The sequence below is a fragment of the Drosophila miranda genome, chromosome 4, assembly GCF_003369915.1.
Source record: "Drosophila miranda strain MSH22 chromosome 4, D.miranda_PacBio2.1, whole genome shotgun sequence".
In the NCBI taxonomy this organism is placed as follows: Eukaryota; Metazoa; Arthropoda; class Insecta; order Diptera; family Drosophilidae; genus Drosophila; species Drosophila miranda.
In genome coordinates this window covers 29,579,861-29,818,106 of record NC_046677.1, presented here as the reverse complement: position 1 = coordinate 29,818,106, position 238,246 = coordinate 29,579,861, and the positions used below count along the sequence as shown (strand labels likewise).

Below are 238,246 nucleotides of genomic sequence, written 5' to 3'. Positions count from 1 at the left end.
AAGAGACAGACAGAGAGACGGAGAGACACAGAGACAGAGACGAAATTCAATACCAGCTGAAGCTGAAGATGAAGAAATTATTCCCGACTTCCCCTGGCTACTGCCTTCCAAGAGTAATAATTTCTGTTGTTCCTGTTGTTGTTGCTGTTGTTCTCTTCTCTTTTTTGCCCATGGATCGCATTTGGATCGTATCGGATCGCATTTCACCTTCTTCTCTTTCAGGTGTCACCGATAGGGATCTCTTAATGCCCACAGAGAGCGCCGTCGCCGTCGTCGTCGCCGTCAGCGTCAACGACAGCACAGCGGAAGGGCAGTAAAGACAAAGCAACAACTTTACAGGTTCTCTTTATGTCTCTCTCTCCTTTTTACACTATCGCGCCCTGCCGCACCATCTCGTTCTTTCTCCTTCGCACTTACACCCTGGTCTGTGCTCTGGTCCGGTGCTGCTGCCGTGTGGTCCGAAAAATTCTCATTAAAGCGAAATATTCACATAATCCCGCATTTATTTGATATGCGATAATAAACGTAAAGAAAACGAGAAAAAAAGGACCAACGAAAATAAAATAAAAACTGAAATAAGTACAACAAATGTATTCCTGTATTTCGTTCTGTTTTTTTCATCTGCTGCTTACTGCCAGAATAGTTTTTGGGAATATTTTTTCTCAATTCTCATTACTTTATTTTTTTTTTTTTTGCATTTCGCAAATTGACGTTGAATGGCAGGCGAAATACTCGTATGATTAAAAGTTTGAAACGGGAAATGTGTGGAATTAATTTGATTAAACGCAGCAGGTACCTGAAAATAAAGAAAAGGAATAAATAATGTCATTAAATTAGCATAAATATTGTGTAGTACGAAATTTTGTGTAATAAATAACATTAAATGTGAATTAGAGAATGAATAATGATGAAGTGCTGCTGAAACATGCATTTTATCGTGTTATTACCTGTTATGAAACTACGCATACATATGCATACAATATGGCTAAAATATGTTTGCTTAAATATTCAAAACTATTTTCATTGTATTTTGCTTTGAATTTATGCCTACAGGTGTTAAATAGTTATAAAAAGGTTTTTGATTCGTTTTTACAACTTATAAATATTGAATGAGAGAAATATTCTATATTGAAAGAGTGTTTCTTTTGTAAATGAAAATATTTGAACAATTTTAGGCTTGCAAAACGTACGTACAGCAATACAGAAATACATGCATTTCAGGAATTCAACACTTTTAATGGTTTCTGTGGTTTGTTGTGTAACATGTTTAAATTTTAGTTTGCATAGGAAATTTATTAAGAATTTTTATTGATTCGAAGCACATTCACTTAACCTTCCAGCTTCTAGAGTCTCATTTGTGGGTAAAATAAGTATTTTAAGATACAAAAACACACCATAAAACGTCTCCACTGGGTTCCCGTATTGCATAATACTACTAGTACGAAATGGGTATCCTATCCTTTAACTAGTTCCCAATGTTATGCCCAAATGTAGAGGACTGTGTAGACCCTTTTAAGATACATAGCATAGCCGAAAGGAAATGTTTTTCAAACGTTTACCTTCATCTCAGCCGTTGTTGTGTGTACATATATTTTAATTTAATAATTGTTTAGTGGAGGATAACCAATATATCACCATTCTTTCAAATAATAGCGCACAAAAGGGTTACTAAAATAAACTAAACGTTTACTGAATGTTTTGTGGTCGGCTGCAGCAGCAGTCGAAAGCTCAGATCAAACGCAAGAGCGAGATGACGTATAGAAGATAAAAGCAGAGCGCAAGCTTAAGAGGGAGAGAGCTTAACAGAGGAGAGAGATAACAGCAAACAGCAAACAATTGTGCATTGGCATATATTTACTCTACTTTTCAATACGAAATTATATGTTTCTCTGCTCCGAACAATAATAATATTCATTCCTGTATACACACATACTTATATACATTTGTAAAAATGTACATAAATATGTAATCCCATCGACTCAGCGCATTAGATTTCATCACAATCGAAGCTTTTGTATTTAAAACCCACTTTGATAGGAGCTTAGCATTCGCGAGTGCTTCCGAATCGCGTTCTTCGTTCGATCACTCCGAAAGCTTCCCCTTTTTCGTGTTCCCTCTCACACTTCGTTCCCTCTGATTCTTCACTCGAGAGGGAGTTCTCGTATAACTCTTCACGTTTGTTGACTCTTTTTATCAATGTTTTGGCATGCGAATAGCTCAATGAATGTGAATACCCTCATATAAATGGGTCACGTCTCCCAATCAGTTCCACCAAGAAACAGCTGCTTCCCCAACTCCAGTGTGACGTCAGAGCCGAGGCCTAATCTACAGCGAACTTGAAAATACAGAGAAATGCGATGTAATCTGAAACGGATGCACGTCGTCTGGTGAAGGAGGAGAGGGCGTAGGAGTAGGAGAAGGAGCAGGAGTGGGGGGGGGGGGGACTTTCCAATGGAGAAATTGCCCTCGAAATAAAGTGAGAATTACTCAGCGCAATTATGCAGCTCATTGCCCTTGAGTTATGGCTTATGCTCTTCCCGTTTATGTTGTTGTTGTTGCTGCATGCGGCATATGCAACCTTTAGGCAGAGAGGTAACCATACCAGACCATGCCATACACCATTCGTGGAGTATGCACACACATGTGCAACGCGGGGCACGGCACGCACGAAGGTTCCCCGTTTATTAAATGTTTTGTTAGAGATGGTAACGTGAAGGGCTTTAGGAGCAGGTTTGATTCGATATTTCGATAGTTTTTCATAGGTTAAACGTATATAACCAATATCGGAAGAGGTTTGCGGAATAGTTGATTGAGTTTTCTGAAAAAAAAAAAGATCATAAATCGTCTATATTCCTTCTCTTTGGTTAATGGAATACTTTAATTCTTATACAAATTTAATTATATTCCACATTTTGTATGTTTTTCAGCGAGATATTGCGTCAAATATCCAGAGATGATGATTTTGTATTGCTATAGATCGTATGGTATAGAAGGACTACGTGTTTTTTGTGTTTTTCAGAACCTTTTATACATAGAACTCAAATTCCTCTTCCTTCCTCTGGCACCCTATGACCCTCCCTTGCACGCTACCATCTCTAAGCCTCTCACTATTTATAGAAAAATTCATTTATTACACACGAGTTTAGGGTTTTTTTTAGAGCCACATGTGAGGGGCATGTCCGCAGTGTCGCGTTCTGGTTCTCATTCGGAGCGGATCGTGCAACGTGGATAGCAGAGCATGCGCAACGGCTGTGCTGTGCCTGTGGCTGTGCTCTTGTTTCAATAGGCCGAACCCACATTTGCTGTCACATCAGGTATCCCATAGAATCGAATCCATCTGTGGCGGAGTGTCAGGGCCGCCTTCTTAATGGAAATTGTCATCGCGACACAAAGGAGAAAAAAAGTTCAAACTTTATTGAACTTTTCGGTGGTATTGAAATCCAACAAATCCAACATTAGCTTTGTGTTCTACTCGAAAATATCTGCTGAATCATCACACTTCCATGTAATTTTAGGGCAACCAACCCAATGATGATGATGATCATGTCCGATTGATGATGATGATGTCCAGAGGAGAGCTCGTATGTTTTAATTAGAATATCGTGAGTTGTTTGGCTTTCGATCATATGGCAAACAATACTCTCGTATCTGTATACCCGTTTATGTGTGCTTTACCCGTGGGTGGCCATTCCCAATGACTTGGCACAAAACATAAAGTAAACTGAAAACCGAAAACCGAAAACAACAGCAGAATATCTCGTTGAAGTCTTTCGAGGAGTTGCCATAATTATTATTCTCTCAGCGGACTCCAGAACTTGTCCGCATTTAATAAAGTAATCAAATCCGTTCCTGAGAATGGAGATTTTGGAATGGAGTGGGAATTCCGTGTATTGCTGGAAAAACGGATTGTTCTGAAGTTCTAATTAGTGGGATATTTTGAGGAAATTAACTTCAGAGGAGACCTTCAAGAACTGCCTTTTTTACCTTTACGATTAATCATTTTCTTAATATATATTCAAAAATTAGCCAAAATACTTCGACCCAAAAAATTCCATGTGAAAATCTGCTCCCATTGCAACAATCCCACCCATAGAAAACCTTGTAGAAAACCTGTTGCCCGAAAATGCCAAAAATGTTGCCAAGCGGCCTGCAACATGTGTCTAGCCGCGCACGTGGGTGGCACGAAACGAAATGGAAACGAAACAAGTTCCACACACCATCGGGCTTCGGGTTTCAGTTCGGTTTTGTGTTCGTTTGGCGTACGATTTGGACAAGTTTGGTACCCTGGAGGAGGAGAGAGAAGGAGGAGGTATGTGTCCATGTCCATGGTCAGGTCTCTCCCGCTGGCTTAAAGAGTATTTCAGGTGCGGGTGCGGGTGGTGGCTCCTCAGTCTCCGTCTCAGTTGACTTCATTACCGGGGGACACTTGAAACGAGGAGGCGACAAACAGCGTAGGGACAAACGTCGAGTGCGGTGCCGCCTAATGACACACAGCAGATACGAGGTACTTCAAACTCTTCTTCATACGATCTCTGGGTCGCCTCCCCCCTCCTTTTCGGGGGACCCTGTGTGTGTGTGTGTGTGTGTGCGTGATAATGATACGTACGACCTGGCCCTGTTGACACCCAAAGCATCCTTTAAGCCTCCAGCGTCCAGAGCCTCCAATGGCGTGTCAAAACGAGGTGTTAGAAGAGGATTGCACATGCAACACGGCTCTGTCTGGCTGCCTGTCATTTCTGTCTGGTCTGCGATTCTCATTGCGTGTCTGCGTCCTTCGCTTATCGCCGTATTTGGGCTTAAAAGGTGTTAAAACTGCCAAATGCTCAGTTATCGCCAAGGGGACACTGTCCTTGGCTCAATGTTGCATAAACACATAGGATTTCATTTAAAGTTTGGGTACAAATTTCAACTGGTTTAAACACAGGCCAGAAGTGAATTTTTAGCTTGTGCAAAGTACATTCCAAAGTTTCAGATAGATAAATACAAAAGGAATAGATGTACTTGATACAGATGATAGTATAATGGATGTACATATCTTTGGATATAAAGAAGATAGAGGGATATATCTCCCAAACGGGGGGAGATATACTTCCCTGTACTTCCCAAGTACATGGAGCACTAACATCCGCTTGATTCCTTCGTCTCAAATTAGAGTACGAGCCAGATATTGAATATTACGCTCATCCGAAAGTACTGATTGGTACTTTAGACAAAGAATGTCACAATTTTCATGCGCTCGACTGTAAACATGCAACTTTATATACATTTATAGATAGAAAGATTAAAAGAGACAATTATATACAACTCATAGATACAAGATCTAGGAAAAGATACAAGTAATATTGATAAAAACTCTCCCTTGAAACCCGCGAAAAATACCAAGTCTTCAAAGTCACTTTAGCTCCAAGTTGACGAAATTTCAAAAGCAGAACAATCCAAGAACAATCTTTCAGATGCTCTACGTATCTTAGGGTCTGTTCTATTGCACACCTGAAAGGCACCCCAAAAGAATTCCCTATGGGGGGCACATGGCAGCCCCCTCAAAAAACCATAATTCAATAAATAAACTTCCGATTATAATTACTGAATAACTCACTCAAAAGTTGCTCCTGTGGCATGCCACAACCCCAACCCCAAGCCCCGAAAGACACGCTGCCAGTAAATGGAAATATGGCTCGAGAATGCAGCACTCGGTGGCTGCTATCGTGGGTAATTAATAAGCCATGGCAATGGCAATTTTTTCCACTAATCGTTGCAACAAATTGCGGCATGTGTGCAGCACACGTTGCACAAAGGAGAGACGGGCGAAGCGGTGCATTTCGATTACAAATTGCAAATGAACGCAAATCGATTAAGTTGTTTGCTCTGCGGCTCCTCATTCGTAGGCTAAAGGGGGAAAAAACCATAGAGAGGGGGAAAATATGAAATGATCATGCAAATATTAGAGGGGGTACGGTTGGGGGGGACTGGTGTGTGGCAGTGGCAGGTTGGGTTGCACGTGCTGAAAGACAACACATTAGCTTTGTTCTACGGAGTGAAAGTATCTTTTAGCTTCACTGCTTCAGTGCTTCGGTGCTTCAGTGCTCTTTCATGCCTCTTCCCTTCGCTTTCCGCCTCCCCTCTACTCCCAAGTCCAAGGCGGCTGTCTGGCAGCGTGGATCTTCCTTCTATTTGCAACATTTTGCGGCCAAACAATGCATGCGCTTGCCCTCTCTTTCCCTCCGCACTCCCCTGCCATTGAACTGGGAAATGTTTATTTAAATGCGCAAAATGCGTTCCGACTAGAAGTACAGTGGGGATTCGACAATTGAGGATGGGAAATAGCTTTTAGAGTTTATTGGAAAATAGTTTGGAAAATGGAAAATTCTTTAATTTTTGGGTAATTTTTTTGACTTTTTAGGTAATAAAGAAATAAATTAAATAAATATTCTCCCTATGATATGGTAATATCGATGCGAGTGTGCCGGGGTTGACGTATAAGCGGAGCCCCTGACCAAAAAAATAAATTTCCTTTTTACTTTTTTAAAGTTTTGTCGGTGAAGAAGTTCCATTTTGAAGTCTGAGTACTTCATGATTTGCCACAGAGGAAGTGCGACAATATTTGACCATACAGTGGAGCCCATTTTCCATGACCCATCTTCAATTTTCATCGAGTAGATAGTGCCACTATCGGCATAGCTTTAGATACTCCTCTTTCTTCTTAAAGTCCCTTCTGACCGTCAGTTCTGTCCACTTAGTGAGTGCCCACTGTGTGTTTACCTGCCGCTTAACTAGCCAACATGTTGGAGGCACATAACCAACCAATGCCACAACGTTGCTTGCCACAAAGCAGGCAGGCAGCCGCAGCCAGAAAGCACAGCACATCCGACCGACCGACCGACCGACCGAGACCCGACCGACTTGATTGCCGGAGACCATTAAGTGCAGCCAAACTGTTGCGCATGCGCACAGCCTTCGCTCCATTTGCTACTCCGTGCCCCCACCCAGCCCCTCAATGAGGCATGCCCCTCCTGCTGCCACCGTCTGCCGTGTAAGCGGCGGCATAATGAGCCGCGCAGTTACATTTATTTTAAATCTGATATACATATTTCTCTCTCTCCTTTTTTTTTTTCCTTCTCTGCTTTTTGTGCATTGTGTTATTTGGGCCTTTTTTTTGTTTTGTTGTTGTTGTTGTTGGTGGTTTTTTTTTTGGCCAGACTGCAGCTCAATGGCCATTGTTGCCCCACCGTCCACCGTCTGTTGCCGCTGGCGACTCTTACAAAGACTTTAACCAAAGCTTAGGCAGGGGCTTCTGATAGATTCCAGGGTATTCAGGGGATAGCAGAACTTTGTCAAGGAAAGAACTTTGGAAATACTGGAGAGAACTGGCACTTTTTATCGAGATGGATGCCAGTACGCTTGGATCTCTGTAGAAAGTCTGAAGAAACCATAGCCAAAAAGGTCCAAGAATGGAACATTTTTCAATGAAAATTGAAAGTTTTCTTTAAACAACAGAAAGCATTATTGGGAATAGTAAGCAGAGATCAGAAGGCCTTGAATTTGGGAGTAAATAAAGGATATTATTGTCTGTCTCTTCAAAGTAACATCCATCTGAAGGACTTTAATCATACCGAAAGGAACGGCCCTCAAACCATTGGGATTCGATGGCTTCCAACGACGTTATCCTTCCCACCAACTCAGTCATCTCCCGGCCTCGATAGAGATCCTTTAAAGGTCATTTAACATTCGTTACATTCCGTACAGTGAAGCGCGCCTGCGCCTGCGCCTCCGTCTTCTTGTTTTGATTGTGATTCAGGATGGGCAAGGGGAAAGGGTACGGGGCCGGGGCCAGGGCCAGGGCCTGCCAGGCTACGCATGGCTGCTGCTGCCGCTGCCGCTGCTGCTGCCAGAACGCAAATGTATGCAAAGAGCCATTGAATTTGCACTGCAGATGATGGGGGGAGCAGATGGGGGAGAGGGGCGGAGCATGGGTTGACTAAAGAATGGTTGCAGATTCTTGCGTCTAGATTTTGTGTTTATTTTGCCCCGAACAATGCACATGAATAATGTGTGTGAATCGCGAATCGCGCCCCGAAAACCTGTGCAGCGATCGGCCCGAGATCTCTACCCAGCCCAGCCCTCCCCCAACCAAATCCACCTCCCTCCCCCTCCGAGGAGTGTGTGTGTGCAGCAGTTTGTGGCATTAATCAAAGCGCACTCGCCGACAGACAGAGTCGCCTGCCATCTCTCTCTCGTAATGACCAAATATAAGAAACGAAACGAATAGGCCCCGAGCCCCCAGGCCCCTGCCTAACCAAACGGACAACAGAGAGAGAGAGATCTCAGACGGATCTAAATGCATTGGCAAACAGAAAGGCACAGGCCTTGGTAAAGGCAAAGGCAGAGGCCCAGGCATTTGGCATTTCACACTTTTACAGCCCAAAGGCAGAGGCAGTCGACCGCCGACTGCGACTGCGACGGCGACGGCGACGGCGACTGCAACTGACCGACCGACCGCCCAGTGGACCATGCCAACCGTCGAACCTATTGATTTAAACAATCTTTTTCTTTTTTTTTTTTTTGGTGGGGGTTTTTGTCTACATTTTCTTTGGTCTTTTTTTGTGTACTTTTGTGATTTTTTTTTTTTGGGAAAGCGTTAACTTTGTTTTGGGAATTAAAATTTGAGCGAAACGTTTACCCTCTCGTAAGTATCTCAACAAAATCACAAAACAATGTGGGAAAATCAATGAGGCAATCGAATGGGAAACTCGGGAGAATTTTATTGACTTTTCGGGGGGAAATGGTTTTGTTTTTTTAAGATTATTTCTAGGATTTGTAGGATTTTAGGTGAAACATTAATAGCATTCAATAACTTGAATTTTGTATACTTCGAACTAAAACGAAGGGCAACAGCGTTTAGGGAGCCCATTACGATCAACTTTCTAAGTCGAAGTCTACATTAGTCGAACGATTGCTTTGGATTATAGTGGTTTGACTTACAGAAGTTCAACTGTAATTGCTTTTTATTTAAATTAAGTTCGATTACATCGATTACAGTCAGAAAGTCAGCCACTTCATGTCTTACAGCACTTTTTTCCTGAGTTAATTCCAAAAAAAGCCTATAAGGGTGGTGCAACAGCCCAGATTCCCCAGATTTCGAAATATTCATTTAAGGATCTCTTTAGCATTCGCATAAAACCAATCTGTAATGATTTGATACATCTCCTTTCTGGGAAAATTTGGCCATAACCGAATCATGGCCACGGGCGAATCTTTACCGCTATTATATTTGATCATTTTTTATACCATTTTCTTTGTTTAAAATATTATTTTAATTTTCTGATGATGTCATTGGGCGCATTGGGCGTTCACCGGCTCAATTTTGAGTTTTTTTTTTTTGCAGGCGATCGCCTATGGTACATTTCTTACTATCGCGCCGTAATCGGCATATCGATATTGGCTCGAGGCTCGTAACCAAAAAACAGTCAAATTAAATTTGAGTAATTCTTTGTAAAATCGATATTTCGGCTATTCTCGCTCGTAGCGTTTTATTCCGTATTCTACTCGATATGTCAACTGTCGAAATAGACCCACAGCGATCCATCTTGCATCAAGAAAACGGATCGTAATGTTTTCACGCTCCTTTTCTGAAAATAAGATGCTTGAATTTAGGCATCATAACCACCAATCATCATGTGCATTCAGCAGCAGAGATAAATCTAAAGAAATCAATTACTTTTTCTAGCAATATTATATTTTCCAGAGAATATTACGATCCTTTTGGGGCCCCTTAGTCATGGGTTGTGTCTGAAATGGCACACGGTAAAGTTTGGTTTCCGCTTTCGGTATTGAAGATTTGGTGGTGCTGCAGATTCTTTTGGTGTTCAGTAATTCCTTGGTGAATGGTGGAATTATACGGGTATTTTCATATAATATTGAATAAATCTCTGCATAATATATTTCAAAGCTCAAATCTATCGTTCTTTTGTCTTTGGGGTGCCTTCTGGTGGTACCGTTTCTGGCCTTCATTATCATTTTGCAGATAGCTCTTTTCGCGGCTCAGCTCCTGGCGCAGTGCTGTGCAGTGCAGCGCCCAAAACTGTTGGCATTTTAATGGTCAAATAATATTACAGTTGCAGGCGGCATTTGGCATTTTGTTGAATCTGGAAATCTTTAGTCCGAGGCGGTGTTAACATCGCCCCCAAAATTCGTGACCAACAAACGGAGGAGTTCTGCCTGCCACCAGCTGCTGCTGCTGCCGCTGCTGCATCTGAAATCATCATCATCTGAAGAGAGTATATATATGCATTAGTATCTGTGTATCTGTGCATGTGTATGTGAATGTGGCTTAAACAATTCCAATTCCTATATATTCAATTATTGTCTTTCTGTTATTTGCTCGCTGGAGATTCAAGGCGGATTCAAGCCAAGTGCAAGGAAAGTAGACGTCGTCTTCAATCGGCAATGGCAACCGAGGGGATGCGCTGTAAGTACTCCTATGCTGGAGAGCCATTGGAGCTGAAAGACCAGTGTTTTTCAGACAAAAGGAAGTAGCAGAGTCCCAGAATTTCCCCTCTCTTGGCGCTGATCTAATAGCCGAGACATTTTGATCTCTGATTAGAAGATTGATCCATTCATTTGTCAAATTTCTGACAGCTCTCCAGTGCACACCAGTGCGCCGTGTGGCAGGCCATATGCTCTTGCCGCTTAAGTGTAGAACCCTTTTTCTACTACCGGCGGCGTCAACGGCGGCTGCAGAGTCAAAAAAAAGTTGTGGCTGCCGCTGCAACTGAAGAATGCAACAAGAAGCATTGATTTCAAATAAATTTTGCTGCCGGCCAAATTGTATGCCGGGTTGCGGCTCTTTTCGGGATGGCATAGGATAGTGGGATAGGATAGTTGTTTGCTCCATCGATGGGTGTGGGGCATCGGATTGGGCCTCGGTCTGGGTCTGGGTCTGGGTCTGGGTCTCTGTCTCTCGGTTCGTGCCGCTTGCTGCTCGGTGCTGCTGCTGCTGCTGCTGCCAGCCGCAGCTGTGGGTGTGTGTCTTGGGTGCGCGCACAGAGACAGAGACCCAGAGATATGGACGGGGGACAGGCAGGCAGACAGCGAGACAGACAGACAGACATATACACACGCCCCGATGCAGGCGCTGATATGGGATGCATGTAAATGCAATCGTATCTTACGGCTGTGCACTTTCTAGTCAGAGACAGAGCCAGGGACAGAGGCAGAGCCAGAGTTGGAGCACAAGTTCAAGTTGCACGTTGCACGTTGCACGTTGTTCGCGCTGCTCTCCATCTGGCATTGTTTGCTCTTCATTGTTGTTTTCTTTTTTGTTTTTCGGGGGGGATCCGTTGTGTGGCTGTGCGGCGGTGCGGCGCTTTGGCGCTGCTCCTGTTATTCTACTAAGTTGATAACCATGTTCAAATAAATCACCTTTTGCGTGGCTGCAAGCGAAAGGCGAAGCGAACCTGGACGGTTGGGATGCTGCAGAGATGGTGGATGGGGGGTTGGGGGATGGGGGAGAGGGGACCGGGGGCACATCCACATCCACATCCGTGTGGCATGTTGCGGCTGTTTTGCGGTAGGACCAACTATGAGTCGCTTGTCGTTGCATTTCGGCTTTTATCTTTTGTTTGCAATATTCAGATGCATCTTTCAGATAATTTGTTGCTTTTGCTAACCGAAAAGGTAACGTTGGCTTCGGTTTCGCTTTTGGTATCGCAACCACAGCGGCACAAGGCACCAAACACTACAATGTCTCATGCCACCACCCACCCAGTGGAAGGACAGTGGTTCCAAATCGATGGGAATTTGGAAGGAATAGCCTAGAACACCCGTAGGACGCCTAGATCTTAACCAGATTTTTGGCTGGATAGCTCTGTCCATCTAATGATCTGTTATCTAATAGATTCCACAAAATTATTGTGATGAAATCATTTTTATAGCCAAATAAAAGCAAGTTTCTCAGCGTGTCCGAACGTGCTCACTCGCACTCTCGTTCTGTCCTTCGTTATTATTTGTATTTATTTCTTCCCCCATTTCCATGGTCCTTGCACCACTGTCCCCTGGTCTATGTGCGATTATTTTAGCATAATAAAAATATATATCTGCAAAATGTTTTTGTTTCTGTGGCTGGGGGCACTGGATAATGGCATAATGTGCTCCAGCCACAGCCACAGCCGCAGCCGCTGCCAGAGCCTTGTGCCTGGGCCTTTGATGCCATATCGATTTCAAGGCACAAAAATTGCCATATCCGCCCCCCAGTCGCTGTCTCTCACCTCTCTGTGTATCTGTATCTGTATCTTTGCAGCTGCCGTCAATTTCCAGGAGACTTTGAGGGGGAGGGAGGACTCTGGGACTTGGACTCTCAGACTCTGGCCCCAGGCTGTTGGTCTCATTAGCCAACAGCGAGGGAGACAGGGAAACAGGGTTACAGCACAGACAAGTTTTTGCTACGTGACAAAGTCACAACACTTGACACACACGTTCTCACCGGAGCAGGAGCAGTGGGGAAGGACGAAGACGGCAGGAGAAGAAGAGAACAACAAATTAGCACAAAAGTTACAAATACTTGACCTTTTCCTTGGGCGTGGAGTCTGATTAAGTTGTTGCTTATCAAATGACATTAACTAATTGCAAAGAACCTGCGAATGGGCATGGGGGAGGGGTACGTGTCGGGCTTTAAGGAAAACCCTTACTCTTGCAGAAGCATCCCCCTAGCCCATTCGATGTCAACATTTGATGCCCATTTATAAATTTAGAATCTCCTTTTTTTGTGTTCATAATCTCATATAAGACCCGCTTACAGCCCCCGTCCCCATCTCCATCCACCGACTACGATTCCGATTGTGTCAACCCCTCATTGGAGCGTGTAAAAGTTTTTGCGCCATTTGATTTGGATTAGTTGTGCCGTAGAGGGGGCGTTGTGTAGAGGGGGAGTGGGGAGGCTCAGCTGCGCCAACAAAGAATTGTCAACAAGAAGAAAGTTTTACTTTCGAATCGGACCAAAGTTTTGCCGGCAATTGTTTAGACCCTGACTCGCGAAGATATTTCAGAACGTTAGCATAAAGTCGACAGCTGAAGAGTGGGTGTGTGGGGCGTGTGTGGGAGCCGTGGGAGGGGGAAACAGATGGGAATTAGGTTAGGGATGAACAGATTTTACTATGATTAGAACGGAAGTCAAAGTTGGGATAAACAGGTAACAAAAAGCTGGAAATTCCACTAAGAAAAATTACAGCCATATTTAAGAGAAATAAAAACAAGGCAAAATCCACATTGAGAGAAAACTTGCACACAAAACTCATATTTCAATTAAATATTCGGTTTTTCAATGAAAACCTACTGAAATTAGATAAAATTCACTTCGTTTTAAATAATAATTTATTGGAAAGAATTGTTAAAATAAATATATTATATTAAATTTGTGGGAAACACAAGAATTTTTCAGTTTACTGCTGAGTTAAGAGCCTTTCCATTCAGATTTTTAAATGAAGAATCATTTTTTCCAATAAATTATTTAATTTTCTACAAGTTTGAGTTATTTCCTACAAATTTAAATATTAAAAATATATTTAAATAAGTGAAAACACTTCCATTTGAATATTTCCACTCTCGGCGACAATATAATGGCATAAATATCGAAATATAAGTGTAACTATACGGATTTAGGGCTTTTTTATCTGGGTGTACGCACCAAAGCTTTGGTATCTTTGCAAAGTAAGGAGTCCCTCTCTTTTTTGGCGAGAGAGCGGCTTGAGAGCGATACAGAGTCTACAATGACACGATTAGTGCACTCGGAGACGGAGATGATAACGAATACCCAGCCGAGTACAGCGCATTGTTGCTGAGAGAGCTTGCAAAAATTTTCAGAGAGAGAGAGAGCAATCGAATGAGAGAAGTGCGATAGTGCGTTTGGTTTTTGTGCGTAGAGCAAAGCTCGTAAAAAAAATAAGCAACTGTTTTGGCAGACACGATCGAGCGGGCACAGAGAGCAAGAAAGCGCAACAGTAATGTGGGGGCGAAATATAAGCAAAAATGTAATAACAGGAGAGCAGCCTCTTAAGCCTAGAGGGTGACAATTTGTCGATGAATGATCATCAGCCCATACTGAATTATTTCCTTTATCCTTTGTCATTGTAGTGGTTTTGTGAATTGAACTTTCAACGAAGCATGTTTTTAATGTAGTACAAAATAAAAGGAATAACCATCTAGGGTTAATTCCTGCTCACTCCTCTCAAATATATTCATGGATATTGATTTGCTTTAGGAAATTGTAAACATAATTCACTTCAAACTATTACCAAATCTCAAACTATCATCTGACAAACATTCTACTAGGCCTTGTGGGTTCACCCTCAACGTTTTCCCTATTACTTAATCAGCAGTTTACATCATGCTTACATCCTCAGAACAGAACTAAACAAACCTGTAATTAGCTGATTACCGAATGTTAAATGTTTCTCTTCTGTAATTTGAAAGAGGAAGTCCGTTAGCTTTACCCTGTGTTCCAGCCGCTAGTCTGATTTCCGATTTCCGACTTGTGGGCCATTATTTATGCCACAGAAAGGAAATGTGTCTCACATTTAAAATTGATTGTCATGTTGTCACACAAAACCAAAACCCACACACATAATGAAACATGGGGAAATACAAAACCGAGAAAACCAAAATATTTGGGTCCTGGGGAAAGAGAGAGAGAGAGTGAGAGAGAGATCTTTTGTAAACGTATTTAATTACATTTGCCAATTGTCTATGAATATGTTAGCAGCGTGTAAATACAAATGAACAAATTAATAAATATGTATGCCCAGACGGCAGACGGGCCCCAAACGGAATGCAGTCATCCAGTATCCAGTACGGTTGTTGTACTCGTATTGTCCTTGAACATTGCCGAAAGATAAACTTGCTCCGTGTGCCGTGCTGTCTGTCCCTCAGACCCTCCCCCCCTCTTGTGTGCACAAATCTGCCTAAAATGTTTGCTTTGAAATGCGTATACCATTGATAAGCCCCTGGCCCCCAATTGCATCCACAGCCCCACACCCACCCGAGTCCTGGTTACTGGTTCCTCTCTGGTCACTGATTGAATTTCCCGGGCAGACCGCAAAAGACCGAACGAACACAAAACTCATTTACATCCGTGTGTGGTGTGTGGTGGCATTACTCGTATGATGAAAATTATGGTTGAAAATTAAATACACATCTCTATTGCTGTCTCTTTCTAGTTGGAGGCTGGTTTTTGTTCGATTTGCAGCCTCCTGCTGCTGCGGCATTGTATGCTAATGAGGTAAGCGATCCCTTTCTATTGTCTACTGATTAAGTTTCATTTTTTAAACATTTAACAAATATGTACTTTACGGAACTGAATATTTGTATATTTCTCCATTTTGTTGAGATATTGAATCCCCCTAGTGAACTATTGATTCACTTTTGTGCACTCAAAAGCAAAAGCAACTCATGAATAGAGCCACACATGACTCTCCATCTCTTGGACTCTCTTTTGTGAGAGTTGTGTTCATATTTCGAAGTCATTTCATTGGCTTCATTGAGCTCTGATGAAAGAAAAGCTGCTTGCATTTAATCAATAACTTTGTTTGCAATTTGTTTGCATTTTCGGGGGAGGGCCAAGCTATTTTCTATGGGATGAAAATACATTTTGTGCTTGAGTAGACAAATAAGAAAGTTGTTATTGGTTACCGACTAAAGGATAACATTTCATTACAAGTTTTAGCAAAATAATTCAATGGAAATAGGGGCTACATGGGAGCTGAATATAACTGTGGAAAGCACAGAGTCTGGTTGATTAGTGGACACCATTTTCGGGTAACTTTTGATAGACTCTTTGGCAAATTTGGATGCTCTTTAGTCTTTAGTATATTTAATATATTCTTCATTTATTCATGATATGCAAGGATCTATAGACATATGGACATCGTTCATCAGATGAAGCATATTTGTATTGGTTTTAAGAATTTGGTTCAAATAATCTGTGGGCTGGAAAAAAGCAGTATTTGTTCTAAATTATTTAAATGGTTACAAAAAATTTTTAAAAATATATAGATGTTATTTTGTTTAAGTTTAAATATCTGTCTTTCAGTATTCATTTGATTTTCGTTGAAAAGTTTGACGGTTTAGAAATTATAACACTTTGAAGTTTGAAAAGTGCTCTGTGAGAAACTGCATTCCTCGGGCTCTAACTTTTAATATATTTTTGAGGATCTACATCATTGAAGCTATAAAGAAAACGGGAAACTGATTTGATATAATTTTACGAGTAGAACAACAACAATATTAATATAGTTTGTATTATATTATATCGTTTACGTGTCTATTCTATAAATTTCTATTTATAGTCTTGCCATAGAAAATATATACAATAAATATACAAATATTAAAACATTTTGTGAATTTTAACAGTGGATTAATGATCTGCTCTCCCACTTTTTTTTTTGTTGAAAAGCCAGGAGTTAGCTCTGAAAAGCCAGCCGCTCTCTCGTTCCAAACATGAGCCATCCGCTGACTGAGGAATGAGTGCCATCCAGGCATTTGAGGTCTATCAGGTTTTGTCTCTGGTCTTGCCCAATCCTTTACGTATTAACCAGAACCTTTGTGCCTTGCCCTGACATGTACATACGTCTGCTGACGCATTTGTCTGTTTTTAGCCCCGAGGCGAAAGCTCCTCTCCTCCAGGAGAGGCCCCTGCTCGTGGTTGGGGGGCCGAATGACGCAGTACAAATGCACGGGAAGCCCGTCATTGATACGCTCTTCACACACGAATGAAGTCACTTTTTTCGGTTGTTGCATGTTTATTCAAGCCATTTCCTTTGAAATACCTCCACTGTTATCACGACCCAAAGCAAAGTAGGAAAAAATTACTATTAAATGCAAATTATGTCAGAGCTTCAGTTTCGTCAATGGGTGTGCTGCTCCACCCCCCCCGCAATAACTACTCCTCTCTTCTCTCGCTTCTCTCTCTTCTACTTTTCTGGCATACAAATTAACAATTACCGAAGACACAGCACGACACGATGCGACACAAAGTTGCCTCTGAATGGTTCTTTTTCTAACGCTTTTGGCTAATTAAAATGGATTCAATTGAAATTTAGAACGTTGCGCATGGCACGTGATTGTCTTTGTTCTCTTTTTGGGGCTCCCTTTTATACAAAACGTAATTAAAACAAAAGAGACAACGGTAAAAGATGGAGAAGGGGACAAAAAGATTCCCGTGTAATAATGAAAAGTTTATGGCTTTTCGATAAACGGTTCCGAAAATATTCGTGGGACCAACGTGCCTGGAAATTCGAATGAGGTTACTGTTTTTTTTCTCGTTTCGTTGGCTTTGACCCACTGATATCTTGGGACTATCTTTAGCTTTCTTTCGATTATCTAGTTAATGCGTTGGCCCCAACTATTTACATTCGAGTACCTGTGTATCTCTGATGAAGTTCCTTTGATGTTATTTCCATTTCCACTCTTTTCTGTTTACAATCGAAAAGCTAAAGCATATTTTTTGCTTTTTATTTCGCTAGAACAACAAAAAATAAATGCTTAAAATGCGATTGAATGGGGGAGACAGAATGGGGGGGAAAAAATACTGAATTCAACCGGAAGCCAATGTAAATAAAGTGCCGAACATGTTTGTTGGTTCCGTCAAAGACCCGAAGAGAAAAAACCAGCACTTTGATCTGTGTGTAAAGCTCTCTCTCCCTCTCTTCCAAGAGCTTGTCCATCGCTTTGCATCAGTCAGTGGAAAACTTTTCCGCGGGGGTAGAATCACACGCACACTACTCGGAAAAAGGGTTGCGTTGCCGCTGCTTAAGTTTCTGTTTAGGAAAATTGTGTTCGTTCCGTTACCGAAATTTGTTTACACTTTCCATGGGGTCTGGGGTCTGGGGTCTGGGCAGGGGCCAGGCCAGGCCGCTGGTGGCTGCGTAATTAGCGGATATGGATGCGTTGTGCGCCACGTTTTGCCTCTGGTTTGCATTTCAAAGTGAAACTCAAGTAAATGAAATACTCCGAAATTGGAAGATGTAGTTCAACGCTAGAGATGGCAGCGTGAGGCGTGATTGAAGGGGGTCAAAGGCGCTACCAAAGGTATACCGATCTGAGGCTTTGGGATTATGTGAATAAGTGCCTCTCAATTTTGGAGAGACGAGTTCATAATGATCGTATCTACTAGATAACCAAAAATTATGTCGAAAGAATCAGTATTACATATATTTATCTCCATATGAAGATTTATATAAACGATATATCACACCTAAAAATTTAAATAAAATAAATGTAATTAAATAAAATTAAATAAATAAAATTAATTAAATAAAATTAATTTAATTAAATCAAATTAATAATAATAAATAATAATATTAAATAATAATAATAATTATTGTAAAAATAAATAATTATAATGATTTATTAATTTAATTTAATGAAAAAATCCGATTAAATATACATTAAATTTCCCTGCCCCGTGTTGCACGTTTTTCCCATCTCTAGCTGCGAGTGCACTGTGCCCCAAATTGATTTATTTATTTGATGTTTTTATTTGTTTGTTTTTTGGCTAATTTGGTGAATGCCCTGGCCTCACACTCTCTCCCGCTGCTGGCCCAGTCTCCTTCCTCAATCAACACCACCCATGATTGAGATTGATTCAGTGTCCAAATGTTGTTTTTCTGTATAACAAATGAAGTTCCACTGCCGCCGAAAGATCCGAGGGCATAAACTATGCCCATTGACAGGAAATGCCAGCTCAGACCAAACAACGCGCCTCCTCCGCCGCGGAGTAGTGGAACTTCTGCAGTGGCAAAAAAAGACAGAAGAAAAGAAAGGAGAAGCAAACTTCAACGGAAAATAATAAAAAATAAAAGCGGGAAAAAACTTAAGCCTCTTCACACTTCGGGGCCAGCACTCGTTTAGGTGGCTTTGCAACGCAAATCCCCAGCTTCCTACATGCCACAGCAGCAGCAGCAGCAGAAGCAGAGGCAACAGAGCGGCAGCAGCAGAGTAGCGATGAAACTAATGCCGCCCGACATCTTCGCATCTGAAACGTATAGAAAATAAAGTAAAATATCATCCTCATCATCATCACCATCATCGTTCTGGCTTACACCCACACATGGTGGCGGCGGGAGGGGAAAGGGGAGGGGATGCCTGCATTATGGAGTTGCCTCAACAATGCCTGCCCCTTCGGTTGTTGCACGTTGCGCATTTGGCTTGAAGCGCTCTCTCGTTTACGTTTAATTGAGTTTATTGATGCATATTTGAAGTTCGAAGCCTCCTCCATTCGATTCCTCACTCGATTCCGCATTCGATTGTAGGCGGAAGGCCCTCCTCTACAAGGGCCTGCCTGGGTCCGGGCATCCACTCGAAAGTGCAAAAATGCAATTAATTAAGCGCATTTATTTGCGCACTCAATGGGCCGTGCATGGAGTGTGTGGCAAGGGTGGACCTGTACGGGGACGTGCACCCATTCGGGGCAAGCGTGCCGCTCCACCCGTCTGTAGGTACAATCGATTATGCGGCCCATTCATTGGCGGCTAAATATTGATTAGAAGTCACAAAGTTAAGTGAAAAAGAAGGCACATCAAGTGGGGGTTCGCCGGGGGCACTAATTGTGACAGTTGTTCGTCGATGTTTAACCAGATTTGCAAGGTGAATTAATTGGTTTTTGAGACGCATTTGGGATATTCAAATTTCTAGGTTTATCCAGTCAAAAACTACTTATACTAAGGAGATATCTTCTCTCATACAAGTAGATGACTCATAGGCGAAGGAATGGACTCACGGTAAAGCACAATCTCTGGTACGTTCAATGGTCTTAGTGGTGTCTCAATTTCTGGTAGTTGCACTTTTCCTGATGCCCAAAACCTACCATCTGACTCATTTTCAAGTTGAGCGAAGGACAATAGTGACAATCTTTGTCCAGAGAACCAATCAGCACTTTCGGATGACCGGGATATTGAATATTTTGCCCGTACTCCAATGCGAGATGAAGAAACGAAGCGGGTGTAAGTGCTCCATCTACTTGTTGGCATTGTCTGTAATTTTTTCTGTGAGTGTCAATTGTCGTAGCTGATTTCGACCATTTCAGGCCTCTTGTGATTGAGATGCACGCAATTTGGACCTGCTCACACGCACATTTTCGTTATCCTGTGGAATTCGTTCGTCTGCTCTTTCTGCTTTACTATTTTGTCCGTTTTATTCCACGGCCAGAAATGATTCGAGCCGTTTGTCAAGACACAATTATCAGTTCATTCATTAGTTCCGTCTTATTGATATGTTCCAAGTCTCAAATCCCAATGTGAATGCTTCTTCAATCATTGCCGTGACCTCAAGTAATATATCACTTTGACCTTGGAGACCTGCTACGACCAAACTCTCTCGCTCTCTTGCTGACCACTTGAGGGCCCTGAAAGAAGATGAACACGAGACGAGCTGAAACGAAGAAATCTCCACAAACTCCCACACAATTTAGTGCTGCTGCTGCTGTTTGCTGCTGCTGTTGCATTGAGTTCATTAAACGCCGACGGAGCGGCTAATTAAGGCGCAATCGAGTTAATTTCTCTCTTCTTCTCCGCTCTTCTAGGCGGTTAATTAAGAGAGCAGACTGTGGCACAGTGGCTGTGCGGGGGAGGACCGAAATTATGCACTAATGTGTCAGCCACAGCCACGGCCACAGCCACAGCATCTCAATACTTGGTATTCGAATATGTTGTGTGCATTCCCCCCGTTGGCACATTTTCGATTCGATTCGATTCGATTGCGATTGGCATTCGGCAGCGGCTCCGCTGGGCATTCGCTGGGCCATTGACTGCGGTCTCCAATGGTAATTCAATTAAATCGACGCCCAGTGGCCTGCCCTGCCATTGTTTAGCTGTGGTTTGTTGAACTCTCCTCGGAATCCGCCTTAATATTAATCCACACTCTCGGCCCGCATCTGAACTGCAGGCACACACTGCACTCTACTCCACTCCACTCCACTCACGAAGAGCCGCCCGCAGTTTCTGGGGCGCCATAAACAAGGTGACTTTACTGGCTCAAACTCTGTGTGTGTGTTGCAGTTCCTTCCTCTGCCTGGCAGTTGGTAGTCGCCTTCGCAGCAGGCAGCCCGCTGGGGCAGGTGTGTGCCGCCGCCTGCCACATGCATATCTGAATGGGAGTTCAAGGGGTGCGATCGATGAGTTATGTTTATGGGGCAGCCACTCTGGAGCTTTAAGTTGCCTCGTGGATCAGGCTTCATCGTGTTATGAGTGGCTGAAAAGTCGCGTATCTAAAGTGTAATGGATGTGCCGAGAGGGGAGATTGAAGAGTTGCAAAGATAAGCCTGGAACGGGGTTTTTACATAGGGGAAGAGGGCCAGGGCTCCCAGTGTTGCTTGGCAGATTCCACGGCTTTTTCAGGCACCTCTCGCACATTCCGCTTACCCATCTTTTGAGCTTCGTTTAAGTACATTGCAGTTGCAGTCACAGTCACGTCTCCGTCTCCGTCTCCTGGCTCCGCCATAAAATCCACTAATATTACCAGAAACCATTTGCATAGGAAAGATCTGCGCGATCTGCGACCACTTTCGACACCGATTCCAAACTGGAAATCCATTCGCATACATCTCTCGCTCTCGCACTCGAAGTGTGAAAATTATAATTGAATTCAATAAAGTTGTCAACCCTGATGATGGCTCTCTGCTCTCCCTCCACCCCTTTTCCTGCATGAAATGGCAAATCTTACGATTTCAATTAATGTTCGATAGAGGCCATAGGGGGACGATGGGGAGGCGGGGGTGCGGGAGGTCAGAGCCCATCAAAATCCTGGTCCACTCAACTCCTCGATGTGACATTAAATTACGTTTTTATTTCGTTTGCCCGTAAAACCGGAAATTGCGACATACGCACGGAAGTCAAGTCAATAAATGGTGCAAGTCCTCCTCCCCTACCTCCGCACTCATCCTTCCCCCCGAAAATCCCATATCCCATCGTTCGGAAAAACTAGTTACACAAATTGCTACGAAAAACTCAATAACATTTATGAAACTTGAGCGAAAACCCCCCTACCCCAAGCCCAACCCCCCCTCATGTGTCCTAAAAAGAGAGAAAATTCCCACAAAAAAAAAAAGAAGAGAAAAAGAAAATCAGAGAAGGAGAGAAAAAAAATTGTTTTTCAATTAAAAAGTTTATGTTTCTGGTGTTTCTGGTGCCACTGCCACTGCCAGTGCTGCGTGCAGACAAATTTGCCATTCAATTTGGCCGCTGGACACGAAGGTACGTAAACGACTGACTGGTGGCAGGGGAGGGGGTATGAGGTGGCATGTTGCAAGGTGTCTGTGTGTGGTCTCTGTTGAACGTGCTCTCAGGTGTGCTTCAGCTTCATAAATTCCGAGAGGAAGCTGCATCCGATTCCGATTCCGAGTTAATACTTTTTTCCATAATTTTAAAGGAAATGTAACAGAAAATGTTGAGAGTTTGATCTAGTTTTGTGGGGAAATTGGAAGGGAAATATGTAAAAGAAGAAATTGAATGAAAATCAGAAAAATTACAGGGCTTTAGGGCATTGATTTCATCTCTGCCAATGGTTACATCGAAACTGTGGAAACGTTTTTGTCGAGGCACAAGTACATAGCTTGTATATTACGAAACTCTAACTTAACTGCTAAGCCACACTGGGAAAAGCAAAACGAGAGGCTCAGGGCCACGCTGGGAGCTATTGGATGTCTTGAGGGAATGGATATATCATAAGATTAAAGATACTTTCAGAAATATATAAAAAAGTTTTTTTGAATGAGAGCAAAGCGAGTGAGCCAGGGGTTGGCTTGCCCCCTAGTTTTTAGATAGTAATCTGTAACGATACTATCTCCTATAATATTCGCTATAAAGTGAGCCCTTGACCTCTTAACAGGAACTTCGATCTTGGATCTACACTCCCGTAGCAATTAAAAGGAAATATGACAGTATTTCACCTGCCCATCGTCCATCGCTTATCGGCCCTCACGAGTACTTCCCTACGAGTCTCTTCCAATCTGAATATCGCACTTTTTCCCTAGATTATCTAGAAGAATAGCCGAAATTTCAGCTGCTCTCAAACACGTCTCGTTTGCCTAGCATATCTCATGGTCGGAGGAGCCACAATTTGCAGGCAAACACCAGAAAAATGTTTCCTATAAAAAACAAACAAATTTCCACGCTTTTGTTTGATCACATTTTCCGGCAATTACGAAATCTGTGGCGATATCTGGCCAAGGATTTCCCTAGAGACTAATGGATCCATTTCCCTTTCCATTTCCATCATTTGCAAATATTTACAAAAAAAGATACAACCTTTTGATCAAAACACTAGAGCCGACTCTTTTGGGGGTTGCCACATGACGCGTGTGCCTCGGTTCTGGTTATTAATCAAAAAACAACAATTTTTAATGATGTTGGCAGGCGACAATCGCAGCCTTTGTTGCACGTTGCACGATTGCGATAATATTTGGATTAGTTCAAGTCAATTGCATCTGGGGATGTGGGGGGGTCTCGAGCGCGTGTTGGCCAACGAGTCTAATGTTGCACACGTGTCCCGTGTCCAGGGCGAAGGCTGCACTCCACGGGTGGGTGGTGGCTGGACCCCAAACGTCTGGGCCAAAGATAGCCTCGGGCCTGAGTTAAATGTTGTGTTAAGATTAACAGCAGCCGCAGCCACAAAAGCAGCTTATCGCCGTTTCACTTTATTTTGGGGCTGTGGCGGGGGGCTCCTTGTCAATGAGAAGGGTTCTCGACGTGCCGGGCATTAATAATGAAGAAAAAATAAAAGTTAAAGGCATATATCGCCCATATATCCCTTCGGAAAAAGGACCCCCAAATGCGGGCGACAAACTGCAGAAAGGTGGGCCCCTCCTCCAGGAACAAATTCGAATTTCTATCGTGGTTCTAGCGTGTCGCCTGTTGACTGCAAATGATGCCCCCGGAAATGGGAGAGAGCAGGTGTTGCCGCAATCGGAGGAGCAGCAGCAGGAGGGTACATCAAATATGCTCACACTTCTGCATAATTTATGGCACATAATGCAGGGAGGGCCCCGAGAAAAAGAGCATGTTAAATGCTGTGTAAACTTTGCTGGACAACAGCAGAAAACTCCACTCAACTTATCAATGTTTTCCCTCAAACGAAGTCGAGGAAAATGCCAGGGAAATGACGGTATCTTTAACACCTTGAAGGCGGCGTGGGTGGTCGTCTCGGATCACAGATAAAGAGGTATACAAAGAGGACCTGCTTGGAGAGTAAGCAAACTATGATTTGAAGAAAGTTCCACTTCGAACGACAGATGGGTTGTGCGGGGAAAACCCTGTTTGAACTGGGCTAAGCCACACTGGAAGAAAGAGCTGGATATGTACAAGAATTTGTGCCAGAAAAACTTCGGAATTCATTCTCCTTCTACCATAGACATCTCTTTCTTTCCCTGCCTTTTTGTCTCCCCATCTATCTAGGCCTTGTCACCCCTGCCTGTAGCTCCGTTAATCTCAGCTGTTCTCTTAAGTTCGATCTGTAAAACAGAAGATACATTTTATAATTTGTTTGTATCGCTAGTTGATCGTTACGACCTCGGAACGCCAGACGATTGCCATTCGAAAATGTAAAGCGCCACTCGGATCGGATCGGATCGGAGGAATGGGTGGGGGCTGGAGTGTAGATAAAGTGGAGGAGCCCCCTCAGGTTATTGAGGCTAAGTGAAAGTAAATTTCTTTGGTTTTTGGTTATTTTTATGGCGGAGACACCCATGCGCCATGCGGCATGCGGCATGCGCTCTCGGATGCCATTAATGTTGCATTCCATTTGTGCGGCGACTTGTCAAGCATTTTTCCGAGTGTTGAAAGCTCTTTTGTCTCTGAGAGCCGAACAGGCAGCACTTCACACCGAATTGCTTAATCAGAGTGGTTCTTCTTCTATCTCTAGAGTGGATCTGTGTGTCTGTGGATCTTTTGTATAAGCGCATTCTTTATATGGCTTGACAAAAGCGATTAAAATAATTGGCCAGCGATGGATACCCATTCCCCACTCCCCCTCCCTAGCCACCCCTGGCCACTAACCGATTCGTGGTAAAAGCCATTTCCATCTGATTTATTGCATTATAAATTTGTGCGCATGCCTAAGTAGATACGATTTTGAAATTTTAGAAAGTTGTCGGGAGCTCCCCCTTCCCCACCCCCCCAACCTCTTTGGAGAACACTCTACGAGAATGAATGCTCTTTTCGGATATTTTATTAGCGACTCTGCATCTATAAATTATGCCTAATGAGCCGGCTAGACGTCGAAGACAACAAAAGTCTGGCTGGCCTTGCCTTGGGGTGTGGCGGCGGCGGCCCCTCCACACTTTTCGTAGGGGGAAAAATGGTGTGAAATTGTAATTGGAATTGGAGAATGCGCAATGAGGCGGAAATCCAATGCAAAATGTTGTAATAATTGTCGTTTCTTGTTTGTCAATTAATGTGTGACCATAAAACATGTCACAATTGATGGATGTCTCCTTCCCTCCTCCCTGCAGAGTGATTTCATAAGCTCCAAAAAGACAGAAAACTAATAGAATTAACATTTTATGGCATAAACAAAAGATAACTCGTTTAATTGGTACTCATTTAGGGCAAGACAACGACTACAAGTGGCACAAGGCAGGAGTGGCACACCTTCTAGTGCTAAGCTACTCTGTGAGAGAGAAAGGAGACATTGTGGCTCTCAATTCATCCAAAGATCCATCATTGAAAGCAGATAAAACACAACGTCCTTCGAAAAAACAACACTTTTATACAGTGCTAAGCCACACTGGGAAAAAAGAGAGATAGAGAGCTTGACAGCCATGCTGGGAAACTCATTCAAATGTCCATCAAAGAAGTCTTTTAATAGTAATTATCCTGATAAGTCCTGATGGAAGAGACCAAGCCCCCAATTTCAATTAATTTCCAACATTCACTCTTTGAATCTTACAAACCTTAGTTCTTATCACCACAGATACAGAGAGAAAGAATGAGAGCCACTACGAGTAGTAGTAGATCACTCGACACATCGTTATCAGCAGCACCATCATCATCTCTGCTTTGGGACAAGTTCTGGGTAAATAGGAACCCTTTTTTTTGGCTCTTAAAGAGGGTCTTCTCGGGGGTCACAGCGACAGCAATAATTCAAATGAGAGCAGCATTACTCAAAGGCGCGTCTTGTGTGTGTGCCTGCGAGGGTTTCCCTTAGTTTTGATTCATGGTCGTTGTTGTTTCTGTTGTTAGCCATTGGTCTGTGTTGGCCTTTACCTTTTCCCCATTCCCTCATTCCCTGGGCATAATCGCCTTGGCGACACCTATTCTCGTAGGCGCGACATCCACTCCAGGCAGTCCAGCACCTCCGCTCCTCTGCCACATCCATAAGCATCATTGCCATTGCCATTGCCAGACCGTAACTAAAATGAGACGCCAAACAAAAAGCAATTACGTGTGTGCCTGCTGCCTGCCTGGCCTTTTGAGTGGGGGCTTCCCCCCGAATGCTGAGGGGGGACTCGTTTTTGGGAACTGAATAAAATTCCTTATCGCCAAAGAAGAGTTGTACACTGGAGATTGAAGGCGAGATAGAGATTAGGGATGGTCACGTGATTTGCGATTGGGAATCGGATAGATTATATTTTCAGACTATGAATCTCTATATATACGATGAAGAATGAGCGATAGTTTCTTGTAAAAACACAAGATATAAATCTCCTTAGACTCCTTGGAGTCTTTGGGTATCAGTGTCGCGGCACGTGTTCCTTAATCTCCTCCACAAATCATAACCCAACTATCGCACATCTTCCGAAGCCTTCTTCCGATCACGCTCCCATCTCTAGCCCCTGGCGATCCATAGGCCAGCGATGTATGAGAGCGAGGGAGCCAGATAGTCATTCGAATGCCCCAACAAAGGGCTGCTGCAATTAATCTTCGCTTCTGAGTTTCGGCTTCAAGGTGAATTGTGTGGCATGCGCCCTCGAGGGCCCCAGCCATTGTGCGTCGTCGTCGGAGTCTCCGACTCTGTCTTGTGGCTCCAGCCATAGCCATGGCCAGGGCCCTCTTCTGTGGCTAATGATTTGGCGGGTTAAACGCCATGCTGCATTCAACTTTAACTCTCATTGAATTATAAATTATGCCTGCCCCTGCCTTGATTTGTGTGTGCGCACGTGGTGGGAACAGGAGGGACATGCGACGTGCCCAAGGAGAACTTTTGGCAGCCTATTTTAGGCCCCTAACCCCCCCTAATCCCTCTGCCATTGAGACCATATGTAGCCAAAGCCACGACCTGGGTAATTTGCTTTATGATTTCAGCCTTGGATCGACCTGAAACCCAGCCAAGAATGTCCGAGAACGAGAACGTGTGAAAAGTCAGTCAGGCGTAAGTGCGCCCGGGATATTTTTGGGATAGAGAGAGAGAGAGAAAGAGAGGGAGAAGGAGATTTGGGTTCAGTGTTCAGTGCACGTGAAAAATATGCTACCGTCGATGTGTGTTGTATGCAAAAGGTTCTGTTCGAGTCGGTTCGGGGGCATTCAGTCGAGTGTAAAGCAAATCACCTGGAAGTAATACCTATCCTATATCTATCTGTATATCTTTATCCATGGACTGGCCGGTGTGGACAATGCCAAATGCCAAAAACATGCTCTGCAATTTATTGATTCTGTCTGACATTGAAACTGGGAGCCTGAACCCATGATGTCTGCATTTGTTGGCTAATATTTAAGAATGGCTTTTTGCTCTGACAAATGGAAATGACAATGGAATACGAGGGGTTGAAGCAACTAGAGGAAGCATCCGGAATTTGTGTGCAGACTACTGTGATATCAGACTGGATGGAGTATTTTTTCAAGGTTTATTTGTGGCATAAATATCTGAAGAAACGCCACTAACTCTACTCTAACTCTAAATTTTACTGGAGTAGTAAATGACTCAGTGGGTTGCCGAAATAAGGCTCTTTGAACACTTGGCTTTCGGACACTATTAATGCCAGATCAATGCGATGTTGAGTGCATACTTTTTAGATACTTTTAAGTATACTTTCCAGATACAAATATCAAGATTTGACACATAGAAAGATCATGCTTTAGTTCATCTATATAGAGATGGAATTCTTTGAAAAAACCTCTAAATTCAGGCAGGAAATATAATTAAAGTACAGTATAAGTATTCCTCCATCAAATATCATTTATAGTCTATAATATTATCCAAATGGTAGCCAAATGACAGTACAGAGTAGTCATCTATGGACGCCACATTGAAGAATCGCTGGAATCGCTTTTCGATGGGCCACTGTATTGCCCGTCGAAGGCAAATGATTTATAGCCATTCCTTCAATCAAAAATACCCGAAAAACACTCGTACAACCTTCGTAGAACCCTCGTAGAACCCTCATAGAACCCTCATAGAACCATTGTGGAACCCTCGTGGAACCCACGTAGAACCCTCGTAGAACTCATGTGGAACTCTAGTTCTAGGATTTTCTTTCTCTTTGAATATTTAAAACTTTGATTCAGCAAAACCTGCCGTTTATTCTACTTTTTCAAAAATCGAATACTGATTCTTTGGGCTCTGTTTCTTTCATCTCAAATTCCATGCAGTTGGTGTGTTTTTTTTGCAAGTGGGTTTCTGGTTTCAAAACTTTTCGAAATCTATAGAACATCGTCTCTGAATGAATGAAAGCTGAAGCCTCAGAAGTGCCTGGAGGCTTGACCCACATATTATCCCGTCTTCGGGGCTCGTATTCGAATCACATCTCATCGCATCGCATGGCATCTCGTCTCACACATCTGCAGCCTCGTTTCTTTTGTCTATGGTTCCATTTTCTCCATTTCTTCAGTCTTTGTTTTTATCTTAAGTGCACTTTTGAAGTGTTTTATTTATTGCACGACTTTTTCCTTCAGTTTTCTCCTCTTAAATGCGGAAAGTGTTTCATAATTCAGAGTCGGAGTTGGAGTCGGAGTTCCGATGCGGATTCCCATTTGTGTTTGTGGGGCCTCCTACCTCCCTCCCTCCCGCTTGGACCACACGGCGTCAGTGTCGCCAAGTGGTTTTTGTTTTTTGGTGGATAGAGCGATGGAGAGATGATGGTATCATCTCGATTCAATCCAGGGGCGCCCTGGATGTGTGATATGTGTGTGGCTTTTATGGTCGCGGCCATAAAAATAAAACTGTAGGAAAAACTCAACGAAATAGGTTTTTTCCTTTTGTTATTTATATTTGTTACAGTTTGAGCTCATCATTTAGGTTGCTTTTTTGTATCTTGTATCTATGTATCTGTGTATCTTTCATCTGGGCGCTGGCTCTAATTGCATAGTAGAACTGCGACCGCCCCTTCATATATACTCATAAATATATGGGCATCTTCTTTGGGATAGTTTTCTTTCGATTGCTGCTGGTCGGTAGAGCCCTCTCAAGCGGAGGTTTCGGTGCTTTTGGGGCTCCGATGTCTGGGAACAACGATGCAACGTCTGCTCTCTATTACCGATACGATTCGGTCTATAAATCCGTCAAATGGAAGTGTGATAAGAAAGCTGACGTACTGAATCTTTTAACCAAAAATACTAGAACAGCAGCAGACCCACAAGGTTGGCACTCGACGTCCCATGAATATGGGATCTGTAAGGCAACTTATTGTATTATTAATATATATGCAAGAAAAAGAGCAGCCTGTTACTCAACCCGAGACATAAACAGTTATGCACTGTTCTGTGAGATACACCAGATCAATGGATCGCAAATATTTGTATGCCTTGGGTCCTCTGATCGATAGATACCTCATGCTGTGGAATCTTTGATGGTAAATCTTTTCCGAGTCGAGAAAAAATTCTTTATATTTGTTACCAAAGCCCTGGACGCAATCGATCCACTCACGATTGAAGCTCTCATTCATTTCCGTTTTTCGGATTACGGATTCCAATGAGTGTCCATCCGGAGCTACCGTCAAAGATCGCAGAGAACGGAAAATAGCGAAACACCAAGCCCTGGATGGTCATTTCCATATTCTTTAAAGAACTGTTAGCACTATTTTCGTGTTTCATTACCTGGACTGGCTCTTTTTACAACACCGACGGGATACTCTTTTTAATCCCTTTTATTCCCTTCAATATACGACACACACTTTAAAAAACATGGCATATCTTTGAAACATAAGCATGAAATGTTAAATTTGCTTATCTAAAATCAATTTACTTCTCGTAAATCCCGTATCATTAGATGTTCTAAGTGAAATGAACAACAAGCCATAGATTTTTCCCTAATGAGTGGACAATTTTATGGAATTCTTGTAGCTGTCATAGGAACATCACGAGACGCCCCTGTAGTCGCTCTTATCAACATTAATTACTCCTTTGTTTATATTCCCATTTATTTCCTTCGATTTTTAATGGTTTTTTTTTTTCTTCGATTCCAATTGAAATTTGATGCTAGATTTCTCGCGCGAGACTCTTAAGTGGAAACGTGAACCCCGCCAAGTATTTCGATGGAATATGGGGTTTAATTTTATTTTTATGATTTCCCAGTTGTTGAAATGCAGTTCTTATCGGCCAGAGCCCTAGATAACCTTCACAAGTTTTCGAAAGAGAACAAAGTGCATTGAAGATTGGAATAATATTTCGTCTGTCCCGCACTTCAAACTACCCCTCCATTGCGCTCCCTTTTCCGATACCGATTCCGATTCCCACAATTTGAGAAATGAAAAGCAATTTGCAAAATGTGTTGAACATCTTTTTGGGTGATTAGAGAGCCCTGCCACACTGTGTGGCACTGTGGCTCGTGTGTCATTGCCAGCCAATTGATTGATATTCGATCCAGAGAGCGAGCGAACGACTACGAACGGTGGAGAGATATTTACCAAAGTGATAACCCCCGGACGAGGGCCAGATTATGTTGTGATCCGATCCGATCGCTCACGTGCCACACGCGACCTTCGGCGACGGCGACGGCGACTGCGACACATTTTGCAACATGCGGCAACCTCTTGAATTTCAACAATCGCCAGGCAGGGGGACAGCAGGGATGCTGTGCTGTCTGGCAGCTGCAGCAGAAACCCCGAAAAAAAGTCTCTATCCCAAAAGCCTTTCGTCTGTCTGCAGCTACTCCTTCTCCTCCTCCTCCTCCTCCCCATGTCCTTTTATCCTTGAATTTTCCTGGCTTTTTTGTATGGCTTCTCTTTTTTCCTTTTCTTTATTTTTGGCATCCCTGCATGGCGCTGTCTATGCGGCAATAAACCAAATTAAAATCACAAATTAGCCCGCTGCAGTGGCCTTATGCTTTTCTATGATTTATTTCGAAGATTTAAGGAAAAATGTTTCATGAATTTTTGTGAATTTTTTCAAGGAAAAGCGAGGGTTTTCCAGGGAAAACTTTGTTAAGACTATGAGTTGATTGAAAGGCATGGGATATGTCGGATGTAAAGGATTAACCAATGATGCGAACCACATTTAATATTTATTAAAATCTTTCCTTAAAGCCGATGATTGTTTGATCTAGTTGAAGAGCCCTGCTTAAAGCCACAGTGTTCCTGAAAACACAGCTGTATACATGCCTCTTGACGGCTTTCTTTCACTACGAATCCTTGCTTCAGTCATACCTTCTAATGGAGAGTGAGCGAGAAAGAAAAAACGAAATTTTGTACAATAATTGCTTTTCTTAAAGCTGAGACACTGATTTTAACAGACCGATCTAAGCGGTTACCAATTACCATGGAATCGATTCGGTTGCCTGTTCAGGCAGGGCTCTATAAAAAGAAAGGGTCCCCCTCTAGGGACACATTCGATTCCCATTCCTGTGAACCAAAAACTTCATTCATTTAGCCTATATTTTGTATCTTTTTTTGGGAATCTGGAAATCATTTTAAGCCCAAAAATCGATCTGGAAGCCCACATATAGATCTTCCAACCCCTGCCATGTCTGTGTTCCCTTTTCCCGGCCCTCGTCCCCTAAAAAGGGAAATTCCGACCCAGATTTCGGCAACCCAAGGTTTTTTCACAACAAATTCTTAGCGTCACTAAAACCAATAAACAATTATCATCGATGATCACCTAGAAGGACTATTACCGCCATATCCCATCCCCTGACTATGCCTGCCCACCCCTTGCCACCGCATGTGGCAGCCACCAGACAATCAGTGGCCATTGAATTGCATTCGCTGCCGCTGCCGGATTTATGCGCCATTATTTCGTGTAATCCCGCGTGGACCAACCGCTGACCCATGTGAAATAGGGGCAATGGACATGCAATCCTCCAAGTACTCGAACAATTTTGTGAAAATTTCCACTCGACTGCCGCCGAAATGCCGCGCAAGCGTGTGCGCCGGAACCCGGGAATGGGTCAGAGAATAGGATCACATTAGCCGGATGTCCGTTATGGTCCCACACCCTCCGCATGGAGGCTGTAGAGTAGTCCCTTCATCACACACTCGTAAAAGTCCTTTGGTTCCACAATGAAATTTGCAAACAATTCAAATGGAATTTGTACACGCAATTTTACAACTTTGAAGAGCGTTTCGGGGGAGGCCACGATATTGACAACTTGATCATCTATCCATCGGTCGGATCGGTGATGGTCCAACAAAGTTGTCGAAGCCAACGGCCACGCCTACAACCCACCAACAAATCACTCAGCTCAGCCCAGGAGGCCGAGGCCCCACGTCAGGTCTTGGGCGAGCGAGAGCCTCCTCTCCTCCTGACACACAAAATGTTTAACAACGAAAACTGCAGTTTAATTGCCGTCGCTGTTTGTTTATTTTTGGGTGGAAATGACAGGCGGCGATGCCGGCGGAAGAAGCATAGCAAAAATAAAATGTGGCACCACAGCGCAATCCGTTGGGGGCGAGGGAGATGGGAGATAGGCTCGTAAAACGGTACGGAACGGAGCGGAGCGGCGGTGCCAAAGACAAATCTGTGGAAAAAAAATGAAAGGTTTATCTGTGGTCGAAACGGCAAAGAGAAGAAAATAAAACCAGCACAAAAGACAAATTATGAAGTAAACAAAAAGCTGGTGGGTACATGTCATATACGTACTACGGACAGAGCGACCAAAGTTGGAGGGCACAGTGTCCGGAGAGTGCCAGGAAATTGGGAAGAATTGGAGGATAACTTTTGCTCTTTGGAATATAGAATACTGTGATTAATTGCTAGACAATAGAACCCTTTCTAAAGCAGACATTAGAACATAACTAGCGGTACGATTACCTCCCATTTCCTCTATGTTTTTCCCCTCTCTCCTGATAAGTGCCAGCGAAATTGAGAAAGATCGCGGAGAGATCCCTTCCTAACCGATTCGAAGGATTTGTGAATAGCGATGCCAAAAGAGAGAGACACAGAGAGCAGGTGGAAGTCATGGGCTGCGATACAAACTCTGGCCCATGATGCCATACAAGACATTTCGATCATGCTCTGGGGTTTAATTCCGTATAGAATATATTGCATCTGACGGAGTAGCGGGTATAAAAGTACAGCCGCTGCCCTTGCCGCGTTCCTACCCGTTTTTGTATTGCTTCGTTCCTTGAAGGAGATCATGAAATGGAGAGCGAGTGATTTCCACCGAGTCTGTCACAGAGTGGCTATATTCCGACGCCTGTTCCTCCGGGCTCTTGTTCGGGCTCGTATTCCCATAACACTTTCAATAGTTTTCCCTAGTTTTCGACCCACTGTTCTTAGTCACAGCGCCCATCCCCCCAACCCCCTTGGAATACCCCCTTCCTTGCCATGCCATGCCACAGCAGAGTTCTGCCTGGATGCAACATGTGTTCCGGGAATGAGCCGCGTGCCGTTTTATACACGTTATGCTATAAATTTTATTATTGTATGCGTGCTGGGCTCTCTTTTTGTTCTTTGTACGCGCTGTGCGTGTGTGTGTGTGTGTGTGTGTGCTTGTGGCATGCATCGCCGGGCCGTTGTCTTTGCTTTCCGGCCTTCGTTTGAAGCGCCTCGCTGCAGAGCACCAGTCAAAGGGCAACCGATCATAAAGCAGCTGACATTTATGATAGATGTCGGCGAAGAGAAGACCCCAATACCCAGTACCCGGTACCCAAACGCCCATCCGTTTGGATGCCTTCCAGGCAGCATCGATGGCTAAGAAAATTCCACTATTTGGGATTATTTGTCGCCAGAATAGACGTACGATATATACGAGTATACATGTATATGTATATTTTTCATCTTCCTGTGGCCGCTGCTGCTGTTCCCAATGTTGATGTTGCCGCTGTGTCGCCCACACAAACTCGCAATTACGTTGTTTATTCTAGACGACATGCCAGAATGCATCCAGAACTTGTAGAAATAAAAACATGCCACAAGGAAGCAGCAGCAGCACCAGCACTAGAAGCTGCATTATTATCATCATCCTTTTGTCAAGGCAGAGCAGGGCAGGACAGGGCATGCAAACATCCAGAGACATGCCAGAGAAATTGTAAGAATCAAACAGCAAATAATGCAGACAAGTACGTAATGACAATGGAAAACATAGAAAACTAAGCGAACACTAACTGGGAATCGAGAGAACACAACGAAGATTAAATGTTCTTAACTGAAGTTGGGAGAAAGAACCTTCTCTTAGTGCCTCTCTACCCAATGTACTCCATGAAACCCTTCATAAATATCCCCTTCAAAGGCTTCAAATCCATGACCGAATCGAAATGCCCTTCCAGAAGGAACTCCAAATCCATATTTAAGGATTCCACAGAAGCCATAACGACAGACACAATGCCTTGTGCCAGTTTCCACTTGCAACCTCGCCGCCCAGCTTCCCAGCTTCCAGCTTGTTCTTTATTTGTGCAGCAAAATGGAGAAATAATTTGAAAAACTCGTACATGAGGATATGAAGTACGAGTACGAGGACACTTGGGTGTTGGTTCGAGGCACAATGCCACCAAATTATTTAATACTTCAAATGTCTGGTCGCTCCTATTGGGAGGAGTTTTTGGTTTCCAATTTGGTTTTCGGTTGCACATTTAATGAAGCCACATTCGTCTGTCCATTGTTGTATCCTGTGGCCATCGTGCCGAAAAAACTGTGAATATTCTTCGAATGATTTTTGCCTCATTTGTTGCACAAAACTCTCCATGAAATTCCGCCCAGAGGCAAAGTTGATTTGAAACCAAATAAAGTAGGGAATGGATATGGATGGCGCCCCCAGGCATCATCAGCTGCTGCTGCGCATCGCAGAGCCATTTGCAAGTCAGCAAATTCCTGCATCATTAACTCCTTGCAACGTTCCACGTTCAACATTCAGCATTGAAGAGTGCAACGTGCAATCGCAGCACAATTCCCCTTTAACAAGCAATTAAATCGAAACAAAAACTCGTGCCAGCAGAGGCCGGAAGAACCAACCCCCCTACTGATTTCTGATTCCAGATTCCTGATGCAAGAGGTGTTAGGAGGGGAGGTGCACGTTGCACTATAGGTTTTTCACCGGCAGTTTTTCGGTAATTTATTTAAGATATTTTTGATAATATAAAACCGAATAAATATCGAAAAATTCAAAGTAAATATTAAATGAAATAAATATAAATAAAAAATAAAAATAAAATGATGACAAAAATAAATATAAATAAACCCATAATAATCAAAATAATAAATAAACAAAGACCCGTAAAAAATAGAATGTTCAATCGGTTTCGTCTATCGGTAATATAAATCCGAATATATATCGGAAAATACAAAAAAAAAAAAAAAATATTTAAAGAAATAAATAAAATTAAAGTAAATTAATACAAATAAATAAATAACATATATACATGTAAACATTTGTTAAAAGAAAAATATAAGTAAAATAAAATAAATATCCGATTAAATAAATATCCCAAAAAAATATCCGTAGAATATATAATTTTCAATCGGTTTCATCTACCGGTAAAGTATTTTCTCATCACATATTTCGTATTCTTTGTCAGAGCTTTCTTTGAGAGAGTTTATGTGCTAAATTCTTCCAGAATTATATGTGACTTCTCTGCGACTGTTCCCGAAAAAGCGTCGGTAGAAAACCTATCGTGTAGGTGACTTTTCAGCGAGGTTGTCAGAGGGGAATCCTTCTGGTGACATTGATTTATTTTAAGCAATTACAATGCAACGTAAATTTTATAATTATTGCCGATGTAAACAGGAAAATCTCAACAAAAGGTGAGAGATTCCAAGAGCTAGAAGGAGATATTGAGAGAGTTAGAAAGAGAAGGAGAACTATGAGAGGGGGAAAGAGAACTATGGAAAGTATGAAAAATAGAAAGAGAAAACAAAGAGCTAATGCCAGCGAAATGTCAAACTCTCGAGTGACAGCTGTAAAAATGAGAAAAAACAGAGAACGCTGGAAAATTGAAAATAATAAAAGAGAAATACCCCTGGCGCCTGGCTTTGCTTGAAATAATTACTTTTCGAAAGTGAATGCAGCTTAGCCCCGACTCCACCCCTTTTTGGGAACAGCAGGGACACCCCTTTTGGGCCACGCCCCCTTCCGTAACCCCCCCCTACGCCCGCCCTTAGGCAGCGCCATACACATCCATACATATGTCGCCGTTACAATTTTAATTTTGAAATTTATGCTAAAAACTGTTTTGAGAAACTGCCAGCACGCAAAAGCAAACAAGTGGGGGAGGAGAGGCTGCAGGGATACCCTGTAATCGGTAGATATAATGGTGAAAGTGCCGGCTTGCTGGAAGACTCCCTCGACTCCCATAAACCTTTCACTGCAAGAGGTACTCAAAGGATAGAAAAAAAACGCATCCATCAGGCGGCCAAAGCAGCAGGTTGCCAAGGGGTTGTCCTCGCAGGAAGGAAGGGGGGTTGGCCAGGGGAGGCTAAAGCAAATGAGGCAGCCGTATGACATTATTTGTGCAGCACTTTTTGCCAGCACATTTACCCTCCACCCACACTCCAGCAAGCCATCCATCCATCCATCCATCCATCCACCCATCCACCCATCCGCTCTTCTTGCAATGAGCCATGGAGTGGCTTCATCAATGGACCGCTTGCCGTCGCTTGCGTTCGGTCGGTGTCCTGTTCATCAGCCTCCTCATCAACGCAAAGCAAATATTTGCATACTGTGCAGCTGTGTGTGTCGCACTCTCTCTCTATCTGTCTCCCTCTCCACCCCCCCCCGGTGTAATTTGTGGGTGGCCAACGGGCGACAGTAGCACTTGGCATGTTTACTTTACAAAATGCAATAACAGTGGCAGCAGCAGCAGCATCATCCCAGAGGCAGGAGGAAGGAGGAAGCGGGCCAAGACCATATTTAACCAAACAGCTTTTGGGTTAGCCTCAAAATAGAGCAGGGAGTGGAAGGAGCAGCGTTTAGAGGCCTGCCTAAATCACAATAGTCTCTGAATTAATCATTAAACTCAGTCACGGAAGAGCCCGAGTGCAAAATTCGCCCGAAATCAGCCAAAACCTAGCCTTAAAACTTCTGAAATTCCTCCTTTTCTGCTTCAAAACCCTACAAAGATCATAAGAAGGAGGAGTCCCTCGTCATGACAAAACGAAACATTAATTGAAATTGTATTTTCGGTCTCATTTGAGTGGATAACAATATGATCAATAATTATTCAAAAGCGATCCCACTCCGACTCCGACTCCAACTCAACGAAACTTGAAACTCATCATCGCGGTGTTCCCTCACAACATGATGTCATGGAAGAGGTTAATCCTTTGGAGTGCAGCCCATCAGCGGAGTGATGAATCATCATCAATGGAGCCGATGATTGAAAGATGTACCACGTACATTTGTACATCTGCCGAAGGAGGGCATGAGGGGGTATATTTTGTAGGGATTTGGTTTGTAAACTCCAGGGGGAAACAATGCAGGGGAACCCTCATCTCAAACATGATAGAGTGGCCCAAAAGAATGGAAGATCTTTCTGTTGAATGTTGTAGATTTTAGAGAGGTTTTTGATATGTTCTTATTAAAAATGGAACTACATTTCTAGAATTAATACTCTGGAAAACTTGTGAGCCTTCGAGCACTATATCTATATTGAATAAAGTGGAATTTTATCTACCAGAGCAGATATTTATTGTACCTTTCGACTACCTTTTAGTCCATCCACACCTTCTACAACTAATAACCCATTGAGAACACATAAATTCCCATCAGACCTCTCGTCTTTTATGGTTCTACCATATGACATTTATCAATTGCAGAGACCGACGACAAAAGCCAGCGGCAGATGTGGCAGATAAGAAGGTCCTGTCCATCGATGTATCGGTGTCTGTCAGTGGCACTGCGACGGAAAACCATATCGAAGTGTACTTCAAGCCAGGGCCACGCCCTGCGCTATCGAGAGCACTTCAGCATTCGTTACATATGATTCCGAGTTATGTAAATAGACGAAGTGAAAGATGGTGAAAGGAACAACGGAACGGAGCGCATGGAAGGGTCGCAGGGTGACTGAAATTGATAGTTTGTGAATGCAATCGACACACTGTTGCTAATTAAAATGGATGATCGATCGAATGGTGTGCGAATGGGACAAAACAGACAAAAAACCGCCCTTGAGAACCAGAAATGGTTCTCTGGCTGTCCAGAGGGTGCCAGAAGTAACGCCTGGCATTATCCTTAAGCCTTAAGCCGGCTTACCAACACCTCGCTCTCCTTCGAGCCTCAGATCGAGGCTGCTCGCGATGCAGCTTCATTTCTTAGGGAAATTCATGAACTGCCAGGAGCGAGCGAGAGGCACACGCAAATCTCTTCTGACAATATAAATAGAAACATGATTTAGGAGTTGCGGGGGGATCAGCGTCAAAATTACAGCTGGGATTACACACACTTCCCTCCCGAGCGCGCATGCCCCAGGATGCTGCACGCCGGGTGGTGCCATTTTTTACCATTTTTCTGTTCGGGGGTTGCTTCGGCTGTTGATTAGCCTTCTGCGCATCGCGGAAATGGGTTTGCTTTCCATTTTTTTATCCATCGCTCGTACCATCATAAATTATAGCCCCGAATTGGGTCTGGTCTGTGTTCCCATTGTTGCGATCCATGTAATTTGGTTTGGCATCGCCATCGCCAGGGGGTAGTAGGGGGGTTCATAATCAAAGAATAACAAACTGCGCAGGATAATTGCATTCGAGAGCTGTGTACATTGTGTTTTGTGATGGAAACAATGGGCAAAGGTTGATTTTTACAGTGGGTGATGCCCCGCACAGATCCCCCCTTGAACGAACATTCTACATAGAATTTTAGAATTTAATTTACAAAATATGATGTGTAACCATTTAAGATCCATGGGGGACCAAAAAAGGTCTAGTTTTTGCAGATATCAGCAGTATTTTTGTGCCATTTGTGAGCATACTGCCATAGTATATTTTATAGGTCCAATTTCCGATCAAATTTTCCTATTTTTCTGAAGCTCGTGGCATCAGTAAAGCCTTATCCTTTCACAAGTTAAATCCAACCCTTTTTTTGTTCCATTCCTTTGTTTCAAACGGAGCTAAGATTTCGAAAATGTGTGTGTTTTTTTCACTCATTCCTTTGGGACTCCTTTAACCACGTCTTTTCATGTTTCCACTCATACTTTTAGCACTCTATATATCATAGCTTCTCTTTCTTCCCTATTTCATTGCATCATTCCCTTCCCAGCGTATTCCCTCTTAAGCTTAAACTTCCTGATCTCATTTCCATTAGCCCTTACAATGGACTGCGATGTCTCCCCTTGATGTTTCGATCAGCTGCTGCCACATAATCATTAACTTGTGATCTTGTACTCCCTTTCCACCTGACGAACCCACTTTTCGCTGTTCCAATTTTAGAGCTTCGCTTGCAAATCTAAAGACTCACAACAGCTGCAACTTTCCCCCCGTTTTAGGCCCCTTAACAAGAGATGAATATACGAGTCTCATAAATGCATATGTACCGATCTGTTGTGTGGGGGCCAGGACCTATAAAATTAGCACAGACCGAGACCCCGACCCCAAAAACTAATTGCATTAATATGTCAACATACATACAGACACGACGTGCACTGTTCGGGCGGACTGACTGTCTGTCTGCGACTGGGACACTCGGCTGGGAGTGAGTGTGAGTGTTTCGTGCGAGTGTTTTCGGATGAATCAGTGCGGAGGGTTTGAGTTTATGAGTGTGCACGCCGCACTACTTAAGATTACACAACAACAAGAAGAGAAAAATTTCGAAAAGTACTTAAAGTTTTTATTTATTTTGCGTCTCTCCGCTCGACACGCAAACAAGCGACGAGGAGGAGTACTAACACTCGTACTCGCACTCGTAAAAACCCGAAAAACTGAAGAAAAATAATAAAATTGATGAAAGCAAAGTGAAAGAGAGTGGGAGAGGGGCACCCGGACCCCCGAAATTAATTCAGTTGCCACCCACTTGGCAGAGTGGCGGCTGTGGCTGTGGCGGTGGCGGCGCTTCAAAAAAATTTGTTTTCTTTTCCATTTGGGGAAAACATCTTTCTATTTGGATTTTGCCTAATGTGAAAACTATTTTTTCTTCTTTTATGATTTATCGTACATATCGCAGCCAGATCTGCAATCGCCCTTTAGCCAGCCAACCATTAGCTTGGCCAACCCTTTGCTGGGCCTTTGAAGTGCTTTGCCCTTTCCGTTCCACCACTCAAACGATGTGCTAATTTGGCAAAATATTAAAACAACAATTAAAAGTCCATTCGAGTGTCAATTGCAGAACATTTGCTGCCTGCTCCTCGGAAGCATCTGCATGGGAAATGGAAAATTTACGACCCAGCGCTGAAAGGGTTAATGGCGCTGCTGTGTTGCATTCCGTTGCGTAATCGATCATTATGAGGTGGCACTTATCGATTAACGGTTTTTTGGAAATCTTTGAAAGTTTTTTTCCTGGTGTTTATTTTGGAACTCGGATGTTTTTGGAGTTTAAAAAAGGAAAGATGTGTCTTCGGCATTGAAATATGGCAAATCTTTCAGTTTAAAAAATTAATAAAAATTTTAATATAAGTGCATATGCTTATATATACAGTGTCGGGGCTAAGTGTTGACACAGCAATAACATTCCATCGTACTGCTGTTTTAAGAGCCATTTTCCCAAGAAAATTAAATTTATCCGATAAATTCATCAATTTTCTATAAGATTGGCACATTTTTATAATCGTGACTGTATTGCAACATTTTTTTAAAATTTGTTAAGCGAAAAATGATCTAAAATGTAGGTAGATAAATATGTTTTTAGCGACAATGCACATGAAACAAGTTCTACAATACGGAAATATTAAAATTAGACTCAATAAAAATTAAATTAAATTTTATTTAAAAAAAAAATTATATATATAAACCTAAACAGTAAAAAAAGACAGAAACTCTCGCTTGCTTCTCCTATAATTACATTTCATTCAGCGAGCTGTTTTTCACAGATGATTTTCATTATTTGTCTCGTTTTTTTGTTCTTTTTTTTAAAGAATTTTTGACAAGCGATTGAAGATGATTAATATAAGACATTAGGCGTAGTACTTAGGCGTAGAATGAACTCTCCCACAATGATCTCATATATTGCAAACATTGAACCGAAAAGAGCGCCACATCTCCAGTCCTTGGAATGTCGAACCTTATATTGGGGCACTTGAAAGGAGAGCACTGGACCACCCAATGGAATGCTGCTCCTATAGACAAAAACCAAAAATCAATTACAAATCAAAGTCTTCAAACAATGAGTTATGAATGATTTCTGAACAACCTGCCAAGTCCATTGAAAACAAGTACAAGTTTTACGTTAATTTTTAATGCTTTGTTGCTAATCATTGCCTTGACTGAGCTTTCAACAGCCCATAACCCCTTAATCAGAGTCACTCAAAAGCGAAGCTTTGGCCGCACGTGCAACTCAAAATTGTGTGATGTTGCCGCTGCCGTCAAGGCGGAGGCCTGGGCTCTTATAAGCTGACAGATCGGCAGCCAGGCAGGCCATTGATTAGGCATATCAGCGAGCGGGCCGGACAGCGACAGCGAATGTGGACCCCCCAACACCATGAGAGGGCGAGCGAGCGAACAATGCAAATGAGGGGCTGGAGCAGATCTGGTACTGCGGCTGTGTGGCTCACCCACTCACACACTGTCCAAAAACTTAATTTATGCGCCGGCAATTAAACATGCATCATTTACGTTCGCCTCTGGAACGAGCGACATCGACATCATTCGACATTCAACATCCAACATTCGCCGGGCAACGGCGACAGCGGAGGCGGCAACAACGACACGAGGCTCCAGCTCCAGCTCCAGCCCCATAGATCTGTCAACACTTGGCGCAGCGGAAATCGGAGGAATGGGAGCGAATGAGCAACATGACATGGGGCCACATCTTGTGGCATTGTCCATTCGCCAACGCCAACGCCCCACCCCGCCCCGCCCCGCCCCCATCATTCCATCATTTGTCAATATTAACTTTAATTAGCGAATATTTCGTGGCTTTTTTGTATCTTTTCATTGTGGTTTGTGGTCGCTGCTCTTCTCGGGATTCTAATGAACCACAATTTGTTTTATTCGATTGGGGGCGCATTTACTTAATTTCTGAAGAGTGCAAAGATCGTTTATATTCATTCATTTCTTGTTGTGGGTGTGAAGAGATTTCTTGACAGGAATGTGAGTGTCATTGGGAGCAAAGGGGAGCACTGCCTATATTTTAATTCACACTTTGTTGCATTAAAACAATTGCAATCCGCTTTGGCCATCGATTTGTGATTAATATTTAATGATGGCATTGTCATCACAAAAAGCTTTCGCATTAATAATTTAAAACCTCATTTGAGGGATTTAAAACAACAGAACACTTAACATTAAAACAGATGCACTTTTGGCAGACTAAAAAAAACTTTTGAAACCCCCCTTTTACATATGGAATCTTTTACATGTGGAATCTTCCATCAAGTTCAACCTCGATTTCCATTAATTGATGAATTTTTAATAGAACATTACGAACATACCTGGGCAGGCCTTTTACTTGTTGAACAGGAAGCCGAAGTCGAAGTCGAAGTCGAAGCCTGCTCCATCGTCTCTTTTTAGGCCACGGTGTGAAAGCAAATCAAATGTATGGCCCAGAACGTGCGAAATCTGAAATGAATTGGTAATTTATTATGCAATGTCATGGCTTTCATGTGGCTGGGGGGGAGGGGAAACGGAAAGCTGGTGGGCTAATTAATGACCAAATGGATCTGGTCATGTCAGCGCTTATCTGAGGCGAGTGAGAGGGAGAGGAGTATCGACAACATTTGCCAAATTAATGCAAATCATGCAAACACCAGAAGATCCAACGGCTGCCAATGAAGGGGATACCGATGATGCCGCCGCCGCCGCCGCCGCCTCCGATGATGATGATGATGATGATGATGCCAGGCAGCTTCGTATCAATACGCGCCTAATGAGTCAAGTGGCCAAAAAGGATTTTCGGTGGGTGCGGACTGCGGTCTGGTGTATCTCGGTATCTCAGTATCTCTCTGGCTGCTGTCTCCTGCGTCTGGTTCATGCCAATGGATGGCTAAATCCCCCCCAAGCCAGATAAATTGTATTTCGTTGGCATTACCCTGTGTACTGTGTGGCAAATGAATGAATCACACACACAATGATAGTAACCTGGGGGTCAAGACAACCCAGACAGGGCCACGGATAAGACCTGGAGAGACCTGCCTTGAGGACCTTCCAGACCCCGAGACAGACACAGAGAGAGAGAGAGAGATGAGTGGACCTCACAACAGCGACAGTATAATGCCATTTGCCTTTATCAATTCATCCATCATTCATCGCATTCACGCATTCATTCATTAAGTCTCATGGCCGATGGCCCAGGGGCGTGGCCCGACCACTGAAAAGGTATTAATCATGCGACAATTGCGGCCGATAGTCGAAATGAGTAAAGGATGCGTGTATCTATGAGATCCACTGACCGAGGGGCACGGCTGCATTACGCATGATATGAAGAGAGAGAGAAAGTACTGTTCTGAAACCTTTGGGAAATGCAAAATATTGATCTTTTTATATAGTTTTAGGGAGAAAATCGTTGGGAGAAGTTAATGAACTCCCTTTGAAATACTTTCTGGGTCAAAACAGACCTTTCAGAGAAAAGAAATGCCACCCGATAAGACAATGCTCTCAGCCTCAACCGCAAAAGATCTTCGGAGGACATTGTCAGACGGCAAACAAAACAACAATCCCATGCCAACAATCCATTCATAAAGATACACTTCAGAGTCTCTCAAAAGGAGAGACAGCGAAGTGCAAGAAAGATGGCCAAAAGATTTGCCCTTTTGTGAAAGTGTGAAATGTTTACGAGAGCTGCCCAATGAATATCGCTGGGTATTTTGGTATTCATTGGCTCTCAGACTGGGGCCGGGGCTTGAAATTTCTGGTGAAATGGCCTGACACTTGACGTGGCCTGAACACGGGACAGCGGGCGGGGCGGGGCGGAGTGGAGTGGCACGACACTCGTTGAAATACGCACATCCAATGGCCATAAATAAATGCGAAATGCATTAAATGCTCCGGACACCAACAACAGAAACAACATGCAACAACAGCAACAACAACAATCGGCTACAACTTCGGGTCTCAATTTCCCCCCGTCTCGATTCTCTCACGTCTCAGTAATTAATTAAAGCATTAAGTGCTAATTTTACGACAACTCGATTTGTGCGTTGCGCTGTGCCCCTCTGCAATTCGCAATTTGCATGCTGCCACATCGCCATCGCCAGTGCCGCATCTCTCCGACATCTCGCCATCGGAATTTGGCAGACGTTGCAGCAAAAAAAAAAGAAGAAGAAGGAAGCAAATGTGTCGTCTGATAAGGATGGGGGCGTGACACGAAGACACGAGGGAGTCACGTGGCGAGAGAGAGAATGGAGTCATGTTAATCGCTCATCGCTTGATTCTATGTAGTCGATAAATATGTGCCTTTAGAAAGGAAACATTCCACGAAATCCATCCACATATAAAAATAAAGAGAAATCTATATTAAAATTTCCTATTTATAAAGAAAAGTCATACCAAAAAGTGTGAATCTTTGTATTAACGATGCAATATCTTCGAATATAATCGATAATTATCGATATTATAATTAGCCCAAGGGTATATTTCAAAGACTATACGTTAAGCATCGATTAGTACCGACAAATGTACAAATCAGTACAAAAAAGGATCTCTTACAAGTAGTTCCAACACTCTCTTCTTGCCATTAGATCTGGTTATTGATTAAGACCATCAAAACGATAAAAAATTCTATTCTATTCAGAAATGATGAGTTTTGGTAAAAGTGAATACTGTTTGACTATAGAACAGCAGTCGTTAGTAGCTTTCCCTAACATATTCTCTAAAACCTATCGATAATTCATCATTACACCCATGAATCGATCTTTCATCAGAGTATATATCGAATATTTCGATTAAAATAACTTTGTTCCTTCAATAAGTGTACTCCCTTGAAAATCTCAACAGTCTCTTCATTCTTGCAACTCTGCACTCTTCCATCTCTAGGTATCGTTGCACCTCGCGAGTTTTCCCCCTCCGCGGGCTTCACCATGGCTGTGGCTGTGACTGTGTCGACTGTCAAACGTCAGTGTGGAGTCGGTTGTCAGCCAGACAGTCAGCAGATGAAGACGAAGCCGAAACTGAAACAAGTTGGCCGGCGATCTTGCCGAACCGAAAGCCTATATACGTGTAATAACAACAACCACAACTGTTCAACATTTCAACTGTCGCCAAGATTTTCATCAGAGTTTTTTCGGTTTGCCCCTGCCATCTCTCCCTCTCTCTCTCTTACTCGCTGACATACCGAATCGTTTGCAGTTTGCAGTTCATATTTTCCCTAGGCCTTTGTTTGCTTTGATGTTATTTTTAAAAGGGGGGAGAGAATGCTCATTTGTTGCCGCTGTCATAGCGAGAGACTCCCTTGTAATTAATCATATGCATTTGCTTTCATTAGCCAGTCAACAAAACGGAAAAGATACTCCGCGGAGTATCTAACAGATGGATGCCTTGATGGCAAATCGAAGGAACGAACGAGTCGAGTGCTGTGACAACAGAAAGTGGGTAATGGTCAGGGTTTCTTTGGTTAAAGATGGATGAGTGGAACGAAAAATTGCTTGGAAGAAAGAACCATTCTACGACTTTGTGGGGAGATTATCCTATAGTGGACTTGCTTGGCTACAATGGGAGAGAGAGATCACCTAAAGCAGCTACAGTTTGTCCAAATTTCTGTGGTTTTATCAACCAATAAGCAAAGATTCCAGCAGCTGTTCAGATCTCTCCAAAAACTCTGAAAATTCACCTCCTTCTCCACCACACTTCCACCTCCATCTCCCTCTGCATCTATCTATAGAGAATCGTTTTATTTTCGTGCCTTATTTAGAGACAACAAATGCCAGCCAGCCAGACACTCTTATTCATCGCAGCACACAATGGATTAAGGCAGAAAGAGAGGGGGGCGGAAATAATGAGCGGATATTTATCAGTCGGACAGTCAGCTTTATGAATTTTATAGACGGCCATTAAAGGATTAAAACCGCAGAGCTTTACTTGGCTAAAAGTTCTTCAATCTTTTCGATTGTCGATCGCCTGGCATTCAGGGGTGGGAAGGCAGATGAAGGTAACGATCTGAATCATTTGCTTGAATGATCACGGACTCTGGGACAAAGCCGCAACAACAATAAATCCTGCATTTTGCATATGCAATATTTGGTCTCGATTTTCCTTTTTTCCAGGTAGCTGCTGCTGGATGGAAAACCCATTAAATTTGTAGCACAATTGTTGGCAAAAATGTCTATAATTACGGGGAATGGCCATGGCAGAAGCCAGCAGGCAGGGGGGCAGAAGGAGGGTTGCACTCTCTTGCATTCTTGACTGCATTTCCGATTGTTCAGGATGTGTCGGAGAGAGTGTTGGTAGAATAATTGGTTACGGCTCCGTCCAGAGAAATCTGTAAAACAAATGAAATGAAATACATTCGATGTGGAATGAATGGGGTGGGGGGTTGCAGCACGTAGGGATTTGATTTCTCAGGTTTTTATCTACGCATTTCCATTCCATTCGATTCCATGCCATGACGTTGCTGCCTGTCTGTCAGTCGCATTTTACGAGCCGCATGGCCCTCTCTGGAGTGCGCTGTGGAGTGGTCTCTGGTGCGTGAGAGTTTTGCTCAATTAATGCTTGTAAATTTTGCTTAGAAATCACATAAATTCTCATGTTGAGAATAAATTCTGTCTTGAATTATGAATTCAATAAATAATAGTTGGACACAGAAAACGGTTTGAGATATATGTTTTCCCAGAAGTAATTTGTTTGACAAATCAAAAACTGGAAAATTCTGAATGGAAATTTAAGATTTTTATGGAATTTTTAATTATTTAAATATTAAATTTTTGACCCTCCAAGACCATAAATCTTTTAAAATATTAGAAGAAAATAATTTAAATAATTTCAAATAATTATTTAAATATTAAGCGATTTTATAAAAATACAAAATACAATCCCTCAGCCACTTCTAAATCTTTAGAGATCTTCCACCCCTTGACTGCTAAGCCCAACTGGGAGAGAGATGGAGAAAGAGTGCTAAAAGCCATGCTGGGACACATATTTTCTTCCGATCGCAACGATTTTTGACATTCCACTAGATACGATTCTGTTTTTCCGCATCTTAAAAATATATCCGACAATCCCTCATCTGTGGCCCACATCCATGAAATCTTTAGCTCCAGTTTTCCAGTTCTGTTCTTTAATTTCAATTTAACTCAATTGATGCCTTCATTTCCGAGATACTTCACCACTTCCTTATGCAAATGAATCTCAGCTTTCTGAGAATGCTGAATGCTTGCTGATTTGGCAGCAAAGATCATTAATATTAATTCGGGCAAATCTTGGCGACTATACTCGGATAATTAACAGCGAAACACCACTCCCAAAATACTCAACACAAAACACTCTCCTTCCCAGTGACATATCCAGTCGAATCCGCATCCGAATGACTTCAACTTAAGCCTGTTGGCGCAATATATGATGTTTGGCCCCTCGAAAGGAATGTTAATGCCACAGATACAACAAAACATATTTCGAGTCATTAGGCGAGGTGGCTGCCTCCTCCGCCATCCGCCCTCCTCCCGTCCATTGGCAAAACATGGCAGAAGGTGAACATCAATTTTGAAACACACGCACAACACAGAACACTCTCCTCCTCTGAGGCAGTGAGGCATCCCAAATCGATGGGCACGCCCCCACATCAGCACAGAGCATAGCCATAACATATCCCAAGCAACCCATTGCTGATTTGTAGGTGTTGTCGTCTTCATCTGGGTCGTTTAGTTGGCCCTTTTGCCGACTTACGCTGTGGCCACACAATTATGCTCATCAACATCCGTCAGTCGGCAGTCGTGGCAGTCGTAGCAGCAGTCGTCTTGCTCGTCGTCGCGTCGCGTCGGTGGAAAAGTGTTAAGTAATGAGTTAATCTGCAACAAGACTCGCATGATTAAGTGCTCTGGAGGCCCAGGAGGCCGCTGAGGTGGCTGTGGTGTGGCCCGATAGGTTGGATGGGGAGGGGGGGGAGGTTGCTGAGTGGCTCTTTAAATAGATGCGTTCTGTCCAGGGGCAAAGTGTACGCTGTACAGTGGTTATGGAGATATGGAAATTATCAAGGAAGAACTAAAGCCATCGATGAGCTACCAACTTCCTGTTAATACTATTTTTATGGATTGTAAGACTCTCTTCATGGAGATTCATTAATAAATCTATAGAAACTGAGTTCAAAGACGGATTGAACGAAGTTACACCATCGTAATGATTTCCAATGGGGTTTTGGGCTATTTCTATGGTAAGGAATGATTTTAAACCATATCTTCTGATGTTTTTTGGACTCCCACAAAGAGAGATTCTAATTGAATAATATTTTCTAGTATCCTATCAACTTTACTTCTCAATAAAAGAGTAAATTATAAAAAAATTCAAGGCAAATACTTGCATCACATATATGTTCTAGTGATCGTATCCTATCGGTAGAAAGAAGAACACTGGCCTGATGACAGACATTTAAGAACTGCAGGAATAGTTTAAGTGAATTCCAGAATCACAGAAATCACAGATTAATTCTGATGAATATCTTATCTCTTACCTATTTTATGGGTAAAAATGGGGTACATGGGGACGATAGAATAGGAGAGAATATCTCTATATTTTATAAAAAAGATTTGTTTTCGTCGATATTTGACTCCAATCCAATCTGTAAGCGAGCAAGCGATTTTGGTCTCGAAATTTGAGCCCACAAGTGAAGCGAGTGAGTAAGGGTCTTGTCCCATAGAAATAATACTATAGAGATGTTTCCATATGTGCATCGTTCCCTGGTGGAAATACAACTGCCTTTCTAGGCAATGCTGCTACTTTATGGGCTTATAAGTCACAAATATATTCAGAGTCGCTTGCTTTCACTTTGTTTCTCTTCTTTGAAAGTCTCGAATGCTACAAAATGACTGTATTACCATGCTCTTAATTACTAAATTTTGAACAAGATACTCGTATATATTCCCATAATTTGTGGGTACTTTTAACAGACTCATTTAGGCTTGAAATGTACTACTACCATAATTATTATTACTACCACTTTTAGGTGCTGTTTCCCCATGAAGCCTTATGGCTCCCCGCTTAAACGTTTCCAGTCCACTGTGCGATGCGCTAACTGATAAATTATGATTGTTGTGTGCGTCGTTTTGCCTGAATGCCTGGGCTCCACATTTGTTGGCGGGGAACTGCGCTTATTATTTATCGCGTAAATTGAGTTAATGTGCCCGAGATTAAGGACTAGCCGGCGCGATCCATTGGCCGGCCATTGATCATTCCGTTCTACCTCCAGACATGGCGGAGACGCTATCAGTACGGAACCACTGGCCCTTTCCCTTTCACTGTCTTATCAATATGATAAATTACGATATAGATACTATAATAGGAAGTGCGTGTGTGCGTCTATCTATGTAGGTGAGTGGTCAAAAGGGGGCAAACAACAGCAGAACAGCCCAACAGTAGCCCCATGGGCCATGGGCTGTGATTGACATAATTGGGCGCACACCATAAAACGGCGCGCACACAAACAAAGATATAGACAGCATGTCTGTACAGTGGAATACATAGTTTATGATCGCCACAGACAATGATCAATTACAATGGGCAATCTAAATCATAAATATTGTCAGTTTTGACGGCAGCAAAAAGCCAGAAATAAAACGGAAAAATAAAACCAGAAATGAGAAAAATAAAACAAGTCAATGCGTTGATTTTTCTTTATGCCGAAACTCCAATTAAAATTGTGATTATGATGAAGCACAGAAATGAAGTAGAAGCAGCATACAAAATAATGAAAAATACCGAGAAAAAAAACAACCACAAGCCGTAGATTTGGATACTCTTTTTTGGGTTAAATTTTGGTCAAATTCGATGAATTATGACATTTTTCTGACAGAAATGTTTTGAAAACCCTTTCCAAGTTTTTTTTATGGGTTCTCTGTGTTATATTCGTAATAATCTGATATTGGTGGATTCTGCAAGATATATTTCCCATTGGACGAATATTCTTAGTGTCCCAAAAGGTAGAAGTCATAGGAACGTTCACCTAGAACCGGTAGCATATGAATACTATCTCCATATTTTAAATCCCAATGCAAGCTCGTGCTCTAACCCCCAGCTCACTCGCTTCGAGCGCGCTATCATCGGGACGATCCACGACGATGATCCACAAGTTTTAAAGAGAGATATGTACCCCTCCTCCCCAATCAAATCTCCCATGAAAACCCTTAAGATCTTATTGGAAAGTGTATCGGAAAAAGCATAAAAAAGTGTTGCAGTTCCCCAAACGATCCATACGTTCAAGTAGTTGGAGCATACATTTTTTTTTTTTTTTTTTTTTTGAAGAAGGTGAACACACAGCGAGCCATAAATTATAATTATCGACGAGATTAACTCTTTGCCGCGCCACTTAACTGCGATGACACACGCTCACCAGACGTCCCAAGAAACAGACAGAGAAAGAGATACAGTGAGAGAGGGAGAAAGAGAGCGAGAGATTGTGGAAGTTGCCAGCGAGTGAGAGAGAGAGAGAGAGAGAGATACCCAGAGAGGTGGATCTGTCGAGAAGTCGCCCCAGTCCAGCTCTGGTGAAAGAAAGCCACCGCAGATAAGCACCAAAGACGACACTAAATCGTATGCGATAGCAGCAGCAGGAAAGCTGGAGAATGTGAACAGGAAACGACTACGAGATGACCTGTAAGAGCACCACAACGAGGGAAAGAATACCCTATAAAGTGGATACTTAGGGGATATAATAAAGAAATCTGCTGGATACAGTTCACTGCCTAAACTCCTCTTGATCTCATATCCTATCTTATTGGATGACGCTAAAAGTTGTCGCATCCCCCCTCCGAGATATACCCTTTCTCTTGCATGACACATTCCCCGCCACAAGAGGCAAGCCACAAAAACGAAAGCAGAAATGCACTCGTAAAGGTTGAAGGGCCTCCAAAAGGAAGAACAACGAAACATTCTTTATTTTTTGGCGATAACTTTGGCTTGGCGTCGGCTTCTTCAATTGATATCTTCTCTGGACAAACAAAAAGCAAGAAGCTTGAAAATTTATGACCCCCCGTGGTTTTATCGACGCCTCTGCGACACAACCCTTCGGACGGTCCCCGGTACACGGTCCCTGGTGCGGCTTTGTCCCCTTGGACTGGGCCTGGGCCTGGGCCGGGGTCTGTCGATTGAAACTCGAATGAAAGATACGGGAAGGCAATTTTGTCGCGCAGCTAAACAAAAACTATATTAAAAGAGAGAAAGAGCCATGGAATTGTGTTCTTTTTTGTATCTTTTTGAAGTATGAATTTGCCATGCCCTGTCTATCCGTGACTCCCATGATGTGCGAGTATCGGAGAGGATTCCCAGACTGGGAGAGAGACCCATTTCATTCAGTACGCACTTCATTCATGGCTGCGATTCGAGATGCCCTTCTACCCTCGTTTTTTGTCTCTTTAATATTTAATATTCTCTATCTGTATCTGTGTATCAGTGCATCTGTATCTCTGTCTATCCGTCTCGTTGCGTTGGTAATTTTCAATTTTTATAGTCGTCTTGGGTCGCCGACACTCTTGACCCGCCGCTGAGTTCCGCAGATAAGGATTTCCTCTCCCTGGGATCTCACCCTGGGCGATCGCTGGCTGTCTCCCGATTTATGACACCACAAAAGTTAATGCTTAATTATGGCAAATTGCAAATCGAGGCACATTCATTCGGACCTCGGACCTGCAAAACAGCAAGAAAATAAACACGAATTTTATTTTGAGTGCATTTGCTGTCCAAGTTCCGTTTGCAATCCCCCAGTCCCCAATCCCCGATCCCCGGCCAGAGCTGGAAATATTTTAATTAGCTCCGACGATCATAAAACTTCAGCGGGGAAACTGTGAACGTTTTACGATCTGCCAGAAGCAGCAGCTTTAGCACCAGCTTCCAGCAGTAGTGCGACGAGAGTAGTAGTCGGATGTCGAAAGAGTTTGCACAATGAAACGCCTTCGAATGAAAACACATTAAAATTTAATCATGCTCGGGAAGTGTTCGAACATGAACTCGATCGCGCTGCCACATAAAAAGGGATCACGGATCAGCGTTTTGGTCGTGAAATCACGGCGAGCGAGGGCCCACAAGCGGATTAGTCCACAAACTACTTTACTCTTTGGAAGTCTTTTGAAAACGAATCTGAAAGATGTGCAAGACTGCAAGGAAGATTTAATTTAGTTAAGATCATAAAAAGAAACCTTTTTGATTTGATTTTACCTCTGATCTTCTGTTGTATGTGGATGGGAGCCTTATTTTAAGTATGAATACATATGATTGCACGAGTATCTTTGTAGTTCTTCAGAGTATCTTCTATCAACTTATAGTCTATTGATCTTTCAACCTACATATACGAGGGCTATTAACACTGCTTCTGTCAACAGGCATCTGTCAGCTGACTCCTGTCACAAAGGAACCCTGCAACCATCAATTTCAATGGTAAAAAAGATGTTTTATTGAACTTAGGTGTGGCCGTACAACCAAGAATGATGACAAAAGTCCTGGATGACCACTTGAGGTCTGTATATCCGATAAAATGGAAAAAAGTCACAATATTTTGGGGAAAGTGCGAGGGATTGTGGAATCCATTGGCAACCATATGGCTCAGTGGTTTTAGGGGTCTAGAAGCTAGAAGCTAGAGCTTTCTACGTTTTTTATGGCATTATTTTTTTCTATAGAACAAAGAAACCAAACATTATGAAATTTTAAAGCATTTTTTTTTTATATTCTTACAGATTATATACTATTTTATTTTTTTATTTTTATTAAATGATTTTAAGATTTTATTGTGATTAATAATGATTTTTATTTAATATTTTTTATTTAATTTTTTTGACTTCATTTATTTTTTATATTTTTTTTCATATTGATATCTTTGTTGTCCTTTGTTGTCGGAGATCAAGCCCTAATGCACGTTCATTCATCTAAGAAAATCATTCATGCAACAAAACGTGGCTTCTGTCTGCCCTCAAAAGCCATTCATCCTTCAGTAGTGATTTCACTTAGGTTAACATGATTATAATCTGTTTAGGCCACCCGTTTTCGTTGTTGTTAGAAAAGTTTTCATAATCCCATCTTCCAGGAAGGCATAGGAGATCCATCGCCAACCCCAACCCCATCCCCATCATCATCATTATCATCAGCATCGCGATGAATCTGATCTGATCATCATTATTATGATTATCGATGCTTCCTGTGCCATTTTGTCCGGTGCCTGCGTTTTTGGGCTACTCAACTCGGATCAATCCGAGGGCCTCTACGTCTGCCCTTTCAAACGCTATTGTTTCCATGGCCGTGTGGCTGGCTTTTCTGTTTTTATAAATCCTCAAATTATCAGTTTATGGCTGCTTTTAGTTTTATGAACCGATCACGTACTAACCATTCCGTGGCGATCATTTCGCCTTCGCCTTCACCAGCGCCGCTGCCAGTCTATGTATTTCTCCCACTGAAACTCTCGTTTTTGTTCCTTTTTAGTGCCCGGTTTTTATAGGGTAGGTCAATGATATCTTGTAGAATTTAAGAGCTGGAGAAACGGTTTTTATAAGGAGATATTTGGGAGTTTATTTGTAGACAAAGTTTCTGGGGATTGCAGGAAAGAATATTCTCTGAAGAAACCAGTGCACTCTCAAATCTATTCCTTCTATTTCATTGAAGCCCTTCCCAGCACCAGGTATCCCATAGTCGACCCTCTTTCGGACTGCTTCCCTCCCTCTTCCCCGGCTAATGATCCTATTTCTGCCGCTACCTCTTCGGGCCTGTGTCTGCCGATCTGCTGGATGCGTGCGAATCTTTTTCCAGCTTAGTGTTTCGTTTTCTCCCTCGCTCTGGTATCCACCGAACGAACGCGTTTCTTTCTTTCGTTTTTTTTTATTATTCTTTACGGTTGTGTCTTTCCGTCTCGCTTCATTTTCAGCGCATTTTTATCGACTGCACAACTAATTAAAACTGAAAAAAAACGAGGTCCCGAGGGTCTGCGTGGCGCTTTTTGGTTTTTGAAAGAAATTTAACAAATTATTTAATGATAGATGGTTGTTAAATTGACTGGGCCCGTCTGCTGGGTCCCTGTATCTCGTTCGCAGTCTGGCTGTGGGTCTTAACTATCGGTTATTTAGGGTATTAAGTGATTAGGGGACTCCTACAATCGTAGAGCTTAGCCAATCGACATGAGGATCAGAAATGGGGGAGGTTGATTGAAAATTAGCTATGACTAAAGTGGGATAAAGTTTTGCTTATTCTTTTTAATTTTTTGATATGGGAAAGTTTGTTCAAGGGGAAGGGGCATTGTTATCTCATGATGGTACTATTTTCTGGAGGCTTAAGGCACTTTTCCTTCGTTGTGGATCTTCCAGATAAAATATACTTTCTGATAGATGACTCTTTCCGCCTTTCAGGCATCCCAGAAAGTGTTGTGGTGCCATTTATTGCCCTGAATATGCTTTTATATCACCTATTCATTGATTGAATAAGCCCAGTGACACATTGGGTGTCCGCTGAAGAGAAATTCCACTGTTTCTTTTACTTTTCTTTATATTTTCACAGCTATTTTTACTCTTCCCTGGGCGGAAGCCAATACTGAAACAGTGCCTGTCCAAACAAGAGACATTCCGCTGAAAATAATCCCACAGATCATCTCTCGCAGGCACCCACCCCGTACGTAACCTTTAGGAAAATACAGGAAGCCCGACAGTCAATGTATGACCTTACCGAAACCTTGGGTGTCCTCTCGCTCAGAAAAGAGATTACCCCGTACTCGACAAACGACAATCTACGGCAGAGATCACAAGACAATACAATCCGCAATCCTCAATGCTCATATGGAAAAGGGCAAAGCCACATACTCGTAAAAAAAGCAAATTAAAATGAATAGAAATTTTTGAACAATTTCGTAATCCCGAGTGTCACACAATTGAAATATGTAATTAATTATGGCCATGCGAGGGGCCGAGGGGGGGTCGCCTGCTGTTTATTTTGTGCTACCAGAAACAACCGAATATTGCCCCGATAGAGATCTACAAAACTATTTGCCACACACTGTGGCAGTAGGAGGGGGACCGCCAGCAGCTTCAAAGCTTCGCTTTTTGTTTGTGTTTGTGTTTGCTTTGCTCATATTTCGGTTTTTAATGAATCCACTCTATGATTATCTCGATTACGAAACATTTCCCCCAAAAAAAGCTCCATTCAAATGATATATACTGACGCCCACAACACAAAAAGCAGGCAGGCAGGCAGACAGCCCCTCAATGCACGACTGAATGCATGGATGGAGTGTGGAGTGTGGAGTGTGGAGTGTCTCTCTATCTGTCTCTATCTCTATCTCTGTCTGTGTTTATCTCCTTCCCACTCATTGGCTTTGTTGGTGGTCGTCGGCAGCGGCGGCGGCGGCGGCAACTACTGAAAATATTAATTAGAAGCCATAGTAAAAACAATAAAATGTTAATAAGCTTGGCTATCATCTGGAATCGAAATTCAAATTTCAAATGAAAGCAAATGCAAATTTAAAACAAAAACATTTGCAAAATAATTGGGCTCTAATTCCAAAGAATGGAAGGGAGTGGAAGAGTGTACACGTTTCAGAGGAATGAGGGATAAATGGCAGTTGCAAATATGCCGAAAATATGTGGGTGTTTGCTGGCCATTGTTTGGGCGATTTCTACAGTTTGAAATTTTCTCAGAGCTATCAATATTTGTGTTCTTCGGCTGAAGGGACTTGATAAGGGTTTGGCATCAGTTATAGCAGAAATAATCTACCACGAAGAGCAGAAGATGGATTGAAACATAGTTCTACAATCTGTTGTAGATCTGCCACATATCACAGGGCCAGAGATGGGGTAGAGGAGTTGGCTTCTTTTGCCTAATGATTCTGTTGTATTTAGTCTTGAAAAAGAAACAAAACCCACCGACTGTGGATCAGTCTTTAAGCCAAAACTCAATGCATTTCCAGATGGCTTTTTCAGTAATTTATACACAATAATAATATTATATTATTTATTAGGAAAATCTCGATTCATGCGCTACCTGTAGAGGAATTCTTAAGGAGAATCTGCTAAAGGTTATAGATCGATATCATATAATTTTTAGGAACAGAAGCACTTTCTTTTCTGACTAATATTTGAATAATACCCTACCTACAATCCACAATCCATCCCTCCCCGATTGATTATTCCCCATTGTTTGCATTCAAATTTGATTATTTAATTAACTTATGATTTATTTAAACAAAGTATTAAAATTCGCATACAATTGTTGATATTTTCACATATTTTTTGCCATGGTTTGTGTGCCTTTTTTCCATAATTTATGACAGCATCAGACCGACAGACAGACAGCAGATTCATTGATTTTTATTATTGTTCGAGTTAGTTAAACTTTTATTGACTTTTAATTTCATTTGTTGTATATACGTTCATGGTAATGGGATTACGTTTTTATGGCCGAATTTTGTGGCTTTACACCACCAAAGAGCCCGTGCATCTGTGCATATTTTTAGGTGACTGGATTATGGAGAGGATTTGTGGAATGTAAATGGAAGTATGGGGCATAGAGAAGTGTGGATAGTTGCCAGAGGGGACATGAACCTCTGTAGGATATAGTATTCAACATTCATTGACATCTTTCAAGGGGGGAGAGAGTTTCATAAATTATCAAAATAAAGGAAGATTTTTTAATTACAATCATTATTCAAAGAGGACTGATGTGATTCATCGTTCATCGAGAGGCACAGAGCCAGACTAGGCCTCAAACACTCCTGTCCATAAATTTCACACTCAACTCATTTCCTGCTCATTATCATATATTCCCCCCACTGGAGCCCCACTGAAGCCCCACTGCAGCAATTGTACAACAAACCTCAGCTTTGCTTACAGTCCCAATGCGTTCTGGGTTGGGTTAGGCGGCGGCGGCCGGGCGGTGTGAGTCATGCGGCATGCGGCAAGATGGGTCTGGGTTACCCACAGTCATGGCCTGTCCAAAAAACCCACTCAATTGGGGTTTGGCTCTTTCGAGTGGGCGTCCAACGTCTTCTCGGATACGAGTACACATGCGTGTTGTATCTCTCTCTCCCTTTTCTCCCTCTCTATGGTGTGTCTGTCTGCCTGCAGAGATTTGTGGCCTGGGCGGGTCCCCAGGAGATGTTAGGGAAGGTAATCATGCTGTCACAGTCGCTAATTTCAATTATCTTGAGTGTGCACGTATACGTAATTTGTTTGCTTTTCATTTAAACACAAATAAATAATACACAAATAAAGAGCATCCTCCTCTCTTGCTTCCTGCATGAGTTAAACCATGTTTATTAAAGTGCATCATCCATGAGTTCACCCTTCCCCCTGCCCTGTCTCTTTTTGGGCTCCATTTTGACAATCAAAATGTCATTTCATTTGGCAGTGAAGCTCCGCAAATCCGCAATTGAGACGCAACTTACATGTCATTAACAAGGCTTAAGCCAAACGACATGACAGACAGACAGATACCGTCTGACTTTGGGCACAAACAGGGCAAAGGGCAACACAGCATTCCGCCTAGATAAGGTTGAACGTTGAACGGTGCAGCGTTGCCAAAGTTCAGACAGAGTTCAGAGAGCAGAAATCAAAGGCAAAGGGAAGTCTAAGATGGTTAGAACTTGGATTGGGTAATGCCTAATGGATTGCATTTACAGAAATTGAGTGAAGAGTATCCTGATGTCGAGCCACGTGTGCCGCTACTCATTTGTTCTGGTGGAAAAAATCACGTATTTGCATTCAGAGCTCCCGCATATCCTCATTTGTTGCTTAGTTTTCACACCTAAACACCTATTTTTCTATACCCTACTCCGCAGCGTTGCCAAACTTCTCGCCCTTGAACGCATACCCTGCACAGATACCACACGTTTCACGTTGCAAGCAGAGCATCTCTTCTTCTGTAAATTGGCCAATTATCAGCATTTGAAAAGTGGAGTTTACCTGCCACACAAATACTCTCTCGCCCTTCTACCTGGATTCTTCCTCTTTTCGAGAGTTTAGGATAAAAAGAGAGGGGGGAAGGGAATGCAACACGCACTTTGACCTTTCGGGCAGAGACAATGCATATTGAATGTAGAAAAAGAGAACGAGAGAATGATAGGCCAACACCTGCCCCGTCCCCGTTCCCCTTCCCCGACCCCGAATGCACGCACAATTCTTGTCCATGGAATGGAAACACACCTCTATTTTACACTTCTCTGTGGATGTGGGACCCCGGCAAATCTATCTGTATCTTTTGATGACCGAACGCAGCAACACTGGGCCGGGCATTAATGAACAGACTTCACACTCGGGGCCATAGATGAGTGGGAATCGAGGGGGAAAAACTACCTGAGCGAAAGAAAAAAAAAGTTATATTGATTATGGAACAAAAATGTTGGGAAATTAGGCAGCGATTTATACGAAAGCCTCTCCTCTTTCTCTCTCTCTCTGTCTCTGTCTCGGATATGCACTTTGATAAATTAATACAATACCGAGTATCGTATCGTATCGTTTGGTCATTCAATTGATTTTCGAAATTCATTAGCGCGCCGCCGCTAACGGACCAAAAGGCGTCTGCCAATAGCCTCTGATAGGGACAGTGTCCCTCTACTCGACTCGACTCGACTCCACCGCTTTGATTTCTATTCATTCTATTCCCATTCTTTGTGGATGGATGGATGGATTGTGAAATGCGTCGGAGTATAGTGCTGTGCTGGTCCCGAACTTTGTCTGGCTTTATTGCAGTTTGGAAATAGATGAGCTAACAGCTGGAGAGTGAGTGGCGCACTCGTACAGATTAGATAGCAAATGGTCGCCCATTTGAGGCAGAGTCTGGTCTGGGCAGGGCCAGTGGGGAGTGGGGAGAGGGTTGAGGGGCACCGGAATATCCATAACAATGGTGCCAGGGGGCCAATCAAATGCAACAAGTATGGATTATCCAAAGCTGAAAATGTTCTGGCATTCCAATTGAGAGAACCATAACAGTGAAGGAGCACAAAGGTTGGCCATTTGTTGGCTTGACAACATCCAAAGAGTTGAAATCAAACAAAATACGAGACTACTTGGAAGGGAAGCAACGTACATATATTTTGAATGAGAAATCACTGGCAGAACATTCCCATTCCTGTGATATTTGTCATCACTCATCCGACCTTCACTGAACCAAAAAGTAGCTTCTTTGTTTGCCAACATTTCAGTAAGTAGCCAGGGAAACACCTATTGTTTGAAGTCTGCTTGAAGTCTGGTCTAAGAAGAGGATTGGCTTACCCTAGAAATACGCTACCTATTTTCCTTACATTTTTGTATCCCTTTGCTGGATGTGGCATGTAGCAGATTAGCGTCGCAAAACTTCAAAACAATAATTAAGGGATAGAAAAAACTCTACCATATATCTAAGATCATGTGGAACCCTGGAATTTTGCAACATTTTATCATCTTTTGCTCAAAATTTCATTTTGATCTATATCTATATCTTTCTCTAGCTAAAATCATTTTAAATAAAATCTACCCTCTTCGTTTCATTTTCTGAGCACAGTCTTATAATTAATAATTCATTAATTATAGTTCAATTAATAAATAATTATTACTTCTATCCACTTTCACGCCTACACCGAAATATGGCAATATTTGTATAACTTTAACACCACATCTCGTGTGGTGTTACCCTTTTATGCGTTTAACAATGCCATATTTGATCAACTTTCTAACCATAATCCCAAATACCCATAAGGAACATACTCTATAAGGCAGTAATCGTTTGAGAAAACACACATAAATCCGAAGGGTAATCAATTGATTCAATAATTGTTTCGAAACTGGTAGATTCCATGGAGAAGAAGCGTAAAAGCGGCGAAGTCCCTAAAAATCGTGGCGCCACGAAAAAATTTTAAAATTAAAAATCTACTAGATTTTTAAGCTAAAGAAAAGATTTTCCCCACTCTATTTTTTCAAACAAAATTATATAAGGTTAAAACAAATATTTTTTACTAACGAAAAATTTGAAAAAATACATATTGCCGTTTTCCATGGCTATAGGTAAGAGGCTATGGGTTAATCTCCATCAAATGTTCCTCAGAAATGACTATACCACAAAATTCGGCTATAATCTAACAATTTTTATTCCACATATTTTTTTTTTAATCCCCTATTTAGTCCACAAAGAAAACACTCTATAAAACAATATACCAAGCCACTAAGTAAAACCCCCTCATCACTTCTTTCTTATCAACAGATGCCTCATCATTCAGTTCCATTCCGTTCCATCGAATGTTGCTCAGCCTCACACACACAGCTGTATATGCTAGAGCCTCTACCGTAATATACGATCCGAACCGAAGTGAACGACTGGTAAATGGAACAAAACAAACCCCACCGAGCGGAGCGGCTGGCAAGTAAACAAAAGGTCAATACAATCCAAATGGAGTCCACAGCATGCAACAAGCTCTACTGGTTGCCGCAGAACGAGTCGCTGCAGACCCGAGCGCAAGCCGAAGCGGCCCGATAGGCCTTCGGCAGATCCGTCTGTGAACCGAACGCGGAACTCCGGGCCGGGACTGGGCCGTGGCAGTTGAATTTTTGTGTTGGAAGAGCTCGGTACTGCCGTTCGTGTCGGACGCGTGTTTAGGTCTCGTCGCGGTTGTCGTAGTCGTCAGTGTCGTTCCGGTTAGACGGCGAAAAGCAGGAACCCCGCCATGGATTAACATTCGAAACGATTCAAACAAAAATTGTGTGCCAAAACAAAGAAAGAAAGAAATTTTGAAAACAAAAAATGAGTGCAGTTCTATTTTGAATGGATGGATAGTGCCGGTTGTTGAGAGAAGTGTGTGTGTGCCAAGAAAGATTTCGGGCAATTAAAGAGCGCGTAGAATAAAACTTTGACAAGATGCATTTGCGGGCCATGCGTGGTGGCATGCCACAGTTGCAGTTGCAGTTGCAGTTGCTGCCTCAGCATTTATCCGAGGAAAGTGAAATTAAAAATAACGCCGTCACCGGCAGCGTCAGCGAGATCAAACGCCGACGACATAGAAACAATCAAAACGTCGACGCAACGTCGCCCAGGCTAAAAATAATCAGAGCCAGAGTCGGCCAGAAGATGGCATCACTGCCCCTGCCCCTAGCGGTGTTCCCCATGCTACTGATACTCTCTGGATTAAATGGATTAACACAAGTTGCCGCGCTCAAGGGTAAGTGTCAACAGATGTGGCATATATATACTTGCAACAGTTGCAAACATCCCAGCACCATTTGAAGGGCAAAAACTATGACAAACTATTTCCTCCTCCTCCTCCCACACTCTCCGACCAAATGCAAATCCTTTTGTGACTTCTATATCTTCTATCCCATGACTGCGTCGCCTTTCCTTTTCCCATTTATTTATTAGCGTCATTTGTTTCCATTTACGTGTTTCATCTTTTTCGTTTTGTCTATTTTTGGTTGCAACAAGCGACAACCGACAAGAGAGTGAAATTAAGGCACTGCGGTTTATTTATGCCTGTGCAACGCAACGCAACGTTCGCTAATGGATTTTAAGGCCGATTTTATAGACGGAACGCGACATCGACTCTGCCTCATAGACCCATTATTCATGCGACTCTGCCTCTCTTTCTCATTAGAGAGCTGCGCGATGCACTCCCCCTCCACATATCTCGTGGGAGGCAGAAAGATCGGTTCATTGGTGGATAGAGTGTGGCATTAGTAGAGATTTCTTTTTGGTTTCAAAGGTTGGGCGTAGGATCTGTTTATTTGGGAATGTTTTTGGTATAGGGCACAATTAGGGAGCTCTAAAGGTTTCGACGGGATTTGGAGTAGATTGAGAACTTCTTGGGGGGGTTCTGTTACCAATTTCCAAAGAAAATTCCACTTCTGGAAGAATTCTAGGGAATAATCCATGAAGTAGAAGCATTGTAGCATGCATATTGCATCAAAGATCATTAGATCCCAGACTAGGATGATAGTTTCTATTGGATTCTCGCTTCTTACAAAGTTTTAATTAATTTTCCGATTACAATTATATGAAAGAACCCTTTTGTTGTATTGTTATTAGAAATTGACATCAGTTTTGATAACCTTTTCAAGACCTTCAGCTCCTCTCATTCCTTCTGCTATCAACCTTGCTTTATGCCTAATGTCTAACCCCCCCTGAACCCACTTAGGGACATCGTTTTGTGGAAACTAAACACAGATTTTCCACAGAAAACACAGATCGAGTTACACACAGAAAAAACCATGTAGATGAGGGTAAAAAGCCGAGCAGCTCCTTGGGGAGGGAGAGCCAGAGAGGATCACAAAAGATCACTCAACCAAAACAGAAAAGACAGAAATGTTGTCTAGATAAATGAGAAATGAGTTTGCAGTTCGGTCTATCCACAAAACTAATCAATGTATTGTATGTAGTAAATAGTTTTCCCCAAGGAACCTGATTACGAGTGGAGTTTTTCTTTCTTTTGGGCTAATGAATCTTGCGGCTTTTGCGGTCGGCCCTGGAGGATGGGGCACTGCGCAATGCAATGAAAGAAAACTAAAGCAAAATGTAGTTGGAGTTTTGGGGTTGAGGCTGAGGTTGATTGGACATTTCATGGCTCGACAAAGTACCAGATAAAACATATATCTAAATGAGCTTAAGACTGCACACCCGTGGCAGCCGTGGCAGCCGTGGCAGCACCGTGCACACCCCTTCTTTAGAGAGAGAATGTTGTAATCTAATGCTTATTAAACGCTTTTTAATGCCAACCATCGCCCAATGATATCTAAAGTTTTGGACACACGCAATTCGGATGCGCTGTGCGCCACGTGAAAACATTTAGCACGCAACAGCCTCAGATGTATCTCTGTATCTCTGGGGCAGCTCCTCTCGTGTGATGTGGCAAGTGTTGCACGCGACGATGACGACGACGACGACGTCGCTCGTTTGATATAATAAATTGTATAAAATTATCTTCTCGCGGCACACGACAGGCTCTCGGCCATACCGTACCATTTTTTTCTGCCAGGGTGTGTGACCAGTCTTATTTTTCGGGTGGTGCTGATGCTGGTGGTGGGTCAATCCCTGGCTGCTTGAGAATCTTTCGGGGTCATAAAAATTATCGCCCTCTAACATGCTGCGCGGGCGAGGGGGTTGACAAACGGTTTAATTTGCAGCAAAAAATATCCTGCTAATGCCACTCTGGGGAACGTTTTTCCACTGGCTTCTAACCGGATCCCCAAGTGCACCATGCTGCAGCTTTTTTATGTCTATCTCCAGGGGGTGGTGGCACACACACACACACACACTCTTTTCTCCCAGTTTTTAGGTTCAGATTTCGCCTTTTGTCTTGGCTTCTAGTTTGTTCTTTTCCTCTTTTTTTTCGGTTGTGCCTCAAGCCTCAAAGTCTTGTGCAATTTTCAGGTCTCGAATCTGAAACTCATGTGCATTATGCGAAAATTGGGCTAAGTAGCGGGCTTCTCGCTCTCCGTATCTCTGGCTTACTTTCCGTTCCTTTCAGTTCCTTTCAAATGGAGTCAAGTGCTGGTCCGTAGCATGTTATTTGTTCAATCACATGATTGCCCTACCGATTTCCAGGGCATCACCCAATGAGCTGCTATCCCGTTCCCAGCTGCAGGCCACACAATGAACGGAGCGGAACCAGAGTGTTTCTATCGATATTCGCTATTCGGCACAGAGTTTGGGGCCAAAATGTGATTGAAAGTTGGGCCCGATGCTGATGTTGGGGCGGCACCTAAAGACAATCTATTGTATGTGTCTTAGATGACCTTTGGACTGTAGATTATTATGGGGGGTGTTCTGTATATTTGATGGGAATTCCAGGGTTCCTATTCTTCTACGAATTTTGGCTATTTTTGGAAGGGTTTTTGTTTGGTTTTGAGACATTTTCGACCTTTTTTATATAATCTTTGGTATTTAGGCTTTTATTTCTGTATCGATAGAAGGTAGAAGGTTTGAATTGTTATAATTTGGAAGACTTTTGGTTGGTTTTATGTACAGAATGAAGGATGGTACGGTGGCCTGTCCTGTAGATATGCTGCAGAAGGAGCTCCATCGAAGCTGCAGCTGGTTTTAGGTCTCGAGGAGAACGTTAAAAATCTGCAATAAAGTTTAAAGAAAGTATTGACCCCTCAGATCAGAACTAAGTACATCCCCAGACACTTCGACATCTTTTGGCTCCCCATCAAAGACTTTCCTTTTGGGACTTTTTTGTGTTTCTTTCTAATTGCACTTGGGGCTTCGTTCTCCTCTGGTTGTGGGGCCATTCGATCTTGACCAGGCTATTTGCCAACTAAACAATAATTAATTATTTAAAACAACAAGCAAGACGGGGCAAGAACAGACGGGGCAAGAGCTCTTCGGGCGGCAACAGCAACAAGTCTGAAGAGGCTGAAAAGTCTGAAAGGCTGAAAAGGCGAGGAGTTCGGACATGGTCCGAGCCAAGTTTTGCCTACGCAAAGATTTTCTTGTTGTTATTTTTTGCTTCCTGGGAGCCAGCCCCGCTTGACAGCCCCGTTTCAAATGTATCTGTGTGTTGGTGGGCTGTGTATCTGCATCTGTGAGAGTGTTTGTGGCTGTATAGCCGTGGGTTTTATGTACATTTTGCTGCCTTTTGGTTTGTGATATTAAAAATAAAGGAAAATTAAGCCTGGCAGCCGCGTAAAATGCAAACTTGCATCCGAAATGTTGCAGTTGTTGCAGTTGGCGTTTAAAGCCGTTACTGTTGTTACTATTACTGTTGTTGTTGTTGTTGTTGCAACATTTTTGCATGCAATCCAAAGCAATGCAATGCCTGCAAAATGGTTATTTCTCTTTGGCTTTTTTTTTTTTGAGAAGGCGTTACTGGATTTTTTCGGTAAAGTCTTTTTTTTTCGTGCTGCCTCCTAGCTGGAAGCAAATCTGTGCTTTGGTGAGAAAAAGGTCTGCAAATTGCATTGGAAATGCTATGTGTGAAGCAGTAGGATAACTGGAGAGCACTGGCGCAGCGAAGCGGCCAGGAGAAAGGGGCCAGGGGCCAGCGAAAGAGGAGGAGTGGACCAGAGGGAGGATATGCAATTCTGGAGAGGTCAATCAACATGAAATTTGATTCACAAGTTATGGGAAAGGCAGCCCGGCAGGAAAATGGCGTGAAAAACGATTGGAAGTTTTTGGAAATGGCATAAGAGCCAATGGTTTTAAGGAAAAGAAAATGAAAATTTACATATTTGATAGAAGTGGAAGATATATAATAATTATCAGCAAAGTGGACAAGTTTTTCCTTTGTTTTTGGGCTTTACTTTGATGTTGAAGATGAAGAATAGACAGATGGATGGAATGATGGATGGATAGATATATGGATTAATAGATAAATAGATAGATAGATGGATTAATAGATAGATAGATAGATAGATAGATAGATAGATGGATTAATAGATAGATAAATTCTTGTAAAAATCTCATTTCACGCTGTTTCCGTTTCGTTTCCTCGTCTCGCCTTCGAGTACGAGCCAAATATTGAATATTCCGCTCATCCGAAAGTGCTGATTGGTGCTTTGGACAAGGAATGTTCCCCTTGTTATGCGCTCATGTGCAAACATGAGTCAAATGGAATTCAGACACCATCAGAAGCATGGAAATGCTTGCTTTTTTCTTTAAGACCAACATTTAAATTATTTTTTGTAATAAATGTAACCACATTCATGGTTTGCTTAATATTTTATGCAAATACCTTCCGACGACTTTCCTTCCTGCTCCTGCAGGAGTTCTTGCCCCAAAGAAATGCTGAAAATGAGTTAGCTAGAAGATCAACAAGTTATGCTGGCTAATATGTATTTAATTACACAAATCTGAAATTTCCGGCTGCCCCGAAAAGAGGTTTGTCTTTGTCGTTTATCCTTGAGCCAAAAGTCCCAAAAGTCGAGATGGAGAGCTGGAGATGGAGCCAAAGCCAGAGACAGAGACCCGGAGACAGAGCCAGAGATTTGCATATTTGCACTTGATGAAGTTAAGGCTTTTGCAGTGGCTCTGTGTGGCAGACATAGCCGCCAGCAGTCGCCGTTTGGTTGAGGTCTCAGATTTTCCACACAGTGCGCTCTACGCTGTGCGCTGCCTACGCGCGCGGCAAGAAAATTATGAAAAATTTTCAAAGAATTGCCTTGAGTCATCGTCGTTTGCAGTCGGTTGCAGTTGCAACAAACGTTGGCGTTTGCTCGAAGAGAGAGAGAGAGAGAGAGCGAGAGGGAGAGAGAAAAACTTTATAATTTGTTAACAAGAGTGGAAGTGGAAGGCAGTGGAGATCGGCGCCACTGGGTCCCTGCTTACGTTTTGGGGCTGTTCGTCTGGCCAATTATGACAAGTTGACAAACGGCTTAATCTGAATCGGTGGAGGGAAGAGGGGCGCTGGACTCGCTGTGGGATCCTCGAATCACAGATTGTGATTGTCGATGTGGATGTGGATGTGGATGCGGAGGAAGATGGGGCCCCATCCCGGCATTTAAATCAATAAAGCAAAGAGTCCGAGAGTCCGACGATCGCCGTCGGACGTTTATCGCATTGGGGATATCTAATATCGGAGTGGGGACTGGGGGGATCTGTGGCATGTCCCAGCGTGCCCCGCAAGAGAGTGCGACACATGCAAATTGGCCAATGTTGCTAAACAAGTTCTCCTCTCGGACCCTCTCGGGCCACGGGTCCCTCCTCTGCGGCTCTTGTACTCACCTGCGTACGACGACGACAACGACAACGAACATGCAAAAATTGGATTGCGGACTCTGCGTGCAAATAAGGCAACGGCCACGAAGGCGAATGAAGAGTGGGTTTCGAGTCGAAGATTGGGATACCCTAGCAGATGCCCTATCGAATGGAGAAACAGAGGAACAAGCAGTGCGTCTACTGTCACTCTTTCGATACTCTATAGAATCGATTCCCTATTCTGGAATACCCTCTAGGAAGGGTATCGCTTAAGAACAACAACAAGTTGTTTTGCTATAAAAAGGCGCTGCCGTTGCCAGACAATCAGCCATAAATCTAAATGACTGTCAACCCAGGCGAAACCTACAATGGGGTTCTTGTTCTTGCAACATGTTGCCAACTGCCAGAGCCGGAGCCAGAGCCTCCTTTGGGGAGTGTGCGGCTCGGTTTCCAGACTCATTTGCTGCCATTGGCGGCCGCCTGATAAGACACTAAAATATGCTAAAAAGCTAAAATAAACTTGATATTGATATGGCAGTGGCATGGCCAGTGCCATAAACCAAAAAGCATTTAGTTAGGGTATACGAAACGCATTAGGAATTCCATTTGGGCAAGGAATCGATGGGGGAAGGAGCGGAGAGACTTTTCCTCCTATATATCTCGAAACTTCTATTAAATATTCTACAAATTAAACCATTTCTCCTCCTTTCAAAGCCCCCATAAACTGGTCAAACAAATGACGCATAAATTCAGTTCAGGTTACCAAAACCCCGATACTGGAGTTAACCAGGCTTTAATTCAGGTATTGGCCTATCGAATTAATTCTTATAATTTCTTCTCAACCCCAAAGACTAAGAGTGGGCCGTATGGCCACCAGCCAGCAGTACGGCCCACGTTTTTCTGTCCAAGCGAAGAAGATTTGGTGGTAGCCTTTGCCATTCAACGAGTTTGTCATAAAATTAATTTGGTTTTTAGTTGGTGATGAGAATGAGGCTGTGGATGGCTAAGAACCAAATACCAACCTGCTTCGCTGCCTCTGTCTTAAGCTTTTTACTGGTTTTTTCCCCCGGACTTAATTTATTGCAGTTTTGCGACGACGGCAAATGGGGAAATGCGATATGCCAATCACTTCGAGAGTGCGGCGACACTTTCCCAAGACCACGGGACAGACAGACAGACAGACACAGACTCTGCCTGTCTTTGTGCCTCCACTTGGGGCATGTATTTAAGATAAGGCCTCACTTGTGCAGCCGCCTGATGCGTTTCTTCTTTTGGATTTTTTTAGCATTTTATTTACATGCTGAAGAGGCCTCCAACTGGCATTGCTCTCTCTCTCACTCTGTCCTAAAGACCGTTTCGAATTACACAGCACCGACATTTGTTTAGAATTTGTAAACATTGCAATCATCATACCAATGTGGCATAGAATAAACCAAAGACCATGTAGAACTGGGTTAAATGGGTGTGTTTGGTGTGTTCGGGCCTTCGGTTCAGAGTAAATATTTACTCTGTGACGCACCTTTGTGGGAAATATTCGTAGCACTTCCTTTGGTCTGAAATTTCTGGGAAATATTGGCCGATGAATGTTGGAAAACTGTCAAGTCGCTAATTGATTTACACTGAATTTATCTACACAATTTTATGGTTAATTATTCAGGCAAGACCCGAGATCAAATCGGATCAGAGAGAGAGAGAGGCTTCCACTCGAAATGGCGCAAAAATTAATTAAAATTGCAGTGGCAATTAATCAAAAAAAAGAGGAAGGACCAGTCGAGAATTTGCATAGCGAGAGAGACGATCGATGCCCCACGATCGGAGGGGCAAGTGATCGTCCGACAGCTGAGTGATCTTTCTTTATCTGAGATTGATGCGCATCGCGTGCAAACCAGAAACATTCTCCAGAGGCAAAGGGGGCTGCGGATCCACCAGAGGGATCTCTGGGCGCAGGCCGCAGCATGATCATTAATAAACCGCTGTGAGCTGTCAATAGGCATCAACGTTCTGCGGATCTCGGATCCGTGTGCGATCAGTGATCAGCGGATCCAGGCGCACAAGACACAGATCTCCCTCTCTCTCTCTCTCTCTCTCTGTCTCTCTGTGGAGTAGGACTGGAAATCAACGCGAGGATCAGTGGATTGACTGACATTGTTTGCCACTTGAGTTGGCTGTGATTCGGATTCTGTGACAATTGCCAATTGCTGCCTCAGCGAGTGATAACTTTATTTACAACAGCGAAAACAGATATGATGGAGCAGATCCAGCAGGTTTTTGTGAGGATGATAGGGAAGATCAAAGAGTTCCACTATATATTGCAAAGCAGTTGATAAAGGATCTCGATTAACGTCAGTCCGAAGGAGAAGACGAAGACGCAGACCCATCCTAAGTGGAAGATCGAGCGGGCTTATGAGGAGATGGAGAAGATTAATGAGCTTCAGATGAGAGATATTTGGTAATTATACTAGGATTTTTCTGGTATTATTTCTGGTATGCTCTGGCATTTTTATAATATTTTTCTGGTATTTTTTCTAGTATTTTTCTGGTATTTATACTAGTATTTTCTAGTGTTTTCTGGTATTTTTATACTATTTTCCTGCAATTATTTGTACCATTCTTTTGGTATTATTTCTAGTATTTTCTAATACTTTCCTGATCTTTTTTTTTTACCATTTTTCTGGTATTATATCACTTATTACTATAAAAATACCTTATAAGGACAGCGCACGATTTGCCTAAATTTCAAGAAGTTCCCATCTTCTATGGAAATCATTGCGGGAGCCTGGTTCTGGTTATGGAGCCAGGACTGGGGGTATAAACATGATTGCAGCCCTTTTTTTGGTTTTTGTTCTTGTAAACATTCTCAGGATCGTGAAGTCATAATAATTGCCCCCCGACTGCAGACACCCAAACATGTCGTTGTCTTATAAACAAAAATTCAATAATGCATAAATACTACAACAAAAAAGCGGTGAAGAAGTGAAGCAAAAACAAAGAACAGGCCATCGAAAGGTAGGAGGGAGGCATCGCAGAGGCAGAGCGCGAGTGCGAGAGGACGCCTTTGGGGTTGCCTTCTGCAACATAAAATAATGATGATGAAAATGTTGCACATGCCGGGTAGCGGGTAGCGACCAAGGAGGCATGCGGCATGAGGCAGCGCCTGACAATGATGAGGCATGATGACAGACCAACAAATCGAAGGGATCCCAAGTCCAGGGCCGGGCCTGCTGCAGGCTCAAAGTTGCCACCGTTGTTGGTGGCTGCCTGGGCTGGGCTTGGGATGGGGTTGGGTTGGTTCGACAGCAATCGTCATCGTTACCACAACACTGAACAGAGGAGACACGGACACAGTGGAACGCATTGTAAAACATCCGCACAAAAGAGCAAGCACATGGCAGAGCAATTGCGACCGAAAGTGAGGGTAAAAAAGCGATGATGATGGGGAGAATGCGAGTCCTCTGATGATGGGAGAATTCGTATTTGCGGAATGTGCGACAATTGAGTTTATGCGGGAAGGGCAATTCATGAAGAAAGAAATCAATTAAATGATAATTAATAATTTCCATTAATCTAGAAGAGCAGTCATAGCCATCGGATAAGAGTTCTTTGATTAAAAAACGATTATTTATATGGTATTAGAAGTTATTCGTAGAAATCCCCTAGAAAATATGATAGGGGATGTTCTCATGTGATAAGAAAATATTCAAGAAATTCCTGTGATTGATGTTTGGATATAGCTTCATTTCCTCTCACATTTTCTCTCGATTTCCCCCCTCTAACCTCTTCCCATAAAAATCACACTCAATTCCGCTCGACCTTTATCATCTTTCTTTATCGTTTGCTAAATCCCCAGATCCCAATCACGCATAAACCTTATTGCATCGGCTGTCCCCCCTTCACCCTGTCGACCCTTGCATCAATTTTATGTCTGTCTGCCCCTCATCCCTCCCTGCCCCCGCTCTCGAACACGATGATACAAAAAAAAAAGAAGCAAAATCTGCCGTCGGGCAGAAATTAATTTTTCATAATTTTTTTGCGCCCTTTTTTCAGTGTTGTTGTTATCGCAACTTGTTCCCGTGACTCCCCAACCTCCACTCTCTCCCTGACTTAACCCGTGTTTTGTGAAAATATCCTGAATGGCAGAGGGCCAGGGTCAAGGTTGAGTGGGTGGGGCGCAGGGCACGGGCGGTACTCTTTTCTGTGTTGTTATTATTAAAGTTGATTGTCAAATGCGCGCGCGGCCCTTAAGTGATTTTTATAGAGCTTTAATTGGGCGAAAGAGGCGACAGGCGGCCGGCAGGCGCTGGGCCGGCGGCTCTTGACGTTTGAAGCTGGCCCAAAGGGACACGGACAAGCGAAAGGCATGCGGCTTAATTACTCACGGTAGCCAGAAGGCAGAAAAAGGTTAAGAAATTGAAGCAAGCCGAAGTGGGAGATACTCTTGGAAGTCAAAGATTGAAGGCAGGCAGTGGGAGGGGTCTGTGGAGAGATGGTTCAAAGATACAATCATTGTGGGCGCCTCCTTTGGCTGTGTTGTAGCCCTCTGTAAGAGCATCAGAAGAGCTTTTTATTGCGCTGAATCGAGGAGTGTCTCCTCCTTCTTCAAGGTGCAATCTTGTGTCCGTTAAGGGGGAATAATTCACGCCGATGCTGGTGCTGGTGGCCGGTGGCTGCTGCCTGCTGGCTGCTGGATCTGCTGCTCATTGGGAGCGTTCGACTGTTGACAGCATGACGTGACAACATGCAATGCAAATCGTGTGACACGATGCCCCAAAGGGTTGTGCGGTGTATAAATTAAATGTTTCCGTCCACAAGGCCGGGCCTACACTCATATCTCTATTAGCTCCGTTACAGATACATCCCGCAGATACAGACAGGTCAAGACCTGAGAACAATGCGTAGGGACAGACGCCCAAACGAACTAAGAAGTTGCATTAAGCATTGGCTTAGCAACATTTTCACGCTCAACCGAACCCCCACACACACAGGGGGAAAACTGGAAAAGCAATAAGTAACAGAGAAACAAAGAAACGAGAGACCGGAGACTGGGGACCGGGGAGAGGGCGAAAAAGTTGTATAATTTCGCATTGGCAGGTCCTAATCCCCAATCGCAATCCCAATCCCACCGCCAGGTACCCGAAAACCCACACACAATACGCGACTGTCGACTGCGGACTGTGGAGATCTCGAAAACGAGATTGAGATTCCTCCCCACACAAAAAGTATTTATGATTATGGTTTGGGGTTTTCCAATGGCCAGCTGCTTTTGATGTTTCTTTTCTTTACTTTTTGTTATATTTTTTTTTGCGAGCAAATTAAATTTTCTTGTGGGGAAAAAGTTTTTTTTGGCAATAAAATTTAACAATACTCGGTGTAGAATTTTTACGATTATCAGACCCGAAAAAACTGACAACAATTTCCATTTAGAACAAAGTTTTCCCCCCCTCCCCTCCACTGCTCCGTTGTGTTGCCTAATTGTGGCGGGAAAAATGATTCCTGCAGCAAGGTCAAAGGCAATTCGTGCCGCCACCAGACACCGTCATCCTCATCCTCATCCTCAAGGAGTGGAAACATCTTTTGGGTGCTGGCTGGCTGGCTCTCGGGGTGCGTAGGTAGAGCATTCCATAGATGCAGCAGCAGCATCTGAAAAGAAACCCGAACCAAAGTCAAACAATGGAAAGACAAGAAACGCATTCTCTGGCAGCAGAGCAAGTCATAAATTTTCCACCGAAAAATAGTAGAAAAACAATATAAAGCCAAACACAAAAGGAAAACACGAATCGACAGCGAAGAAGTGGCATAGAAGGCCAAATATAACATAAAAGAGGATGAAAAGGTTCTCCAGCACAAACGCATAGATACAGATGGATAGAAGAGTAGGTAGACAGGGGCTGCATCCGACGGATAGATAACTGCACTCGCCCGAGTGTCCAAAGTATCTCAAAGTAGGTTTCGGTTCGGTTTAGGTAGACGACGTTCTGCAGGTGTCATTTGCTCTCTGGAGCAAACGTATTGATTGAAAGATTGGCCCGGCGACAGAGTAGTCCGGAAAGCAGCGGATGGAGTGCCATGCCATATGTATGCTAAAAAGGAATTGGTAGGGAAACGGTCCTCAGATTATATTTAATGTAGGGAAAGGATCGTAGAGGAAAACAGGCAGCTCCTGCTGACAGGGTTTCCTGCTGTCTTTTGTAGAAAGGCTGGCCAATGTTTTCCAAGTAAGAGTTTTGAAATACCTACAGGTTTTGGGTCCTTTTAATCAAGGAAACAAGTCAGGGATACGCTAATTAATCAATATTTCTTATATATGTTGTGTATCTTTGTATCTTTTCTTCATAAAAATACCAATGAAACGCAAAAGATACCTAAAAGATACTCATATTGCAGTTGGATTAAGTAATTGCTACTTTTCTGGCTTTAGTTTCAATGAAATAAATCGAAGATACATTTGTATCTGAGTCAAACTTGAGTCAAATACCAATGAAATGTATAAGATACTTATATTGGGCTTGCGTAAAGCAATAGCTACTTTTGTATCTTTAGTTTCAATGATATACATTTGTATCTGAGTCAAACTTCACTTTTATATATTTTATGCCAAAGCAATAGTTTTATCCGAGCCACAGATACATAACTATCTTTAATTTCATTCAGCAAATCAAACTATATCTAAAGATACTATTGTATCTTTTAATGGTGCTCCAGTTCAACCCACATACTAACCCGTTGCCAAGCTCTCACATGCACTGCAGCCGCTATCCATCAAATCCGAAATCACCGCAGATACGTTTGTATCTAAGCACTTAAGCGATCGCTAAACGAACGCATTGGACCAGCCCCAGCCCCAGTCGCAGCCCCGAAACATATTAATTCGCCTGCCATCCTCCGCGGCCGCCAAATCCCAGACTTTGGCCCAGACTCGCCGACTCTCTTGGCCACTTAGCCATCCAAAGCGATCATTCAAATTTCAGTCTTTAGTCAAATTACAGACTCTTTTGGGAGGATGGGGGGACCCGGCCTAAACCGTTCTCTCTCGCTGTATCTGTTTATCTCTGTATCTGTGCAATTTTGAGCTACAAATTTGGCGCCCACACACACACACACACACACAGATACACCTAAAATGGCAGCTAATTGGAAGTAAATCGAGTTAAACTTTCTTTCCTCCTCCTCTGAAAAAAACAAAAAACAGCAACAACGACAGACAAAAAAAACATTCGCGAATTGCACGCATGAAGCCAGAGAGGCATTTTGAGATACCTGGTATCTTGTGCTGTGTATCTCATAGTTTGCATAGCTAATTAGCCAGTGCCAGTGCCTCTGCCTCCAAAGAGTCACTGACTCTGACTCCGAGTCTCTGAGTCTTTCGCTGGCTGTTGCTGTTGTTGTCGGTGTTTGGATCATTGATCAAGAGCCAAGGCTAACGAACGAAATGTATCTCATGGAACGTTCTCACATTAGTCACGCGTTTAACATATTTTCGTTTCGTTTCGTTTCGAGAGGCCCGTTTTAAATTTAATATATTTTGTAGAGACGCGGAGGAGCGGCAGCAGGAGGTATGCAAATATTTTGTGCTGCAAATCAAGCGTGCGTAACCAGGAAGAGAGGAGCAGCAGCAGCAGCAGCCGCAACAGATACGTTGAAGCAAGAAGTAGTTTGAGATACAGAACCCAAGACTCCCATCTCCCCATCTACCCATCTGCATATGCTAAACACAGCGACAGAGAGAGAGGAGGCAGCAGCAGCAGCATTGTCTCCTACCGCGATCTGCTCCACTCCACTCTCCACCCTGTCCCCCGTCTCTTGGGCACTTTTCTTGTATCTGATTTGCGACAGAGTCGAAGCGGCACTGCCTCTGAATATGGTAAAGAAGCTTTGGTAAAATGCTGGCGAATTAGGAACGCGGAATGCGATCGATACGTGCGCTGAGGCTGCGGCTGCGGCCGAAGATAGGCACTGCATGTTGCACATGCCGCAATGTAGACTCCTAGTCGTAGACGTAGTCAGGGCTGCAGCCGTGACACGGCCACGGGTTTAGACGCTATAAAGAGTTCTATCCATTTAGAGGCTCACCGAGGCATCTCTGAGATACGCTTTGGCTCTGGCTTTAGCTTGTGGTCAGTGCGAGCGCGATTCGTTTCCCATATTGCTAATGCGAGGAGCTGCTCTTCGCTTCGAAGGCTGCAAAATCGTGCTCTCGGCCACAGGCGGCCACAGGCAGCTGCGGACTCTCTGTGGACTCCGATGCCATGCCAAATGGAGTCTCCCCAATGGCAATTAAGGAGCCCAAAACGTTCTGTTCACCATCGGCTGCGGCTGCGGCTGCGGCAGCGGCCTGGCCTGTCCTCTCCATGTCCATGTCCATGTCCATGTCTCTTGTACGGGGTTGTCAGGTTTTGCCTCTGCTTCTGCTGCTCGCAATTCTTAACGGTAATTATGTTGTTCGTTTTGGCAGGGCTGCATTTTGCGTAGCCCTCAAAGTGGATTCCATTGACCAATCTTCCAGATCCCCAATCCCCAGATCCACAGTCCCCAGAGCTTGTGTTAAATTGGATTAATTTGACAGTAAAATGCAAATGAGCCAAATGCCAAACGCAACGAAATTAAACTTTTAGGCTGCCTTTTCACGGCGGACATGGGCAGGGACATGACGGCTGTTGGCTGGCAACAAATTATGGAGGCTCTCCCTCCGTTTGGCCATTTTTCTTGCAGCCTTTAAAATAATCAACATGTTTTTTCGGGGGGGAGGGGGGGGCCCACAGGAGGCACAGGGCGGCACATGTTGCTGCCGTGCAACAAGCAAAGTGCAGCAATAATTTTTAAATTGAATTTTTTTGTTGTTGTTGCTCTTCTTTGAAGTAAGGCAAAAACAAACAAGAGACAGCAGATGGGCTCTGGCGGTCGAAGCAGCAGATACTCTTTGAAAAAACATAGGTACTGGAAGCAAAGTTCAAGATACATCTTCTGTGGGATATCTAAAAGATACAGCAGTCATTGCCTTTCCGTATGATCTTTCGATGAAGTGTGCATCCCCTTTGGAAGAGCATAACAAGACAAGTTTTCTTGAGGTTTTCTTGGCTGCCCCATGCCCCTCCTGACTCTTGGATTCCTTTGCCCTTCTGGCCACATGCATCACTGCAAAGCCGGCATCGTTTTTCATATTTTCTGCCTGCACACATGACTGCAGTTCTTTTTTCTCCGCCAATCTTTAATTTCTTCCTCTTTTTCGCTGGTTTTTTGTGTGTTGCCCAGAGATTGCTTAATCGATTTGCCATGACTTGGGCGCCAGAGCCCCACTCTGATAAATTGTTTTGCCATGTGTTTATTAATTATAGCGAGAACAAAAAATGGTATGCCAGTAGAAGAGCCCCCTAAGAACTCTATCGATGTGGCAGCTCTTCCAGGTGGTCCCTCAAGCAAAACAGCACAAACATGCTGCAACAGAACTCTCCTGACAACAGGACAAAACATGCATTTGGTCTCTGGTTTTGGCTGGTTTTTGGCCATTTACAAATGGAAATTGCATTGATTTGCTGTGCCTGATGGGGGTTGTATCTGCTGCTGCTGCTGCTACTGCATCCATCTGCTGATCCATCTCGGAGTCAGAGACAGAGCCTCAGACTCAGCTTCATCTGCAGCTCCAGAGTCTAGCCCGAGTCTATCCACTTTGATGATATATTGCCGCCCAAGTAACATTCTTCCTCTTGGAGTCTTGGCCATATTTGATGCCCAGTTACGAGTACATGTTACATGACGTTGCTCTGTCCACAACATTGGACTTTGCTGTAGTTGTCGTTTTTGTATCTTCTCCTGCTTCGATGTTGTCTTTGTATCTGCCACAAACGAGTCGCAATGTTGTGTTTAGAGATCTGCTGCTGCTGCTGCTCCTCTGTGTGTTTTTTGTTTTTTGTTTGCATTTATTAGCATTTTGCCCTTTGCCGGGCTTCCAGTTGATGTTGGCTGTTGCTCCTGTCGCTTGTCAATTGTTGCTGCTGCTGCTGTGTGTGGCAACATTTTCAATTCAATTATATTTCATGTTCATGTTGCATCGATTTACATTATAATTTGTGTCTGTAGCGGAAGTCATTTGTGAGGCGAGGCAAAAAAGAAAAACCCCTGGAAAAACCAGGCAGACAATCAAAGAGTTTGTCGCTTGTCGATCGCTGGAAGGCTTGTAGGATGGTGGGATAGATACAATGAATATCTTATGGATACAGGGCATATATATAGCTATAATATTAGAGAGAGAGAGAGAGAGAGAGAGAGAGAGAGAGCTCTTCTTCAGCCCACATCTCAATCCAGAGTGATTCTTTGCCAACAATTCCTTTCATTAGGAGCTATAGAGACTCTTGGTTTTCTGTAACCAATTGTCTCATAATTCTATGATTAGTCAGGCCATGTGTAAGTTCAAAAAGATCTCCATTCCGAGGGGGGACAATCCTCCTCCCAATCCATTTCCCAGCCAATCTTCAAGTGTCGCTTTCATTAAGCGCATCGAATTTCCCCCATGCCCAGGGCCCCAGGCCGCCTCGCTGACAGCTGAAAGAAATATTAAAAGAAAAGCAGAAAATATTTCCACAAGTCAAATAAATATTTCAGCTGTTTCTAAAAAAAAATCAAAAACCCAAAGGAAAAGAAAAACTTTGTTTGACACCTTTCGACCATTGGCATATGGCTTTTGGCCCTCCGGCAGTCGATCCATCAATCAATCAATTAGAGCGTTTTTCCTCCAAGTTAAAGTGCATTTAGAAGCTGTATTAAAGGCGCTGCTGTTGGCCAGTTTTGCCCTTAATGTTCATCATCATAAGCAGAGTAAACAGTTTTCTTTTTCCCAAGACTAATGAGGGGCAGGGACTGAGGCTGGGGCAGGGACTGAGGCTGGGGCTGTGATCTAATGTTATGACAGCTCATCAAGTGTCAGCGCGGAATGGTGCTAAAGGAGCAGCCCAGGCAGGCATCTCTGTGCCTCTAATGACATTTACTTTTAACGTTTATTAAATGTTGCCCTTCTTCGGGCGAGTATGTGTGTGTGCAAGGAGCTTAAATCAGTTGTGCCATGGGCCACGGGCCATGGGCACACTCTGGACATTAGTTGAGGATAATAAGGGTTCGTTTTAATGGGTTTTTGCTGGGTGTGTGCCCCGTGCCCCATGACCCAACACCGACAACAACTCAAGGGTAGCTAAGGACAGGGTTTGTTGTTGTGTCTTGCATGTGTTTTCAAGTTCTTTTGAAGGTTTCAAGGGTATATTTTTGAGTAAAAAGAGTTCTTAACTCAGATTTCCATAATTTACGAAGAGTCTCGAGAGTTTTTGCTGCGATCGAATCGTTTAATAAACATAATCCCTGACCAAAAAGATCTGGGTCTGGGTCTTAAGTGGAATGATGTTTGGGCTCTGTTGTCTATTTAATAACGATAATTCCTACTGCTACTATGATCTTCCACAGATTAAATATCTCAATAGATAAAGTATCTTTTGAGAGAAGAGCTTCGATAGCTCGTACTCTCTCCTACCCATCCACACAACGATCTTCCATGGAAGTGTTTCGTATCTTCGTATCTTCATGAAGTATCTCAGCGTCTGCGGCTCCTCAAGGTCCCCCCATATCTCTAATAACAGCAATTTGTATCATCATCAAGTCGGTGCCTGCTGCTGCCTCAATAATAAGCGCTTAGAATTTTTGATTTGCTGATGTTTTTTGTGTGTTTTTTGTGCGTGTGTTGTGTGGTGCCTTTTTGATTTCTCTTTCAATGCGATTTCATGGGCTCTTGATTAACTTTGTTTCTCGTTCGTTGTCGTGTTCATTTTCGTAAGCTGCTGGTAGTGGTAGAACGAACAATGGTCCAGTGCCAAAAAGCCTATTAAGTAGCTTTTTGATTTCCTTTTCCCCTCTCGTCGCTCCTCTCTTTGCGGCTTTTGATGGGAGGTTCAGTGAACGTGTACGCCCTATAATTATGTGCTTTTGGCAATTAAACGACAGTTCTGCCCCCCTCCCCCCACCCAGCCCCTGCTCGCTGCCGCCTTGGAGGCTGGGGAGCCTCCAAATATGGTTAGTGTCATAATTCTTGTCAAAAGCCAACCCCCAAGCGACTAAATTCCGCAGACGACGACAGAAAAAAAGCCCAGAGAGTGGAGTAAAGAGTGGAGTGGCGAGTGGAGTGGAAAAAACTGCATAAACATTGCTGATTGAAATCAACTTTGGCATGAAATCAATCATCGCAAGAGACGGCAACCCTTCTTCTCTGCTTCTCTTCTTCTTTTTGCCATTTTTTCGGTTCGGTCCTGCCTTTTGCTTTATCCAACTTGGAAATCTTGCCCAGGGCCGCGTCGAGGCTTTGTGTTCCGCTGGTGAATGGAATACCCTATCGAAAGGGGTTGCATTGAAATTCGATATACATTTTATAGGGTTATAGAATCATAATTTGATGCTGCGATTGCTTGTAATTGGAGATTTGTGGTTGAGTTGGAGACACCTTTCTTTATATATTTAAATTTGTACATTTCGGAGGAAATTAGTGATAGATTTTGAATAAAATGTGCATACAATTCTGGAGTTTCAATCCATTAGAGTTCTCTAAATATACAAACCCTTAGGAAGTTTAATGAATTGGAAATCACATTTCTCAATCCATTATAGGGCATCCATTCATAGGGCATTTCCTCTTCCACTTGATGGAACTCTCCATCGCTGGTTGCCCCTCAATTCCTTTCGGCTTTCGGTCAGTGTTGAGTTTCGCGCTTCGAGTGGCCCTAGACCCGGTCGGCAGCAGCAGCAGCGGCGGCAGGACATGCAACATGTGACATTGAGAGCCTCCAAGTCGGCTGGGGCAGTGGCAGGCACTTCAAGGCTTCGGATCGGGGCTTGCGGGCTCTCTGGCTTTATATTTATGATGATGATAGTCAAGCGGAGGGCAATTTCTTTTTGTGCTGCCGTTTTTCAGCTCATTTATTCATATTTACATTTAACATGCGTTTTTCTCTAACGAAGTCAACGTAAATCGATATTCAATAAACGACATCTGTGAGCATTTTTTTTCCAAGCCCAAGCCGAAGCCCCCTTCGCGACCCTTAGCCAGCCACGATAATGATCTCTTTGTTGAGCTAGAAGGAGGATGGAGGCAGAGAAGGCAGGCAGGCAGCTGGGACAGTCCCAGGTCCGGGCTCAGAGACCAGGGCTCAGGGCTTCAGGGGTTAGAGAGCTGCTGCTGCCGCTGCCGCTGCTGCTGCTGCTGCTCCGATGCATATCTGTCAGGGATGTCAAAACGACAAAACATAATTTATGCTGCACATGCGACAGACGACAGTCCGTCCCATTCCGTACTGGTTCCGTACTGGTTCCGTACTGGTCCCGTACCGCCAGTTAAACGAGGTTTATGGACAATTGTTTATGGCCCTACTTGAATCTGGTTTTCATTTTCAATTCGGGGGCTACCGTTTCGTTTCTCTTTCTTCTCTCTTTCCCTCTATCTAGAGATTTCCTTGAAATCTACTACCTCATTTACCATTCACTACATGATTTACTAATAAATTGTATTTCTCTTTCGTTTTAGGTAAGGAAACACACATCACATCCCATCGCCTACGATCTAACTGAGAGATCTTGCTGCGAGAGAGCAAAGAATTCTCAAAAAATAAACAAAATGTGGAGCATTTTTGGAAACTGTGTCGCTGTCATAAATCAGACAATCCATTGACACATTTCGTAGAGCTTTTCGGTTTTTTTCGGTTGTATTTTTAACAGTTCCAACATCTATCAAAAATAATTAATAGAAAACTTGTCGAAATGTCAATGGGCATGACAAATGTAATTAATTTCCGCTGTAACTTTTTCCACTGACAAATTATGGAACTATTGGGCTTTAAATCATTCAAATGGATTCAATTTTCAAGTTTTTGGTGGCATTTTGGGTCTTGGGCTTTGGGTTTTCGATTTCCCGGTGCCAACTGTGAAATTGTTCAAATCGGCTTACGAAATGGCCAAATTAAAATCCAAATATAATACAATTAAGAGATTAGACCCAATGATTAATTGGCTTTTTCGTTTCAAGCTTCGTTTTTTCTTCTATTTAGTTGACAAAAATTATACGCTTTTTGGGTCCCGGGCATATCGGTTACTTTAGGAAGTGGTTTGGGACTTTTGACAGGTGATAATGACAGGCTGTAGGACGGCGGATATTATTTATATTACGGTCAAGTCAAGGGCTCGGGGTGCATGATGGTGCAGGTTTTTCTTTCCTTTCGGGGGTTGTAGATCCCCACGAGGGATAGGCACATATTTGTTCAAAAATAAAAATAATGAGGGTGTGGCCAAGGAATCAACTCTGGAAGTGCACTTAATGAAATGAACTGAAATGTCATGTGCAGTTGAGTAAATGAAGCATTGATGCGATTAGTGTATGCAGTTAATGAAATTAAGTATCGATCAATAGTAGCGATTAGGTTTTCAACAGCAGTAGAATTTGTAGTCTATTTAGTTAGTTTCTGGATATTTTTGAGCATGTTTTAAACTTTATAATGATGCAATGGCACTTCCCTTTGCTATAAGATCGAAAATTGTATCAAAACTCTAAAAGATATGTTTCGATAATTCGATTACTTGGTTTACAATTTTCTTGCAGCTAAAGAAAGTCTTATAAAATCCATATTTTCGTCTATACTGAAAGGTCAAAAATTTCACCAAAATCTAAAAAAATAAATACTGTTCTATCTCTATGTGTATCGATTATTAACCGATTACTGTCTGAGTTTAAAATTTTCTAAGAGCTTCTGTCGATAATTAACTCAAAATCCTATTAAACCCATATTTTTGTCATTTTTGGTTATCGATTATTCCTCGATTGTTATTTTATAATCAAATTTTAGCAGAGAAATTTCCATTTCGGGACTTTGGTAATCAAATTTCTTCTTTTAAAAGAAAAACTAATGTAAAAGATGAATCGAAGTAATTCGAGAATTTATCGACATTTAATCGATTATTATGTTCGTTTCCAATTTCATCGGAGAAATTCATTTTGTTGGGTCTATATTAATCAATTTTTCTCTTCTTTCTTCTCTTTCAATCTTTAAAAGAAAAAAATCTAATTGATTCGATAACTAGAAAAGAGTTATACCACCTTTAACACCTAATTTTGTATATTCTCTTTCCACTTTAACCATTCCATTGCCATAATCAGCTGCTATTCAGTTATCTACAACCAAAAGTCGAGAGTATCTCAAGCATATCCCCCTTCCCACATGGCACCTTCCATTATGTCTCCATCATATATCATACGTGTATGTTTATCACATCATCTTTTGACAAATGATCTCACATTATGATGCAGATTTTGGATTAGCATAGCTCTTAGCCGGCTCCTCAAGCGCGTCCAATGTTGAAGTTCAACTTTTGGGTTACATCAGAGCACCAGCCACAGGCCCAGCCAATACCCAGAGTACCCCCATGCAGGTTCTCGATAAACCAAGAAAAAATTGAAACCCCACTTTGCTTAAATGGAGCCCCAAAAGGACTGGGGGCCGGGCAGATAGAAAACAAAGATATAAACTATAAAAGAGTTGATAAAACGAAAACGAAAAAAAAAACCGAAAAGGAAAGGAAGTACAAAATATGACATTGATCGCCATTCGCCGCCCTTTTTTTTTGCGTGCGCCTCTCATATATATTTATGACTGGGGACGGGGACTGGGTCCTTAAAAGGATTTCAGTGTTTTTTTCATTTATGAAATTATTGATAAGAGCTGGCGACGCTCTTTTGTGGCGGTTTCTTTTAGCCGGAATGGATATGCCACTGATAAGAGGAGGCACATGAAATCCACATGAAATTCCCTTTGGCGGAAAGTGGTTTCCCTTTGGTTTCCCCCACATCACTCGTATGAGACTCGAATGTCGAATTTAATTAACAGCGCAAAAGTCGCACAAAAATGCCGGGAACGGGAAGGGGGGAGGGGAATGCCCCTTCAGACAATGGAAAGTTTTTCTAGGGAGCTCGCTCGCTCTCCCTCTCTCTGGGAATACTGAATGCCCTGTGGCGCCAAATTAACAATATGCGTACAATGTGCGAAAAAAATAAAATAGAACGAGCAGGAACCAAGAAGCAAGAGCTGAGAGCTAAGAGCCAAGAGCCAAGAGCACAGCCAAGATGGAACCAGACATCGGTCTGTCTGAGCATTTTCGCTGGCACCTTCGGGCGTTTTGGCTCATTAGCGACTCAGCCAGACTCTGGCGTGCTCTGGCATAAATTTGACATTGAAAATGCGAGAGGAAAATGCTCCAGACGGCCAGACGAATCGTTTGTTAGCGGATGAACAGTGGGCCCATACACAGGGTATAAGGAAGGTGGTAATGGATTTTGATGTTAGAAGAAAACTAGCAGAGCTTCAAGTAGATTCCATCTTTCAGACTCAACTCCCCTACTTTCATATACCATTTCCCAGTTTTTCTCCCGTTCTGGCACCACTGTGCCACCCATTCTCATGGCTCGTCATCGCAGCAGGGGCAAGGCAGGCGCCTGCGGTTTCTCTCTTCTTGTTTTGCCTAATCAAATACTCAGTCCACCGGGAAGAGGGGTCTGAACAGTGCGCCCGGCGCCAGGGGATGGGTGGGCTATGCGAAAGGTTTGTCTTGAGGGTTTGTCTGCTCGCAAGATATTCCCAATATGTTTCAACATTTTGAATAATTTATTTGATTTTTTGATTTCTTGTGCATTTTTTGTTGTAATAACGAAAACAAAAACAATAAAAGTGGATCTGTGGAACCCGAGAGGGGTCGAGAGAGGGTCATATGTTTGGCTCGAAGCTCGTTGAAAATCCTCACATTACGGGCCATAATCCCATGTTGGTTTATTGCGGTTTTTATTGCCTGCCCCTGGGTACGGTTTTTGGGCAAATATACGCTCTCTCTCTCTCCTCAGAAGTTTCTTGGCATGTTACATAAATGTGATAATGATTTATGCCGGCGACTCCCGATCATGAAAGCTGCGGGAGGAGGGGGGTAAAGAGGCCCACAAGTTGGCCCACATCCGCCGTGTTGGTAGGTAAATACCAGCATTTAAATAATTGGCAACCAGGCTGCTTCCGCTTCAGGATGTTGTTTCTCCTCTCCCTCTACCTACTCACCCTCTCCCCACCCCGCGGGGCCTAAGCAAACACACAACAAACAATCAGAGATACAGAGAGGGAAAGAAAGAAAGAGGGGAATCGGGGTAGAACAAACGCAAGGCGCGCAAATACAAAGGCAAACAAATAAAAACAAAAACACATTTCTCCTTCGCTTTTAGCAGAAAGGAAGTTGGTCGACTTGAAGATGTTCTAAAAAACAGAGGAAGTCACGGGATCTAGACTTCTAGGTGGGGGATTGCTACTCCCAACAGCTGGCAGTGGAAGCGATAGGCAAAAGATACAGATACGAAGCTGTAAATAGCCAGAATAGAAGCTACAAAAACGATAGTCAGTGTTTCCAGAGGTCTTCTGTGGTACCTAAAGGTTATACGATCTGTGGTTGATACTCAGCAAACTCGTAAATATCTACTTTAGTATCGAAAATGTTCTTCTTCGGAGAACTATTACTAGGAGGCAAGCCCGCTGCCCACTCGCCAACCCCAGGCTCACTCGCTTTGCTCACTCACGCCGATATGAGTACCATATCAGGACCACGACGTAGACCCAAAACTTGTTTACATACCACAAAGATAGTGCCTCTATCCAGCTTAAGATTCACCATCCTTTTCCTAGTAATGCTCCGCCTCTTCTCCATTCCAAAGGACTCTTGGCCATACCCTTTCCCATTCAACACTGAGTTGAAAAGAGGCGGGGGCAGAATTATAAGCGCCTTCGCGTATTTAACTCCACACAAAAACAACAAAACAAATCCTGCAACACACTCACACACACCGACACAGTGGCAGGAGCCACTGGGGGGGACCTGCCCGCCCCCCCTCCCCGCACATCATTCATATTTACTCGTACAAAAGCTTAAGTGGCAAAAGTTGTGCAAAAGGCTTACAAACTCCTCAAGCTTTCAGACAGGCCAACCCCCCGGCTCCCATAGGGGTTGGGGTTGGGGTGAGGGTGGGGGTGGGAGGGAACCCTTTCCGCTTTGCTTTTGCCCCAAGTTGCATGCACATTAAAAATTAAACATTTCAGCATAAATAAATAAGCAGCGATAGAGACAGCAGCAACCTCCATCATCTGGCGGCAAATCAAAAAACTTTGCTATTGCTTTGCTCTGCTCTGCTCCTGTTGTTGTCCTGCAGAAGTCGCGCTGCACTAAAAGCTTATAAATTATGGTCGAGTTTTCTCTGTTGCCATGTTGAAGCCGATTGCAATAACAACAGAAACCAATGGGAGGTTCCAGAGTCGATATCTTTGGACTAGGGGTTGCACAGACCCTGAGAGCCCCTAGTTTTGGAGCGATCGCAATGAATTTTGTAATTTAGGTAGATAATATGTCAATAACCAATCCTATAAAATATGAATATTATATCTGATAAACTGTGGGTGCTATACGTTCTAACAGTCGAGGATTGTTCATTCGAAAAGTAGTTTCTGCATATCTAAATGGGTTCCAGGGCCTAGAATATAGGGTATACAATGGGACAGTACTAGAGAACCGAAATACGATTGGCATAGAGAACGGGAAACAGGAATAAAAGAGCACAACGAATATCAAAATGGCACTTGAACAACAACAACAACAACAGCTCAAGCTCTGTTAATTTTTTAACAGTCCACCGCCCCGCCCCCGTTGCCCCCACAGTTACTTCACACAGTCACAGTCCTTGAATGGGGGAGAGCTTTCCGACCTGTCGCTTTCCCCATCGTCATAAATGCGGGCGAAAATACTCGTAGAAAAATGTGGCAACAGAAAAGTTGCCAGCAGAACTCTCCGACTCTCTGACTGCCAGAATTTGACATTTTTGGAACAGGCAAAGAGGAAAAATGAGTAAACTTTTACTTTCTGAAGAGGGCTAGGATTTAAATCAGTAAAAGATTTAAATGGAATTGAATAATTTGGTTAATGGAAAATCGGTTTGAAAGGATTGAGATATTGAAGGGTGATTTGGATCAAAGTGAAAATTAGAATTTAAGGAATAATGTAGATTGGATAAGGGCATGATGCCTCCTCCTTGGGCAGTAGCTATGTATTCCGGGACTGTCGAGTCCCGTATATCTCTCATACATTTATGTATATTCAATTACCTAAAGACATTTAGCATACATGATGATGGTTTTCCAGCAAACTGCACCTGTCTGCATCGCATACCATCCCCTGCCTGCCCCTCGTGTGCTGTGTTGTCTGTCTTGTGGGTGCCAAAACAATTTGGGTGGGGGGCGGGGGGCACGCAGAGGCGGAGAAATTGCCCAAGTTATTTGCATATGCATTTTGAGCAGCAGGCTCCCATCGTACAGGCCCGGACAGGCCCAGGCCCAGGCCCGGGCCTCCGGGTTACACGTTTAATGTTGCCGTCTGTTTTCGGGAAAGTTGTGATTTTTTGTACCCCGCTACTCGTGGGGTAGCCAGGCATATCTGGCTCTCTCTCTGACCTGGACGGGGTATTTGATAGTCTTTCTCTCTCTCTCTCTCTCTCTCTCTCTCTTATTGTTTTTGTCACTGTGTACTGTTGTTGTTGACATGCTAATAATGCTGCATATTGGCATAAGAACTGAGATGCTGAGAACTTCGAGTCGTCACTGTTTTAGCACCTACTAGACTCCCTCCGAAAGTCAAACAACGACAACAGCAAATTAGCAGAAATGCAACAGCAGAGCCCCACCGCCACAGTGGCAGCCACAGAAGTGGTGGCAGGCATATCGACAGCACAGCAGCGGCCGGGCAGATGTTATTGCTTCTGGGATACACAGTTTCGTTTATGCTTATGTTAGACAAACATACAACATAAGGAACAACAAAACGCAAGAACAACAACAGCAGCAAGCAAGAGAAACAAGAAATGAAGCCGGGCTTTAAGCAGACGAAGCGGTAGATACCCTAAAAAGATCGTACCCAAGGGAGAATTATATATAAAGAGGAGTATATAGATGTATTCTGATCAAGAATATGTGCAGCCCAAGAACTATAATACCCTCTGTAAAGGGTAGAATGCGATAAGACAAGAAAAGCAACCGAGAGCGAAAGAGAGACCGTGAGCAGCAGCATCTCCAACAGATTTCTTAACAGCAAAAACAACAACAGAAATGCATTTCCTGTTGTTATTGTTGTTTCTCCCGCAAGCTGCCATTCCCCCCTCCCCGCCCCATCCAACACGTTAGTGGGTGCATTATGAGTTCTGCACTCTCTCACCCTCTCCCTCTCTGCTGGCATGTATATTTGCTTAGGTGCACTGCTTGCATGCTTTCAACGCCAGCAGCACTTTTTGCTGCTGCTCTGCCGCTGCTCTGCCGCTGCTGTTTATTTACTCAAGACTTCTTTAACATTTCCCTCTCCCGCGTTCCCTTTTGCTCTTTGCTTACACGAAATGCATGCATAAATTGCCCCGAACACCGCACCCACCCTCACACACGCAGGTACGACTCGCACGCACACGACACACAAATGAAGAGAGCACATGCCAAATGAGCGTAATTAAGTGCAGAATAGAGAGAGACGAGCAGGGCCTGCTTGTGTGACACTAGCACTGGCGGGAGAGTGGGAATTATACAGCCATATATAGAGACTAGCTTAGGCTTCAATCAAATCCATCAATCAAGCGGTGGCTTTACTGAAATGAAAGTGGGGTGCGAATTTGTAGCCTTAGTTCCTAGTGTCATACGAGCAGAACCAGCCTGAGCCGGCTTCCTCATCCGCCGCTCAGGGCTCTACTGTTTTTTGCTGTTCTTCTCCATTCCCGATGCTGCCTGTCAAAGTTTCTCTCCAGAAATTCCCCTTTTGTTTTTGCATTTTTACATATTACTTAATATGGAAAAAACCTCAACTTTTCCATCTGCATCTCTCTCTCTCTCTCTCTATCTCCAGCTCGTTGTTGCAGTGCGTGTGGAAAATTCTTGCAGCAAAGTTTACATATTTCATTTTACCTGATTTGTTTTTTCCCTTTGGGGTTTGACTGCATTTCCCTGCTTGCCCGCCTGCCCTCCCGCCTGCTGGCTTATCGAAGTTCTCTTTCCCCTTCCCCTTTCCGTTCTCGCTCTTTCATTCTCTTGGCTTTTCCGTGTGGTTTTCCGTTTGCTTTATGTGTAAATGTTTACTCTCCGTCCGACAGATTTTTGCTTAATTAAATATTTTGTTAGTTGGCAAAGAAAAATTCTTTCAGGTGGTTTCCACAAAATAAAGAGAGATGGAAATCTGTATTTTTTGTGCTGCTGATGAAGACGGATGGGATGGGAGACCTCTGTTTAGTGCATCGGGTAGCCCTTTTTAATAAGCAGTGCGTCGTCATGGCGGTGGAACTATTCAAGTATTTCGTCATTTAAATTAGCACACACAAGAGTGTGACCATGGCAACGGACCATCAAAACAAAGGGGAAGCCGGCACAATGGCTTCTCTTTGGACATGGCCAAAATCAGACAATCAGACAATGGCTCAATGGCGCCTCTCTCTCTCTCTCTCTCTCTCTCTCTCTCTCTCTCTCTCTCTCTCTTGCTGTTTCGCACACAACAAAAGACTGCTTGCTTTGGTGGCAATTGCAGCAGCAGCAACAACATCAAAAGCACAGCAGCAGCAACAACAATTGACAAATGTCCGACTATTCCTGTTGTTGTCTTTCACTGTTTTTTGTACCAGTATCTGTTTCACTCTTTGGCTAAAACACAATTGACAAATTTCATCATTTTTGCTGCAAATGGAAGGGAGCTGGCATGAGTCAGAAATCACCGAAATCACTGAATGGTGGGTGATCTCCCATAGTGATAACAATGTCACGATGGTATGCCATTTGCATAAAGGTCACACTTTTGGGGGGTGCTTAGAGCAGCTCGTGTTACAGTTACTTCAAAGATGTTAGGGTAATGCCTTGCTAGATACAAAGATACACTTTCCAACAGTTGTTCTCCCTTAAAAACCCAACTTATCTATCCTTATATTAGCTACTCTTCAAATCCCATCGATGGCACCACTCCAGTGATTTATTCAGTGACTTTTCTCATCTCCATCTCTGCCTGGTCTTTACTCTCGGCCAGCTCTCATCCTCTGAGAGCTCTCATTACTATCCGCTTTCAATAAATCTGGAAAACTTAATTTCCGGCTGAATGATGTTACTAACCTGGCTCCATCACACCACAACCGAGACACTCCCCCCCCCCACACCGCACCACACTCTCTGGTGTCCACTCTTCTCTTTGTCTCTCTCTCGCACACACATTTTTCACCTTTAAGCGCTTTTCGTAATTACATTTCAGCTGTTCCCCGACTGTTCTGTTCTGTTCTGTTCGGTTCCATTTGTTCTCGTCGTGCTTTCTCTTTGGGTCCTTCTGGTGCTTCTGCTGCTGCTTTTAATAAAGTTTATCTAGCGTTGTCCTTTGTCTCTCATCCTTATCGACAGACACAAATTTATGTTTGGTCTTTAGTTAGGTCTCGCTTCTCCACTGCCCAGCTCTGCTCTGCTCTGCTCTGGGCGCACAAATATTTTCATGCAGTTAATTGAATTTGAGAGGAGCCTCGAGTGAAATTCTCTTCTGTTTAACATAATTTCTGCTTGGATTTTCCCTAGCTTCAGGGGGGGTCCTCCCATTAATGGCCCCTTAATTGCCGCCGCATTAAGTGACAAAACTTGTTTGGCCGTCGAAAGATGAATCTCTTTTTTTTTCGGTAAATCCCCAGAGATCCTTAGATCCTTAGATCACACATGTGCCGGCTACCATCCGCTCTGTGGGATGCACGCTCTTGAGCATGAAATATTAGAACACTCTAGGATCCAGGGGTGCTCTCGTTCCCGCTCTCAAGTGGCTGTCTCGAGTGTAGGGTTACTGAAAGACAAGATTTCCCTTTTTACCGTTTCCCTTTTCCCTGACAACAATGAAATAACACGTTTTCTTTATTCCAGGTGAAAATCCACGCATCATCGAGCATCCCATGGACACGACGGTGCCAAAAAATGATCCATTTACGTTTAATTGCAAAGCCGAAGGCAATCCAACACCAACCATACAATGGTACAAGGATGGACGCGAACTGAAGACGGATGCGGGCTCCCATCGCATGATGCTGCCCGCGGGTGGCTTATTCTTTCTCAAGGTACGCATCGGAGTCGACTCCTTCTCCTCTATCATTACAGGGCCTTACAGCTGTCGTTGCAAGAGGCTACAGCCGTGGCAAAGGGAGGGGGTTAAGGAGTTGCAATTCCTTTATTGGGTTCCTGGGAACCCATGCCAATCATTGAGGCCTCCCTGCCTGCCTCTCCTGCCTCATGTGAAACGCAACATTTGTGCATAAACAGTTCTCTTTCTGTTTTTTTTTTTTTGTGCTTCGTGCGGCGTTGTATCTTCAGTCCGATATTATTTTACGGGCTTCCGTCTGGTTGCATTCTCCTCCAGTCGATACGGAAAACAGCCTGATGAACAAACAAAAGATTGTTGTTTTTTGTTGCTGCTTTGGGGGTTAGACGACAGCCCCCAGCCCCCTGCCCCCCCGCCCCCGCCCCAATATCATTTCGTGCGTGCACATTTCGCAATTTCTGCTAACGAGACTCCTTCTCAGGAGCCCAACCCCCCAAAAAGGCCAGAAAGGGTGTGCAGACATTGCAATATCCTCGGACTCTGTTTATATTAAATTCCTACTCGTCGTACCCCCTCCCCCGTCCCACTCACACTCCCCATGAAATTTTCATTAAATGCAGTACATTTTTTGTGCTGTATGTTTTTCCAAAAATTATTAATGGACGAGTGAATCATTCGAGTGAATTTCATTCAAATTTAAAGTCAAATATTCATAAATTAGGGCAGTGTCGGGCATGCCACACCCACGAATTACAGTTCATCTCAAGTCCAGGCAATTTATTTGTATTTTCTGCTGGGGCATGTCTCCCGAAAGTCAACCCCATCCGGAGTACATCTTTGTTGCCAATTAAAATTGAAGTGGCCCAGTGATTAAGGCCCCCAAACCCCCATGGGCCCTCGGCTGGAGTATGTGCCTCCTCTTCAATGTTTGGATGTATTTTTTAATTAAATTAAATTGCGTATACGCAGACTGGACAACAGGAAGAGCTCTGTTTTGGGTTGAGTCCGAGGCACGTTTCACTTTTATTTGATTTCGGATGAGCAATTTTGAGACTTTTTGATCTGACACGTGGCCCGGCCCGGCCCGGCCCTAAGCCCTGGCCTAAAAACTACTTAAATCTTTTAACTCGTGTATCTAATAATCTCTCGTTTCTACCCCAAAAAAGGTCATCCACTCACGCAGGGAGAGCGACGCGGGCACATATTGGTGCCAGGCCAAGAACGAGTTCGGTGTGGCACGCTCCAGGAATGCAACATTGCAAGTGGCATGTAAGTATTATCAATCGAAAAGACTCTATTAAAAGTAAGGAATGGCAAAGGGAAACAATTGTTTCAGGAATGTCTTTTAAAAATTAAAATTTGATTAAATTTCAAAGATTACTTGGATATTCCTTTGGAATATGGAGAACCCTCCTCAACACCTACTTTTGTAGATAGATTTCCCACCAAATCCTGGAGTTTCATTCAAATCCTTCGTAGGTTAACCGTTTCAATCCCATTTAGAGTAGGTTATCCACACGAAAATCACCCCAAAAATGGCTACATTTCAAGAAGTCTTGTCCAGTCTGATGAATGGCATGTCGACTTCCTCCAAAACGACACTGATGGATCGCCTAAACGAAGCAAAAATTTCAGAGCTAATTGGAGGGTTGCATTTCACGAAACGTACCCCCAACGTGCCAGGCAGCTGCATTCACAGCTATTGGCTTTCTAATTAAAAAAATGAAATGAAGTTAAATAAAATAAAGAGAAAACGCAGAGCTGCTTCCGTAGTCCGTAATCGATAGCCAACTCATGAGAGAGGTGGCCCATAGAGGGGGGGGGGGCTCTGCGCCAGTTTTGAGTGGCGGAAAAGGAGTAGTCGGTATTAATTAATTGGGCAAAAGCATAATGGGGATTTCGATTGAATTTCAGTGATGCTTAAAGCCATAAAACTTGACCACTTTTGATGGGGGGCGGGGCAGGGGCAGGGGATGCACCTCCTTGGGTCGGCAAAGTCAGAATCTCTCTGGCATTGAGTGTTTTTATGTTTTTTTATGGGGGCACGGTACGCTCTTGCCGTTGCCTTTGGCGTTCAGTGGAGCGCATTATGCGTTTATTGAAGTGCATTTTGCATTTCACATTTTGTACATTTTGTACATCGCATTTTCCCTCAATAAAAGCGAACCGAACCCGTAGAAGAGTGGACCGGTGGAAAATGCGGAATAAATAAAAGTACGCATTGCAAATGCCAAAGCTTATTAATATTTCTGTTGGCTGTTGCGAGAGCTGTGTGTCCGCTCAAAGCCTTAAACCTGGGCATCATTACCAAGCTTTTATTGGCATATTGAGCGGTGGATGGATGGCTTATAAAATATGTAGGAGCGCATAGCCGGCTCCGGGACCGGGTCCAGCTCTCTCTCTCTCTCGCTGCCATTCACCTGACAGTTATTAATATTGAATCAATCAAAGCCATTACTTTAGGGCAACTCCTCCTATCTCCCACACTGACATTTCTCCACTTTTCTCCTCTTTCACTCTCTGTTCCATAGTTCTTCGCGATGAATTCCGTTTGGAGCCGCAAAATACTCGAGTGGCCCAGGGCGAAGTGGCCCTGATGGAATGCGGTGCCCCGCGTGGCTCTCCGGAGCCGCAAATCTCGTGGCGCAAGAACGGACAGACCCTCAATCTGAGTGCCGGCAACAAGCGTATTCGCATTGTCGATGGAGGCAATCTGGCGATTCAGGATTCCCGCCAATCGGACGATGGTCGCTACCAGTGCGTCGTGAAGAACGTGGTGGGCACCAGGGAGTCGGCCACGGCTTTTCTCAAGGTTCATGGTAAGTATTTCCCCTCGAGCAACTTTCCACAGATACAGATACAGATACATATCAATCTTTGCTTCTCTCGTCTTGCAGTGCGGCCCTTCCTCATTCGTGGACCGCAGAACCAAACGGCCGTCGTGGGCAGTTCCGTGGTGTTTCAGTGTCGCATTGGCGGCGATCCCCTGCCGGATGTCCTTTGGCGGCGCACCGCCTCCGGCGGCAATATGCCTCTGCGTAAGTTTTTCTCTCTCGGGGTTCAATTAACCGGAAATGCTCGGCCAGCCATGTTACTTTCTGCCCGTTTCTGGGGCAGTTATTCACACATACAGGAGCCGCAATTTCAAATGAAATTAAAGCTTTTTGTTTACCCCACCCGCTCGAGTGGAGTCGGGAGTTGCACACAGAAATAGAAACAGAGAGCAGAAAGCAGAAAGCAGAACAAAAAGTTAGTTTATGCGGTTGCTTTGGCCTGTGGCTTTTCGTGTTGGCCAATTGGCAGTGTATAAGGGAAATGCACTGAGAGAAAGGCATAACCTTTACTATACGATACATAAAAGAGGATCCACGAGTCCCTGTAGCCTTTAATTTCCTGCCATTACAAAGGTTTGCCCTGAACTCGTGCCCCGCCATTTCTCTCAGTGTAGAAAACACCTACAGCACCGCCACAGTGCAGTTCTAGGTTGTTGTGCTTGTTGTTGTTGCTAGTTTCGGTTTTTTGGTTTGGGGGTTGTGCGGTTGTGGCCCCTGAGGCAACCCCCCACCCCCCCACGCCTCTGCCACTCACCCACCCCCCTGAGCACTGGGCAAACACAACTGTAACTTTTAATTCCGTTAATTGCCAATCTCTGTTGGCAGCAATCAACAATTTTGCTTGCACAACACTCGACTGTTGCAATGTTGTCCTTCAGACAGACAGACGGGCGACTCCTCGACACTCATTCAGTCAACCTCTCTCTAAAAGGAGTGCAACTAACCCCTGCAGGGGGGGGTGGAAAGAAAGCCCAGGCCACCAACAGAAGCTAGTTTACGCTTCTTTAAAGACCTCAAAGAAAAATAGCATAAAACCTGCCACAGAAGGCAGAGCAGGGCCTGGTGGCCTCGGTTGTTGTCCTAAACTTTTGTTAAGCAAACAATTGGCACAGTGGCCGGGAAGAGACCTCATGGGGGGGGGCATCCCACATTTAAAACCTATTTCGCAGTCAACCAACCAAAAAGAAAGCACAGAGAGAGCCCGGTCTTTGTTTATTGTAAGAAAAACCACAAAAGGTGCTCAGAATCAGAGACCTCCTCCTTTGAGAGCACACATCCCTGCCTCAGAGGTAGAGCCTGGGCGCCTGAGAGCTGTCTATGTCTATGTCTATGTCTTGGCTTACTTTGCTGCGGTTATTTGGCTGCTGGGTTGGCTGTGTTCCTGGCCATTTTTACGCTACTTGAACTACTAACGAAGTAGAAAGGGGACCAGGCAAAAGTTTCAGTTTGTTTTTCCTTCTGGGGGTGGCGGGGGCCACACATGAGTTCTTCTTCGACTAACCCACACTCTCCGACTGTCTGTTCAGGTCGTGTGCACGTACTTGAGGACCGGAGTCTGAAGCTGGACGACGTCACGCTGGAGGACATGGGCGAGTACAGTTGCGAGGCGGACAATGCGGTCGGCTCAATTACGGCCACGGGCATCCTCACCGTTCACGGTAAGTTAATTGCCTGAAAGCTACGGATTGACTCAAGAGCTAACCGGACACACACCCACACTCCATTTTCCATTTCCCCGTTACATTTGGCAGCCCCGCCCAAGTTTGTGATACGCCCCAAGAATCAACTGGTGGAGATCGGCGATGAAGTGCTGTTCGAGTGCCAGGCCACCGGCCATCCCCGGCCGACGCTCTACTGGTCGGTGGAGGGCAACAGCTCCCTCCTGCTGCCCGGCTACAAGGACGGTCGTCTGGAGGTGACCCTCACCCCCGAGGGTCGTTCGGTGCTGGCCATCACCCGGTTTGCCCGCGAGGATTCCGGCAAGGTTGTGGTCTGCAATGCCCTCAATGCCGTGGGCAGCGTCAGCAGCCGGACGGTGGTCTCGGTGGACACCCAGTTCGAGCTGCCGCCGCCCATCATCGAGCAGGGACCCGTCAACCAGACGCTGCCCGTGAAATCGATTGTGGTGCTGCCCTGCCGCACGCTGGGCACGCCAGTGCCGCAGATCTCCTGGTATCTGGACGGCATACCCATCGACGTGCAGGAGCACGAGCGAAGGAACCTCACGGAGGCCGGCGCCCTGACCATCTCCGATCTGCAGCGCCACGAGGACGAGGGCCTGTACACCTGTGTGGCCAGCAACCGGAACGGCAAGTCCTCGTGGAGCGGCTACCTGCGGCTGGACACCCCCACCAATCCCAACATCAAGTTCTACCGGGCCCCAGAGCTCTCCACGTACCCGGGCCCGCCGGGCAAGCCCCAGCTGGTGGAGAAGGGCGAGGACTCGGTGACCCTCAGCTGGACGAGGAGCAACAAGGTGGGCGGCTCCAGCCTCGTCGGCTATGTGATTGAAATGTTCGGCAAGAACGAGACCGACGGCTGGGTGGCGGTGGCCACCAGGGTCCAGAACACCACGTACACCCAGTCGGGCCTCGTGCCGGGCGTCAATTACTTTTTCCTGATTCGCGCAGAGAACTCGCATGGCCTCTCGCTGCCCAGTCCCATGTCGGAGCCGATTGCTGTGGGAACGGTAAGTTGTTTTTTCTATCCAAGTAGAGCCGCGGCTCTAATCCTTGCCTTCTTCCGTCTTTAGCGGTACTTCAACAGCGGCCTCGACTTGAGCGAGGCTCGGGCCAGTCTCCTGTCCGGCGATGTGGTGGAACTGAGCAACGCCAGTGTGGTGGACTCCACCAGCATGAAGCTCACTTGGCATGTAAGTAATCCCCCCACCACCCTTTGCCTAATCCCCCACCTCATCGTCACCTCATTCTCCATGCAGATCATCAATGGCAAATACGTCGAGGGCTTCTATGTCTATGCGCGTCAGTTGCCAAATCCAATAGTCAACAATCCGGCTCCGGTATCCACCAACAGCAATCCGCTGCTAGGCCCAACCTCCGCCACGGCCTCGGCATCCACATCGGCATCGGCATTGATTTCGACAAAGCCAAATATTGCCGCTGCCGGGAAACGTGATGGCGAGACCCACAATCCACAGCAGCAGCAGCAGCAGCCATCGAGTGCGGCCCTGAGCACCAAATATCGCATGCTGACGATACTCAATGGCGGCGGCGCCTCCTCCTGCACCCTCACGGGGCTCGTCCAGTATACGCTGTATGAATTTTTCATTGTGCCCTTCTACAAGTCCGTGGAGGGGAAGCCGTCGAACTCGCGGATTGCACGCACCCTGGAAGATGGTGAGTTTACGCCTACCCCCTACCCCTACCCCTAGCTGATGCCCATTTGCATGTGTGTACAGTGCGTTTCAGTGGCAGTAAGCTATCAAACTATCTTTAGCCTCAAAAGAATGATGGCTATCTTTTTGATTGGCTTTGGCTGTCAGTCAGACTCAGACGCTGGCTTTCCTGCATTGAAACGCACTGTAGCAACAGACTTTCTCCCGCTCTAATGAAGCATGTGCCTCAAATCCATCGAAATCCAACAAACCATATAAATACCTTTACAACGAAAACTACCCCTCGCAATGCCAGTGGAAGTAACCCCCAAACCCAAGGCCTACCTTCAAAGGTTCCTCCCTCTCTCTCGCTCTTTCCCTCGTGTGACAAATGCAGAAGGCGGTGACGGGGCACGGGGCACGGGGCACTTTTTGCATTGGCAACAATAACCTAATTCAATGAAAGGAAATGGCAGAAAGAACCTTATCCTTGGGCCATCGGCATCAGCTGCTGCCTCCCTGCCGCCATGCCGGTCGGGGGTCGGGGGTCGCATAATCGCCTATAATTTTTTTTGCCGAGGGTTACACCAAAATGGGCGGAGAGCAGATTTTTGTTATGGTTTTTTGTGTGTGTATCGGGGGATATGGCAAATAATGGAAAGAGTATGTCAATCATCGACAAAAAGAAAAGCCGAATCATGCGTAAGTAAATGTCGGAGGAAGGCTTTCGAATGTCGAATCCTTGGCTGGGCGCACGTGTGCCAAAGGGGGGGGAGAAGGGGTTTGATTTTGAGCTAAAACAATTCACGTGGCCAGAGGCAGGACTCACATGAAATGCGGTTTGTGTGCGGAATACTTGATCCCAGCGATTTACATGTGTCGTAGAGCCTTTCTCTTCGGCGGCTTATCGGCCGAACATGACTCCGCCAAAAGTTTATCCCTGAGCCCCCGAGTATCCCGTGTATCCCGTGTATATCATTGACAGCCCCCAGACAATCCTCGACCGAAGGAAAACTCAACGAACGAAAAGATGCAACAGAGAAAGAAAGAAAAGCGAAAGAGATGGAAACTTTCCAGACAGCTTTATCGCTTCATTCCATCACCAGAGAAGCAGCTGAGATATAAAACTTCTCCGGGGAGAGAGGGAGCCATTCTCTTGGCCAAAATATATATAAAAATAATTAAGAAACAAAAAAAGCAACGGAAGCCGCCACAGAGAGGCAAACAGAAAGTGCTCGGCTCTCACAGTGCTGCAAGTAAGTCAACAGACGCAGAACCGCAATATAAAATGCACAAACGTTGCACGCACCCCAAAAACTCGTTGCGCCGCACTTGACTCCACTTCATTTCCAGTACCACAGTTCCACTCCCTTCTGCCCCCCCCAAACTGTCATCAAATCAAAACTCATTTCGTATGCATCACATTTTCACTTGAGCATCGCATCGTCTGACTTTTGCTGACAACAGAAGGGGACAGAGGGACAGCGGGAGGAGCACACAGTGCCTCAAAGAAATTGCCAACGCAATTGTGTAAAGATAAACAACAATTATTGCTGCTATATGAGGCACTGTATCCCACTCCTCCCTGCCCCACCCCCCGGCACAGTGGGCCACAAAAATGTGCAGTGCTGGCAATGCAATGCAAATTTGATGCGCGTTTGCTTAAGGGAGCCAGCGGTCCGGGAACGAGACAGGAAACATTTTTACCCACGTCGGAAGTCGGCAAATAAAGGTGTGCTCCACTGGGGAAATGTTAGACGGCAGCCAAAGGAGTTTGCCAGCAGAGGGGAGGGGTTCGGTGACTGGGGAATGCTCTGCACAAAAGTTGAGAGTAAAAGTCGAACCATAGAACCCCTTCGATAGAGTGTGGCTTAACCCTTTAGCTGCTAGAAAGATGGAATCCTAGTGCCTCATTCCAGACAGTTTTCTAAGGCATAACTCTACGTATTCCAGTCTATCAAACCTCTATTCTACTCTATCAAAGGACCTCCTCGAATAGACAGCCCAACATTTCTCGCAAATAAGGGTGTCCTGTCCGACATGAATATCCCTCAAAAGGGAGTGGTTTCCTTTCTCGGGGTCGTGTCGTATCCCCGAGTGATATTTGCACTATCGAATTAACCCCCTCCCCAAAAAAAAAAACTCCAGCGAGAAGGGAATGACATTTTCGCAAATTAACCCCCAACCGCAGAGTGAGTCACCGACTTTTGGCAGTGACTGTTGAGGCGAAACATTTAGATAAGCGAAAAGTGTGATCACAACTGCAATTGGAGATTTTTCAATTGCTTTTTCCCGTCTCAGAACATTTGAGATTCATCTGCGAGTGCCCCGCCCCGGGGGGTCATTTGTGCCGCACAATGGCAGCTACGTGTTAAGCAGCGTTGCATCATCAGTATCATCAAAACGAGAAGAACAACGAGAGTGTGGAGAATGTGGAGAAAGTACCGAGAAAGAAAGAACGAAAGAACAAAAAACACCCGCATAGACAAAAGGCACGACAAGCACTTTAACATGTCGCAATGTCCCCAGGGACGGGGGACAACAACAAAGACGGCAAAAAAAAGCAAAGAACCTCTCTACAGTTTACACTTTTCCCCCCCTTCCTGGCCAGCTTCCAGGGTATCCTATCCGTATCCTACCTATTTAGGGATTTCACTCCTTTTTCTGCACCCACCTTTTGTTTTGTCTCGTTGCAAATTTTGCACGTGTGTGTTTATTTAAAGAAAATTGCTTCACTCAGCCGCCGCAGAGACGCATACAAAGGGGGGGGGGGGGAAGCACTTGTAAAAAGCGACAGCAGGAAATAAATAAACAAATGAAGATGAGTTCTCTGAAGAGAGACAGAGGGAGAAAAAGGATTCTCTTGCACAGACACTCGATGTGAAGGATGTGCCTGAGCAGCCCACAACCCGGAACTAGTTCCTGCTGCTCGAGTGAGGAGCCCCCCAACTAAATGCCAATTAATTACCAAACTAAATCTCATTAGGACGGCCCGTCACGTAACCATCAAAAAGCCATTTATGTAACCGGTTTCCACCATCTCCATGCCCCTCTTTCCAGTACCCAACGAGGCGCCATTCGGCATGGAGGCCCTGCTGCTCAACGCCTCGGCGGTGTTCCTCAAGTGGAAGGCACCCGAACTGAAGGCACAGCATGGTAAGCACTACGGCCCTTACCGATAAGACCGATAACAGATAAGTAATCGCTTGGACTCCTCTTCGATTTCCAGGCATTCTCTTGAACTATCACGTTGTGGTGCGAGGCATTGACACGGCCCACAATTTCTCGAGGATTCTCACGAATGTCACCATCGATGCGGCCTCGCCCACGCTCGTTTTGGCCAATCTCACCGAGGGCGTTATGTACACGGTGGGCGTGGCAGCGGGCAATAATGCCGGCGTGGGTCCCTACTGTGTGCCGGCCACCTTGCGCCTGGATCCCATCACCAAGCGTCTCGATCCGTTCATCAATCAGCGGTAAGTCCCACGTTTCGGGTGGCGAGGAGGGGTGCGAACCTTTCAACTATTTTGGGGCTGAAAATCTATTTTTAGCGCTCGTTTTATCCCCACAAATAATTTCTATTTCTAATTTTGGCTCTCCTGCAGCTACCCCATCAATCAGGATCATGTTAACGATGTGCTGACACAGCCCTGGTTCATAATACTCCTGGGCGCCATCCTGGCGATACTCATGCTGTCCTTTGGGGCAATGGTCTTTGTGAAGCGCAAGCACATGATGATGAAGCAGTCGGCCCTGAATACCATGCGTGGTGAGTATTTCCTGGACACTACACAGACACTGGCACATCCTGCAGCCTGCAGCCTGGAGCCTGTGGAGCTTTGCATCCGCTAGTTTTCGTTTCCTTCCTAGCCAGACAGGCACACACACACACACACACATTTGCCTGCATATAAATAACGCTAATTTTTCCATTGTTGGGGCCTCTGCTGTGTAAAAATAGGTGCGAATAAATATTTTAGCATGGCCGAGCCACAGACACGGAGTATCTGTATCTCCGCATAGAATGCTCGTAATAGAAATTAACATTTTGCACGTGACGGCAACTTCCTCTGGCCTCTGGCCTCTGGACATTCCCCAAAGCCATCCCCCCCCCCCCCCCACCCCCTCTCTAATGGCTGCCATTGCAATTATGCATTTAGTTTTGTGTGCATTATTAACCAACAAGTTGTGTGTGGGCAGATGGCCTAAATGGAACAGGGAACAGAGTTAGAACAGGGAGTAGAGAGCAGTGAGGCGGCTCTTGTGGTCTAATTGAAATTAGCAACATTACGAGGTGAGGGGGAGGGAGCAGGGAGTGCAGCCTGTTGACTGGGGAATTTTCGGTTTTAGCCGGTTAGCCCCTAAATGGTTGTCGGGGGTGGAATTTTAGAGCAAAGGTAAGGGAACTTTGAAAAAGGGCAAGCAAAAAGGTGTTCCAGAAAACTAGTCTGTAAAGAGTTTGAAGCACCTCCAGAGTCCCCGAATATTTCAATAAATTCCTCCTAAATCCTGCTTTAATTTTGCAAAAACACCGACAATGATTCAACCCATTTGGCGGCAGTCGCTGGCTGTGTGGCAATCCAGCACTCAACAATAGTGTAGAACAAGTCAAAATCCAAATGGGGAAACACGGAAAAAAGGCGTTGCATATTCATGGGGCGCCATTTACCATAAACTAAGCAGCATTCGGGAGCATCAGGGAGCTTCAGGGAGCACCAGGGAGCTTCGGGGGGAGGTGCGACAGCTGAATGAATGCTCACCTGCAGTAAAAACTCTGCAAAAAAGGACACAAATTTGAGGGGACAGGACAGCAGACAGCTTTGAACAGTGGTCGGGGGGGGAGTGGGTGTTCGGGGGACCCCTGGAGTCGGGAGGTGGCAGGCCATAAAACACTCGCTTGATGCGCAGTTATAACCCGGGGACAGTTTAATTGGTTGCATTTTTTATACGAATATGCAACACAATTTTGTCTCTCTCCCCCCCCCCCCCCCCCTCCCCCCTTGTTGTCGTTGTTCTGGTTGTGTTTTGTGAGCATGCAACGCAAGTGGAAAATTGACAATAATTTATTTGATTTTTTCCATGGCATTTCCCCAACCTCCCCCCAACGGGGGGATAATATTATTTTAATGCGCTCAATTTATAGCAGAGGAATTAAATCCACTGGGAGGGGGGTGGGGGAGGGGGAGGGGGGGGGTCAGAGAGTGTTCCAGCAATGGATTTCGAAACCCTCTCGAAGATCACCCACAAAAAGGGGCATTCCGGCACTGCCATATCCTTTCCCAGAACACACTTGTCTATGGCTTGTCCCTCCTTGTGCCACCGCCTCGTTTTGTATGTTTTTGTTTAATTTGCGGACTGCAATTTATCCTGCCCCACAATTTGTTGCACAACATTTAATTGCTCTGACTGACTGTCTCCCATCTCCAACCCTCTTCCACCTGCAGGCAATCACACGAACGACGTGCTCAAAATGCCGAGTCTATCGACACGGAATGGCAACGGCTACTGGCTGGATGCCTCCACGGGCGGCATGGTGTGGCGCCCCTCGCCCAGCGGCGACTCGCTCGAGATGCACAAGGATCACATCGCCGACTATGCCCCTGTCTGTGGCGCTGTGAGTCCCGGCGCTGGCGGCGGCGGCGGTGGTGCAGGTTCGGGAGGCCCTGGCCCTGGCGGTGGGGCTGGCGGCATCAGCGGCGTCGATGACATTCATGGAGGACATGGCAGTGAACGCAATCAGCAGCGGTAAGTTTTTCCAACGAACAAAAACCAATCCAGCAAATTGGGGTTACCCCCAAGGCAAAAGACTTGCCACGACCTGCGGATACGCTATGGAGGGTATTTGGAATCAGAAGCCTCAACAAACTCCGCCTTCAGTCGGTGATACCCCTCTTAAAGGCTGTGGAGTACTCCTATCCCTAAAACCAGAGCCTCTTCTGAAGCCCCAAGGCCTCAACAAACTCCACCTTCAGTCGGTAATACCCCTCTTAAAGGCCAAGGGTATGCCAGCAACAACAACCTGCCAGCTCAAAGCGACGACAATAAAAATTCACCAAACTGTGAAATTGCATTTTTCTGCCGCGGCGACTACCGAAAAAAAACGAAGAAAGAAGAAAGTATTCCCCCAAAAAAAGAAACCCCCCCAAGCAGACACACGTATAGTTTTTGTAGAGACTTTTTCGGGTCTCCCTTTTGGCCGTTGGCCACTGGCCGGTGGGAAAATCAAGTTAGGAATAGAAATGTTGGCCAGGCTATTTATGTTGATTTTTCCGAATGGGCCAATGCCCAGTGGAGTTCCTAGTTCCTAGTCGTCCCGGCGACAATGTAATTATCAGAAAGGCCTTTAAGGACTGCACTTTAGGGCGACCTTTAAGTTCGTCGAGGGCTGGCATAAAATATGTTTTGCATAATTTAGCCACGCATTTGTAATTAGTTTTGCGGTTCGGCCTGAAGGGTGGCCTGAAGTTCGAAATCAAAGTTCGAATCCAGTTAGCAGCAGAGGGGGAGCAGAGGGGGGACCCCGCGGCAATCTAATTTATTTGTCTGGCCGCTGGCAAATGCAGCAAAATATTGTTTCGGGCCTGAAATTGTAGCAATGTTTCTGGCATCGAACCGTAATTGTTATTTATTTGCGGCTAATTTTGTGTTGGCCGCAAATTATACGTAAAATTAAGGGGGGATCAGGAGGAGGGCTTTAAATATAAAAAAGAAACAGGAAAACTGGTGTAGAAATTGTAGAAAAAATCACTTAAATTTGGTAAACTCACCATCAAAAAGCATTTATTTTCTGAGCTGGAATCACTTCGTAATCACTATATCATGGCAGACCTTGAAAAAAACCTACAATAAAAAAATGCAAAGAAATATTTAAAATTTAAATACAGCATATTCCGAGTCCAGCAGCTGCTGTCCAACAAAAATGGCAATTAAATGCCAATCAAGCATCAAAAGCTAAAGAGTCAGTTTTTCCAAAAAATAAAAAACCCATAAAATAAAATGTATTTTATTTATTTAAATAAAGAACGTAAAGGAATACCCGCATGGGGTGGGGGTCTGCTCAAATATTAAATGGAAATGTTTTTCCCAGCGACTACTGTAAATAAATGCCAGAATCCAGAGTCCAGAGTCCAGAACCCAGATAATTATAATTATTTTTGCACACTTAATTAGTCATTAAAAACGCAAATTGAAAATGAGTCGCCTTTCCACTCTCTGTCTGGTTGCAATTTAATACAAATATTAATAATAATTGCAACAAAATAATAACCATAACAATAAAAGTAATCAGGATAATAATGAGTGTCATATGCGTGAAGGGGGGTAGCACTGGAGAGAGTGGAAAAGGAGTGAAGGGAATAGATTGTTTATCCCAATGTTCTAGACAAGATTGGAGGGGATAGGAGTGGGCTTTAAATATTAAAAAAAGGAGGAAATATTGGGGGTTTACTTAGTGTTTTAACTGATGGAAAAAATGTTGTAGAAAATCTAGGAAAAAATAACTTAAATTTAGGAAACTTCCTTACAAGCTTATGACGTTCAGAACCCCATGCATTCCTCCCAGCTCCATGCCAGTCGAGGCCATGGTGGAGTCTAGGACGAGCAGTCCTAAGAGATACAAGTGATATCCGTTTTTCATCTGCAGTCTGTTCACAAATACGATTTATCAAATATAATTCGCTTAACAAGTTGAAATGTTTTACCCCGTTTCCGAGTGAGCATTTGACAAGCTCATTACTATTCCATGGCCTGGCACTGGGCACAACTTGTATTCGTATTCCCTGGCTGCGACTGCTCCACTCATTAAGGGCATTAAAAGCGGTCTATGTGGAGGGCTCTCCGCCTGGCCATGGCAACCGGTAACTCCATCAATGCGCCGTATATTTTTACAAGCTTTTCAGAGTTTTAAAATCAGTTTTTTTTTTTTTTTTTTGGGTCTGTCTGCCCTGCCGCCAGGTTAATCCGCTTTCAGTATTTAAATACGAAAATAATGCTAAAAAAGGGGGTAGGTTGGGTGGCAGATTGGGTGGGAATTCCTGCTCTCAACATTTGCACCTTGGCGCTGTTTAAGCTGGTCATTTATTTAATGGATATGCAAGGATTGCTTTAGTCTAGGAAACATCCAGTAAAAACACTATTTTCTCACCTGATCTTGACCATATACTCGTACGTATGAAATGCGAAATAAATTCACATTTTTCCGCATGGAAGAGCACCCGCAGAGTCGGAAGCAACGCCGGACCGGAGTCCACCGGACTGGACCGAAAAATGCAAATTTCCGCCGCGCCACGCCATAAATTCCGTAGACCAAAATCCCAACCAGCGACCGACAAATTTATAACCAAAAGATGGGGGCAGGCCGAGGGAATTTTCCGGGCTGTGGTTGGGGGAAAATGTTGTACTCGCTATAAACAAGCCAAGTAATAACTGGGTTCTTTTTTTCATTTGTTTTTATCTGTTCATTTGCAGGTACGTGGGCGAGTACTCGAATATACCCACCGACTATGCGGAAGTGTCCAGTTTTGGAAAAGCGCCCAGCGAGTACGGACGTCACGGCAATGCCTCCCCGGCGCCCTATGCCACATCCTCGATACTGAACCCGAACCAACAGCAGCAGCAGCAGCACCAACAGCAGGCGCGTTATCAACAGCGACCAGTTGGGCCTGGCTACGGCCTCCAACGTCCCATGCATCCCCACTACCAACAGCAGCATCCCCAGCATCCACAGCAGCAGCAGCAACAGATTCCCCTTCCCCTTCCGGGCAACATCTATCAGCAAATGTCGACCACCAGCGAGATCTATCCGAGCAATACGGGCCCCGCCCGCTCCGTGTACTCGGAGCAGTTCTACTACCCCAAGGACAAGCACATGCACATGCACATCACCGAGAACAAGCTGAGCAACTGCCACACCTACGAGGCGGCCCCGGGACCCAAGCAGCCCTCCGCTCCCGCCGGCAACAGCAACTCGTCGCAGTTCGCCAGCGTGCGGCGCCAGCAGCTGCCACCGGGCTGCAGCATCGGACGGGACAGTGCCCGCTTCAAGGTAATCAACACGAGCACAGGTCAGGGGGGTCCGCTGATGGATCAGGGCAAGACCCAGCAGCAGCAACAGCAGCAGCAGCAGCAGCAGCAGAACCTGCTCGATCTGGACGGCTCCTCCTTCTGCTATAATGGGCTGGCCGACTCCGGCTGCGGCGGCTCCCCCTCGCCCATGGCCATGCTGATGTCGCACGAGGACGAGCAGGCGCTGTACCACACGGCCGACGGAGACCTGGACGACATGGAGCGGCTGTACGTGAAGGTCGACGAGCAGCAGCCCCCGATGCAGCAGCAGCAGCTTCTGCCGCTGGTGCCGCAGCATCCCAGCGAGCTGCTGCAGCCCTCGCCACACCATCACCAGTCGTGGCGCGGCCAGAGCACTCGAGGCAGCCGCAAGGTCCCCCAGGAGGCCGTCAACGTGAAGGAGGCCACCGAACTGATCTACGCCCCCGGCAGTGTGGCCAGCGAGAGGAGTCTGCTGAGCAACACGGGCAGCGGCAGCAGCGGCCAGCCCCCGTGCCACAATGTCTGACCCCTGCAGAGCGGGTCCATGGGGCAGCTAGGCAAGATTCAGGCGGAGGTCCAGATCCAGTCCCAGTCCCAGTCCCAGTCCCCCTCCCACACCCACACCCACACCCACACCCACACCCAGTCCCAGGAGCAGTTGTACGCCAGAGAAGTGCGAGAGCTGCTCGCCTGGTGCGAACGCTTCAACAATGGCGGTGTGGAGAATTTTGAGTAGGGGAATATGGAGAGCATTGGAAAAGAGCAAAAGAATGGTTCCACCTTCGCATTTGTCAGAATTTTTGAACGTGATCAAGACTGAGACTGAAGGAGTGCGAGGATTGCGTGAGAATTACTTATAATTTCTAGTATTACAAGGTTTCGTTTCTCTATATATATGACAAATGCCCAACCCCTGGACCTGGGGGCGAGCATGGGCTCTATGCTAGTGATAGACGTATTACCCTACTTTTCCCTCTCTCTCTCTCTCTCTCTCTCTCTGTCTCTACTCGTATGTATCTTTCTCCAGCTAAGTATCTTCTAAAACTGTAGGTTAAGATCAAGATCATTGTACATGTTGAAGAAAAAGTATGATTAGTTCCTCCAAGTATGCAGATGATGATAACCCACACACTGCTTTAGCTATAGAATACGAGTATATAGGACAGATATCGATTAATGTTTAGCCACCTATGTGTAAATATTGTAATGCACTAGCCGTATATCAAGTAAAATATTCAAACCAATTATGCAAATGTGAACATAACAAATATTAAGCCTACATATATGCGTATAAATTTAAATTATTGTAACCCTGGCAGGGGGCAAAGCGATTGGCGGGGGGCTAATTCTTACCGAAGTTTAACTTTTGTAAAGCATCTTTGATCTGCCAATGCTTTTGCCCCCCCAATCTTCTCTAAGCATCATACATATAGCACATACATATAGGATATGGTTAGATACCTTGTGCATATAGTAATTTAAATTAAAAATAATCCCCATTTAATCAGTTGTTGTGCACATATATATAATCAACGCCACGATAGATACACCACTAAGACAGATATAGACAGAAAACTCCTTCAATCTCGAGCCAAGAAAAGATACAACTTCCTTGGTTCTCACTTATGAACTGCGCTCCCAGGCACGCAACAATACACTTATATCTAGATCGAGTATATCCCCCCCCCCAGACACCACATAGAAGAACTCTCCACTCGGGCCCTTCGTGGAGAGGTAGCATTTACCGTACGAGTTTGTTGTTTAAAGCGCATTTCTGTGTGTCTATGTGTAACTGTAATTATTGATATTGAATACGTATCTACAATGTAGCAATTAAAATGCAAAAATAAAACAAAACGCCATAATTATGAATATAAAAACAAGCAAATCCCAGCGAAAGCTAGTGTTTTTTCTCGCATTTTGGTTGGTTTTTAGTCAACAATCAACAATCGGTATAAATACGGAAATGAGCAATGCTTTTTGGAGGATGGGCAGTGTATTCATTGAATTACTGCACTCTACGGAATTACATGAAAGTATTGTGTACTTTAATGGATAACTATTTTGAGGGGAAAGCAATGGAAAATAGGATTCCCAAAGGCTAGCTGATTTTTGCATGGAATAAATGGTCTATGAAAAAATGTTCCTAAATGAATATTCTTTCAAAGTGATGAAAACTAAAGAAATTGGGTGCTAAAAGTGAATCAGGGTTATGCATTTGAGCAAAAAACATTCGAAACTAACAAAAAAAAATATGGAAAAACCATTCTAGCAAAGAATTAGGGAAATATGCCTGACTGGAGTTGTTTGAGTCCTTACCAAAAGATCAGGGACACTTTTCCAAATGCAGGAACCTATGGAACGCTCAGATTGGCCCACAAATGACTCAGAAAACCAGATATATATGGGCAAATATCCTCGGTCCTTAATAGGAACTTCCGATTACAGGAACAACAACTACACCTAATTTTGTTTTTACATCCAAATTCAAAACGTCAAATTTTTTCATAGAATAAATGAAATTAAATTGTTGAAATTCGAAAAAGAAAAGCAACCATAGGGATTTCCTTTCTGACTATCATTGTTTTCGACTGTCACATTTCAATTCAATTTTCAATCGCAGCACTAGTGTAAAGGAAAAATAATGTTGAAGGCAATCGAAGGAGCAAAGGGATCAAAGGGATCGAAGGGAGCAGAAAAGCTCTCGTGCTTCACAGCGGGATCCACTGTGCGCTGCAAGACCTGCTTCGACGAGGAAGTATTGGGCAAGGTAAGTTGCTGCAAGGGGTATTTCAATTAACTTATCAATCGGCCTTTGAGGTGGTGGCCTTCGATGCCGGCTCCAAAATGCTAATGCTGGAAGCTCTCATTAAGAAGCGTGCTGCCAGTGGCCAGATGCTTTGTGATAGGAGCATCGTGAACTTGAACTTTTGTATTGATGTGGAGATCGTCGATGAGGTCGCGATGCCGAAAAAGATGCCAGTACCGGACGCCCTCGACCTACAGAAGGTGTGTGGAACATGCGTAATCCTTATAAAACTCTTAATCTAAGCACCCGTATCCTCTTGCAGTTGGAGAAGCGTCTTGACAACTCAGTAAAGCAGAGGGTCAAGTTCCTTAAGAGCTGCCATCCGAAAGTCTCGCCCATGGGCCAGGCACTTTATTCCCATTTAGCCAATTTATTGGGCGAAAATCAGGTGTCCTGGCTCGAGGAGGATAAGAAAATCTCCATCTTTGTGAAGCATCAGGTGACCATTGACCCACCCTATGGTGTGGCCAATGTCAAAAGTGTTAACGAGTCGACCAAGCTTCTGAAATGTGTCCGGGGGATTGTGCAGCAGTTCACCAAATATCAAAATTAAGTAAAACACACACACACCCAACACAAGAGAGTGCGACTCAACAACAAAAAATATTTGAAAAAACTTTGAAATATGTACACTCTACACCCCACATAGACTTTGCGTTAAATGCCTTAAGAAAACACATCTTAAATATACTTTTAATTGCTGACGACGATGATATACCAAACAAGCATCCACAGCATGACATTTATAAAATACTACAACTATTACGTAATGCCCATACACATACATACATATATTATATTGTAAAACTGCTTACTGTATGGTTTCGTTATGCATAAATGCTCAAATGACAGACAGACATGGCTCTATGGACTCGACTATTGATGCTGATCAAGAATATATATACTTTATGGGTTCGGAAAGGCTTCCTTCTGGGAGTTACAGGAATATACCCCTATACTCACTTTGAGGAGGAGCTCAAGGGATGGGTCGAGTCTCGATTGACGTTGTACGTCGTCAAAGACAGTGTATTTGGATCGTCGTTTCTGCGCCTTTGTATATTTTGTAGGATTATGGAACCCCGACGAGCTGAGAACCTCCAGAAACCTGCGGTATGAGACTGCGGCTGGCCTAAGAGACTGGCCTTCCTCCACGTCGCCACGAAAGACCCCGTCAAAGAACAGCTTTTTGCGCCCACATGCAACATCTACATATGTAGGTATTGTGTGGTCTTTGCTTGTACAGGCTCCTCAGTTCAGCCCTCAGTTGTGTGCATCGCCAAAAGTATGCTATACAATTATCATCGGAAATGTAAGCCCGAAAGCGGGCAACGTAAATGGCCCCAACAAAAGCCACAAAGTATCCGCTGCACCTGTGTTCCTGTGTGCCGCTAATTGAAAAGTCACAACTTGCCACCTGTGACTGTGCCACCGCAGGCACCCCGTGCCACGTGCCTCGTGCCCTCCCCCCCGCCACGAGCCCATAGCCAGACCTGAATGTTCGTCTGGCAACCCTTTTTGCCGCGACTAATTTTCCACTGGCGACGCGCTTTTAATTAGCTGCAAACTCCGAAACCCAAATTATGCATGACTCTCTCTCTCTCTCTATGCAACACGGGCTGTGCGGTGCCTCTGGGAGTGTGTGTGCCGCAGATTGTGTTGCCGCTGCCGCCGCTGCCGCTGCTGCTGCGACCGCGCCCATTTTAACTACAAAATAATTACGTGCTAGGCAATTAATGGCCCCAAGGGGTTAGAGTTACAAAAATACTCGTGCGTTTTTTTCTCGCCCACATGCGCCATGCGGCAACATCCGGCGGCCATTTGTTGCAAATCGACAGCCATTTCCGGTGCATAAAGTGCTCTCACAAGGCAAGCCACGCCGGGGGCAGAGCGGAACAGCATTTGTGAGTTGCGGTTTTTTTAATGCGAACAAGAAATCATAATGCTTAATGATAATTTAATCAGCAAGGAGGAGAGACAGAGAGGGAGAGAGAAAGTTAAAGGAGAAGGCTATACGATTCGGTCCACAAAATATTTTGTAGATTTCTTAGTTGGTGGTAGAATTGATGGTTTATAGGGCACTGAATTGGGCCTAATCCTTGGGCCAGCTCCACCTTAATGCCGTCCCTCGCCGTTGGATATATGTATCGTTCCAGGGATCTCCGGGATGAGGGCATCTTGGGCGATGGCCAGGGTACGCTTCTTGGTGAGCACCGGGTGGTCGTGCTCGTGACCGGAGAGATCCTTCTTGGGGAAGCCAATGTGACTGTCTAGAACCGGCTGCACGGCTGTCGCCGGCTGTCCCCTTGGCACGGCTGCCCTCACGCTGGAAATGGACCATGCAATCGTAGAAGAATACAATCCTTGGTCTTCCTTGTCGATGCCAACCAAATGGGGGACACGTTGTGGGGCAAATGGCGTCGCTGATACTGGCTGACGGACAGCATCTGGGCCATGGACTCGATGCTCATGATCTGGAAGTGTTTGCTAGCCCTGTTTCTTTACCTTCAAGAAGAGCGAGAAGGCGTCGCACTTTTCGTCATAGCTTTGTCTGTGTCCGCGAGAGAATTGCGTGGCCGCTCCTGGCCGGCAATGGCCAGAACAGTGCTGCCCTTATTCTCGTATATAGAAGGTTTGCCAAGGTGCCACATGGCCCTGAATTCGTTCAAATTCTTATTAAAGATGTGCTGTGAAAGTGTTCGAACAGTGTCGTTTACCACCAAAAGATGCGTGATTTCTAGCAAGTCAAAGGCAAAGCAACGTATGTAGATGTGAGATACATGACTCGAATATAGCCTATACCTTGCTGGCATTCAATAACTTTAATATTTGTTAACAAGTCATTGTTTATCTTTTGTAAACTCCCAAAAGCCAACAAAAATCAGCCAGTCAGGCAGGCAGGGACCCTCCCCCCGCCACCCATATGGGTAATCCAAAGAGCAAAAGCTGGTTTTTGGGCAAGGGGCAGGGGGATGTAGCAGATGCGTTTGGCTTCAACTTGTCACCTAACGTTTAACGATAAATTTGCTGACAGCGACAACGGATAATTAGTTTCACTAACGAGAAAACTTCCACTGGCTCGTTCGAAGCCCCCAACCCAACCCAACCCATCCTCCACCCCCCCACACACACACACACGAACACGAAGACATGTCTGGGAGCGTGAGAGCCCTAATGCAACATGTTAACCCAAGTAGCAAGGAGCCAAAAGCAACAGTAACAACACCATCAAGGACTCAACTCTGAGCTCCGGCCTGGGCTCCGGGCTCTGGGGCTCCGGGGCTCAACTCATGATGATACGAGCGATACGTACGGGAAACAGGATGAACAATCCGGCGGAACGTTTCCCATGCTTCAGTGCATCGTTCTCCTTGAGCTAATAAAATGATTATGTGTTATTTTTATGCTGTCAGACGAAGGATGACGATGGCGATGGCTGGGAGACGGGTAGGAGCTGGTTGAATGGGTCCTTTACTAGACAGACGGCAGCTCTCTACCAACAGCAATTGCCGTTGATTGTTTACATATTAATCGCAACTTTTAATGGGCAGTGAAACCATTTTTGTAGCAGGGGCGCTTACATAATGGAAGTGGCCAAAATGTTAGTCCAGGGAATATGCTAATTGAATTGTTATGGCTCGAAATTGTTACTCTCGCTAATGGGATAAGCTCTAAATTGATGCGTGAAGAGTTATAGATTGTCTGCCAGTTCCTTGGAATTTATTTGACTGAAGGTTAGGCTCATTCTTGTACGAGCCATACGCGTCGGACTGGAGGTTTCGGTGCTCTTTCCGTGTAGATTCGAATCAAACATCTTTATGCCATATGCTCCGCAGTTTCTGCCGGTACTTCGGAACAACTCAGCAGTCCTTACAAGACCTTACATCAATCTGGTTTGACATCAAAACAATGACAACTTGTAAACTTGATCCGGCTCACCTTTTTAGCATGTTTTAAAGGTACGTATCTTTGAGAGATGATCTAAAGAGCATTGTTATGAAAACCATACAAAGAAATTCCTTTTTCACACAACCAGAAAATATTTTATTGGCCTTTTTAGAAGATAATGAGTTTCATATAAGGGAACTGTCTATTCGAAAGATACCGAAGGCACGAGTGGAGGCCAAAGTGATGAAAATTCACGATTTTCATCTTCCAAAACTTAAAGTTCCTGCTTCAGAGTATTATAATTTAATAGATTGGGCGATAGAAAATATAACAGACCCTCGAATGGCAATGGTATGGAGTAAAGTGACAGCAAAATTGAGAACTGAATTTCAACAGGTACTAATTTCCTTCAATTTGATGAGAATCCTTGTGTGAGAGTGAAATAGAAATACTTTTTGGATGTTTTACTTCTCCGAACACGACTTTTGATCGAGCTTCAATCTACATAATTTGCATTTGGCCGTATCTTCGGTATTTTCCTAGGGTGGCCGTACATTTATGGATTATTAATCTAAGCTGGGGATGCCGTATTGGCTGATATATGTTGAAATGGGGCTGCCGTACTGACTGATATGGGTTATCCTACCACACTTGCGACAGCCACAGACTGTGTAAAGGTTTGTCAAGCCTATAACAGAGCCTTAAGTGCCTTTATAAAGACCTTCTGGTCCATGATGCAATTATACAAGGTGGTCTCGTCGGGAGCCGAAGTTCGTTCGTGTTGTCCCTTATCTTCAGTGCATGCTTGCTTGTTGATGATGAAGGTTGTTCACGGACGAATTTTTTGATATATTCTTAACCCTTATGTCCCGACAACAACAAAATTATAAAAAGCATATAAAAAAAATACCACAGAATTAGACGTAATCTTTATATATTATGTAAAAGAACATTTTAATATAACTAAAAATGTTGAAGAAAAATTATTAATGGCTGCAAAAAAATTTAAATATTAATATATCAGTAAAATCATTTTATTTTAAAATTTTAAAACCCACGGGCCTGTTAAGGGTTAATCAACATCAACATATACCGTCTCACTCACACTCACTATACTATGTGCCCTTCACTCGCACTTATTGCTAGCATACGTTAAGGGACTAACTTTTGCCGACGAGACCACCTTGTATAATTGCATCATGTTCTGGTCTGGTATTAATTGAATTACTGCACTCTACGGAGTTACATGAAACTATTGTGTACTTTAATGGATAACTATTTTGAGGGGAAAGCAATGGAAAATAGGAATCCCAAAGGCTAGCAGATTTTTGCATGGAATAAATGGTCTATGAAAAAATGTTCCCAAATGAATATTCTTTCAAAATGATGAAAACTAAAGAAATTGGGTGTTAGAAATGAAACAGGGATATGCATGTTGAGCAAAAAACATTCGAAACTAACAAAAAAAAAATATGGAAAAACCATTCTAGCAAAGAATTAGGGAAATATGCCTGACTGGAGTTGTTTGAGTCCTTACCAAAAGATCAGGGACACTTTTCCAAATGCAGGAACCTATGGAACGCGCAGATTGGCTCACAAATGACTCAGAAAACCAGATATATATGGGCAAATATCCTCGGTCCTTAACAGGAACTTCCGATTACAGGAACAACAACTACACCTAATTCTGTTTTTACATCCAAATTCAAAACGTCAAATTTTTTCATAGAATAAATGAAATCAAATTGTTGAAATTCGAAAAAGAAAAGCAACCATAGGGATTTCCTTTCTGACTTTCATTGTTTTCGACTGTCACATTTCAATTCAATTTTCAATCGCAGCACTAGTGTAAAGGAAAAATAATGTTGAAGGCAATCGAAGGAGCAAAGGGATCAAAGGGATCGAAGGGAGCCGAAAAGCTCTCGTGCTTCACAGCGGGATCCACTGTGCGCTGCAAGACCTGCTTCGACGAGGAAGTATTGGGCAAGGTAAGTTGCTGCAAGGGGTATTTCAATTAACTTATCAATCGGCCTTTGAGGTGGTGGCCTTCGATGCCGGCTCCAAAATGCTAATGCTGGAAGCTCTCATTAAGAAGCGTGCTGCCAGTGGCCAGATGCTTTGTGATAGGAGCATCGTGAACTTGAACTTTTGTATTGATGTGGAGATCGTCGATGAGGTCGCGATGCCGAAAAAGATGCCAGTACCGGACGCCCTCGACCTACAGAAGGTGTGTGGAACATGCGTAATCCTTATAAAACTCTTAATCTAAGCACCCGTATCCTCTTGCAGTTGGAGAAGCGTCTTGACAACTCAGTAAAGCAGAGGGTCAAGTTCCTTAAGAGCTGCCATCCGAAAGTCTCGCCCATGGGCCAGGCACTTTATTCCCATTTAGCCAATTTATTGGGCGAAAATCAGGTGTCCTGGCTCGAGGAGGATAAGAAAATCTCCATCTTTGTGAAGCATCAGGTGACCATTGACCCACCCTATGGTGTGGCCAATGTCAAAAGTGTTAACGAGTCGACCAAGCTTCTAAAATATGTCCGGGGGATTCTGCAGCAGTTCATCAAATATCAAAATTAAGTAAAACACACACACACACCACAAGAGAGTGCAACTCAACAACAACAACAAATATTTGAAAAAACTTTGAAATATGTACACTCTACACCCCACATAGACTTTGCGTTAAATGCCTTAAGAAAACACATCTTAAATATACTTTTAATTGCTGACGACGAAGATATACCAAACAAGCATCCACAGCATGACATTTATAAAATACTACAACTATTACGTAATGCCCATACACATACATACATATATTATATTGTAAAACTGCTTACTGTATGGTTTCGTTATGCATAAATGCTCAAATGACAGACAGACATGGCTCTATTATTTATTATTTATTAGATTATCGACTATTGCTAATCAGCACATTTCATCTGCATCGTACATAAACTTAATTGGCGCAAACAAATTCAAGTCACATTTTGTTGCAATTGCATAGATTTGATAAGTTTTCTAGGCATACAATTTAAATAATATATGTATTTTATGTCCATAACATAGACATAGGCCATAGCACGTAGCCGAACAGTACATTTTTCGAACCCTAAGATCTCAAGTGGGAGGGTTTTTCTTGTAAACAATTCGTGGAACATCAAATACTTTTAATTTTAATACACAAGAAGATGAATATTAAGATTTAGAATAAGGTTCAGTTAAGATTATGTGTTTCTGTTCTGTTACATGTTTAATTATTTTGGAGAGCGAGTTAGTTGATGAACAACAGAGAGTAATACATGTTTATAAATGATTTAATTTATCGCATTGATTAGATCAAAATGAAGTGGACGAAATTGATTAGTTTTCGAATTGATTGCCATTGTTTTATGGCATCATTAAATGCAACTAACTAAACTCTCAATTTGGATCCAATACATTTTTACAATTGATTTGAAGTTGTTCCAGTTTTGTACATGATTATCAAACGGTTGCGATATTGTATACATATGTACTATGGCCATGCCTATACATAGATAAATTAAATATATAATCTTTGGTGCGAATACATCGGACTGGCATTCATTTTCACACCAACATGAGAAGTGATCTCTGAGAAACAAACAGAAATAAACAGGGGATGCCAACACAGCGTGGGAGGTCGAATGGAGCAAAAGAAAACACTCAGAATATTGTTAACTAAAGCTCTACTAAGTAAATACAATACTAGACTGTTTCCGATGATATACAGATCTGGGAGGGGGGGGCGCGGTTGGGAGTTGGGCTCGACTCGACTATTGATGCTGATCAAGAATATATATACTTTATGGGTTCGGAAAGGCTTCCTTCTGGGAGTTACACGCATCAACTTTCCCCAAGAATCGAATACACCCCTATACTCACTTTGAGGAGGAGTTCAAGGGGTGGATCGAGTCTCGATTGACGTTGTACGTCGTCAAAGAGAGTGTATTTGGATCGTCGTTTCTGCGCCTTTGTATATTTTGTAGGATTATGGAACCCCGACGAGCTTAGAACCTCCAGAAACCCGCGGTCTGAGACTGGTTATCCTACCACACTTGACACAGCCACAGACTGTGTAAAGGTTTGTCAAGCCTATGACAGAGCCTTAAGTGCCTTTCTAAAGACCTTCTGGTCCTTGGAAGAGAACAAATCTTAATTTTGTTCAACCAAAAGAATATATAGAAAATTCCGTACTTTAAATTACGATAATTTAATTTTCCTTTTGTTATATCAAATTTTAATCATTACGCTTTCAGGTTCAGGGGTCTCTCTTTTCAATAATTTCTTTAATCACACGCCTCACAGATTTACTATATTCTAGAATTTCATTACGAGAACGAGTACTCCTACCAGTCCATTCAATAAACTTTGAATGTACATCCCTTGGAAGCAGATGAGCAACCGGATAACTATTTAACTAAATTAACAATTCACGAGATGAAAACTTTTCAAGTTTTCCACTTGACAGACACGCCCCCTCCGCCTCCACGCGAGGTCCTTTTGTTAGGTAAAAGGCAAACAAACACAAAAAAAAAAAAACAGAACGCACAATCACACAGACAGACGAAGGACGGACGGGGGGACTGAAAGCGGAAGCTGGCAAACAAGCGGAAGGCTCTTCTGGCACTCAACTAATGGCAACATAATGCGTTTATTGTGGGGCACAGAATGGGGCACCAGCCGGGGAATCCCCCAAAGAAGTGATAACCCAGCGCAAATGTCAACGCAAAAGTCAATCAATGCATTGATGGGGTGGCAGCTGCTCGAATGGGGCGGTGACTAGGGGGTGGCAGACACACAGCCAGACAGGGGGGGGCGGTTGGAGAAGTACGCACTTTTCAATGGACCAAACAAGTCAGACGGCGCGGAGCGCATTCAAAATCAATTCAATTGAAAAACATTTTCCCCAGTTTTTACACATATACCCTGGCAAAGGATATGGCGATTTTAGCCCGAGGTTTGTAACGAAAAGACAAGAATGTATGGCTTAAACACTGCATAGATTTTGCTGCATAGATCTAGCGTATAGATCGGCTAGATCGGAGGACTATAACTTATAGAAATCATAGCAAAAATCCCTCTGGAAGAGCACTCAAACCTTCGGTGATGGAAACTCCCCCTTCATTCGGGGGTTTTTCCTTTATTTGGAGTACTTGTTTTTTCGTTTGAGGGTGGATGCCTCTTTTTTTTCACGGCCCTGACTTGCCGCTTTTTTGTTGACCATTGACTGGGAAATCACTTGAATTCTGTTCATTTTCATTTACATTTTCGGCTGGAAATGAATGATTTTCTCGATGCATTCAAAACGCTAATGAGACGTAATGTGATGGCCATGACGGGAATGATTCACAGTCCTGTCTTGCCATTCCTCGCCGACAATCGTCGTCGTTTGTCAAAAACTTTGTTGCATGCTTAGTGGCAACAACAGCAGCCAGCGAGTGGCTGAGGGATTGCCACATCATCATCCAAATGCCTCAACAGTTTTCAGATACTTATAGCTCATTAAGCCCATGGAGCTCTGGCATCGTTTCCACTTTGCAGAGTCATGCCACGCCCACATAAATGGCACAGCCGCCAAAAGCTCAAAACCTCAAAAACTCAAAAACTGACTGACAAATTTTCACAGCTCAACGGCCATTAAACTTGGCTGAAAAGTTCAATTAGCTGCAAGACGGGCTGCAAGGCCGGCAGTCTGAAACCTGAAGGATTTTTGTTTGATTTTGGGAAATCTTTTTGGACAGCGCACAGGACATTTGTCACACGCTCGCTTTCAGCAGCTCCATCATCATCTTGATTCGAATGGCCATTCATTCGTTGTCCCTTATCCTTTATCCAGATCCCTGTCCTCCCAGTCTCCCCCTGTTGGATGCCTTGAGATTTTCAATATTAATTGCAGAGCTTCGAACCAGCACAAAGGACACGCTGACCCATGTCCTTGGCTTTGACTTTTGATGAATGGCCAAGAATTTGGCCCGACATGAATGAGCATTTTAAATAAATTAGTTGCATTTTACTCGTAGTTTCGGCCTGATTGAGTCCTTTGATTAGCTGCGAATAAATCAGATCAAACGATGCCTTAAAGCCCAAACTTTAGGCCAATAAACTCGCTCCAGAATGGAGTCCCGGCGGTTATAAATCAAGACAATAAACCGGCATAAAAATTGTTATAAGTTAATTAAGCTAAATGAAAACCTCTTAAGCATGAGAGACTCCAGACTCCAGACTGCAGACACCTTCCTTCGTCTCGTCTCGTTCAAGGTGAAGCACCAGAGAGGATATAAAAATGCCAGAGATAAATTTGATATAAGCAGGGCTCTGGTCTGGTCTGTTCTGGTCTGGTCTGGTCTGAAGGGAAGACAAATGTCTGGCAATTTGGCTAAATGGCAAACTTGGCCAAGTAAAACATGCACAGGAGCATAATCAAGACAATAATTATTATTGTCATGTGTGTATTTTGGCCCTCCCCAGTCCCCCATTCACCCATTCCCACCGACAGATGAGGAAACTTTCCGTTTGGTTAGCAGCCGCCTGTCTGGCACTCGTCCTTCCAGAGTATCCCCGCCGACTGACTGACAACGTGTGTTAATTATGGCCATCTGCAGGAGGAGACTAACTGACTGACTGACTGCTCGTGGCTCGTTCTTGTGCCTGTTCTTGTTCTGTGCTGGAAATCGCATTAGGGAAATTACCTAGAAGGCCAAATACCTCGGCAAACATAAATACGAGTAGTTTTTGGCTTGCATTGTCTGTCTGGGAGCCGCTTAAAGGCTTGCCAAAGGCTTATTTCCACAGAGCCGCTTTGTTTTTGAGTCTCGAACTTGCTTTAGTTGGTCTAATTAAGCGTTTAAATTGGCTTGGTCTTGTTGGGGTTTTCATCTTCAGAAGGGAATCAATGGAATCATTGGAGTCTAGGCAATCTTTTAGTTTTTTTGGGGCCTGCTCTTTGTCTTTAATCGCCTTAGCCAGGCTTTCGTGTCTAAACAAAAGCCCAAAAGGGTTTAAAAGGGAACTAAAATGGTTCTTCTTCTGACTTTATAGTGTATTCAAAACCTTTAATTAAATTGATGTACGTACAGTCAGGCCTCGGGCCTAATTGACTTGTCTTGACCCCAAAATCCCCAAACAGGACGCCACCCCCTGCCCCCCCTGGAGACCCCAACTCCGCCACTAATTGCTATTGACAGTTATGGTCCATGGCTGGCCGAGATGATTAAAAATTTAATGGCTCCGAGTGGAAGAGTGGAAGAGGATGTCCTGCGGCTAGCCCCAGTCCATCAGAACATCCGACTGCCCTTTGAGTCGCATTCCAGGAAAAATCAAAGACTGCCAGAGGCCACAGAATCGACCCTTGTAGAGCCTTGTGGCAACTATGGACATTTTTGGCTGTTCAACTTGTTGCTAAATACATAAATCTAATTTGATTACAAAGTTACCGCCACGAAAACAGCGTCAGAGTCAGAGATGTGCCTGGTGATTTCTCTGGAAATATGTATCTCAAGGTGTTGTTGTTGGTTAAGTGCAGCCGTAGGCTGTTCAATTCCAAAGGATGACAGCTGCTCGAGAGCTCTTTGCAGTTTAATGAAAAGCGAAATGATATTTTCGGGGGAAAAAGACATTTCATGCCAGACAAATATCTTTCGAAAATATTTCATATTTTTCTGTGTGCTCAACGCGGCCTGAAATACGTTTTTTGATACCCTAGAGGGGGGTAGCATGTTGATGAGAGAAAGAAGGGTGCTCCTTTCGAAAAAGATCTCAAAATTGGACAAAAACTATTCCCAAGAAGGTATTCCCATACTCAGGGTACTTCCCACTTCGATCCACTTCTGGGGGCACCCTCCCCCTCCCCTCCCCGTTGACTTTTGTTCGTAATTCGAGCTTAGTGTAATGGAATTTTTAAGCGAATGTCACAGAAATGCACAAAGCACAATGAGACAAGAAGCTGCTCAAATATGCAAAGACTTTTACCCCCAGCGCACATACAGGACACCTAGGAGCTTATTATGAGGCAGGCAGCCCCGGGAGCCCCCCACAGACCCACTCAAGGACACCACCCGCTGGCGCATGCAACGAGGGGGATGCCAGAGCCGGCAGCAACGAAAAATGGAACTTATTTTCGTAGACAAGAGCGAATCTTGTGTTTATTTGCGCTTATATGCACATCATCTATCATCTATCATCAGGTTGGGAGTGTGTGTGGTGCCCCATCATCATAGGGCGTCTTACACTCATCTTTTATACACTTCCAGGGGGTACCCGTACTTTTGGGAACCCTTAAGAGTGTTTCTACTCCTATATCTTGAGAGGATTCAAATACACGCCTCTCTCTCGAAATATTTCCTGGTTTCGAAAGATTTCCAGATTCCAATTGGATGCCTAGCCTCTTTCTAGAACCCCTTTACCCCATAACCCCCTTACAAGTCCAGGGTATCTTCGAGGGTATCTCTACTTTCGACCTGCCCAAGGAGCCTTTCCTTTTTCCTTGCTTTTTCCATCTTCTTCCGCTGCATCAATTTTCCCTGTTGCCATTATTATGATTGTTATTAACTTAAATAGAAAATACTTGACTGTTTCATAAATCTCACCCGCTGGAGGTGCCTGCTGAGTGGGGGTGCCAAGGGGCGGGGCCGAGCTTTGCGGTGTAGTTGGAGGACGGAGGTCCTGCTGCGTCAAGTAGATTTATGTTGCTCTTGCCGCTGTTTGTCGTGTGGGGACGAGTTGCTTTCCTGATTTATTTCTGAACGGAATTCCAACAAAGTTGTTGGATTACACAAGGAAATAAAGGCAAGTTTTCTAAGGGAGTGAGATGTATAGACAAGGCTTGAAAGGAAGAGATAACAAGGGGTTATAGAAGAGCTCTAAAAGAAAGACCAGAATCTATCTGCTTCATTAATTGAAACCCCAATCGAAAACCCATTGAAAAAATTTCATACAGTTTCTCCTCCTTCAACCACGGAATTCAATTTAAACATTTCTGTGTCTCACCTCAAGAATTAGGCAACAACTAATTGGCCGCCTGCTGTGCAGGACTATTGTGTTTCCATTCACAGAGAAAAGCCTGCCGGCTGGAGGCGCAGCAAAGTTTTAATAAATCCGCAAATTACTTGGAAAGCAACTCGCTTTCGGGTTGACAATCAGCGCGATAAGAACTTGGCATAAACAAGCCCAAAGCCGTAAACTACAGGCTGTTTAGCATTAAGCCGAAATGAAGGCAGATGGCAGCCAGATGAAAGGAAGGACCAACACCAACACCAGCACAAGGATACGTTGGTCTGCTGCCGCGTTGGCAATTTTTATTTAGCTTTTGTAAGTTAATTTGTGCACTATTGTCCTGGGTCCTGGGTCCCGGGACCCTGCAGGACCCTGCAGGACCCAGGCTGGACACGACTCCCCGGGCTCGTTGAATGAAACGTTTGCTTTTTGCACTTTTTCTCTCTCTCTCTTTCTTTGTATACCCTTTCAAAGGGGGACACCGATTCTCTATAGAGAACTCCAGAGAGTGTACAAATCTATAGAGCAACGAGTCCTTCGTTACGGCTGGACCTAGGCATCCCTTCTTGTTTTTAATGTAATTCAATTTCAATGAAATTTAATCGTCCGTACGAGGCAGTGGCTTCTCCCCATTCGCCTTTTAACATTATTTGCGTCATTTTGTGGTGGTTAATTTCAGTGCAACGCCACGCTTTTACTATTCAATTATGTTGCCGCTTGTCGCCTCATTCAGGGCACTTTTTTATGCACTCTTGTTTATGATTACAGCAGTTCCGATCCCCCCCCCCCCCCTTTTAGGGCACCGCTCTATTGTCCTGCTAATGCCAGCCTGTGTCTTGTTTGTCATCCCGTGCGTCCTGCGTCCTGCGTCCTGTGGCCGTTGCCTTTGTTATGAAAAATTAAATGGGCATAAATCATGCTAATGGCGCATTGCAAAATTTATGATGCTTTAAAGCCTGGACAATCCACCATCAATTTATTTATGTATTTGCAATTATTCCGTAGATCTGCCCGTCTGAGGGTGGAAACTACGGGCTTTCAATGGGTTTCTAGCTGATTTTCTTTGGCATGGGTTCCATTTGGTTTCGATTTCAATTAGATGATTGTTTAAATGGGATTTTTCTAGCTGATGATGTCAGAGATCCAAGGGAAGACATTGTTTTTCGGTGTTGAGAGCCTTGTAAATCAATTGGGGACGGCATTGAGTGAGGCAGGAGTGTGGATAAGTAGTTATAGAGGCATTGACTCTTCTCCGAGTTCTTTTGCCTCCATCTCAGGACATCCCGCTGACCCCCATTAACCCAGCAGAGATCCCCCGCTTAAACACCATAATTATCTCGGAAACCTAACATTTCATTCGCCACGCATTCGCCCAAAAACTAATCCCAGAACTCGGGTAGGGATAATGGCGCGGAGGCACCACCCACATAATGCAAATTGCTCTTATAATTTGCACAGCAGCGACGTCATTCATCAGCCTTAGAGGGAGGGATTCGGGGGCTTCGAGGGGGGGCCCAGGCTAGACAAATTTCCCAGGGATTATCAGGCAAGGAAGGATGCCCTGGTTGCACTCTGTTGCAACATTCTCTTGCAGCTCAACGCTTTGGCGCTTCATTCCATTTATTATAACAACTTTTTGTATCCTTTTTTTTTTGCGGGGAGGGGGAGGGTGGGAGGTTATTTTCATTGCCAAAAATATATTTCAAGCGGGTTCAACTGCGAAGCGCATTTTATTTGGTTTTAGGATCTCACGGAGAGCCAGTTTGTTGCAAACTGTTCTCCACACACACACACACACACACACACACACACGCACGCCGACACATGGCCACTGCAGATACACTTTTGGGCCAATGCAGTTTTGCAGCTCGCAGATACAGATACAAGCACTGGCCGACCTCCCGCAGAGAAATTTTCATTTGGTTTTTGGCTCAGTGAGGGGGAAAAACTCGCCAGTTACAGGGTATACAAGACTGAATGAAGAGGGCTCCGAAGAAGTGGTAAAATGGTCTTAAAATATTATAAAATCTGTGGGATAAAGATAGACCTGGGTTTGAAGGGGAATTATAAAGGGTTCTTCATTCAAATTTGGGGGGTTACAGGTCTGAAATACAGATAAATATGGTTGGGTCTTCTATTCCTCTTCCATTCCTCCTATCCATTAACCCTTTCCAGGTCATCCTTTCGGCCACTCTATCCCTGTTTCAACCACAATCATTCTTAGTCGATTTTTCTTTGCATTTGGGAGTTTTCCTTTTGTTTTTCCTGTCTGTCTGTCTGTGGGTCCCCCTCTCCCCCCTGCCCCCTTTTCTGGCTCCACCTATCCACTGTGTTGTTTACATGTTCATTCGCGGGATTTTTCACTTGAAATTCGAAAGTCGACGTAGCGTCGCGTCGGCACAAAGAGTTAAGTCCTCGCATCCACAGAAATGGCTAGAACGGTGGAGCGGGAGGAGTATACTGGGCTGAATCGCTTATTGTTCTGACCCACACATTGTTGCATTAAATGAAGTTTGGCTCCTGGCTGCTCCCCCTTCTGCGGTTGTCTTTGCATTAAGCTTGTTAGGGCTTTAATTCGGAGGCATCCTTGGCCGAATCGCATCAACGCAGCTGGAGATCGTTAAATAATTCATGTCAGGCCGCAACGAAATCGAAAAAAGATACGAGAACCAAAGGAAAGAACAAAAAAAAAAAAAACGAAAGAACAGCAGCAATGAAAGCCAAATTAAGCAGTTGGAAACGTTTAGACGGGATGGGGGATGGGGGATGGGGGAAAAGGAAAAGCCAGGAGAGCAGCCTCTTGGTTGCTGGGTGGATGGTGGCGTCCCAGCTGGGCGCCTGATTTACGTTGCAATAATTTTCATCTCATTTTCATTAGGTTTTCGGGGGCTTATCCAGGGCAGCCTTTGCCTGGGAGTTTTATCTAAAAGGTGAGAAGCTTTTTGGCCTGCAACGGTGGGCCACTTGAGCTCTTGGCTATTTATCATTCCCCAAGAGCTTACACCCTGCCCCTTTGCTGTCCATAGGCCTCCGTTCTCTGTGTCTGGAGCAGCCCTTGGTTACAATCTTCTCCTTCTCGCAGCTGTGGAGGTTTTTTCCCCTGCCCCCTGCACCATACACTCGTACAAGTACCCTCGGAAGTTGTGAACAAGTTGCAGGTTGAAACAACAACACGGCTGCCGGAATAAAAAGGATCAACAAGGCACTCAGCACCAGAGAAAACAGGAAAAGGAACTGGAAACAGCAACGACAACGACAACGGCAACGACGAGTGTGACACTTCACAGTGCTGACAGATTTACATCAATTATTGAGCAGCAGCAGGTGCGTGGTAACAGGTGGATCCATAAAGGGGTGGCCCACTCCCCAAGGGGCCACAACAGACAACTATTTCGCAACGGAAAAAACTCGGCTGCTATTTGATGTCGATTGGGTATTGACAGGCTTCGAGGCTCAAGCGAATGGGGTCGAGTGGGTTGATGCGAAAGTTTGCCAAAAGGGGAATGAATATTCCGACTAGAATTTGCCAAATGTACAACCACTTTCTATATTCCTAGATCCCAGATTCTTAGAGCTTTCGAATCCTCCGTTGGACCTTTTCGGCTCCCTGCCGTTACTGGCTTTGTTGTCCTCTTCCTTCAGGCCAAATGAGTCGTTAGAATCGCTTGACATCGCCCGCTCCTTGCGAGTCTTATTCGTTTTTTGGACATCTGCTACCAGGAATCACATCTTAGCTTGGTGTAGAGCCAACTAGAGATCAATAAGCCTCCTCGCCGTCGGAAGAATCCACCTCCCTTTAGGTGGATGAATCGCCCAAGTCTGTAAAGCGCTCCCTTGACTCCTGTAGAAGAAAATGGAATTAGGGACTGAAACAAGGCTACAGCTACCATCTTTCCTGTATGTTCGGTGCAGCTACGCGCCACGCGTCATGCGGCAGCGTCCCTCGTTCAGTTGGTCGGGAGCAGGGCTGTGTTTTGGCTGGGATCCGCGCGTGACAGCCTTCTGCTGGTGTCAAACGGGCCACTTGAGGGTGCAGTAATTGCACATCAACGTCCAAAAAATATATAATATCTCCCCGATGATCCATTTCATGATTTTTAAACATTTTTTCGGTCTACGCGCACCTTCCAAAATAGAGAATTCTTTGCAAGTTTTCAGCTCCACGTAACAGCGGCCATTTTTCTTCCAGTACAGGGTTGCATTGGCCAAGAGTAGGGCTGCCAAAGATAAATCTCACCAGCAAAGCGTATTTTCTTTGCCTATTATCAGTATATATCGTAGAGAGACTACAACTATCGATAAGTTCCAATAGTGACATCAGCTATCGAAAGTTTCTAAGCAACCCAGCAGCTGTCAAACGCTTTTTGCTTGTGAAAAAAAGAATACTTTGGGGATTGCATATTGGATCTTAAAATGTGCGACTTCAACCCCGTTCTTCGAGGCTTAAGTGCCTACTTCCGGCTGACCAACTACCGCGACCGGCAGGTAGCCGGCTGCAAGGTGCCCGAAGCAGTGGTTTCGGCAATGCTCGACAGCCCTGCCCGCAACACCTACTCTTGGGGCGGCGAGCGGCTGCCGTTAACGCAGCTGGAGCAGATGCTGAGCGAAATGAACATCGCCACGAGCGGTCTGCTGGCCGGAGTGCAGCACCACCTGACCGTCGAGTGCCACTACCCGGTCATCGACGATCCCTTCGAGATGGGGAAGATCATCTGCGCCGACTCGATCGCCGACTTCTACGCCATGGGCATCACCGAGTGCGACAAGATGCTGATGCTGGTCTGCCGGCCTCGCCAGATGGTCACGAGCGAGTTCAACGTGGTGTACTCCTTGATGGCGGAGGGCTTCAAGGAGTGCTTCCGGGCCACCGGCGGGAACGAGTCCTGGGCCGAGTGCATGCACAGCGACTGGTTCATCGCCGGCGGCCTGGCCTCCTCCCACTGGGAGAGGAGCCAGCTGCTGGCGCGCGACAACGCCGTGGACGGCGATGTCCTGGTGCTGACCAAGCCCCTGGGCACCCAGGTGGCCATCGACGCCTACGGGTGCATCGGTCAGCCGCAGGCCTGGGAGAAATACAAGATGTTCCTCACCGAAGAGGATCTCCGTGGGGCCTATCGTCTGGCTGTCAAGTCGATGACTCGCCTCAACCGCAAGGCCGCCAGTCTCATGCACTTGCACAACGCCCACGGGGCCTTGGCCGTGTCCGGGCGTGGCATCCTGGCTCATGCCAGGACCCTGGCTCTTCTCCAAAAGCAGCCGCTGTCCTTTGTCATCGACACGCTGCCGGTGATCGGCAAGCTGGCGACTGTACCTTGCTGCCAGAGCCGCCTGCGTCGCGGTCTTAGCCACGAGACCTCGGGTGGTCTGCTTATCTGCATGCCCCGCGAGGATGCCGCTTCCTTTTGCCAGCTCCTCGAGGCCCAGGATGGTCACCCGGCCTGGATCATCGGCACTGTCCAGAGCGGCATCCGCAATGCCACCGTCTCCAAGGATGCTCAAATCATCGAGGTCTCCGAGTGAAGAATTGACTTACACTTGCTCTTACTTGTAGTGCCTCCAATAAATTGCATTCGTAATTGAGCTTAAACAAAATCGTCTGCTTCCCAAAGGGTGGGACTAGGGGCAGGGCCAGCCAAAAGAAGGCTGGAATTCCCTGTGAAAACTGTACATCTAGTTTTCTCCGAGTTATTTACACAGTTCCTGACTTCCCCCACAAATCCAAAACACTTTCAACATCTTCTGCGTTTACTGAGTAAAACTAAAATTCCAAATTATGTTTTTACCTTTCAGTGGAAATCCGTGCCTTCGGCGTTTCCTGAAGCACTGCCTGATCTTGATAGCCTTCTGCCTGGCCTGTTTTCTTTCTGGAGATCAAACAGCTCGTGAGTGGAACTGCACCTTCATTTATCCCCGTACTTATTCTCTCCCTTCCCCCAGCTTTCATGGGCCGCCCTGATGTGCCACCCAATCGGAACCTGAGCGAGGAGCTGGTCCAGCAGGCATCCAGCGTAAGTACGCCACAGTAAACAATCTGAGCGTACTCTAACCGCATCATTCCAGTGCACCATTGAGCGACAGAGCGGCGATCTGCGGTACCTGAAGATCAGCTGCAGCATGCGGCAGCAAGGCCTTGTGCCCCCTGCCCACAAATGCAATATGATCTTCATGCTGCCGACTGTCCCGAAGCATTTGCGCCGTCAATGGAACCTGCAAGTGCCCATGGACTCGATAGTGGGGCTCGGGGAGCTAACAGCAAAAGAAGAAAAATAGCCAAAGAATCAACATTTTATAGCAAATAAATAGCAGAGATTCGGTAGTACAGTCTACCGTCAGACCTCAGACAGTTTCCAACTTGCACGGAGACCCCATAGGCATCGATGGGTGGCACGGATACCAAACCCCACCTTATCGTTTGAGTTCTCTGTTGAAGCATGTTCCCTGCTCTTGCAAAAGCCTCCCAAGGATTGGGAGGCGTAGGAAGATGCGACGTTCGGCCCTTTGTGGGCGTCCTCCAACTGCGTTCCACCGAATATTCGACACCACTCTGTGAATAGTAAGGGAAAAAACAATGTGGCTCAGTGGCTGAAGCCTCATAGAGTCAGCGAAAGGTCTCCAACCAAGAGGAATCAATCCTTTCAATCAATCCGACTATTCCACGGCCGACCCTCGCTGAAAAGTTTTCTGTTTGCAGGCTTAACTTTTGGATTTGCGTGAAATTTGTTTGTTTCTGCCACAAAATCCTCTCGCGTTCCCTTCATTAAGTACTGAGCCTGGTCGAAGGGGCTCCGAACAAAAACCATGTATTCTTTAAAAAAGGATTTGCAAATTCAAGAAGCACAACGAAATCCTTTTGCAACCAGCAACTCAATTAGTTGCACGCATCCATTAGATATTCCGGGCACAGACCGAGCGAGTGGAACGATTGCAAAGCCATCAAATAGCCAGGGGCCGCCTTCAAATCGGGCAGACGGAGATGGAGATGGAGATGAAGGCGGGTCCTTGAAAGGGTAGGGGATTATTTTTTGGGTACAGCAGGTCCGACCACAAACAAAGATGTCACGCAGTGCGTTGCCCAAGGGGATTTGGACATTGGAACACCCAAAAATATTATATATGACATTTTGTTATGAATACTAATGCGGCCAGAGGACGGGGGCTGGGGCTGGGGCTGGGGCTGGGGGGTCTTAAACTTTCTCGCAAAGACCACTTTGCATAGTCCAGGAATAAGTATATTTATTGAGAGTTTAAGGAACATTTCGTTATTGAGTTCAAGTCTGTGAGTGAACCGATTAACGTCGATCCAGTGGTGGCTCCTCCTCAAGTTATTCACGTTTGAAAAGTTTGGCGCTTGGTGCTCCACAATGAGGGCATTCCCGCGAGTCACCCTCTAGAGCCTCGGTCTTCGGCTTGGCGGCTGGGCCATCCTCGACATCCGGCGACGGGCCGGGTCCGGACTGCAACATCTTCCAGTACAGACGTGGAGTGTAATTTGAGGGAAGTTTGTCAAACAGGATTAAATTGACGAACTTCTCCAATTCGGAGGGCTCGTTGGAGGCCTCGTTGGAGGCCTCGTTGGCGGCCTCGTTGGCGGCCTCATTGGAGGCATTTTGCTGCGCAGAGTCTTGATTCATTCTGGATTGATCTGGCAAAAAGAATACTTTATTTAGACGTCCGTTTCACAGTTTCTTAACTCGAACCTACCACAAGCGGTGAAGAAGGAAACGCAAAGTCACAAATTACTTGCCAATTGGAAGGAAAAATTCAGATGAAGAAGAAGCCACGCGTTTGGGGAAAATTAGCGCCATGGAGGGGGGGAAAATGGTCACATCGAAAAATAGTATTTATCGGGTACTACTTGAGGGTACTCTGGATCATCCCCCCAATGAATATTCCCGCTTGAAATAAACTCCAAAGACACCATAGACATTAAACTATCCCAAAACATTCTTATTTTCATTTCATTAATAGATATCTACTCAAGTATCGAGAGCTATCGATACCACAAAGCCTGGAAATTGCGAATAATTTTGTGATCTCCGATAAATTATCTGTGGCACTGCTCAATAAAGCGTTCCCGCCATGATTGCCCTTTGACATTGGACTCTGGCAACATTCCTGCGAAGAGAGAGAGAGAGAGAGAGAGAGATGCATGAGAGACAAAAACACAGAATAATAGTTCGTAGCCCGCTTCCAGACAGTGTTGGACAGTGTTGGGAAGCGAGCCAGGAAGCTGTCTCTTTCACTTTCATTTCTTGTGCCGCGTCGTAAAGCATTCGAGGAAAATATAATTAGGAAAACCACAAAAGTGCTTCAAGTGTTTCATTACCTTTGTAAAAAACAACAATGGGGTCGGGCCTCTCCGCTGCGCTCACCGGCAGTGACGCCAACAAACAGTTGCCTATGGAAGGAGTGCTAGAATTCAGTGGATTCAAAATGTATTCTAGAGCTTCTCAGTACAGGCATCATCTGCCGATCAGCCCGTTGCCAGTCGCCGCCGCGAGCCCCAAACTCACTGCCAGCCAACATCCAGGATGTCTCCCTTGGCTTTGGTGGGGCCTGGACGTGGACCATCGAAGAGGCCCCTGGAGGGCTACTCACCGCTTTCCTCTTGTGTATCCGTCTCTGAAGGAATTCTGAAGGTTCGTCCCTAAGAGGATTCGGAATCCGTTGACAGTTTTTTCTAGGAACTTTGATCCCTACTTACGCTACACATTTTGAATGGCCAGAAACATAGCCCCACTCCCTTTTCTTTCTTCTTTGAGAGTTCTGAAGGAAGCATCGTCTGCTGTGGATTCGCCTGCAGGAGGCACTCTGCAGGTCTCTTCAGAAGGGGGGCAGTCCAAAGTACTGCGGCCTGAAGGCCTCCAGCGAGCGGAGCCTCAGTGTGGCCGGAGCACTGAGTCGAATGGAGAGCAGGGGATCCGGCACGAGCACAACCTGCATGCCGGCGGCCAAGGCAGCCTCCATGCCCAGTAGCGAGGACTCCAGCACCAGGCAGTTCTCCGGCTCCGGGGGATCCTTGAAGCGAGCGGCGGCTGTGAGGAATATATCCGGAGAGGGCTTGCACCGCTTCACCTCCGAGTCGGAGCCGCCGACGACCGCGTGCTGGAAGACCTCGAAGAGCTGGGCGTGGGGACGCACCTTGAGGTCGTACGACTCTCGACTGCCGCTCGTCTCCAGGGCCATGGGCACGTGGGAGGCGTGCAGGTGGCGCAGGAGGCGCTCCGCGCCGGGCATCAGGCCCACGGACCCCAAGTGGTTCCGAGTGTGGAGCCTGTGGAGGCGCTGGAACTGCGTGCGGCTGAGGGGCAGGCCGTAGCTGTCGATGATCATGTCCGCCGACTCCGGGGAGGGCTTGCCCATGCACCGCAGCTTCAGGTCGAACCCGTAGATGTGGCCGAAGGGGTCGAGGATCTGCTGCACCGCCCGCGTGTTCAGGCGCTCGCTGTCGAGCAGGAGGCCGTCCAGCTCGAAGATGCAGTGGGTCACGGGTCGGAAGCAGCAGTGCCGCGACGAGGAAACCAATTCCGACATTTTCCTGGGATTCTAAGAGATTCTGAGATTCTATTTTTTTGTTTTTTCTTCTAGCAAACTTGGAATTTTGATTGATACAACCGGATCGGATGGAATGTGCTCTCTACCCGAACTCGAACTTTGAACAGGTGTCGTAGTGGGGCAGGCCGAAAAGCTGGGGCTCGAAGTCCGCCATCGAGTCGAGCACCTGCGTGGCGCCTGTCCTCTGCTCCGCCGGCACCCGGGGATCGGGGATCATCACCACCTGCATGCCGGCGGCGATGCCCGCCTGCAGGCCGTTGGGCGAGTCCTCGAAGACCAGACACTGGCCGGCGTCCGGCGCCGGGTGGAAGCGGGAGGCGGCCAGCAGGAAGATGTCCGGGTGGGGCTTGCCCCGGCCCGGCCGCAGCTCCGGGTCATCGCCACAGACCACGTGGTGCAGGGCGGGGAACAGGTCCCTGTGCGGCTGCGACTTGGTGTGGAAGGCGGCCTGCACCGAGCTCGTGGCTATGGCCATGGGAATGCGGTGATCGTGGAGGTGCAGCATCAGGTCCTTGACCCCCGGCAGCAGCTGGACATTGTTGATGCGTCCGTAGACCACGGAGTCGAATATCTTCAGGTACTCGACCGGCGTCAGCGGCAGCTGCAGCTCCTCGACCAGCTGCCGGGCGGACTGGAGGGCCGGCATGCCCATATACCGCAGCTTCATCTCGTACGTGTAGGTCTTGCCGAACGGCGCCACGATCTCGTTGATCACATCCGAGTACATGTTTTCGGTGTCTAAGAAGTGATGGAATCGTATTGATGGAGTAAACGAAGGAATGTGCAGGGGCCTACCCAAGACGGTCCCATCGCTGTCGAAGATGATGTGCGTGACGGGCTTGTAGCAGGCCCTGGAAGCCATGATTACCCCTTCTGGCACGAACCCTACGACTCTGCCCCTACAACATGCCGCCAAAGCTGGGATTTAATTTGAAAATTCAATTTTGAATGCTGGAGAGTCTTGTCATACGAACATAGAATAAAACTGATGTTGAACTGACATAAAGGCCTAAGCTGTAGGTTTGGGGCATACGTAGGACCTCAGCCTTTCCTCGAGGGGGTGCTCGAGAGAGAGATAGTGTTTGGTGCCATTTCCCGACACTTTTCCCGGCCATAAGTCTAAGAACTGAGGCACTATTTTGTGACTAAATGATGTTTTTCGCAGCCTCTGGCTCTCACTGCAGACTGTCTCTTTAAAGGCACTTGCAAGCCTCTTTCCAGGACTTTCGGGGAGGCTCAACATCCCTGAAAGTGCAAGCCAGACATAAACTACAAACGAGATGCCTGCCAGGACAGTAGATCCTTCTAGATTTCCAATTTCCGCCAGGGCATAAGAATTAGCCTGGCGAAAATCAATAGCCAGACAGCGCTGGCTGGCCCGTTCGAGTGCGACTAATGTGTCGCCATCAGATATCAATAAAAGAGCCAGACGAATGCTTGGGTGGGTCTTTCACTTTATAGACCGTTCGGTGTACAGTATTCTGTGTAGCTTGAGTATTGTGGAATCTAGATCGGCCCATCGTCGGGGTCGCGGCACACGCTGTAGAGGACCGGCGGCAGGGGGCGGCCCGAGAGGCTCTTCACGCAGTAGGGCTGCAGGTTTCTCAGCAGATTGCAGATACGCTGGTGCTGGTAGGTGACGTTCGGCTTGCCGTTCTTGTAGATCCAGTCGTCCACGTAGACCACGTCGATGCCCTCGCGCATGATGCGCACGTGGTAGGGATGGTTGTGGGGGAAGAAGCACAGCTCGGTGCCGATCTCCTTGGTGATCAGGGTGTTGGTGTTCGTGTCGACCTCCTCGTTTCCGTCCGCGTTGGTCACGTACTTGGTCAGCTTCACCACAAACACGGCGATCTCCGCGTCGCTGAACAGGCTCTGGCCCGCCGGCAGCACTGTCAGCTCGACCACGACATTCTTGCAGCAGATCAGCTCCGGCTCGTAGGGCTGCAGGGCGTGGAAGTTCAGCAGCGCTGGATTCGGCTGTGAAAATTGTTGGTTAGAACCGTACTCTAGGCGGGGCGGTGCCCATCTCACATTAAAGTTCTGGCGGTAGCTGTTGAGCATCTCCTCGGTGCCGTAGATCGTTCCATGCCACTTTGGCGGCATATAAACCGCCGTGTCCGCGGATGTCAGCAGCATCGTGCCGTGCTGAAAACACACAAAAGTGAGGAAAAGGAAAACGGAAAGCTCCTCAAAAACTGCGGCTCCTTCTTACCAGATCAAACGAATAGTCGCACAGGTTGTCGAAGGTCAGGTCTCTGGGTATTCCATCGTCATCGAGGAACATGCTGACGGACTTTATTTTGCTATCTTCGGCCTAAAATAAAACACAAGTCAATTTTGGACACGAATACGACAAGGTGCCAGTGTGTTCTGTGACGCGTGTGTCAATGCCTGTTCCGATAGATCGATACGATAGACACTACATGCGATATTTTCTTTGAATAAAAGCTGGACTTCTGCTTCCTCCCCTTGTGGTGCTCATAAATTCGTCCACGCCCCTCACGCCAATGACAACTTAAGTGCGGTCATGTTTTTGGGGTCTCTCTGCGTTGCGTAGCACTGTTCCATTAGGAAAACAATTACAGACGACTCTGACAGGCACAAACTAAGCCCATGACCGTCTCCACACAGGAAGAGATAGGGCCGTCTGGGTCTGGCTCTGGCTCCGGCTCTGGCCGGGATATGTGGCCATAAATTATGAGTTTGTCGTCACATGCTGGCGGTCTTAGCCGGTGGTCATGTCTATTAAGCAGCCTTGGGGGCTCTGTCTCCCATCCTTGGGCCTCCCATCCAGCGGCCGTTTATCAAGTGCAGTGTTTGGGGGCCCGCCTGCACTTGTTTACTTTCTTCCAGGGAAAGGTTGCGTTTCTCCACCAAAATTCAAATCCCAAAAACATAAATTATAACCCAGAAACTCCTCTATCCTCTATGCTCCAACTCCATCAGCCTCTGGGTTCTCATTTGCTCACGAACCGAGAGCGTCACATGTGTGTCTAAGTGATTTTCAATAAGTTGTCGGGTCAAAGTTTTTGGGGCACGATTTTTCACAGCTCCAGATGTCTATATATACATATATGTAGGTCTAACATAATTTATGGCGCCTTTGTCTGGGTGGATGGGGTGGATGGGGTGGATGGGGGGGGATTTTCGCAGGCGTCGATAATGACGAGCGATTTCTCATAGCCAAAAGTGGGCTTGGGCCAAAGCACCAGCCATTTGCAGCAGCTGCGACCGACCTTTGACATCCCCCAGGCCCAAGTCGGCCACGTTCCAGAGCCCGTGGCACGTAAAAACAAACTTGATTCTCTTGGCCATCAAAAAATGCCATCCGTCTTGCAATCCAACAAGAAATGTGTTCGCTTCTGACTCTGGAACGCGACGTGATTCAATATTTTCTGCGAAATTATTTTTTAATCATATTGTACTCCGACAGAAGTCAAACAAACATTAGCCAGAGGAGGAGTGAAGGCTGGATTTCCCAGAAGGGGAGGGGTATTCAGGAGGAGAGCCGAGTCTTGAAGCGAAATCTGGTTACCCAAAAGACAGTGACTCAATTTATAGATTGAACTGAAACATTCCCCTCTTCCCCACCAAATCTATAGCCACCCCACAAACACATGTACACATGTTTGACACATAAAACACCCGAAAAAGAAATAAAAGAATAAAGGAAAGACAGGAAAATAGTAAAGCAAAGAATGTAGCAAATGTGCTAGAGAAAACTTTTGTAATTTAAAAGACTTGCAGCTGGTATTCGTATTGGTCGGCCATTAACGCTCGAATCGAATGACGTTTTTGGCTCGGATTCTGGCTCTTATGGTAAATGCCCGCAAAATGTTGAAATGGCAACCAAATCAGCGAATCTCAAACCATGTCAAGCCCGTTCCAACCGTTCCGTCCCGTCCGTTCCGTCCGTTCCAAATTGCAATTGTGACAATGCTGACAATCTGCAGGCGACAGCCAACACCAGAGTTTCGGGCGTCATGGGGTCGGTGGGGCGGGGGGGGGGGAGGGGGAAAACAGACGGCAATGGCATTTCCAAGCTCCATCTCCATCTCTTTCGCCATCGCCATCGCCATCGCCATCTCCATTTCTAGTTCCGTCCAGCTTTCTGGCTTCGTGGCAGCGGCTTCAAGAAAACGGCGAGCGACACTTACAATCAGTATGAAATTTACGCGATTTTCATTGCGGCAAATGGTTCGCTTTTTTCCGTATTAACATTTCTTGGCAGCAAAAGGAGGCAGGAGACTGACTGACTCTAAGGTGTGTGGGTGGGGGTCGAGGGTGCGGGTGTGGGTGTGGGGGGTGCCCCAGCTGAAGTCGTGCCAATTTTCATATTTTCCTGCACTTTGTTGAATGGGCATATGGGATCAGTGAGGATTCGGACAGCAGTTAACTTTTTTTATAGAGGAAAATGATGAACAATTACTGATGGGGAGCATGATGCCGGAACAACTGTACTTTAAGGAGCAATGGTTTGCATAATCTATCCATTAAACATCACTGGGAGTGTTGCAGATTTAGAGACGGGCCTCTAAGCACTCTCTACCCTCTCTTCTCTCATGCGCCTACCCCTGGCTCACTCGCTCGCTTTCATACAACGAAGACCCATCCCCAAATGATTACCCATTAGTCTGGGAGAAAGCATCTCCCCGAAGAGTGTACAAAGACTTCGTTGTGGCCCCAGAGGAATATGATTTTCTTCACAGTTTGGTGGCCCTCCCCGCCCCTCCCTCCACAGACCCCAACCCGCATAACAACAAACAGGCAAACAGCTCGCGGCTGCCACGAGCCAAAAGTGGCATCAGCTGCGGCAGTTGGCGCGGATATATCTTCCCGGTGCCCTGCCCTATCCAATCCCCCCACCATCCACGAGTCTCTGGGCACGCACACGACTCTGGCTGGCTCCCAGTCTGTCTCTAGCCGAGGATAATGCAATAAGCGTTGCCAACAAGGCCCCAACGTCTTCTTCTCCTGTAACTTTGAGCCGTACAGGAAACCCGCTTGTGGGTGGGGGGCATGATGCACAGAGAAAGGGGGGGGGGGGGGATTGCACATGTGTGCCAGACAGGTTATGCGCTATAAAAAATTTAAGAAATTGCTACCAGCGTCAGGGCCAGAACCGAAAAACGACAATACTTACGAGCATTTCACAAATCAAAATACTTTTCGAGCTTCAAGTCTCCGTCTCCGTCTCCGCCTCCGCCTCCGTCTCCCTTTGTTGTCTGCCCCAAGTGGTTATTGTTCTTTCCCCAACTGATGCCAAGAGCAGGGAGGGACGGTTACGGGGACGGGTACGGGTACGGGTACGGAGAGAAAGCGAAAAACAATGTGCTAAATAAATAAATTTGTCGAAGATTGCAAATATCAAAAAGAATATAGAAGAAAACTTTGGCTATGACTTTTATCATGTGGCAGGTGATTGTAAGAGTTTTTATGGTGGATTTAAGATCCAAAATGTGGATAAGTTTTTGAGGATGAAAGAACTATTTCCGATGCATACTAATTGGTGTTTTTGGCAGTCAATAGTTGGGCTAAAAGATACTTCATTTGGAGATACGAAAATACTTACAATACCGATTGATTCGAATTAAAATAGGTACGAAATCTCTGAGCAAAAGATTTCTATCACTCCTTCAAGCTTTGCTTACAATTCAAGACTGTCTTTCAATCTCGATATTCTTGGAATTCGGATCCCAAAGCTCAATGAAAGCTCTCCCTTTCTCTCTATCCCTCTCCATTGAGTGTCTGCTGGAACAGCTTTGAAATTTGAGAAATTTCATGAGAAGCCAAGACGAGACGGGTGTACGAAATGAAATATCAGCATAAGGGAATGTTTATGTTTATTTGAAGGCAATGGCGATAATAATACTTAAAAGTCCATTCATTGAATGCTATGTTTATTTTTTTAAATGTTTTGATCTGATATCTATGATCTATGCAAAAAAGTTGTTTAAAGATTCTTGAATGATTTATTTATTTATTTATTAGTTTAGAAGAAATATACAACTATTAATTCTGTGGCGCAGATCTTCGTTTAATTTTTATTAACTTATTTATTTCACGTCTTTTCTCTCTTCTTGTCGATCGTTTAAATCCTCCTCCGACTTATCGCAGTATAATATCGCAGAATAGTATCGCATAAAACTTATCGCAGTATAGTATCGGGATCGGTTAGGGTTAGTATCGGTAAGGGCTAATATGGGTTTGGTTAGGGTTAATATGTGTTGCCTTACAATTCTAAGAGGTTTGCGGGGTGCCTAGAGTATTAGTACCCAGACCTAGACCTTCGAGGAATGATTTATAATGGAATGTTTTGCGCCGAGCCTTTTCGGAGACTCGGACTCTAGATTTACCAAAGAGATGTCTTCGTTGTTAGATTGCAATTTAGAGTTCTATTATATGATGTTTTATACTACAGAGTTAGAAGAGCTGGCCGAGAACTACGGATATTGTAGAGTGTCAGAAGGTACCGAAGGCATAGAATGACAGTTCCCACTGCCAATACGATGGTCCACGTTAGTTATGTATGTATATATAATAGCGGTAGAGTACCCTTTATTTCCTTTAGTTCTTCGTTTTGTATACGTATTGTATTTTTCGAAAAAGAAGTCGATGAATGTTGAACCGTTCTACGATTATTTGGGAGTCAGAAATCAAGTATCCATTGGAGGTCCAGCCCTCTCTTTCGCCTGCTGCTGATAGCCTATCAGCATTCTCTCGTCTCCTTTAGGTCCTCTCATCCTTTCCTATATCTTCTTTCTGACATCATGTCTTTCTATTGCCGAGAAAGCCATCTACTCTACAGTGAGGCCTTCTTATAGGCCTTCTACCTCTACTATTGGTGCTATTGGTTGGGGACATCTCGGGAGGAGTATAGATGGTAGCTCGTTCGACGACGATTGGGACTGAGGGTAAGCAAAGGCCAAAGATTGAATGCTTGAATATAGACACAATATTTGAGCAAATATGCCCGAAAAAAATCAAGGAAAATCCACTAGGGATTATGGCAACTCGCACTCCTATCAAAAAATACATATATTTTAAGGAACAATATACATGAGCAGTAGGAGAGTTACACATATATGTGTGAGAGGAGCGCGACAACAAATAATTTAAGAAAATTCGATTAAAAGAGATTCCAGGAAATATCTTCAGAGCTATTAGAAACTTCTGCTCCCAGCAGTTTAATTTAAATTGGGTTCATCTACAGAACTTGTGCACTTTTATTCGCCAAACAATAACTCCCTTAGTCCCAAATTATCTCAGATATTTTGTGTACCAAGGGATCCCATGATGTACATTCCTTTAGCTATATCTCTCGTAGATTGTAGGTCTCTCCGTGCTGCCGCATCCTCCTCCCCACTCCCCCTGATGCATGGCTGTTTTTCCATGTAAAAGAAGAGAAACGAAACCGTTCTTAATATCCTGGGAGAATGGCATGCAAAAACGGGCACAGGCACAGGCGACTGGAACAAAGGCAAAGACGAGCAGAAACTGCGTCATGTTTTGCGATTCCCACGCATTCTCTGGACCCCCTGCCCCCCTGCTGCCAGTCCAACCATCCTATATCTCCACTCCCACGAGCTCGCTTGGGGTTAAAGGTCGTCGGAGTGTGTCGCCACCCACTTGATGTTGCAAGTGGCGCCTGCCGCTGCTGCCACTGTGGCTCTCGGATGTTATTTAACCGACAGTTTAGTGTTATCACCCCCTCCGGCTCTGTAGTCCTTTTTTATGTCATCTGTTGATTGCAGGCAGACCCCCAAACAGACCCCCAGCTGTGCCCAATGGAACTGCAACAATAATCGGAATTAATTCAATTTTGGTGGCAGGTTTTAAAGGTAGCCACTTAATTAAATAGCCACACACACACACACACACGCACACGTGCTGTCCTGTGTCCTGTGGCCAGGATGCAGTGCACTCTGATATTTTGTGATTTTTATATAGAACCGAATTCTGTTTAAATCAAATTACATTCAACAAAATGCCCATAAAGCGAGGCGGATGGATAACCGCAAAATATTCGAGCACTTAAAATCGCAAAATGATTGAATTGTGTGCAGGGACTTTTATGGATATGCGGCCGTGACACAAGCCCCTCGTGAGGGGCCCCCAGATGCTGGAGGAGTCGTGAATGGGTCCCCAAACAAGTGGAATGTTGCCCTTTCACCGAATCTCTAGCCTTCGATCTCACACACCAAATAAATCCAGGAAATACCTCCAAGGATTATGGTCTCTTCCATCCAAAAATACATACATTTTGAGTCACGCTCTCATCTCCCATGTCAATCTTTTCGGATGCGGTTACGCGCAACAGTGGCAGGGCCACAGGGGGGACATAGGCCCGTCCATACTTGTCACATTTAAACACATTTAAGTGAATGTAGGATCATCTGGCTGTATCCTTTAAGGCCTCCTCTGGGCGACGCCTCTGTCTGGGGGGCTGCACTGATGGCCTGTAATAACCGACGAGGCTCAGGGTATCAGGGTATCTGGGTATCAGCGTATCAGGCTACCAGCTGCCGGCTTATGGTTGCCTTTGATCAAATTATCCCCAGCACTCCTCCCACCCACAGACATTGCACCTGTTTTTAAGCTCAGATGTCCGGTAAATGTGTACATATTTTAAATTTAATTACTACACGCGCAGCATGCAACAAGCAAGCCACCACCCGTCCAACCCCAATCCTTTCATTCCACGACCCCAAAAGGCAGGGGAATGCGCTATGAATTCGCTTTTGCGAATAGTTGGCTGGCCATTCAAAATCTGCGCTAGTCATCCACGAAAGGGGATCCAAGAGTTTCCTGGGACACACAATCCATGCGATTCAGAACTCTTCGAACCCACCTCCCAAAAGGCAAAAACATACATCATCTGGGACTACCTGTCTGTCCACTTCATAGCTCTCCACTTCAGCGTTTGTCCTGCGGCCATTTTTGCACATTTAACTCAATTTGTGGTTTACATTTAATTAATTGAATAATATATGGGAGAATGGCATTTCTCGTCTTCTCTGCAGCTCCCAAAGAGAAAAACCGCAGAAATCTCGCCACTGTCAACGGGTTTTGCTGACCAGATTCATCTCTTTGGCTCGAAAGAACCCAAGCACCCCCAAAAAAATGCACAGAGACAAAGCACTCAACAGATGGCGCCAGCATCTATGCGGGTGGATTCTGTCCAGGGAGGGCGCCACGAATGCAATCCACAGGCGAGCAGAAGCTTTCGCTGGTGTGGGAGGAATATTTTGTAAGGCAAAATCAGGCAGAAATAATCCAAATATTATGGTAATTAATAGATTTCTAGACTTACTTGTAGTTTGGCTTCAGATTTCGTTAGACGTGGTTAAAGAATGAATCTGAAAAGAAGAATTATAGTATTAATTTTCCTCTTATATCTTTGGGAGAGTGCGAAAGGCCTGGAACTGTACCCAGGACAGTGTCCTCGCCTGAGTCCCGTCAAAAACTTCGATCTCCAAAAGGTAAGAGGGTCCTTTGGTTCTCCTTAACGTTGAGACGAGTCTCTTTGTTCCACAAGTTCCTGGGCGTTTGGTATGTGCAATCCTTCTATCCATTCGACGATGAACCCATGCTGGAGTGCCAGCACTTTCTCTACCAAAGCCACAAGGGTCGTTTCTATGAATTCGAGCTACTGCTGGATAACGAGTAAGCCAACACATGATCCATAAATGGTTCTTTATATAAACATTACATTTCCAAGTCACGATAAACAAGTAATGACCCGTTCGAGTGTTATAAGATACCATGAAAACACCGGCGGCATCGAAGTCAAGCGACGCAATAGCTGTGAGTGTTTAAAAAATATTAACCAGGGGAATAATAAATAATAACAAATACTCCACAATTTCCCTGTACAGCCTATGACAATCCGCCTCACCACAAAACCATTCGTAAGTCCACAAATCGGATATCTATACAAAAGACTACAGATTACCCATTCTGTTGGCAGCTACTCGACCGCATCGCTTTACAATGTACCCCCTGGCCCTGGACTATGACTCCTATGTGGTCATGGTCACCTGCAACAGCCACAGAAGGAACCAGCATTACCGTGAGTACATGTGATAAGACCTTTATATATCCCATATAATATTGTCCCAAACTCGAAAGTGGGCGCCTGGATAATGACCAGACATTGTAGGCCACCAGGAAAGTTCGTTTTGGCCGCTCAGAATGCCCTGATCAAGCAGGATATCGAAGTCGTGAACATGATACATGCCAATCACTTCAACTGTGAACTTTTCAAATGGTGATTTACGAATTTCCAGGTCTTTATTTGAGATGTTTATGGATAAAATATAACACAAAATATTTCCAGAACACTGCAATGCTATATTCGGCAAAAATTAATTCTATACTTCGAATTTCCCATAAAATGATCCCCTTGAGATTCGCTATGTAGATGGAAGTTTGTCTGTATTTGAATTCTGTTTCGTTTAGAATAAACGCTGAAATGAGCAATGGAGCTGGTAAATATTGGGAGTAATTCGAAATTAGTAGGATTTTAGTACTAGTAAATCACATATCCGCGAGTTATATTGAAAAAAACACCCCCAGATCATGAAGATCTTCTGAAAGACCTTGAATCTTCAATAATATTTAATATTCTAAAGCTATATTTTATAGTTATTAATTAGCCAACAATAAATAGAGTAAATAAAGTAGTGGCTAATCCATCCGCCTATTCGAAGCAGCGATAAGTAGCGATTCGTTCCGCAAGTGTACCATTATAGGCTTAAGTGCTCTCCACCTTCTGCACAGATCACGAGAGAATATCTATGGTCATCTATTTCAACGACTGACCTTGTTGAAAAAGACCCTGAGGTTTCGATATAGTATAAGAATGCACAATTTATGGTTATATGATTGCGAAAGTATATAAGAGGACGATCTGCTGAAGCCGAATTGCAAGTCTGACGGCCCTATGCTGCAAATCGTAGAAGAGAGCGCGAGATAGCGATAGAAAGAGAGCGTGAGAGCAGCTCGGAGCTGCAGCTAAGCCGAGCCCGAAAAATAAATTGAGCGCGAGAGAACTGCAGCAGGAACGAAGAGGGCGCGATAGAGAGGCGAAAGAACGGCCGCTGCCGCTGCCGTGCAAAAGCATACGAGCATATGGGTTGAATGGTGTATATGTATGCTTGTATGTACAGTGGGCAGTGCAGAGAGTGAAAAAGAGAGATGATTTGCATTGGGCTGCGCCGGCTGCACCACTGGCTATGATTTTGGGAATTTGATGACGCATATAAGGGTGGTGGGGGGGGGGGGGGGGGGGGGGGGGGGGGGGGGGGGGGGGGGGGGGGGAGGCTGGGAAACACCACAGTAGCCATCCACCAGTAGCTACCTTTCATATTTTACAAAAAAACTTTTAAAAAGGCACAAAAACTGGCATTTTATATGCACAGAATGATATATATGTGAGTACATATGTGTATATATAGTATCTATCATGCATAGCTGACATACCTATATGTGCATATATGTGCACATGCATCACCCATCTACCATTTTCAGGACATTGAACTACTTCAGTTGATCGCCCACAATTGATATGCAAGCTGCTGCGCGGTGGCTACACGGAAGCCCTTATCTATAGAGAACAATCGCACAAAAAGTACCATATAGTTTGCCATTAAATGATGTAAATATTGCAATCACAATTCCGCCCACGGCGCCCAGAGAGTGTAACGAGACACACATGTGGACAGACGCCGCTCTCTATTCAGATCGTCTGCATTTCACTTTTGTTTACATTGTCAGGCAGCGTCGGCGCAATCGGAAAAGCTCTCCGTTCCTCTCCTCGCTCCGTCCGGCCAGAGCGAAAAGCTCGCCCCGCACGCATGTAAAGGCATATAAAGGTGTATTGCAGCTGCAGTCGAGCCCCAGTTCTAAGCCAGAAGTAGAACAGAAATCGTTTGGCGCTCAGCTTACAGTCCAGCAGCACATCTACAAATCTCTAAAATGATTCATCATCGGTCGGGGTAAGTCTCTTGATTGTTTGCCTACGGCTCTTACGGCTCTTTACATTCCGCTTAATCACGCTTGCAGCTTGAATTTCTTGCTGCTTGTGGGGCTGCTGGCCGGCAATGGAGTTTGGCTGGTTCACTCGCAGGTGCCCTTTCCCGGACAGTGTCCGGAGGTCAAAATAATGGACACTTTCGATGTGGATTCGGTGAGTGTTTTGTTTTGCTTTTATGTTTGATTTGTAGGTCATCAAAGGTGCTATACAATTTAAAGCAAGAGATGCGAAAAATGTATTTTGTAATATGATTAGCCTTGCAGATCGCTCTGGGGATAGGCGGGGGACTAAAAGCTTTCTTAGGGGAACAGCTGATCTGAGAGGCGGGAAAAGATGGGATAGGATTCGTAGATGGTGGATTTTGGGGGGAAGACTATGGAAAAGAGCAAAGAAATGGATAACTTGGATGAATGAATCTTAAAGATTATGTTTTTTAGAGAATCTGATAACAAAAGTACGTAAACATTGCACTTTTATTGCATTTTATATTAAATTTCCATCCAAAGACCACAGAAAATATAGTAAAACTTTCCGCCCAAGGGCAAAGAAAGGGACCAGGAAAATTCTAAAAAAAATACAGTATAGTATATAGTATATTCCGCCAGAGAACGTGCTATATTCTTCTAGTGATGTGATGGGTTTGGAATGTTGAAGAAAAACACAAACAGAAATTAATTAAAATTTCATTAAAAAGTAGTTTTGAGGGCCCCTTAAGAACCCCCTGAAAAAAAGATAAGATAAACAAATATATTGATTAGTTTATACCTAAAACCACTTGACAAACACAAACACAAACACCCGCAAGCCGCCAGCTGTTGTGATAAAAACAATTCCTATAGAGATTAATATATAATACAGTTTCAGTCGAAAAGCTCTTAATACTCTTCCTACTATACGCGGTACTTGGGGATCTGGTACGAGCACAGCAAGTATCCATTTGCATTCGAAATCGGCAAGAAGTGCATCTACGCCGACTACGAGATCATCGACAATGCCACGCTGTCTGTGGTGAATGGGGGAATCAATCGAATGTGAGTGGGGGGGAAATATCTACACCTAAACATGTCTAATTATGTGTAAACTATGCAGAACTGGCAACCCCTCGAACATAAGCGGAACAGCCAAGGTCATAGGCCCCGCCCGGCTGGCTGTGGCCTTTTTCCCCGGCCGTAAGTGATGTCTCTTCCTCATTGATCTACTGAATATCTATTGCTTGTGTCCAAATTTGTAGAGCAAACGTCGAAACCCAACTACCTGGTTCTGGGCACCGACTACGAGTCGTACTCCGTTGTCTACAGCTGCACTAGCGTGACATCTCTGGCTAATATCAGTGAGTACACGAGGAAGTCTACTGGAAAATTATTATGCCAGTGGCATGTGCACACCCGCTACCTTTTACAAATATCTATCTATCCCACTTTCAGAGCTCGTTTGGATCTTAACCCGCGAACGTGAGCCCTCGGCGGAGACCATTGCGTCGGCCAAAAAGATCTTGGAGGACAATAAAATCAACCAATCCTTCCTCATCGACACCATTCAGAGCAAGTGCCCCAAACTAGCTGCAAACGGCACGGACTTCGGCGTCGAGGATCTCACAGAGGATGCCGTCGATGAGTTTGTCGGCACTGTGCTGCCCAATGCCATCGACAAGGCATGAGAATGGCTGCGACGCTTCTACTTGCGTCTCTACAACATCTTTATGAACTTTCTGAGCTCCTAAATTTACTAAATTTTGAACCCTGTACATACGTAGATGGATAGAGAAATGTTATCAAATGTAGTATGATATATTATTCGTTAATGCATGGAATAAAAAACATAGTTTCGGTTATGGAAAAGACTCTGTAGAAGGCTTTAGATGGGTGTTGAAGCGGATAGCCCCTGTACCACGTTTGTGACCATGAAAAAGCCTTTATTTCCGATCAATCCATGGTTAATCCATTCAGTCTAGACCCTCCATTTCTTTTAATTCCAATTCATTCCGATAGCAACCTCTGCATCATGATCACGCCACAGCTCTTCGTGTGAGTATCCACCATAGAGCTCCCTATAAATAGCCTTAAAAATATCTTTAAACAGCTTTCCCATCATTGTACTCATTTACATACCCCCCGCCCTGGCCTTGATCGCCCTTGAGGGTCCTTGTCCCTCGAATATAACGGCTGTGGGGGACCTGGACATGGATCGCTTTCTGGGCAAATGGTATACGTATTCCGTGTATCCGACTTTCTCGAAACGTGTGCCCAAATGCCAGACGGTGGAGTTCAAGAAGGAAGAGGACAAATTCTGGATTAAACGTTCAGAGCTGAGCACCAAGTAAGCCAATGAAAAGCAAACCAAAAACTACTCTAAAATCTCTTCCACAGGACCGACACACTGAAGATCAAAGTCGAGGAGATTAGAAATGTGGACCCATCTCACGGGAAATACGATCTAATAACCACAAATACTGGTAAGGAAAAGCCCCAACCTTAAGCAGTCCCCAATAATGCCAGAATTCTTCCGTCTAGCCTTTCCCGAAGGCATTCAGATCAACGTACTGGACACGGACTATGACAACTTTGCCATACGCTACATGTGCTTCGATTCCAACAACCTTTTCAGCTTTCGTAAGTCCCATAATAGCAATTTCTATGGCCATAGTTATGGCAAAGGTTCTACCTTTCAGATTGGGCCGTCATCCAGACCCGCATTCGTCTGCCCGCCTCGGATATAATATACACGGCCCAGGTCCTGGCCAGAAAATCTGGCATTATTCTGAGCAAAATGATAAAAATACCACAGCATTCGTGTCCACCAGATGCCTAGAAGAAACGGGACGAAAACATCTGCGATTCTGATTTAAGATTTGTTCAGGAAATGCTTTAATAGCCACGACTAAGTGGCGAGAAGTTCTATTTTATTGAGAAGTCTTTAATACACGGAATAATGTTTTCACATTTAACATTCGAGTGCTGTATTTTGGTCTTAATGGGGGTTCGTTGAGCTACAGTATATACTGTGTAGATATATGTATGTATGGTAGTAAAATTCGACGATTGTTAGGTTAGTCGATGCAATGGTTCGGGGAAGAGATAACGAAAGAGAGAACGATGCGTCAGTGGTGTCGGATGGAAGACGAACGTCGGATGACGGTGTCGGATTCTCACGACGATGCAATACTTAAGCGCCAGCGGAGGGCTGACGGGCCGAAGCCAAAGCCGAAGCAATCGAAGCTTAACCAAAGCGCGACAGATCGAGCGAGCGATAACGAAAGCGAAAGAGCGAACGTTAGGCGCGAGCTGAAGACGAGAGAAAGAGAGATAGCGGCTGCATAGGCTGCTGCCGTGCGTGGGAGTATATGTATATGTATGTCTCTATAGTATAAGTATACAAACTATAAGTCTTATACATCTGTAGAGGACAATTAAAGGGATTTACTTAAGCACTGGCTTTAATCCAAGGGCGTAACCAGTAAGGGGGGGTATGCTTATTAGTAGAAACAAAATTTTGCCTTAATTTTTGTTGAATATTTAAAAAATAATTAGTTTTTTCTCAATTTATTTGATATCATTTTTCCAATCCTTTTCCCCCAATCCCTAAATATATAAATAATTATCATCTTACGCATAAAAATTACGCATGGAAAAAAATTGGTCCTCTATCGCGAAATCCTGGGTACGCCTTTTCCGTAGGGAATATCGGGCTGGGATTGTTCTGACTATGCTTAAGAGACTCAGGGAACAAGTAACCTCTTTAAAGAACACATAGATTGACAATAGATACAGTGGGAGCAAAGCAACAGCTAAACGAATAAAGCAAAGCACTTGTACTCTGTGTAAAAGCCTCACGAAATAAGTGACTTCATTAAAGTACGATAGAGCGATAGATTCGATAGATAGATGGATTGATAAAGACACTGATAGATAGTCTTTAGTCTAATCCGAAACCGGTTCTAACCAAATCTTAAAACATTGCATAGTAGACTCCAGAGAAATTGGAAATTCCATCCTTAAAGCCACACCTATCCCGCACTTCCGATCTAATTCGTATGACAGTTCCATTAACCAAATAAGGAAGGAAACCCAGTTGGACTGCTTCTACCCCCAAAAGCGGTTTTCCACGCAGCTTTTTCCCTGTGTTTACCGAAAACAAAACAAATGCTGGCCCACAGAAAGAAAGAAGCATAAATCAGAAGACCGCATACGGAACGGATGCGCATAGATAAACCCCGAACATTCCCCGAACAACCATTCCCAGGCACACTCTCAGATCTCTCTCTCTCCTCCTCGCCGATTCCCTGGTCAGGAATAGAAAAGAAAAAGGACAATTGTAAAATTAAACAGCGAAAAGGCAGCACCGGAGAAGACTCGACTCCGCTCCACTCCACTCCTCTCCCGGCCACGTCCATTGGGGAAATTTTATGGTACAACGATTTTAGAAATATACACATGCATATATTTTATTTGCCATTTTTCTACTAGTATTTTTGTAGTGTGCCACCCGCGGCAGTTGCGAGTGGGGTTCTTGCATCGTTTGTTGCACGGCACCAAGACCCCCCAGAAGCCCCAAGAACGAGGATACGACGCGGACAAGGACTCGCTATGCATACAAAATTTGTTTCGCAAACAAAGTAATGCCATTACAAACAAATTGGACTTTGTGCCCATGTTTTCCAGCCCCTTTTCCGGGGGGGACCGTGTTGCAGTCGGGAGAGGAGACCCTTGGGGAAATGGCCCCAGAGGGGGGAGGAGGAGGAGTCCTTCTGATGATTGAGGGAATATGTGACTGACATTTGAGCCCTTGGATAACATTTATTGAGTGCCAAAAGGAGTCGGCCGCAGGATATTGAGTTACTCTCTGGGAGATTATACTATTTATTCAATTTGGTATTCCTTTGCGGTGGCCCAGAGGGTCGCACCAGGGAGTTCTTTATGGCTAGGAAAACTTTAAGGATTCACTTGATTGCCACCGCCTTTAATTTCCTATTGACAGAATTGAATGGAAAATGCCAAATCAGCTAAATCAATTTGCTGGCAACCCACACGCCGTCTTTCAGTCAATAAAATGCCTTTTAATTAAACGGACGGACACCCCCCCCCCCAACCAGGAGTGTAGCCAGGAGTGGAGCCAGGAGTGGAGCATCATTCGAATGCAGCGACGAATTGTGCGCATAAATTATGCAGGCAACCATTTTGGGCGGCCCAGCATTTATGGCCAAGAGACGGTGCTTTTTTCCAACCATTTCCCCAACGGGGACAACGGGCAACGGGCAATGGCCAACGGCCGGCTGGGCAACAACAATATGTTGTAAACGTTTAATTTGAACGCGTCCTCTAATCGCTGTCCTGGCAACGTGCCCCTCAGGGCGCCCCGTGCGCCCCGTGCGCCGTAATTGCGCTCATTGAATTGTTAACTGGTTTCTGCTCGTTGTCTACGACAGCCGTTGGCTACCCGCCACCCCCTGCCCCCTCTGTGAGACCACAAACTTGCAGCCAAAAGCCGTTGTTAGCCTTGCGGTCGCTGGGGCTCCTCCGAATCCGAATCCGAATCCGAATCCCGGTCAATGCACATCAAACTTTTTGGCTCTCTGCATTTGGCATTTATTGGTATTGTTCCAATTAAACTTGGACTTTGGGCCATAAAATATGCAAGCTCAACCAACCAGTTAGCCAGTTGGAGCCAGTCGAGCGGGCAAGCCACAAACCGATTGCCGGAACGTAAAACTTTTGGAGCAGGGTTCGATTTTGGCGGCCACAGGACATTAATGCGTTACGGTCAATGGTTTCGACTGCAGAGACAGCGACACAGACAGCGACACCGAAGAGTGCCAATAAAAGGTAATAAAAGTGGGCTCCACTTCAGTACTTCAGCACTCGAACGACTGGACAATGGGGTCCTCGACAGCAGTGGGGTTTATTGGCCAAAGTTGCACTTTCTTGTGGGCATTGAGGGCATCGTAACATTTCACTTCCTAGTACCCAAAATATTGCAGCTTTCAACGCTCCTCTAAACGGTCCGCCCCCCTCCCGAGATCAAGCATCGCAATGCATTCACCTTTGACCCCCACCCCATCGCCTGAAGCCAACAAACTTTGGTTGCCGCCCCCCCATTCGGTGGCACGTATTGGCTAAGCCAAAGTTTCGGCGACGCGTTGCCGCAACTTGCGTCTTGTGGCCTGGCTGGCAGCTGCTTAATCAATTACGCAACTTTGTAACAACATGCGGCAGGCAAGCAGGCAGGCAGGCAGGCAGGCAGGGAGGAGGCATCCCGCTGCAAGCGTGCGCCGCATGCATTCGACTTAGTCAAATACTACAAAAATGCAGCTTGCCCCAAGAGGCGCCAGCAAAATGACAGCTGAACCCGAACTCTGCCACATCTGCAGCAGCCCCTGCAGTGCCCCCCGCAGTGGGCGGAGATTCCCGAAAAGTTGCCAAGAATCCGTGGCGACGTCTAAATTGTTTAATTAAAACCCTCGAGACATGAGCAGAGGCTTTGATCAGCGGGGTAGTCCTTGCTCCAGCATTCAAAATTGAATTTTCAAATTAAATCCCAGCTTTGGCGGCATGTTGTAGGGGCAGAGTCGTAGGGTGCGTGCTAGAAGGGGTAACCATGGCTTCCAGGGCCTGCTACAAGCCCGTCACGCACATCATCTTCGACAGCGATGGGACCGTCTTGGGTAGGCCCCTGCACATTCCTTCGTTTACTCCATCAATACGATTCCATCACTTCTTAGACACCGAAAACATGTACTCGGATGTGATCAACGAGATCGTGGCGCCGTTCGGCAAGACCTACACGTACGAGATGAAGCTGCGGTACATGGGCATGCCGGCCCTCCAGTCCGCCCGGCAGCTGGTCGAGGAGCTGCAGCTGCCGCTGACGCCGGTCGAGTACCTGAAGATATTCGACTCCGTGGTCTACGGACGCATCAACAATGTCCAGCTGCTGCCGGGGGTCAAGGACCTGATGCTGCACCTCCACGATCACCGCATTCCCATGGCCATAGCCACGAGCTCGGTGCAGGCCGCCTTCCACACCAAGTCGCAGCCGCACAGGGACCTGTTCCCCGCCCTGCACCACGTGGTCTGTGGCGATGACCCGGAGCTGCGGCCGGGCCGGGGCAAGCCCCACCCGGACATCTTCCTGCTGGCCGCCTCCCGCTTCCACCCGGCGCCGGACGCCGGCCAGTGTCTGGTCTTCGAGGACTCGCCCAACGGCCTGCAGGCGGGCATCGCCGCCGGCATGCAGGTGGTGATGATCCCCGATCCCCGGGTGCCGGCGGAGCAGCGGAGTGGCGCCACGCAGGTGCTCGACTCGATGGCGGACTTCGAGCCCCAGCTTTTCGGCCTGCCCCACTACGACACCTGTTCAAAGTTCGAGTTCGGGTAGAGAGCACATTCCATCCGATCCGGTTGTATCAATCAAAATTCCAAGTTTGCTAGAAGAAAAAACAAAAAAATAGAATCTCAGAATCTCTTAGAATCCCAGAAAAATGTCGGAATTGGTTTCCTCGTCGCGGCACTGCTGCTTCCGACCCGTGACCCACTGCATCTTCGAGCTGGACGGCCTCCTGCTCGACAGCGAGCGCCTGAACACGCGGGCGGTGCAGCAGATCCTCGACCCCTTCGGCCACATCTACGGGTTCGACCTGAAGCTGCGGTGCATGGGCAAGCCCTCCCCGGAGTCGGCGGACATGATCATCGACAGCTACGGCCTGCCCCTCAGCCGCACGCAGTTCCAGCGCCTCCACAGGCTCCACAGTCGGAACCACTTGGGGTCCGTGGGCCTGATGCCCGGCGCGGAGCGCCTCCTGCGCCACCTGCACGCCTCCCACGTGCCCATGGCCCTGGAGACGAGCGGCAGTCGAGAGTCGTACGACCTCAAGGTGCGTCCCCACGCCCAGCTCTTCGAGGTCTTCCAGCACGCGGTCGTCGGCGGCTCCGACTCGGAGGTGAAGCGGTGCAAGCCCTCTCCGGATATATTCCTCACAGCCGCCGCTCGCTTCAAGGATCCCCCGGAGCCGGAGAACTGCCTGGTGCTGGAGTCCTCGCTACTGGGCATGGAGGCTGCCTTGGCCGCCGGCATGCAGGTTGTGCTCGTGCCGGATCCCCTGCTCTCCATTCGACTCAGTGCTCCGGCCACACTGAGGCTCCGCTCGCTGGAGGCCTTCAGGCCGCAGTACTTTGGACTGCCCCCCTTCTGAAGAGACCTGCAGAGTGCCTCCTGCAGGAGAATCCAATACAGCAGACGATGCTTCCTTCAGATCTCTCAAAGAAGAAAGAAAAGGGAGTGGGGCTATGTTTCTGGCCATTCAAAATGTGTAGCGTAAGTAGGGATCAAAGTTCCTAGAAAAAACTGTCAACGGATTCCGAATCCTCTTAGGGACGAACCTTCAGAATTCCTTCAGAGACGGATACACAAGAGGAAAGCGGTGAGTAGCCCTCCAGGGGCCTCTTCGATGGTCCACGTCCAGGCCCCACCAAAGCCAAGGGAGACATCCTGGATGTTGGCTGGCAGTGAGTTTGGGGCTCGCGGCGGCGACTGGCAACGGGCTGATCGGCAGATGATGCCTGTACTGAGAAGCTCTGGAATACATTTTGAATCCACTGAATTCTAGCACTCCTTCCATAGGCAACTGTTTGTTGGCGTCACTGCCGGTGAGCGCAGCGGAGAGGCCCGACCCCATTGTTGTTTTTTACAAAGGTAATGAAACACTTGAAGCACTTTTGTGGTTTTCCTAATTATATTTTCCTCGAATGCTTTACCACGCGGCACAATAATTGAAAGTGAAAGAGACAGCTTCCTGGCTCGCTTCCCAACACTGTCCAACACTATCTGGAAGCGGGCTACGAACTATTATTCTGTGTTTTTGTCTCTCATGCATCTCTCTCTCTCTCTCTCTCTCTCTCTCTCTCTCTCTCTCTCTTCGCAGGAATGTTGCCAGAGTCCAATGTCAAAGGGCAATCATGGCGGGAACGCTTTATTGAGCAGTGCCACAGATAATTTATCGGAGATCACAAAATTATTCGCAATTTCCAAGCTTTGTGGTATCGATAGCTCTCGATACTTGAGTAGATATCTATTAATGAAATGAAAATAAGAATGTTTTGGAATAGTTTAATGTCCATGGTGTCTTTGGAGCTTATTTCAAGCGGGAATATTCATTGGGGGGATGATCCAGAGTACCCTCAAGTAGTACCCGATAAATACTATTTTTCGATGTGACCATTTTCCCCCCCTCCATGGCGTTAATTTTCACCAAACGCGTGTCTTCTTCTTCATCTGAATTTTTCCTTCCAATTGGCAAGTAATTTGTGGCTTTGCGTTTCCTTCTTCACCGCTTGTGGTAGGTTCGAGTTAAAAAACTGTGAAACGGACGTCTAAATAAAGTATTCTTTTTGCCAGATCAATCCAGAATGAATCAAGACTCTGCGCAGCAAAATGCCTCCAATGGGGCCTCCGATTTGAAGGTGTTCTCCAATTCATTCGCACTATTTGACCAACCTTACACAAAGTACACGCCGCATCGCTACTGGGAGATGGAGCAGCGCGGACCCGACAAGGAGTGTCGGGCCGCCAAGCCAAAGACCGAGCCTCTAGAGGGTGACTCGGTGCCGCTCGGCGCTGCCGAGGCCGGGCATGGGGAAGATGACAATCTTGAGCCAGCTCAGCCGCGGGGTGTGAACCTCTCCTGGTGTGGTGGAAAATTGTGTGGTTTAGTCATTGTGCCGCACGGCGACGAGGACCAAGCTCCGACTTAGGCGATGAGATCCACAATAAAATACAAGAACAATGAGAGATGTGTACAACTTGAATTGTGTTTTATTCGACTTTAGAACATTCCATTTTTATAGGTTATTGTGAGGTTATGGGGAATATGATCAGTTGTCGGTTTCTCCGATTGCAGGCTCGCCATCTCCATCATCCGACTTCTGGTTCTCGTCCTCGTCATTCTCTTCCTCTTCGTCGTCTGATCCGCCTGCAGTGCGGCCAGGGGGGGTGCCGTTCTTATTTATCCAGACCAGGCGCTCCTCGTAGAAGGCAATGACCAGCTGTGGACATTTTATGTTGGCCACCTTGGCACTCACCAAATCGGCACAGTCGCTGCCCTTCCATTTCATCAGGAACATGATTTGACCCGACGAGTTGACGTTGGCGCCCAGTATCTCTGCCGGCTCCAAGCCGCGCTCGAACCCCCCGGTCCCCTCGCTATCGGCCGCCATGATGGTCTTGCGCTTGCTGCGTGTGTTTTTGGCAGGAGGCCCTTTTGCTGCCCGCTTCATTGTCTGCTTTTTGGCTTTTAGCGACTTGCGGACAATCAGCTCCGCCATCTCGCCCGTGGCCGAATGCAATTGAGACTCTCTGCAGGCTCTCAAGTGTTTTCCGTACAAGAAATTCCTTTCCACGCGCTCTACAGAGTATTCGCAAATTTTGGCAGATGCTTTTCGATGCGTCGCTTGGGCGGCTAGTGATGGGAGAATGGGAGAATGTGAGAATGCATTACGATAAATGATGTATCGATAGCTAACGACAAGGCAAAAACCATAAAATTCAAGGAAAATCCTGCTATTTAATTCGTAGAAAATGCAATAAAATTTACATTTAATTTCTTGGATTCTGAATTTCTATATAGGATATTTATATATATTTTTCGCAGCAGTGCTGTAGAAACATCGATGCTTTCGGTCCAGATCTAAATTTTGCCGGCTGGCTGTGTTGGAAAACACCATTTTGTCAGCTGTTCCACTGCTCTGACCATTCAACCATTTTGTAATTTGTTTGTATATTATATATGGGGGGGGGGGCCTGCCGCAGAAGTTACAAATGTTGTCATATCTAGCTTTGATCGACTTGGAAATTCTTTGTCAGTTTTATGTGTACAAAATTCGGTAAATGCTGTGTAAAAATTGTTAAAAAATTCGAAAACTTCCTTCGTCACGTAAGAGAATGTGCAACAGATGCTGCCAACCCGTGGGCTGTGCCCCAAGCTGCTGTGAGCCGAACATTTGCTACTGCATCTTCGACCTGGAGAGTTCGGTGTTCGGTGAGAGGTTTTTCCACTGCCCTAGAATCCTAATTGGCAATTCCCCAAATTATAGATACCCGCAACGTCTATCGACGAGCCCTCATCGAACTGGCGGCCAGGTACGATCGCGAGGTGCCGGAGGTGCTGCTGCTGCAGGTGGGGGTCATGGCCACGGGCGAGATGGCGGAGCTGATTGTCCGCAAGTGCAAGATACCCGTGTCCTGGGAGCAGTTCCTGCTGCAGGTCAACGAGCGGGCCTCGGAGCTGATCGGCAATCCGCCCCTGATGGAGGGCGTGGAGCGACTCGTCCGCCACCTGAAGAAGTGCTGCATCGGCATGGCTCTGATCAGCTCCAGCTGCGAGGCCCTCTACTGCCAGAAGATCCGCGGCCGGGAGGCCTTCTTCCAACACTTTGAGACGCTGGTCTGCGCCGACGATCCGCAGCTGAAGCAGCCCAAGCCGGAGCCGGATGTCTACCTGATTGCCATGTCCCGGCTGGGGGAGGCCGACGCCAGCAGCACCCTGGTCTTCGACGGGACCATCAAGGGCGTGCAGGCGGCATCGGATGCCCGCTTGAAGGTGGTCATGGTGCCCGAGAAGGGCCTGCCCCAGTGCTGGTCCGAGCGGGCGGCCGTGCGCCTCGAGACACTCGCGCAGTTCAGGCCCGAATGGTTCGGCATCGCCCCGCTCAGCAGAGAAGCGCCTCCTCCCAAGCCCAAGCCGAAGCCCAGGGCAAGGTCGAGCCTGTCTAAGGCCCAGCAAGAGTCCACCGAAGAGGGGGAGACCGAAGGAGAGGGCTCAGAAGAGGGAAAAGATGGGGAGCCTGGGAAAAAAGACGAGGGGCCTGAGAAAAAGGAAGAGCAGCCGCAGAAAAAAGAACCGGAGCCTCAGAGAAAAGAAGCCGAGCCAGAGAAAAAAGACGAGTATAAACCGGAGCCCAGGGACGATAATGATGACGGGCCCGGCGCGGATGACGATGGCGATCCGAATAAAGCTGGCGGGAGGAACTGGTAAGAAAGTACAGGAATACACGGTAATATACGCCTGATTAAAACGTTAACCTCTACAGAGCATTCCATGCCCAAAACTGGGAGTGTCCTAAGCGGATTCGTCGTCTTTGGAGTCCAATCCCTTGATGGCACATTCCTTGGGCAGCTCCCCGATTACCATACATTTAAAACGCAACTCTCTGTACATATAACGATTAATATTCATAAATAGATGGATATTCATCTCTCAAACTAATCCTTAAACGTCCAGGGACCTGCCCACACACACATCGAATCGTCTGTTCATTACTCAACAGATTTGCGGTGGAATCTTTAGTAAATCCTGGCAATCTGACTAAAAGCTTTTCCCACTTGAATAGAGAGCTCCCCCTCCCCCTCCTGCTATCCCCCCTCTTGCCGGGCAAATAAATGTTGGAAAGAAATCATAAACACGATATTGGTAGTTCTTTGGCGGCCATCAAATGAACAAAATCAAATTCAATTAAAATTTGTTTGCTCACAAAATTCGCTGCCAAAAAAAGAGAGAAGCAAGACCAGAGTTGATTGTTGTTTTAACTGCTGCTGAATAATAAATACAGTTTAATTGAAAGCATTTTGATGATTGCAAACCCATCAGCGAGCACATGAATATTCCCACAAAAACTAAATGCAAATTCGTATGGAGATTAAAACAGGATTAGACACAATGCCTTCAACCCCATTGTTCGGGGTTCAATTGGCATTTCCATCGAGTGGCATCAAGTGCTCTTCAATTAAAGATGATTAAGCAGCATTTTCCAGAGCACAGCCAGTCGGACAATGGATCCCAATTCCAATCCCAATCCCAATCCCAGTCAAGAGTCAACATTTTCCTGTCTCTTCTCCTTCGAAGGCAATTGTTTGACAATTTAATTATTCAACACATTACGCATACGCAGTGTCTGTCGGCATGCAATATGTTTGGCCAGATGCAGAATGCCAACTTGCAACTTTTGAGCCAACTCTTAACTCCCGACTGCCGGCTCCCGGCTCCAACTTATAATTACTTAATGTTCAGCTCGGAAAATGTGTCTCCATTACCATGCCCGCCCTTCCAGGCACCAGACGGCAAAGTGAATAAACCTTTCAACTCTTTAGACACACTCTCTCCTTCTCCCCCTTTTTTTGTTCACTTTTTCACTTTTCATTTTAGGTTTAGCTTTCCATATACCCAACAATCGAGTGGGGGGGACTAGGGGTATATTGTGTTGGGAGCTCCCTGAATATCATATGATTTTACAGGCAATGTTTCCTGTCGTCTCCCAAAAACGTAGCAAAGCACATACCTCTCTGAAGTCTTCCACGTACTTCCTGGTCGAGCAGGCCTTCTCTTCTCCCCAAAGTCCTCCCATGATTACCAGGTACTTCCCAGTCGAGCAGACCTTCTCTGGTGGATTTTTTCCACTTTTTCTTGCCGCTTCGCTGCCTTTCTTCCGCTTTTGCCTAATGAACGAACGCCACAGGAAGCACTCAAGGGCAAAAAATCTCAGCAGAAATAGAATTTTTACATTTAAAAAAATATAAAAAAAAACGTGCAGAAAAGTGCAGCGTGAGGGAGTGAAAATAATAATAATCGGAACTGTCTCAGAGTTTGTAATTTCTTAATTAAATTAAACAAAAAAAAAAAATAGAAAAAAACGCCGCAGGAGAAGCTGGAAAATCGTTTTCATTTTCACTCGTTTGGCAAGAATTTTCTTTGAGGCAGTGGAAAGAGAGGGACAATAATTTGTATTAATTTTCTTAATATTTATATCCATTCTTTGTAATTCCAGGGATAGAGTGAGGAGCTCGGTGCGGAGATCGTTGAAGCCCTTGAAACGGAAATCGTCCCTGAGGACCGAAACAACAGAGGAGAAACCGCCTGCCAAGCGATAAAGGGCGGCCTGTGCTTTTATTTTTGGTTACAAATAAATTGAAAATAGTTCAAAGTTTTAGAAGAAACAGTGCCCATGCCCTTCCCTTCCCTTCCCCTCAATCCAAATCGATGCTTAATCGAAGCTTACAAGGAACCCTCATTATCGTTTTCGTGGCTTTTCGGGGGCAGGATTGGGGATTAACATGTGTCGAGGCTGTTGCTGAAAGGCTTCCATCGTTTTCTGCACTAAATTCCACTAAATTAATGTTAAAATGCAGGCACGATGCCTGCGACACAAATGCCAATGAGTGTGGTGTTGGGGATCCTTTGTGCATTCAGAGCGGTCGGGGCAGGGGGAGGGGGACTGGGGTGGGCTTTGTGTGTGCGCTCCTTGTTATAAAGCATTAATCAAGCATACCTGCTGGGCACTGGAGCTCAGCCACGTCGCTGCTCGGCTGCTCGACTGCTCGGCTGCGCTGCTGCGGCTTTTGCCTTTGCTTGTTTGCGGTGGCGACAAAGACTCCCCACCTCCCCGCCGGCCAACCAAAGCCCATTCATCCACCCACTCAGTCGACTACCTTCCAGCCACCACCCACAAGGCCCCCCCCAACACCTTCAAAAGGGCACTAAATTGGCGCTCATTATGATGGGCCGGGCAAAACACATGTGCGGCAGTGGTGGCAGCGTGATTGAGGGTCTAGCGATGGTCAAAAAGGTGGCCATTGGGTTATAGATTCCAGCCTCCAAAAAGGGCATTCAATTCGTACTTTTTGCACTACAAAAGATGCCCCATTTCATGGGTCTATCACAGTGCCATCTCTGGCTTCCCAGGACTCTTCTTTCATAATCCTCCATACGTGCTCTTGCCATTTCCCCATCCAAAGCCACCTTTGGACTCCCATCTCTAGATTCGTGTACGTGTCTGTGAGAGTGTTTCCCTTTTGCAATTTTCCAGCTAAATGGCATACATTAATTAACGGTTTTGTGCGACAGACGACGTCTGCCACTGCCGCTGCCGCTGCCGCTGCCGCAGGTTCAGATTCAGATTCAGATTCAGGTTCAGGCCCAGGTCCAGACCCCGGAACTGGCATCCATTCCGACCCGGTCCGAAAAAGATTAATGGTGCGCTATTAATGTGTAATGACAAATGTTAGTGCCCTGTCCCCCCCCCCCCCCTCTCCCCTCTCCGCAGTGTGTGTGTGTGTGAGATCTTACTCTGACATTGAATGGATTTTGTAGGTCTCCTTCCATTTGGCCAAAAATGATTGAAATAAATATTTAATTAAAGTTCCAAAGTGCAACAGCAGCACAAAAACGGGTCCGGAGTCCGTCGCCGTCGCCGTCGTCCGACTCCAACAACAAACAAAGAAACGAGCAACTTTTGCTCTAAATTCTCATAAAAAATTCAATGGCACGCTCTTCTCTGCCTCTGCTCCTCCGTCCGGCAGTATTCAGCGACAGGGACACAGCGACAGCGACAGCGACAGCTACAACGATATGCAATAAAGTGCGGGCAGCAAAATGTGTCACCGTGTTACAAATAAAACCAAATGAGGGACCCTCCTTCTCATATATGTAGGAGCAGGCAATACGAATACGGGAATGCCCTGAAAGAAGACCTGGAGAGAGAAGAATATAGAAACCATACAAAAGAATCACTATTGCCAGGTATTTCAAGCCTACTCCGAGGATATGCAACCCCAAAGGGGAGTTAAATGCCAAAGAAAGCCCTGAAACTTTAAGAATTTTGGCGAACTGGGTAAATATATCGCCACGATTCTTTCTGTTTAATAAAGAGGAAAGATTGATCTATGGGTAGAATTTTCCATTCGCATATTTAGAAGAAATTTGGTTAGATATATAGAAGGCAAACAAAAGAGCCCCTATAACTAGATATTTCTAGGCTGGTTCGAGGATACGTAACTTCAAGATTTTTAGCGACGAATTGGCTAAAGATATTGCCTTGAATCTTTTTGTTTAATAAGGAGAAAAGATGGATCTATGGGTAGAATTTTACATTCGCATATTTAGAAGAAAGCTAGTTAGATATATAGAAGCCATAGAAAAGAGCCCCTATAACTAGATATTTCAAGGCTGGTTCGAGGATACGTAACTTCAAGATTTTTAGCGCCCAACTGGCTAAAGATATTGCCTTGAATCTTTATGTTTAATAAGGAGAAAAGATGGATCTATGGGTAAAATTTTACATTCGCATATTTAGAAGAAAGCTAGTTAGATATATAGAAGCCATAGAAAAGAGCCCCTATAACTAGATATTTCAAGGCTGGTTCGAGGATACGTAACTTCAAGATTTTTAGCGCCCAACTGGCTAAAGATATTGCCTTGAATCTTTTTGTTTAATAAAGATAAAAAATGGTTCTATGGGTAGAATTTTACTTACCTACAAAATATCACCTGTGAAAATATAGGTTTTTTGTATTCCGAAAAATGAAAAAAGGAGCAATCGTTTAATCGCAAATTAGCTTCAATAAAAACTGTTAGTTAACTATATATAAAATCTCAATAAAATCTAGTATAATGAATGCCCTAAAATATGAACTGAAGATAGAAAAAATATAGTTAAATATATAGAAATCAGACAAAAGAGGGACTATTACCAGATACTTCAAGGCTATTCCGAGGATATCCCAGTGGCAATTTTAATACCAATAAAAGCATTGAAACTTCAACATTTTTAGCGCCCAACTGGCTAAAGATATTGCCATGATTCTTTCTGTTTTGTAAACAGAAAAGATAGATCTACAAGTAGAATTTTCAAAGGGTATACTTTTATGGGGCTCAAATAAAAAATATCACCTGTGAAAATATAGGTTTTTTAGTGAAAATCACCGCAACAAAAACTGTTAATTAAACCCAAAAAGGGTACCAAAAATACATGCCATAAAATCTAGTATAATTAGAGAGTAAGTACACTTTTCTCTCCCAAACAAATAGATCATAGAATAACAGATACCCTGCTCCCAAAAAAAAAAAAAGCAAAGTCAGGAAACAGTTGCAACAACATCAACGTCAGCGTCAAAGTGCCAGCAACACACATTAGCAACGCACACGACGAAGCCAGTAGCCAGTAGCCAGTAGCCAGAACCCGGAGATCTGTACGGCAACTGGAGATACACGTGTACGGGATAGTGGTGGAGGAGCAGAGGACACTTTGGCCAACTGTTGTTGTGGCAAACAAGTAAATAAATGACAAACTAAAGCCAAATTAAGTAAATAAAATTGTTGCCGCTGTCAGGCGCATAAAGTGACGTCTGACACGGACACGGACTCCGACACGGACACGGACACAAAACATGGGCCCGCTGGCCGGACAGGACACACACTCTGACAGGACATGCTGGGCCCGGGCCCGGCCACAGGGCCTCGAGCTGAGGTGCCCTGACAGACAGGCCTGAAAATGTCACCAAGAAAAACATCAACCGCAAAACTAGATGCGAGTTTGACCAAAACTAAAGTTCAGGCAAAGATCTGCTTGAGGTTAAAGGTCGGTACGGTGGCAGAGGCAGAGACAGAGACAGAGCCAGAGATATGATTGAGGTTAAAGGTGCAGACAGAGACTTTAATGGAGGGAAAATGGAGGGAGTGCACACGAAATTAAAAAAAAAAGTGTGATAACCTTTGGGGGTATTTTTTAGTACAGCCTAGACTTGCCTCTCCTCTCCCTCTCTCTCTCTCTTCTGTGCCGCTCCCTGCCGCTTTTGGGGGCAGACAAACGCTGACATGTGTCAAAACGAAAAGCGCACAATTTATCAAAGGCAACAATAACCGAAACGAAAGCCACAAACAAATGGGAAAGATATGGGAGATCTATATAGACTATATGGTACCCGGCAAGTCGAGCAAATGTTGGTTAGTCGATGGGGAAGTCTCTAAATCTGAAAGATATACAAATTTCTAGGAACTTTGATAATTTTCAGAGCTTTGTACAGGGTTTTCTTGGGTTAGAAATATCCATCCAGCAAGAGTTCCAGATGGTATTTCTATGAAAGAATTTTCTCGATGTTTATGTTGATCTGATCTTGAATACCCCACGAATACCGTGTACGAGAAAAATTGAAGAAATAAGATGTGATGAGTAGACAATGAGGAAACGAAAAATCCAAAAACTATAGAGCCGCCAACAACAATGAGAGAAACAACAACTGAGGCGCAAAGCTTTAAAGCGACAAATGGAAACAAAAGATGGGGGACAGCTGGAGAGAGAGAGAGAGAGGGGGGGGGGAGCACAGAGAGGAAGTGTGACAGTGCTATGGAGGGGCATAGAGAGGAAGTGCTATGGAGAGGCACTGCAGAGAAGAGATGGTCACACAAATCCGAGTCCAAGCCAAGACAAGAGCTTAGAAGCAGAAGAGGGCAGAGGGGCGGAAGAAGAAGCAGTGGAGGAGAAAGGGGACAGCAGGAAGCATCAGTGGTGGGCAGAGCAGAGCGGAGGCAGGAGGTAGGAGAACAAGAAGAACGACGTTGACGACAATGGAATTGGTCAGGCAGAGATACGAGCACCAAAAGGAACAGAGAACAGAAAACAGGGAGAAAGAGAGACAAGTTCTGGTTGATGATACGTAAGCCAAATGAAAAATCGACTCCCAAGTGGGGAGGCAGCGCCTCCGTAGGAGTATATCGCATCCTGCAAATCCCCCTCACAGGCTCATTCATCACACACCCACACACACATAGACAAAAAAGAAGAAAGTAACTTCCGTCATGGCTCAGAGGAAAGCTCTTGTGTTCCTCGCTCTCTCTCTCTCCTTTCTGTCCTTTGCCGTCCTTCTGGCTGCGATTACTTTTTTGTTTATGTCTGCGATTATCCAGTGCAATGGCTGTATGAAATTTTCGCTGACCACGCCTACGTAATGTTCCATATGGGACAGACAGGCAGGCAGGCAGGCAGTAGGCAGATTTCAGGGGTATACCCCCTCGGGGGTAGAATGAGCAGGGATGAGCAGGGTTTGTTGGTAACAAAATGTGGATTTGAGGTGCATTTGAAGTGTATTTGAATTCGGAATATATTATATTAAATTAAATAATTGAATATGCTGCATTTTGGTCGTGGAAACAAGTCTAAATTCTTTAATTTTTTATCAAAGTCTTAGGATTATAAAGAACATAATTGAAAAAAGTTTTTTATTGAACAAAAAACTAAAAAAAAAAAAGTATTAAAATCATCGAGTAAATATCTGTATCATCCTTATTTTCAACTATTATTTTCTTATTTTCTTTCAGTTCAATGCTTATTGAAACAATTCTGAATTCTTTAATCTTTGCTCAAAGTTTTAGGAATAAAACGAATAATATTAACAGAAGTTTTATATTTATACATTTATAAATACTTCCAGCAACAATCTGTATCATCTTTATTTTTTCCCACTATTTATACTTTTTTTTTCTTATTTTTATTATTCTTATTATTATTTATTTTTTATTATTATTTTATTATTTAAACTAAATTTATTTTTTTTATTATTCTTATTATTATTATTTGCTTATTTTCTTTCATTTCAAAGGGTACAAAAGTCTTCGTTGCACAGCCCTCAAAAGTTCCCTTTTTTTATGATTTTAATTTTCGGTACAAATTTGGTGACATTTTTGTTTTGTTTAATGAGAGAATATCTGCTTTTCCATGAGGTTTCCATTGCTGTTTGTTCTCCCACACACCCCCTCCCCCCTCAAGCTCCCTTTAGTTTGTGCTTCCTCCTCCAAACCCTGTGCTCTGCCCTGTGCTCTGCCCTGTGCTCTGCCCTGTGCTCTGCCCTGTGCTGTAATAAAACTAATGTTGACTTTGGACTGACCCGTTTTCCGGCTCTGGAAAATCTAGTGGCATTATGGCAGATATGTACAGCAAAAAATGGCAATAATTATAGCAGCTGAGGTCAGAGCAAAAAACTTTACATACTCGAATCCGTGTGCGTATGTTTCTGCGGTTGGTCCGGTTTTCGTTTGGTTTTTGTGAGGTTTTTTCCCCGTTTTGTATCCAAGTAAAATGCAATTACACTTGTACTCGTACTCGTACACGTATCTATTGCAATTGTCTCTGTGTGTGCGAGTGTGTGTGCTCGAGTTATGTTTTGTAATTTCATATTGAGGTCAGTGCTACTGACAGTAATTTATAAAATTTATATTTGTTCATTTTTTGCGCGCTGCTGCTTCATGGACAAAAAAGGTCAAGAGTCTTGCTCATTTGCTGCTGAACTAGAAGTTGGGGGGCCTGAAGGTTGTGTTGAGAGATCAAACAATGCCGGAAAGGGTGTGGAAATGATGGGCAATCTGAAAACCACAAAGCGGTGTAGAGTTTTAATGGGAATTTAAACCCAAGGCACGTATTTCTGAATTTTTCTGATTTTTTTGGCCTTTGAAAATTTAAACTTAGCCGTATTTTCTGTATAAAAAAACATACGGCTAAGAAAAGCCCATCCCAAAGAGCCAAAAGGTTTCTTCTGCCTACCTTCTCCTCGTATCCCATAGATTTTCATCACTTTCCATTCAAAAAACTCTTCAAAAACCCATCCAAAACCAACGAGTACTTCAATCCGCCTACTCGCTAGCGCCATCTACTCACTCGCCAGAGAGTCACTCACTCACGTCCAGCCCCTGCGCAGACTCAACTCGGCCTCGAACTGCACTCCTCTGGCCATTCAGCCCGGCCCACAGCAGAGGCAGACACGAAACATCGCTTGAAGGGTAAACAGCTCCCATAAAACCCCGTATTTCTGGGAAGGGCAGGCACCGGTTCAGAGGTGGAAGCCATTTGACGTGAATCCAAGCATTTGCCAACCTTTGTTTGGGCTGTTTTTTAATGCTCTCTGGCATGAAGGCCTGTTGAAATATTATCCATAAATTGACAAACGTAAAAAAATATTAATAAAGATTTTGCAGCGTAAAACTGATTGCGTGGCACTTAAATTTTTACGGCACGCTTTAGCCTCCAAAGTGGGGAATTACTGTGTGCTTTTTTGTATCCTTTTTTGCGGGCCGAATCCTTTGCCATGAAATATGCATGAGAATCAGTCTGACTGACCCTCTCTGTCCTGCCGTCCGTCCGACGGATGCACGGACTCTGACAGAGGAGGCGCGTCAGCTGTCGGACAAGGCCAGAAGTCGTCGAACTGTGAAAGCGGCTCAAACCAACTCTATCCTCCTTCTGCTGTCCGAAATCCCCTGGAAACCAGGGAAAATATTTCCATATGCCTCTGCCAGCTGCCAAGTGTAAAAGTATTTCGCAAAAATGTACACATATATTCCGCTCTTTGAGAACTTTATTAATATTATTTTTATGATTATTATTGCGGCTGCTGGACTCAGGCCGACCTCGATCCCAAACGAGACTCCGACTACCGACTGCCGACTGCCGACTGGAACGTGATCTGGCATAATTACCGCCAGCGATGTCCCGTCCGAAATTGGCCAATCGCTATGATAATAAAAATACATAAATGCCAGGGCCAGGGCACTGCGGACGGCACACGGAAGCAGCACAGCCCAGCCCGGGCGACACACTGGACAGCGACAATATTTTAATTAACTTAATTAAGCAATTTTTATTTGCCCATAACCAGGTGAGGCGGATGCTGCTGCCACTGCCAGTGCCACTCGACTCCCATTGTTTGCCCTGCGATTGTGATGGACTCAAAAGGACATTATCGCAGAGTGCGGGTCCTGTTTGAATGCAAAAAGCATTATCGGATGCGCTCGTTCGTTGGGTTTGGGCTCATTAAAGTGTTGATTGAAAGCTTGAACCCAAGGGAAACTTTACAAATATGATTGTCTTTAATATGGCAGGCATTCCCTAAAATTCCCTGATATTACAAAGACTTTTTGGTTGACAAATGGGGGATTATTAGGGGCTAAAGCACCTGAGATATCACCTTAAGTACAGTACTAGTACACTTGTAGAGAAAGACTAGATAGAGATGGAATCTGTGAATCCCCTGACCTCTATAGAAGGAGATCACCGCCTTTTGGCGGAGCATCAGTGCCATCCACAAAGAGACCCCTGATTAAAACCCACATAATCCCGATGGCCGCTCCAAGAAATCAATATGGCCTTGTAATAACAATATTTACAGCCCTTATAACATTGCCCGCTATAGTAAAGCTATTAGATAAACAGTAACTATAATTATCAATCATTACAAAGACCCAATACTGAAAAAGAGTATAGAGGGGTATTCATAACAGATTTGTGGGGAAAGGGCATGTGGAATGTGTGCAACTTCCAGAAGGAAACCTTTCTTGATTAGCATCAATAGCCGAGTCGATCGAGCCATGTCTGTCTGTCCGTCTATCGCCTTCATCTCAGAGACTAGAAACGCAAGTCATAGGCAACTGCCATACATACCAGATTGTCAAATCTGGATCAGATTGGCCCATTATTATGTCTAGAATGTATAAGCCATTCCATTCTCCCTCGCGCTCTCGCTCTCCCTCTCTCTTTCTCTCGCTGACACATGTTTCCTGGTCTGCTTTGCCTGTCGCTGCAGATACATAAGCGCCTAGATCTCAGAGACTATAAGACCTAAGGCCACCAAATGTGGTATCCACACTCCTGGGATATCGCACCTGCGCTCCCACAAAATACGAAAATCTGTGGCATTCACATCCATATCTACCAGTTTGCCAAATCTGGTTCAGATCGGTTCAATATTAGAGCCAGAACGGACAAATCAATTTTCAGTGGCTACGCAGCGCCCGACGACACGTTTTCTGTCTCGCTCTCTCGCACACACTCTTTTGCGTGCAAAGCAGCGGCGCCAGCCGACTGAGGCAGAGCAGCGGTCGGCAGGCACACATATCAGTGGACAGCAAGAAAAAGAAAAAAAAAAGGTGGTTATGGTATTGGTGACGATTACTACGCAGCGCTTTTTCTTATGCGGCCGCAGCAGCGGCCCCCTCCCCTCGTTATAATTTGTATTTTTTTTTGAGCAATTTATTTTTTTTTTATTAGGAAAAGTGTTGCTTTGGATTACAATTTATGGAGTATTGTTGGCGGTGGGTTAACTATTTAGCTTTTTAGATTTTTTGTCGCTGCAGACGGACATTTTAGATGTTTAGGTTATGTTGAGAATGGCTCAATTGTTGAAAACTCCCGTTAGCCGCTCTTGAAGAGCAGCACGGCCACCTGGCCAAGGTAGACAAAAATAAAGTGACGCGTCTCGTGGGTGACGTACGAGCCGAAGTTGCGGCCGACGACCACGTGCCAGGTGGGGCTGTACTTCTTGTCGAACTCCCTCTTGATGTAGGCCGCAATTTCCTGCTCGATGTTGTACTTCTCCAGGGCCGCGGTGGACACGTTCACGGCATCCTGCTGCATCTCCTCGCTCATGTCCGCGTTCTTGATCACTGCCTTGCGGTCCGACATTTTTCTTCTCTTTTTTTTACCAAATTTCTTTGTACCAAATCGAACGAAGGCAATGCGGTTTTCTAAGCGGAATAACCTCCAATTAGTTTTGCATTACACACACACACACACAGGCCTGTATGCATGTGGTTGTTCTTCTGGAATGTTCTGCTTACCAGTTTTCGCCTGTTTTTGCTGCTTTTCGCCCTTAGACTCGCTCTTTTTCCGTTTTTTATTCCTAAATATAAAAATTTTGTTATTTACCCGAACTAGACTGCAATTTGATTGACAAATCTTACAACCGCACACGTTTCCTGAATTTTTGATTGAATTTCTCAAACTTTCCTCCAATGAGGAACGCTGTGACTGGTTTGCAGAAACGAAACGAAGGCTGGCCAAATGCGCTTACACGATATGTTAAAGAATATATATCGCAGTAAATATCGATGGGCTGATCCAAAATACTAATTAATATTGATTAATGGGTATTTGCAGGTATGACCATATTATCCACCAAGCCCTTGAGCCACACTATCACACCATGGTGGTGTTGCTGCCATTTTCAGTTAATAAAAAATTTAAATTTATTAAAACTCATATAATTATGCTCTTGTTTCCAGATTTATCGAGTTCTTTTCTCTTCAAAAGATTAAACGATCAATATGTAGATTTACATGTAGATGTAGGTGTAGATGTAGCAAGCTTGTAGAGCTACTCGTTTCAGGTAAATCCGTTCTTAATGGTTCCGCCATTTTAAAATATTTGAAAACTGACTTCAAATTCGTTATTTTTGACCCCAAAACCGCCGGCAGACAAATTTCACGCAAATCTGTTGAATTATTTAAATAAATTTCCGTCATATTTGAGGTTAGAAAGCAAAAATCGGACGTGATGGAGCAAATCAGACCTTGGTCAAATATTAGAAACCCTGGTCAGCCGCCCACGTCAGACGAAGGCTGTGTAATCTATCCTGAAAGATGCGTAGCCCATGAAAAGGTCAAAGAAACAGTCCTGCAATCACGAGGTTGGGTCTAAGGGAATCTTTGATATTTGCTACAGCCTTACTTTCCCATTGCTCACCGATTTTCCACCATCCACAGGCTTGATTCCTTTGCAGCAAATGGGAGATCTACCAAAGTGAGGCCAAGATTGAGAAGAAGGAGAATGAGGTGGACTATGCCGTCGACTTTGTAATATTTGTCGCACATTCAGTGCGACTTCCATGGTTGCCCAAAGGCAGCCCAACGAGAGACCCAACCGAGACGGACGACAGCTTCCATCAGGAGATTGTCCCCCGTCTCCAAGTCCAACCATAAAACTCATGATTCAGTTTCAAGAATCGCACTAGTATTCCATTCCGAAAAACCCCCCCCCGTACAAGCACCTGTAGCATAGACGTCCACACATTCACGCGATCAAAATGCAAATTATATTTTTTACGAGATGGAATGGGGGGGGCTATGGAGTCCCCATAGAGCCAGCTCCATCAAATCACAATCGCATGACACGAATTGGAAGCCGGAATTTGCACTTAATATGAAATTCGTTAATTTCCTTGCTGCTCCCCGGCATGGGTCCGGATCCGGGTCCGGGTCCTTGCCCCCGTCACTACTTGCCTCACATTTATCACACATCCGCGCTGCAAAAAGGCTGTTAAATTCGATTAGACATGCAATCACGAGACTTGAGCTGAACGGCAAATTTTAGATTGAATTTTAATAACAGCATTGTGCGCTCTCACTAATCAAGTAATGCAACCAATTTTGAGCGGGAACAACGACAACATTGTGAACAAATTTCGCTTGTTTTTCCTAATGAAAAACCTAATTTAGCGGACACACGCTATGGTCAAGGATTTATTATGCCCACGATAGGGCCTGGGCCTGGCCTGAGCCTGGGCCCTAATCTGACTAAAGGCATGTCTGTCTGTGCGGGTTTTCGAATGGAAATTGATGCGACTTCCGTGGGTGGCTCATAATTCTCACTTAGCTTATTCATTCGTAATGAATCAGGTGAATATTGAGCAGGGAATTTGCTGGCAGTCCTTAGATTTAAGTCAAGGGGAAGAGATACAAGACTTTGAAGTGGGATTGTTGGGTTTTTAGTAGGAATTAAGTGACTCCCATATCCATTCCTTCGATTACTCCAAGACACCAACTCCTTTCCTCTTAAATTTACATAAAATACCTTCAATAAAGTTGCATTTTCCACCATTCCACCGTTCGGAAAAGCGTTTTCCATGGGCTGTACGTTCTGACAGGACTCAATTGTGAAAATGAAAAATAACTTCATAACCGCATGTTAAATCTTTGCTGCCTGAGACCTGCCTGAGTGCCTCCTTGGGCTTTGTCGAGGAGAGAAAAGGAGAGGAAACAAGCAACACAATCGCACAATATTTCCGGGCAAAGGTAATAAATAAATTGCATACGTAATTAAAATCGACGACTCTGCACAGGACTCCGCCGCCTGCTTGGCCCTAGCCATTACAGCAGCAGAAGCAGCAGCCACGACAATGCCAAGAACAAAAGTTTTCCGACTTGACTTGTGTGTGTGTGTGTGCTTCCCCTTTAACGTCAACCGGTCCTCACTTCACTCCACTTCTCTCTGGTTTTCCATGATTTTCCATGGTTTTTGCTGTTGCCTTGTTGGCAGCTCTTTTGTTTTTTATCCAGGAGTTGCATGCGAACAACATGGAAATGGTAAATGGGGGTAATGGGGCTGGTAGGGCCCGCCTCTCCTGCGGATATACCCTTGAGAGGGGCTACATTGGCTGTGGGTATCAGAATGGAGTCCAAGCCGAGCTAAAACCTGGGAGAACACACCTTTCTTTGGCGCGATCTTTCAGTCCAAGTGATTTTACAGGGCATTTTCCACTTCATCATGTCCTGCCTGGGCCTTGTTTGCTTTTAATTTGACTTCATGAGCAATCAACGTCACGACGGCCACGACTCTCTGGGTCCTCGCCCTGCTTGTTCAGCAATTTGCATGACAAAAGCTCGGCTCGGGCTCCCTAGGATCCTGGGCTCAAATGCTGAGTAGTATCTTTCACGAATCCCACGTAGATGAATTGTTTAGCCGTTGTTTAGCCATTATTTGACAAAAGTCACGCAACACGAGAGGAAACTGGGCGAAAAACTTGGGGAAACCCGCGTTAAAGGTGGCGCCGGCTTTAAGTTTTGGGGCGCTGTGAAAGCATAAATGTGCTTGTTGTCAGGCGAGCCATTAAAAAATCAAAACAAGTTAACAGTAACCAACTAGCGAGGCGATGGGCGACGGGCGATGGTGAAAGGCGAATCGGAAGCCGGATGTGAGAGCAGGGCTCCTTTGCCGCAAGTTTGCGGTGGCGGCATGCGGCGTGTACAGGAAGCAGGCACACACACACACACACACACACACACACACACACGGGTGATATGAGAAGCCATTGTTGGTGTTGTTGTTGCCAAAGCCATGTGTCCTGTGGCTTCAAGCGCGAGCGCCAGAATCGCGATAAAAAACGAGGCAGAAGGCAGAAGGCAGACCAGAAGATGCGATTTGGTTGCAAGGAATACCCCTTAAAGGAATGTACTACAACTATCCAAACAGGAAGCAAAACTTCTGACTCCTTATACACCCTTCGTTCTGGCGCGTCTACGGGGTATGCAAAAACCAGATTATAGGAAAAGGCTCAGGGTCTGACACTGATGTGTATGTGTGCTGACATCGGTGACCCATGTATGCCCCCACCCCCTGCCAGTCACAGGAAGAAGAGATATGGGGGCCGCACAAACGAGGGTCATTTGCTTTGGCCAACAGGTTAGCACACAGGCCGAAAAGTTGCTTAGTTTTTTGGCTTTAAGGAAGCCAGGACAGATTTGCTGCAATACGCATAGTTCTGGTGGCTTTCGCAGATGTCAGCGTTTTGGCATTATAATGCCATTAACTTTGTCATAATTCAGTGCAGTCTCGCAGCCCACAATTTATGCATAATGAGCACCAAGGCAGACCAACTCCGAGCTCCATGCATATGCAACTGGCAACCCAGTGAGCAAAAGCCAGTGGCACGAAGTGGCAGGAGAGTCCCTGATCCGCCGACTATTGTATGATATTTAGCTCCGAAATCCCTACGATGTATGAGAGCTTCTAAAGGTGTACGATAAGGTCTGATTTAAGAGCCATAGAACATCTGCAGAGGCTATCAAGGACCTTTGCACCTCTTACCTGCTAGAAAATTGTTCATTGGGTTGTGGCAGGTGGCTGCAACCGTTTGAAAATGAGCTTCTTGTTGGCAAATATCGCCCGCTGGGTACCTCAGTTGCTGCCCCTGACCCTGCCCCTGCCCCTCTGTTCTAGTTGGCAGATTCCTATAGCCTCGACAAGAACTAAGCTAGCCAGCCATATTAGCAAGGCATATGGGATGCTGGGTGGCCTGCTGCTGCCCTGGGGGTGGCCATGGCAGGTGCAATTTCTTGGAAACTCCCAAACACAGAGAGCCAGCCAGCCCCCTCATGATATATGAGAGCTGGGAAGCATCCATGACTTGCATTATAATTGTGCGTGTGTGTGTGTGTGTGTGTGTGTATCTGTGTGTGTGCTTGAATTTCTGCTCTCGACTCGTAAGCGTCAGCGAATATTTTTCAGTTATTTGCTTTTCATGGTTTTTCGGGAAGTACTCTCGGTTTTCTGCCAAAAATGTATGACACCGCATTTACGAGTATGCAGAAAAGAGAGAGAATAGTGGTGAAAGCACACACAGAGTGGGGAGTGGGGAGTGGGGAGTGGGGAGTGGCAGGGGGCAAAAGCCTGGGAACATTTTCCACATTTTGCATATTTGCATTGGGCAAATTAATTTCGCCTGTCATATTTACATTTCCCTCTCGCTCTGGGCTCCAACTCCTTTTCACAGCTGTCTCCCTCTCTCTCTCTCTCTCTCTCTCTCCCTCTGAAGCTGCAATGGCACGTTGCGTGTGTTGCCGATGCGATTTCAATGTCGGTAATAGACCGAAGGATTTAGAAGGATGAGCAGCACAGTATGGAGGCCCTAAACCAGTCGGTTTTTGGGCTTTTACACTGAAAAATATCGATGGAGGAGTATTGCAGGTAAAAAACTCATCGTTTAGCCTCCACCTTCTATACGTGTTTCCTCATGCAAGTGTAATTGTGTGCGTGCTTTACATACACAAACACATATTTGGTTAATTAAAAATAGCTGCAAATTATTTGACTTTTATGATATGGAATGCCTGTTGCTGCCACTGCCGCTGCTGCCGCTGCGGCGGGGACCCTATTGTGGCTCTAGTTTCATATTCGAGTTGATTAAATTACGCCGACATTTCTAAGCTCGGGAATAAATCATTTTGTGGCAATATTATATGGCTCTGTGTCATAATTCATTTAAAAGTTGTTTAAATTAAGGCTGTTTAGCTCTTACATATCAGACCGGGTTTATCTGGCATATCTGACGGATAATAGTACCGAAAACCAATCGAAAAAAACCCTGACTACATCCATAATGTTTGCTCTAAATTGACTAAAAAAAAGTTACCAACTTTCGCCTCCTACGAAGAGAATTTGTCCCCAAAAAAAATACAAATAGAGGCTAGAGGATGGAGGTTGCATTGTTTGCATGCCCTTTGCATATTTTTAGGCAAGAACAAACTACTTTTGCCACTTTACCATCGAGTGCATCGAGAGAGAGCGAAGGACCAGATGCTGCATGGGGAAAAACTTTCCCATTTGTCTTTGTCACTGCCGCAGCGATCAAAGTTTTCGGCTTAAATTTCTGCATGCACTTCAAACACGCAATTGGCATGTGACGACGAAACAACATACGAGTACGAATCGAATTTTCCCCCACCTATTCCGTCCCCCCCCCCGTGACACTCCTGTTGGATATTTCAATTTGAAAAGTTTGACTTAGTTTTTGTTGTCGGCGCTCTTTTCGATTAAAGTTTTGCATGCGGCAGATTAAAAACTTTCACATCCCAAAGTTACAGGCACTTTTTTTATATTTTTGTTGTTGTTGTGTACTTTCCATCCGACATTCTTGGCAACATTTGCAAGTCTTTGGTGGCATCCGCATTCAATTGCCAAGTGGCACAACAACAAGCCACATAAAGTAAATACGGAATTCAATGGGTTACTGGAGGAGAGGGAATTTGAACTGGAAGGGTGGGGGTGTCTTTAAAGCAATAAATATATTTATTTTATTTCCAATTAACGTTGGTGATTTATTCCATGCCTGCGCTTGGCTTTAATTCCAATTTTCGACTCACTCAACGCCACGAAAATACGAGCACAAGAGAGCAAAAGGGAATCGGAAGATCACGCCATGCGACGCGATGCGACGCGTCGCTCCGATCCGAAAGCAACAGCCGAGCGCATGTGTGTGTATGCGTGTGCTGCTGCGGTTTCTGGCTTTGCAGGCTAGGGCGTTACAGTTAGTTTTTTTGTGCTTCGGCAACAACAACACAATTACGAGCAAGAAAATAGTTGCTCAAGCATTGAAGCACAATAATGGACATAAGAATAGGGTCTTTAAAGCAATTCACGGCTGCGAATGAGTGGAAAAAGTTTAGAGAGAATACGAAAGAATGTGAAAGTAAGAAAAAAAGGAAAAAAAAACAAGAAGAATCGTCTGAAAAATAAATGAATCCTTCAGAAATATGTACCAAAAATAAAAATCAAAAAATAAATGTAATTTACCTTTTTTGCGCTGGTTTCCTCCATCAGAATAATCCTAAAAATAAATAAAATATTAACATTTCTGATCGCCCGATATTTTCATTTCTACGACTTTGACTACTTCCATGGCCGAAGCGGGATTCGAACCAGCAACACACATTGGATCGGTGTTTCAGATGGAGCAACATCCTACGCACCGATCCAAGCCTTTCGGAAAGCATCGGCTATCCAAACAAATGGATGAATGCGAATTCCAATATGAAAAATAAGTTTCTGAGGCGGTTCGAGTCCCCACTACCCTTTTGTAGGGCATATTTTGAAGCTCATTCTTTTTTGTACACTATTTATACCCTCCCTTCAATGGATACAGCCCCCCGCATTTGTTCACACCGACCCAAATGATTTATTTAAAGAAAAGCCACAAACACTCTGGGCTCACACACACACAAAAACGCACAACGATACCCACACAAAAGGACAGGGGGGGGGAAAAAAAAGAAAAAATAATTTTCCTCTTAATGTTATTTAGGACTTGCTGGCGTTTTCGCTTTTGATGGGTCTCGAAAAAATTTAAATTTTTAATGCCATTTCGGCGTAATTTGGCAGTTCGTTAGGCCTGTTAAGGAGGCAATCGCAGAGCCATGCACATCCACACCCACCCACCCACACTCACGTGGTAGTAGTAGACCCATAAATATGAATAACAACAAAAGCCTGGTCCTGGTCCTGGTCCTGGTCCTTCTCCTTCTCCTTCTCCTTCTCCCCTTCCCCGTGTGTGTGTCTCATATGACACATCGTTACGCTTTGTTAATGGACTCTGTGCCGCGCCTAAACAATGAGAAGGGGACTTAAGATCTAAGGACCTCCACAAGGTGAGGAGAAAGGAGAGCGGAGCGAACATCTCAGCTGGAAAAGCACATCAAATTACAATTAATTATTTAAATAATGTTAATTTGCATGCATTTCAAGGATGATGACAAAATTTACTCAATTACTCGAGCACTGAGACTGCGAGGCAATTTCGCAAAATTTCATTGTGAAATAATGTATTTTTAAACTGTATAAAATATATATAAAAATTAAATTTGTATTCAAAATTATTGTGTTTTTTTCAGACAGTTTTTTATTTAAGCATTTAAGCCCATATTTTTTGGGTTTATTTATCTTAAGGGTAATATGATATAATAATAATAATAATTACACTCTTTGGCGCTCACACATGAGCCGCTATTTGGGCGCTCTGGGCCTTTGTTCACAAATATTTGAATTCAATATTTATTTGTCATTTTTTAATAAAAATTTAAATATAATTATGATAAAAATACAAAAAAATTATTATATATCAATTTTTATATAACAATTTTGACATATCTTTTATTTTCAATTTATAAAAAAAAATTCAGAAAATACCTAATTCATATTTCTTTATTTTTCTTTTTAATTTATAGTTGTGACGGTCCCTGTTTTTTGCCCAATAATTATTTTCCCACTGAGTTGTCCACTGCTTAATTTTTTATTTGTTTAAACCCAAAGCTAAAGCTTGATTCTCGCTCTGTCTGTCTGTGGGGCAGCACAAACACACTCACCTGATCAAATACGCCAAACATTTGGGACTGTCTGCCCCACAGACCCTGCCACAGTGCTCCCCGCCTGCCCGCCCCTCATGATTGGTGGAATCTAAAATGTAACTTTAAACTGCCTGAAGCCTGAAGCCCGATAGAGGAATGGCAACAACATCAAACACTTGGCTCCCAGCGTCAGTTCGAAAACTGCATGACATGCGTGTGTTTGCTTTGCGTTAATGAAGTTGTCCGCTGGCTGAGGGGGGAGCAAGCGAGATAGCGAGATAGCGAGAGGGAGACACACTGAAATGGTGCTCCCCAAAAGCCAACAGGGCGTCTGGTGTGGGTGTCTACGCATGCAGACAGCTTAGCGCGTCATCAGAGTCCTGGCTGGGCGCGGGGTGCGGGGCGGGGCGGGGGGGCGGGTAGTCTGGTAAAGGTAAATGGTAACTGTAACGTTAATACCGTTGCACACGAAGCGCAAATGAAATGTAATGGGAGGCAGGCAGACAGAGAGACAGAGAGACCGAGATATCCATATAGCTTGGCACTCCCTCCATCTCTTACGGATTTCGTTTCTCTCTTCCCCCCTCCGCCCCCCTCTCAGGCATCAGCCATCAACGTCGGAGCGTGTGTCTTCAATGCAATTAGTGCTTTTGTTGATTATGTGGAAAATATGTGTATTACTGGGGATTTTCGCTCCAGAGTTTTTCAAGGCAAAAAAGTATCCACCCAACGAGGAGATACATCTGCATCTCTCCATTTACATTGGGGAAATCCGCCTCGAAAGACTGTATCCCAAAAATTTGGTATCTTCTAGTCGAAACATTTATTTTTGCTGATTTTTCTGGGTTTTTCGTTGTTAAGGCAAAAACTTTGGTCGTTAACATTGGGATTTTCGCTTAATTAAACAGAAATACAGAAAAGTACAGCTCAAAATGTTTAAATATTAATGCGGATGAAGCCAGAGATGAAAAGAGATACTTTGTGAGGGGAAGAGGTATCCGAGTATCGTTGGACAGATGCAGGAGAAAGAAATAATCTGAAATAATATTTCCCCTATGAAAATTTCAAAATATTCCACATATCCCCCCTCCCTTCTTTTTGCCTCAAATTCCGCACACTTCCCTCCAATTACCTTCCACTTATCATAGCCCAAGCAGTCGCATAAGAACCCTCATCAAAATGATCTATAAGGCCAATCATTCGCATGGCCAAAAACACAACAAATATTTTAGGAAATTGTTCAAAGAAAAAACATATTTAGAAATATTGAAAAAACACAAAGAAAAGCGGGAAAACACTGAAAATCGAAAAAAGAAAATGGGGTGGAGGGGAAAACCAGTTAAGGGCGCTGAAAAGAAAATGTAGTGTGGGGAGGGAAAACCAGTTAAGGGCGCAGAAAAAAATGGGAAAACATTAAACAGATTTAAGCAAATTTGTTTTGGTGCGTGTGCCATCAATAACATTGGCAGCATATTTGACTTTCCACCGCTTCCGGGCCCCAAACCCAACCCCAACCCCCACCCCTCCACTCTTTAGAGGGTGGCTTCCCAAAAGGGTTGGCAGGGAGAGACACAAGAAAAAAAACATACGAAATCTGCCAGCCCGGCAGCCCCCGGCCCCGACCGAAACCTCACTTTCGCTGGCTATCTGACTTTGGCTAATGTTTGCCGTTCTCCGACTTCAGTTTCATGCAAATGTGCTCCATTTTCCAGTGTACGCCGCTCTCCCCCGCACCGCGGTGCCCTGTCAGAGGCGAGGCTCTCAAATTGCCCGAAAAAGTATGCAACACTTGACAGTCTCTGGCAGGGACGTGGCCTGGGCTAATTTTCTGTTTCCTTTGGCCTCAACTTGGGTTGCATGTAATTTGCAGATCGATAAGCAACGGAATACCCTGCCAGAGGGCATGCAACACTGGGGCAATCACTTGGGACTACTTTCTATGGAGCCCTTCGACCATTTCATCCCACTTAATCACACATTCTACACCTTCTAAAGCTGCCATTGCCCTCAAAAGAGTATCCTGCGTCTTCGACTCCTTAGCTGGGGCCTTTCTTTGCCTTCTTTGAGCTTTGTTTTTGCCACATTTTTGCATGAAAATCACGAAGTTGATGTCAAAAAAACATTTTCATACTTTATCGAATTTCTCTTTCGGCCCGAACCACTCAAAAGTATTACCACAATGGGCGGGGGCGTGGGTGTGGGTGTGGGCGTGGTGCCAGGTTGCGGTGCAAACAATTTTCAAAGTTGTCAATAAAGAAAAAAGACGGATTCCAGGCAAAGGCAGAAAACATTCTGCGGCTCACGCAAATGTCACATGCAGGGCCATTGGAGCGGCAGAGCGGCAGAAACGACAAAGGATTGACATACGAAAGGTATTCCCGAACTCAATTTCTGCGGGCAAATCAATCCAAAGGCTGCTTCAGAGAAGGAAAAGCTACCAATTTAATATTAAATATGAAAGAAAACCCCCTCGAAAGTGGCCTCCGCTTCATAATTCATTGGCTGGTAAATAAATGAGCCTTGGAGCCTTGCAGCCCTGGAGCTTTGTTGCATTTTAAGTAGATTTGTTTTTAAGTCGGTGGCAATTTAAAATGTAAATAGCCGGCAATTAGCTGCAAAAAATGGCCGGGCATATGCACACAAGTACATAAATATATACGCACACAGACCACACCCACAGGCCACCCACTCGCCCGGCAGTGCAGTTAGTTTTTACCTTCTGTCACCTGGCATCAATGCCCCAGATGCCCCAGGCTGTGGCGCCACCCCGCCACACCGGCCCTGCCCAACAATGCAGGCAGCCAAGTGGGAGAGCTCAACAATCGTTGTGGGGGGCCCACTGCCAGTCCCATTGTGCCTTTGGCCAGGACCTCCCATTGTTGGCCACTTTTTTTTCGCTCTCACTGTGCTCTGCGGATGAGTGGTGTGTGTGCAGAGGCCCGATGCATGTGCCATTGTTGAAAGTGATGCCTGCGCCACGGACCGACTCCGACTTGTTGCCACATCATCATCATCGCCATCGTCATCGTCACCATCATCCTTATCCGCATCATCCTCGCCTGCCTCGTCCAGCACTTGCCTTGTAATGAGTTTGCCATTTTATTTTATTTATTTGTCCGCGCTTTGTTTCCGCGAGCAGGCAGAGAATTCTTGACTGCATTTTAAATTCAAATTAAATAATGATTTAAGTGCCCCAAGCGGCTCCAGGGGCAGGTGCCGCTTTGTCGAGGCTTTAAGCAGAGCACCGTGGTAGGTACTGGCTCTGAAGGGGTCTATGGGAGGGAAATCAGCACATAAAATAGTTAAAATAAAATAAAATACAAAGCCCCAGACCATGTAGGCGATACCAATGGTATTTATCGGTTAAGAAACATCGCTAAGGCCGAGGAGACAGTGCCGATTGGTTGGGAATCACTTCTCGAAGAGAGCTTCGAGGCAAGGAGTAATTTATACAAGTAGAGAGGCGAACTCTCACTCGTCTATTGGAATATTCTGTGCTCCAGGAGGATTTGCGGAGGGTCCAGACGCTTGCACTGTGCCTCAGGTTCCTCTTTGTCGGCGGGAGGCATTGGCGAGGCTTTAAGCATAGTATTCTAGTCAATATTCAATACTCTCTTTCAGTAGGGAAGGCTTCATCGAAAACCCATACCAGGCACAAGCGGGCACCCTTCCAAAGGCTTCAAAGGTTCTGTGGCGGTCTGGCCAAGAATCCGCTGTACAGGGAATGATTTTGGTGGGAGCTGCAGCCGCCGGCCACTGCCCTGTCCCCTACAGGTTCTCCATTTCAGGAGAAAGCCTCGAAAGCCATGGGTGGCACTGGCCTAATCGCCAGACTTTGGCGTTTCCTCGACTGCTGGAGCATTCTGAACGAAGAGGATCCTTGAAACTAGTCAACACTATAATAATTTATAATATAAGGGCTTTACATTGCATAGACACACGAGATTTCCGATTCAAGCGATGAAAGCAGCCGCTTTGGACACGATTTTGCCCCGACACACGGGGCATTGGGTGGCAATGTGGGGCGAGCAGTCCTCGCAGAGACACACATGGCCGCAGGGCAGTAGAATGATCTCCTTGGGATTTGTGGCGCAGACAACGCACAGCTCATCATCGGACAGTGCGGGGGGACGACCGCGGGCACGGCGTTCGCGACGCTCTCTCTCCAGGCGGCTGTGTATTCCCGCCTCCTCCTTCTGCTGCCTCTTCTTGCGATACAACTTCTTGGCCATGAGGCCGATCAGGAGGGCTGAGACGGCGCCGCAAAGAGCAATCTTCAGGATCATGGTCCACTTGGCAGCCTCGAACCGCTTGATGAGGCCGGATTTTGTGGCGGTGGTCAGAAAGAGGCCCGCCTCCGGCGACGGCTGCATGCGCAACGAGTCTCCAATCAGCTCCAGCCTTCCGATGGCCGTCAGGGAGCTGCCCTCGCGCAGGACCTCCTCCGTGGTCTGGAGACCCTTTTGTCGTATGCCACTGAAGAGTCCGAGGATCTGGGCAGGGACGGAGAGTTTAGAGAGCTTGTAGTGGTCGTAGACAACGTCCACGTCGAGCACAGCTGCGCCCAGGGCGTCCACAATCTCCACGCCGTGCTGTTGGCTGCGCAGCTCGAAGGGCATCTCGTTGGCGGATCTGTACAGGAGCCTGCGATGCTCCATCCAGAAGCCGGCAAAGCCCCGGGCCTCCCGGTGCTCCTGGAGCTTCAAAATCTGCAGCACACCGCTGACACCCGGAACCAAAGCGCTGCGCAGGGGCACGCCCCTGGGCGTGACAGTGCCCCGGATCTCCGCATAGACCGGCAGACCCTCGGCCTGTTGGCGTTCCACAATGGCTTTGAGATCTCCATCGATGCTGTAGTGCGGCGCAGTCTTCAAGAGTCCTGCCACCCTCCGGTTGTACATATATTCGCGTACGCAGAGGCCCAAAATTATTAAATCCACGCCGAGGGCCACAGATTCGTTTATAATATCCATTTTGAGTTATAATTTTTACTCAATTTCGATTTAATACTACTGGCTTGCTGCGATCTAGCTTTCTCAGCATTGAACGAACAGATAGACATTATTTTGGAGGGTAAATGAATCAATTTTTGACGGGATTGCCTTTTTCTTTATTGGAATATTTATTAAAAACGGTTTAAGCAAGAAGATATGATGGTAAAGATATTCTTAAAACTATCGGGCACTACCGGTGTTTAACAAATGTCCTACTCGCACCTCCTCGCACTTTCTCGCACCTCCTGGAACCTCCTCGCAGCCCAAAACTCATCCAAAACCCTTTATTTCGTCGGTCTACATTAATTGTGTATTTTATTTGCCAATATATTGAAACACCATGGCCTTAGCTCTCATTCTATTAAAACTAGTCTCTCCCTTATGATTCCCAAGTGCCATTTCCACAGGCACAGAGACTGGCACTCCTTATTCCTAAAATTCCCAAGCAGTGTTTCCCTCTGAACAGACGTCTTTCTTCCCATTCAAATCCAAGTTTAGAACCAATAAAAATTCTCATAGGAGTTCCCAATTGGAGTATCACGTTTCAGTGTTAACTTTTTACGAAATTGCAACTATGTACAGTCTACGACTGGAGTCTTCGAAACAACACGTTTTATTATTTTAGCACTAGCTTAAAGGACAGTCTTAGACTTTTAAATCGAGTTTTAGTCGTGTATTTTAGATGCAGCTCGCAGAACAGATCGCATAGCGGTCTCGAAAGTAGCAATTTTGATTCTGTTTTTTATGAACCCGTTCTTTATGAAATCACTCGGAACACACCTAGTTTTACCAATTTTCTCACTTATTTTCATTATTGATGGACCTACTTTCTTCGATTTTTCGACCTTTGAAAAGGACTTACCATAACCCAAATTTCTTTCTAAGAATAAAGACACTCGAAATGATTTTTGAGAATTTTTTCAATGTCCAGAAAAAACAAATTCCAAAAAAAAAAAAAATTTTATGTGATTTTAATTTTTTTTAGAACGGAAATTTGAGTTATTTTAATTAAATTTGTTTCCTTAATTTCCTTTAATAAATATGGCTGATATTTCTTTAAATTTATTTATTTATTTATTTTTTTCTTTGGCTTGTGCCGAAAATATTAGTGTCTTAATTCGGGGACTATATTCTTCCTAATATTTCCCCCCAATCAAATCCAGCACCTTCACGGCCTTCCAATACATTCCATTTGGTAAACCCTCCTTTATTTCCGGTTGGGAGCAACCCACAATGACCCAATTTGGGTCTGTAAGCCGTAAATGCGTTTATTCATTCGCAATCTACGCAATTGTTGTGGAGCTCGGGGGCAAGAACCTTGCTGGCATGCAGCCCAAAGGCGATAGAAATGCGAGTACTCCACGGCCTGGGGGGAGACAGGGGCAGGGGAGACGATAGAGCGAGAGAGAGAGACAGTTGGGATGGAAAGTTGGTGGCAAAAGGCAGAAATCAAATTACAATTTCAATATGCGATGCGTACTAAATGTCTGCTGGTGTCAGTTTTGGCTTTCAATGTGCAACTGCCACTGCCACAGCAACAGCCACTGCCACATGCAACTTTCAGCTTGATGTTTACAGTTTATAGATGTGTGTTTCCCTCTGCGACTGTCCGTCCGGCCGGCCGTCTGTCTTTACGAGTATATCGAGTTGGCGGAGTCCATGGATAGTGCGCTGGAGAGTGTTCGTCTGTTTCTGGCTGCTACATTTTGATTTGGTGCCACACAAAATGGATTTCTTGCCTGTCCATTCAAAACATTTCTATGCGGAGCCACAGTTATCCAGAGATGGAAGCGTGAGGCACGCTAGGCACGACAACAGGGGGACTTCTAAGAGATATGGGGGGTCTCTCCACAGGTCTCTAAAGGCCTGGAAAGTGGTCACATTTCCAGAGTCCAAGGAATCCCACGTAACAGGGGGAAACGGGTCTCTAAAGGCCTGGAAATTGGGGACATTTTCACTATCCAAGGAACCCCAGGTGTCCTAGGGTTGTATCTCAACACTCTCTATAAGAATCAGCTAACATTTAGGTCTCAATGAAGCTCCTATTCCCTAAACCCATCCCCCAAGCCAGCAATACTCGATCCAACTCTCAATTTTAGTTCCTAAATGCCTCTCCCAATCCACATACCATCTCTATCCTGCTCTACGTAACCCTTTAAACTCTATCCCCTCCAAAATCTCATTCACCTATCGCCTATCGTGTATCTATCGCCATCCCACTACCATCCCTAATCTCCAATACAGTTTACGTTTGCATTTTGTGTGTCAGAGAGTGCTCGTCCCTCTCGCTCTCTCTGTCACGTAATAGAATTTATCACATTTTAACTGTGTGACAGGAGCCACAGTCCGGCAGCTCCTGCCACAGCCCCTGCTCCTACTCCTGCTCCTGCTCCACTGGGAGCTGCCACTGCGTGTGGCAGTCGTAGTCATGCATCGCAAATGCCATTCAATTCGGTATGATGCAAGGCAAAGTGTCACAGATATTGATTTGCCGCATAAATAATGCAGGGCCAACAAGTGTGCGGGCTTGTTTATTCATTACATGATTTATTCAGGCATCCGATGCTCCAATTAAAAGCATTTTTACATACTCCCCCCCCGCCGGGTCCCCTTCACCGCCCCTCCTCAGCGATTAAGGATAAGCCAGAAAACTTTGCCACCACTAAACGACTCCAGACGCCGATTATTAAATTAAAACGTGCGCGAAAAACTTGTAAAACCCCGCAAAAGATGACAAAACTTTTCCTCTGAGGTTATACTCTTTCGAAGAGCAGACATTAAGGCAAAGGTGGCCCCAAAAGATCGACCTACATGGACCCCAAGCCCTAGACCTCTCAGGGTATCCCAAGCTTCGTTTTCTTCTCGTTTTCTTTTAATTTAATTCCCTTTTTTTTCGCCCCAAACTGCAACACATAATTTATTATCTGCTGCACCAAAATTTGTCACATGGGATAAATAATAAGAGCAAAAGTTTGTCCGCGCAGAAAAAACGCTGAACAGCGGATGGCAGCCATGGGATTTGTGGCATTGCTGGGGCAGATTACTCATACGCTGGTTGGCAGCTGAAATGGCTCAAAAAAGCATACCAAAAAGACGCACAGTTTCTTATAAAAGAGCGACCAGACGAGCGTGAAATTAGAGCCTGGCTCTGGATCTGGATCTGGCTGATGAGGCGTGGGAGGGGGCGAGGCAATGAGGGGTATAATGATTTTGGGACTAAAGGAAGGGCTTTTGTAAAGCGATATGTAGAATTCTTTTTCCTTTGTCTTCTATGGGGGTTTATGGGCATTCGCTGGTAGAAAAGAGCCCAACTTTTTGTAATACTTTGACAAAAGGGCAACAAAAAAGGTATGTCCCTCTCATTGGAAACTTGGAAACTGCTAGGATCAGTCGAAAATCACTAGGGCTTCCCCTAGGGCTAAATCGTACTCGTTGCTAGGGTTCGCGTCCTCGCTATGGTTCAAAGCACTCGCTATTTCTCAAGCGAGTGCAAAAATTTGAAGAATGCTGTTCGAGGGCCTTGAAAAAAGCTTTTTTTTTCCAAGAAGATCTATAAATCTATCCGTCTTTCTACCAAAAATAGCGAGTAAACGCAGTTACATTCCCACAGAACTGAATGGAAGCTAGGAGCTTTGTTTAGAGGGTCATTAGGAGGTCCGTTGCTCAGCTATCGATCTAGAAACCTATTGGCCCTGTCCTGCAAGGCTTTCTCCGCTTTTTGGTGGCCTCCAAGAAGTTCTGGGGCTAATCTTAGGGGCATTGCCTCTCCTCAATACTCGTTTTGGGCCCTCATTAAACATTTCCTGAATACCAAGTACTGGCGGGCCAAGTTAATGCGATTTTCTTTCCCCCCCCACCCCCCACCACAACTTTTAACCTTCCTTCTCTCCCTTGGGTGGTTCGCCTCTTTCTGTCATTGAATCGATGCCGATGCCAACTCAATCCGATATACCTTATCGAGCATCGATACCCCCCCTCGGACTGATTGCTGAACTGTTCTTCCAATGCAATGCCCCGCCCTCCCCCACCACACGCTTTGATTGACTTGCAACATTTTCCAAATCCCCCAAGAGCCCCCCACGACAACAACAACAACAACAACAACAACGAGAAGTGGAGTACCTCAAGCAGCTTTGCACTTGGCACAAAACTCACTTAAACTTTGCAATCATGATAGGACGTAATGTTAGATTTCCATTTATATAGAGAGCCCGCCCCGCCACCCCCCGCCACAGTCCCCAAAACAAGTGTGAAAGGTGCAACTTTCACGGGTGCCTGGCGGGGTGTTGCCATGGGGCTGCCATGGGGCTCCGATTCCACTCAAATAGTAACTAAACGCAGTCGAGCACAAAGCGCTGTTTGCGGGCAATGGCAAATAACCTTAAGGTTAAGATTACAAGGTAATTTGATTCAATTCCAGCGATAGGCGTGCCAAGGCAGCGGCCCGAGATGCCAGCGGAGATGAAGATTGGAAATGGGAGTGCCAGTGGGAGGGGGAGTGGCAGTGGCTGTGGGGTTTCCCGGTGCCGGTGTCGGGCCAATTTCCCCCCCCCCCCACACTTTGAGGCGAATAGATGACAGTGTCAAGATAAGGACTGTTGCAGCTCTGCCTTGGGGCCAGGACTTTTCCCATCTCAAAGCAGGAGGAAAATGTCTCCTTTTTTTTGGGTTTTCTTGGCTGTTGTTTTGTTTATCAGTTTGTGTATAAATTTGCCTTTACTTTGACATATTTAGTGGCCTCTGAGAGACCTGCAGGATCTCGGGCCCGCTTGATTTTGTACTCCATTAAAAGGCCGAAATCAAGGGATTAAGATGCCTAGAGGATTGCGGGGGGAAGTGGCCTATAAGCACAAATAAAATAGCGATTAAAGAGGCAGATACTTAGGGATTACAGCCTTCCTATAGAGGAAGTCTTTCCCACTAAAGAAAGAACCAACCCCACGTTTTGGAATGCTCTCAAAATACTTTTATGAAACAATTAAACATTGCAGGAACATCTCTCCCATCTCCCCCTCCCCTCAATCCCCCACCCCATACAACATCTTCATCAATTCCGGGACATATTCGTCCCACTTCGACTGGAGGATATTCCCGGCCACTGGGGAGCCCATCTCGTATTTCTGCGTGAACTTTGACACATCGAAATTGCTGTGCCCCTCGGCGTTGCCCAGCTCCAGGGGCTTCTCGTCAAAGTCCAGTCGGTCCGACTGCTGGTAGACGAGGATCAGGTACCGCTGCAGACCGCTGTCCCGGGGCGGCAGGGGCCCAAAGTAGTCGGCTATGGGCTGGCCCTTCGTCACGTCCAGGCCGGGCACATTCACCACCAGCCAATGGAGCCACGAGCGGTACATGGGGTTCTCGCGGTTGGGGGCATCGGGGCAGATCATCATGACCGTGTAGAAGTCCTCGGGATCCGCATTCCAGTCGAGTTTCGGCTGGAACTTCAGCTCTTTGGGCGTATACGTCTTGCCCTCCTCAATGTCGATGGTGTTGTCGTATTTCACCTGCAATTTTCGAGAGCCCATCAAGGCACTCCCCAGGACAATCTGTGGCTTGGACTCACCCTCAGCAGATCCTTGGGTGCCTCGTCCAGGATCTCCGGTATCACCTCCATCTCCCGCATGATCCGCCGCACATTCAGCTCATTCTCCTCCTGGCTCTGACTGCGGCACCACAGAGCCACGAACAACAGACCCCAGCAAAGCAATTTCATGGCTCGAAACTCCACAACCCACTCGGGCCTCCCTTTCTTTATATAGCCGATTCGGCAGCAGATCAAATATAATTATGGAAATTGCCTCAATTTTCTATAATTCATTGGAGGGCAAATATTTACTGAATAGACGAGGGTCTGCTCTTACCTCTAATTGGACCGAAGTGCAATTGATATTCATTCGTTTTGATAAATAGCGGGGCGAAATTATAAATAAATACTCGGACAGAGTCACGCAGTGACGGGAGATACATTTTAAAGCCCATTTGAGGAGGGAGCTGGCAAAAAGTGGGTTGCTTTTTTTTTTTAGGGATTTATCAAGCAAAGGTCTCGAGTGCCGGTCGTAATGTTTTAAGAGCCTTTCCAGTGCGGTTTTTAAAAGAGAAATTATTTTGTGGGATATATTAATCCTTTTTCTTGAAGTTTGGCTCATTTTTTGAAGCGTGACTTCATTGCTTTATTTTTTACAATTTTGTTAACGTAAAAAGGCCTAAAACTTGGCACACCTCATAAAAACTATTGAAACTTGTTCTCAGTGATCGCCACGATTATTAGTTATCGATCCCTAAACATTACTCCGCCTGTTGCCCTGCTGCTTATCGATCTTCTATGGTCCTCCGTCTCTTTCGTATGTTCCTCGGAAATGCATAGAATTTTGTATACAAATAAATAACTTGAACAAAACCCAGCATGTTTGCAGGTTTTAAGTTTTCGGGGCTAAAGAACAGAAGGTTTAAGGACGGTCTCTGAATTTTTAGGCCTGGAATTGATCAGGTTTGGGGTGGTGTCTTCGCCAACACCCAAAAGTTTTCCATTCTTCAATTAGAGCCAGTTTTAGGTCTGCTTTTGTGGAAAGATTCCTCTTTCCTCCCACAAACTGAAGATTGTGGGGGACACTTGAAACATTTTGAACAAGCCACAAGCCTTTGCACATCGGGAGCTCTCATTGTGGTGCACAAAGTAGAACAAATCCAGGGGGCCCAACTTTTCAGCACATTTTTAAAGGTTTTCCGTCGAAACTATTCATCTAATAAACCCTTTTATTAATGTGTAAATCATATAAAAAATCGTAAGCAAATCCCAACCAGATGATAATCAGATCCCTAGACACAACGAGCAGAAACGATGATCCCATGGCTAGAAGAACGAAGAGCAACGAGAAGGCCCTGCCATAAATATCGAAGGACGAAAAAAACCACGACGGGAGTGCAAGTGTGGTTTTCCTAAAAAAAACTTAACGACGTAAAGGGAAAAGGAAAAAACATATTTATCCCAAATTTATTGAACATTAACTATTAAACCTTAAATAAATAAAGAACCCCTTATTAAAATTTGATTTATTTCCACGTTCAATGAAAAAAATCCACAAACTAAATTTACTAAATTTTATAAAATTCTTCGACCCATTTTTCACCGATTTCCAAACGCTATTCAATCCCAAATTAAATATTTTCCCAAAATTTAAAGCCTTTTATTTCTGTTCCCCAATTAAAAACTTCAAACCTTCACAGACCAGTGAATGAGTGAATGAATTAATATAAGTGCAAACAATTAATTTAGACGTAACCCTTGATGGATTCTGGCCTTGCAGAAGTCCTGCCGTGCAGCAAAGAAATGAAAATGTTTCATTACTCCAGCCGAGGATTATGTAAGAGAGAAGCTGTCCAGAAAATGCATTTACATGCCAATTATGAAAATATTCCGACTGCTTTGCATAATTTCCCTGCACTCTTTTCTAGGGGGAAAAAAATGAAGGAAAGGAGAGCTCGATTCAGTGAAGGAAAGCTGGCAACATGTGCGTCTAATGTGCGCACATTAGCAACACAAATGCAGCGCCAGGACCCAGGCAGGAGGCGGTGGAGGAGGCGGCTTGGCTTCCAAGTCAAAACTGAAGCCAGGACTAACTCCGGAGCCCGGAGGCCAGAGCCAGAGCCATAGCCAGAGCCAGAGCCACTCAAGCAAACGAACGCACTTAATTTATGCAATTTGGTTAACAACGTTAAAATAGTAGACGAGCAGACGAGAGGGCTGTGGAGCACAGGACGAGGCCAAGAGGAGCCCCAAGGATGATGCCAGACATAAATCAAAATGGAAACAATAACCCCGCCAGCGGAGGGGAGTGGAGTGGAGCCAGCAAGCAGGATAGATGATACACACACACACATGGGGAGGGGGGGAGGGGGGGAGGGGCGGTAGTACCGAAAGGAGTAATAAGGATAATGAAGCGGCAGCGTTTTGTGGCATGCAACCATGGAGGCACTTGCCAGGCAAACGATGATGAGCACGATAATGATGCCAGAGCACACACACACACACACACACGCACACACACACGTGTGTTTTCCCTGACATTTTCCCGGCTTTTCCCTGGCATTGACATCGCTGATGTTTCCATCAACGCCGCCGCAATATTTGCTCAAATATTGGCTCATTATTTGACTTTATTATAGATTAATTAGCTTATTAATTATCATGGCGTAATCCTTGAGCAGATTGGACGGCATGTCGATGACAGCTGGCCCCAAGGTCTCCCACTGGAAAGGCTATTAATATTTCACCAAGAAGTCGCTGATTATTCGGGCTATTGATTGGTTCTTCGGCGGGAGAAATGATTTCTGTTACCCTTGGAAAAAGAGGGTATATATATATTTTTAAAACGGGTTTTCATGGCTCTAAAGACTCCAAAAGTGCGTCTTTTAGGTATTTCAAGGGGAAAAAAGACACCTTATGGCTGGAAGATTCATTAAAGATAAGATTTCTGCTTAGAAAACCTAAGAAAAGGAGTGTTTCCATATTTTTAAAAGGGGTTTTCCTGGCGTAAAGTCTCCAAAAGAGCGTCTGTCAGGTGTTTCAAGCGAAGAAAAGACCTTATACCTGGAATACTATATAGAGGTGCATATTTGTTCGATTACCGCCTTCAAGCACGTCTGCCAAAAGGCGCCCAAACCCATAGAAATCCCAAAACTAAAGTTCTTCACCTAGAAAACCCCCCACAAAATCTATAAATATGCCACCCATTCGCAGGCAGCCAATCAAGCAAAAGGCATTCGAATCTGGCGCCCCCTCCCAGGGTCAGTAAACTCTGAATCAGTTGCCTCATTTTAGGAGTATCCTTGGGGCTTTGCCACCCAAACCCCGCCTCCACCCCTTTGACAACTACTTAGTTTGTTGGCTGCTGCGTTATCTAGTTACTTTTACAAGTTTTTCCGCCCTGGATTACGGGCGGCCCCCGAACATCGAGGAGTCCGTGGGCGGCCTCGCCTGCCAGTTATCCTATTCATGGAAACTTTCTCGTCGTTGCCGCTCTCTGAAGGGGCTGCCAGTTGTTGTTGTTTTTGCTGCAAGTTGTGGCTGTTTCAGTTTCAGTTGCTTCTGCACTAATTTGCGTGACCTTTGGGTGGGGGGTGGTGGGTAGCGGGTAGGAGGGAGGTTCAGGTAACTAGACAACGGCAGAGAGTAAGCTTTTTGAATGGCATTTCATTTGCGACGCCTTTCAACGTTAATGCCATGGAAAATGCATAAATTGTGGGGCAACCAAAAGAGAGAAAACAATGCTCCACCCGAGGACTCGACTCGTTTAATTCTCCCAGCGTATCGGGGGGAGGGAGGCTAGGCTTGGGGTCGGTGGCACTACAACCGATTTCCCTTTAAAACCCCCTCCAAATGGGGTCCCAATCAGGTCTAAAAAGCAGGGCCTTTGCTTTTCAGTGCCCCACAATCCCCAGCCCTTGATTATGTCTTTATTAACGAGCCGCAGCCCTTAAATCGAATAAAAATATTAATGACGACTAATAAAAGAGCGAGTAAAATATTTGTGGAGCCGTCAGGCAACAAAGCGATTAACCCAGAAGTGAGTAAAACGCCAGAGGGGCCGCCAGACAGGGTCCAAGAAGAAGAGGAGGCCAGAATACGGGCCAGAATACTGACTGTTAACGATAACAAATCGCCAAACAGTTAACCAGCGGCATTAATACTCATTCGCAGCGGCATTTATTGGCTAATTAAAGAGGGAGGAGGCTTGGAGCAGGGGCTTGGAGCAGGAGCAGGGGCCTGGAGCACTACGATTGACCCAAATCCCGCCTCGGCCCGAGGGCAATTAATAATTTTTGACAATTTACACAACATCGTGGACCAGTTTTCGGGCAAAGATAACAGCAGAGTGGGGAGTGGGGAGTGGAGAGTGGAGAGGGGGGTGCAAAAGGGTTCCCCTTTAATAATTGGCTTCCTTCCTTTCACTTTCCTTTTTTTTTTGGTGCCTTTAAATGTCTATTTTCCTTTGAATGGAAAATGCAAAGCGAGAGACCGCCTTCTGGCGCTGACAACCTCAAGTGCGGTTGCCCTTTTTCAGCGGGTTTTCCCACCACTTTCCCCCGCCCTTCCTTCCCCTCTCCATCCCCCTTTGTTTATTCGCTCAACTTGCGTTAAAATAAATCAATTATTTTAATTCACGTTGACAACGCGCGTCATTTGCAGGCAAAAGTTTTTCCACTGCCACTTGACAAGGGACCTGCCACCCCCACACCCTGCCCCTGCCCCTGCCACAGCAGAAAGAATGTCAGGCATAAAACGTCAATAACAGATATGAAAGCGAACACGAATGATTGATCCTTTTTTCCCCACTTTAAAGGGAGTTTTCTTTGTTTTTTCTCCGTGGAAAATGATTCTTATAATCAAAAGCCATTTTGTGCCTAGTTTTGGCCCTGCAACATCCGCTGATTCAGTTGTTATTTCCTTTGTAAACTATAAACCATTAAAACTCTTTTTTGGGGGCGGAGTGGGGCGGAGGGGGGGCACTCAATGGCACTCCAATTCGAAAATCCACACGCCAGACATTCCGATAGAAGCCGTGCAGAGAGGGATGGAGGGGGGGGAGGATCCATTTCGCTTTTGGAGGATTCTTGGCGTGGCATGTTAAGAGCTGTTGCAACAATGCCAAAAAGTTCCATTATTGCTGTGTGTATTACATGCGTGTGAACCAGGCCCCCCCCCCCCCCCCCACCCACACATACCCCCACAGATAACCATTCATATTCAGAGTATTCACAATCTGAATCACAAATGGAATTGTTCATTTTCCAAAAGTTTCCTCTGCCGTTGGGTGGCAGCACTTTTTGTGTGTTTTTTGTGTGTTTTTTTTTTGTTTATTTATTTAAGTGTTTCTTTTTCTTGTGTGTGTGTGTGTGTGTGTGTGCGAAAATTGAGTTATAAACAAGTTTTTTGAAAATTGTTTAAATGGAAAGAACAGATTGAATTTCCAGTAAAGGGGGGCTGTGGGGCTGTGGGGGGACACTTGAGCTTATGTCAAGTGGAAAATCGTTTTGTTGTATATCCCTCGCTCTCCCTCTGTGTGTGTGTGTGTGTGCGCGCACTATGAATATGTTTTTGATCACAAAATGATTTATTTATATATGCAAATCGACCCCAAATCGACACCAAAAAGGGGCTGCCCCCCTTTAAAGCCCTTTAATTTAGTTGGAAAACTCCAAGTCTGAGTGTGGCTTTAACTTATCCAAGTTTCCAGTTGGTTTGCCTTGGGTTTCGATTTCTTTTATTGGCTTCATCATTTCGATTGAACAAATGCGAATTTAGATAGCTTTGAAGGAGTCAAAGGGAAGCCGGTGACAGGGCGGTGAAAGGTCTTTAAAGAAGTGATTAAGAAGGATGTTTGACAGGGCTAAACAAACACAAAAGGTAGAGGCGTTGAATGACATTCAAACACTAAAATTTCAACACAAAATAGCTACATTTATTCAAATTTTAAGGCACCTCTCGGATCTAAATTAGAGCCTCGCTTTATAGGTCTTGCCCTCCCCTATGGCTCTATATTTTAGGCAACATTTATCTAGACATATTTGTGGGCCCTTTGCCACAGTTTTTATCTGGGGCTTTTGGCCACAAATTGCATTCAAATGCAAACCGCAGGAGTCACATTAGGATGCAAAAGGAGTCGTAACCCGATGCGGCCATACTTTGTCTTCTTGGAAGCAGCCCCCCACCCCCACCACCCTCCCCCCCCCCCCCAATAAACCCTGTGGAGAGCCAAAAATGGGGCAGCAGCAGCCCAGAAAGGGGTGATGGGGAGGGCGGGGGGGATGAGATGGAGAAAGCCAAGCAAAATTTCTGTTTTATTGCGGTTTATGAAACGGTTCATAAATAAGCATATGTGTGTGTGTGTGCTCTACTTAAAGATGTGTGTGAGTACAGTGCGTTTTGTGCATTTAAGGCGGCTCAAAAATCATTTTTTCCCCCAAAAAGCCTTCAAAAAATTCGTAAAATATATTTGTGCAGACCTACACTCATGACCCGCACTGTGCTTGGTTATGTAAACCCAATTTACGTCAGCATAAATGCATTTTTGCGGATAGAGCCAAAGAAGAGCAGGAAAACGCTCGAGCTCGAGCATTGCCTTTGGTTTTTCCCCCCTTTCTGCACCCAAACCCCTCCCCACCACAGCATATGGGTTTCGTTTTTTGTGTTAGATTGTGTTCTAATTCCCATTAAATTATTTGAATATTCAAAGGAAGAAAACACCCGGAGAGCAGCATTTTGGAGGCCACCGCCAGGCATCAAACAAAACTTTTCGCTAATAAATAATCAGGAAAAAAAATTTAATAATACTCCGCACTTTCGACTGAGAAGCAAACTTGGCCATTATCAAGCATTAGCGAAAGTTTTCGATTCGAATTTTACAACAAATTTAACATTAATTTGACAATTTACAGAGCGGCAGCCAAAAGGCAGCCCGAGGCCCCACCCAGCGTTGGGGGCGGCCATGGAGTCCGCGACCAAATGAATATTCAATTTTTAAATCGGTTGGAGCTGGGGCGTACATTTTGTTAAATTTAACAGGGTAAATGTTTGCCGAATTCAAGGATTTTCAGAGGAGAAGAAGAGCTTTTAAGTGAGGAATTTTATTTTTAACATTTTTTTATTAGACTTTGGAAAGGGACCAGGAAAGTAAAAACAGACTGTAGATCGAAGAAACCATAAAAATACCAATTTCTCTAGAATCGAAAATACTTCTAGAACTAAGATATTACGAAATATTAGAAATATGACCAATTTTTGGAAACGAGAGAGTGCAGAATCTCGGGTTTTCTCTGTTTCCAGTCGAGGTTAAATTCTGGTTGGATTATTATTGATCGAATTTCCTTTATCGATGGCTGTTTGATTAGATTAAGCTTTAAATATCATCAAATTTTAATACATCTTTATTAAAGGCCAAACAATCATCCCGCCGAGGATAGTTTTCTTGACTAATAATTGGGTTCCTATCAACTATTCTCTTGCCATGGGATTTGTGACATTGCTGGGGCAGATTACTCATACGCTGGTTGGCAGCTGAAATGGCTGAAAGAAGCATACGAAAAAGACGCACAGTTTCTTATAAAAGAGCGACCAGACGAGCGTGAAATCAGAGCCAGGCTCGGGATCTGGCTGATGAGGCGTGGGAGTGGAGGGAGCTCCACCGTGGGTTTTGCCGGCAAGGATAATGTCTTTGGAACTAAAAGAAAGGGTTTTCGCAAAACGATTTTACAACAATTTTTATTGTTTAATATTTTAGAATTACGTTGAAAATATTTATGAATGAACCTGGAACACTTTTTGTTTCCAATTTCCTTGCTTTTCATTGGGGTTTTATAGGCATTCGCAGGCACAAAAAAAAAGTTCGAGTCGGTTTAGTCCTCCTGGTGATTCCGGCCGCCCGAAGCGGGACTCGAACCCGCAACCATCCCAGCGGTCGATAGAAGTCAAGTCATCCTCCCAACCATCGACACCAAGCCAGCTGCCAATTAACGGGAGATCTAAATGGCTAGAAGAATGGGAATTACTCGTAAATGCAACGTGGCAGGGGTTTGAGTCTGGTGGGCTTTAAGCGTCCTCGCTGTGGTTCAATCAAAGACAAAGAAGAGTAACGGCCATACTTTTCAATTTTTGAAAGCAACGAACTACGTGCCGTCTCGCTCGCACACATGCGGGAGAGCTTAGAAATCTAAAAATAGAACGGGCTTGCATGTGTGTGTACGCACAGAGCCTGCAAGTACGTTTGTGTGTGTGTTCTAGAGCAAGCCAGGCCGATTTCAGGGCCGAAAACATGTTTATGAAACTTCTGCTTCTTCGAATATCCTTTAGCTATTGACTAATTGGTTAGTACAATCAATTTATTCTCTGTATTGATATTTAATTTCTTAGAAATATGTTTTTTAGTGGGTTTAATGGGTTTAGTTTCTATATAATATAGTTGCCTGAATTAGACCCCAATTTCATAATAAATTTGAGACAGATCTCAAGAAAGTCTGAAGCAAAGAAAATCATTAAAACTCTGCACTCTCTTGTTTCCAAACATTTGATAATATTATATACTACTTTAGAGCTGGAAGTATATTCCATCCTAAAGCGATTCGCATTCTTATGGTTGCTTCGATCTATGGAAAGGGCAAATCGTTGTCTGCCTCATTTTTGGAACGAGCACGGGCGGTGGAGATAGCGGCTGGCCTTTGAGCTCTCTCTAGTGGCCTTTCAACAATAATCAAAGAGAGCTTGGGTCCATTTTCATTTTCCATTTTATTTTACTATTATATTGACTTTGACAAGTGAAAATGTTTGAAAAACCACATCTGAGGCTTTGTTCTCGAAGGTCAAATCAAATTTTATATGACTCTGTTTTATAAGTGGTGCGGGATCTATAATATCGCTTAATCTCTGTTCTTCTGGTGCTATTCCACAGCCTAGTACAAGAGAATCCAGTCTAGCAGCTTTTATTGGAATGATCTCTAGTCACAAAACCCTCTGGGTAACATCCCCACCCCATCTCCCATGTAGTGCCCGCTGTTCAAGCAAAAAATACCAGAAATTCGACTTGTTCAGCGCCACCATAAAGACCCCCCTGGCCTGGCAATCAAATCGAACCCCTGTCCATCAATAACCCTCTTTTGAAATACTCTTGAAAACAAAATAACCCACACACCACCTCTGTATGGGCACTTTCATTGATTGAACACCGCGTTGGCCCTCTATTAGGGGTCGCCATTCGCCATTCGGCATTCGGCGTCCACGTTCCTGGAGTTTTATATCAAATTTCACATCTATATTTTACCAAAGCCCTCGCATCCGCGATTTCCAAAGTGAAAAGTCTATGGTGGGGGGAGGAGGGCTGCCGGAGAGGCCATAAATTTTGGACTGCTGGACCTACGCTCATTTGCACAGCGGATTAAGGGGTCTCGTCGGGGTGTTGGCACCCTCTCACCCACGGACTCTCGCACTCCATCGGGTCTCTCTGTTGCTCTCGCACTGCATCGGATCTCTCTGCGGCTCCCGGACTCCTTCCCTGGGCTCTCTTTTACTCCTACACTCCATATCCGTCCTCTCTGTCGCTCTCCCACTCCATCTCTGGCCTTTCGGTCCCTTCCTACACTCCTTCTCTGGCCTCTCTGTCGCTCCCACCATTTATTATGCCTTTGCGTAGGGATTTTCCTCGGTTTCGATTCGGTATTTCTTTCTTTTCATCAAAGATACTCCTAGGAAATGGGGGTATACTGTCTAGAGGCAAGAAGCTACTCCTATCTGTCCATATCCTATCTGTTTCTCAAAGATAGCCAGTCTTCAAATCATTTTCTGCCTCGAATCAAGCCTTTTTTACTATCAAATCTAAGAAAAAAAGGCTCTCCTGTGGTCCCACTCCTCTTCCACTGCAGGAGCCTCCTCTCAGCTACAAGTAGAGGGCATCCCATAGTCTTATATCCCCCACAATTCCTATTTATTTGGTTCTGTTGTTGCTGGAAAGCTTGCAAAAGTGATTAATGCAAAAGTCGGGGCCCAAAACAGAAAAGAACCAGAACGCGAATTGGTATCCAAAACAAGGCTCCCGCTCGTCGACGGCGGCGGCCAACGCGCATAGAAAACGCCGCACAGCAGAGCAGAGCAGAGCAGAGGAGAGCCCAGCTCTGGCTGGCATTTTTATTGAATTGCGAGCTACGGAATGCTACTGTCTGTCCCCTGTCCCTATTCCTTTTTTTGCCCCCCCCCCGTCTCGGCCAGTCCATTTACCTGACAAAAAACAACTGTGTGGGGGAGCAGGACGTGGTGGAGGTGGAGCTTTGACTACAGTTGCGCGGATTAAAGCATGAAATACTCCTGAAATCCGCTTTTGGCAGCAAAGAGTGCTCGACGGGACAGGTGGCATGCCCCATTCCCCATTCCCCTTTGCCACAGTTGAATGTTAAAGCTGAGGCACAAACAGAGAGAGAAATTTGAGGATTTGAATACCCTTTCGGGAGGGGTATACTTAATAGATCTGAATATATTGGATAAACCCCTCATTTGTCACTCCTCCTGTGGCTAAACCACCTCTGAGGCGGATCTCCTTCCACATTACTTTAAAATATTCAAAGTTTTCTCTCAATTTCTTTCCTTTTTTCCATTCTTTTCCTCCACAAAGAGTGTCCACTGTCTCGTTCCGCCCCCCCCAAACCCCCACAGAACAAACAGATTTTCAATAAATACGAAACGAGCTGCAGACAATAAAATGCCCGCCCAAAACAGGAATCAAAGATTCCACTCTGGCCAAGGTCTGATGCCTATCAAGCCATCAAACGGGCAAACGAGAGGCTGTGCCTCAAAAGGGGGGGCAGGGGGAGGGCCAAGTGTCAGTGACATCCAGAAGGCAGAAGGGGCCTGCCCGGGGGGGGGGGTGGCTGGCTGTGGAGAACCCACCCCCGGGGCGGCCTGTTCTGCTGCGTTCTATTCAGGTTGTTGTTTGCCCTGCATTATTGATGGTAATTTTAAAACGTGCCCTACAATATTTTACACATTTGCCGGATTTACAAAAGAAGAAAAGAATCCAAAATTGAGGGTGCCACATCCGCATCCAATGCCACATCCAATGCCCCCTTTGTTTCTCGTTCGATTGACGCTTATCTTAATGGACCAAACATATGGACCCCCCCCCCCCCCCCCCCCGCACCCACCCTCCGCGTAGAGCCGTGCCGTGCCTTGCTCTGAACGTGTTGATAATTTAAATAAGCTACTTTTCCCGACTTCCCCAATCCACGCCTAACATTGCGCATACGCAGCGGTGTCCCCTCTCTATCTGGCTGCCTGTTTGTCTGTCTGGCTGTCAGCCTGCCTGTCGACACTGCGATAAGCGACGGTAAATGATTTTTCGATTTCATATTAATTTTCACTCGTCAAATCCCATAGAGATTTGCGGATGAAACGTGCGTCGGAGGCTTCATTAAAAAAATCTTTCGGAATATTTGCATGTGTAGATTTTTTTTTTCGGGGGGGGGGGGGCGACTGTCATGTCGGCTCTGGGAATACAACATTTTCTGCTGGAATTAACAGGAATTCCTGAGATATACAAAGAGGGAGATTCCTGAGGGCTGGCGGGATCTGCCACTGGGTTAAATGGTGCTGCTGTTGGGGAGGTGGAGAGGTTAAAGATATGCCTAATTTTAAGAATATTTAATACGAAATTTAGGAAAATACCAGCCCAACATCTTAGAGGGAAAGTTAGCTAGGTTCTTAAGGGTCTTCGTCGAGAAAAAATAACCCATTGAAAGCCATTGAAGGCTCCTAAACTTGGAGAATCGTCTCTATTAAAGCCTTGCCTGAACAGACAACTGTATCGATTCGTTTGTTCCTCTCAAAGCAGTGTCTTTGCTTAGTCATTCCATCGAACACATTAAATCAAAAACGACGGACTGAATGAAGCAGAGCCGAAAATTTCGGTTCTTCTTGCTCGCTCACTCTTCAATTGATTTTCTGTTAAAGCCATACACAAATGGGCTAGTTATTTGCCTGCAAATTTTTATATATGTGCTTTACACTGGAAAAAATAAGGTATAGATATATGCAGGAGGAGAATTTGTATCGCCAAAGCAAAGACACGACACCCAAGTCTAAGACCCTGTAGAAAAGTCCTCATTCCTATTGGATTTCTCTTAGTTATATATATTTGGATCGCTCGTTAAATGCCGACTGGTTTGGTGTCTCTCCCGCCATCTTCAGCCGCCGGACAGTCGGGGGTTCGAGTCCCGCTTTGAGGCATGGATTTTGTTGTAGAAATACTAGTAGAAATAGTAGTAGAAATAGTAGTTGGTAGAAGTAGAATCGTAGACGTAATGTTTAATGTGTGTATACAAATATTTAAAACATTTTTGCACAAAATTTAAATTTATTTTTCGATTATTTTTGTTGTGTGTGAAGTGGATTATCCGATGGGCATTTGAAGGAAGGAATGTAAGGAAGTATACGTATATAGAAGTCTATCTTCTCAGCGTTTATCCCTCAAAATATTGGACCTATCTTCCAAGGCCCTTTTGCCATCCCAAAGCATTCTTTTGTCCCCCTCTACCGCCTTTCATTATCGAATCAAAATGCCAAGCTCTCATTTGTGGAATGGCCAAGATGCCAAGGGGAAACCAACAGGAAAAGGCCACCGCCCCACCGGCCATATGTGCCACCCCCTCAGAGCACACAAAAATCAAATCAATTTTAATTTGGGGGAAAACAAGAAAGGAAGAAAAGCGGGGCTGGAAAATGCCAAGACAAGCTAAAAGTAAAGCAAGGAAAAGTGGCAAACAAAACAGGAGCCAGAGCCAGAGCCAGCCCTTGGTCGAGACCTCCAGAGCCCACCCACCCCCCCTTGGCATATGCGCATAAATCCCGTACAAGACCCCGGCATTGGTCTTTAGAGCAATCTAATAAAATGTCTAAACGCTTCAATGACAATTCGAGCATGTAAAGTATATACAAAAGGAGAAGCCCAGGGGGTGGGGGAGGGGGCAGCGCGTACATGTTGCATGCAGCATGCGGCGCTTAAGCCGTGTCGTACACGGTCCACCCTTCTCAAAAGTAGGCAATAATCGAAAGTGAATCCTTGGTGGCGGGGGGGGAGCAAAAGTGACCCTCTCTCTCTCCCCCTCAGGACCTCCTTTGTCTGCTTTAAGTCGTGGCGCTTCGTAATTGAATTAAATGAGATTTCAATATTCGGGCACATGGTTGAATGGAAGCCAATGGCTTGGGGGCAGAGCCGCAGTGATTTTTGCTTCGATTTCGCTGGACTTGTAGGAAATATTCCTCAAGAAGAAGGCACTATGGAGCTCTTTTGCTTATATTTTAAGGCCCCTTTAAAGAACTCCCTCTGTTTGTCCAGCAAATGCAAACTTCAATCAACACCAGCAAATATCAACGAGCCACAGCCGCAGAAAGCCACAGAAATAGAGTCCACAAAGACAGGAGAGGAGTCCCCCGCCCTGGACAGTGGAGCCAGTCAAGCGACCAACCGAAAGAAAGCCCCAAAACTTGACCAAAACTGACCAAACTGTGTCCCGCATTGTGTAATTCCTCGACTTGAGAGGAAAAGGAAACTTTTTCCGACTTCTTATCGTTTCTTCTAGTTGTGGCCAAAGGGTGAGGCGGTGGGGCGGTGGGGGTGTGGGGGTAGGGGAGCTGCCTGACTTTGGCCATTGTTTTATTTACCTGGCCGCCAACTTTTCGCTCTCACTGTAAGTCTATGTCTCTGTCTGTGTGGCTGTGTGTTTGCTTGTTTATATCGCATGATTGAATCTTGGCCAACAGCAACTTTTTCTATTAACTTTAAGCGCAGGAAATGCAGGCCCCGAAGCAGAGGATACCCTGGCAGGTGGCCCCCAAATCTTTGGGGCTATTATGGACTCTAGAAACTAGGGGTTTTCTACACCCCAAAGCCTTGATTTTTGCCTAAAGACAAAGTGGGATCACTTCTTGATAGCTGATTGGAAGGGCCCTCCCTATTGTATCTTTATACTCCATAAAATACTGTGAAATATTCTAAATAAAATTCCTAAAAATTCCTCAAATTTTTGCCCATATTCCAAGCTTTCCCTCAACCCCGTGATACCCCTCTTTCAGGGCATTATATACTCTCTGTGTCTCTCTGTCTATCTGCGAGTATCTGTATCTGTGACCGTCTGGGGGCTACCTGTCTCTGTCTGTCTGTCTGTCTCTGTCTCTGTCTCCACCTGTTTCTCCCTCCACCCCTCTCTCCATTCCCCCCCCTCAAGTGCCTGGTGTCTCCTCTTTTGGTTTGCTAAATGAACTTGATTTTTATCGTTTTCTTCTTGCGCTCTTTGAATGTCCTTTGAGTGTCCTGTGTGTGTGTGTCCCTCTGTATGTGTGTGTGTGTATTGATTTGCCGGTGTCTTCCACTTGAATGGTCTTGACTTGTTCAAGTGGTTTCCCATTGGCGTTACCATTATTTATACCCTTAAAGGCGGGTAATTACCGTAAAATAGTTTCGTATAACCTCGAGGAAATAAGCGAAGGGACTTTTGGGAGCTCCCAAACTTCCCCTGGAATGATTCACATTTCAGATAAAAGAAGGCCCCAGATTTGAGTCACGAAAATACACAAATATCGTGTATCTTTAGACGTTTAAGATACTTAAAATGGAGAAAAGATACAATCAACTGTTGGGCACAGAAGAAAGCTGAAATCTTCATCAGGGGCTTCGATATCCTTCCACTATCCCTGCGGCAGAGCATCCCCACATTCCTCCACTAAAAACCCCAAGTCCCCAATGTTTTCCCTCTTCAATGGGATTTCCAATCACCCCATCGGACAGCTAATGAAAAGTAATCAAAAGTCAAGGCTTTCTGTATGCTTTTCCTCAAGTTTTTGCAATGAATTTTCCAGGCAGCTCAATTATTTATTGAAGACTTGAAAAGTTTCAGTGGAGAGGGCAAATACCAGAGCCAGAGACCCCAAAACATCTCCATGGAAAGTCCAGAACATATCCCAAGAAATCCTTCCTTCTTTCTGCCCGAAAAACGAGTCCCATTTGTGCCTCCTTCTGCCAGAATTTCGTTTCTGGGAATCAAAGCAATTATCTCGAGTTAATTGCATGGCTTGGAGCGGAGTTTCAAGTGCATTATGTAATTTACTCATTAAATGCATTGCACACACACACACACACACACGCACACACAATGCACATGTCTGGGCATGTCCTGTGCGTCCTGCATGTCCTGCGTGTTTAATGTAAAATATTGGCATTGTATGACAAGCTCATTAATTATGCAGCATATCGCAGTTTATCAACACAATCGTCTACTTTGAAGAGCGCCTAACCGCCCTAAAGGACGACGACCACGACCACACCGCACACCCCCTCTCCCCTCTCCAGGGGCTCTGGGCATCCTCTCTTGTATTTAATTTATAACCCGAAAACCCAAAGTTATACATTTTAACAGGATATGAATAAAGTTGAAGACAATAAAAGCAAATAAAACAGACAGACAACTCAACAGATACACAGATACAAAGATAGACAACCTCAAGGATAGAGCGGGAGCAGGGACAGAGAGGGGGAGGGGGGGTAAAGAGATGGCAAGTCGGAAGATTCATTATCTAGCACAACATTTCCAAGTGTGTGCCTGGCCTCCATGAGGGCGGGCCCTCAGAGGCGTAGAGTCCTGCGGCAGGGGGGGGGCCGCCAAGGGGAGAAGTTTAAAGGCAGCAATTAGCAGGGGATTTGTGAGGAGTTCAATGCTCTAAAAGGATGATATATATTTCAGCAATATGCTTATTGATTCTCTATAAAAAGTAGAGACTAGAGCCCTGCTTGAGGCCACGGAATCCAGAAAAACACATCTATACTCAGGGTTCTTTAAGGCCTTCGATCATCAGGAGTCCTGCCTTCAATCAGAGCCAAAAACCTGCAAATTATGGCATTGCTTGCTCATTTTCTCTACTGATATTTCAATCAGAGAGTGAGCGAGACAGGAAAACCGAAATTTTTGGATCTGAAGCTGTAAAAATGATGATAGCTGCTTCGTTGAGGCCTTTTTGGGCAAGGGATTCGATGGAATGAGAAATCTGAGACGCTGATTACAACGGACGGAACGAAGGGAATGCCGAATCCCTAAGAATCGACTCGCTGGCATGGTCCTGCAGGGCACTAGTAGAAACATCTATGATCTCATCTATGATCTATGGAAGAATGTGGTCAAGAATGTGGTCATAGTTATGATCTATCGGAAAGACTAGGGAGATAGGTAGAAATTAGAATAAACAGAAAGCCAGCCGAGGCTCGACATAAAGATACTTGGTACAACAAATTGGTGGCACTTTTACGAGTACTAGACAAAATCTTTGGATGGCGATCATTCCACCCATAGACCCCCTTCCCTTTAAAGCCCTAACTTTCCTGCCACCTTCTCTTCACTCTCCCCTTGCCATATGCTTCCCTCAAAAGACTAGGGATCCCTCTACCAGCTCCAAACCTTGCCTACGCCCCTGTTGACCAACATCTATTCATTTCAGTTTTGTTTCTATGCGTATTTAATGAGCAGACGTGCGTGCAAATTTCAGCTTAGAGCAGCTGTGGCTGAAGCTTTGGCTGTGGCTGTGGCTGGAGTCTCTGGCATCTGGAATCCCGCTTATGTCCTTACAGCAAGGCAAGTGTTGGCGTTACGTAGATGTGTGAGATTCTGTGCGGGAGCGGGGGTGGGGGCGGGTAGCAGGGGGCAGTGCAAATACGTGAACAGCCAAAACGAAACCAAAAACTTTTCATGCTCGATCGCAAAGCAACAAAAACCCAACAAAAGCAACAGAAAACGTGCATTCTTGGCCACTTAGAGGGCCAACGCCAACGCCAGCGTCGGGTTCGGGCTTGGGATTCTGTCTACGTGCAAAAGTTTTCCATTTCCGCTTTGGCAAACATTAAAGCTGCCAGAACGAATTTACAACGAGAACGGCCAAGATACAGATACAAAGATACAGATACAGAGGCACGCACGCCTGAACCCTGAACCCCGAACCCCGAACCGAAGACTGAGGCTAGATGAAGCCCTAATCAATGGCTAGAAAGGAAATGAGCAGCGCAGATAAATCAAATAAGAAACAGAAATTCCAGGCAAAAGTTTAATTGCAAAAAAATTATTGCTGAATTTGCGGCAGAAACATTTAGGGGGAGGGGAGCAATGGAATGCTCCTAGCCACAACAATGTGTTTATTCGGTAAAGTAATTATAATGTTTAGGGCATACATAGGACGTGTGGCCTGAGGGTCTCTCTGGGTTGCAGGCAGCCACCAGCTGCGACATTTCGACACATTTTCTCTTGGAGATGACAAGCCGATTGATCTAGAGTTTAATGTGAGATGTGACCCAGCGAGGAATAAAGAAAACAGGTCACCTTTGGGTAGGAACCTGCTCCAAATAGCTAGACAGAAGGCACTCCTTCAGGCGCCCAGATCAGCTCTTCCAAGGTGGGAGGTGGCCAGATCTGACACTAGAATGCCCCTTCTACAAGATAAGGAGGATATTTGTATCATTAAAGAGCTAAACAAGCGACTAATAGACCATTAGTGCCAAGATGTAGCATACCTCCGCAAAGATGGCCGACCATAGATAGGAAGCGCACCTTTGAGCTCTGAAAACTAGACAGAAAAAGGTGCACCGCAGTCGTACGTTCACTCCAAGGACATTGGCTAATAGGCACCCATCCCCCCAATAGGCTGGATGCCCCATATGTCCATGCGAGAACATCGAGAGCTCCTCGAAGGTCTCCTTCCATTAGCGCATTTAAATGTTTGCGTGGAAGCCGCCACTCAGTGATTTTTGGGATAATCTACACCTCTATTTATCTCCATTTATTCACTAATAATCGCCAACGGAATCAAACTAATCCCCCTAACTGGCTAGACTTACTTTTTTCTATCTTGAACAATGATAAAAAATAACAAAATATAACAAAACTATGGATGGAAAAGGAAGAGATCTTTGAGCAACCGTCTAAGGGATCCCTTCTGCTGGCAATGCGCTGGCAAAGGGCCTACAGATGGACTCCTTAAAGCCATAGTTGGAGTCCGTTGGAGATCAACCACAAGGAGGGCATGGATCCATAGCCTCCTGGCCATATATATCTATCTTTATCTGCTATAAACTATGCACTTTACCATCTATAAACCATCTTAAAGTACGCACATGTAGGTTTTGGCTTACAAAATACGAAATTCTATAGAATTCCATAGAATGGTTAAACTAAATCCCTTAAAAAATGACTGGAACCTGTTGCCCTCCCGCTAATTTGTTCTCCATTTGCTCCCTTTTGGCCCCAGGGCTAATCCGCCCGCCCCCCTCCCCAATTAGCGCCTTTCATTTTTCGATGGCGGCCCCCAATTAAAGTCTTAGAGCCGCCAATGCCGCAATTTCCGCCGCGGCGTGAGGCTTCGATGGCAAACAGTTCTCGCCGCTGGGCCCCAGCTCTGGGCCAATAGTCAACATGGGCAAAATAAAACAAAAACGACGGCCAGACGACACACTTGACGCGGGGCGGGATGGGGCCTCGTCTGGAGTAGGGAGGGGGCTATGGGCGGGGCGCTTGAAAATTTCAACAATAGCAAAATGAAGCAAAATGAAGCAAACGAAGCAGCGAAGCCACTTTAAGCCCCGCAAATCCATAAGGCAAACAAAATGGATTTCAAATAGAGGAGAAGCGCGGACCAGGATGTGGATGAGATGTCCTCGCCAGGGCCTCCCCCCTCACCAACCCCAGGGGCAAATCGTCTGAGACGGAGCAGGATTCTGTTCTGTTGCCATTGTTACGACCACAGTGGGCGCAGAGTCCTGGAAAATGAGAGGAAAATGGGACTAGAAATGGGAGTTGATGGAGGGGCATGACTTGAGAAGAGATGGGGCAAAGATTATACCTGATTCTGAAGGGAATTTGGGAGGAAACTATCCCCCAAATTGGGACTTGGAATAAACTGTAATTTTTTGGCCACTCTTTCGCTGCTTTGCCCCACTGTGGCCTGTCGATAATGCCGCACAATATTTTCACAGCGGTTACACCAAGAAGGCAAATTATTTGGGTGGAGTGGGCACTGGGGGTGCAGGGGGGGAGCACCGCCATCGGGTGTCAACATCGCCAGAGGCGAAAGCGTAAACCAAAAGTTTGTTTTCCACTGATTTCCCGCCGCCGCTGCCGCCGCTCTTTCTTCTGTTCTTTTCCCCCCACCCCTTGGGGGGGTACAAAATTGAAAATTTCCCCACTAATCGCAATCGATACGATACGCCTTGCCAAATGTCACTCAAAAGGGTGGCCGGAGGGGGTCTTCGTTTTGTGCAAACAAATAAATTGAAGAATACTCGAAAATTAAATAAATATTTGGCATTTTTCATGGCTGCAAATAAATTACAATAATGAATGAGTTTTTGCTGCAAAAGAGCTGCCTGTCTGTCTGTCGCAGAGGGAGAGAGAGAGAGAGAGAGCGAGAGACAGATAAATTACAGTCGAGAGTCGAGTTGACAAATGAAGTTGCCTGCGCTCTGGGGCGGAAATAAATGTTTGGCTAATAAGATTTCTCATTTTTTGCAAGTTTTTAACAAGTTCAGAGAGTTGAAAGGGCAGGGGTCCCTCCCTCCCTCCCCCCAGAAGCTTAGACAGAAAGGGAACCCAGAGGAGGGGGATATGAGGAGGGCTTTAGGGCCATACGGAAGGATCGGGGCGCAAGAAAACCCACTAGTATTTAGGCAACTACGACTCTACTTTATACAGTCATCACTTAGAGACAAAGCTCCTACAGAGCCCCTCTTCGTAGGGGCTAAAGTAGGGCATAGAAAAGATCTAATGGCGGCAGGGCTTGAGTGATGGAATTGGAATAAAAAGACACATGAATTCGACCGAATTTGTGCTCTCTCCGGTGTGCCAGTTGGAGCTCCAAGCCATCTTCTATATTATTCATTGTCGCGATATTGAATTCATATGAATTTCCCCATTCATAGAGCTACACCCCACTCCAAGAATAGGCCACCGAATCGATTCTTAGGGTTACGGCATTCCCTTCATTCCATCAATGAGAATCAGCGCCTCAGATCTCTCATTCCATCTCATCACTCGCCCAAAAAGGCCTCAACGAAGCCGCTATCGTCATTTTTACTGCGTCAGAGCCGAAAATTTCGTTTTTTCTTTCTCGCTCACTCTTTGATTGAAATGCCAGTAGAGAAAATGAGCAAGCAATGCCATAATTTGCTGGTTTTTGGCTCTGCCTTAAAGAGGCCTCAGTCTGGCTGTGACTTTATGAGTGCCGCGTGCTCTACTATGCATATTTTACATACTTATAGGCCTCCACCAGTTTTAAAGACTCAAATCTCTTAAATACCTCGACATCCCTGGCCGAGCCAGAAGTCGCACACTCGAATCGCGCCGCATCGAGGGCAAATTAAAATTGACGCCCAATAACGAGGCCAGGCCGCACCCACCATCAACGTCACACGCGTCCCTCCATTCAGGGCTGCTGCCACTGCCGCTGTCTGGTATCACAAGGACCCTCTCTCGAGAGCAGAGGCGTAGGGAGATCGTTCACAGGCCGCAAAAGGGTTAAAAGGGGTCCTCAGATCTCAGGACCAGGGGGTTTCTCTCTCCCAGTGAGACGCGTACTCTGTATTTAGGATATATTTACATCCGAAAAGCCCTGGCAAACCCTTTTGGAACCCACGACACTGCCTCCTCTGGGGCCTCCTTTGGCGGGCTCTCCTTGGAACCGAACCGAACCGAACAGAACAGGAACAACACTCTCGCATCGTGAGCATAATTCACAGCTGAGTGAATTTTAAGTGGTTATTGCAAAAGTTGGCAAAAGGCGGTGCCGCGCGGCGTGGCATCAAGAAGCGAAAGTGTTGGACGGACTCCTCTCTCGCTTCCTGGCATATTGAGCGCGATTTTTATTGAGTTACATAAAGGAGTGGATATCGATGAAGAGGAGTGGGCGGAGGGGGGGCAGTGACGTTCGTCTAGCTGGAGAAATTAGGTTAGGCATTATAAATAATTCGATTAGCTTTAATTGGCATGAACTTGCTGCAAATGCCAGCCAGCCAGCTTCCTGCCTGCCAGCCAAAGGTCGAAGCGGCAGAGATGGGAGCGTGACACGAGGAGGGGAGAGGCCTTCCCTTTGGACATCTGTGCAGCTTCTGAAGAGATGTTCGGCCAAGGAAACCTCATCGGTTTGTGTCCCTCTGTTGATGGAAGCTCTTTTCGGCGCCCACCTCTAGCTCCTTGCCTCCGAGTTGATGGAAAGGCGTTTTATGATTGACAGACACGCGTACCCCCCGCCGCCCCCCGCAATGCGCTGGGAAAGTGTTTGAAACTCTGTTGCCAGACGGAAATGATTATTATATAATTGAAATTGATAGGCAAGTGGCGCCAGAGCGTGGCTTCAAGGATTGGGGTTTCTTGGGCCCCGCTACAGAGCGCTCCGTCAATTATTCATAGAAGCGAAAGAATCCAATTTAAGTCCAATTAAAGATGCAGAACCATCTGTGTGTTTGGTCTAATGATAAGCCGACAACCGGCCCCAATGCGTGCGCTCTCGAGGCTTTCACTTGTTTGGCCCCGACCCCCCCAAGAAGTTCAACAATGGAACGTGCTCAAGTCGATTCGTCCTGCCCTGTCCTTCGAGAGGGAAACCCAATTGGCGTTGAGGCAAGGAGTGAGAAATGAGGAGAATGGATAGAACAATGCCTGCGGAGGTACACAATGGATGCAACTGACACTGAAAACTGGTGAAACGGGAAAAAGTAATGGATACCTACAATTCTAGATGTACTCGTAATGAAATAATACTAGACTCCTGGCACATAAAAAAATACCAGAAAAATATACAAAATATATAACAAGGGAATACCAGGGGAATACTGAAATATTTCTAGGAAAATATTGTCTTGCGGATTAAAAGGAATTCGAACTCTGTTTCCAGGCACGAGATGAGTGCACTGTGTGCGTGAGAGCATGTCGCGATTGCGTGAATCTCATTAGCCAGAGACACGATATGAAAGAAATCAGCAAAGACACTTGGAAGTGAGGGAAGGGAGACACTCACAGGGAAATATGGCAAATAAGGCCCTCAAATACATCGGGGATTAACCTCCGCTTTCGTTTCTTCGTCTTGCAGTCGATTAGCAGCCAAATATTGCATTTTCCGCTCATTCGAAAGCGCTGATTGTTGCTTTTGGCAAGGCATTGCTTGCTTATCGGCACAGATTCAGATTGCAGCCTTTTTCTGAAGTATATTCACACATTTAATTCATACTTCCATTGTTCGGAGCAGCAGCAATAGTTCAAAATACTGCGGCATACGGTTTTCCGGGTCAGCTAATATATAAATATATATCTACACTCAGTTGTCGATGTCATCCACATGTAATCAATGAAAATATAAAGTAAATGATTCAGATTGAAGAATCTTTTCCACCAAATAAAATATATACAAATATATAGAATTATATAGAGGACGCCACGTCCCTGAATGCAGCAAAAAAACCAAGTAGAAACCAAACTGTACCGATTGAAAATCAGATAAAGTTAAACTTCCAAAATACGAACCACATTTAGCAAAAGAAAACGTTCGACTAAGGAAGACTTTGCCTTCTGAAGACTTTGACTGCCAGAGTTGGCCGTAAAATGTTCCCTAAACGCAATTTTAGTTTGAAATAAAGAAAATTCCACTAACAGAAGTTCGAGTTATGGAAGTTCCACTGTCTATGGCAGTATGTATCTGTGTTTAGTACATACGTATCTGCAAATCAATTTGTAGCCCCAATTTGTCCAATGCAATTAGCATTAAATGGAAAATAAAACCCAAAAACAGAGAGAAAAACAGGCAAAATACGAAATACAAAATACACACAATTAAAATAAATTTTGGGGAACATTTTAGAGGCCCAACAACAAATTGGCAAATCAAGAATCAAATGAACTGATCAATGAATTGAATTCCATGAGCCAAAGTGAGGGATAGAATGAGTGCAATTTCCCATTTTCCATTTCCATTTTGCCAATTACAGAGTACAGAAAATGCAGCTGCCTGCAGGCGCCTCTCTCTGCTTTTTTCTTTGTTTTAGTTGGAAAATTTGAATATGAAATGTAGAGAACATTTTCGGCACAGAAATTGCAGTGATGTAGTGATGAAATTAAATGCCCCATGGCGTTGCAGGGGCAACTGTTGGGGGCGCCCCAAAAACGCACTAACAATAAGCAAACATTTTCCGAATGACAACTAAATAAACTCCGCAAAAAAGGAAACAGAAACAGAACCGAAAAACCAATACAAATACACTCAATCCCCATGTCAATGATACTCCGCCCCCGTACCCCACTCCCCTCCCCCCTCGTAACCCCCACACACACAAAAATCAAACTGACAACAAATCCCAATGACAAAATCAAGCAATAGCAATCGATATGTTTCAGCACAGTAAATGGTCATGTTTCGGTCTGGCAGGATGCAGCATCCTGGGCCGGGGGGCCGTGTGGGGGGGTCTTTGAGTAGTCTCCGTCTAACCGTCTCTCTGTTGAAATGTCAATGCAATTGTCATTGTCTTTCCATTGCCTGGCTCTCTCTCTCTCTCTCTCTGTGTCTTGTTTGCTGTATGCATCATCAATTTGGTCTGTCCGGTGGCTGGGGCCTGGAACATCTGCTATTGCCTTGCCTTTCGCTTATTGATGGGTTAGACAACTGAAAGGCAATAACCGATTCGTACTACTTAACCGGCTAAGGATAGGGCCAGAGTGGCTGCCCCAATGGGGCTTTAAAAAGCCAAGAAAACAGCCTCTAAAAGGCATGTTTTTAAAGCAAGAAAGTAGAGGCCTGGGTTATCTGTTGAAGCCTGTTCGAAGCCCTTGCCGACCCTGACATAAGCCGCTTACAAAATCCTGGAAAAAATCAAGGAAGGCATCCCAAAAATCGCACTCGAAACTCATTACAACAAAAGGTGCTGGGGCTGGGGCTGGGGCTGGCCGCCCACTTGAGTCCTCGAGGGGCTCTCCCCATAATCAACTCGTTGCAACCGAGAGTCTGCCATGCCCCCTTGCCCTTGCGCACACCTTCAGGGGCACCTTTTTCATTTGCACCACCACCACCCTCGAACGCAATATGAAAGAAGGCGAAAAAGTTGGGGAGGCACAAGAACAATGGTCGACACGACACTGCTCACCCTCCCCCTGCCACCCTTGATACCCAATAAACGCATTCTGCTCCTGTCAGACCCACAATGCCAGGGCACTTAAGCCATTGCTTTCGGATGCCACCAGCCCTGGCAGGCCCTCCTTTCGGTGGTGGAGGGGGTGGAGGGGAGGGGAGGCAGATGATTGTCCCAGTTTCCGGTGTCGTCCATGTGGGAGGGGAATTTTTCTCATTTTCCTTTGAGAGTTCAGCGTGTCATGGGGGCGAAACCCATTTGCCTGTCTTCTAAAATGTGCCCCCCCTCCTGCCCCTCCTGCGAGTATCTATGCATCTGTTCCTCTTCGTATCCCCCCCTCGCTCTATCAGCCGCTCAATCCCTCTGTTTGAGTCCTGGTCAGGTGGACAGCTTCCAATAATTCTGCTAATGCACAGAGCGAGAAATTCTTTCCATTTTCCAACTCCTCCTTGGCTTCAAGTACTGGGCATTTCTTTCAGTGTACATGCCTGCACCTGTCTGCAGCCACAGAAGCCCCAGTCTCCGTCTCCGTCTCCGCTCCAGGCTCCAGGCTCCGTTGACGTTGTCAGCAGGTATCTCTCCCCCTCCCCCTTGCCCCACCACATTGTCACAGGCTCTTTCCTGCTTCCCTGCGAGTGTGTGTGCGTGTGTGTGTCTGTGTCCTGACAATGATGGCGTTGGCATTGACGTCATTGGCATTGGCGTTGTTTGGACGCTGGCGACGGCCGTTTGGCACTCATTTCCTAGGCAGCCGACGGCCGCCCGGCCCGCCCGGCCGTTCCATTATTTATGCTTTTTAGGAGGACGATAACCCCCTCCCCCCTACCCTTCTGGGCGACGCCATATTGGCAAACATCTTCAATTTGCAGTTGTCGTTTAATTGTTATCGTTATGCATCCCTGGGCCTCCCCTCCCCCCTCCCCACTGCCGCCCCTTTTGTGGCGCTGCATTCCGATAATTGTCGTTCGGGTTAGCTTTTAATTTGAATGGTCCTACCATTTGAGGGTCCTTTTGTCCAGCAATTACTTACGATTATTGGCAGCACCAACAGGATTCAATAAGCCAAATTTGCGTGAAGGGAATGTCCTTTGGTTTCCCTTCTGTGGGTGCGAAAGGAAAGCTGGCTCGTGGAAGGATTGAGGGGGAAAAAGAAAGACTTTAGGAAGTGCAAAGTGTGGTATTTCTATTCTTTAGGAGATCAAATGACCTTCGGCATCGAAAACAGTCAAAATAGTAGCTTTTCTAGGCCTAAAACAAAAGGGGAAAACAATCAAAGGCGAATATTATGCCCACTTATGGGGTTTTTTTCGGTTTTGTTGAGGTTTCAAAAGGAAACGACAGGCGTTTAATGATCTTCAACACGAACCCTGTGTTGGTTCCGTCCCGGCCTTCCCATAGACAATATAGTGCACTCGAAGGAGGCCTCTTTAGAAAAAGCACACACAAATCAGCTCGAATTTAAAACTCAATTACGCATCATCATCTACATTTGGTCTTTCGAGCCGGTTTCATCATTGATCTGGAGAATGGAAGTCGCCTCAACGACCGCATTTGGCCGGGAAAAAGTACTTTTTCAACAGGAAAATGCAAGGCTGCCCACGAGTGCAGTCTCCAAGGCAGAATTCCATGAATTTGGCTACGAAATGGTAAAAATTTTAGACCATTTTTGGTTTAAAAAATTGTACAAAATAATGCAATAAAGTCAGGCTTATAAAAACGAGCCAATCTTATAGAAAATTTATAAATTTATCGAATAAAATTATTTTTCTGCTAAAAATCGCGATGGAAAATCTCTTGAAACAGCCGAAGGATGGAAACTTATGGCTGTGCCATTCTTTAAGTCCGGCACTGTATATGTAAAGCCTCGTACGAGATGGTAACACTTTTTTTTGCCCCTAAATTAGCAAATAAATTATGAGAATTAACTGAATCGGGAAACAATAGAATATACACAGCGAAACACAAAAAAACTGTACGAAAACTCTATCTTATAGCTGCCATATGAGCCATCGGGTAGATCTTTAGAAGAATAGAATACTGGCCTATAGTTTTGGGGGTTTATGGCTTCCTTATGCTATAGAATTTGTAGGTCTTAGCCAGTCTCTATTCAGCTTTCAAATGGGTTGTTTTTTGGAGCGAATTGTGGGCTCGAAAGACGATGAATCACACCCAAATGACCAGGACGAGGAGATAAGTCAATACCACCTGGAGCAGGGCTCGAGGCAAGGCTGGTTATTGTTGCATTAGGATAGATATATATGTCCTGTTTCTAGATAGAATTCTAAGACTAAAGGTATCACAGAAGGTGATGTGGGAACCCTTTAAGTAACCCTTGAAAAGGAAGCCACAGAAGGCTGCCCCAGAGAGTAGGAAAAATAAAAGGTCTCTCCTCAAGACTACTTACGGATTTATAGTCCTTTAAAAAATGTATATTCCAGATCGAAATCCACATAGACATAAATCTGAAAGACAAGTGGCTCCAAGGGCCTGCCACAAAAAGTGTCGCCTGTCTAGGAAGAACCTTTTCAATAAAAGTCATGTGTTTTGAAGTCTGTTTTGAGAATGCACACTATTCAATACGTTGTAGGCACTCGAACAGAACACACAACAAAATAACAACAAAACATAAATAACTACAAAACATAAATAAATAAATAAAGTGAAACAAATAAAAACAAAACAAAACCAAGAATGGCGTCGATAGTTCCGAATCTCACACCGGCGGCAGGGGTTGGAGCCGCCATTCCGATATGGATGAAGATTGACTGGAGCCCCGATATAGAGCACGGGATCTACAGGGACTGGGGCTGGTACTACTCGCACCGGCGCAGGGACAACATGTCGGCGTACTACTACAACAGGGCCCTGGCGATGGTGCCCGAGGACTACGTGACGCTCTACCATCTGAGCCACACCAAGCGGAGGAATGCCCAGACCGAGGGGGCTCTCAAGGATTGTGCCGAAGCCAAACGTATTCTCTCTCTCTCTCGGAGAATGTTCTACCTATATCCTATATTCTGTATTGATTTACAGGCATTTTAAAGGATCTCAAGATCAAATACGCGCCCATTAATATGGAAATATGCGATGCTCTCTACGAACTGAATAAACTGGAGATTGCCAAGGCGGAGCTGCACAACAATACGCGTATGTTTAAAGGCAACAAGGCCAAGGCCTTTCAGAGACGTCTCGCTGTGGTACGATCCAGGTGGAGTGTTCCAAATTCCAATGATTGCTCATTTCTTGTTGGTTTCAGGTCAACGAAAATATCAAAGACTGTTGCGGGGAAGAGCTCACGCAGTTCTTGTCCTCGAATGAAAAGCTGGTCATCCAAGTGAGGGAAATGGAAGTCAAGGCCTTCAATGCACTGCAGAACAAGCCGCTGTGGAAAATCCTGAAGGAACAAGGCAAATGCGATGTCTTGAGCATCCTGGAAATCGAAGTAGGAGCCACATTTGTACCCCTCTTTTAGACCCATTAATTTCCTTCATTTCCCAAAAGGAAGAACTCATACCCCCATTGGAAATCGCCCGGCGAAGTCGGGCCTTTAATGTGTTCAATCAGATGTACATCGACAAGTCCTGGATGGATGTGGTGTTCCTCAAACAATTGCTGAGGTAATTATCGGTTAAACGTTTGCCGATTATCTGCTGATGGGTTGTACGTTTGTTTCCTCAGGAACCCCACTTTGCTGCTGGAACAGTGCCACAACTCCAAGTATTTTCTGGGTGCTCTCAACAAAAAGAAATACGAGGAGTTAAAGAACTTTTTGGTAGGTAGAGCAACGATTGAGGGCTACGCAGCTCGATAATAGCCTTAATCCATGGTTTATAGAGAGTGGTGCAGCAGTGAGGTGCCCACTGTACTACACTGTAACAAATACACATTCATATACACACATATAAATATGCTCCCCCACTGGAAGCAGCACCAAGACTCTGCTGCCGCTGCTGCTGGCAGACCCGAAGGTTGTTCTTTCCTTCTTTCTCCTTCTCGCTTGTCGCCACTCACGTCTCGTATTTCGCATAATCGATCTTCAATCCGAACCCGTCTTGAGCCGATCACCTCACTCGTCGTTCACTCTCGCTATCGCTCTCCCATCCGCACACCTTTCGATGTTGCCTTTCCATATAAAACTAAATGTTAAGGTGAACAGCTGTAACAGGGCAACCACGCGCTGTTAGCACGTTAACAGATTAACAGTCTGTTAGCGCTGAGAGCCGCTCTCAGTTAACAGTTGGTTGGCAATCGGCCTCTGCCTGGCCTCGCGCTCGCTCTCTCTCGTTTTTTTGCGCTTTTACGATCCGCACGAAGCTCGACGTTTTTTTGCAAAGTCCAGCTACAATCTGAGGTGTTTCTTGTGTCTTTTTCACATCTATATTTCCACGAAAAAGTACATGAAGCTGAATTTTGACCTCTTTATATCTAAATGTGCGTACTCCTCGTGGGATAACGACGTGGTTCCTCCCCCCTTCCCCCAAAACCCTAAACCATCATCGAGACATCATTAAATATATGTACCCTAAATACCATTCTGTATATTCCAGAAAATGCTCCATGCCCGTTCCCCCATGTACTACCTGCGGTACAACAAATTCACGAACAAGAAACTGATGGATAAATTCCGGGAGGACTACCTCTACCGCGTGCAGTACCAAACCCGTCGCACGATGGTCTCTGTGTTGAGGACCATTCGTAAGCTTCGTGCGGCAGGAAACGTAACCGTAAGTTTGCTTTATTAAGGAATCCCCTTATTGTTCTTGTGTTTTGTTTAGAAACTCTCAAAATACGTGGAGGAGGTGATGGGCGAGTTCGTTGTGTTGAAAACGAATCGGGTGATGCCCTGGAAATTCGAGTTCATGAACGAAGTGTACAACACCCTGGCCCTGACCCTGGCCGATCAGTGCAGAGTCCCCTACAAGGGGTTCTCCCACGAGCAAAAGGATGCTCTGCTGAAGCTACTGCGCCTGCCCACCGACAAGTCGCGGGATGTGGAAACTTTCGTGTTCGGAGACCGCTCCACCCATCAGGCTCCCGTTGACTCGGATCAGGCCATGTCCAAGTCCAGGTAAGACTCGATTGTAGGGCCCCCGCAAGCCCCTCCTCTATTGAAGGGACTCCCAATTCACAGACAGCTGATATTCCGACTGGAGAAACGAATGAAGTTTGCCAAATACTCGATCGAGAAGTGCTATCTGTTCCATCAGATTGGCGATACTCATCTGAAGTCGAATCGTTTCGATGAATGCTGGTTTGCAGCCACCAGGGGCATCAAAGGCAAGTCCAATTCGAGCACTTTCGAGGGTAGTGACGTTATATCCATTGTTTTTCAGAGTCCAAAAACTGCAACGGCTTGATTTGGCGCTTCCTGTGCACTCTCCTCATTGTCAAGGCCAATGCGTCCCTCTACAAGGTGGAACGCACCAAGGACGCTCTCATGACGGCCTCCCAACTGATGGACCAACTGGGCTCTCCCGAGCTCTCCCGCTTTGTGGCCCTCTGCATAGCCTGCAACGAGGAAGAGCTGACTTCGAAGAAGCAACGCAACAGCCTGGCAAGCCGGAATCCAAGCAGCAGCCAGGCAAGCCGGAATCCAAGCAGTGCCTCCAGCCTGGACACGGTGCGGAGTGAACACAGCGAAAAAAAAGTCTAAAGAGATGCCAACGCGAATCTGTGTAATGATATTCATGGCCTGGTGCCGCTCTACACGCTTTCAATCAATCGAATACATTTCTTAGATATATTCCTTCCACATTTCTTAGAACAGAAATATGTTTCGCACTTGGGCTTTGCTTCGGGGCTCATTAAATCTAGGATTTATAATCTCTTCAACTAGTCTAGTAAGGCAGAATCATGGCACATCTTTAGAACGATGTAAAGATGGCAAAGTTTATGGGAAATTGTGCCTAAAACTTATTGTACGAGATGAACTATCACCTAGTTTTGTGGTTCTAGGGGTTTCACTAGGGGGGTTGGTTACAAAGTGCTCTACAGAATTTCGTTGTGGCCCATGCCGAACGTCCTGGACGCGAAGTTAAGGGCTTAGAGTGTAGGATGTAGGAACCCAAGCGTAGAGAATCCGAAACAATTGAAAAAGTGCAAAAATATGGTGCTAACCGATCGAAGATTGCAAGTACAAGAGATTTTGGTAGCCATGGGCCATCACATTGCTCTTTGCTTTCCGTAAGAGGAGTGCCGTACAATCGACCTCAAAGCAAGGCTGCAATGTCCAAGGAGAAGGCTACTGAATGGTTACCCCACCCGCTCAATTCTTCGGATTTACCCCCACTGAGTGACTATTTCTTCTATCCAAAGTTGAAGTATTGACTCGACGGAAAGAGTTTTGATTCCAATGATGAAATTATCTCAAATCTCTTGCCTCGACAAATCCTATTTTTTGGAGAGGGATACCGTAATTGGAGTAAGTCTGGAAAAGATGGTAAAAGCTAGAAAAACCTGTGTTCACGGACCTGTTGGGCAGTACTTCGTTTCGCCGATATTGGAGTATTTTATTTGTGTGTGGAGCCCGCAGTATAAAAGCAGCAAAGTCATATGGTATGTGATTTTGAGTCTTTTCTCTGCCTAATCTCAACTGGTAATCTGGTGGACTCTTACCACTCTACTGATCTATGCTAAAACTTAATTAGTTGTTAATTTTTGTTTTTATTTTTTTTATTTCTATTTAGTAAAGGATTTGTATTTGATTACAAAATATTAATACAATTTGTTGTTTGCTGTTAATTTTTGTTAGTAGATCACAATTTTTAGTCAAAGTTGTTTAATATAATTCCCAAGTAGTTGTTTCCCTGTAAACGCAGTTCCTTCCCCTTTCTTTACAGTGAAGTTCAGCACCTTTTCCTAGATCCAAGTTCAGAGCCAATCATAATCCAAGACGGCGCCCTTCCCAATTGGAATTTCAGGTGCGCCGTCCACTTCTTTTCCGTTTACCCCTATAATTCCCAAGTCAAGTTTTTCAGTGTTTTAAGATTTCTTCCTTAAATTATTCCTAAGAGCCCTTTGCCTTTACTTTTTAGTGGTTTCTTCCAATAAATCCACGAAGCATGTGAGTCCGGGGGTCGACGTACGAGAGCTGTGAGTGCCCCTTCTCTAGTCCGAATAGTCTTCCATTTAACCCACCATCAAATCTCCTTCTGCTCCCCATCTTTATTAAAAGATTCCCATAGAAAATGAGTGGCCCCACAATTGTTTCACAGATTGGTTCATGCTTCATTGTCAGTTGAGTGCAAATTGAGAATGGAAAACCCGAATAAAGTTTCGCCAAGCCATAATTAAACAATTCCATTATGCAATGGGGATATCCTGGGGGGCCGGGCCAAGTTTTCCCTCCCTCCACCCTCCTTCCGTTATCAAATGGTGCTTGAAAATGCTCGATAGAGAGACACTGGAGAAGAGACCACTCGGAGAAGACAGTGGGAGAGAGTGGGGGATAGTCGGATGGGAAACTTTTAAGGGAAATTCAATAGGGCATGCAATTCAAGAAATTATTGTGCAATTTCAATAACTTTTCAATTGGGTTTTCAATTTGTTGCACACTTTTTCGTCTCCATTTTCTTTCTACTTTTTGTCGTGCCCAAAACTTTATTTCATCTTTTCCTTCTTTTGCATTTTCTAACCTCTTTTATTCTTTGCAGAAATTGACGATTTCCTCTTTATGGAAAGATGGTCCGAGAAGCTGTTTGTATTTGGCTTTTCTTGGCCATCTTTTAGCCGTTTATAATCACAAAATATGATGCCATTAAGCCGCCACTGAGAGGCTGGCAGGCAGGGCCCAAAGGCAAAAAAGGTCCACACTTTTTCCACTCCAGGAGGAAAACTCGAGAAAACATGATATACGTACAGTGTACTGTATGTACTGTGTGTCTGTGATATTTGCATTCTGCCAAGTGCTGCAGATACGTGCGCGTATCCACCAGATACGAGATACTCTCAAGTTTGCGCTGCGGGTGGCCGCTGCCATCTTAAAAGGTAAGTTTTCGCATTGAAACAATATTTGCACTTTACATCAGTAGTCCTTCCAGGAGAGGGTTGGGGGCGCGGGGGGGGGGGCGTTTACTCTAAGGGTGGCGGCTGTGGGTGGCGGCTAGCCACTCATATTGTCCCGAGACACGTGCCGTGGCTAAACCAAAACCATTAATCAAACAATTAGAGCTGGCTGGAAGTCGAAGCCCAGGCCCAGTCCAAGGACCCCACCCTTTCATTTGCATAAATTATGGCTTCATAATAACCGCTATTTATAATTTTCGACGCGGCTGCGTTCGGGCGGGCCCCAGGGGGTGTGTTTGTCAAATACGCCCACCGTCAACACCCTCGAAAACACACACAATCCAAGTGTTCGAAAAGGATTTAAACCGAATGAGAAATGAGTGAGAAATATGGCCGTTGATTAAGGAATCTGCCCTGTAGTTGCCCCAATCTCATACCAATCAAAAGCAATCTTTATGCCAGCCTTCATCATCCTTTCTTGGCCCCAATCCGAGCCCCAATCCCCCTGTCATCTCCCATCAATCTCTTGCTAAGCCGCCACGAAAATGTGTTCATATTTTGTATGCAAATTGTTAGGCGGCGGCACACTCGATTACCTTGCTGCACATTTACATGGCGAAATGGAATTAATTCATAAATAACAAGCCACCGAAGGACAGGCAGACAGACGGACAGACAGACGGACGGACAGCCAGACAAACAAATGTATGAGAATTATGCAAACGATATAAACGCCAAAATCAACTTGAGGCTTTTCCTCAAGCAAGGATTTCCCCACATTCACATGGGCGTAGGGTGGGCGAAGAGTGGGGCGGAGAGTGGGGCGGAGAGTGGCCCCAAAGCACAGTCTTTCAAGCGGGAAAGCGCACAAAAACCCGCAAATGAAATGAAACGAAATGTTTGCATAAACGATTTAATCGAATTCCAATGCAAATTCAGTTAAATTTCATTTCCCGTACGGCTCGACGAGACCTGGGCCGGAGACGGAGACGGCTCCGCGTCGGTGGTGGGAGGCTTTGGAAGATTCCGGCATTCCGGTTCCGGAAATTAGCATAACACTCGCGGTAATACAATAAAAAGAAAAGGATACAGCTACAGATACAGATACAGATATCCAGCGCCAAGGAGCGCCAAGGAGCGCAGGCCAAGTGTAAAGTTCATTTCGGAAAATTGCTGTTATACGAAATTGAAATAGGAAGCCGTCTCCTTCCTCCCAAAGGAAACTCATTGCTGGCTGAACGGCAAAGGGAGGAAGGAGATACTTTTATGATTTTTCCACTGAAAGGGTTTGAGCGGAGGGTTTGAGCGAAGATGTTGATGTTTTTCTCAGGGAAATTATATTTCTGACATTTTTTTATGATTCGATAAAGGGGAAAAACCCCCTATATGTGCTTGTAGATTTGAGAGGAGGAGTAGATCCTCTTCCAAGATGCCTCTGGTGGGGGGGCCCTACTAGTGTTATACGAACTTGGCCAATTATTTAAAATCCTAACATACAAAAGAATATTTCTAAAAGGAGTTAATCGGTTCGGGTCTTGAGTTTTTTTTCTCTTGAGTTTCCCAAAAACCGAACGACACTGCCAAATATTATTCTTCATCTTCATCTGCATCTTCTTTTTCTTTAGACTATTTCCGTGCTGCCGCCATCTATGATGTCTATCTTTTATTCCCAGGAATTGGAATTCGTTGGTAATAAATGTGTGAAGTTCACTTACGGCGGCTACGGTCTCGTTTCGATTCTCGGGCGATTCAATCTCCCACGAAAAGAAAACTCAAAATTAGACAAAAACAATTTTCCATAATTAAAATAATATTCCTACTCTGATGCATCGATTCTTTGTCTTTAATTTCTACTGCTTATTGACTTGACTTCCATAAATTCTCTATATATCATGATCATAGTGAATAGTAGATGGAATAGTGGATATAGCCATGTGGATGATCTGTTTCCAAGCAAGAAACGCTCGATCTGGCAGGTCTCAATTTACATATAGATTCCCTCACTCCCACTTCGAAAGCGCTCGAAAAAAACCAATATAAGCAGGCAGATCTCCAATGCATGAGCATACGTGTGCACACATACAGTCATATCTCAGTCCTCAGCTGCGTCATGTCGAAGAGGAAGGAGCTGCTGGCTTTTGAGCGCGCTCTCTCTCTTTCAACAAAAATCTAAGAGAGCCTGGCAGAAGAGCAAGAAGCAAGGAGGTGTATGGGCGCTATCGGATGTACACCTATTTGGATACAAAATTAATATACGAGTTTATCCAATACCAATGGCTGAATCTATGATAAAATGTTGCAGAAAAGCGCTCTCAATGGTACGATTAGCCCACGAATATCACTAGAAAATATACTTCGAAATAAATGTCCATCCCCACTCGAAGCTCCCTTAATTGGTGGCTCAAAAAAGGGTGCTACCCCTCTTACCATTTATATTTATAAATATTTATTTATTGCAATCCCTCATAGGGTATTCAATGCTTCGCCTTTCCACAGTTCCAAGTACGTCTCCTCCCAAGTCCCTCACAAACCTTAAACCCACTTCCACCAGAAACTGAGAATCATTTATATTTATGCGAATTCTTTGGTTGTTTTTTTTTTTTGTTCGTTGTAATTTCCACCCGAAGCCCGCTGCCTGCCTAATAGAGCGACTCAATTAATGAGGCAAAGTTTTTCCGGTCTCCGTTTTGTGCTTTTCCCGCAGAAGTTTTCCCATCCAACATGCATTGGTCGAGCTTCTGCTGTAAGGACAAGAACTTTAATGAAATCTTGACACGGGACTCTAGGTAGGACCCCGCTCGAGGACTAGGCAGGACCCCGCCCTTCATGGCAATTGTCGCGCAATGAATTTTATTTTGCTCTTTACAAGTTGTAAAAAATTAAGCCAAAGAAAAGGAGAGAGAAATCGTATTTTTGGGTTCTGGTCTTCGTTGGGTTTTTCTTTTGGCCAAACAAGTTGTTGGCCAAAAGCCAAGAAATTTATATGGCATTCCCATAAAGGGAAAACTTCCCCTTGAGGAAAATCCGTTAGCCGAAAAAGGGGGAGAAAAAACTTTATTTTCCCGATTGCATATTCAAAAGCCCCCCCCCCCCCCTGCCCCCACCCCCTCTCTCTGTCTCTGTCTGTCTGTCCGCTTTCGTGTCCGTGCCTGTTGGTTCTTGGTCCCTGGTCCCCGGTCTCTGGTCGCGTGGTCTCTCGTCGCGCATTTCCGTTACATGCCAAACACTTTTGGCCTTTGTCCCGGAGACCGCAAAAGTCACCGCCTGGCGCATACAAATTAATCATTTGGTCAAAAAAAAAAAAATAAAACAACAACAAAGAAAACCAGGAACCAGGAAACGAATACGAAAGGTTTGAGTGTTGAACGATTTCGCGTTGCAGCCCCCTAATGGATGGCTTGGGGGCTGTTTTTGGATCTCATCTGGGCTTATGATTCGCATCACGTACGCGACGTTTTTATGATATACCAATTTTGACATAATCCACGTGGATTACGAGCCAATACTCGAGCACATATTGGCAGGAAGGTCCAAGTGGTGCTGATCCAAAAGGGGACGGTGGGGCACTCTCTCTCCCTCTCTCTCATTGGAAGAGAAAGATATGACAACTCCCGTGATTTGATTTGATTTCCGTTCGAAGTAGTGATGGAATGTTTTGAGCACTTTTAAAAACCTTCTAGAATCACTACGGGGCCCCCTGCCTACCGCCTTTTCTTGTCCGCCGACCACCCGCTTAATCTACTCGATCTCGCGCGCCGATATGAGTCGAAACAAGGGAGAGAGAGAGAGGTTGTGCAGATTTTTTTACTCCACTTTTGTTTCCACTCGATTCATTAGACTTCCTTCAGTCCACCCTCTACTTGATGCATTTAACTGTTAAGTAATTTCATTTCAAATCACAATTGCATTCCACTCATTCCACGGGAAATCTCAAATGTCAAAGGTTAATGTACCGCTTGACTGTCTGACCAACGAGAAGGTTTTCAAGTGCAAAATGTCCACAAACGGCAGAGGGAAAGGAGGAGAAAACAGCGAAAGGAATGGGGAATGGCATGGAGAACAGCCAAAGGCATGGTGAATAGAGGGGAGAACAGCCAAAGGCATAGGGAATGGAAGGGAAAACAGCCAAAGGAATGGTAAATGGAAGGTGTAAACCAATGCCAACATCATCATCATCATCATAGACATCCTCCTCATCCTCGTTGTACATATGTACGATCCCATACATGGCGATGGCGGCGACGGCGGCGGCATACGTGTATGACAAAGTTTAAGTGCTTGCTAAATCCATAGATTTCATGCTGGCAACACGAGGGCGAAACATGGCCCCACATTGTGCGAGACAAGCAACAACAACAACAACAACAATCGTTAACAACAAAACAGCAGCGAGGTGTTGGGTAATGTGCAACAGCAGCAGCAGCAACAGTAACTGTAACAGCAGTGGCAGCAGCAGCAACAATTGTTGCAACAATAGTATCGCATTTCAATGTTTTTTACTGTTGGCATAAAAACAAAAGGCAAAAGCCGCAGTCAAACAGCGAACTAACACCAAAACAACCAACAAAAACAGCAAAAACCAACAACAAAGACAAGCACAAGTGCAACTGTAAAACAAGCTTTCGTAGCCTTAGACGGCATTACGACTAGAAAATACTCAGTATATGTGGGAGGGTAAAGCACTGAGTGACTTCTTCTTACGTCTGATAAAACTATAAAAAGTGAGGGAAAGTTTTCACTCTTATTTTTAGGAGGCGTTTGGCAGGCAGATCCACGTACTTTTAAGCCGCATTTCGTCACCTGAACAAAAGCACTCGAATGGTGCTGGGCTGCTGCAGCACAGATTTTTTCACAGTAAGAAAGCTAAAGAGGGGCAAAACAAGAGAAAAAGCGCCGCGATCTTAATTATGTTGTGAGATTTCCATAGCATTCCCATTTTTTTGCAAGATTTATAACCTTTTTCACCCTTTCCCACCACATTTTTCCAATAAGAGCAAAGCTGTATGAACAAGCAGAATAAAAGAGAGAGTTTCTTACCTTATTGGCAGCGCTCTCTCTCTCTGTCCTTTGATCTTCTTCCTGACTGCGCCTATTTCTCCTGCAGTGTTAGAAAGGGAGAGCAATAGATGTGCATTTGGCACGTAGGCCATTTTGAACGAAGGGCAAGACCACGGGATCGAACGAAAATTTTCGGAGGAACACCTCGGACATAACGGATCGCAACAAATAACATATGTACATATGTATGCATAACACTTGTTGCACTACACTTTTATATATTTTCACATATTACTGATCAGGAACGCAAATTTTCTTAGATTAAAAAAAAAAACACTTTAATGCCAGGATTTTTGAAATTTTTCCCTGCACTGCACTAAAACAAATAGCGGGACTATATTTTCCGAATTTTCCATTTTCAATTTACCGCTTTTTTCGGCAAAAAAACGCGGAGCTAAGAAAAAGGCGCGGAATCCGGACGAAAAAAAAAATGGGACTGAAAGCGAGATGCGTAGGTGGCTTAGTGCTCTCTCATTTCATGCTCTCCTTCTGCTGCTGTTCCTATTTGCTCGCTCACGACGAGGTGTGTGGGAGTAAGAGAGTCGCGTGATACGTAAAATGAGATTTTTCTATTAAGAGCTCAATGGACAACAAACACGAAAAGGCTCAGCATTATTGTTGCCAATTATCTAATGAAAATGTCAAGCAAAAGTTCCATTTAAACTGTTAGAATTTTTTTTGCATGATTTGTCACCTATTCCTCCATTTTCCACCACCTTTTTGCAATAAGAGAGCACCTTCGCATGCCTATGCAGAATTAGAGAGAGAGTCACATATCTTATTGGGAGCGCTCTTTTATTCCTTTTTGATCTTCTTCCTGACTGCGCCTAGTTCTCCTTAAGTGTTAGAAAGGGAGAGCAATAGATGTGCATTTGGCACGTAGGCCATTTTGAACGAAGGGCAAGGCCTCGGGATCGAGAAAAAATTTTGCAGGGACATCTCGGACATAACGAAACGCAGCGCGCTCCTCTGGCAATTTCGATGCCTTTTTGCATATTAAAAAATATATGTATTTATTTCACAATAAAGCAAATATACATACATACATATGTACATATGTACATATGTATGTTTTAGACACTTGTTGCACTGCACTTTCACATATTAACCATCAGGCACGCACATTTTCTTAGATTGAAAAAAAAACACTTCAGAGCCAGGATTTTTGATATTTTTCACTGCACTGCACTAAAACAAATAGCGCGACTATATTTTCCGAATTTTCCATTTTCAATTTACCGCTTTTTTCGGCAAAAGAACGCGGAGCTAGGAAAAACGCGCGGAATCCGGACGACAAAAAAGTTGAACTGAAAGCGAGATGCGTAGGCGGCTTAGAGCTCTCTCATTTCGTGCTCTCCTTCTGCTGCTCTTTCTAATTGCTTGCTCGCGATGGAATTAGGCAAGGTGGTCCGCAACGCGCTCTCTTTTCGGTTCTTCTTGTGCTTACTACAACACCGCTCTCAGCAGTGCAGTAAAAAGGGAGCCGAAAAAGAGTTAGTGGAACACCTTCTATGGTGACATCATGCGCTTATTGGCATGGAATTCGTTTCTGATTCCCCCTCTCTTACTGAAAAAGAAGAGATCACCTTTGGACACTTGTTTGTCAAAGTGTGCGTTATTAATAGAGTTATATGTACGTAAAGTGAGATTTGTGTGCAGGCTTGGATTTTAAAGTGGAGAAAAGCAAATAAGAATGAATATATGACAGGCATTACACTCAGGAGTATTTCGACTCTCGCCTTCATAGAAAATGTTTTGATTGGAAGAGAAAGCAACAAACTGGACTCTATCGTGCGTTCGATGGAAAAACGGCCTCGCAAAAGCTTTCCTCGGGTACCTAATAACCCCAAGAGTACCCTGTACTAGAACAAGAACAATCCCGTTTTGCAGTCTGCAAAAGTTTTTATACCTCTCCCACTCTGCGTCCCCGACTGATGGCTGCACGTAATTTTGCTTTTGTCGCGACGCAAATATGTTGCCCATAACAGGGGAGAACCACCCCCAGGTTGTACCTACTCTCCTTCTGTTACAGCATGGTTCCCTCTCTCCTTCTCCCTCTCTCTGTCTTACCTTAACATTATGCAGGGCGCCACATCATCGCACTTGTCACTTTAACCTTGCACGGCCTGTCAGTGGCACCACTCTCCCCTCTGCCTCCCCCACCCTACTGTCTTTCATGGGTTCTGTAAATTTGCGCAAAGCGGCATGGAAAATGAAAAGAAAAGCCATAAAACCAAAGACGACGCGGCAAGCAAGCAAACAACGCAGCGAAAAAAAGGCGACAGCGAACGGTAAAAGACAAAGCGCGGAGCAAAAAAAGAGAAAGGGAATTTTTGACTCGAGTTCAGCGAAGGTTGAATACGCTATAAGTCAGGGAAAATATACAGTGAATACATTTTTTATTAAGTTTTATAATTTGTATTAAAGGTTTATAAGGTATTTTCTCAAAATATTGGAAAATTATAAGATTAAAAAAATCTTTATGTACCAAAAATAATTTGTTTCATTTTTTAGGCCTGGAAAAAAAATTAAAGGCACTGAAATATGTTTTTATTTTGTTTTAACGTGGTTTGAATCCAAAAAAAAAATTTTTTTCCTAGTTTCAAGTCTGCCGTTTCCGCTCTTTTCCATTCCAAAGTATTGTTTTAATGTGAAGAAACGAATAAATAACGAAGAAATCTATAAAGATTTAAAGAGAGAGGATAATTATGTTATTTTTAATTAGCTAAGAGATCATGTTAACGAATCCTATGAGGTGAAACTTAAAAAAAAATGGATTTTGTTCTCATTCGGATATGAGAGATCTATGCTTCGGATGTACTGTACCCTCCATCGGGTAGGGTATACCAAAACCGAACCCGAAACGAGCGTAAATATGCCTGTCATCATTTTGACATCAGCTTCCTGGCTAAGATGGAGGAGTATGGGTAGTTTTCTTCCAGCCAGGCCATTACCATAACTATAATGCATATTTCAGCATCGAAGTCAAACACAAGGCTCTCCCTCTCGCTCTCCTCATGCCATCACCCCGTGTCATCATCATCATCAGGCATCAGGCAGGAGGCAGGAGGCAGCAGGCAGCAGGAGTGACGGGAACGATTCTAGCTGTCTACTTTGGGGCCTCATGCCGATGCCGATGCCGATGCCGATGCCTCTTGCCACATCGTCGTGCTGCTGCCGTTGTGGAAAATCCCCGTATCACTTTCGCTTCTGCCTCCTGTTGACAATCTCGGTTTCAGTGTGTGTCCACACACACCCCATATTTAGTGTCTGGGAACATGCCCGAGCATATTTATGCCCGCTTTTCTCCACCCCCCTGCCCGCCAGGACGGAATGGCAGGGTTTTAGCATAAAAGTTTATTGAACTAACGCTAAATAGATGGCATTGCATTGGCAACATAACAGGGAAGCCCCCCCATGCCCCCCTCGGAGAAAGCATGGGCCTTGTTTCTGCAGGTTATGGGATTTCAGGTCGCTTAATAGAGGATTTTGCGTCGCCAGGCATTACAGGCGTAGTCCTAGGCCTACTTTGATTATTTCTTGGATTTAAATCATCCCGGAATTGTGTATTAAATTTCCCTCCTGCTATTGGATACATTTATTCAGCCATGATTGAATTAGTCTACTTAATCGCAATTTTTCTTGTACTCTCAATTTTTTATTAACACAAAAAACCGCAAAAATAATACACTTTTTATTCTGATACTCTCCGTTTTTTTTTTTTTTGGTTTAAATAAATTTAATTAAACGTCAGCTTAAGCGACATATCAGTGCGCATTAATAAATTAGCAAGGAAAAAAGCTTTAAATAAACAAAAAATAACAACAATCGGAAAAAAAGGAAACAACTTTAGTGGAGGCCATAAACAACAAACTAATTAAATATGCATGCGAAAAAATGCGGCATCATATCAGCGTAAAAAATAGCGGACAATGGATGCTCTATGAAAAATAGTTGACACCTTTTTTAGGGCTCTGACGAAGAGCAAATAAAAAGAAATTGTATAAAGTTAAGGGCTTAAATTGTACGAAAAGGTGTGCCACAGATTGTTGTGCTGTCGTTTGAACACCTGGCTTTCGAATGCTATTAAAGCCAGTCCTTTAAGGCCCGTCTCTCTCTCGCTAATGTCGTTTCAAACCTCGGAGACAACTCTTTCAAAACAGTTTCACCGCAATGCCGTTGGCCAGCCCAGAAACCAAATATTTGGCCTGTAAGCGTATTCCCTAGTCCGCAACCTAATTAGCATACAATTTTCGCTACCATCGCCCCAACACTTTGGCCAAATTAAATTGTCAATTATTGGCAAACAAACCCGGCAGAAGCAGTAGCACAGTGCGGGCCATAAAGTAATGCCGGCCGGCATTTGTGGCGGTTGTTTGCTTGTTGGTGGCATGGAAAAATATGCATGGTGCAACCGCAGCTTTAACCAGAACCCGACGCATTTGTCATTCTTTGCTGGCGGGGCGCAAGGCAAACAAATGCCCCAGAGAGAGGCAGAGAGAGAGGGAGTACAGTCCTGGCCAGAGTCCGGGCTTTTGCACCATCGTTTGCCAATATTCAAATAGCAAAAAGTCAGACATATTCTCATTAACATAAAACATAAATATTTACTTATGCCACAGACACACACGGACCCAATGCAACGGACATTTCTATTTGAGTTTCGGTCGAAAGGGATTTCCCAGACATTTCCTTTCCTTTTGCATTTTTACCCCATTACCGAGGGGTGGGGGTTTGTGTGGCAAAGGGTAATATGTGTGCTAAAATGCCATTTCCATAAATGCAAATCAGTTTGTTTATTCCCCCCCTTCCCCCCGCCCCCTTTCATGGCATACGTACGTATATCTTCTCCAAATACTCGTAGTTATAACTTTTGAGGCGTTGCAATCCACAAAAAAAGGAAGAAATTTATTCTGCTTGAGGTTTTTTATGGGGCTTGTGGGGCTTTACTTTGCCCCGCGAGGGCGTGACCATAGTGCAACATGCAACGAAATTGATATTCCTTTGGCAAGCTACTGGGTTGCACGTTGCACTCTCTGGTCCTTGCGGCATAATTGAAGATGCAGCAGAGGGTCTCAGTTTTATGAGCGATTTTTCAGTGAATATTTTTGGGGTGCATTTTGTGGGAGCACGAAATTATCCACAATCAGACAGGAGATGGAAATTTTGCTGAATTCTTTCCTTCTTGGTATATTTACGTATTTTTTGGTATTTTTTCAAATTCATTTGCATTGCAAAATTTTTTCTTTTTGGCATATTTTAGTATTTCTAGGATGTAGGATTTTTTTTTAATATTTCTTCAGTATTTTTCTAGTATTTCTCCATTGCTAAATTGAATTTGTTGAGCTTTTCCTTTTCAAATATATGTATTAGTTTTTTTAATATTTGTGGGTATTTTTTAATAATTTTTAAAAGATTTCCTTAGTATTTTTCTGGTATTTTTCTCTACTTCATGAGTTTTAGTATTAGTAGTAATCATTATACAAATTGCAGAATTTTTCCTTTCTAGTATGTATTGGTATTTCTGGTATTTTTGGTATTTTTTAAATAATTCTTCAGCATTTTTTTTTAGTATTTTTTCAATTTTCAAAGAGTAGCATTCATTCTACCTAAATGTGTTCAATGTTTGCTTGGATCCATCAATTTTCAGTACAAATTTCGTAACATTAAAAATCGCTTCCCATTTTCTATTCAATCTGATCACAAAGTTCAGTCCCAAAGCTCTATAATTTCCGATTATAACCTCTAAAAATTACCAAGTACACACATAATCGTTTGCTTATCGGGAAAATTGTACGGGTATCTAGGGGAACGCCCCGTGCATTAACATTTCATTCGATACCTCTTGACTGCACACAGAGGCATGCCCCAAGAGCCCCATGCCATATGCCGTATGATTATAAGGCATGTCTTCATTTCCATTACCATAGAATTGAGAGTGAAGGACACCTACCACCATCATTAAATCAAAAACCAAACAAAATATTATAGAACGAAACTGAAAAGCGACCCGGGCACACACATACTCGTGCATTTGAAAAGGAAAGCCCAGACTAGACCCAGACTCAACCGCAACATGAAGAAGGAGATGTTGCAACAACGCCCAAGTCATTAGAATTCCGTTTTGTGCACAGAACTTGGCCAGAAAGGAGCAAAACCGAGAAGGAAATCCCTGGTATGGGATGGAGAGAAACCGGAGAATGAGACCAAAAAGCAAAACGAATTTCATTAAATTAGACGTAACGGAAACAAAGTCGTTAAAACTTGGCAATCCCCAACCTCAGGTGCCCCACCTCCCCCACCTCCCCCTCCCCCTGTAACCCCTCTAGTGGTTTTGCTCACTAACTGAAACTGAAATGCAATGCTAACGATCCACCAAAATGGGGGTGGGAGTCGCATGCGTACGGCAGTGTCCACTTGGGGAACTTGTGCCTTGGACACAGACACGGGCGCAGAGACCCATACAATGGCATTTTAATAAAACTCAGGCGAAAATCCCTTTACTGGATGGCACACACACTCTCCCGCCCTCAAACGGAACCCGAACACACTTAAACAATTTTCGTGAGCGCATTTAAAACGATTGAGATTGGAATAAAGGGAAAGGTCTATGAACAATTGGTACCCATTAATGGGCTATAAGGTGCACAACCATTGAAAAAGAAAAAGCACCTAAGAAGGTGCCATCACATGATTGGGTTTATATAAAAGTTTATTTATAAAGGTGGATGGAATATTACATAAAATCTTCATAGAAATAAGCATAGTTATAGTCACATTTCATGGACACGGCTTGTACTCCTGATGTCTGACTAGCGAGTGCCTCTTACAGGCGTCAGTAAACGCTCCCTGGCAATTGTTTTTGCACTCTCCGTCTGATCTCTCGGTCCACTCTCTGTGCAAGGGCCTTCCTGATTCCTGTCGTCCGTCTGGGATGACAACAACTTCTAGTTCTTCTCGAATCAGCTTGAGATTGTCATAACAGGTGTTGTCACCTTTGTTTCTTGGACGTCCAGGACTTACTATCGATTTAGAAACCTTTAGAACCGACTTGAGAACCCACCATAATCAAAATGGCGCCATATCCAATTGGAATTCCATGTAAACCCTCAATAAGTGCTTCGTTTCGCCCTTATAATTCCCAACTGAGTTTTTCTCAGCCTTAAGTTTCAATTACTTCATGAGTTGTTCCTAGAACTCCCTGTAGCTCCGCCAGACCAGCCCTTCTTTGCACTTTTAGATAACGATAATCAAACCGACAGGATATCCCCGTTGCTACCCTGTAACTAATGCATCTAACTACCTTTTCCATATGTATTAGGAGACAGAGACAGTTTTGTTGGCTACCCTGCCAGCCCCCCCGCCTACATCCATACGTCTCTCTCAAGAGCATTGTCTGCTAATAGAGACTTGAGTGAAGTGTGTGGAAGTGGGGTTCGTACGACTGTGTGTCTGTGTCTGTGTCTGTGTCTGGGGTATCCCCGCCCCCAGTGCTGGCAGGGGCACTGGTCTCTCTGCAGTCACTGGAACTGGTCCGCTCATTTCATGCAATGGCAAATTGCCATTTTTAGTTGGCCATTCGATGTAACCGAAACTGGCGACCGTTTCGACCATTGCCATCCTACAAATTAGTATAATAAAACGTTTCATAAAGTGGAGACGAGGCCAGACCCCCCCCACAAAAGGGGAACGAATGGAATGGAAGGATACAGGCGCTTGGATTTCCCTCCTTTTGGCATCGGTTACAGTTTTAGGTTTTTTTTCTTATTCTTTTTTTATGCTCGTTTAATAGTTTTGTTTGCATTTTTGTGCTCGTCTGCTTTACGGCCACTAAGTATCCATTACATAACAAGGAGTGAGGGGGAGGGGTATGGGGAGGTCAAGAGGGGTGGCGACCCTTCGCGCTGGGTATTTATTACGTACAGCTCCTCCACTCCACTCCACTCTGAAAATGTCATTCGAAATTGTATTATCCTCCTCCGGAAGGCAGCGGCGAATGTCCTTAACTTCTTTGAAATTGTCGCCATATTTTGCAATTAGAATAGAAGAAGAATGCCGCCCCAGAATGGTGGGAGGCTGACAGAAACGACGCTGACGGCAATGGCAATGTCTGACACATTCAAGAAATTACAACGCCAAAAGCCCCTCGGCCAAAGGACGACTCACAAAAGGCGTCCAAAATGGATTTTATGGCCTGTTGAAATGTCTCGCGCTTTGTCTCCTTCACAAGGAGACGGCTGCCAGTCCTCCCGGAGCCATTTCGGCATGTGTCCAGGTTGTCATGTCTCCGCTGTCTAGGCGAATAAGCTCCTCGGGCCGGGACATCATGGGGTGTTGATTGAATCAAACACAAAAGTTGTGTCATAAACCTTTTGCTAAGGCACAGAAAGTTTTAACAGTGTTCAAAGGGAATATATTTTCGATAGATTGGTTATACTTAAAGGAAATTGTAGGCAAATTGTGCTTGAACTTGAGGATATTTGAATAGATATCAATAATACAAGACTTCAAACTTTAAAATCGATCATAAGAAACCCAAAACGATCCACAAGAAGACAAATTTTGAAAGATGTACAAGAAAAGACCAAAGAACCACAGATTCAATCACCAAGATGTTGTATGAGGCAACAAAGAGCTGTTCTGTGGCTGGGTTTTCCGTAGACAGAGGGTTCCCGTGGGACCTCAATTATCTCTTCACCTATGCTTACCTTCAGACCGTTACTCCTTTGCCTACTCGACTATTCGTCAATGCTGAATCGATCTCCAGAATCCAACAAAAAATACACCTCTCCTTCTTTGGCGACGCGCACAGGTAGGGCCCAAGAAATCAAAGAATAATATACATCGCTTGGGCATGATGCACCAAATTGATGCTCGAGACGAGGCAAAGGATAGCCCAAAAGAGAATTGAAGTACCAGAACCTCAATGCTGAGTCGGTCTTCAGAATCCAACAAAAAATTACACCTTCTTTGCCAATTCGCACAGATCGGTGCCAAGAAACCAAAAAACAATATACATGTCTTGGGCATGATACAGCAAAATGATGCCCGAGACGAGGCGAAGGATAGCTCCAAAGCCCCAAGACTCCAGGGCCAGTCTCTTGAAGCATAGATCGAAATATAATTGGTTCCTCTTGGTATTTTATGGGCCGATTATTGTACTCACATATACGATAGCTCTCTGATATCAATGAGTGACACTTCCATCGGACTTCAATCCATAATTAAACTCCTGTGAAGTGCATTCGCTTTTGCATTTACATTAAATGTGATATTGCCAACTGCAAGGTCCTTTGGCAGCCACTCAAAACAGGTAAAAGGTAGTTCTACGCCGGGACTGACTCCAATTTGTCCAGCACTGCCCCGACTGTCACCCTTGAGCTCATTTATTTTAATGCATTTTACTAATTACTCACCCAGGAAGAAGATGTAACGAAAGAGGGGAACAACTAGAAGTAGAAAAAGTACAAGAAGCACTAGACAGCAGGGCAGGGCAGGGGCTCACTGGGGAGAAATTAAACTTTTTGACTAGCTGGACATGGACTCGTGTGTGTGTGTGTGTGTAAGTTTAAGCCATTTAAAGTCGAAAAACCACGGCCAACATTTCATATACTGGCCGAAAGTTTCCTTCTTTGGGGGGCATTTAATTAGTGTGTGTGTGTGTGTGTGTGTGGGCTACAGAGAAATGTGTAATCAACCCTTGAGGGGTCCCGGCTCCTTCGCCTGGCTGACCATTTTCAATTAAGTTCTGAATGCGAGTGCACCAGGGGGGAAAATGCCAGAGAAAAAGTCGAAAAATCAAAAATAACATAATGGACAAATTAAAATGTTTACTCTACACAAATTCCCCACTAGATTTTCCATTTTTTTTCTCCCCCCATGTCTGCTCTGTTTTACAGCTTTTTGGTGCGTTTTGTTGCCTTTGTTCATTGGTGGAGTTCTAAATGAAATTGGTTTTTCAATTTACAAGAATTTCTTTGAATGGCTCTGAAACAAAAGGAGGTACGTGGGGCAAACAATAGAAAAGGTCGCTTCTGAGGGCAAAATGCAAAAACGAAGGCAATGCCAACACATTCTGAACATGTTCGGACCTGTCCATTTTTTGAGATTTGACTTTTGCAAGCGAAAAAAAAAGTAATGGAACGAAGAAGGTTTCAGAGGGAGTGAACAGAATGGAAGGCCAGCCTACGATCCTCGAAGGAAGCGAGAGGGCTAGGAATTTAGTATTAATGTGATGTGGTCTCTCTTTCGAGGGTCCATCCGTATGTCAGGGTGAAACGTTAAACGTTAGCCATCTTTTTCTAGCGCTTGTCTCTCTGAGAGCCGAGAGAGATGGTCTTCAGAGCAGTGGACGACGTCGCCTAATTACTGAATTCTTCTTGGCTGGGAGAACGACTGAATTTCGACACCAACGGAACGTGAAGAAAGACGGAATAAAGCATATAAAGAGCATAGAGCATATGTAGATGACTATCGAGGGAAACCAGACAGACAATCCATATAAAATGTCAGACCTGAGACGAATAGAAGCACCATAAAATTAAAAGATCTAACATTTCTACCCAAATCAACGTCTAAAAAAAATTAAAAGAACAGCAAGCAAAACTGACTAGAGACAGAACGTTTATTAATTGCTGAAAAGAGATGGAACTTTATGGTTAAACATGTGTATGTTCTCTAGACTAGAGAGTGTAACGACAGCAGCTACAACACAGCAACATGTGCGGCTAATTTATACTACAGCAAAACTCTAAAAATCTACCACAACCATGGCTGACACAGGATTCTAACCCGCAACTGTTGGTGGAAGGAGTGCTGAGATTTTGCCACAATAGCTCTACCCTCGACACAAAATCAGTTGGCAATTAGCGGAGATCTAAACGGCTATAGGAACACGGATTCCAAGAGGAACTACTCGTACTCGTTGCTAAGGTTTGCGTACTTGCTGTGGGTCAATGCACTCGCTATTTCTTAGGCGAGTGGAGGGGGAAAAATGCAAAGATTTGAAGAATTTATTTAAAGAAAGCATATTTTACTTAGGTGATGTATAAATATATCTTTCTTTCTACCAAAAGTAACGAGTGAATACTTCTCTCGTTGAAGGGGACTATTAGCTCGATCCTTTTTTGGGTGTATTCTATTCTAGTTGTGATCACAGATATATTCACACAGAATTCAATGAAAGCTGTCCCCTTTTCCCATACTTTCCCCCCGATACACTCTTTTCTCCATCGCATATTTTTTTTCCTTGGAGCCACCCATGAAATGGTTTCGGTGGCCACACAATGTACCCCGGCTAATCTCATCAAATTACTTCTGCACAATTTTCTTATCAACAAGAATCGAGACGGGTCCCCCAATTTCTATCAGTTTTTCTGGCATGCAACCAGGGATACGGAGAAGGACATGGAACAGGACTCGATACATCCCAAACACATGGACATGGAGCATTTTTATGGTCACTCAAAGGCGCATAAAACTTTGTCTCCGACGAGTACTCGTCCAAGGCAGGGATGTGCGTCCTTTTACGAGTTTTCTTTTTCTTGCGATGCTACCAGAAAGCTGCTGATTAAACTTTATGGCAAATTTGCTGAATCAGTGCTTTGGGGGTCCCTTCGGGTCTCCCCCCTCATGTCACACACTCCACTGCCTAAATACAATCGAATCAAAAATTCCAGTCCTCACATCGCTGCTTCAATGTTTTTACGATGCACAAAATTTGCAGGGAACTAATTTCGGGGGAATATTACTAATAAGGAAGTAGGAAGAACAAAGGGGGTCACAACTTTAAGACAACGGAAAATATGATCTAAAATGAGATATTACTAGAAAAAAGCCACGAAAAATAGACTAGTGGAACCCTTTCTATGGAGGGTTTTTGGGAAATGTTTCAGCTGTCCAAAATGCTTTAGAGATTGGATACAAAACGTTTGCCTATAGGATGACCAGAAGTGTCTCTATTCCGAGTATTTGCCACAAATATTTACCAATTTTGGTATCCCGAAACCAAGGGATTATGATACCCATAGTACAATAACAAATTCAATATAAAATTATTTACAAAATGCATTTAAATTTTATTTGTCACATGTGTTGCACGCACAAAGAGAGACAGAGACGGAGACAGAGAGAGAGAGAGAGAGCGAACATTTTGCAGCGCGTTATCCTGGTGGCATTGTCCGGTTTCGGGTCCTTGTTCAGGGCAGCAGCTGGCCAAACAAATTGAGAATTGATTCTTTATAGACCATTAGTTTTGATTATACAATAGTTGTTGTTGTTGGGCGGAGGGGGGTGGGGATGACTGAATGGATGAGTGGGTGGGCGTCTAACTAAAGGTCTTACACAGGCAAGACGACGACGTCCAGGACGACATTCAATTGAACGCTTCAACGCCTATCGTACAATTTTGTGCCAAAAATTATGAGCCAGCCATTGCTATTATAGTCTCCACGATATATGGGACAATCGCCCGCCCAGCCATCGTTCTGTCCCCCCAAAACGCCTCTGTGTGTGCGTTGGGCTCCAATGTTCATGATAAATTTGGGCTTATTTATCGGCCAGTAGCCAGTGGCCAGTGGCCAGTGGGCAGTGGGCAGTGGCAATTGGCACGAGTAGCAGCGGCCAACACGCACTGGGAGCAGCGGCGAGTGTTTCGGACACTAAGGCTATTTGTAGTTTAGGCTTGGGCGCCTCCTTTGTAACCATCGAAGGGCGAGCCCTGGCAGGCGGGGGGGTGGGCTGGAATCTATTGGGGGTGTCGAAGCTAATGGTGTGGGGCGGCCCTGCTCACTGATACATTAGCCGTTCATTCGCTGCAGCTGGTGTTGGTCGAGCGGCAACAAAGCTTAAAGTTCATTCAAGGATAATAAGCTGTTAGTGCAGTTAAAGCTACCATCGAGGAATAATAGAAGGAAAATGTGCATAATACGGGCTCGAACTATGGAAATAGAGCAGTTTTTGGCATCTCAAAGAATGATGGCTTTAAAGGGTTTGTACTTCAAGGAAAGGGAAAGAAATGGTACACTTTTTTCCCTTGAAATCTCTTATAGTACGCACGAAATTCTTCAGAAAAGTTATCGTGTGATAACTTTCATATTATTCCTTGAGTAACGTTGGGAAACACCCAATTCTAGTAGAAAAATCCACCGATACACCAAATCCTACACTAATTCTTCGATAATTGTATGGATATCGAACCAAATATCGTATAAAATGAAAGTATCTTCCATTAAATGCCCTCAAAATCTATTAAAACACCGAATCCTACCCTAATTCTTCGATGTTGGTATGGATATCGAACCAAATATCGTATAAAATGAAAGTATCTTACATGAAATGCCCTTAAAATCTATTAAAACACCGAATCCTACCCTACTTCTTCGATGTTGGTATGGATATCGAACCAAATGTCGTATAAAAAGAAAGTATTTTACATGAAATGCCGTCAAAATCTATTAAAACACCGAATCCTACCCTAATTCTTCGATGGTGGTATAGATATCGAACCAAATATCGTATAAAATGAAAGTATCTTACATGAAATGCCCTTAAAATCTATTAAAGGACCGAATCATACCCTACTTCTTCGATGTTGGTATATATATCGAACCAAATATCGTATAAAATGAAAGTATCTTAAATGAAATGCCCTTAAAATCTATTAAAGGAACGTATCTTACATGAAATGCCCTTAAAATCTATTAAAGGACCGAATTCCACCCTAGTTCTTCGATGTAGGTATGGATATCGAACCAAATATCGTATAAAATGAAAGTATCTTACATGAAATACCCTCAAAACTACTTCCTATCTGCATACTCCCCCCATTCCCTCAGTTCCTATAGTTTGTTCAAGCTTTAACCCCCAAGGACCTTTGGTTTTCCCTTCAAAATACTTACCATAATCGCTTGCCAGAGCTTACCAATGGAATATCATTAGTCTATTATCCCACTTAACCCATTCATACCATGAAAAAACAATTTTCCATTAAACTTATTGTTTATTTTAATGGCAACAGCTAATGGCTTCCTTGCCGGCTGGCCAGCTGTATTTAAAACGCATTCATTTAAACATAATTATTCCAAATATATTTTGCAACAAAAAAAAAAGTGTTTACGCTTCATTTGATGCAATTGATTTTCATTTCATTTCCCGGCAACATTTTCATCGAAGGAAAGTGAGAAAACACGAACAGACATCCATAAATTGTCCATAACAATTTGTAAAATTGTTTTACAATCAATAAAACAAAAAAAACAACTCAAAAATACATCGAAAATAGTGAAAATAAATGAAAACGTGATAGGAAATGGATTAAAATCATTGTATTTATCATGAATTTTCAATTGCAAGCGTGGGGACGCGTGGATACGGACAATGTCTCATTTGGGGCTCCGGATCCCCCCCAAACATTAATGATTTTGTAGGACAAATTGGGTTTACGGGAGCGCAGCAAAGTGCATAATTAATTAGCTGGTCAGCGCGTGGAAAATGCTAGAGCATGGGCTTTGTCCGGGAATCAGTTGAAAGTTTTGTGGCCAGGCCGCAGAATAGTGTGGTCTACCTGGTGCCCCTCCGCCCCTCTCTTCTCTGCGGAATTCAAATCACAAAATCCATGGAATTGTCCAGGACCATGTAGGCAGAGCTATGCCGTCGCCAAATGGTGCTGGCTGCTGAAAATAGAAACGGGAAAATATTGTGCGCCAAATTAGAGTCGGTCGAGTTGGGGCAGAAAATGTGCGGTGCAGTTCATAGCTATTGGGATTTTGTAGGGAAGTTGTGCGTTTTAGATCTACATACAAATATTACTCTCGTGGCAGAGGCTTCTCTGCTTTCATTATAGACGTCGACGCTGCCAACTTCGCTGCTTCTAGCCTTCTAGACCCTTCTGGCAGCGACGCCTACGTCTCTGCTGGCGATGCAGAGTTAGTTGCAGTCGCTGCTTCTGCTTCTGTCTTTGTTTTTGTGTTTGCTTGTCCCATTGTCGTGCCTACGTCGTCGTCGCTACTGCGGCCGAACTGCAGAAATGAAACCGAACAGATTTAGGCGGCGACGACAGCTTCGTAGATCTGAGAGCGAGACTCAGTCGAATGTCTTACATATCACTCTCTTACTCCCACACACTCTAACGAAAAGGTGAAAGCAGAAACGAATTCCATGGCATGATGTCCTTATGCAAGGTGGTACTCTAACTCTTTTTCGCGTCTTATTTTAAGCGCAGTACTACGGAGAGAGCTTGCATTGCGGGCCGGACCACCTTGTATGATTCCATCGGGAGCGAGCAATTAGAAAGAGCAGCAGAAGGAGAGCACGGAATGAGAGAGCACTAAGCCGCCTACGCATCTCGCTTTCAGTTCCATTTTTTTTTTCGTCCGGATTCCGCGCATTTTTCTTAGCTCCGCGTTCTTTTGCCGAAAAAAGCGGTAAATTGAAAATGGAAAATTCGGAAAATATAGTCGCGCTATTTGTTTTAGTGCAGTGCAGTGAAAAATATTAAAAATCCTGGCTCTGAAGTGTTTTTTTTTGTCAATCTAAGAAAATGTGAGTGCCTGATGGTTAATATGTGAAAGTGCAGTGCAATAAGTGTCTAAAACATATGTACATATGTACATATGTATGTATATTTACTTTAATGTGAAATAAATACATATATTGTTTAATGTGCAAAAAGGCATCGAAATTGCCAGAGGGCACGCTGCGTTTCGTTATGTCCGAGATGTCCCTGCAAAATTTTCTCTCGGTCACGAGGTCTTTCCCTTCGTTCAAAATGGCCTACGTGACAAATGCACATCTATTGCTCTCAGTCAGGAAGAAGATCAAAAAGGAATGAGAGAGCGCTCCCTATAAGGTAAGAAGCTCTCTCTTTTATTCTGCGCGTTGAAAATGGGGGTGAAAAATCTTGCGAAAAAATGAGATTGGTACCGAAATCTCACCACAGGATTAAGAGCACGGTGCTTGTTCTCTTTTTTTGTCATAAGAACACTCAAGTGTGTGGAAATAAGAATAAAAACGAGGAGGCAAAATGAATATAACAAAGATGACCAAAGACAATAGAATAATTTGTTTCTCCCCATTTTCCTCATCATGGATATATTCTTAGTATTCCATTTTCCAAGAAAATCAGAGTTTTCAAATGTAATTTTGTAGCTTGGGCGTATTGATGCTGTTGCTGCTAAGAGAGTATTGTGGAATGAGGGAATGGCGAGTGTGGAGAGCGGGTTTTCTTTGCTTACACAGGATACAAAAACAA

General features: G+C 44.7%; 19 protein-coding genes and 1 long non-coding RNA gene across 35 annotated transcripts; 12 read left to right on the top strand and 8 right to left on the bottom strand.

Annotated features, from left to right (window-relative positions):
- Positions 1–477: 477 nt before the first annotated feature.
- LOC117189119 lies at positions 478–108,000 on the bottom strand. Of its 2 annotated transcripts, none has more exons than XR_004473193.1 (4): positions 107,808–108,000; positions 103,211–103,283; positions 42,854–42,980; positions 478–796 (listed from the first exon to the last, which is right to left on the bottom strand). It is a non-coding gene; the product is annotated as an uncharacterized LOC117189119 (long non-coding RNA). The 2 variants fall into 2 exon arrangements; XR_004473194.1 differs by lacking the exon at positions 478–796 and adding an exon at positions 41,240–41,539.
- Positions 60,731–106,014, top strand: LOC108161525 (protein sax-3). Its single transcript, XM_017295803.2, has 14 exons — positions 60,731–61,647; positions 90,104–90,294; positions 91,442–91,544; positions 92,807–93,094; positions 93,173–93,313; positions 94,636–94,767; positions 94,861–95,798; positions 95,862–95,981; positions 96,048–96,465; positions 99,504–99,599; positions 99,673–99,919; positions 100,049–100,212; positions 101,888–102,188; positions 104,910–106,014. The coding sequence occupies exons 1-14, from the start codon at positions 61,347–61,349 to the stop codon at positions 106,012–106,014; spliced, it is 4,545 nt and encodes a 1,514-aa protein (XP_017151292.1). The 5' UTR covers positions 60,731–61,346.
- A 59-nt stretch (positions 108,001–108,059) lies between the features above and the next one.
- Positions 108,060–109,152, top strand: LOC117189117 (protein Hezron-like). Its single transcript, XM_033394126.1, has 3 exons — positions 108,060–108,258; positions 108,309–108,497; positions 108,560–109,152. Exons 1-3 carry the CDS (start codon positions 108,133–108,135, stop codon positions 108,848–108,850), a joined length of 606 nt encoding a protein of 201 aa, XP_033250017.1. The 5' UTR covers positions 108,060–108,132; the 3' UTR covers positions 108,851–109,152.
- Positions 109,153–113,964: 4,812 nt separating this feature from the next.
- LOC108161545 (protein Hezron-like) lies at positions 113,965–115,065 on the top strand. Its single transcript, XM_017295827.2, has 3 exons — positions 113,965–114,170; positions 114,221–114,409; positions 114,472–115,065. Exons 1-3 carry the CDS (start codon positions 114,045–114,047, stop codon positions 114,760–114,762), a joined length of 606 nt encoding a protein of 201 aa, XP_017151316.1. The 5' UTR covers positions 113,965–114,044; the 3' UTR covers positions 114,763–115,065.
- Positions 115,066–125,613: 10,548 nt separating this feature from the next.
- Positions 125,614–126,720, top strand: LOC108161307 (inactive selenide, water dikinase-like protein). The gene has a single exon (XM_017295527.1). The coding sequence runs from the start codon at positions 125,614–125,616 to the stop codon at positions 126,718–126,720; it is 1,107 nt and encodes a 368-aa protein (XP_017151016.1).
- A 167-nt stretch (positions 126,721–126,887) lies between these two features.
- On the top strand, positions 126,888–127,539 carry LOC108161546. Its single transcript, XM_017295829.2, has 3 exons — positions 126,888–127,082; positions 127,138–127,208; positions 127,261–127,539. The coding sequence occupies exons 1-3, from the start codon at positions 126,974–126,976 to the stop codon at positions 127,468–127,470; spliced, it is 390 nt and encodes a 129-aa protein (XP_017151318.1). The 5' UTR covers positions 126,888–126,973; the 3' UTR covers positions 127,471–127,539.
- An 868-nt stretch (positions 127,540–128,407) lies between these two features.
- Positions 128,408–130,755, bottom strand: LOC108161548 (probable pseudouridine-5'-phosphatase). Of its 7 annotated transcripts, none has more exons than XM_033393909.1 (5): positions 129,905–130,755; positions 129,658–129,847; positions 129,527–129,598; positions 128,902–129,315; positions 128,408–128,842 (listed from the first exon to the last, which is right to left on the bottom strand). In XM_033393909.1, exon 1 carries the CDS (start codon positions 130,732–130,734, stop codon positions 130,024–130,026), a length of 711 nt encoding a protein of 236 aa, XP_033249800.1. In that variant the 5' UTR covers positions 130,735–130,755; the 3' UTR covers positions 128,408–128,842; positions 128,902–129,315; positions 129,527–129,598; positions 129,658–129,847; positions 129,905–130,023. The 7 variants fall into 7 exon arrangements, with proteins under 7 accessions (XP_033249800.1, XP_033249801.1, XP_033249798.1 ...); XM_033393910.1 differs by having other exon boundaries at positions 129,527–129,612; positions 129,799–129,847; XM_033393907.1 differs by having other exon boundaries at positions 129,799–129,847.
- A 12-nt stretch (positions 130,756–130,767) lies between these two features.
- Positions 130,768–131,751, bottom strand: LOC117189030 (pseudouridine-5'-phosphatase-like). Its single transcript, XM_033393905.1, has 2 exons — positions 131,551–131,751; positions 130,768–131,493 (listed from the first exon to the last, which is right to left on the bottom strand). Exons 1-2 carry the CDS (start codon positions 131,615–131,617, stop codon positions 130,838–130,840), a joined length of 723 nt encoding a protein of 240 aa, XP_033249796.1. The 5' UTR covers positions 131,618–131,751; the 3' UTR covers positions 130,768–130,837.
- A 438-nt stretch (positions 131,752–132,189) lies between these two features.
- On the bottom strand, positions 132,190–133,144 carry LOC108161542. The gene is made up of 3 exons (XM_017295823.2): positions 132,971–133,144; positions 132,790–132,903; positions 132,190–132,735 (listed from the first exon to the last, which is right to left on the bottom strand). The coding sequence occupies exons 1-3, from the start codon at positions 133,040–133,042 to the stop codon at positions 132,262–132,264; spliced, it is 660 nt and encodes a 219-aa protein (XP_017151312.1). The 5' UTR covers positions 133,043–133,144; the 3' UTR covers positions 132,190–132,261.
- Positions 133,145–140,078: 6,934 nt separating this feature from the next.
- LOC108161544 (apolipoprotein D-like) lies at positions 140,079–141,343 on the top strand. Of its 3 annotated transcripts, none has more exons than XM_017295825.2 (7): positions 140,079–140,240; positions 140,297–140,424; positions 140,480–140,565; positions 140,637–140,669; positions 140,729–140,830; positions 140,890–141,047; positions 141,098–141,343. In XM_017295825.2, the coding sequence occupies exons 1-6, from the start codon at positions 140,112–140,114 to the stop codon at positions 141,030–141,032; spliced, it is 621 nt and encodes a 206-aa protein (XP_017151314.1). In that variant the 5' UTR covers positions 140,079–140,111; the 3' UTR covers positions 141,033–141,047; positions 141,098–141,343. The 3 variants fall into 3 exon arrangements, with proteins under 3 accessions (XP_017151314.1, XP_017151315.1, XP_017151313.1); XM_017295826.2 differs by having other exon boundaries at positions 140,890–141,028; positions 141,098–141,339; XM_017295824.2 differs by having other exon boundaries at positions 140,890–141,099.
- A 1,303-nt stretch (positions 141,344–142,646) lies between these two features.
- LOC108164318 (apolipoprotein D) lies at positions 142,647–144,635 on the top strand. The gene is made up of 6 exons (XM_033393944.1): positions 142,647–142,757; positions 142,825–142,948; positions 143,696–143,826; positions 143,885–143,964; positions 144,027–144,125; positions 144,220–144,635. The coding sequence occupies exons 1-6, from the start codon at positions 142,738–142,740 to the stop codon at positions 144,450–144,452; spliced, it is 687 nt and encodes a 228-aa protein (XP_033249835.1). The 5' UTR covers positions 142,647–142,737; the 3' UTR covers positions 144,453–144,635.
- Positions 144,636–144,746: 111 nt separating this feature from the next.
- LOC108161572 (lopap) lies at positions 144,747–145,739 on the top strand. The gene is made up of 5 exons (XM_017295861.2): positions 144,747–144,819; positions 144,875–145,111; positions 145,162–145,247; positions 145,306–145,404; positions 145,464–145,739. The coding sequence occupies exons 1-5, from the start codon at positions 144,797–144,799 to the stop codon at positions 145,601–145,603; spliced, it is 585 nt and encodes a 194-aa protein (XP_017151350.1). The 5' UTR covers positions 144,747–144,796; the 3' UTR covers positions 145,604–145,739.
- A 3,603-nt stretch (positions 145,740–149,342) lies between these two features.
- LOC108164113 (pseudouridine-5'-phosphatase) lies at positions 149,343–150,236 on the top strand. The gene is made up of 2 exons (XM_017299705.2): positions 149,343–149,453; positions 149,511–150,236. The coding sequence occupies exons 1-2, from the start codon at positions 149,387–149,389 to the stop codon at positions 150,164–150,166; spliced, it is 723 nt and encodes a 240-aa protein (XP_017155194.2). The 5' UTR covers positions 149,343–149,386; the 3' UTR covers positions 150,167–150,236.
- A 6-nt stretch (positions 150,237–150,242) lies between these two features.
- On the top strand, positions 150,243–152,567 carry LOC108164114 (probable pseudouridine-5'-phosphatase). Of its 6 annotated transcripts, none has more exons than XM_017299710.2 (5): positions 150,243–151,102; positions 151,174–151,208; positions 151,409–151,480; positions 151,710–152,123; positions 152,183–152,567. In XM_017299710.2, the coding sequence occupies exon 1, from the start codon at positions 150,270–150,272 to the stop codon at positions 150,978–150,980; it is 711 nt and encodes a 236-aa protein (XP_017155199.1). In that variant the 5' UTR covers positions 150,243–150,269; the 3' UTR covers positions 150,981–151,102; positions 151,174–151,208; positions 151,409–151,480; positions 151,710–152,123; positions 152,183–152,567. The 6 variants fall into 6 exon arrangements, with proteins under 6 accessions (XP_017155199.1, XP_017155200.1, XP_033249492.1 ...); XM_017299711.2 differs by having other exon boundaries at positions 151,395–151,480; XM_033393601.1 differs by having other exon boundaries at positions 151,174–151,349.
- Positions 152,568–152,580: 13 nt separating this feature from the next.
- Positions 152,581–153,247, bottom strand: LOC108164116 (chromobox protein homolog 3-like). The gene has a single exon (XM_017299712.2). It carries the CDS (start codon positions 153,106–153,108, stop codon positions 152,659–152,661), a length of 450 nt encoding a protein of 149 aa, XP_017155201.1. The 5' UTR covers positions 153,109–153,247; the 3' UTR covers positions 152,581–152,658.
- A 342-nt stretch (positions 153,248–153,589) lies between these two features.
- On the top strand, positions 153,590–156,762 carry LOC108164276 (pseudouridine-5'-phosphatase). 2 transcript variants are annotated; one of them, XM_017299923.2, is made up of 3 exons: positions 153,590–153,821; positions 153,877–154,813; positions 154,873–155,040. In XM_017299923.2, coding segments are annotated over exons 1-3 (1,035 nt in total). In that variant the 5' UTR covers positions 153,590–153,724; the 3' UTR covers positions 154,874–155,040. The 2 variants fall into 2 exon arrangements, with proteins under 2 accessions (XP_017155412.1, XP_017155411.1); XM_017299922.2 differs by lacking the exon at positions 154,873–155,040 and adding an exon at positions 156,604–156,762 and having other exon boundaries at positions 153,591–153,821.
- Positions 156,763–165,617: 8,855 nt separating this feature from the next.
- Positions 165,618–166,436, bottom strand: LOC108161378 (dynein light chain 1, cytoplasmic). The gene is made up of 3 exons (XM_017295625.2): positions 166,338–166,436; positions 166,215–166,276; positions 165,618–166,121 (listed from the first exon to the last, which is right to left on the bottom strand). The coding sequence occupies exon 3, from the start codon at positions 166,057–166,059 to the stop codon at positions 165,790–165,792; it is 270 nt and encodes an 89-aa protein (XP_017151114.1). The 5' UTR covers positions 166,060–166,121; positions 166,215–166,276; positions 166,338–166,436; the 3' UTR covers positions 165,618–165,789.
- Positions 166,437–178,152: 11,716 nt separating this feature from the next.
- Positions 178,153–179,288, bottom strand: LOC108161461 (mitochondrial E3 ubiquitin protein ligase 1-like). Its single transcript, XM_017295724.2, has one exon. It carries the CDS (start codon positions 179,240–179,242, stop codon positions 178,223–178,225), a length of 1,020 nt encoding a protein of 339 aa, XP_017151213.1. The 5' UTR covers positions 179,243–179,288; the 3' UTR covers positions 178,153–178,222.
- Positions 179,289–184,263: 4,975 nt separating this feature from the next.
- LOC108161590 (putative odorant-binding protein A5) lies at positions 184,264–184,985 on the bottom strand. The gene is made up of 2 exons (XM_017295878.2): positions 184,827–184,985; positions 184,264–184,767 (listed from the first exon to the last, which is right to left on the bottom strand). Exons 1-2 carry the CDS (start codon positions 184,974–184,976, stop codon positions 184,282–184,284), a joined length of 636 nt encoding a protein of 211 aa, XP_017151367.1. The 5' UTR covers positions 184,977–184,985; the 3' UTR covers positions 184,264–184,281.
- Positions 184,986–211,523: 26,538 nt separating this feature from the next.
- Positions 211,524–214,701, top strand: LOC108164311. The gene is made up of 9 exons (XM_017299960.2): positions 211,524–211,906; positions 211,969–212,132; positions 212,192–212,377; positions 212,437–212,552; positions 212,614–212,707; positions 213,483–213,659; positions 213,711–214,003; positions 214,067–214,212; positions 214,269–214,701. Exons 1-9 carry the CDS (start codon positions 211,627–211,629, stop codon positions 214,586–214,588), a joined length of 1,776 nt encoding a protein of 591 aa, XP_017155449.1. The 5' UTR covers positions 211,524–211,626; the 3' UTR covers positions 214,589–214,701.
- The last annotated feature ends 23,545 nt before the right edge of the window (positions 214,702–238,246 follow it).

Coding starts and splice junctions, on each gene's coding strand:
- LOC108161525 (XM_017295803.2), top strand. CDS start 61,347: ATGCATTTGCGGGCCATGCGTGGTGGCATGCCACAGTTGCAGTTGCAG. Junction 94,768..94,860: donor GGGCATCCTCACCGTTCACG/GTAAGTTAATTG, acceptor TACATTTGGCAG/CCCCGCCCAAGTTTGTGATA. Junction 95,799..95,861: donor AGCCGATTGCTGTGGGAACG/GTAAGTTGTTTT, acceptor TTCCGTCTTTAG/CGGTACTTCAACAGCGGCCT.
- LOC117189117 (XM_033394126.1), top strand. CDS start 108,133: ATGTTGAAGGCAATCGAAGGAGCAAAGGGATCAAAGGGATCGAAGGGA. Junction 108,259..108,308: donor ACGAGGAAGTATTGGGCAAG/GTAAGTTGCTGC, acceptor TCGGCCTTTGAG/GTGGTGGCCTTCGATGCCGG. Junction 108,498..108,559: donor ACGCCCTCGACCTACAGAAG/GTGTGTGGAACA, acceptor ATCCTCTTGCAG/TTGGAGAAGCGTCTTGACAA.
- LOC108161545 (XM_017295827.2), top strand. CDS start 114,045: ATGTTGAAGGCAATCGAAGGAGCAAAGGGATCAAAGGGATCGAAGGGA. Junction 114,171..114,220: donor ACGAGGAAGTATTGGGCAAG/GTAAGTTGCTGC, acceptor TCGGCCTTTGAG/GTGGTGGCCTTCGATGCCGG. Junction 114,410..114,471: donor ACGCCCTCGACCTACAGAAG/GTGTGTGGAACA, acceptor ATCCTCTTGCAG/TTGGAGAAGCGTCTTGACAA.
- LOC108161307 (XM_017295527.1), top strand. CDS start 125,614: ATGTGCGACTTCAACCCCGTTCTTCGAGGCTTAAGTGCCTACTTCCGG.
- LOC108161546 (XM_017295829.2), top strand. CDS start 126,974: ATGTTTTTACCTTTCAGTGGAAATCCGTGCCTTCGGCGTTTCCTGAAG. Junction 127,083..127,137: donor TTCTGGAGATCAAACAGCTC/GTGAGTGGAACT, acceptor CCCTTCCCCCAG/CTTTCATGGGCCGCCCTGAT. Junction 127,209..127,260: donor TGGTCCAGCAGGCATCCAGC/GTAAGTACGCCA, acceptor GCATCATTCCAG/TGCACCATTGAGCGACAGAG.
- LOC108161548 (XM_033393906.1), bottom strand. CDS start 130,734: ATGTCGGAATTGGTTTCCTCGTCGCGGCACTGCTGCTTCCGACCCGTG.
- LOC117189030 (XM_033393905.1), bottom strand. CDS start 131,617: ATGGCTTCCAGGGCCTGCTACAAGCCCGTCACGCACATCATCTTCGAC. Junction 131,494..131,550: donor CAGCGATGGGACCGTCTTGG/GTAGGCCCCTGC, acceptor ATCACTTCTTAG/ACACCGAAAACATGTACTCG.
- LOC108161542 (XM_017295823.2), bottom strand. CDS start 133,042: ATGTTCCTCGATGACGATGGAATACCCAGAGACCTGACCTTCGACAAC. Junction 132,904..132,970: donor GCGACTATTCGTTTGATCTG/GTAAGAAGGAGC, acceptor GTGTGTTTTCAG/CACGGCACGATGCTGCTGAC. Junction 132,736..132,789: donor GCTACCGCCAGAACTTTAAT/GTGAGATGGGCA, acceptor CAATTTTCACAG/CCGAATCCAGCGCTGCTGAA.
- LOC108161544 (XM_017295825.2), top strand. CDS start 140,112: ATGAATCTGAAAAGAAGAATTATAGTATTAATTTTCCTCTTATATCTT. Junction 140,425..140,479: donor GAGCTACTGCTGGATAACGA/GTAAGCCAACAC, acceptor TACATTTCCAAG/TCACGATAAACAAGTAATGA. Junction 140,566..140,636: donor AGTCAAGCGACGCAATAGCT/GTGAGTGTTTAA, acceptor TTCCCTGTACAG/CCTATGACAATCCGCCTCAC.
- LOC108164318 (XM_033393944.1), top strand. CDS start 142,738: ATGATTCATCATCGGTCGGG. Junction 142,758..142,824: donor ATGATTCATCATCGGTCGGG/GTAAGTCTCTTG, acceptor TCACGCTTGCAG/CTTGAATTTCTTGCTGCTTG. Junction 142,949..143,695: donor ACACTTTCGATGTGGATTCG/GTGAGTGTTTTG, acceptor TACTATACGCGG/TACTTGGGGATCTGGTACGA.
- LOC108161572 (XM_017295861.2), top strand. CDS start 144,797: ATGATCACGCCACAGCTCTTCGT. Junction 145,248..145,305: donor TCTAATAACCACAAATACTG/GTAAGGAAAAGC, acceptor TCTTCCGTCTAG/CCTTTCCCGAAGGCATTCAG. Junction 145,405..145,463: donor CAACAACCTTTTCAGCTTTC/GTAAGTCCCATA, acceptor TCTACCTTTCAG/ATTGGGCCGTCATCCAGACC.
- LOC108164113 (XM_017299705.2), top strand. CDS start 149,387: ATGGCTTCCAGGGCCTGCTACAAGCCCGTCACGCACATCATCTTCGAC. Junction 149,454..149,510: donor CAGCGATGGGACCGTCTTGG/GTAGGCCCCTGC, acceptor ATCACTTCTTAG/ACACCGAAAACATGTACTCG.
- LOC108164114 (XM_017299710.2), top strand. CDS start 150,270: ATGTCGGAATTGGTTTCCTCGTCGCGGCACTGCTGCTTCCGACCCGTG.
- LOC108164116 (XM_017299712.2), bottom strand. CDS start 153,108: ATGGCGGAGCTGATTGTCCGCAAGTCGCTAAAAGCCAAAAAGCAGACA.
- LOC108164276 (XM_017299922.2), top strand. CDS start 153,725: ATGTGCAACAGATGCTGCCAACCCGTGGGCTGTGCCCCAAGCTGCTGT. Junction 153,822..153,876: donor CCTGGAGAGTTCGGTGTTCG/GTGAGAGGTTTT, acceptor CCCAAATTATAG/ATACCCGCAACGTCTATCGA. Junction 154,814..156,603: donor AAAGCTGGCGGGAGGAACTG/GTAAGAAAGTAC, acceptor TTGTAATTCCAG/GGATAGAGTGAGGAGCTCGG.
- LOC108161378 (XM_017295625.2), bottom strand. CDS start 166,059: ATGTCGGACCGCAAGGCAGTGATCAAGAACGCGGACATGAGCGAGGAG.
- LOC108161461 (XM_017295724.2), bottom strand. CDS start 179,242: ATGGATATTATAAACGAATCTGTGGCCCTCGGCGTGGATTTAATAATT.
- LOC108161590 (XM_017295878.2), bottom strand. CDS start 184,976: ATGAAATTGCTTTGCTGGGGTCTGTTGTTCGTGGCTCTGTGGTGCCGC. Junction 184,768..184,826: donor CACCCAAGGATCTGCTGAGG/GTGAGTCCAAGC, acceptor CGAAAATTGCAG/GTGAAATACGACAACACCAT.
- LOC108164311 (XM_017299960.2), top strand. CDS start 211,627: ATGGCGTCGATAGTTCCGAATCTCACACCGGCGGCAGGGGTTGGAGCC. Junction 211,907..211,968: donor GGATTGTGCCGAAGCCAAAC/GTATTCTCTCTC, acceptor ATTGATTTACAG/GCATTTTAAAGGATCTCAAG. Junction 214,213..214,268: donor AGCCACCAGGGGCATCAAAG/GCAAGTCCAATT, acceptor ATTGTTTTTCAG/AGTCCAAAAACTGCAACGGC.